Source organism: Perognathus longimembris, chromosome 10 (genome assembly GCF_023159225.1).
Source record: "Perognathus longimembris pacificus isolate PPM17 chromosome 10, ASM2315922v1, whole genome shotgun sequence".
Taxonomy (NCBI): domain Eukaryota; kingdom Metazoa; phylum Chordata; class Mammalia; order Rodentia; family Heteromyidae; genus Perognathus; species Perognathus longimembris.
Window position 1 is genome coordinate 59,423,354 of NC_063170.1, and position 288,358 is coordinate 59,711,711.

At 46.4% G+C, this 288,358-nt stretch overlaps 2 protein-coding genes and 1 long non-coding RNA gene across 13 annotated transcripts; 2 read left to right on the plus strand and 1 right to left on the minus strand.

The window, feature by feature from the left end:
• Positions 1–3,686: 3,686 nt before the first annotated feature.
• Gpr27 (G protein-coupled receptor 27) lies at positions 3,687–7,550 on the plus strand. Its single transcript, XM_048354782.1, has 3 exons — positions 3,687–3,771; positions 4,282–4,568; positions 5,073–7,550. Exons 1-3 carry the CDS (start codon positions 3,687–3,689, stop codon positions 6,198–6,200), a joined length of 1,500 nt encoding a protein of 499 aa, XP_048210739.1. The 3' UTR covers positions 6,201–7,550.
• Positions 7,551–19,087: 11,537 nt separating this feature from the next.
• Positions 19,088–193,854, minus strand: Prok2 (prokineticin 2). Of its 11 annotated transcripts, XR_007212381.1 has the most exons (6): positions 193,548–193,854; positions 190,979–193,510; positions 74,082–74,200; positions 70,862–70,925; positions 38,363–38,440; positions 29,371–29,483 (listed from the first exon to the last, which is right to left on the minus strand). XR_007212381.1 is itself a non-coding variant. In XM_048356158.1 (4 exons), exons 1-4 carry the CDS (start codon positions 33,068–33,070, stop codon positions 20,872–20,874), a joined length of 384 nt encoding a protein of 127 aa, XP_048212115.1. In that variant the 5' UTR covers positions 33,071–33,253; the 3' UTR covers positions 19,088–20,871. The 11 variants fall into 11 exon arrangements, 3 of the variants coding, with proteins under 3 accessions (XP_048212115.1, XP_048212113.1, XP_048212112.1); XR_007212384.1 differs by lacking the exon at positions 38,363–38,440 and having other exon boundaries at positions 29,366–29,483; positions 70,866–70,925; XR_007212380.1 differs by lacking the exons at positions 29,371–29,483; positions 38,363–38,440 and adding an exon at positions 61,955–62,814 and having other exon boundaries at positions 70,866–70,925.
• Positions 193,855–223,427: 29,573 nt separating this feature from the next.
• LOC125358751 lies at positions 223,428–241,689 on the plus strand. The gene is made up of 3 exons (XR_007212389.1): positions 223,428–224,541; positions 232,572–232,579; positions 241,679–241,689. It is a non-coding gene; the product is annotated as an uncharacterized LOC125358751 (long non-coding RNA).
• Positions 241,690–288,358: the final 46,669 nt, after the last annotated feature.

Below are 288,358 nucleotides of genomic sequence, written 5' to 3' on the forward strand. Positions count from 1 at the left end.
ATGTCTCTCCACCAGCAAGGGGGAAAAAAGGGCAACTCAAGTAAGAAACAGGGTTTCTGGGAAGGAATTATAGAGTCTTCACAACCCCAATTTATCTGACTCACATTTATACCTGCCAGAGGACTATCAAGGACAAATTATCCACACAGTATCCTGCAGTAACCCTGATCAGGGACAGGGAATACACAAGTCCGTCAACTCAGTGTACACACACAATGTACAAGTACTGGTCCTGTTAAGGTAAGAGAAAATAGGAATACAGTTACCACTTGGGTCATGTTACTTGTGGACATACATTTTGCCATGCTCTTTGAAAATCTTTCAGATTCAGAGGTTCAGAGAAGTCAAAAAGTTAGCCCGAGAATGCTAAGCTAGTAACTGGCAGCCTGTGGGTTTGAACCAGAGTATACCCAACTCCAGCACCTGTTTGGTTTTTTTGTTTTTGTTTTTTGCCAGTCCTGGGGCCTGGACTCAGGGCCTGAGCACTGTCCCTGGCTTCTTTTTGCTCAAGGCTAGCACTCTGCCACTTGAAACACAGCACCACTTCTGGCCAATTTCTATATATGTGGTGCTGGGGAATTGAACCCAGGGCTTCATGTATACGAGGCAAGCGCTCTTGCCACTAGGCCATAGATGAACCCAGCACCTGTTTTGATTCTTAGTTATAGCTTCCTCCCATGGAGAGGCCCAACAGAGTGACTGATGTCTTTGATGGCCTAGCATCCATTGGGTATAGATTTTGTCTAAGAGTTGAGAATACAGCTAAGTCAAAACAACCTTCTCTAACTTGGTGCTCTGTGTATTTGTTAGCCCAAAGCCCAAATCTGGAGAGGGGATAGTGGTTAAAAAAAAATGGCTGCCATGATCAAGAACCCATGGCCTTGGTACCAACCAGTCCCCTGGAACAGTCTGGTTTCCATGGCCACTCACACCCTCTACATGTGCATCCAACAGGCAACATTACCAATTTGGGGTGTTTGTGCGTGGGGGTGGGGGAACCCAAACTTTCCTATGTGCAAAAGGAAAATTTGGTTATAAGTAAAATGGAAACTTTTTATAGGGGGAAAATCTTAGAGCTGCTGTGCTTTGATATGCAAGTACTCAATTTAGTGTCTAAGAAAGTATTTAAAAGTCTTGCCTGAAGCTTCCTAGAAACAGTAAAAGGAATAGCAGTTGATTTCATTGGCCAGCCAATGAAATGTTGATGACTTTTCCTTAAGTATTAATCTACTCGGCAAATGTTGAGGAGAGATGGAGACATATAAATGCTGTGGGAGTGTTGTGATTTATACCTTATTTTTTTTTTCTACTGCCACTTCTGTTATTTGATTCGGAGCAAATGACTAAATCTCAAATCCCAAAGAGAAGCATATGGGACCATATAGGTAGCAATAGAAAAGCACAGAGGAATGCAAATGACAGGGGGAGGATTACCTCTTCTTCAGCATCTTTTCTGAAGATTACATCTTCAGAAATAGTTAACAACCCTTCACTTCCATTTTCTTGGATTCACAGCGAACTTCAGTGTTCAGGAACTCCAAGAGATCATGCAATACAGTGTCTCATTTACTAAATGGGAACCGTTGAGACACTAAGCACGTAAGTGACTTGCTGAATGACATGGAATACTTTCAGGATTCCTGCCACGTGGGGCAGATGCCAACCCTCCGGTAGGAGGACAAGGATTCTCCTTTCCTCCCAGGCTCTGTGGAACATGCAGGTGTTGGATGAGGTCATGTGGGAAAACAAGGCCCTCACTGATGCACAGGCATCCTCGTTGGTTCCATTGCTGTCTTTATAAAGTCCATAGCTATCTTTCAAGTAGAAACTTGTGGTGGTTCCGATAGGGGATGGGGAGGAGGGGGGACCACTTTGTCTCACATTGCTAGCTCTTACTGGTGGTGAAGGTCAGATCAAATCAACCCTCCTGTGCCTTATCTGCAAACACAAGACTAAGAAGATGGACACCCCCTGTCCCATATAGTGCCGACAGTGATTCAAGAAGCAGTTGGGGATTTGTCACAGCAAGAGGCCCACAACAAACACTCTAGCAAGTGGAAGCCGCCATTGGTGTTCCCATAAGGCCCCCGGCTGGAGTGTGTCTGAGCTGTAACAAGGCCTTTACCTCCCCTGTGCCGATTCAGTCCTAGTATGAGGGCCCACGCTTTGTGGGGGCTCATTCTCTAGGGCTGTGTGTCTCATTTTCTTTTTAAATTTTATGTGTGCTGGTACTGAGACTTGACCTCAAAGGCTTTGTGTTCTTGCTTGCCTTTTTTACTCAAGGCTGGCACTCTACCACTAGAAAGTCATACCTCCATTTCCAGCTTTTTGCTGGCTAATTGGAAACCAGAGACTCATGGATTTTTCTTCCTGGGCTGGCTTTGAACTATGATCCGCAGATCTCAGATTCCTGAGTAGCTAGAATCACAAGTACATAGCCACTGATACTTTATGTGTTTCACTTTAAACAAAGAAATAAAGAACTATTTCTCATCCTCTCCTGCTGACAATGATAGTCAATAATATGTACATGTTATAATGTGGAGCTTCTAGAATACTCTTCAGAGAGACAGCCAACTACATGGCAGAAAAACTATTACTTTGCCCCCCTTCTCTTTCTTTCCACCTGGAATTCCAAAGCAATGGCTGGGTTGTCTGCGGCCAACTGTGATCAAGAGGGAAGGGTGAAATGATTTTCACAGACCCAGTCATTGAGCTCATAATCACTATCCTCCACATTTCTTTTTCAAGGAAATAAGCACATTGATATTCTTTCCTTTTCTTTTTGCAGTTCCTAACCAATCCACACACTACAACTTATTTCTGTTTCTGTCCACATATATCTGGCAGGTCTGCTTTGATCAGCCCACTTGTTGCTGGTTACTTAATGGGTCTCAAGAGACATGCTCACTAGAGTCTGGCAAAAATGTTCAAAGTATCCTCAAAGGCCTTGCTACTCCATAGTGTGGAGAGTTGGTAACATTGGTGTCATGCGGGACTTTGTTACAAATTTAAACTTCCAGGGCCCATTCTAGATGGACTGTATGGGAAAACGCATTTTAATGGGCTCTCCAGTGCTTTCTTCACCCAAAGTTCATGGCTAGATTCTAGGCTTCCTAGCTCTGCTCTGGAATCACCCTCCCTGAACACTTGTCCAGCTAAAACTCCCCAAGCAGAGTTCTCATCACTTCCCTCTCCTTCACAAAAGCCTCAAGGGCTCCTTAGCGCTTTTGGGCCAGAGTGTGGATTCATCTCAGCTCGAAAACCAAGGCCCACTGTGGCCTTGCACTGTCCTGGAAATTATGTAAACCAAGATGGCCATTACAAGTGCAGTATGCAGGTAAACCACCGTTTTCTGTATAAAACAACAAAGTAAGTATAACGGAGAAACAAAGTTCTCCTTAATTCTAGCTGCAGCATGCTAGGCCTTGGGGATTAGAGAAGTACAAAACAAACTACCACCACCACAAAAACAAGACATGGTCCTTTGCCTTCAGGGAGCTTACAGACAGGATGTGAAGAAGACGCGCACAGGGAAGGGAAGGAACAGAGGTCTGTGATGGTAGGTTACTGGCAGGTAGGCTTGCAGAAAGCCTGCCCTATGGACAAGGGAGCCTGGCCTGGGGCTGGTTCTGACTGGAGACCAGCAGGTGCATGGAAAACCCTGATAGGCGGATTTAGTGTGGATGGAAGATCAGAACCAGGAAAACAGCTGTCCTGGGAGGAAGGTGCATGGGGCCCGCTGGGGAGGAAATGACAGGCCTTTCGCAGGTCTGGGTGATAAGTTAGATCAGACCCCTACCTGCTCAGTCAGTGCATCCAGCCCCGGGGGGGGGGGGGAAGGGGGAGGAGGGAGGGGGAGGGGGAGGAGGGAGGGGGAGGCACAGTCCCGGCTCTGCGCCCCGCCCCCTCCCCCTAACCCTCAAGCCTCGGTTTCCCCAGGGACCCCGTGAAGCTTAGAAGAGCCTCAACTTTACAGTCACCCTGGGGCTGGGGGTAGAGCCCCCCCCCCCCCAGCACACTCCACCACCCGCGTTGGGGCTCACGGAGTGACTACCTGCGGGTTGTAGCCGCTCTGCTGTCATCGCTCTTAATTCCCATTCGCTTTCTGGCAGAAGGTTCCTCTCCGCACCCCCCCCCATACCCCCAACCCCCCCCCCCATCCTCCCCCCCCCCACCTGCCCTCCTCCAGGCCTCTCCCAGCCCTGCCATCCCGGGCGACTTGTCTCTCCCCCTACCCCGATTCCCCACTCCTCAACACACCCAACCCCCAACTCACAGCCATCGACCCCAGCGCGGGCGCGCAGGACGCCGCTGCCGGACCCCCGTTACCTGGGGCCAAACGCGCCTGGTCGCCACCTTGCGTCCTGGGCCCGGCCTCCCTCCCCGCAGCCTCCCGGCCCCGCAGCTGTCGCAGCGGCGCCCCCAGCCCCGGCCGGGCCCGGACTGCGCGGGATGCCTCGGCGGGGCCGGCGGCGGCGGCGGCCACGCTGCGCGCTCCGGCGGAGGGGAGGGGGCTCGGCGGCGGCGGCGGCGGCGGCGGGCCCGGCGGGGGGCAGAGCCAAGAGGCGCGGCAGCAGCGGCGGCGGCGGCGGCGGCGGCGGCGGAGGTGGAGGAGGAGAAAGAGGAGGATGCGGGGGGCTGCCGGCGGCCGCGCGGCCCGGTCCGCAGTGAAGCCCCGCGCGGCGCCCCGGGTGCAGGGAGTGGCCGTCGCCTCCCGCGCGCACCATTCCTGAGATGGCGGCGGTGGCGCGGCGGCGGCGGCGGCGGCCCCGGGAGCCGAGGAGGAGCCGGACGGGTGCGGGCTGAGCTCTTCCCCCCTCCCCACCCCCTCATCGCCGAACCCGGGGAGCCCGCCGAGAGTCCCTGACGGAGGAGGAGCGCGGGGCCGGGCGGCCTGAGGGAGCGGCGAGGCCTCGGGGAGGCCCCGGGGCGGAGCGCACGGCCTGAGGGAGAGCGAGCGAGCGAGCGAGCGAGCGAGCGAGAGCGCGATGGCGAACGCGAGCGAGCCGGGCGCGGGCGGCGGCGGCGGCGGCGGCGGTGGCGGCGGCGGCGGCGGCGGCGGCGGCGGCGGCGGCGGCGGCGGCGGCGGCGAGGCGGCCGCGCTGGGCCTCAAGCTGGCCACGCTCAGCCTGCTGCTGTGCGTGAGCCTGGCGGGCAACGTGCTGTTCGCGCTGCTCATCGTGCGGGAGCGCAGCCTGCACCGCGCCCCGTACTACCTGCTGCTCGACCTGTGCCTGGCCGACGGGCTGCGCGCGCTCGCCTGCCTCCCGGCCGTCATGCTGGCGGCGCGGCGGGCGGCGGCCGCGGCGGGGAGCCCGCCGCCCGGCGCGCTGGGCTGCAAGCTGCTCGCCTTCCTGGCCGCGCTCTTCTGCTTCCACGCCGCCTTCCTGCTGCTCGGCGTGGGGGTCACCCGCTACCTGGCCATCGCGCACCACCGCTTCTACGCCGAGCGCCTGGCCGGCTGGCCGTGCGCCGCCATGCTGGTGTGCGCCGCCTGGGCGCTGGCGCTGGCCGCGGCCTTCCCGCCCGTGCTGGACGGTGGCGGCGGCGGCGGCGGCGGCGACGACGAGGACGCGCCGTGCGCCCTGGAGCAGCGCCCCGACGGCGCCCCCGGCGCGCTGGGCTTCCTGCTGCTGTTGGCCGTGGTGGTGGGCGCCACGCACCTCGTCTACCTCCGCCTGCTCTTCTTCATCCACGACCGCCGCAAGATGCGGCCCGCGCGCCTCGTGCCCGCCGTCAGCCACGACTGGACCTTCCACGGGCCCGGCGCCACCGGCCAGGCGGCCGCCAACTGGACGGCGGGCTTCGGCCGCGGGCCCACGCCGCCCGCGCTCGTGGGCATCCGGCCCGCGGGGCCCGGCCGCGGCGCGCGCCGCCTCCTCGTGCTGGAGGAGTTCAAGACCGAGAAGCGGCTGTGCAAGATGTTCTACGCCGTCACGCTGCTCTTCCTGCTCCTCTGGGGGCCCTACGTCGTGGCCAGTTACCTGCGGGTCCTGGTGCGGCCCGGCGCCGTCCCCCAGGCTTACCTGACGGCCTCCGTGTGGCTGACGTTCGCGCAGGCTGGCATCAACCCCGTCGTGTGCTTCCTCTTCAACCGCGAGCTGAGGGACTGCTTCAGGGCCCAGTTCCCCTGCTGCCAGAGCCCCCAGCCCACGCAGGCCGCCCTCCCCTGCGACCTGAAAGGCATCGGGTTGTGAGGGATTCTCCCCCCCCTCCCCACACCCCTTGGCCACCCGCCACCGCCACCCCCACCCCCCATCCAAGCCTTTCCTTGTGGCTTGGATAGTGACCTTCCTTCTCTCCATTCTGCCCTCCTTTTGGTTTTCTAAGCTGCCTTCAAACTGACTCTGAAAGTGGACACACACTTGGATTGTACAGACTCCAGATTTGCCGGGGGGGGGGGCGGGGAGGGAGTGGGGTGGGAGGGAGGGAGGGATGGTGGGTCCCTTGTTCCAGCTCCATCCACTTGTCACCCTAATTCTACTTTTCTTCCTGACAGTAGGCCCTGCAGGCTTTTTGTACTGGAACTGAACTTCTTTTCTTCCATGTGTAATTTCTCTCTCACTCTTTTTTTTTTTTAAATAAGAGCTGAACTAATTTTCTTCATGCAAAGTTTCCTAAAGACCATGGCCAGTTTTCTACAGAAGCTATTTTTGACAACCTCAAGTGGCATTATATTTGCATGGCAGTGGGGTGAACAAAGCTAGAGGACTTGGCAGGTTCAGTTGCTTGAGGGTCTTCTGTTGGAGGCAGGAGGACGGGCAAGGCGTCTTTAGTTGCTCTGCATCTCAGGCCAAAAGGGCCAGTTCTTTGCAAAGGTTGAGAACTTTTTCAGTGTTGACATTGAACTTAAAGAGCAGATGGATATGGGAGTCGATAGAAGGCAGTCACATCTTAAAAGTTTATACTACTGCAAACCACACATCTGCAGAAGGCTGCTCTCTGTATTGTGTCAACGTTGGATGGAAACATTTGTGTAAAATTGTAACTTTTAAAAGAGTAAAAAGTGTTTTGGTTAGTGATGGTGTGGAGAAACTACAGTATTGCATGTGTTCGTATGTACTGATCTGGTTCAGGACTGGGAGGGGTTTGGAAAGCAGAAGAACAACATCCACATTGTTTAGATGTTTTTTGCCAATGAAAAGCTAAAAGTACGTTTATGGAAACTGCTTGTGCTTTGAGAAGCCCGGTTTTCTTCTGTCTTACAAAACTAATTTCCACTTTGAAGATTGTTCTGTTGTTCATGGTATAAAAGAATGGAATATAATGACACCCCTCCTAGGAGACAAACTATTTCCTTAACACAGTGTTTGCTAGGTTAGGCTGTGCTCTTGTTCTACTGATGGTTGTTTAAAACTACTAATAAGGATTATAATTTTAAATAACATTTCTTGATTAGACATTGTAATTTGAAACAAAGACTACATTCGGCAAGTACTGTATGATAATTTTTGCTTAAAATGCTACATTTTTATTGATGTACCTTCCGTTTTGAGGATTTATAACTGTATTTCTCTTGGCATTACACAAATATACCAGTATTTTCATTCTGGAGTGGTGGTTCTGTTGTTGGTCAAGGCCAGGGCTGTAAGTGGGTTCCTCATATTCAATAGCTTTTTAGTACACACTGTGCTCTTTCAGGTCTCAGAGTTTGAACGTTTCCATTTCCAAGGCCTTTGGAGGCATTTTAAATTGAATGTGCAAGATTAAATGCTGCTGTTCTTTTCTTTAAGCAAAAGGAATGGTAAACACACATATGTATATGTGTATATATATTATATATACAATGTACATGTATATAAATAAACATAGGCTGGAAGTATAGCTTAGGGGTGAGCACTGGCCTAGTCCTGGGTTCCATCCCATCCCCAGTGCCAGACTTAACAACAAAGTACACCAATAATTAAGACATGTCAGTATCCGCAGAGTGATCATTTTGGTGGAGATAGTCATTATAATAGGCAAATACCTTGGAACTTATTTTGAGCAAATACAAACTATTAAATAGTACAAGAAAGATAAGTACTAAGGTAACAGGGCTAGTTTCTCTGTCATAAGTAAGCAACCTTATTCTATTTTGTTTGTGAAAGTTATTGTGAACAGATCATCTTCTATTTGGAAAATATGGTAAACACCACCCTATTTCTCCCCATAGTTTATAAGTCCAAATCAAGATCACTCACCCAAGAGTTGCTCACCAAAATACCTTAGCCAACCCAAACACAGAGCAGCCTGGGAATTAAAAGTCCTTTCAGTCAGGAGCTGCTGGCTCACACCTGTAATCCTAGCTACTCAGATCTGGAGATTGCAGTTCGAAGCCAGCCCAGGCAGGAAAATCTGTGGGACTCCTATCTCCAATAAAGTACTCAGAAAAAGCCAGCAGTGGTGCTGTGGCTTAAGTGGTAGAGGGATAGCCTTGAGCCAAAGAAGATCAGGGATAGCACCCAGGCTCTAAGCCTAAGCCCCAGGACCAGCATGCACACAAGGTTTTCTCCACCAACCGTCCATCCACCCAGGTGGTGCTAGTTAAGAAACAAAGGTCACCAAGGCCAATATGCCACCCAGAATATTTAACACCTAGCGTGGCACAGGAACCCAACCAACACAGCAAACTCCTGACTACAGGAGTGTCAGGAGGAGGCTCCAGTGCACCGACCTGCTAAAGGTCCACAACCCCAGACTCAGAATCCATAAGAATTGACATCTGTACTTGCCAGAGCTTATACAATCCACACATTTCTATTGGGATGTATTGAGGTGATCCCAAAAGGGGGGATTTCCCTTTCCCTCTTCAGATGGCTGGAGACACGCCTCCGGGCTTTTGTTCAGATGTAAACTTACACAGGGCGCGTTCAAACTCAAGTTAGTTCAATTTTTGTTGTATGAAAGAAATTCTGATTAGACAAGGCAAGATTTCCAGAAAGAATTCAGGTGGGCAACAAGAAATAGCCAACTTTCCAGCAAGACAACCAAGACAGATCCAGCCAGCTTTGTGGATTTCTGTTGTTAATTGCCCTAATGAGAGAGAAATCAGTAAGAAAAAGTTAACCGTGTCCCCAACACACTGCTCATTTGTCCAGGAGAAATGGGATGCACTGGGGGAAGACTTTCATAGCTTGTTTAATAGACTGGCGGGGTGGCTCAAATAGTAGAGTGCTTACCTAGTAAGCACAAGGCCCTGAGTTCAAACCCCAGGGCTGGCAATAACAATAGTGATAACAATAATAATGGCTCTAGTTCAGAAGTCAAATGAACATATGCTCCTCTGTCACAATTTGCCCACACTAACTTCAAACTTTGAGCCTTACATTTCAGCCCCCTGAGTAGCTAGGATTACAGGTATGAGTCACAGCCAGCCAGCTTTCACATTCAGGGATTTTGTTGTTGTTTGGGGGACAATCCTGGGGTTTGAACTCAAGGCACTGAGCTTTTGTGCTCAAGGCTAGTGCCTTACCATTTCAGCGTTTTAGTAGTTGCTTGGAGATGAGTGTCTCATGGACTTTCTTGCCCACCTTAGCTTTGAACTGTAACCCCCAGATCTCATCCTCCTGTGTAGCTAGGGTTACAGGTGTGAGCCACTGACACCTGGTGGCATTCAGTTTTTAAAACATAGATATTTCCAGCAAAATAGGGACACATAATAAATCAGTAGTCATAATCATCTAAAATATCCAAGTCCATTATGCAACTTTGCCAACTCTAGAAGGATCTGTCAAGTTAATTTCTATTTTTATTTTGCCTTTCTTTGTTCTTTCTTATCCCTTCTTTTCCTTTTGTTCCCTTCCTCCCCCCCCCCCCTTGGTCCTTTCTAAATAAAGAAAATTACTTTGGACAAGACTTTGTTCTAGCCATCAGCCTTCTGCAGTGTCAAAAGCCCTATCCCCAAGAGATGGCAGGCAGAGCCCTGGGTTCTAAGGCTGATGTAGGATGTAATTTTGCAGGTCGATCATCAGGTTGGTGAGATTCTGGGTCCACTTCCATCCTACAAGCAAAGGACTGAGTGGCGACCCTTTGTCTGCCACAGAAGGTATTTCATGATCCTCTTTCTGCCTCTCATCTCTCCCTTCTTGGATCACAGTGTGTAGACTCCCCTCCTCCTAGTTCCTGGAAAGCCCATTCCCCAAGTCCTATACTTTCCTCTCCCCAGTGGGATTAATAGTTACCCCTGTCCACCACATACAGTGTGCTTCGGGTCCTGCCTGGACACTTGGTCAGTCCTGGACCCAGGTCTTGGATGTTTGGACAATCTTCTTGGCCACTCATGACTCCTCTGAGCACCATGCCTGGCTTCCTCCAGGTGGCTCTGCTCCCTCTCCAGTGATTCTCTGACCCTCTCTCCCCAGGCTCTGTATTCCAGCCAGTCAGGTCACTGGCAGTGCCCTGAGACCACCATCCTGAGTCACATGTGTATCCTTCACATGTATTTTTCCTTTGTCCAAAGTCCTTATCTACATGAAATGCTTTCAGATATAGAGAGTAGGTGGAAGGGAGATGAACATCTAGCTGCTATGGAGAGAGAAACGTTAGCTTGGTGCAGGCCCTGCAAGAGATCCAATTTACCCACTCAAGTCACTAGGTTTGAGTGTCAAGCTTGGTGTCTTACCAGCATTTTAAGTCATCTGTGTGTCCTGGGGTCACTGTGTTTGTACAGAGGAGTTATCAAACTCAATCCAACTCCAAGTGGGTCCTTTCTGTCTTTTCTCCAACCCAGACAAAACTTGTGGAGTCTAAGCCAGCTCAAAAAGAGCTGCCTTTCCCACCTTATCCATTGCCTTTGGGATGTTCTTGGATGAAGATGTGATGCTTGAGACACAGCAACCATCTTGAAACCATGAAGCATGACACTATCAACACTGGAAATTGCAGAATGGAAAGAAAGGAAGGAGGGAAGGAAGGAAGGAAGGAAGGAAGGAAGGAAGGAAGGAAGGAAGGAAGAAAAATGGAGATATCTATTTTAATTTTCTTCTTCTCTAACCAGAGAACAAATACCATACCTCTAGACTACTGGCTTCATACAAAAACTGTCATTTCAGCCATAACATCAGGAAACCTAAGTAAAATCTTTTTTTTTTTTTTTTTGGCCAGTCCTGGGCCTTGAACTCAGTGCCTGAGCACTGTCCCTGGCTTCCTTTTTGGTCAAGGCTAGCATTCTGCCACTTGAGCCACAGCGCCACTTCTGGCCGTTTTCTGTACATGTGGTGCTGGGGAATCGAACCCAGGGCCTCATGTATATGAGGCAAGCTCTCTCGCCACTAGGCCATATCCCCAGCCCCCTAAGTAAAATTTTGAAACTGCTCTGTCCCCTCCCTCTATCCCTTTACCAGTATAACTGACATCCTAGAACTATACTTACCAGTTTTTAAAAAATTAGACATTTATTTTCTGCTTTTCCACTCTCAGATTGTACTTCCCTAGCACTAATTATTCAGGCTCTAGCTAGCAAGCAAATAGATTTGTACACTATTTATTACTAGGCCAATTCTGTTTAATTGCACCTTAAAATACCTTTTTGATCTGTGCATATTTCAGTTTTTTACATTGTAAATCTAATTACATGAATCTGGAAAATGGCATGCCGGAATCCATCCACTTGATAGATTCTGAAAGGTAGCAAGAAGCCAGCCTCTGCTTTGGGAGATGCAGGAGGAGACAGGGATGGGGAGATGCGGTTAGTTCCGAAGAACCTAGCCAGCTCATGACTGAGGGGACTTGGCAAGAGCAGAGCAAGCCAGAGGCCAAGAAGGACAGAGATGGAGAGCCTGGGGTAAGGGAGAGATTGAACTTCGGGTGAATTGTTTGGACAAAAACCCTCGGTGGTGCACATCTCTGCTTACCCAATTTAGAAAGAAAAGGGAAAAGGGAGAGGACTGGAGCCAGTATTGTCCAGGTTCCATCTTTCCCCCTGCCTGGGTTCTTCTTTCTTTTCCACGCTGTTGTCACTCTGGAATCCATTTAGAAATGCATTTCTCTAAGTGAAGTAAAACCACAGAATTCTCTCTCATCAAAGTTTTCTGTCCCAATTCTATGCAAGTGTACAAGAGCCAGTCAAGAACGGGGTCATTTGAAGGAGGAGGTTTTGTTACATAAGGTCTGCTGTGTGGAGACCAGCAAAGACACTAGTGATTGGTATTGTTTGAACTCAGCAGAAATGGAACAAGAACCCCACAAAGGACCCCTGCATTTTCCCCCCAGGAAGAGGAACCGGGCTTACACTATAAGCAAGGGTCCTTTGTGTTTTTGCAGGTTGAAAGAGGGAAGACTTCGAAGGGTATCATCCAATCCTGCATCTTTGTAGATGATCAGCTTGAGATTTACATCTGAAAGCCAGAAGTCTTGAAGTCACTTCAAATTACACTGAGAAATTTTTTGGGGAAAATGTTTAAGTTGCAATGTCAAGGCATGAACGCAATAATCTCATTTTGTAGTAATGTTAAGGAGACAGGTCAATTAAAGCTCTTACAGGTTGGCTTCTAAAAGAGACAATTTAGTCATTTACAATGAAGTTTTAAGTGGCCGGCCTACAAAAGGTGGAGGATATTTGAACTGTTGGAAAACCACATTTAACCGCTCCTTATATCATGCCGGGCTGCATACATTGTTGGGGGGAGGGAGGGAGAAACTTATACAATGTCGTCTGAGCTATACCACATTGTTTCTTGGTGGGAACCTGGAGAGAGACACATGCATATGGTTTCACGTTCTTGGAGACACAGATGTCCTGGAACTGAAAAAGGATTAGAAAATATTAAAGCTTCAATGCCAATCTGATAGTATTTTTCAAAATTCTAAGAGAGTTGCAAAACTGAGAATGTATAGGAGATGAATGTTTTTCCTTACCACTCTCACTTAACATAGGTTCTCCTTTACTCTTCATAGACCCCTGAATACTGAGCTATGTGCCTGGTGATGTGTGAGACAGAGAAACCCATCACAGTTGCTTCTTCTGCCCAGGAACCACACAGCGCGTGGAGAAACAGTGCTTCATTCTTTAAACCTACAGTCACCATCCACTTCATTTGCATATCTCTCCAGAGGAATTATGGGATACTCAGAGCTATTTTTAGAATGTGCTTTGCATAATTGTTCTAATCCTTTATGAGTATGGTGACACGTGGTGTGACAAAGGATTAAAAAAATTCTAAGTTACTTTATAAGGTTTACAAAGATATATATATATGCATATATGTATGTATATACATATATACATTAACTTGTCCCAAAAAGTACACAATGGTGCATGATTAATCTTCTGCTAATGATTTGTCACGATGTCTTTTGCAAGATTTCTAAATCAATGTATGAGTGACATATTTTCAAGTTTGGATACCGGCTACAACAAGATGGATCCGTAGGTTTTCCTCATGTTTGGAATGTGAATGATCACATGACCAAACTATACGTGAACAGGTTTAATAGTTCTAATGTGAAAATTCTGCCCCACTGGGCTAGCAGGTTCTTACTGAGGTATGATTTCAGGACCCTGGTAATGAGGAAGTTCCTCTTCCTCCTGTGAAGGCTCTCAAGCCCCGCCCCTCAGCAGTCTTTTGTCCCTAAACCCTCGTGGCCAGTCCTAGCTAGGACTCTCATTCCAGGGCTGCCTGGTGGCCACAATAAAAGCTAAAACCAACCAACCTCATGTCCATTCAAGGCCACCTGCACCAACTTGTGCCAGCTCGGTTCTCAGCGGAGAATCGATTACATAGCAAATCTTGAAACTACCTCCCCTCCCTCCCAGGGGAGGGGTGTCTGTCATTATTTACAATCTCCAAACCAATCCTGGGTGTAGAATTTGACCTTATGTGCTGCAGGACAACACTGAACCAAGAACACCGTTTTTAAAGAACTACTATCTGACCCTGCTAAACAGCAAGTGGGTATATACTTGAAGAGATGTGGGAGTAAAGACACTTGCACACCCATGTGTACTGCAACTCTATTCACAATAGCCAAGCAGTGAAATCCACCTAGGTGCCCATCAACCAATGAGTGTATGAAGCAAATGTATAGACACAGTGTGGAATATTATTCAGCCATAAAGAAGAAGAATCAAATGGTATCAATTTCAGGGAAGAGAATGGACTTGGAGATGATTATGTTACATACCAGTGGGTCCTCATCAGAGTTAATAAGCTGCCAGCTTCTGGTATTCTGTTCTAGCAATGGAACATGGATTAATACAGTTAGGGATAAGTGAACTAACTGTCAAGAAGAAACCAAGTTGATTTTTTCTAAGACGATACAGAGAAGGTAGACTGGGAGAGGTAGAGAGGGGACAAAATTGGTGTTGAGATGATGCGTGTTGATAAGATACAGAGTGGCAGATACATGAGGCTTCCTTGCACAACACTTTTATGTTGTTTTGCTGTTTATTTTGGCTTTTGGAGACAGTGTCTCATTGTGCAGTTGAGGCTGACTTTTGACTCTTGCCTCAGTCTCCCTAGGGTGCTAGCATTGCAAGCTTATGGCATCCTGTTTAGTTAAAATCTGTTATGCTTAAAAAATTTCCCTAATAAAAAGTTCTGTTGATTTGCTTGTTTAAGACTGAGCCAAATACTCTCAATGCCAGCCTTAATCTTGTCTATGGGGAAACTCAATTTGGGAAACTTCACAGCAGTTGTTTAAACGTAACTTAATAAAACACAATTTTCCCTCAATTTTGCTTGTAAAGGTTTAGAGTTTCTGCACCAAAAACAGGAGGGTTTTTGTTCATAAATAACTCACATTTAAATAAACATGATGAAAATTTAGATTTAAATGATGTGGGAATTTGCTTAGAAGTAAAACCTAAAGATGAGGAACCATTTATCTATAATTGAATTTATTTTATCTGAGTCTTTAGTGTTATTTTATAGTGACTGAGGAAACCTTCCTTGAATACAGCAAGCCACAGAGCTGACCCAGAAATGATATTTTTTTTAAAAAATTGTGCAGCACATTTGCCTTTTCACTGCTTTGCATGCAAAATATTTTGTTTTTACTGAGTTTGTATGTGTGTCTGTGTGTCTCTGTGTTGTCTGCTTATTCCAGGGCTTGAACCCAGGGCCTGAGTGCTGTCCTCGTGCTTTATTGCTCAAGGGTAGCACTCTACCACTGGAGCCATAGCTCCATGTCTTTTTAGTGGTTCATTGGAAATAAGAGTTTCATAAACTTTCCTACTTGGGCTGGCTTTGAACCACAATAAGCAAATCTCAGTTGCCTTAGTAGCTAGAACTACAGGTATGAGCCACAAGCACTTGGCTGTTTCTACTGATTTTGAAAAAGTTTAACTTTTCAAAATGTCTTATCTTTGTGGAGCACTGGTGGCTCATGCCTGGAATGCTACTCAGGAGGTTGAGATCTGAGGATCATGGTTGAAAGACAGCCTGGGCAAGAAAGTCCATGGTACTCTTCTCTCCAACTAACCACCAGAAAACCAGATGTGCGGCTCTGGGCACACAGTGGTAGAGTGCTAGCCCTGAGCCAAAGAGCTCAGGGACAAGAGCCAAGACAAAAAATAAAAATAAAAATGCCTCACCTTTGCTAATGAAATAAAACACTTATCATACCATAAAGCCAAGTGATACTATATAGTATGTAGCTTCAAACCAGACCAGTGGGCATCACGGGGTCACCCCACCTGCCCCCTCCAGGCATCGGGCAAAATCTTCAGATGCTCAGGTTGTCAGAATGAAGGGGTGTGACTGGCATCTAGTGGTCAGTGGTCAGGGAAGCTGCCCCAACTCCAACGAGGCGCTGAAGGCCTCACCTAACATGGCCCAGAACATTCTTAGCATTCAGGTGAAGAAACCTAGGACAGGTCTGAGGTGAGCAAGGGTGTGGAACTATTCCTCAGCCGTCACTCTCTACAGTAGGCCAAGTTTTGCCTCGCTGGGACAATTGCATGCAGAAGTGTTCCAGATTTCACCATGAAGCCCTCCCAGGTGTCCCTGGGACACACGCTCCGAATGCACATGAGACACATAGACAGCCTTGTGCATGGTGTCACCAGCAATCAGAACCGTTTCCCACCTCCTTGCTTTGGGTGTATTTGATTGCAGTGACTACAAGCCTGATTGATTCAATTATGATGTGGTGCAATATTGGACTTCAGATATTCTGATGACTTAGACCCTGTAGGACAGAATGGAATCCTGGGATGTAAGCAGGAAAATGTAGCTGTTGGGGGTGGTGGTGAGGGGTTTCAAAGGCCAGGTCCCCTGAAAGATGCCTACAGGGGCTGTGGGAGGACTTGCAATCAAGCCCAAAGTTCTGGGCCACAATTGGGATGGAGAAGCTGCGTGGACCTAGAGCAACTCCAGAGCTCTAGAGAGCTTGGCACAGATTTAGCATATATTATGTAATATGTGTTATATAATGTATAAATCTGTATTTTACAATATGTATACACTTATAGTGGACTAGAGAGTGAGAGGGAGAGAGAGACTCTTTATATGAAGTACACATAACTGCTGCTGAATTCTCCAGTGGTGACTCTTACTTTTTCATGCTAAGGGTCACAGGAACTTCTGAGGGTAGCAGGAAAAAAAAAAAGATATTGAGCCATTTCCTTCCCTTCTACTGAAACTAGAGCTATAGCTCAGTCACTATTGTCTCAGCCTTTCCACAGAAGAGTGGACCTTTGGGCTGGGGATATAGCCTAGTGGCAAGAGTGCCTGCCTCGGATACACGAGGCCCTAGGTTCGATTCCCCAGCACCACATATACAGAAAACGGCCAGAAGCGGTGCTGTGGCTCAAGTGGCAGAGTGCTAGACTTGAGCGGGAAGAAGCCAGGGACAGTGCTCAGGCCCTGAGTCCAAGGCCCAGGACTGGCCAAAAAAAAAAAAAAAAGAGTGGACCTTTGTTCTTTCTTAGTGGGTTTCATCTTTGGGTCCAGCTTAGAATTTAATGGAGAAGCTTAAGAAAAAAAAATCCCAACATCTAGGTCTCACCCTGACAAATCAAATGGCAACCCTTGGGGATGGTGGATGGCTGGGGAAACAATGGAAAGAGGACTTCAAGGGTGGCGTGTGAGCTGGACATGAAGACCTGAAACTGGGGAGGTTGAGGCAGGAGGACTGTGCGTGCCATGAGGGGCTAGGGACTGGACAGAGATTGGCCTCAAAAACAAAGGAAAGAATAGGGTACCGATGGCACCTGTAAAATTAGGAAATATACAGTCTTGGCGTACCCAAATATGTGTATGAATATCTACCTCTTTATATGTGAATATATATGTGTGCATGTATATATATATATATATACATATGCACATATAGACATATGTACAACTTTTGGGCAGGGGATAATAAAATTCATTTATGGTTCTCGTTAAAGACTGACATCTTTAAGACATTAATAAATGTTGGATGACAGATCGCTTATTCAGCATTGTGACTATAATTAGTATGGTACTTTTTTTTAAAATCAGAGAGTAGGTGAGTATTCTCACAAGCAAGAGTACATAGCTCAACCTAGTCATTGTACCATGTGTACTCATTCCAAAATATGTTGCACACTAACATATATGCAAGTTGTATTGAAATGAAAAAAAAAGAAATGAATATGAAAAAAATTTAAAGTACTGGGAAATTGCACCTTTTACATGCAAAAAGTGATCACCAGGAAGTAAAAAACTAGGGAAGACATAGAATGAAAGATATTTTCTGAAATGCATGGCAGTGTGAAGACGATTGCAGAGTTGCCAGTGGGTTTTCCAGTGGTCCTCATGAAACGGCAAAAATGTCCTGACTTTTAAAAGTCAAATAGTCCTCAACTTTAATCTTTTCTTTCTTTTTTTTTTTTTTTTGGCCAGTCCTGGGCCTTGGACTCAGGGCCTGAGCACTGTCCCTGGCTTCTTCCCGCTCAAGGCTAGCACTCTGCCACTTGAGCCACAGCGCCGCTTCTGGCCATTTTCTGTATATGTGGTGCTGGGGAATCGAACCTAGGGCCTCGTGTATCCGAGGCAGGCACTCTTGCCACTAGGCTATATCCCCAGCCCTAATCTTTTCTTTTTTGAAAAGAAGTAGGATGAAATTTCTGGCAGCATTAGTGATATAGACCTGGTCAGTGGTCAGATCTATGGCTGGACTGGCCCTGTGGTAGTCACTTAGATTGGAGAATTTGTAAGGAAAGAGCTTGTATATAAATTTTTCTATGCCCCAAAGTGTGTGTGTGTGTGTGTGTGTGTGTGTGTGTGTGTGTGTGTGTGTGTGTGTGCATGCTACTACCGGGACTTGAACTCAAGGTGTCATGTTCTCACTTAATGCTCTGCCACTTGAGCCACACTTGCACTTCTGGCTTTTTGTTAGTTATTTAGACATAAGAATCGTGAGGATTTTTTTCTGCCCAAACCACCATCCTCAGATATCAGACCCCTGGGTAGCTAAGAGTGCAGGCTAAAACATTGCATGTGTGCATGCATGTATGTGTGTGTTTGTGTATCTGTGCATGCACACTCCTACTCCTAGGGCTTGAACTCAGGGCCTCGGCATTGTTCCTGAGCTTCTTTTTGCTCAGGGCTAGCACTCTACCACTTGAGCCACAGTGCCACTTCAGGCTTTTTCTGTTTATGTGATACTGAAGAAGCGAACCCAGGGCTTCATACATGCTAGGTACACACTCTAACATTAAACCACATTCCCAGGCCCTGTGAGACTTTTATTTCCACGTAACCACCAAAGTTTGAAGTGGGGCTACTATGGCTCAAGTAGTAAAGCACCAGCTTTTTTTTTATTAAGTGAAAAAGCTAAGAGATGGCACCTAAATCTTGAGTTCAAGTCCCAGTACCAGCATAGACACACATATTCGCGCACGCGCGCACACACACACACACACACAAAGAAACAGAAGTAATGACCCAGGAGAAAGGCAACAAATGGCAAAGCTGTGTGCTTCTTTGTGGCGGTGAGAGGCAGCTACGATGGTTAATTTTCCAAACAAACTGCACATTTGTTCTCTTGGACATGGAGGCCCCTCCCCACTTTAGGCCCTAGCTTTAAAGAACAAACCAAAACAGAACTGGAACAAAATTGTTTAAATGTGGAACTTTGATGAAAATGAGTGTTTAAAGCCAAATGAAGTTCTCACCACCTACCAAAAAAGGATGGCTTGCCCATCATATGGGAACATATTTAGCAAAATTGCTTTACAAAAAAAAAGGGGGGGGGGGGGCTGGGGGAGAGGTAAGAGCATGTGGGCAGGCCAAATTTGTTTCAAAGTTTGTGAACATAAACTAACCCAAACAAACACTTGTCTCACCAAAGACAGCAATGTTAACACACAAAATCCCACCCATTTCTGCCATCTGGGATCGCCCAGGGGGATGAGTACATACATCAGGTACAACTGCAAATCCCTGAGGGAATAACCACAAAACAGGCTTTCCTGTCGTTGGTGGTGTTCTGGAAAGTCAGTCGGTGGGCATGGGCCAAGTGGAGTCAGTTAAACTTAACATCTCACATGTGGTTTATTGGTGACATTAAATCACTTTACATTTGGGTTCTTCAAGGCCAAAGCACACAGGCACAGGGGTCCGGTTGGCACCCAGCCCCCCGGCTCACCTGTTGCTGGGAAGGCCCAGGGTCCATTCACGATGATCATCAATTTATCATGTTGTCATTTCCCTTCAGATTCCCAAACTTCACTCAGGTTCTCGTTTTACAACCTGAAACTTCATGACAACACACAACTTTCCTGTATGTAGCATGAAATGGAATGCAGTGTGTGGGCTAGTTTAACAACTGCAGAGTCTTTGCCCCATTTCAGATTAGCCTACACAGAAACACCTATTTGTAATAAAGACCGATGACAACCGTGACAAAAATAAGGATATATTAAAATAATCAAGTGATATACATTACTGTCATTATTCTGATACAGAATTTTTACACAGAGCTATTGATACCAGCACAAATGTCAGGATATCGGGCAATCTACTACAATAGACCTTTGGGTTACAAATAAAAATTTAAATGATAACAACACCAACTGTAGAATGGTAACTAGTGTTATGCCGCATTAAAATCAATACTTCCTCATTAAGTGACATTTGGAAGAATATCTCTACCTAGAAGACTTAAGAAAAACCTTTATAAAAAGAAACCAATGTAATACTGTGTGGGAAATAATACCTTCTGCTTAAATTAAATCCCAAATCTAGTAATCTGAACTATATTAATTTGACTTCCATTTTGTTCTTTCCTCAAGTAGAAGTCCATTGGGTTAGGGAGGCTCAGGAACCTTCTAGAAATGCTTCCAATATTCACTCCATCAGAGAAATTTGGAGCATCTAGCTCAATTGTACCACCTCCTCAGAATTAAGTTGTACCATTAATCTGGGGAACAGCTAAATTCTAACTGGTGATTCCATCACCATGTTAATGGTCTAGAACTCCACTTTAAACTAAGTGATAGGAAGGCCAATGGAGAAGAAAGTAAATGTCTTGAGGTTCTGTAAAGATAGGAGGACAAGGAGAATAAAGATGTGTGTGTGTGTGTGTGTGTGTGTGTGTGTGTGTGTGTGTGTGTCTATTTGTGTGTGTAAGGGCAGTGGAGGGAGGAGCTAAAAGAATTTTCCTAACAAAGTATCAATTCTTACTCTCCTTGAAAATGGTGAGTTACTGGCATTAAAAAAAATAAACTTAAACAAAACCAAAACACAAACAGAAATGAGAACTGTTCCCATAATGCTTTGCACTTCACATTTCCATCCAAAATCAAAATTCCCCTTCAATTAAAACAAAATCACTCTAAAATCAAAGATGGGAAAAAAAAAGTTCCTTGGAAAGTGGAGAAAACAAAAACGCTCTGGCATTATTTGTTTGGCACAATCACAAGACCGTTAGAGACACAGTGTGCTGTTCACATTTAAAGTTTCTACTCCAACACAATTACTTTCGGGCTAGACAAATGAACCGGTTAAATGAAGTCCGTAAACAAGCCAAGCCTGGCAGACATGGACAAGTGTGGTGCATTCTCCGCCCAAAAAATGGAACCTAGAAGAAAAAAAGAAAATTGAGTCAGAGCAGGAAAATGTTGCAAAACCAACCACACCATTCTTCAGATATCTTCCAATAATTGCTAGTGGATTATTATTATCAATGGGAAAAAGTGGATAGAAAGCCAAATTCGTGGCTTATTGGTTATTAGGTATATGTTCACCGCTTTGCATATGTCATCCATTCTCATCCTTACCACGGCCTTGTGAAGAGGGCCAGTGGCTTCACTGTACCCATTTTTCAGGCAAGTGACAGAGGCACAGAGACAGGATACGTAAGGTCACAGATTTGAGACTTGAGCTTGGTTAGAGCTGGACCAGAGATCCCAAGTTTTTTGCCTGTTGCTTTTTTCTTTTAGCAGTCTCCTACTTTAACTCCTTAAGAAGAGTCCATGATCACAGGCACGCATACATCCACATGCAAATAGATTCATAGTAGAGCTGTAATACTTATATATCTACACATTTACATAGAGATAACAGAAAGGCTGAGGTTGTTTCTATTTTGTTTTGGGTTTTTTTTTTTTTTTTTTTTTTTTTTTTTAAGGAACAGAGGAAAATGGCGGAAAGAGGAACTCCATTTGCAGACATGTAACAAGCCAGGCATGGGACGCAGAGTGGCCCAGATAGAAAGCTCTGATTCGTTCCATCGCTCCACAACTCCCATCATGCACCAGTGAGGCTGAGATGAAGATAGTCAACCAGTAGCTATCGTGGTAGATCTTTGTACTAGAGTAAGTAGAACACACTCAAAGTATGTATGCTTTGGATAACTAGGAGAAACAAAATCATTTTCCCTCCCCTATGTTCTTGAGAGCTGAAGAGAGAAAAAAAAAGTTGTATGAAGAAAGTTTAATGCTATGGCTGGGTATGGTGGTGCATGTCTATAAGCCCAGCCCTTAGAGGAAGGATTCCAAGTTGGAGTCTAGGTTGAGATACATAGGAAGATCTTGTCTGAAAAAAAAAATCCAAAGAAGAAAAATCTGTCCAATGCTAATCTGGAGGTGTACTACAGGAGCAAGAACAAGAAGATGGCAAAAGGCTTCAACTACAACAGGCCAGGCCTCAAAAATTCTTCATGTCCCTTCAGCTTCCAGGCTCAAATGCTTTGTTAGATACCATTCCAGAGTGCTACCATCTTACCAAAAGAGGCTGCCCCACACCAACGCTCTCTCCTTGTGAGAAAAGCTGAGCTGTATCTACCAGATGTCTTCAAAACACATTCCTTTCTACAATAAGAAGGCTATCTTCAGACAGTGGCAGAACCATTCCAACCTAATTTTTCACATCAAACCAGTAGCACGGACCCAATTCGACGGATGCAGGGTAGGGGTGGGATGGGGTGGGGTGGGGTGTCAAAGCTAGTAATTCTCTGGGCTTATCTTTCCATGACACCATGCTTGCTTTCTTACCTCCTTTTTCCTTTTTCTTCTCTTCTTCATTCTTCTTTCCTGCCTTCCATATGCAAAATGGCTCTGGAAGGGTCAGGGAGATGAGTGACATCAATAAACATAAAGGGGTCAAAGGGAAGCAAAAGGAGGGCAGGGAGTATTGGGCAATCAACAGGCGTTGCAGGACAGGCGGAGCTATCTTAGTGCTCAGAATGGTTCTGCCACTGTGTGAGTCATGGATACAGGGTAGGGGGGCTGGTTCAATTGCTGCCACCCCCAAAACACATCAGAGCAAGTAAGCTCAGCTGGATTGCCTTACAAGTAGATAGTGTGTGCACTGACCATCAGTGCCCTTTACAATTGGTTTGGACCCCCAGAGTCTGAGAGTTTCTTTTAAGTGCAAAGCATGACACACCTGAACATGAAGGTACTTTTCTCAACCAGACTCAATCTCCTCACAGGGGACACATGGCACTATCCAAGGACATTCCTAATCATCAACAACTGGTGGCTATTCACATTTGGTGAGGAAAAGCCAGAAATGTTGCTGAACATTCTAAACCACCAAAAGAGCCCTTCACAACAGAGACTGATCTGGCTCAAAATGTCCACAGAGCTGAGGATGAGGAAAAACTGACAACAGAAAGCAAACCCCAAGGACAATGAGTCCAAAGTAAGTGAAAAATCAGCAGTATGTCAGAGTGTTATAAAACAGAAACCACTCAAGTATGCTTTTGGTGCTGAGTGATGATGTGGACATTATGCCCTAATGGGGCGTTCTTGTTTGGCTTTTGCACTCACAGCTGGTGCTCTACTACTTGTGCCACACCTCCAGTTCCGGCTTTTTGCTGGTTAACTGGAGATAAAAGTCTCACGGGATTTTCTGCTTGGGCTGGCTCTAAATTACGTTTCTCAGATCCCAGCTTCCTGAGAAGCTAGGGTTCATATGAATTTGCCACAATGCCCTGCTGGCATGTTAGCCATGACAGCAAGGTATGGTCAGAGCTTCATGCGTCCTGATGCCGCCATTACTCTGAACTGCCAGTGCCTTGAACACAGCAGAAAGGAAAATAATACTCTCTGCCGATCCTGAGCTGGGAGTCACGGGTATTATGTATAAACAGCACCCCAAACCCAAGGGCCAGATTTTCATTTTGCTTTGGGACCGGCAAGGCAGCCTCCTCTGGAAGCTAGGAAGGACAAGGTCACTTCCAAATCGGTCTTTCCTCTCAACTGCCACCATGTCCTGACTCCAGGTCCTCAGAAGAGAGGTCATGGCCATCGTATTTGTGAGTACACGGCACTTAGTCTGGTACAGACAACACCTAAGGAAACACTTCGAATGAATGGACCTAGAATAAACCATGTAAAGTGAGGTAAGCCAAGCTCAGAGAGACAAACCGTGGATGTTTTCTCTCACACGTGGTAGCTAGATCTAAGCTACTGGGACCTAGTAAATTCTATGGTTCTCTAGGCATTTATACATAGTGACACCAAAGAAGGACACTTTGAGGAGAGGACCAGAAAGGCACAATGCCCGTGTGCATCTGATCACACAAAGTAATTTTTATTTAAATAAACACCAGGAGGTTTTTAATCTTGCCCTTTTGCTGTTTTTATTTTGTTTGTTTCTTTTTGCTCTGTTTCTTCATTTATATGACTTTGGGAGTATACAGAGAGGCACAGAAATGGAGAGACAAATGCAGCAATGGTACTCACTGGACACTATGCTGAAAATGAACTCTAGGATTTATGGGTGGGGTTGGGAGAGGAAAACTGGGAGAGCTAGAAGGAAGGGGTGACATTGTCCAAAAAGAAACATACTCTCTATCTGACTTATGTAACTGTAACCCCTCTATATATCACCTTTATAATAACCACAAAAATTTAAAATGCATATTAAGTAAAAGTAAATTTTGGTTATTATTGTTAAAAAAGAAAAGACAGCTAAGGAAATACTTTAAATGGAGAGACCTAGAACAAATCATATTATGTGAGGTAAGCAAGCTCGGTGAGACAAAAGGTGCACGTTTTCTCTCATATGTAGAAGCTAGATCTAAGATGCCCTGGGGCTTGGTAAATCATACAGGTCTCTAGGCATTCATACACACTGAGGCCACAAGAGGATACTATTAGGGGAGGAACACAAAGGCTCAAGGCCTATGTACCTCTGATCACATAAAATAACATTTACCAAAACGAATCCCAGGGAATAAAAACAAGATGTTCATTTTCTTTGTTTTTGCTTTCTTTTCTGTTGTCTTGTTTCTTCATTTGTCTGTCTTTGGGAGGGTAGTGGGGGGGGGCACAGAAATGGAGAGACAAAGGCTGAACAAATGCAGCAATCGTACTCACCAGACATGATGCCGAAAATGAACTTGTGGGTGGGGATAGGAGGGAAAAAAAAAAACTGGGAGAGTGAGGGAAGGGAGTAACATTGTCCAAAAAGAAATGTACTCTTTAGCTGACTTATGTAACTATGCCCCATCTGTATATCACTTTTATAATAACAAAAACAATTTTAAGGAAATATTTTGCCAAATGCCTGTGACTTCTACCCTGGCCTCCTCCCCAGACGCAGGCTCTCTTCCTCACAGAATGCTGTGTGATTGTTTCACACCGTTTGCCTCCCTTGTGCCTGCAACTGAGCAGGCCCAGCTAGGTTCAAGTTGCTAAGGATACTGAAGGGGCAGGCTGCTCTTGGGCATGTGTTTACAAGGCCAAGTGCTCTTGTGAAAGTCCCCAAAGTATCTTTGTACTCTTCAAAACAACAACAACAACCAGTCATTTATTTGCAGTACTGGGGTCATTCATTTATTTGCAGTATTGGGGTTTGAACTCGGGGCCTCAGGTGTGTCAAGCAAGCACTCTACCACTTCAGCCTCTTTGGCAACTCTTTGTGCTTTAGTTATTTTTCAGATAGAGGCTTGCTTTCTGTCCAGGCAAGCCTGGACCTCAATCCTCCTAATTCATGCTCTTGGCTAGCTGGAATGGCAGGTATATGCCACCCTGCCCAGTGCCTGTTTTGTTTTTTTTTTTATAGGTTGACTCAAGATCATCCCTCTCAGCCTCCTGTATGGCTGGGATTACAGCCATGTTTATATTCTTGTCCTTATTGAAAGTTCAACATAACCATCAGTGTAGATCTACTTCCAGGATTACAGAGAACATAAGGATGACAGAGGACGGCAGGCCCCTAGATTCTAGATTGCCTGCCTTCTCTTATTCAAACACAGGTTCCTTATTTAAGATCCTGTGTGTAGCTCCCTTTTCTCCACACAGCCTTTCCCAATAGCACCAGACAAGGAGATTTCCCTCCTGCCCTGCCATCTGTGACCATGCCTGCTGAGATGATACACTTGAGATACACTGCTCAGATCATATACTTCCACATCTCCCAACATCAGGTAACCAAACCCATAGCTGTCTCACAGCCTCACTTGCAAGAAAAAAATGCTCACTGTAGTATGTGTTTGAGCTATTCAGTCCAAACTTGCCAGTTTACTTTCAAATCATTCCAACACTCAATCTCAATTCCTATTAGCCTGGAAATGTAAGCAAATTCTCTTTCAGAAACATTCTTAGAGCTGGAAATGTGGCTTAAGCAGTTAGAGCATTTTTAGAAAGCAGGAGGCCCTGAGTTCAATCCCTAGTACTTTTCCATCCCCCAACAGTATGATTCTTACTCAAACTGCAGCAGTTTTACAGAGAAAATAGCGTTTACTAAAGGACAACAGGATAGTCGACCATGGTGGTGCATGCCTGCAATCTCAGCACTACAGAGGCTACGGAAGGAAGGCGAGGAGTTTAAGAACCTGCCTCCAAACCAGACAACAGAAACAAAGGGTATGTGAGCCATGCCTTTATTAAGTGTTAAAAATAGTTGTCAAAATAAAGAGGCTAAAGCTTTTATTTACGCTAAGTTGTATTTAGAACAAGAGGCCGGGAGGGATGGGAAGATTTCGGCTGGAGGCAAAAGTTTAAACTGAATGAGACCCTACCTCAATCATACGTGGGGTGTCTTAGTTCATGCCTACAATCCTAGCTACTTGGGAAGGAGGATGGAAGCCTGAGGCCAGCCTACACAAAAGTGTGAGACCCTCAAAACAAAGTAAAGTAAGAAAGGCTGAGGGCATGGCTCAAGAATTAGAGTGTTTGCCTAGAAACATGAGGCCCGGTGTTGAAACCCTAGTACTGCCAAAAAGAATGTGTGTAGAAAATATTCTGTCCTTCCCTCAGTAAACATGTATCTATTAACATTTCATAATAGACATTTATGGATAACCTTTTTCCCTTGATTTGTTTGGAAGAGAATATAGTTCAGAGATATCACAGAAGAAACTACATTTTCCCCAGAACAGGCCACTTCCTTTGTGACAAATAATAACTCTAGTACTTAATCTTAAAAAAAAAAAAGGCTCAACAAAATGACCTTAATAGCACATTTTCAAGATGGAAAAAAAAAATCCCAATAGGAAAATTTATAAAATCACACTCTAGCTGCCTTTCAAGTCCTCAATTAAATGGAGAGAATGTTAAAACCCAATCTGAAACTTTGTTTCTTTTTTTGTACTCCAACTTGAACAAAGGGCCTCCTGCTTGCTAGACTGGTACTCAACTAGTTGAGCCACCCCTCCAGCCTTGGTTTTTGTGGTTATTTGTGCTGCTCACCTGGGTGCATATCTGAGCTGAGAATCTACCTATTTTAGGCTTCCTGGCTTCGCTGGGCTCACAGGTGTGTGAAGAGCTTCCCTTAGTGGAAAAAGAGCTTTACAAAGTGAGAGCCACCAGTACCTGTCTCAAAAACTTTTTCACTCAGTGTATCTATGATTCTAATGCTTTGTTTTTATTATGATAATCATAATCCGTTGCTTAAAGACTTCATTACTAGACCTGTGGCTAAAAACAGAACATCAGAGCTAGGTGCCAGTGGCGTATGCCTGTAATCTGAAGCTACCCAGTCGGCTGCCATCTGAGACATACAGTTTGAAGCCAGCCTGGGCAAGAAAGTCTTTGGGACTCTTATCGCCACTTAACCACCAGAAAGCCAGAAGTGGAGCTGTGGCTCACATGGTAGAGCACTAGCCTTGAGCTAAGAAGCTCAGGGACACAGACTGGAGTGATAGACAGAAGGGGTGACTGGGGTGCCCTCTCTTAGGTAGCTTGCATGACTTCAACTAGCCAGTGAACCCCTCTGAGGCTTAGCACTGTCCTAAGTAGAGTGTGACAAACATCAGCCTCCATGGAGCTCAGACTTTCGGTGATGATTGAGTAAGAAATACAGAGAAGATATTCATTGCAGAGTGTCGGCCACATTGCTTCCCTTACCAAGCCCCAACCATCAGTGTGATCCACACAAGCCACGTGCTTACCCTTGCTGCTTCCCTTCCCTCAGCAGCGTGATGCGAACACGACGTAAAGACGTGATTCTTAAAGCAGAAAGTTAAGAGCAAAGGTTTCAGGCAGTGCCTTTAGGAAAGAGGACGCAGTGTTGGGAAGAGGGACAAAGACCCTGCACTGGGGTCCTGCCAAAGGAGCTGGGCCAGACTTACCTGCTCCTGTTGAGTTTGGCATTGGGGTGGATGACTCATAGTTTGAAACCTTCTCTGTCTTAAAGTGTACAAGAAGAAAAGGTGCGTGTCATGTTTCACAGTGAGTGCAGTGGAATGGCGAAACCCCCGGGATGACTGACATCCAGCCAGAACCATTTCACAAGGCAACCACAGGAAAGCCAGTAGCAAACACAGTCTGCAGACTGACACCCCCAGCCCCAACAACCATAATCCACATCCCCGCCCTCACAGGGAAACCTCGGTAACAGGCAGAGATGATCAAAATAGTATTATTAGGGACTGTGGATGACCAGGCAAGATGGCTGGTTCTAGTATATCCTGATCATATGTGGAAAGGGGAGGGGGGAAGACATAGAATTCTGCTTGGCTCAAAAATATCCAATCTGTTTTCAAATGAATGAGAGGATACAATGTATAGAGAACAGCCTACAGTGTAGCTGAACAAGGTTCCTGGCCTGGGGCTCTCTTCTCCATGCCTCTGGATGGCTAATGGTAGAAAGAAAAGAACTAAAGGGAGGCATCCAGGGAATCGGCTGAGCCCATACTGGGTTGCCACTTGCAGGGCAAGGACACTCCAGCTCCAAGCTCCCTCCACCTCCCCCTACTCGCTCCCTGATGGAATGGAAACTTCCTTACTGCAACCCCTAGACAGTGTCTCTGAGATCCTGTCCAGTCTAACCCCGTAGGTCTGGGGTCCTGCTGCTCACTACCAACTGCTTTGCCAACCTATTGTTTAGGACATTGTGACACACGGAGCTACTCTGTAATAAAGTGAAATGCGAAAGTGTCATTCATCCCTAAACAATGTACCCCAGGAACAATGTACCCCAGAGGAAGAGCAGAGGGGGAAAAATACCTTGTATGTTAAAATAGAACAGTAATTGACCAGGTGGTACCTGAGGCAGGAAGATCACTAGTTCCAGCTCACCTGGGCTACACAGAGTATTCAGGCCAGACTGAAATAAACAATACCTTTGTTTAAAAAAAAATAAGAAAACAAAACAAGAAAATGTAAGAATAATTGTATTATCGATGCTTTTCTGACAAAAGCAAAAACATAAGCCTTATTTTCTTCTGCCTGCCTGATCAGCAGGCCGTCTTTTCTTTTTCTTTTTTTTTTTTTTTTAACAACTTCTATACTTTCAGTTTTACAAAGAAGCCCAGAAGGTGGATAATACATATTTTGTCTTAAGTAATTCCTCATGCACTATAAATTATTTGGGTATCATTTCTAATGCCATGAGAAGAATGGTAGGAAAAAAAAACCCAACACTGCGAAGAGGAAGGTAGAGGATCCAATTCATTGTATACATTTTCCAGCGTTCATGATCCCTTGCTGGAAGACCAGGTATGTCCACGGAAAGACACATTGGGAAGACACACACACACACACACACACACACACAGATACTAACTTTACGAGTCAGTGGATGGCAGCTGTCACCCAATTTGCCCATCGGTGTGCAAATCCTTATGCTCTTAACCCAGATACTAACAGCACAGCACATGCCTCCGCCACACTGGGGATCCTTGTCACACGCCTGCAACACAAGAAAGAGACATGGAAATGTGGATAGCAGGAAAGACTTGGAGTGGGGAAAATCGGAAATTAGCCATGAAAATACTCAGTAAATATCAAATTGCTATGATTTCAATAATACCTATGGAGAAAAGAGCTCCAGGCTTCATTTGCTCTACAATGAAATCCAATCAGATCTTTCCAGTTTTTCAGATGCAGGCTGAATGATAGCCCCCCACATGATGAAAATCTTAAAGGTGACATTTCAAAAAAATTAGCTCTCTTTCTCTAGCATTTTATGGCTGAACTGGCATTGACATTGAAGAACGATCCTATATTAGGCCTCCAATATACATGGCCATTAGGAACTACATAAATCGAACCACGGGATTTTATGACTATTAACTGCAGAATACATTGGGCCTAATTTGTAAAAAGAGATTTAAATGGTCTCTAAATCTGGCATGAAATACTCCAGATGCATAAAGACACTGATGTAAATTTCAGAAGTGCTCATTTTCCCTTTCAAATATTTGCATTTTGGTTCAGGAGACTTGATGTTTTTCACACTGCTGACTTGGTTTTGCACCATTTCCTCTTGAAGGAAAGATATCTCAGATGTTAGGAATGGACAGACTAAGATGTATTCCCTAACTACTTCTTCTTCTTCTTCTTCTTCTTCTTCTTCTTCTTCTTCTTCTTCTTCTTCTTCTTCTTCTTCTTCTTCTTCCTCTTCCTCTTCCTCTTCCTCTTCCTCTTCTTCTTATTCATGAATAACTCAACACAAAGCCATTGCTGGCGTGGGATGTCCAGATACATAAATTACAACCTTGAGGTGGGAAAGGGGAGACTGCTCACACAAAAATCCACCCAAGGAGGACGGGTAAGTGGCACCAGTAATTACTCAGGGCACCTGCTCCAGGTACAAAAACTGCAAGTACATATAACCACAGAACCAGCTCTGGAGGAGTTTCCTCACTGTATTAAACAAAAATAACGAAGTCCAAGCTTATTTACATGAATGTGGATCTGAAGAACTATTTTTTTTCCTAGACCCAACGCAAACAAGGATGTTTGGTTTGAACTGTGCACACTAATCTGTTTTGTGAATGATACAGTAAAAGTATCCTACACTACTTACACAATAGAGTATAAGCATAGGCATACACTTACATGTGCATTTGTTGGAAAGTACAAAAAGTACATCTTTAAAGATGATGCATGATTTCTCAATACATAAATCTGTGGACATATTCTTAGGATTATTTTCATTAAAACTGACCATCTTACTATTTTGCTTTGAAAGTTATTTACTTCCTTCATGAGGAATTTCTTTTTTTCTCAGTCAATTTAAAACACGTATATATAGCTAGAAGGGCAGGATGTTCATTTGGAGTGGTTTGCATTTTATTTTTTTATTTTTTTCAAATTTTTATTATCAAACTGTGGTTTGCATTTTATAGGACAATATCTAAACATTTCGATTGTCCAAATGCTATCAGTATGCCAGAGATATGCTTACATGACCACTACATTCCATAATGTGGACAGCCTTTGCCAATGTTGTTGTAACAAATCTATATCAATATATAAATCAATTTCAAAATACAGACACACATATTACTTAAAAATATAAATACTTAAGGTGGGAGTTCCAGCCAGTATTTTATTTCAACAAATGCTCAATACCCTCAGTTCTCAAACCCCCACCAACTTTTTGTATAAGACAATAAAAAATCCAGCCAAAATCTTTTAAAATTCAATCAATCACTTAAGAGGTTAGCATCTTGTACACAATAAATCTAGATAAGTCACTGAGTTTTTCATTTGAATCCAGATGGTTCCTGTCAGGGAGACATAACTACACTTTATTGCTATATTGCTTTAGAGAGGCTTAAAAACAATCTTCTTTTTGTAACACTGGGTTAAAGCAACAAGAAAAACAATGACAGCACATAACTATATAATATGCACCATCTAAATCTCTCCAGCAGATAAACATCCAATGTGATAGAAAAAATTCCTTTGGTAACAAAAAAAGAGCTTTAGTTCTTGAAAAACTTACAAAGAATTGTCCAAGTTTATATATTTTTAATTGGACAACTGTTTCCGAATGCCCCACGTCCTTAATTCTATTCAAAGAGTGTTGTTTTGTGAATGGGACAAAAAGATACTTATATTGCAAAGAAATCTTGGGCTTGGGCTCAGAGGATTAGGAGTCATTTAAAATGAACCAGCAGGGGAAGAGGGGGAGAAAATCATGTTTCAATTAGAAAGACCTGCAGAAACTTTTGTTCCAATACACAGACTTGCTACTGACACAGCTATACAAATATGTTTTTTTTAAATATCTGTATTCTAATAAACATTACAAATCATATAATTAAACAGCTACTGGGTATAACCAGATACAATCATTGCCTAGGGGCTTTCAAAACATCATACACTTGTTAAGGAATCCAGAGACAAAAATAATTTTCTGTGTATCAAGACAATGGCATTTCCTTTAAGTAAGAGGGCACTTCATGATCTCCTCATCAACCCTTCCAAATACAGATGTTTTCAGTCCCACAACGTGCACTTCCTTATTTGAAGTGATTTAATGAAGTAAATGAATGGACTGAATTAAGTAAATGACTTTAGCCCTTAAGAACCGTAAAGCAGCTGGACAACCGGCAAACAGTAGAGGTTTTGCATAGCTGGTGTAAACTAACCTTTTATATTCTGTGCCATAAACTTGTTCCTCGTATGGACACAAAAGAAAAACTGTTCAAACCAGGAGACAAGTGAGCTCGTGGCCGTGGGTAAGGTTTGAACTGGGGCTGTTGTGGCTATCTACGCCATCACTGAGCACCGCGAGGTCCCCAATCCGGAATCAGCAAGGGAAAACTTGAGAGGACCCCCAAGACCACTTTAGGAGAAAAGGGGGTGGGGGGAGGGATAGCTCCGGAACCGAGTAAGAAAAGCTCACAATTGCTTTTCAATTCGCTCAGATGGCCCTGACCCAAGTTATTTCAAGGGGTTTCTGCGGAAGACGGACCCATGGGGAGTGTTGGATAAAGACTCCGGGGGCAGGGGGGAGGACTCCCTCACTCCTTTGCATTTCAGGGAGGGGTCGTTCGAATGTAAGATCGGGGCTTGAGCGCCTCGAGTACAAGTTGAGAAGATGGTGAAAGAAACTTCTTTCAGCTCAATGGAAAACCAGAGCCAACTCACGGGGCCAGGTGGCAGGGCACGAGAGAGAAGTTGACGGGGAAAGGTGAGGGGGTGGGGGACCCCGATCGTTTTTTTTTTTTAAATTCTAGGGCGCACCCCAGTTCCGGGCTCCCTGTCGCACTTGTCCAAGTACCCCCAAAGGCCAACGAAGACAGGTGTCTGCAGGCGGGAAGGCTCTCCCGCACCCCCAGGTCCCCTTCGGCTGTGTTCCTGAGTCCCCCCCTCTTCCCCGTCCTGCCCCGAGCCCAGGGGAAATCCCGGTGCGCACAGCCGCGGGACAGGTGGGCCCGCCTGGCTTCTTACCCCGGTGATGACCGCCGCGTCCCCTGCTGGGGGCGCGAGCAGCAGCAGCAGCAGCAGGAGCAGCAGCGGGACGCAGCGCGGGCTCCTCATGGCGCCGTCGGGCTGGACGGGCGGCGGTTGGGGCGGTTGGGTGGGGGGATCGGGGATCCGGGAGTCTGGGGGGGCCCTGCTGGGCGGGCAGAGCGCAGGCCGCGCAGCAGCACGGCGGCGAAGCGCAGCGGGCAGGCGGGTGGGCGCGGCGGCTCCTGCGAGCCTGGCCTCGCCGGGCGGCGGTTATAAAGGCGAGCCCCGCCGTGACTCACGCCGGCGCCCGCCCGCCCGCCCGGCAGCACGCGCGGGGGGCACAGCGCGGGCACACACACACACACACACACACACCCCACGCCCCGCGCGCCCCACGCGCCCACCCCGCCGCGGCTCCCGAGACGCGCACGTGCCGTCGCCGGCGGGCTCCCCGCGCCACGCAGGCAGTACCCCCGCCCCCCCTCCCCACCACGGGGCACCCCACTCCGTGCCATTTCCCCCTCCACCCCGGCGGCTGTCGCCTGGTCCTGCTTGCAGCCGCCTGCCCCACACGCGCCCGGGCGCTTTTGTGACACTCATGTGCTGTCCTGGTTTCCAAAGCTCCACGCAGCGGGCGCCGCCAACTCGCGATCATTTGCTGTACAGATGTGCGGGAGGCACCAGAACCCCTGGATGTGTTGTTCTTTTGCTCCGCTCTCGTCTGTCCGTGGGGGCGCGCCCGGGGGATGCTATAGGTGTTACCACGGGCTCTGTCCTCCCGGGGAGGGAACACCTCCACAGAAAAGCCAGCCCGCAAGCCAACCGCGAACATGGAAAGCAGGGTAAGAGAACAAAGGCACTGTGCGGAGTCACCCCCCCCCCCACCATCCCACAGCCCCGACGACGTGGAGGGGGTCGCTCCTCCAGCTGTGGCAGTCTGTTTCTTCCCTGCGTGTCAGATGCCTTCCCTTGGTGCTCACATCTGTTTCTGACCCTACTCCTCCCCTCTAAAGCATCGCGCCAGCCTCAGCCAGACCACTTGGGTGATGCCAGCGGGGGGGAAATGAGAACCGCTGCCCCCGTGGGCCAGCCTGAGGCCCCCCGGAACGCTACGCTAAGTGGGCAGCGCTCTCTGTGTCTCTCTCTGTCTCTGTTTCTCTGTCTCTGTCTGTCTCTCTTCTCTGTCTGTCTCTCGCTGTCCCTGTCCCTGTCTGTCTCTCTCTGTCTCTGTGTCTGTCTCTCTGTCTCTGTCTCTCTGTCCCTGTCTCTGTCTCTCTCTGTGTGTCTGTCTGTCTGTCTCTCTCTCTCTCCTCCAATTTCCTAGTGCAGGAAACTCGCCACACACCTAGAGGTGCCCACTGTGATTCCTTCATGTCAACCGGAATTGACCCCCTACCGGGTTCTAACTACTCCACGAGATGAGCAACAGTGTGCCCTCCATTTGTGATCCTAGGCTAACTCCCAGAATCGCGGACTGTTCGCTTCCACAAAGGCGACGTTGAAGAAGACCTGGGTGTGCCCGCACAGATTCGATGGCCATGGCCAGGACGGTTGGGGAAGCCTAGCTTTCTTCCACAAGTTAGGACTTCGACGTTCCTGTCTCTTAAGGACTACATACTGTGGAAAAGCAGACGCACCTTTCAGACTCCCTAACAAATGCAGTAAGGGAAGTTGGGACAGAGTTACATTCAGACTGTGGGACTCCACCACCCTGCCAAAGCACTCAGACACAATGTTTGGGGGAAAACACACATATAAGAAAAAAGGCAAGGCAATTATCTGAATGCTAACCAGCTGAATATTTAGAAACCCAATTCTTTGAGTTTTAGGGCTCTTTTGTTTTTTTTTACACGTTGTTATATTTGAGAAACATCCTGAAACCAAAAAACACAAAAGGAATCAAACACTTTTTTTAAACTTAAAAAAAAAAACTGTTAAAATTGGATTCACGGTAAAATAAGTGGAAACAGTAGCAAGTGACAGACGTGTGGAAAGTTTCCTTTTTCCAGTCACCATGCCAACCAGAGCATTGGGAGTGCTGCAGGCGGGGTAGATGTAAAAACCAGTCAACATGGATCTGAACACTCCTACAATTTTTTTAAAAAAAATGTCTATTTCATATTTGCTATGACTGAATGCCAGCCTGGGTATTCCCTGTTTCTCCAAGTAGAGAAAGTAGGCTATGTCTACACAGGAAAAAAAAAAAAAAAAGATTCCAATTTCCAACGGGGCTGTGGCTGGCTTCTTTTACTGGTCTGTTTGGAAAACAGTCTGCATAAGAGCTGTTTTGAAACAAGGTTGGAAACACTTAAAAATAGGGCTGGTTTAGTTTCATGTTGTTTCTTTGGGCACTTTGAAAATTTTCTTTTGGGGATAATAGTGAGATTTGAACCCAAGGCCCTTTCTTAGTAGGCAAGTGCTGTACTACTGAGCTACGATGCCAGCCCTTTTATGCAACTGATGATTTTGGAGATATGCTCATGCGTCATGCCCCAGCACACACCTCGTCCAAAAATGAAGGTTTTTCAGACTTTTTCTGCCCATGCTGTCCTCTAAACACAATCCTCATGATCTCCACCTCCTAATTCGATAGGATTGTAGGTGCAAGCTGCTAGTGCCTGACTTCTTTGGGAACTGTCTTTTTAATTTTTTTCCCTTTTTTCCTTTTTTTCTCTCCTTGACATGCTGAGAATGAAACCCAGGCTTTGCTCATGCATACTAGCCAAGTAAGTCCTCTACCACTGAGCTACATCCCATCCATATTGTCAACTTTTAATACTGCAGAAAATAATGAAAGGGTGTCAGTGTCATTTCTGAATCCATGGGCCAACTTAGAAAATCATATCTAACTTCAATACTTGTGCATGAAAAGATAAAAGAATGAATTTGGATTAGTCCATATGATAAGATAGAAAGGCTGAGCTACCAAAAATGAAATTGAAAAGGTTTATTTTTTATTCTGTCTTACTATTGCAACCTATGGCTGCTGTCACATGAGAAGCGGGGAGAGCGGTAGGACACGCAAACCTTGAGTGTTCTCAAGTGAAGGCACAGGGCTAGAAGACCATTCTAGTTGAGCTGAAATAGAAGATATAATAGAGAAGAGTTTCCAGGACCTAATGCTTGGGGTGGCGTTGAATCCCCTGTGCCTATTGGGCAAGTTCCTTAACCTTTTCAGCCTCTGTTTTACCTCCTGTAAAACAGACATAACATTCCAACCTCGTGGGGTATCAACCCATGGGGCTTAAAGGAAATTGCACGTGTGAAGCGCCAAGCACAGGGCTTGGGACAGGAGTGCCTGCTAATGTTACCTCTTCCTCAATCTCATGACGTGTCTTCCACGGGCATCGGCAACGCACACTGCTACAGAGTTTTTCCATCTGGCTCACAAGATCACATTGTCTGCTCTTTCTCATTAAGACCTTTGTGTCTCATTTCCTGCATATCCCTCTTGCACACAGTGTAAGGAGAAGCGCCGAGCTGGCACTCACCATATAACTAAAGATCACTAGGAACATCTTCTATGGAGAACAGCTCAGAAAAAGGTTACAAGTCAATGATACAATGCAGAGACCTTTCATTTACATGAATCAACTAAATATAGTCAGCAAAACCCCAAATTACTAGACGCTTGACTTGTGCAGGGGATAGGCCTGCCACTCTCCTCCGAGAGTCATTTAATGAGGTGACCCTGGGGACACACAGCTATCCCACGGGAATCCGTCAGGGACCCAGGCCAATAAAGGCCCCTCTGACACATGCTTCCTGAGGGACAGTAGAGGTTCATGTAATGAGTATGAGTTAAACCAGGTCCTCTAGAGGACTATGTTCAAGGCCTAATCCTTGCTATTTGTCAGTGTGATCTTGTTTGGAGGTAAAGACTTTGCAGATGCAATTATATTGGATTAGAGTATATCCTAAATACGATGGCCAATGTCTTTGTAAGCAAAAGGGAGATTTGGATATCAAGGTACAGTGGAAACACACACACACACACACACACACACTATCACAAGAATATGGACACAGATTGAATTGATGTATCTGTAAACCAATGAATAACAAGATAGCCAGAATATGCACGAGGCCAGAAGGGTTCTCTCTAGGAGCCTTTATAAGGAGCCATGTTGCTTTTGAACTGTTAACCTCCAGAACCATGAAAGAATAAGCTTTGGATGTTTCAAGCCACCCAGTTCTGGTAAATTCTTATTTCTGTTACAGGAAACCAAGGTGGGCAGGGCCAGCAGGCTGCCCATCATGTGCTTGGCTGCTTCTGCCCGGAACTCATGCTATCACCATTGCTCACATTTTAGTAACTGAAAAAAGTCACATGACATTCTACGTTGCCTGGGCAGATGAGGCAAATCTGCAATTCATTTTCTGAAGAGAACCAGAAATCTGGTGAACAGCAAGCATCATATTCTACAGGAAAAGGATCATTCATGCCTGGGACTCCTTAATGACCTTAATGAATTTTGAATTATATTAGTAGTTATTACTAATGATAATGTGTTATTTCCTATGTCTTTTTCTCTAACTCAGGACTCCTTAGAATTATAGAAAGACTGAAAGAGAACGAATACATAAGCCAAGGACATTTTTTTTTTTTGGCCAGTCCTGGGCCTTGTACTCAGGGCCTGAGCACTGTCCCTGGCTTCTTCCCGCTCAAGGCTAGCACTCTGCCACTTGAGCCACAGCGCCGCTTCTGGCCGTTTTCTGTATATGTGGTGCTGGGGAATCGAACCTAGGGCCTCGTACGAGGCAGGCACTCTTGCCACTAGGCTATATCCCCAGCCCCTAGCCAAGGACATTTTACTTTAGGTAGATAGTAAACAATCATTCTTTCACTCATCCAACAGTTATTTGCTATGTAGGTACTGTGTGTCAGGTACTGAGAAATGCACCTGGGGATTGGGACCTCAATAAGTATTTACTGATCAAATTACTAGAAACATGGAGAGGAGATTGAAGCGAGACTTGTGCAGTCATCTTGTCAGAGGTCAAGAGAAAGAGATATGAGTAGATTCTCTTAGGAACTAACACAAGAGTTTGCTGTTGTAAGATAAAGGACAGACAAGGAAGTGCCAAGATTCACCAGCTGTAACTGACAATGAGAATATAGGAACCCAGGCCAGTTGCTGGTGGCTCACACTTGTAATCCTAGCTACTCAGGAGGCTGAGCTCTAAGGATCACGGTTCAAAGCCAGCCTGAGCAGGAAAGTCTGCCAAACTCTTATCTCTAATACACTATTCAAAATAAGCCCGCCCACGTAGTAGAGCATCAGCCTTGAGCACAAAGTGGCTCAGGGACAGTGCCCAGATCCTGAGTTCAAGCCCCTGGATCAGCAAACAAACAAACAAACAAATATAGGAACCTACCTGGGTGTGGAGAAAGGGCCAGACTCCCTTATGGTATAGCAAAGAAGCTGCGTTGCCAGCCAGAGAGACTGCATTTTTCTGCCAATTGAGAGAAACAGAATGTATACAGCCCTGCAAAGCTCAAAAATATTTATGGAAGTATATTGGCTCTTGTCTTATGTAATACAGAGGAGTCTAGAGTTTCCTCATTGTTCTTTAGGACAGTTATTATTTCCTTTTCTTGGGCTTCTACGGGATGGCCATTTGAGGATCTTTCTGGTTTACTAACATAATCCATGTTCTTTCTGAGGTTGGGGAGATTGCCTAAAGTTCTAGCTTGTTGATGGGTTTCTTGAATGTTTAATTTATTATATATACTTTGATTACAATTGCCTATCACTTACTAGGGGCTCAACAAATATTTGTATAGGACTTAAAGGCAAAAACACTCATATAGGTTCTGTCTTCCATCTTGAATGAGAAGCCTAAAATGTTTTCTAAACTATGTAAGGGAAGAAAACTTTTGTTATTCTTTTCTATGACGCTCTGGTTTTAGAAGTGATTTCAGCTTGCTGGGGGACTTATTTTGTATATGTCTTTCTCATATGCCTTCTATTATCACAGCATAAAATGTGGGCATGGTAATTTCCTAACTGGGTCCTATTTGTCTTTGTGTAAATGATTTTTTTATTCAGATAGGTTCAAAGAAAAAGTAAAAGAGATCCTCTCCTTGTTTTTCCACCTTTTCATCTTTTATCCCTGTATCATCACGTGGTAGCTTTTCTTGTTAACAAACCCATAATATCAGTCTGAAATATCTTTTAAAAATAATAACCATGCTTTAAATGTGACATGTGAAAAAAAGAATTGCTTTTATAATTCTAAGTAAGACGTTTATTTTAATCCAGCTCAATGCTGATGAGTTTTCTTTGTAAAAAAATAATAAATCACCAAGATTCAATTTGAAAGCCATTTGTCTAGGGAGGTACTAAAAATTATGTGGTCTATTCAAGTGATAATGTACAATAAAGTTTATCTATTTTTAAATTGTTGAAATATTAATCCAATAGAAAGGGTTTTCTTAAAACAATTAGTATAATATGCCTCTCAAATAATAGGAGGGGTCAGGATGAACATTTGGTTCTAAAAGATTTAGGTTCTATTCATCATAATTAGCATTGAAGATGAGCCTTAAGGCTAAGGTTTATGCATCATGCATTTCATTCAAAGGAGGAGATTGTTATGCAAATCTGTAACATATTTGGTAACTTTCCAGACAGAAAGAGTGCATCTCTTAGGAAAAACAATGGTCTTAGCATAAAATCAGGGCTAGATAATTACTTCTCTATTATTTTAGGTCAACATGTACTACTGATCCCACACAAACACATTTCATTTAGCAATTTGTTTTTCTGCTCCAAATTTGAATTTTTTTTTCAGAAGTTAAAGACCTGGAAGAAATAATAAGGCATCCACATGTAGGAAATTATAGTCACAAATTTTTTTAGGCAAAAACCAATTAAACAGCCTCTATTCTAAAGGTCAAGGCTGCCTTCTTCTATGTTTTATATGTGGCAAGTGCCCAGTAAATCTCAGTACATCTTATCTCATTCACTCAGGTACTTACTCTCTAGGAGTAGCTGCTGGGTCTGCTTTATGGAGGAAGTAAATGAGCTTTGGAAAGATGACCTGTGTTACAGAGAATCGCAGTACCTTCTCAGGAGTACAGCTGAATGGATTGCAAGCCAAGTGGATCTGATGCCATGTAGTTAACAATCATAGCTTCTTGAACGTACATGAAATACTGCCATAAAAATTTTCAGGTAGCCAGTATCAGAAGCAAGGAGCAACAGCTCTGGGGTGAATTGTTCTCAAGCATAAATCTTAAGGGCCTCCTCCACCTCCAATCACTCAGAGATCAAGACTTCAAAGCAAGACAGCAGAGAACAGGTACAGGAGACTTTTTGTTGGAGCTAAGTCTTATCCCCCATCCCTTAAGGGTCCGGACCCCCTGACAGACAGAGAACAGAAGCTGTTTCAGTGTGAGTGAAAGAAGGACCACCAGTGTTTCTGCTCTGAGGGTCCATTGCTGGAGTTCTCAAGGGCCACTTGGGGCCTGGGCTCTCAAGAGGTAATAACCTAGAAATAGCATGTGTTTTGTTTCTAAGGAAGAAGGCAGGATGGATTGAGCTGGGTTCAAGGAATTCCCAGGCAGCAATCTGCAAGGGCGGGGTTCTTAGAAAAAGGTTGAATTCTATGACTTTCAGGTACTCATAAGGAATCATAATTTGAGTTAACACACCAAAGGTTCTGGGAAGTTCTGACGGAAGGAACCAGCCTGGATCAGTACAAACTGGTATTTCCAACACAATTGGTCAAAACATGTTTTGCATATATCAGGGGAAAGTTATGTACAAATCTAAATCCTGCCTCTTGATCTCAATCCAGCCTTCACACACACATAAACACACATACACTCACACACACATACACTCACACCACTATCTCTAGAGGAAGAATTTTAATATATACCCCACCTTCAATGAATTCATCAGTCAAATATAAGGAAAATGAGAATGTGATTCACATAATTTGCTTTACAGATGAAGAGACTGATAATTTATATATAAAAGCTAACCTCAGAGTGTCCAGGACACAGAGCTGGGACTTCTGCTTTTTGACTACACAGGCATCTCTGAGACATGGGTAGCCATCAAAAAAGAGTTAGAAACACATTTTCTACAAACAAGAGATTGCTTTTTGGAAGATCTCTTCCTTCCATTTTTGAATGTGGGAGTCACTTGTCCCTCTGCCCTGATGGACAGATGACATCCAGGTTGTGTGCAATGGGAAACAACTTGGGCTGATACCTGCTTTTCACATAGATTGGCAGATTAGAGGTCACTACCATAGACTTAGCAACCTTTGGCCCATGAGGAAAAAAAAGTGCAGAATTGAGTGGGGTGGGGTCAGAAAATCACTTCCGGTTGTACAGACTCTCACAGGGAAGATCCCACAAGGCAAACTAAGAACTCCTTTCATTGGTTTATTGCCAGGGTTTTGGAACCAGATGTAATTCACCATAAGGAAAGTCGTTCTGAGCCCTGGCCAGTGGTCCTTGAGCATTGTGTTTCCATGATCTTCTTACGACATTTGTCCCTTCTTTTCCTTCTGTTTGTCTGGTTCATAAACCCCATTATAACAGTTAGAGATGGAAGAGTACAGAGAATGAAGAGGTCAGGAGATGAGGTTGTGTGTTGTTGGTTTTTTTTTCCTTTTTTCAAGGTGCTTCTTAGTGGAACTGTTTTCCCTGCCAAGTGGTGCAGCTCCAGATCTTGGTCTTAACCCCAGAGCTCACAGTTTTCCCTAAAGCTGATAATGACAACCACCACCAAACCCAAAACCAAAAGAGTCGTATCCAGTCCTTACGGATTACAACTTTCTACTAAAGTTAATTAATTGCCGGGATGGTTTAAAGATTGATCTCTTAAATTGGTGTATGGAAACCAACCGCTCTCAGACTATTTTTAGTGAGACAGCCACGTTTTGTTAAGAGTCCTGGCCCATAAAACTCTCCCACAGTTCATCTCTTTTCTGTGCAGGTGGAAGAAGGAAACCGTGAAGGAAGATCCTAGGAAACAGAAGTCAGCAAGGATGCTCTGTTGGCTTGGTGCTCACTCTGCCATGAGCTCTGGGTATCGGTCAGGTGCTACTAGATGATTCTTTTAAAAACAACTTTACTTTCACCACTACCTGCAAAGCCTTAATCACTTCGTGGGCCCTAGCAGGAAAGGCCATGTCCCTCTGAAAAGCAATGATAGTCATGTGTGTGTGTGTGTGTGTGTGTGTGTGTGTGTAGTGAAAGGCTTTACCACCAAATTACACCTCCAGCCCCGTCAACCGTTAACTACTGAAAGTCTCCTCCAGTTGTGATGAACCATGATATTCATGAGCTCTTGAAGTAGAAACTATGCAACTACGTCATATACTTTATAGTTTGCATGCTATTCTATATTTGTCCCCGACCTTTTGACTAATTAAAGACTGGGAGACGGGAGCTTGTGGCTCACGCCTGTAACCCTAGCTACTCAGGAGGTTGAGATCTGAGGATAGTGGTTCCAGGTCAGCCCAAGCAGAAAGGTCCATGAGACTCTTATCTAATAAACTACTCAGAAAAAGCCAGAAGTGGCATCGTGGCTCAAGTGGTGGAGTGCTAGCCTTGAGCATCAAAAGGCCCAGGAGCAATGCCCAAGCCCTGAGTTCAAGCCCCAGGACTGGCAACAAAACAAAACAAAACAAACAAAAAAGCACTGGGGCAAATTTGAGGTTTAGCAATGTTTTGTCAGAATATGGGGCTCTCGTCAACCAGTCTCATTCCCTGACAGGGTCAGTAGAGATGACACTACTCAGAAATGGGGCTGCAAATGAAAACAGGCAGAAGGGCTGTGCTTCTGCAAGCCTCTTCTCACGGTTTCACATTTACAGAACACTGTTCCAGAGTGCGGCACATCCAGTCCCAGCCTCTCATGTACGGTCTGATTTTCCTCGGGAAAGATATTTAATTTCTCAGAATTTCACCATTTTCATCAGTAACATGGAGCTGAGATGAATAACTTCACATAGAATTGTTGTGAAGAATTAAATGATGAGAGGCCTGACACACATAAGGATCTAATAACACATTTGTTCTTGTCCAAAGGAAAGGGTTTCGTGCCAGTGTTAATGCACTGACTGACCAATGTACTCTGGTTATGTAAGATGCTACCGTTGGTGGAAGTTTATTACTACTACTACTATTACTATATTTGGCAGTAGTGGGGTTTGAACATATGGCCTCAGGTTTGCTAGGCAGGTGATCTACTATTGAGCCATACCTCCAGCCCATGTCTACAATTTCTTTTCAAATGGAGAACTATAAGGAGCTGTGTGTTAGTGACTCACGCCTATAATCTTGGCTACTCAGGATGCTGAGATCTGAGGATCTCAGTTCAAAGACAGAATTGCTCAGGAAAAATCGGTGAGACTCTTACCTCCAATTCACCAGCAGAAAGCTGGATGTACCTCAAGTTGTAGAGCATTAACCTTGAGCAAAAAAGCTCAAGGACAGCACTCAGGCCCTGAGTTCAAGACCCAGGACCAGAAGAGAAAGAGAGAGAGGGAGAGGGAGAGGGAGAGGGAGAGAGAAAGAGAGAGAGAGAGAGAGAGAGAGAGAGAGAGAGAGAGAGAGAGAACACACACACACGCGCGCGCACACACACACACACAAGCAAAGCAGAGCAAAACAAAGCAAAACAAAAACCAAGAACTACAAGGAAAACCAGTAAGAACAGCAACGAAAGTCCATGATGGCCGCGGGTCCTGGCGCTGTACACTCTAGGGATGGGCAGGACCTCTTGACTTTGGGAAACAGCACATTCAGACCACACAGCCCACTGCAGTGGAATGACCCAGACTGATTCACTGCAGCCCTGAGAGAAGGACTTCCGGCTGCCTTGCTAGGGTGGTGACGCCTGCATGCCTGTCCTGGGCATGGAAGCAGAGAAGGCAGTGAGCGTTTTCTTTGTAAGTCAATGCATTGGCATCTGGATTTGTGGATCCAACTGAGGAGTCTTAGCATGGTGCTCTGCTTTCCCTCTGGCTCTCAGGAGACCACAAGCCTGAAAGGCCCCAGGGACTAAAGTCACCGGCCAATGGTGAAGCCACCTGTGGGGTCCTCACAGGAGGGTCTTTTGGAAAACAACCACAAAGCACTGTGTAGAACGTAGCACGTGCTGTTCCCTTTGAACTTCCCAGATGCAGGGCTCTCTGCTTTTCCACTTCTGGTTTTAATTATTGTCCAGTGTAACACAGTGAAGTTCAGCAGAACTTTCCATAATGTTGTTAAAATTCCCTATCTGTGCAGTGTGTGAGAATGGCTGGCCACTCAAGAACTCAATGTATAGCCTTCAAAATTAAGAAGAGTGAGGGAAGGGGCGGGTAGCAGAGGGATGGGCGAGGATGTTGAAAGGGGTAACAGTGATCAAGATATATTATATTCGCAAAGCGCTCTGTTAAATGGAGATGCCTTTGTACAACTGCTTAAAGATCAAATAAAAGAAATGTGGTTAGTGCAAGAGAGAAATGAGCATTCAAATGCAATTTTAAACTTAAATAGTCACACTTGGCTAGTGACTACTACATTGCACAGTACAGTTATAAATTAAACATTGTATATATTGTCAAGATTCTTGAAATGAAAGGCTGGAAAGTAGTGCAAATGGTAGCAGAATAAAAGCTTAGCCTACAAAGAAAATCATGGATGACATGTTTTCGTGAAAGCTTTGCTGCTAGGACCACTTCCGATAAAAAAAACAACACAAAAAACAGTAATAGCCAACATTAAAGTAAGCACTTTCTACATGCTAGAAATTGTGCAGAGTGCTTCATATAAATAAACAAAGAACACCCAAAAACATAGAAATGTCTAATCTATTGTACATTTGCTATGTATTGGCATAATATAATTTTATATGTCTTGATTTATTCCTTATAACTTTATAAGAACTAATATGACACTATTATAAACTCTGTATTTGTCTGCAAGTTAAAAAATTTTGTGTGATGGAATTCTATGCCTCTATCAGAAAGAATGACATTGCCCCATTCATAAAGAAATGGAAGGACTTGGAAAAAATCATACTAAGTGAAGTGAGCCAGACCCAAAGAAACAGACTCTGTGGTTCCCTCATTGGGAATAATTAGTACGTGTCTAGGATAGTCCTAGCAGAAGATCACAACAGGTCAATAGAGATGTCCAGATGAACATATAAGATAATGCTAATTGAAATGAACTCCAAGTTATGGAAACAAGTGGTTTATCATAATTGTTATTTTCAACATACTATGTGAAATTATGCCCTTTTTCTTTTGTCTTTCTTTCCCATGGTTTTAACCTTGATATCACTGTAGCTGATTTTAGTACCCTGGATATTGTATATGCATGTATTGGAACTAGGGAAGGGAAAGGGAATACTAAAATGGAGAGACAACAGATAAAAAGACAAATCATTTTAATAGCAATACTTGCAAAACTGTATGGTATAAACCGACTGCACAACTCATGGGGGAGAGGGGGAGGCAGGGGAAAAATGAGGGAGGAGGTAGCAAGTTGGATAAAAAGTGTACTCACTGCCTTACTTATGAAACTGTAACCCCTCTGTACATCACTTTTACAATAAAGAAATGAAAAAAAAAAAGTAAGGGCCAGGGCACTGACCCTTACCTTTTTCACTCAAAGTTGGTGCTCTGCTTGAGCCATACCGCCACTGTGGGGCACTGCCTGCAACGCTAAGAGGTGGTCCTGGCAGGGGCCGCCTGCCCGCTAGCCCCGCCTACCTTTTCCCAGGTCCCGAACCGGAAAGGCGGCCCTAACCAGCCCCGCCTCCCACCTCCACCACATGTATGCCAAGCTGGCGCCAGGCCAAACTCAGGAGGCAGTCCTGTGGGCTGTGATCTCCGCCTCTGGGGGAAGTTCTATGGCATCACTGTGATGGACAGCCCATATCAGCCTATCACTAGTGTCTAGCTAGCCACTCCAGATCCCTCCCCTTCCTGCTGCCATTACTGCTATAAATGTGGCTGTTTTTCCCTGAATAAACTGGAAATCCGAGAAGCTTTCCCTGAGATCACCTGTGTGTCCTGCTTCCTCATTTAAGCATAATAGGGTGGGTGGGCCCTACACACCATTTCCAGCTTTTTGCTGGTTAACGGGAGATAAGAGTTTCATGAATTTTCCCTGCCTGTGCTGGCCTTGAACCATAATTTTCAGATCTCAGCCTCCTGAGTAGCTAAGATACAGGTATGCACCACCAGTGTCCAGCTAAGTGCTCAAAAATATTTTAACCAACATATAATAATTGTACATGTTCAAAAGCTATCGTGTGGCATCTTGATATATGTTTACAATGTGTAACTTCTTCCCTTCCCTCAAACATGTATCATTTCTTGGTTGGAAACATTCAAAAATCCTGCCTTGTAGCTATTTTGAAATGAACCATTAGTTTTTGTTCACTAGAGTCACTATACAGTGCCATAGACCACTAGACTTAATTTCTCTTAACTCAGTTTTGAATCCTCTCTCCCTTGATCTCTGTGAAAATGCATGACCTTAGAAAGGTTGCAATATCTAATCTATACATACAAATATAAAAAATAGCAACAATAAATAAGCTTCTGCATGGCAACCCCCAGCTTTAGTAATGTGAACTTTGCTGAGGCTTTTAAAGCCTCTGTGCACCCCTCCCCAAAGGCATTCTGCTCCTGACACCCTCAGATTGAAGCTCTTCCCTGATTTTTTTTCCGTGTTAAACATTTCCTACCTTCTTCATGTTTCTACTAACCATGTGCAGATCAGTGAAAGACAGATTCCTCCTTATTCCATCCTTCAAACAGCCCTGAGCTCTCTCTCCTCCAGGTTCCAAAGAACTTGACTTTGATTCTAAGAATTCCTTGAGACTCTCTCAGTTACAAGAAATGAAATCCAACTCCGAATAGGGAAAGATGTTTTTTTCTTTCTTTCTGTGGTACTGGGGATTGATCCCAGGACCTTGAGCTTGCTAAGACAAACTCTCTACCAATTAAGCCACCCTCCTACCTTTAAAATTTTGATTCTGAGATAACTTTGTGTAGGCTAGCCTCAAATCCTCAATCTTCTGCCTCTGCCTTGCAAGTGTACCATTATACCCAGCCCAAAGGGAAGACTTTATGCATGATCTGGCCTCCCTCTCTGCCAGCTCCACCTCTGCAGATTCAATCAGCCTGGGACTTGATGATATGTGGGGAGAAAATCACACTTGTACTGAACCTATACCGACTTTTTTCTTTCTTGTCATCATATTCTAGACAGGATAGGATAATAACTATATATGTGCATTACAGAGCATTAGGTATTAGCACTCTAGAAACAACTTTAAAATGCACAGGAAGATATGTAGAGCTAACAGGCAAACACTACCCCATGCTATACAAGGGACTTGTGTATTCCTGTGCTTGGTGTTTGCAGGTGTGGGAACCAGTCCCCACAGATACTGAGGGGTGACTATACTCTAGAAACCACGAGGGCCAGAGTAGGTGCAGACTGGTTCTCAATCATGATTTGCATTGGGGCTGCTTCCTTCTGTCAGGGCTTCCCCATGCAGGCGCTCTCCTTAGTCATTGCAAGCTGACACTCGACTTCTCATTTAGGTTTCTTTCTTGCTCTTTTCTTTCTTTCTCTTTTCTTCCATTCCCTTCCTCTTTCTTTCTTTTCTTTTCTTTTTTGCTGGTCCTAGAGCTTGAACTCAGCGCCTGACCACTGTCCCTGAGCCTCTTTGTGCTCAAGGCCAGCATTCTACCACTTGAGCCACGGCTTTTCTTTTTGGAGATGAAGAGTTTCACGGACTTTTCTGCCCAAGCTGGCTTTGAACCGCAGTCCTCAGACCTCAGCCTCCTGAGTAGCTAGGATTCCAGGTGGGCTACTGGCACCCAGCTCATATATGTTTCTTTTGTGTGTATTAGTGTTGGGGTGGGATGAGGGTCTAGGTTCTGTCTCTTTAATTCCAGCAGAAGTCCCTGGATCAAGTCTCTGAGGACCATTTTGGATTCAAGGTTCATCTCAGAAGCAGTCACGGGAATGGGATGTGCTGATGGGCTGGGCTTGGGGGGGCATGCGATGATGATATCCTGACAAGGGCAGGTCCACCAGACCACCTGACAAAGGATGCAGGAGAGGGGAGGTTCTCCCAGGGAAAATGAAGATGCCGTTAACAAAGGAAGAGGATGGATGCTGTTCAGATGAAGGCAATGCTGTCTGTGCCCACTTCTAAGTGAAGCAGAGCTACTTACTCTGAGCATGCCTACCAGTGATGGGGAAGTGTTTCTGATTTCTCTGAGAGTGAAGAAACAACGTAACTCCCTTTCTTAGGTTGTGTTCTGTCCCTATACCTGAATACCTGAAATAGGCTCATGTATAAAGAAAAGAAGTTCATGTTAGCACCCTATGGTGGAGGCTGGAAAAACAAAGTATATAGATCCAGAGTCTGCTTGTCTTGTCTGTGGCTCTCAAGCTATCTCAAATCATGGAAAAAAGTGAAAGGGCCAGGGGGCAAACATGGAAGAGGCAAAGCAAGTAACTGGGACTTGTCATCAAAGACTCTCTAATCCTAGCCCATGAGAAAAGAAGAGCCCGGCTCAGTGACCTTGTCATCTCTCCAAGGCCACACCTCAGAGGAGGGCCCTCCCAGGGAGCAGAGGATGCCTTAAACCTCACACATCCTGTTTCACAAGGGAAACACCACAGAGGACCTCATCTCCAAATGCAACACCCTCTGCCTCTAAAAACGCACTTTGCATGTGTAAGTTGAATAGTGATATGTTCCAACTTCCTACCCAATGACTACATATATTCTCTATATACCAAAATAAGGGAAATGAAGGACAAATTAGTGGGTGCTATTTCAAAGATGTATGGCACAGAGATACGCAGAGACAGCCAGAACCACATATAAAGCAACCCGTGATTACTCATAATAAAGATAACCACACAACAACGAGACCTTATGGGGCTAAAATTAGGAAATATTTATAGATCGGTTCATATTTTGCTTGCCAAAGCAAACGTTTTCATTTTTCACAATCCTATCTATGCTTTTATTAGAAGCCATGGAAACGTCTCTTCTCTCTTTCTCTTTCTCTCTCTCTCTCTCCCCCCCTCCTTTTCTCTGTCCCCTTCCCTATCCCTTTCTCCATTTTTTTGCCTATACACCAGATTCACTCCAACATTTTCTGACTGTTTCTCAGTGTACTATTCAACCATGGCCAGGTCACTGGTAAAAGAATGCAAAGAACCTAATAATGAATGTTTTCTGAAGATACCCAGCCTCACCTTCAATCAACGACATCACAATTACTTTGTAGAATTAAAATAATAGACCAACCCCCTCCCCACCCTATCAATTACTTTTTTTAACCATAAAACAATTATATTCTTAATAGCTACAGATCAATTTGTCACACATTTGCATATAAGTCACATTTTTGTGAACTGAGTCATCATTTAGGATCCAGAACAATTTAAACAGTTTGCAATGAATCACACACTAATTTTAATCTTAAAAAAGGGAGAAACCTGTGAGCTATCCTGAGTTTTTATAGGTATAAGCATAAAAACTGTGGCTACCCATCAAGAGGCATGCCTGCAGAGCTTGCTCTAAAATCCATTATCATCTTTTAAAAAAAATTCCATACTTTGTTTTCAATGTTTACTTGAAGGGAGACAGAACTATAGGAACAAAAAAAGAAAGAAAGAAAGAAAGAAAAATGGGACTTTTCCTCACAGATATGCTCTAATCTGGATACAATTTGTCATTAATTTTAAAGTTTATAGAGTAGGATGAAATTTGAGGTTTTCCTTCTGTACTTACTCAACACATTGCATTTTGTTTAAAATGTGATCTATAAATACAAAAGCAACAACGCTTGCTGTGAATATGTCAACTTAAGAAATCCATTCGTCTTATTGGACAAATAACACCATATATATATATATATACACATATATATATATATATATCATGTTGTACTGAAACAAGCATTCATTATGAAGTGGCAAAATTGTGCTAATGAGCAAATGGGTTGCCTCAGTACTGTGTGTGTGTGTGTGTGTGTGTGTGTGTGTGTGTGTGTGTGTGTGTGTGTGCAGTGAGAACAAGACACGGAGCCACTACAGTGCCACAGTGATGAAAAGACATGCTTCCCACACAAGACGAGCGGTCTCTCCCGGAGAAAACGTCTGCTTCCTGCTACTGTCAAAGCCCTTACCTTGAGAGCTCTGAGCTCCCCTCTGCTCTGGGGCCCCTGCAGGATGGGGCTGGGCCTGGCACCTGACCTGACATTTGCATCTCACCAGGCTTCTTTCCCTTGCTCTGCCCAGTTTCCCCATTCTCCTACTTCCCAGCTAACATCTCCTGAGAACATAGCCTCAAAAACTCATTTCCACAAGAATGAACTCCAGCGTGTCTCTCTCTCTCTCTCTCTCTCTCTCTCTCTCTCTCTCTCTCTCTCTCTCTCTCTCTCTCTCTCTCTTTCTCTCTCTTTCTCTTTTTGCCAGTCCTGGGGCGTGGATTCTGCCTGAGCACTGTCCCTGGCTTCTTTTTGCTCAAGGCTAGCACTCTACCTCTTGAGCCACAGCGCCACTTCCGGCTTTTTTCTATATATGTGGTGCTGAGGAATCGAACCTCGGGCTTCATGTATGCGAGGCGAGCACTTTACCACTAGGCCATATTCCCAGCCCTCCAGCGTCTCTTCCGAGGGAGCAACAGCCTCTGTCTGTTCACACAGCACCTCACATGTTGTCTAATGTACAGATGGTGCCTGGAAACGTCAATATTGGTGAAAAACAGTAATATCAGCCCGGCATGGTGTCACATGCCAGTAGTCTCAGCGACTCAGGAGGTGTAGGCTGAGTCTAGAAGCTGGAAGCTGGCCTGGGGAACAGAATAAGACCCTATGTCTCACAAAAAAAGAAACACCGACTTAATTAAACAAATAGTTCCACTGGAAAGACACATAATGGTTTGATTTGGTGTTGCAAGACTTAAGAGCAAAGTAAGTTAGTTACAGTTGGACAACAAATCTTTTGTTTTTGAAACTGAAGATGGTAGACCATTATCGCATGAGTAACAGTAATTAGTAAGAGTAACTTTAGTAATATTCACAATAATAATGACAGCTATGTCCACTTACCTACTTTCTGCATCAAACCATATGCCAAGCCCTCAGCTGACTTACTTACAATGTTCTCAATAATCCTGTAAGGTACAGACTGTCAACAATTTTTGTTTTGAGATGAAGGACATACATAAACCTGTTATCAGGCTACACCCCCCCACACACACGCACGCACGCATGCACATATGCAGGCATGCACGTAGATGCGCACCAGACCAGTAGAAAAGCTGAGATTTAAGCACAGGCAGTCTAGTTTTGAATCCTAGCATAGAAATAGTCCTCAAATCACACCATTAAGCAGTCATTTATAATATTTACTTCTCTGAAGGCACATTTCAAATGTTATGTATTTAATTTTTTAAAGTATATTAGCAGTTGCAAGAAATTCTTGAGCATTAGTATATTTCTTTTTCTTTTGCGGGTGTAGCTTTTGTTCTCATGGAATTTGTCCTCCTTTGAAAACATCCAATCAAATTGGGCTCTTAGCTATCTATCAGGCACTGAACCAGGCATTACAGGGATGAAGACCAGTAACTTCCGGTTTGCAGGAAAGAACAGAAGACAGGCAAATCCAATGCAGGAGAAGCACGTCTGCAGACATGCAGGAAGCCCCTCCACAAGACACTGAGCGAGTGTGGTGGTCCAGTGATGGAAAGGCATGCTTCCCACGCGAAACACAAGATCTCTCTATCCAAGAAAAAAAGAGAGGTCATGTCCCATGTCCTAAAGAGGACAGAAAGAACACAGTGCAGCCATAAAATAGCATTGTGTGGCTGGGTGTCGATAGTTTATGCCCAAATCCTAGCTATTCAGGAGGATGAGACCCCAGGATCATGGTTCAAAGTCAGCCAGGGCAGGAAAGTCTGTAAGACTCTTATCTTCAGTTAACCTCCAAAAAAAGCCAGAAGTAGAGCTATGGGTCAAGTGACAGAGTGCTAGCCTTGTTCAAAAAAAGCTCAGGGACAGTGCCTAGGCTCTGAGTTCAAGCCCCAAGACTGATATACACACACAAAAGAAACCCATCACTAACCCCCAGCACTGTGTGAGCTTAGGACGGTGTTCAGCCAGATGGGAAGGGAGATGGAGGAGGAAAGTGATCCTCACCCAAGCCTAGGTCTTCTGTATGGTTTTGCCTGAGAAAAGGATTGAAGTGCATGCACTTAAGGTGGGTGAAAAAGGTAATTGACTAAGGAAATGAAGGCAAGTAAAGAAGAAATATGTTGCAAAGAGACCACAGGCCATTATGAGCTGACCACCATGTTCTAAGACATTGAAACGAGACACAGCCATTAACTGACTTGGTGAATCCGCTTGTGACAGGAACGTCTCAGAAAGGCAGGAAGGGAAAATGCACTGTGGAAGCAGTTCCTGAAAAGAGAGGGAAGGGAATTCAGTGAAGACCCGTGGACAGTTAACTTTCCCACGCATCAGGTAAAAATGAGTGTACTTAATAGCAATAATAAAGTGACAGTGTGAGGTTTGTTGATAGAAAGCCTGTTTTTCAGCTGGAAGCCAGCCCAGCCAGGAAAGTCCGTGAGACTCTTATCTCCACTAACCACTGGAAAACTGGAAGTGGTGGCTCAAAGTTGGTAGTATGCTAGCCTTGAGCAAAAGAGCTCAGGGACAGTGCCTTGGCCCTGAGTTCAAGCCCCATGACTGACCAAAAAAAAAAAAAGTGAATATATAGAGAGAAGGATCTTGGCCCAATGGGACATGTGTATAATCCCAGCTACTTGGGAGGTAGTGGTCGGAAGATCATATTCTGAGGCCAGACTGAGAAAACAATGAGAGACTCTATCTGCAAACCAATTAAAGCCCAAAGGGCTGGGGGACATGGATCAAGTGGTAGAGCCTCTGCCTTGCAACTGTGAGACCCAGAATTCAATCCCCAGTACTACCCATGATGATGATGATGATGATGATGATGATGATGATGATGGATAAAATAACGTCTGAAAGAGAGAAGGAAAAGGAACATGTGCCTCATTCATCAATGCCACTGTATAATGAGTAAAAGGCTAGAGAAAAAGAGAACTTCAGAAGACACAGAGAGAGCAAGATCAGAGATGTCCCTAAGGCCAGAGGGCTTTTTAAAGAAAACCAGAAGGGGTGACAGCATTAGAGTTGGACCAGAGTCCATGTAGGTAAAGAGTGAAAAGTGAGGACTGGGAATGTGGCTTAGTGGTAGAGTGCTTGCCTTGCATGCACGAAGACCTGGGTTTGATTCTTCAGTACCACATACACAGAAAAGGCCGGAAGTGGTGCTGAGGCTCAAGTGGGTAGAATGCTAGCCTTGAGCAAAAGAATCTCAGGGACAGTGCCCAGACCACGAGTTCAAGCCCCAGGACTGGCAAAAAAGAAAAAAAAAGAGTGAAAAGCACTCGTTGGGTTTATGGATAGGCCTTCATCGCCTGTGTGAAGAACAGTGATAGAGTGGGTTGAATTTGGGGTAGGTAGAAGAAAGTAGAGAGAAAGCCTTGGTTTCCTGTGCAGCAATCACCTGCAATTCCAAGTAGCTGCGATGGTTATTGGTGATGCTACATAAAGCAATTATAGAACAAAGGAGAGTACCAGTGGGATTGGCCCAACCTTGCTTTAATTTCTGTGTGGTGTATTTCTTTTGTAACTGAAATGGTATTTGCACCCTGTGTCCTCTACAGAATGGAGGCCCTGTGAGGTGTGCACTTTGGTCTTGTGTACAGGCACACCCTCCGCACTTGGCAGAAAGTAATCATTCAATAAACTTCTGTCAAACAAATGACAGGAAGAAAATAATGAAAACATGTAAAGGAAAAAGTAATAATTTGAGTGCTGGGGATATGGCCTATTGGCAAGAGTGCCTGCCTCATATACATGAGGCCCTGGGTTCGATTCCCCAGCACCACATATACAGAAAATGGCCAGAAGTGGCACTGTGGCTCAAGTGGCAGAGTGCTAGCCTTGAGCAAAAAGAAGCCAGGGACAGTGCTCAGGCCCTGAGTCCAAGCCCCAGGACTGGCCAAAAAAAAAAAAATAATAATAATAATTTGAGCAATCTGGATAGATGTCCTGATAGTTTATGAAAGATTTATTGACCAGTGTTCAAATAAGCTCTCCTGTTGTCAGTATTCTTGTAACTTAAAAAGGAACTAGACAATGTTCAAAGGCTGTGATGCATTTAAAATAGGATTTTTGAATTTACAGCTCTCCTATAAATGTCTGTGAAGAAATTTCGTTTCTGATTAGATCTCAGACTGCAAAGTAATCATGTAGCAAGAAAAATATAAATACAAATATGTGTGGTTTTCTTTTTCATGTTTTAATTAGCTAAAAGAAGGAAGTAAAATTTATACTCTATTTCTGAAGCTTGCATATTCAGAATCAATCCTGCATTTTCATTAAAGGCAATATCATAAATGACATTCACTATCTTATGTCAAAGACTTGTTTGGAGACATGAAGAAAGGCGTGCTCTCTGCTGAACCATTTTAAGGGCATTTAAGCATTGCAATAGTAACCCTAGGAAAAACACTTTATTTTACCTAATTTGCTTTTATCTATGTAGCTTTTCTACATTGCCATGTTTTAATGGAAATCCATCGTATTATTAAATGAAATATTTCATTACTGTACCCAGTGTAATTCTTTCTGTGATAAGCATGCTGGATGAGTGTTCAATTTAGAAGACTTGTTTCCAGTCCTTACACTTTCAGTGATAAGGATGGAATATGCAGACATGAAATAAAAACTATCTTTCAAACTGAAGGAACATTATTCTTTAGGACCACAGTGAAGAGGATGAGGGAAAGAGTACCACATGAAGCATCTTCACAGGGAAAGTAGAGAAGCAATCCTGACTGGATCAGAAAGATGTCTAAAAATCCATCTGACCTTGAGTAGGTTTGTAAGCACAGATATGAAATGGTTACACAGTAATATTCCAGAGACCCCTAACTGGCTTAGTCAGTATGAGGGTAACTTCGGCTGCAGAAACAAATATGCCACCAAATCTCAATGACTTGGATTTATTTCTAGCTTTCATTACATGCCCATTATTGAAGTGCTTTAGAGGTTACCTCCAGTACAGCCACGTATAGACCATCCCTAATGAAGATAGAAATGCTGAGCTTGGAACAACATGCTCCAGAGAGTGCTCCAAAGAAAGCAGGGGAAGGACGAGGAAACGTGTTAGAATGCCATCTCTGTAAGAGTTCTTTTCATGGAGCCAGTTGGGAACCAGGCTACAAGGGCTGCATAGGTGGGGAAAAAAATGCACTAAAAATTCTCTTCTTTCTGGCCTCCAGTGAGATCCCAGAAAAAAAGAGAGCACCAAGTCAGAGGAGACTCAAGTTCTGTGCATAACCACAGTTTCAGCCTCCTGCAATATGAATTCACATTACAGATGCTAAAAACGTAGAAACAAAACTGAGCTGACTTCTCAGTTTGAGAGGTCCAAGTTAACTGCCCACTAAAAACAAAATCAATGCTATTTATAAGAATTTAACCAATTCTAAAGTTTATCTAACAACCACCAAACAAATAGGAGAGGAAGGAACAGAAGAAAAAAAAAGATTAGGAAGGGAAGGCAGAGAAATTCAAAGTGACATGAATAAAGTCATGTTGATAATCATCTCAAGTATCAATAACACTTCTATTAGGGAAGGAAGAAAACAACTAGCTCCCCCAAACTGCTCAGAAGTGACAACCATAATTTCCCCCTGCATTTCATTGGCTAAGGCAAATCACAAGGTCATGCCTAATTTTAATGAGGCAGGAAATAGCCTTCACTCAGAGGGGATGAATATAGCCTTGATTTCAGCCTAGGATTGTAGCTGAGAGGCACTAGTACCTGGCTTGCCAATTTGTCTTTGGAAGAAAGAACAAACTCTCAACTTGGTTCTTGGGTTTGTGCAACACCAAACTTAAACAGAACCAGTTGGAATTACCAAAGCACAATGGACAGAGAAAAGACAAATTATCACCTTTGATTTTTTGCAATGGGTTGAAAATCCTTGGATTAGAATTCTGCTGGGCACCGATGGCTCACACCTACAATCCTAGCTACTCAGGAGGCTGAGATCTGAGGATTGTGGTTCAAAGCCAGCCTAGGTAGGAAAGCCCGTGAAACTCCTATCTCCAATTAAGCAGCAAAAAGCCAGAAGTGGAGCTGTAGCTCAAATGGTAGGGTGCCAGTCTTGAGCAAAAAGCTAAGAAACAGCACTCAGGCCCTGTGTTCAAGCCTCACTACTGGCACCAAAAACCCAACAACCCACTATTTAATAGTTATTTGGTCCTCTCGTTTTTCAAACATGAGACTGTGGTCCTGCACTTACTTCAGCACACGTGTACTTCTAATGACTCGCACATCTTCACATTTATCACCGGATGAAAATTCCACATGGAATTCTTTCTTTGATTTGCCTGCTTTCTTTGATTTACCTTCTAAAAGTGCCTAAGCACATTCCTTCTATTCATCTCATTTTGCAAACTTGTCTTTTTATATAGTGAAATATCTAAATATAAGTTTAGAGCCTCATACATTTTAAGAGTTTTTGCCTTCCTTTGTCACATAATGTTAAAATATGCCATATAATCTTATCCCATACAATGCAAAACAGTAACAGAAGATGTATAGATAAATGCTCTCCTGCTGTTTTAAACACCATTTAGCAAGTTTTATAGCTGAAGGGTTTGCTGACATAGCTATTAGTTTCTTATTATGGTGAGTATATGGATTTTTTTTTTTATAAACCAGAGAAAGATGCCTCTTTAGCCAGCATAGTATGCGCCTTTCAAAGGCTAAGGCCAAGCCCTTTTGCTGGCACTTATCTCCCTTCTAGTATTTTCTGGAAACTCGATAGTCCAGTAAACTCTCAGTTACCTAGATTTATGGAGGGATAGTCAGAGGAACTAACATCCTTCCATTAGTACCAATGGGCTTTAGTTTTTATTCTTATACTTGTAATATACATACTAATTGATTTTCACATGGGCAAGTATATGTTTACATTTCTGAGGATTAAATAAGTTATCTCAGATACCACAATTTTCTTTTATTTTCCTTCATTTCCTCCCACCCCCCTTCCTTTCCTCCTTCCCTCCGTCTCTCCCTCCCTTCCTCCTTTCCTTCTTTCCCTCCTTCTTCTTCTTTTTTTTTTGTTATCATGAGTCTTGTACTCAGAGTCTGGGCACTGTCCCTAAGGTCTTTTGCTCAAGGCTAGTGCTCTATCACTTTGAGCTACAGCGCCACTTCTGGTTTTCTGGTAGTTAATTGGAGGTAGAAGTCTCATGGACTTTACTGCCATGGCTGGGATCAAACTACAATTCTCAGATGTCAGCCTTCTGAGTGGCTAGGATTATAGGCATAAGCCACTGGTGCCCATCTCACATTTTTCTTTAGGTTGTGTCAGCATGGCCCAAATTCTGCTTAGGAAAAGGGAGCCTGACACCAGTTTTTACCATATGGTTCCTTATAATGTGCTGGCCTGCTGTGGGGGACTAGCAGTTGAAAGTTATAGCACAATACAACCAAGTAGACCAGCTGATAAATGAATGTGGCCATCTTTTGCAGAGTTAAGAGCACCACATGAATTTAAAGTGTTGTTGTAGCTGATAATTAAGAAGACAAATCTCACCAGCTGAGGCTCAATTCAATCTGTTACCCAGTAGAACAGATTGTAAAAATACTTGTTCAAAGCTCTTTTGAACCCTTAAGTTATTTTGGAAGCTGCTCTATACATAAAAGGAAATTGTGAATGGTGTCTGATTCCTGTTTGCCTGATGGAAGAGAACGGGTTTAATTGCCCTTGTGAACTGTCAGATAAGCTTGATACAATAATCAGTTATTTACTGGAAGATGCTTGAATGGATTGGTATTTCCATACTGTATACAGTAATGGGAGGAGATTTTGAAAGTCCACTCTAAACATCTGTTCCAACTAACTCATAAGAGAGTTATTCTTCTCAAAACCCCCAGTTTGTCCATTTGCCCTTCATTGCTAGCTAGCCCTTGTAGCAAATGGATCTGGTAGTCTCTATGCTCTCTGCTGTCTAGTTAAACTGCAAGTGCCTTTGTTGAAGCAGTTACACAACCAAGGTAAGACTTACAGGTGGGTTTACAACAGTCACATAGCTGTTATGGTAAGCACTATGGTGATTCCTCAAATACTTAAACATAGAAGTACTACATGATCCAGCTACTAGCTGTTCAAAGAAAATGGAAGCAGTAGAAATCTAATTGCCCATTCACTGATGAATGGAGAAAGAAAATGGGTTGCCTATGATATAATAGGAGAGTATCCCATCCTGAAAAGGATGAAAATGTGGTAATAATCTGAATGGAACTGGAAGACATCTCAGTAAGTGAAATGAACCAAGCACAGAAAGACAAAAACCACACAATCTCATTCTTGTGTGGAAGTTGAGAGTAGACTGGTGGTTTCCAGGGGTTCTGAGAGAGCTCGTGAAGAAGGAATGAGGGAAGGATGATCAATGGGTACTAAACCACAGTTTGGTAGGAGCAGGGAGTTCTGCATGCTACTGCACAGTAGATTGACGATAATGATAATGTACCATGTGATTCAGAAAAGCTTGAGGAAAAGATTCTTGAATATCTACATCACGAAGGAAGGATAAATGTTTGAGGATGTAAATAGCATCACACAATATATACATGTATCAGAACATCACCCGCTACCTCATACATATGTATAATTATTACATGCCAATCAAAATTTTTTTCAACCTTAGCAGGTCATATGCCATAAATGCATACCATTATGATTTGTCAAGCAGAAATTTTAAAGGGCAAAAATGAGATAAAAATAAAACAACAGCCACATAAACATTTCTATGTCACTTTGCATGGGCACTCACCTCCATGAAGAACAGGTAGTCCTAACCTTTTAATAGTGCATTCGATGTCGATAGTAGCATTTACCTGTGGGAGGAAGGTGGAGGAAGGGCTTGATGGATCCAACCTCTGCCACACACCAGCTGAAGGACTTTGGGAAAACAAGTCACTGGCCTCTTCAGTCTCGGGCTCCTTTCCAGATATGGTAGGACTTTTATGAAGAAAAGTGATATGTTTGAAATGTTAAGTACTTTGTAGAATGGACTAAAAAATGGTAGCTATCATTCTGTTTCTCTCCAGAAACAGAGTCAATAGGACAGGTGCATACATAACATACATACATATATATGTGTATATATATGTATATATGTGTATATATCAATATATATGGATATAGATAGATAGATATACACACATGAGAAAGAAACAAGGGAAGAGAGAAACATTGAGACTTTTTTGTTGTTGGTTGTGGGGCTTGAACTCAGGAACTGGGTACTGTCCCTGAGCTTCTTTGTGCTCAAGGCTAGCACTCTAGTGCTTGAGCCATAGCACCATTCCTAGTTAATTGGAGATAAGAGTCTCGTGGGTACTTTTATGCCCCAACTGTCTTTATACCGTGATCCTCTGATCTCAGCCTCCTGAATAGCTAGGATTACATGTATGAGCCACCGGCGCTTGGCTCAGGTGGAGACTTTTAACAAACTAGCTCATGCGACTGCAGAAGCTAATAAATGCACAGTTGGCAGGGAAGGCTGGTAGGGAAGACATGAGGATGTGTTCTCAAGTAGGGTCCTCAACTGAGCGAGGTTCACTCAGAATATGGAGCAACCTGCTCTACTAAATATATTAATCGTATCTTTAAAGAAACATCTTCACCAAAACATAAAGAGTAATATTTGAGTAGCCATCTGGGTACTGTGGTTTCATAAGCTGACATGAAAAGTGAAATCACTTTCAGAAATCACTTTTTAAAAATGTCCTGATCCTTTTCTGAAGCCCACAAATTAGCTATAAGCAGAAGATAAGCTTGGCAGCTCTGGTTCTGTTCTGTGCCTATCTTTTCTCTGAGCCATTCACCTTGCAGCAACCTTAGAACCTATGAGATCCAATCCAGCCTAGCAGTAAATCCAATGCTTTGTAGCTCTTAAACACTGTGTGAAGACTCTACTTATTGATCCATTGGCTCCTGTACTACAGCCATGGAGGCAGATGCAATTATTACGTGTAACATAAATATGGAAAAATGTAAGAAGACAGATGACTATACTAAAACACACCAGATGTAAATACATTTATAACTAGGTTTCCTTCAGAATAACCTAGTTCCCAAGTTCAGCAAATTGCGCTTCTAATTTTCTTTAAAACAAAAATATTTTTGAGCTGGGTGGCTGGTGGCTCATGCCTATAATTTTAGCTATTCAGGAGGCTGAGATCTGAGGGGTGTGGGTTGAAGTCAGCCCAGGCAGGAAAGTCGGTGAAACTCTTATCTCCAATTAATCATGTGGAAACTGGAAGTGGATCTATGGCTCAAAGTGGTAGAGTACTAGCCTTGAGTGAAAACATCTCAGAGACAGTGCTGGGGCCCTCAGTTCAAGCCCCATGATCAACAAAACAAAATTTAAAAAATATGTATATTTGTTTATATATACACACATATATAACTATATATATAGTTGCATATAGCTATATATACATATGTACACAGATAGATAGATACTCAATTGCTATTTTCTTTGGAATAAGAAGAATGTAAAGTTCTTTTATTCTTTTCTAGGGTACATTGATTAGTTTTCTTTGAATAAGTAAGATCAGTAAAAAAAATTGATCACTGTTATCACAGGAGTACTCCAAGTATCTGATTTAACAGTATCAAGTTAACCAAGTCCCCATGCATACCTATAAGAAAAGTTAAACTAAGTCTGGACTATTGAAAGAGAAGTTCTGCAATGTCAATATCAAACTCACCTCTATTAAAAGTGTGGGATCTGATCCATGGCAGACTGCGCATAAAGTTCTGAGGAAATGTGGGATCTAGTCAGTCACACCATATACCTTTATGGTTTTGAGAGTATGCTGGTCCTGGGGCTGGAATTCATGGCCTGGGCACTGTTTCTGAGCTTCTGTGCTCAAGGCTAGCACACCACCAGTTGAGCTACAGTTCCACGCTAGATTTTTGGGTGGATAATTGGAGATGAGAGTTTCACAGACTTTCCTGCCTAGGCAGGCTTCAAACCACTATCCTCAGATCTCAGCCTCCTGAGTAGCTAGGATGACAGGCGTGAGCCACTAGCACCAGGCTCGCCTTCATTCTTGACTGCAGGCCCTCTTACGTACATGAGAAACGCAAAGAGACTTCTTTTAAATACCTTAAATGAATATGCTAACATGTCAAAACCTACTAGATGGCCAGGTGCTTTGGGTTCAAAGTGGGGAAAGATATGTGTCTGAAGATAATATAAATGATTGGGTAAATTATTTAGGGGATCCATTTTATTACTCACCTCTATCTCTTTTTTATTGTAGATGCTAAAGTGACCACTACAATGATCCCTTACCTATCACATGAGTTACATTCCAGAGATCCTTGTGATAGGTGAAAGTCCACAAAGGAGCAGTATTATAGTTATTTTATTATATATATATTTATTTAAGACTTTATAAACCCTTCCCACTCTCCAATAAACCTTTCCCATCCTCCTATTAGCCTCTCCCACACTCTTATAAATGCTTCCTACGCTCTTAAACACTTTTTACACTCTTAAACCTACATACTTTTAACAACATATAAAATTCCCTATGGGTACTCACCAGCGAAGTAGACTACAACTCGAATGATGAAGACTGTGAGTTATGTAGCAGTGCAGTACTGATGGTGCTGAAGGTGATGACAATGAGATGAATGTGCTACACAGCCAAGAAGAGCACTGCCGCTCTTGTGAAGGCACCACGTCATCAGACACTTCATCAGGTAGTGCAGTATCTGTGCCTTGGGCCATAACTGCTATCATAGGCATGACTGATCTCTTCATCCGAGTGATGAACATAGTTATGCGGAGCTGCTGGAGTTGCTTTTTCTTCTGAGTGAGAAGGTGTTTACAAACTGACATGCCACTCCCAACTGTATTTAGGAAGTACAAAGAATAAAGCATCTCAGGAGTCCCATTCTTCAGCTACTTGTTGAAGTTCGTTGGCCATTCTGACCATGGTTGCAAGACGATTGGGTATTAGGCCAGCCTCCTCCTCTTCCCCAACCTGTAGTTTGTCTTGTTCCTCATCCTCTTCTTCCCTTGCTGAGTTCATCTCAGATTTATAGCCCTATTCCTTGGTGATGGATTTGAACATGTTATGCAGGTACTGACTGCTTGGCTTCAACTTTCAGAGGCAGCTTCTCCATGCAGAGAAACACTCTTGAATCCAAAGTGTCTTTGAAATTTGTTAAACCAGTCCTTGCTGGCACTGATGGGGTTGGTCTGGTGGGGGAAGCACTCAACTATCCTGCTTCTCCTTCGTTGGCATCTTCATCTTCATCCTCATCACCATGAACACCCATGCTTTCCAAATAGTGATCATAAAGTGTCTTGGCCTTTGTTCCGATGATGTTGGTATCCAGTGAGATAGTCTTCTTCCTTCAGTCATGTAACCGTGGGGCCAATGCAGACTCCATCCTCACAATGGCCCTATTGCGGAAGTGACCACCCTCTTTGCAGTCTTGTTAAAAGTCATCGTTACCCAAAACCTATTAATATTCTCATTTTTTTATGTAGTGAACAGTAGATAAGTCGATCCTATAGTGGTGGCCTACAGCTGTAGCTTTTGCCTTCCTTTAATAGGTTGAGAAGTTCCATTTTTTCTTTGATGGTAATCATCTTTCTCTGGTGCTTGGGTTCATTGCCAGAGCCTTAGAAGGCACAGAACATTTGGTATGTTAAGGCTTGAAATAAATACAAACTTTTACAAAAACTTCACAAAAACAGAACACCGCAGAGCAAACCGCATGTGCAGCAACCAGACATCAATATGAAGAGGACAAGGAGAGATGCTGAACATAGGGGGCACGGTGCGGGACAGCAAACAGACGGATGCTACAGTCACTGAGCCAATCAGCACCTAGGATACAGAACACGGTGCTGTAATTGGTCGCCTTCCATTCCATCAGCCAATAGTGTGCCATGTACAATTTCACTGTTGACAAACTTGAACAAGCAGTAGTGGCACACTGCATTTCCATTGTGCCATTCCGCTGGTGCAATATATACTGTATTTTATTTTGAGTTAATATTCTTTTAATATGTTTGAGTTAGCATTTTAATACTTTTTTACATTTTTGGGCAAAATAATTCAAATCATAAGTATTATGTAAATGCCTATATACTGCAAAGTGCCACAATATAGCAAAAACTCTGCAATACAGAATTCAAAGTGTGTGTGTGTGTGTGTGTGTGTGTGTGTGTGAACGATGGGGGAATTGCTGGGCCCCACCCAGGATCCTAGCTAGTTTCGTTCTGCACCTACATGATGAGAAGAAAAGTGCTTGCATTTTAGAAAGCAGTGAATTAATGGAGCTTTGAATAAATACATTCACATGGGTCAGTGGTTTCCAGTCTCAGCACCATCCTGGCTATAGACCCCTCTGCTGTGGGGCTTCTCTGTGCATTGTAGGTTGCTCACCAGCACCTGTAGTCTCTACCCACTAGATGCAAGTAGCACTACCGCACACCAGCTGTGACAGTCAAATACATCTCCAGACAACACTAAATGTCCCTGAGGAGCAAAATCCTCCCTGCTCCCACGAAGTACCTTGGACACAGGTCACAAAGGAAGATTTGTTGTTTTCCTGAACTACGCCTATGCTGAAGAAAAAGAAGCTGATTTCTGTACATAAGATTATTTTCTCATAGAAGTATTACAAAATCCAAACTATAAATAACAGGAGTGAGAAAATATTAAACATTTATTACCAAAGCCCCTACAAATGCAGTAATAAATAAGAGCTCTCTCTCTCTAAAAATACTAGAAGTCTTTTTCAAAGTTCTAATCACTGATGATTTGGGTAGCATTTCTTTGAAATTTGCACCTTTGAAGTGAACTCTGATATGTTCATGGAACTGGATGTTAAATAAAGAGATAGAAAGGTCTAATTTGCTGGTTCATTAAGTTAGCTTATTTCAAGACGTTGTGCATATTGCTTTAAATTTCATATTGCAGAGCAGGGGAGACAGTAGCAGCATCTAACTGTAATGCAGTGTGGCAGACAATTAGGAGCGCAAATGGATTAAATCTCATTTCATCAGCGATATACACTGCGATTATTATTTTATTGCCAAATACAGTCAGCACTGCATTTCCTCAACAGTTACTGTGATACCTGATTTGCATGCTGAAATTTGCATTAAGCACAATGGTGACATCTGGAATTGGGGCCACGTTTCCTTACCTGATATTACCCAGTTCTTCACTATCTGTGTTCACTCAGCTCTGTTTGCCCAGTTTAGAAAATGGAAAATGCTCTGAGAGGATCAAATACGCTGATTGGGACAATCACAGGTCTGGAAGTAGCTCAGCCTCGTGAGTCACACCCTGCATTAGGAGAACGGGGACTGTGCAGGGGATAGAGGAAATGTGGGGTGATGAGGGGTGGATAGAGATGGGGTGACAGGGTTATGGAGGGCAATGGGGGGGATGGAGGGTAGTGGGAGGTTGATGGGGGTGATTAGGCATGTGGAAGGTCATGGATGGCTGATGGTAGGTGGGGTGTCTATGTGTGTATGTCTACATGGAGTGGGAGGAGTTCCCCTTAAAAAGAACAACAGGACAGACCAAACCAGGAGCCAGAAACAACATTGTGTGTCAGACAAAGCCTCTGAGAAAGATGTATTATTACACAATATACACATAGCACCCACTGAGTCACAGATGCCAGAACATGGAATTTGAATCCAAAAGTCCTGGGTGACCCTAGAGACACTGACCCCAAACTGTGTTATTTTGGACAAATGACCTAACCATTCTGAACCTATAAAACAGGGATAGGGAAGAAGGACACAACGCCCTAGGGTCATGGTGATACAATCATCCTACAACCATCCCCAGAATTTTGCTGGCTTCATCGTCGCTCATTCAAGCCGAGTGAAGTAAGCGGGATATAGCCAGCTTCTCTTCATTTTCCAGCGATCTGTGTCATGCTGCCACGGTGAAGTTTTGTTCTCCTGTGTTAAATATTTAATCACTGGGCTACGAGTGATGTTGAAATGAGAACACTCTCAAAGTGTAATGTGCACTGAACTGTGATTCCATGTTTTAAGCTATTCCCATGGATGTCTTTTGTGTTGGTTGTCAATCTCTTTAATAAATACTCATTTCCATTTGAGAGTGACAGTGGATTCATTGGTTTTCAATCTCTTTTTTCAAAGGGCATATTTTTAAGCACCAGTGGGTTTTGTTTTGTTTTGTCTTTGTCTCTTTTTGTACTCTTGGAACATGGCTATTCACTGGAATTAAAGAACATTTCTGACATATTTCAAACAACTTCACTGAAGAAGGATGCAAACAAGTGTATTGCATTAAGGAAAAATACAAGTGGGAAATGTCTTTTTGAAGCATGGATAATGACAAAATATGTCAAGGATGAGGTAGAACTACTCATTCCTGACATTCTCATGGCCATTCCTGGCAACAGGCATACAGCGGCACTCTCCCTCTCCACACAGTTCTCTTAATCTGTGCCCAATATTCAATTTCCTTCCCATGATTCAGCTGATTTATTATCTCCCTCTTGAGTTGAATGGCTAAAGATCCAACGTAACCCCATAAATTGGTTTCAGCGTCTCAGCTTCGTTACCCAGAGTCATTAAACTCCCAAGTAGCCTGTGTGACATGGCTCCTTCAAACACATTCTTCCTTGTCCAATGAGCTGTCACAAAGTTATATGGGCATCAATAACAATATCATCTTTGTTGTTATCATTTTATGGCTAAGGACACACAAAAAAATAAACAGGACTGAAGAAAATGTTAAAAGATATTTGTGGAACATAAGAGATGACTACTATAATGTATCCTGTGTACATGATTTAGCATGTACATTTATACTATTAAATTTTCTTTGCACTGGGCCTTAAATCTGTTATAGCATAAAGCATTATAGGAATATGTGACCTGATGACTCTGTACACAGAGTATATCTCCGAGGATTAAGGAGGATTAAGGTAATTATGGAAGATTTTCACCATCTCCTCAGTATAACCAAAAATCTTCTGTTGAATATCTGCAAGTAACATTACAGTGTTCATGGGGTAGGAGTGGTGGTTCAAACCTGGAATTCCAGCTACTCTGGAGGCAGAGGTGGAAAGGATTTCAATTCAAGGCCAGCCTAGGCAAAAAAGCTAGTGAGACTCTCATCTCAATTAATGAACAAGTGGTACCTAACTGTCATTCCAGCTACCTGAAAGGCTGGAAGTAGGAGGATCAGGGATGGAGGGTAAAATCATGAAACTGTATCTGAAAATAGCCAAGGTAAAAAAGGGTTGGGGTAAGGATCCACAGGTAGAAAACCCGCTTGATAAACATAAGGCCCTGAGTACTCCTAAAAAACAGAAATGTTATAGTGGTTGAGAAAGGAGAAAGTCAAAAGAAGGGCAGCCTTCACCAAACACAAGTCTCAACCTCCTTTCAGCCTAACGTGTACTGTGGAGTAGTTACGGGAGCGAACCTAACCAAGTCAAGCCAGCTTTTGTCACTGCAACATAGATACTTGAGATAACCAACCTACAAAGAGAAAAGGCTGATGTTGGCTCACAGGTTTGGAGGTGCCAGTCCTTGACTCACCTTCCAGAGGCTCTGGGCCTAGGGCAGGAGCAAAACCCTGTTCCTCAAAGCTGGGGTGAAAGAGAAAGCAGCAGGAGGAAGGGGCTGGGCCCCTCTTTCCTCTTCAAGGGCATGGCCCTGGAGAGCTGAAGACCTCCCACTGGGCCTCCCAATAGTACCACATGGTCTAATTAAGTAGCCTTCTGGGTTCATTCACGATCCGCTCTAAAGCCTGAGCGTTTCAATCTTGTGGACGTTTGAGTTTTTAAATCTAGGAGAACTCCAGGTGTGTTGGTCTTCGTGTGAGTGACTGAGCCTCCATGCTGCACCCTGCACCCTGCATCTTCGGGAGGCCTCACCATCAGCTAAGCGTGCCTCCCTGCCCCCTGACGTCAGATCTGGTCACGTGACCTGTCCAGATACGTGGAAGTGATGACGTGTCTCATGGAGGTGTCTCCCTTCCATCTGTGCCACAGGAAGCGGTGCCCTAGATCCTAGTAGTGACAAACACTCATGCAGTATTTACAGAGATCCTACTCTGTGCAGAGCCATGAGGGTGTGTGTATGTGTGTGGGCAACAGCAAACAACACAGACAGAATTGTTACTCCCGTGGAGCTTATAGCCCCCATCAGGGGGTCCCCTAGACCCTGTTAGGAAGGTCCATTATTTGTCTTTTTCCCCAAGCTGACACTTGCACAGACAATAAAAGACAATGTTAAGTCTCATGGCTGGTATCTTGACATAGGGGAGGCAATGGTACCAAACCGCAGTAGTAGTGATGTCATCAGCACCAGAGTGTACTTATGCTTTGAGAAATGTCACTTGTGGGTTGAAGTGGGATAGCGCCAGCTGAGCAAGCAAGCTCAGCAAGTGTGAGACCCTGAGCGTGCACTTGGTACTGGAGAAAGAAAGAAAGGAAAGAAAGGAGAGAGGGAGGGAAGGAAAGAGAGGGGGAGGGAGGGAGAAAAAAAGAAAGGAACGCAAGAAAGACGCAAGGAAGGAGAAAGAGAGGGAAGAAAAGTAAAAGTAAGAAAGAAAAATATGCTTCATAAAAATAAGAAAAGAAAAAGATGCTTCGTGTCTTAATGTCTCTGGAGAAACAGTAAGAAGCACTGATTTGATTAAATCTCCACTGTGAGATTAATACTATTCTAATAGCCTGTTTGCCACAATGGGAATAGTACATAATGCACTTCTGCTGCACTGTGAAGTAAATGACAAATGACAAAAGTGACAAAAATCCTGGTTAACCACTGACATGCAAAAGTCAAACACCTACCTCACAACATAACCATCCCATAACCATACTCCAATCAGGTTCAAGAGTTCCATACACAAATTAAATGAAAAGAACAACTCGAAGAAAATTAAGAAGGATATATTTATTATAACCCTGACTGGAGCTACTTCCTTCTTGGGATGGCTCAAAGGCCAGACAACAGTGGAAACTTCAGGTTTTCCCTTTATGTGCTACAATATTATTTTAATTTCCATGAGGATTTTTAAAACAATAAGAACAATAAAACTAACCTCAAACGCAAACAAAACTAATCTCGGCTGGCATTCTTAACCAATTGCAACACTGGTTTCACTGGTGACATAGGACGAGGCAGGAGGTTTTAAGCATGTTTTCCTACAACCCATTGCAGCTCATTGAGGAAACAAGTATGAGCACCTCAAATCCACATTTGTGCCCATGACAGTAATGGCCTGTTATCTCAATTTTGCATTGAGATAACAGATATTCCAGGGGGCGAGGTTTTTAAAGTGCCTAGGACAGTTTATTAAAACCACCATCAGAAGGGTAAACACAACCTTATGGTGTTCTGCTTGCAACAGTCAATTGGGAGCAGCTACCCTTAATACTTTTCAGGCCTAAAGACTCTTCTCTCTGAAAGATGGCGCCAAACCTAATGGCTTCCAATTGATTTTTTTATTAAAGATCCATGCAAAGCTTGCTTTTCGAGCCACAACCCACAAACATGGGAAGGATATGAGTCAAGTTCTTCAGTTCATAGGATCTCTCTTAGCACATGCCACACCCTTGAAGGGATTAAAAAAGGACATCCCTCCCAGCAGACAAATTAGAAAAAGGCACCTCCTTTGATTGGAAGAATTAGAAAAAGACATCCTTCCTCTGGGCGGATAGGGCAGAGCATCCATTGGCTTTCCATTTCTCTTAGCTCCTGGGCTGGAAGGCATTGGGGAGGGAACAGCCTGGCCTTCTGTGTGCCTTCGCCCCACATCTTCCCAACATGAACTCTGACTCTTACCGTCTGGCTACTGAATGAAACTTGACTGAAGCAACAACAGGTAACATAGGTACATGCTATCCAATTCCTCCTTGAATTAAGTGTCTGAGTCAGAAGGATGAGTGTACATCATCCTAATAGCTCTCTCTCTTCTATATTAGATTGTGGCATCAGATGCCAGGAGACCATAAGCCAGATCTGGCTCTTCTCTAGTTTTGGTCAATAAAGTTTTATTGGCTCATGTATAGATTCATTTACGTATCAACAGGGATGTTTTCATGCAGGGTTGAGTAGCTAAGATCACATGGCTCATGAAGCTTAAAATAGTTACTACTTAGTTCTTTGGAGGAAAAGTTTCCTGACAATGGCATAACCTCACCAACTGGCCTTATCTGGATCATTCTGTTGACCTTTTGTCTAAACACTGAGTGAATTGTTTGGCCTATAAAGATGGCTTATATAAAAATATCCATGGGTACCAGGATTTTACAAATGCAAAAATGTATCTTTCAAAATGATCCTTTACAATCTCAAATGTGTTTCTGGGAAATAAATCTATAAATTTATAATAAAACCAAGGGTGAATATGACAACACTTAGAGATGACCCAGGCTTTCCTTCTATTAACTCACGGAATGAAAAGTGTTCCTTTGCAAATGAGCTTATTCATTGATTTGTTTCCTCCATTGGATTTTTTTTTTTTTTTTTTTTTTTTGCCAGCCCAGGGGCTTGGGACTCAGGGCCTAAGCACTGTCCCTGGCTTCTTTTTGCTCAAGGCTGGCACTCTACTTATTCATCCACAGGACCACTTCCGGCTTTTACTGTGTATGTGGTGCTGTGGAATGGAACCCAGGGCTTCATGCATGCTAAGCAAGCACTCTACCACTAAGCCACGTACCCAGCCCCTCCCCTGTTGGATTTTTAAGTCAAGAAGAAATATGTCCTTCAACTTGCTATTCTTTTCTATTTGGATGTTAGGCCAGTCAGAGGCAAATTTAGGGTTCACTGCAAGAAATCAATGTATGTAGTACCGACTCAATTCAGTGACTTTTGTTGTTGTTGTTGTTAATTTTTGTTGTTGGTTTGTTCATTTCAGTCAGCTTGTTCTATTACCTTCTACCACCTCTCACTCTCTTTGGAAACAAAGACATTTTTATACCTACACCATCCAGCCCAGTACCCTGCTGCTAACAACCAACAACAGAGATAGCCAGATCCAAGTTCAAATCTCAGCATCCTGCCATTGGATAGTTTATTCAGCACCTCTCAGCCTCGGTTTCCTTAGCCATGCCCTTTCGAGATTGTTGGGAGGAATAGAATGTAAATGTATGAAATGTAAATATTGCACTATATGTGTCTACTTAATATGCCTGTATCATGTAAATCTATTAATTTTTATTTAAAGCAGTAGTTAGAGCTTGAGACCACTTTAAAAGGAGATTATATAGCCACCTCATTAGCATACTGTTATCTGACAACACTTGCATAGCATATTTGACAGTAAAATGTAAGTTTGCCCTATCCACATTTGATAAATTATACCATTATTCCTGTCTAATAACCAAATCATATTTGTAATTTCCTAGTATGGCCTATGCTCAACAGTAACTATATTATGAGAGAATTTTTTGAAATTCTTTCCTCCCCATTATCCTGTTTAGGACCTTAAATGGATGTTTGGCAAATGGAATAAATTGATAATTCACTGAAAACATTTTTCCCTTATAACATTTAATAATTCAACTTTGAAATGACATTTTTAAAATAGCATTACAGACTCAATTTACAGCCAAATGTTCAAACTATATAGAAGCCAAATTAAAATGCAGTAGAAAAAATCGTGACAACAGTAACAAGTATTATTTTGAAAACAACGATTTTAGACAGGACTTACTTGCAAAAATGAACAGCATCAACACACTCAAGAGCTACAGGGTACTTGTTAACTCTTACCCTAAAAAATAATAGAGAATTAAAGTCAAAGACTAGGGTAGACAGAAAACCCCAAGAAAAATATATTTTTTTAAAAACCCAACAGCACATGTATCCAATTTAAACATCAGTTTTAATTGATTGCAGAACTCCGAAATAAAGCTAGCCAATATGATGTTATATAACAAGAAGGAACATTTTCTTTTTTTATTGTTATTATAAAGGTGATGTAAAAATGGGTTATAGTTACATAAGTCAGATGAGTATATTTCTTTTTGGACAATGTCACCCCTTCCCTCTCTCTCTCCCAGTTTTTCCCTCCCATCCCCACCTACAAATTGTATAGTTTATTTTTAATGTTGTGAAAATAAATGTAGTGAGTACCACAGCTGCATTTCTTCACCTTTTGTCCATCCATTTGTGCGCCCCTTATCTTCCCAAAGACAGATAAATGAACAAACAAGACACAAAGAAAAGAAAAACAACAATGAAGAAAACTATCCCTCTTGTTTCCATTTCCTGGAGGAGCATTTTCTTTTTAGATGGGCAGACCTGATCTTGCTGAAGGAGAAGGTGAAGTCCTTGTCACTGTTTATCACAATTAAACTTGTAAGTATACAAAACATCTGCACACAAACAGGTGGCTGCATCTAGCCTGGTGTGTGTCTGGTCCTGAATAGGAGTAAGTCCTCACACAAGGAAACAGGCCTGTTCTGCAGAAAATGGCAGCCTCCACAGTCCCACCTGCCTTCACTCATCCCTTGCCTGAGACAGCCAAGCTTTGTCCTCATGCCAAGAATATTTGCTTCTAACTCAGAGCATGGAAAGATTCCCTGTAGGCCAAACCCAGGGCCTGAGGGAAAGCTGCCAGATTAAATCCAAAGTACTCAATTAAATTTGAATTTTAGACAGACAACTCCTAATTTTTAGTACAGACATTTCCCAACTATAGAATGGCATAACTTCATGATGGCGAGAAAGCAATATGCCTTCAGTAGGAACTATGCTTTTAATTTGCATTTTTCACCCTTTCTTGAACTAGTGATAAGAGGTAGGATATATTCTCCCAGGACTAGACAGCGGCAGTGAGCCCTGGCTCTCAGCGGGTCACCAGATCCCTAGTGGAAACCAAACTGTATGGTGCTCTGTGTTGACTCTCATTTTAGGATATTGTGTTTTGTCCCACTATTTCTGCTCCCATTCCTAGTTTATCCATTCCAGCCATCATCATGATTAATGCCACTGCCCAATCAGATTTTGTCTTCTTTGCCACTCTATCAATGGGAGCATGCTGTGTGTGTTTAAACATGCTACCTTACAAAATGAAAAAGAAATCTCCAAACATATAATCCACTGAACAAACTGACCACTGTTGTAGTGGAACAGTTCCTGAGCCCAGAGCTAGGTCTTGTCTAATGCCATAGTCAAACGCCCTTTAGAAATGGTTTCCTCTCCCTTACAACACAGTTAACCTAGTCCCACTGTTTGAATATTCTTTTGGATTGGTTCATTTTGTTTTCATTGAATTCATTTAGGAGCTTCAGTTGTATAATGGTGTGGGATGTGAGGGCAAATCATGACAAGGTGTGTGCCTCCTAAGTAAGTTATTCTCCCTTTGCTGTTAATGTTTGACTTGCTCTATTGAGCCAGCAAAAGGCAGCAAAAAGATAGAGCTTTTGTTAAAAGGGAGGAGAAAAGTATGCCAATGCCATTTAGAAAAGACCTTTAAAACCTGCGGTGATTATACAAAGGGATCCAGAGTGGTTAGGGAGAGATGAAATAAATGGCACCCAGTCATACCTCTGACGTGGGGAATGCGTCACTTACTTGTTTAAGAGAAGGTGCTGGAAGTGGAGAGGGTTGGTAAGAAACAGAGCAGAGAGGTTGGGCATTTTGGGGGGCAGCAGGTGCTGAGTCCATCCTATTAATTAGCTAGACTCATAAAAATACGTCTATGAATCAGCTTTTCAAAGTTGGAAAATGAGGAGAAAAGAGAAAAGACTCATTTGATGTGCCCTTCAAGTAATTGCGTCTGAAATTGTGTTCATCTCAAGAATGTTTTACAAACTTCCGATATGTATGTAAAAAAAAAAAATCAGGGCAGGTGTCATATTCCTTTTATTTGGAAATTTGTTTTCTAAGTGACTCAGCCTCATTACTTTTCATAAACCTTGTCACTTGATGGGACACGGCTAAGTACCATCTCTGGCCCACCATTACAGCAAAGGTAGAGAAGACAAGACCGGATAAACTAAACACCTCACAGTCTTATACAAAGCCAGGAGAATGAGTAAACTAAATTCAATAAGATAAATGCAAGTGGGAGGATTTGTATGCTCCTTATGGGGGGAATGAGCTTTACCTAGCAGGAGAGAAACAAAGGATAAATGGTGGGCTACAGATGTTCACTCGGAGGCCCCTCTTAGCTGACTCATCCAAGGTGAAAATGGGATGAAATATCATCTGTTCTGTAGTGAAGAAGATAATTAACGAGCTACTCATTTCAAAATTGAAAGCCTAAAGAAATAAAACAACTGGCCTCAAATTTCAAAAGGGAAAAGTGGTTCTGTGTTTGAGAGAACATCAGTCCAAATCACAATATTCATGTGTGAATATGAACGCTTACTTGGTTTTGAATGAGCTGTAAGTCAGGCTGGCGTTTTCTAGGCACTGTAATGATCAACTGTAACCACCACCTTTAGGAAAGTAAGGAGGGAGAGGGACAAGTTTCCTATTAGTTTCTTGGTGGTAAGCTTCCTTTGAGACAGTCAAATGGATGGTGCCATGGGCTTGAATCTGGTTTGTTTTAAAGGTTCATGTGCTAAAAGCCATTAGTGTGCTGCCTTCTGAGGGAGTTAAGTCCCTCATTCTACCTCTGGCTAGTTCTGGCAAGATGATTGTTATACAAGAGCAAGGTGGCTCTCTGTCTAGTGTCTGACCTCCTGTCTGCATTCCCACCAAGACATCAGAACCAATATGTCAGCTACCATGAAGTTCTAAACAGAAGCCAAACCAGTGGGGCCTCGTTATTTTGCATGTTATGCCTCCAAAACCATGAGGTAAATAACCTCTTTTCTAACTTCCTTGCTACAGGTATTTTGTTATAGCAATGGCAAACAAACCATTACAGATTTTAAGTGTAGAAGCCCCTCAACTACATGCAGTGACTTCAAGGTACCTCTTCAGGCCATTGTTCTCCCTCAGATTTCACGGAAATAAAAACAGTACTTGAAACAAAGAAGTTATTCAGACAAAATGGCAGCAAAACAGTTCAGTCCTTCGCTGTAATCTTTGGTCCTATGCAAGTTTGAAGGAAAGGGGGGGGGAGGGGATCAGCCAAGCCTGCATCTGATGCTGCTTTCCCTCCAGCTGAGCCGTGTGAATCTCAAGAAAAGACAAATCTTCATCAGAAACCCACTGAACGAGGTGATCTACATAGTACAAAACTTCTGAGGAAACATGTCCTTTCCTTTCAAAGCATGGCTCCTCGGACATTTCTTTCCTTGACTTTGAAATATCCAGCCACAGAACAAACCTATTAAATGATCATTTCTAATGAAACTCCAGCTCAAAGGGAAGTGTTCTGGGCTAGGGGCTGAGATCTGTCATCAGTGATGGGATTACATGGTGAGCAGGTGACTCACCTTGTCCTCATCCCGAAAGTAAACATCCAAGTTTGTGTCCTGATGAACATTGGTGAGAATTAAACTTCTGAAATACATTAGCTACCAGTGGGCTAGGTAAGAGCCAAGGGGTAACATTTTCCTTAATGTCTGAATGAAGTGCTACCAAAACAATAGTTGACAGTATGTCTAGAAGTTCTTCTCAAATGTATGTCATGAAGCACATACTAGAAATTTGCCAACTGATTGTGTGAAGTAACTTGCTTCACCTTTTACTGTAGAAATTACATAAACCCAGCTGGCTTTCATACCCACGGGTTCTGCTTTCTTACAATGTTTTCCAAGGTGTGACTCTGCTTCCACATTTCTGAACAACTGTTTTGAAAGCTTGCTGTAACGAAGACTGCAAAGCCAAAAGTCTTTTGGCTTTGTCACATTCCTTCATAACAACCTCCTCTCTACCATCCTGAGCTTATCTTCCTGTGCCCTCTTCCCTGTGTCCATGAACATCTCAGTCTCTCTTGGGAAGACTTGTAGAGTTCATCAATTTATCCCACATTTTGTCTCTATGGAAGTTTGAAACCTTGTGTGTATGTGCTGAGACAAGACTGTGAGGTTCAATGGTTCACAGAGAGAGTTTCAGGAGGTGAGACGGGCAAGGGAAGGAAGTTTTATCAGCAGGATAGAAATGAGAGCCCTTGGGATTCAGGCCTGTTGGGGACCTCGCAGAGATGGTGTAGAATGGTGACAGACTTAAGAGTATGTCTCCATGAACTCCCGTCAGGCACTGGCTCATCAATGGTATCCACCTTTGCTCTCCTTCCCTACTTTCATTGAGTTTCAAAAAGTCAATGGACTCTTCCTCCCCAACATGTATCCACTACACATTTTCTGTCTACTCGCGTCTACTTATCAGCCTCTTGCAGGGGGCATTGTAAATCCTCACAGCCAGAAGCTCAGTGTTCACTCCCACTTCATCCCCACCTGGCCATGAGCTGCCCAAAGACCATGGTCAGAATGAATGTGTTTCTGTCCTGCTCAAGTGGGACACAGCTCTTGACTCGATTAAAGCCCAGTGTCTCCCTTTCACTCACACTGGACCCCAGACAATCAAATACACTTGACATCTTTGTGGGACCTTCATCCTGTCCGTGGCCCCTTTCTGGTCATAGGTAGGCCAATCTCTCATTTGTTCTCTGGATTTCAGCTGTCATTGCTTTCTCTCAACTCCTAAATCCAACATACCCCTTTGTATCCTAGTGTCTTTGAACATGAGGTTCCTGTTGTAATACTCTCTGCTGTTTACTAACAACTCCTCCTCTTCTCCCTCTTCCTTTTCTTCTTCTCGAATTACTTAAGCCTTTCTTAACCAGCTCCTCCCATAAATTATCATTTACTATCCCTTCATAGGTGATAGTGTCTGGTTACATATTTGTATCATGTCTGCATTTCACATCACTTCCCATTACAGTTAGTGACCTGAACGGAAGTTACATATACTGCTACTTGCAGTTTGTAAATTACACAAGTGCCTGTGTTCACCCATCTGTCCCTAACACCTCATATGAACTAGTAAGCACTCAGTGTTCAATGCCACTTATGTGGCCCAAATATGAAGACTTTGCCTTTCTTTGCTGATCTATCTCTTAGTCTTTCTTGCTTAGATAAAATACTCGGTAAACAATCATGGTTCATAAACATGGCTCAATCCTCTCCCCAGAAATTTGAGAAACTAGTTGTAAATACAATGATAAAGGGCCAAAGGAACAAAATCATTATTATCATTATTATTACTATTATTATTTTTACCAATAACTAAACCATGCTGCGCATTGTTAGCAAATTAACTACAAGAAGAAAGGAATATTCTCTGAGACTTGACACACTAATGTAGGAGACTTCAGAAAAATAGGATGATTTTTGTGAACTTGCGAATACTGTGTTTACTCTCAAATTTGAGAGAAAAAAATTGCATGTAACACTAATACAAGTCAGATAATTGAGCAATGACTTAATGCTTTGGAAATTTAGGGAGCAGATATGATAGCTTGTTGTGTTTCAGAAAAAGCAATTTCAACAAAGACATAAAGTATACAAATGGGAAGAGAATTGATTTCACTTAATTTTGTTTGATAGAATTTTAACACTTGAACAACTGCTGTTTGCCAGACTTTAAGAGCTGTAAACTTCTCCTTTCTTCTTAATGGATCCCAGAGAGAAATATATCCATTTGTTTCTTCACAAATGTTCACTGGAAGATTTGAGAGATAATAAAAATTCTCTCCTTGCTATTTAATTATTCAGTTGACTGCAAGAAAGATTAAGCTTCTCAAATGGGCTTGTAACTCAGAAATGATAACACATGTTTATTGGAAAAGATGGCCATATAATTTCAAGACAAACTAGTGGCAATCTAGATTCTTCTTAGGACTATAGCAATCTGGCTATTATAGAAGAGCTATATATACATATATGTATATATATATGTATGTATAGTGTGTATATACATATAGGCAATCACAACTTTTTAACTTGATAGTCTTGAGTCTGCTTTCTGCAACCCCCATGTTCTTGAAACTTTCATAATGCACAGCAGAGTGAGTAACAGGATAAAAGGTAACTGTAAGACAACTATAATTTTTTCTGTTTAGCAATTACATTTTCTGTAAGAAGAGTTTGATGTATATTTAATGTGAGATTTACTTTTAACCATGTACATATCACTGAGGATAAAATGCATTCAAAGAAAGTACCATGTTTTGGATTCCGGGCAAACCTCTCAGTGCTGCCATGAATTATGGATGGAGTGCTTTTCCTGTGATGCGTGGGGCTTGCCTGACACCTGGCAGGCCAGCGCTGCTCTATTCACTTTGCACTATGGAGCCTCCATTCCCTGGAGCCATTATTTCAGGGAGAAACAAAAACAACACAACCAGAAGCCTACATGAATGATTCATAGTAGAACAGTCTAGAACATGGGGCCCAACGGGATACACTATTTGATGAAGCCAGGGCTAGAGCTTCTGCGCAGTGTAAGACAAGGATGTGTTCAGCAGCTCCTCCAGATTCGCGAAGCTCAGGCGGCTCTGTGCAGTCTCACACCCTCCCGTGGTGGGCAGGAAGTATTCACAGTTTATCATGATGAAGCATTTCCTCAACACACACACACACTCACACCAAACACTCTTCATCATCATCACACACCATACCCATGTACAACAACAACACACACATGCACATACCACACACACATACACAGCACAACATATACACACCTACACACCATACCACACTCACAAACACACACAGGCCACACACATATGTACAACATGCCACGACATACCACCCCCCCCCACACCTCCATGGTAGCATGATTGCTGGCATCTCTTACACACTTAGTATTTTCATCTTGGTTATTTAACCACCCGCTTAGTATTACAGAAGCAGCACATTTACACGGATAGAACTTCAGAAACCACAAATGAGAAACCTACACGATACCATCCATTACCCCCAAATCATGTTTTAGGCCTTGGTGCACTGTTGTCTTGATCTTTATGGCTGGTATGTGCAACTCTACTTGTATAAATGCAATTTGCATGGATTTCGCTTCACTAAAAGGAGATGGCATTCCGCGTGCTGTTCTAAAACTTGTCTTTTCCAGCCCATTATCTCTCCCTTTGTACTTCCATATTATCATACATACTGAACTAAGCCATATTCAGATTTCCCCAGGTAGGCCACAAAACCATTGTAACTGCTTTGTCCCATCCAGAGATCCTATCAAGAAACATGGCTGGCTCTGAGGTCACTTATTCCCCTCCATTCCACCTGGATTTCCTTTTGGATGACGACTTATGGTGCACATGTGACTACTTCAATATACACATAAATCTACTCCAATGGAAAGTTCAGCTCCTCCACTGCGGGAGCCTCATTCCACTTGTTGAATAAATGCCTCTGGATAGTGGCTGGGATTTGGACAGTGTGCTGGAATGCTTCCTTCATGGAAGAACATTCTATTAGACATGCCAGCTGGAGATTAAAACTGTCTATACTCCTTAAACCCAGGCATGGCTGTGTGGACTCTTCTTGGTCAGCAGGAAGTTAGCAGACAAGAAGCAAGAAGAGACTCAGCCAATGCTTGGGCACAGGGTTTGCCTCCTTTCACTGTCCCAGGGCTAAGTTCATCAGAGGAAGATCATCGGGCTGGCCCATTGGAGGGGAGACCCCGGCCCACTGGCAGAGTGCTCCCAGCTATTCCAGCTGAGGGCCAGTCCTGTGAACGGAGCCATCCTAGAGCACTTCAGTGATGGGAGGCCCCAGCCATCCAGCGTCTCTGCCAACTGCCTGCCACGGGACTGGAGTCAATTGAGATCCACATCCCCGCCCCAGCCACGAGCTGACTACAGGGTAATGAGGAGTGAAAAGAGGATTGATTTTAGCCCTTCTCCTCTGTGGGTGGTTTGTTACTCAGCAGTTATGGAGATAGGAATTTAGTGGTGTCATTTTGGTCCTGTGTCAAAGCTCTGCTCTTCATCCCTCACCTAAGAAATCAATCAATCAATTCATTGGGTTTTATAACATGAAGTTTGCTTTATTATTTTTTTTTTACTTCTCTGCACTCCTTCTGCACTTATTACTGGTATTCTTTTTTTTTCATCACCTAGATTCATTGGTGACCATATCACAGGGTCCCCACTGAAAAGACAGACTATTTAATTTAGCAGCTACTTCATGGCCATCCCATATAAGGTTTATTCCAGATGTAGCCTTTTGGTTCATTTGTTTGTTTTCATGCCTAAATGGGGGTTGAACCCAGGGCCTTAAATCAAGATTTGGCTCAAGGCTAGCACTCTACCACTTGAGTCACATCTCCTCTTCCAGTTTTTTAGTGGTTAATTGGAAATTATGCATCTTGGGGATTTTTCTGACCATCTAGCTTCAAACCATAGTCCTCAGATCTCATTCTCCTGAGTAGCCGGGATCGTAGGCATGAGCCAGCAGCACCTAGCACGTTTTAGCTTTTTTCAGTATCTGCATGAAGTCACTAATTTTCTATATTAAATGCATTTTACTTATACATTTTATTGTAAGTCTTGTTATCAGAATACAACATAGGACCCTCTTAACAAATTTTTAGGTGGATAATACAGCATAGTTGATTATAGTTACAATGTTGGTCAGCCCGAGTGATTTTTGCCAGAGCTGAAACCACAGTTGTTCTTAGCCTGTAGAGTAGCTAGGATTATAAGAGTGGTCCACTGTACCCAGTATAATTTTTAGATAATCAATTGACCCAACTTTGGCCATCAAAGAACCTTTGTTTGCTTTTTATGTCATTTGGACACTATTAATATTGGAAAATAACCTTGCTTTCCAACCGAGCAAGCTATGTCAAGTTCAATTGCTATCTTCCTTCACCCTGCCCTGGAACTGGCTTCCAAGGAGTCCCAGGTTGTTTAAGCAGGGACAGTTGGGACTCTGTGGTATTCTTTGTGGCTGAGACAGCATGGATTGCAAACCATTCTATTTATTTAAAAACTTAATTTGGAGCCTATAAGGACTTCCCTTCTCTAGATTTGCTCTTTGGTCTTGAATCACCTCACAGAATTTCTCATGCATGGTGCAACCTTCCTGTGTTTGGCTGTTGGGTGGGTTCTCAGCTTGTAACATATTTCAGAATTCTCCCTTCCTTCCTGTTACACCATTGTGGACTTCACAGCAGCTAGGCTACCTTCAGCTTGGGGCTTCTCAAAGGGTGCCTGATGCCCTGGTTTTTCTTGAAGATCTTGATGCTATTCTGTCTGTAGTTGTACATGGTGCTCTGTATGCGTTTCAGAAATCACAGAGGAAAGACTGAACACTGAGAAGGTGCCATGAGTCCAATATACTCAGTCCTCATCCAAACAAGGGCCTGCCCTTTGCTACATGTCGGGGAAAGCAAAGGCTGTGACATGAATGCTTCCAATCAAAAGCCACTAGGGGGGCTGGGAATATGGCCTAGTGGTAGAGTGCTGGCCTTGTATATATGAAGCCCTGGGTTCGATTCCTCAGCACCAGATATATAGAAAAAGCCAGAAGTGGCGCTGTGGCTCAAGTGGTAGAGTGTTAGCCTTGAGCAAAAAAAAAGCCAGGAACAGTGCTCAAGCCCTGAGTTCAAGCCCCAGGACTGGCAAAAAACCAAACTAACAAAAAAAAAAGCCATCAGGGACTTTTGCTAGAGGAGATGGATGAATGAAAGTCAGGAACTGTGAGGAGGCGAAATGGTTGGCTCATGGACGGAGGCTAAGGCTAACATGGGCAAAGGACTGATTTCTTAGGGTTTCACTGGAATATCTGGGCCCAGCTTTCCTAGAGTCAGACCAAACATAGGCTTTTTAATTTACTTACGCAACTAAAATTGCTTTTGATTAAGTAATTAAGATAAATGGTTCTCCCAGAGAGTACAAAATACAGTATGGTTCCCACATATGCGGTGATGGTTACTTTCGAAGATAAAAGTTAGGTTTCTTTCTCTCATTTGCAAGTACAATTATAACAACAAAGAAAACAACCATACAGATTTTTGAGAACTGTGCAAGGCACTTTACATATTATTTCATTAAATCTTGCTTCCAGCCAGGAGATAAATATTCTTATTCCCAATTTATAGCACTAAAAAGAAACTGAAGCTTTGAGAGGCTTGTATAATTTGATCCGATAACTGGTAGGTGGTACAGCTTGGATTGCAACCTTAGAGTTTTGAACCCAGACTCTATAACTCTACATCACTTAACAACCATTTATGACATAAAAACAAAAGTAAAGACACTTAATCCAAAGCAGCCAGACAAATCACGGATCGCCATGGTGCACAGTTAGGAAATATGACTATGTGTTTAGCATCAAAGCTTTGTTAATGGCTCACAATGTTGGAGCCTACTCCAAACTCTCCCAACAGTGTGATACAGTGGCTTTATGCCAGATTGTATAGCCCAGGGCCCAGTTACACTTTGCAGAACTCCTCACATTGATTTCTCTGGAAAATGACCACTGTTAACAATTAGCAGGATAGCCTAGCTACTGGACCTGCAGGGTAGAGGAAGACCAGTCTTTCAGGATAATCATGCCTCTCTGTACTGCATGCAGTTTCTCACTCCAAAGCAGTAGAACTTCCCCTTCTAAAGAGAGTGCTTTGAAAGACACACTCTGCCATTTTGTGGAGACAATTTCATTAGAGTGTTACAAATTGAATTAAATTGCTAGCCATTTTTCTTCTTAAGTATGCTCAATAATAAATAAGCTTCACCAAAATGATGCTTCTATTATGGAGTCATTTTCACCCCATTTCTTTCTAGCACCTTTCTGACAATCATCCCATTGTTAAGCATTCCTAGCTTAAAAAAAAACAGCAAAGTAAAAGGAAAACAATGAAAATACTCTGTCCTATCAGCATCTAATTGGAACATCTCTGGGGAAAGGTTTGCTGCATTTAATATCTACCAGTAATATTTTTTAAGTTTACAGCCAGCCTACCTCTGGGAAATTAATACTAACAATAATGTGAGTGAGAGTCAATTGCCATCCACATATATAAATAAGACATCACAGGCTTAGAGAAGTTAAATAGGCTGATAAAAATCATATGGCTTGGCTGGGAGCTAGTGGCTCACACCTAAAACTCTAGCTGCACAGAAAGCTGAGATCTGAGGATCACAGTTCAAAGCCATCCTGGGCAGAAAAGCCCCTGAGATTTTAATTAGCAAAATAAATAAAACCTTGATCAAGAAAGCCAAGCAAGATCACAAGGTCCTGAGTTTAAGCTCCAGTACTGGTATGCGCGTATACACACACACACACACACACACACACACACACACACACACACACACAACTTGTCTAGTTAAGTGAAAGGGTCTAAACCTGGAAGGTATCAGCATGTATGCTTACTGATTTACTGAGAACTTCAGTCTGTGCAGATATGTCTTCTCTGCCCAGAGCCTGTTGTTCTGCCTCATTCTCAGGGACTTCTTGCCTTCTCAGGAGACCTTCAAATTCTGAGGTCCACTGGAACTGCTCCCTCAGGAATCAAAGTCTCCTGAAAAAGTCTCAGCCAAGAAGAGCTCTCAGTGTGCCTTTAAATTCCTAGATGACTCTCAGTGGTCACATCGTTTCTAAGGAGGGAAGCCCATGATCACACCACCTTATCAACACACTATAGTTTAACCTAAACAGTGAAGACTGAACCATTCTAGTTGAATCAACTTCCAAGCTGGGGCTGCTAGTCTGTGTGATATCATTACCCAGTGCTATCTTTACAAAGCCCCTGAAAATCTTGCTTCTAATCCAATGCTAAGGAGACCTGACTTGGCTAAAGTTCATAATCTAAGAGAAAAGTCTAAATGACTCTCAAGACTAAGCAGTATAGTGATTATATGGTAGCACACACCTATAATCCCAGCTATGTAGGAGGTGGAAATGGGAGGATCGAAGTCCCAGCCTACGTAAGGAAAAGCCTGAGACTCTTACCTAAAACCAAACACAAAAAAGGGCTGGGAGCACAGCTCAATGAAAGAACCTTTGATTAGCAAGTATGAGGTCCTGGGTTCAAAGCTCATAACGACTAAACGAGGTTTGTTTTTTTAAAAGCAGTACACATGTGTGTGTGTGTATATATATATATATATATATATATATACATATATATGTATATATATTTCAGCTGTAGGACACTTCAATTTAGCTTCAGGGAAAAAGCAACTGTCTCATATGCTTCTGATACATTCCCACTTTGAAGGACTAAACGGAGCACCGGCAGGCTGTCCACTGATAGACATAATGGCTCACAGATCTTGACTTGCAGAGCCAATTGGTGAATGAAGCCTCTTCAAACAAGGGAGACAATGGAGTTTGTTCCCAAGACTATCTTTTCCTTAGATGGCTCACATAGTGGGATCTTGAAAATAAACGTTTCTCTCTTTAAAAAAAAAATCCTCAGATTGCCTGTTCCATCTAGAAATGCAACAGAACAGACACTGGGTCTCAAATGAAAACCCCACAGGCTGTGCATTTCAGGCATGGGCCATCATATACAAATGGAAATTTGATTCTAACTCCCTGGTAAGTTCATGCTAGTCATCACGAGCACCCGAGGAGCAAATTCATTTGCAGCTTTCGTTTGCTATGAGGTGGGTGCCAATGAGACCACATGGCTGGCTTGTAGCTTCCGGAAGCTGTCAGTAGACATGGCTGAAAATGGCGCCTCTCAGTCTTCCGTGGCATTTTGTGTGAATGTCTGGTGTCACTGCCCACTTCTTAGCCCCCTCTCAGTTTGAAGGCCGCACTGGAAGGAAGAAAGGAGCAGGTTGTGATGTCTCGCTTACCAGGAATGGATGTCTCATCCTGCGACACGCCAGCTGTGTAATTATGAGCAAGTGATTTCTACATGCAAGCCCTAAGCGATCTCATCTATTAACGGTGCTCCAGCTGATGGCAAAGGGTCGAGAAGATGCTTTGTGGAGACTATGCAGCACCTGCTTGACGCAGCGCAGGTGCCTTGGTGACAGTAGTTTTACATCTTTAATTTGCCTCTTAGGGGGCAGGTTTCAGGTTTCATGGATCCCCTACTCACTCCGGTGGCCATAAACCTAGTATGTGCCTTCTTGCATGTGATACATGTTCAGTCAATATTTGCTGATGGATGAGTACATGGATAAATGAAAGAGTATGAAAACTGCTTACAATGGCTGAACGAACACATTTTGAGTAATGAAGGGCAGTATCTGCTCTCTGGCAGATAACATTATCAGAAATAATAGGCAGCAGGCAGAGCTTATGAAATGGCAGTGCACTGCTCCCTTGAGCAGTTGGCACGTCCTCTGAAGCCACCCAGAACCACGTGGAATTTATCATCTGCTTCTCCTTCTTTAGCCTTGGGAGAGTGATGGAAAGCTGGCCTTGGGAATAGCAGTCCATCAGTGTCCAGCCAATCCGCATTCAAAAGAGTGATGGAGGTGGGCCTTGGGGGACAGCATTCCAGCAGTATCCAGCCAATCAGCATCCAGGGAGGACCAACAGGGTGCCTGGGTTGAGGGCTGGGAAACAGCTGAAAGAAAACTCTATACAGCTCAGAGCCAGCCTGAAATGACAGCAACTGGTAGTGGGGTAAGCAACGCAGACACAACAGATGGTCTAGGGTGTGACAAAACTCCCTTGTTTCAGGGTCTCCCATCTTCTCCAATGCCACTTTCTTTCTGTATCCTGATTTTAAAAAAAACACCAACCATGGAGCTCCTTTTCTATTCTGTGAATCAGCCAGTGGCAGGTTTTCTACAGTGGGCTGTAATCCAAGCCAGAGCCCCAGACATTCCTAGGCACTGATAAAGGTATCTGGGTTGTTGCCCAAAATGATGGGGAAAAAAATGGTTCTGGCCCTAAGCAAAATTCCTGAAAGCCTCCTATAAATTCCATGCCCTGGCTCGCTGACTGCGGTGAAATGGAAGATCTGGCTTGTGCTGTCAGTGATGAGAACGACACAGCCCAGTCCATCGGTAAACCAGGAAGGCCTTTGGCCTGAGCAACCTGGTACATCAGCCTCATTCTGGGATGACGGCATCATGGAAATTCCCCTAAAGCCAGGTTGGGAGCGGGGGCAGTACAATTCCAGCTATAGTTTAGCCATTAAGAAACCCTTGCCTTCAAGTCTTCCCTCGTCTGGCTATCGAGCCTGTGGATCCCCTAGATCATGAAGTGTCTGCATCCTTGTCTTTATCAGTCCTCGACTGTCCTCCAGCAGCCCTTGATCTGTGTGTGGGAAGGGACACTTCTCACTCCCTTTCCAAGCTAACCCTAAGCAGAGGCAGGATGTCTTCAAGTCCATACCTGTGCTGCAATGTTCTTTCTTCCTTTTGTTACTGAGAGGATCTGCCATGTTGCCAGGCTTCACAGAGGAACGTGAAGCCATGGAAGATGCAGGTCACTGACCTTATCACCCGCAGTCTCCTGGAGAAGTTGCACAAGTGAAATTAGACAAATGAGTGTAACAGAGGTTGCTGAGCAAGATGAGGAGGTCTGAGGGAAGCACACAGTGGGCTATGAAGCTCATTTAAAGGTGGATGAGAGCTGAGAACAGAAGAATAAATAAGGCTACTCAGACAAGCAAGAGCCCTCCCGTCCTGAAGGGTAGTCTTCAGGTCTGATGGCCTGGATTCAAATCCTGGGCAAGTTAATTTGCCCTCCTTAGCTTTATTCCCACATTTTAAGACTGGGAACAGTTGAGAGGCTGAGATCAGGATGTGCACAGTTCCAGGCCAACAGAGCAGAAGAAAGTTGCTAAGACCCCACTGCAATGGAAGGTAGTTGGTCTTGGTGGCATGCATGTATCACACCAGCTACAGCAGGAAGGATAAAACAGGAGGACTGTAGTCCATGCGTACACTTGGGGAAAAAAAAAAACACAAAACAAGACCCTATCTCAAAATAACCAGTGAAAAAAGGAAGCTGGAGCCATGGTGCTGGGGTAGAGAGCCTGCCTACTAGGCAGTAATCACAAATCCTCAATTTCAAATCCCAGTAAAACATACACACACACACACACACACACACTATCAAATACACACAAAGGGAATTTGCATTCTACTAGTCATTGCACCCCTACAAATGAAAATATGTAAAATCCAAACATAAATGTCTATACTATAAATGAATGTTAGTATATTTATGAGGTCCAGTAGCACAGTAGACTTGCCCGCCATTGCTAACCACTGGGATGCCCTCACCCAGCTGTGACTCTTCACCCTTCCAACTGTAGATATTTCTCTCTATGTACAACATCCGGTATTGTACATATTGTGCCAACTTGGCATGGCATCGTATAGTTTCTTAAGGAAAATCCAGGAGAGGGCACGAGTGCCAGGCAGACAATGTCCATAGATGCCCAGTATGAATCAGTCTTGGTGGGCTCTTGCAACTTCCTCTCCCAGGAATGAAGCTTTGCCTTGTGATCCTAGCATGGGTCAGTCTGCCTGCCTGGTACTGTTTCTGTTGTTGTTAGTTCTGGGGATGGAACCCAGGGCCTTGTGTATGCTGGGTACCTGCTTTCCCCTTGAGCAACATTCCAGCCATCCCCACCCTCCCTTAGTGCTTTTGAACTTGACTCTTAGATGCCATCTTCCAGGAGACTTGCAGCAGCAGCAGCAACAACAACAACAAGAAGCATTTACAGGCTACATGCTGTGCCGGGCATATGTTTTACATATGTTAATATAGCACTCACAACCGCACTAGGAAGCAGTACTGCCAGATCTGTTTTACAGATGAAGCCAAGTCACAGAGAAGTAAGACCCCCAGGGTGGGAAGTCTCCACAGCCCGGTTCCAATATAAGCACTCTTCTTCAGAGCCTGCCTCCTCGTGGGGACACCAGGCTCTCTCGAATCACTCATCATGAGAGGTTTCTCTACCAGCCGAGGTCTGCCAGGCCCCCTTCCCACTTCCCTGTTAGGACAAAAACCAGAAATCCTTCCACGCAGAGGTGACTGGAGCACCCCATCTGGGGTAACAAATGTCCAGTCCCCAGGGGGGTCCCATGGAGTGCCTGTCTGAGGTGGAGACGCCCTGAAATTTTGTTTTAGGCTTTCCGCTTGGCAGCTGCCAGCTGCCAAGCATAGCTCAACTCTCCTTAATAAACTCTGAGTTATAAAATGGGATTAAAGCTCTATCTGCAAAAACGATTTGTGGCTCAAAACAATCACTATGCTTTGCAAGAAATGTGGTGGAGAATTCTGTGAAATTGCGCAAAAAAAGCCATGCCAAACCCTCACTCAGCATTCCAGTTAGTAGAATCTGAGTAAATGAGGAAATAATCGCAGGGCTAAGATGATGCCTAATTAAAGCTAAATTTAGCCAACTCTGTTTTGTTTTGTTTTTTTTCAGAGTTGTCATGAAATCCATTTCAACCTCGACAATAATAATGGCAAAGCAAGATAATGAGGATGGGGATTTCATTTGCAAGGTACCATGTCATTGATATAATAATTAACATTAAAAACCTGATACAAAGGGGCCAAATGAAATGATCAAGTTCGTTAGAGGGCATTCTCGGTGATTTCACTGTGGCTTTGTGGCTCGCTGACTTAAGAAATAAAACAATGAAAGGAAAACAAGCATCGGGCACTATGTTGAGTCCTCTCCATTCCCCCTCTGGGCTATTCCAGTGCTATCCATCAAACTGACTAGTGTCTTGGTGCAGGGTGGTCCGGGAGATGGTTTAGAACCAGGCTCTAATTATAAGGCAAAGGAGGTTCCGGCCTTGCCCTTCCTGACAACTCTGTCACCGGCCCAGAGGTGACACCACAGTCCCAGCTCTAAATTAAAATGGAAAGAAAAGGAATGAGGTTGCTTAGGGGAGTGAACATTTTGAGACTTGAGCTGCCTTCCTTTACAAGGCCCACTTTCTCCTCAATTAACACCTGTGTCTGAGAAGAAATCAGGAAATGTCTATGAGGCTTCCAAACTTAGGACAGAGACATAGAGAGGGAACTGCAGTGAGAGAAACAATATTCTTGACAGCCATTCTTCTGGCCCCCACATCCTGAACCAGAAAGCTCTGGTTGCAGCTGGTGTGTGCAGCTGCTCTCTGGGGCTGCAAAGAAGCATACAAATCTGAACAGAAATTAGGCAGACACTGCCCTGCCCTCTGCCTCCCACAGGTCAGCCAGAACACACACTTGACTTTCTTTGTGTCCTCTGATAACCAATGTATCATCATCTGGGGAGCAGACATGTTCATTGTCTTATTTTGCTAGCATTGTAACATGTTGCAGTCGATACTGTGTCCTCCCATTTTACAGATGAAAAAACAATCAAGACTCAGGGGAGTTGAGAAATTTGCACAAAAATCATACAACATTCGGTGGCACCTTTGGGATTCTTCCAAAGGCACCAGACTATAGCCCAACACTGCCTCCTAGCTACTTCAGCCAGCAAGACGTCAGAATGGCACCTTGCACCAAATAGCCTGATTTCAAGTGTCTATGATGAAGACTTTCAATATGAGTTTAAAGGAGGCAAACTAGATACAAAGTCCTCAGAATGGACAAAGGAGAGGGGAAGTGAGAGAAATACTTGGGAGACCATGATTACCTGCCACATGCAGGAGAAGAATAATCCAGAGAACATTTTTCAGTGTTTTTGAGAAAGGGATCTAATGAGAAAAGAAATAAACGTAATATAAATACACGTGATCAAAATGAATTCACATATTGAAGTAAGAACATCACAGTCTTTGCCCTTCCTTGACCTCAAGAAAGAATTCATCTGTCTAGGTTCTCTGAGACTAGCTCTTAAAGTGGTCTTAAAAGCTGACAAATACATCAATTCATTAATGCCTCTCTTCATCTCTTGATGACACAATCTGACTTGTGTAATTCAAGTAATTTAAAGCAACATCCAATTAGAAAATAAAATGACCCAGGAGACATACTAATAAACACCAAGTACCTATCATCATTATATTCCTTTAATGCTAAAAGACGCAATTTAAAAAACTTGTTTAATGGTATCTCCCTTCTCGTATCCCCTTTATTTTTAGCAATTGTCTAATTTTTTCTTTTCTTGTTTTTCTTTTCCATTACATCTTTTTGAGTTAACCTACATTTGTAATATGAAGGAGTTCTATTGTGCTATTTCCATATAGGCACAAAGTGTGCTTTGAATAATTTCACCCTTTTCTACCAGATTCCTCCCTCCTTCCTATTTCTCAAGCAGCATTTGGTGATTTCCCTATGCTGTATTTTTGTAGTGTGTGTGTGTGTGTGTGTGTGTGTGTCTGTGTCTGTGTGTCTTTTCTGCTCCCATATGAATGTAGGATTGATTCTTCTATTTCTGTAAAGAATGATATTAGAATTTTTACAGTCATTTCACTGAATCTGTAGGTTGCTTTTAGTAGTGTGGCCAGTATCATGATATTAATTCTGGAAGCTCATGAAAATGGAGTCCTTTCCATCTTCTGGTCTCTTCTTCAATGTTTTTCTTAAGGCTTTGTAGTTTTCACTGGAGAGATCTTTTGCCTCCTTGGTTAAGTTTATACATTGGCTATTTTTATTCTATTTATTTTCTTTTGAGGCTATCACAAATGGAATTGTATTTCTTGCTTCTTTTTTAGCCTGTTTATTGTTGGTGTATAGAAAAGCTACTTATTTTTTCTACATTGCTGAAATATTTATTGGATGGAGGAGTTTCTTGGTGGAATCTTTAGTCTTTTAAGTATAAAAAATCATACCATGTGCACATAGCAATAATTTGACTTCTTCTTTCCCTAGTATTCCCTTTTTATTTTTTCTCTTTCACCTTGCTGCTCTGGCTAGGAATTCCACACCTACATTGAATAAGGGCAGGGAGTGAACACTCTTGTTTATTCCCTGACCTCAATGGAAATGATTTTAATTTTTCTCCATTTACTATAATGTTGGCTATGGGTTTATTTGCTATATGGCCTCTCTATGTTGAGGTGTATTGCTTCTACTCAGTTGTATACCTCATCTACCAATCACTTCCAGCCTTCCTAGTGACTCTCCAGACTTGAAGGAGAGAGACAAGCCGATCCTTTGGGATGCCTTGCCACAGAATCATTGGTATAATTAAAATGGTTACGGTTTTATGCCATAAGTTTGGGGGTGGCTAGTGACATCATCATAGCACGAAGAATAAACACCCTTTCTCTTACCCTTCTCAGCTTTTCCATCACAACAGTGTCTCCTTTGGGTTTCTCCCCCTGTGCACTACAAGGAATTTATATTTACCTTTATTAAAGCAATCATAATTTTAGTCTACTAGTTACTTACAATTCTAGGTAACACCAGCTGTACAACGACAGGGACTTTTTTTCTTACCTATTTCTGTTCCCCAAGGGCATTTTGTGTATGTATGAGTAAGTGGGTGAATGAGAAGCAATGAAGTAGGCTAGAAAACCTCACACTTTTGACCTCAATCTCATCTCTTCACTATAGAGGCAGCATGATGAATTTTAAAACAGTTGCATTCTGAAGTCAAGACTTATGAATCAACACATGTGCAATCAATACTTCTTCTTATCCATTACAGGAAAAGAGTCTAAGCTACAGGCATGGGAAATAAAGCAACAATGCACCTTCTCTGTGTCCTAAAATGCATCCCCTCCTGTGGGAGCCGTGGTGAAGGAAATACAGCCTGGCTTCCTGTCCAGTTATAGTGAAGGATAATAAGCACAGAAAGCTTAAAGGCATCACAGAAATCCCACAGAAAGATGGGAAGCATGCTTTTATAAACTCCGGGATGCATCTCTGAGCTGCTCATGTCTGGACAGCACCCTCAACAACACATACAGACCTGAGAATGGAACTATGGATACAAAGCACTCTGCCCAGCTCCAGGCTGGTCTGTGTGGTGAACATCTGGAACAGATCTGAAGTGTCCAGCCAAGGAGTCTATAACTAAACTGAGACCGCAACCCACAGAAAGCTGGGTGGAAACTCAGGCTGGAACCCGAGGGTTTGACTACCTGCTGAAAGAAAACATCAGCTCTTGCCATAGGACTCAGTAACACCCAGAGTCCCGGGAGATCTTTTTGAGAATGTCCATCAGAAAAATTAGCATGTTCAGCATGTGAAGAGCCAGAGAATGCTCCTCTCACAGGGGAAAATGGCAGTGCCAAGCTCATACAGATGCAGAGTTATCTGATGGCGAGTGGGATGTGTGTGTGTGTGTGTGTGTGTGTGTGTGTGTGTGTGTGTGTGTCCTAAAGCTCCAACCCAAGCTTCAGAATCCTCTTGAAGCAAATAAGGAGCAACAGAAAGTCTCAGCAAAGATGTGGAAGAAAGAACTTTTAGAACTGAAAATTTAACAGGAACAACAACAACAACAACAACAACAACAAAACCCCTGAAATGATTTGAAAAATGATGGGCTCTCTGGGAGCCAGTGGCATGTATCTGTAATTCTAGCTACTCGGGGAGCTGAGGTCTGAGGACTGAAGTTGAAAGCTAGCCTGGGAAGGACAGTCCAAGAGACTCTAATCTCCAATTAACCACCAGAAAACTAGAAGTAGAGACATGGTTGCATTGGTAGAGTGCTAGCCTTGAGTGAAAAAGCTAAGTGAGAGCATAAGGCCCTGAGTTCCAGACTCAGCTGCCCTTTCTCGAAAACAATAAGTTAATTTACCAAATGAGTATGACATAGAAAATTTAGTGACACTATCTAAGGAATATCAATAGAAGTGATACCGTCTGAACAACAGAAAGAAAAGAAGATTTAAAAAAAGAACAAAGCCAAGTTGTCTTATGGGACAAGACAGAAAGGTTTAACTGTCCTAGCACTCTCGCCTGAAAAGAAGAAGAGAAAGTATGCAGCACACGTAATACACTAGGAGAAATAATGACCGTGAAACTCTACAAATGTGGCAAGAGAAAATAATCTTTAGAGTAGAGAAGTTCAGCAAGCCATAAACAATATAAGCCTAAAGAAATTCACACCCTGATACACCATGAGAAAAATCCGTGAAAATGAAAAGGATCAGAAAAATCTTGAAAGTGACCCCCCCCAAAAAAAATCCAGAAGTGTAACTGAAGTGACTGCAAATTTCTCAGGAGAAATCAGGGTCCAGAAGGACCCTTATTTCAATACTGAAAGTCCTAGAAGGAACAGCCATTTCCAATGCAGGACACCTTTCAGGAATGAGGTGAAGTAAGGATGTTCTCAGGCAAAGAGAAACAGAGTTCACTGTCAGTTAGCCTGCTCTGAAAGCTTTTCCAAGTAGGTTCCTCAGACAAAGGGAAATGATACCAGACAGGAACTTGAAACATTGGGAAGGCAGTGAGGGACTGGAAATTGTAATAGGTAATATATCAGGCTATTCCTTTCCTATGGAGTTTCTTAAAATATAATTGATAGTGGAAAGCAAAAATAATAACATTGTCTAATGGGGCTTTTACTGCTTAATATATATAACAATATAATTATATAATACATAAAACTACCACAAACTGTACATATTGATAGGTTTTCTGTATTCAATTTGATATATAATAATATCTGAAAATGAAATCACAAAGTTGTAAATTCCTATAAGTAAGTGCTAAGAATACTATAGACAGATAAAAAAACACAAAAGAAAACATATGCATGCAAAATATGTTCTCAGACCACAGTAAATTTATAAACTAGAAGCCGATAGGAGTAGAACAGCTACAACATCCAAAAATATTTGACAGAAATAGGAGAAATGAAAATGAAATAGTAAAGACATGTTCAAATAACTTTTTTTAAGTCAGGAAAAAGGAGATGAGAACGAAAGCAAGAACTAATAAAACAGTTAGCTTAAGTCTAAATACCTTCCTAATGAGACTGACATTGTCAGTGACCCAAACAAATCACTTAAAAAGTGAGACCCAACTATGTACTGACTCAACTCACATATAATGTCAGAAATAGGTCAAAAGTAAAAGGATGAAAAAGACACTCAATGAAAAATCTAATGAAATATAAACAAGAATGGCTACATTAATGCCAATGTTAACATCAGAACAAAAACTTGAACCAGTAATAAAGACACGCATTATGCGATAATAGAGTAATAAAGAAGAAATAGTAATCGTGTTTCTATAGTTAGTGGCACAAAAATAAATAAATAAACAAACAAATAAATAAATAAATAGCATCTAGATTGGAAATGAAGATCTAAAACTGTCCCTGTTATAGATGAAATGAATACCTGCAAAAGCCCAAATTCCAAGCATACTGACATGTGTGCCCACAGATACACACATGCACATCACTTTCATAGAATTAGTAAAGAATTCACTGAAAGAGTTGCTTAAAGAATTCAAATAAAAATTTGAATTAAAAAAAAATTTGCCAAAAGGTTACAGTTTCATATGTTAGGCCTTGGGTACATTTGTTGTACTGTTTGTTACCTTGGAAGCCAAATGTAAAAAAGAAAGAAAAAAAAGAGGAGGAGGGGCTGAGAATGTGTCTTACTGGTAGAGTGCTTGTCTGGCATTCATGAAACCCTAGGTTTGATTCCTTAGAACCACATAAACAGAAAAAGCCGGAAGTGGTGCTGTGAGTCAAGTGGTAGAGTGCTAGCTTCAAGCAAAAGAAGCTCAGGGACAGGGCCCAGGCACTGAGTTCAAGTCCCAGGACTGGCAAAACAACGCAAAACAAAACAACTATTAAAATGCTTCCAAAGAACTAAAATAAATGGAAAGACCCACTGTGTTTATTCATGGCATGCATGCTAACATCATAAACATGTGACCCAAATTTATGTATAGTTTTACAATTAGCTCAATCAAAATCTGAACAAAGATTTTGTTGTTGGTGGTGGTCATAGGACATGAAATCAGGGTTTGGGTGCTGTCCCCAAGTTCTTTTGCTCAAAGCTAGTGTTATACCACTTTGAGCCACAGCACCACTTCTGGTTTTGGGGTAGTTAATTGGAGATAAGAGTCTCATAGATTTTTCTGGCTGGGCTGGCTTCAAGCCACAATCCTCAGATCAGCCTCCCGAGTAGCTAGGAATACAGGTGTAAGCCATCAGTACCCAGATTGAACAAGATTTTTTTTAGTATATAAAATAAATTGATTCTAAGTGTATATGGAAAGACAAAGAAACAAGAATGGCTAAAATGATATTTGGAAAAAGAATAGAGTTGGAGAAATCAGGCTTTTCAATCTAATAAACTGTAAACTGACAGTAATGAATATCAATGTAGCATGATATTGACAAAAAGATCAATATGTAACTCCATGGGACAGAATAGATTCCAAAAATAGTGCTATCCAAATATGGCCACTTGATGGTGCTTTTCCTGAAATGTACCTCACACATGGCACAGACCCAAGGTGTGCAGGCTGATGAGTTGTGACAAAGGCACACACATCTATGACCACTCTCCGGAAGGAGTGTTCCCATTTCTGTCATTCCAGAACTTTCCCCATGTTACATTCCACTAAACACCAACCCTGTAGGCCATTGCTCTTTTGAGTGTTACTCATCCGAGTTTTTCTTTTTTAAAAATAAAAGCAGAGAGGCAATTCAGTGTAGAAAGAACGCCTTCCTAATATAATGGGCCAATAAAAGCAGTTGACACATCCACAGGCCAAGAAATAAACACCAACCCAGGTCTCATATCTTACAAAAAGAAGATGTCAAACTAAACTGTACATTTCCATGTAAAATATAAAATCATAAACGTTTTAGAATTCAACTAAGGGAAAAATATCTTCGTAATTCACAATAGGAAAGAAACCAGATGAATTGGACTTCACCCAGATTAAAAACATGTTCTTCAAAAGACACAGATTAATTAAAAAAAAAAAAAAGAAAGAACAAGAAGCAGCAGCCAGCTGCTGTACAAGTCACACACACCCAACAACAGACCTTTACCCACAATCCAGTAAGATTCTCTAGATTCTCCAGGAAGAGAACAAACCATCCAAACTTAAAAGGCACAAAAGACTTAGATATTTCACCATAGAGGATTCATGTTTGGCAAGTGAACACAGGAGAAGACGTTCAACATTTTCAGCCATTAGCGAGATGCAAATGAAAGCTACCACACAATTCCCTGCACAGCTGAAATGAAGACATAATTCATGTAGCAGTTTCTCCTAATGCCAGACACCCATGAGCCAGCCTGCTCATCAGGGCTATCCTAAGAATCACCTAGTATTTCATGACACGAAAACTTATCTTTACCCAAAAGCCTGCACAGACATGATGACAGCAGCTCTTGTCAAAATCGTCCCAAACTGGAAACCAGATGCCAAATGTTCTAAAACAGGTAATGAAGCATACAAACTGGGTCACTCCACAGCGTAGGATTCTTCTTGGTGACGGGAAACAGACTATGGACTGCCACTTGGAGGATTCTCAAAGGCATTGTGCCCAGTGAAAGATAACAGGGTCAAGATATTACAGATTGTGAATCTGTTTAAGTAACCTTCTGGAAGAGACAAAACTAGTGGATGACACAACAGTGTTTCCCATGGATTAGGGAGGCCATAACCATGAGGCAGTTTCTCCTGGGTTGCTGGGACTGTTTTTTATTCCCATTAAGTGGTTACATGGATTAGAATTCTTAGAACTGTACATGCACACTGTCCATTTCATTTCCTCATTGCTATAGCTTAGGTCTGATATGTCCCCCAGAGCCTTATGTGGTGTTAAAGACTTGTGGGACCTTTAAGAGGTGGAGCCTAGTAGAAGGAAGTTAGGTCATTGGGAGATGTGCCCTTGAATAGGGACAATTCATTTCTCTTCCACTGCAGCTCTCACTGTGAACACCCGCCTCGTGTGATGGAGGGTAGCTGACAATGGAAACCGGGAAAACAAAGGAGCCCAAATGCACCTTTCTTTCTATTAGATAGATTGTCCCAGTGATGGAAATCTAATAAACAAACACCATGCTCATTCAGAAAGTACAACAGTTACAAAAATTCTTAAGCCCAGTGCCAGTGGTTTGCGCCTATAATCCTAGCTACTCAGGAGGCTGAGATCTGAGGATTGAGGTCCGAAGCCAACCTATGCAGGAAAGTCCATGAAACCCTTATCTAATCACAGAAAAAACTGGAAGTGGCACTGTGGCTCAAATGGTAGAGCACTAGCCATGAGCAAAAAGGAGCTTAAGGACAGCACTCAGGCCCAGGACCGGAAAAAAAAAAATTCTTAAAACTAGAGTGAGAATGTTTTCAACAAGACAAACCTATCTAGAAGAATATATTGAATTGAAACTCCTTGGTACAATTACTTAAAGATAATTTTAAAAGCTTTATCTAAATAGAACGTATTATTTTGTCAGTGAAGTTGAAAAAGGCAATGGAAAAAAATTAAAGAAAAAGTAAATTAGCTTGAGCAGTAACTATCAATCTCCAGCCTTCCTAAGAATCATCTGAAGAATTTATTAGTATTGGTTTTCTGGAGCTTTCTTCCTCCTCACCCTGGGAACGACAGTTGGCCCAAACAGAGGACAATAGCTGCAGAGTGACCTCTGAGGTCAGAGGGGCAAATGCACACGTATCATGCCAGCCTCCGACTAGACCCGGCCAGCCCTCAGGAAATCAAAGCGGACGCTTCTGGACTTACTTAAGTCATTAGGACAAAATTTTCCTTTAGGGAGTACATTTCACTGCGTAGGCTTGTAAAATGAGACAAGTAAATAAACCCTCCTCCTTCGAGGGGGAGGAGATTTGCTCTTCTTTTTCTCTTTTAGCAGACTGAAACCATTAAGGTTTGCATCTCCTATCCATTCCTACTCAATCATTAAAGAGTCTGAACCTCGCAAGGTAAATCCACCACATTTGATACTGGTGGAACCTTCGCATGTTTTGAAGGCAGGGAGAGGAAGATGCAATTCTAGAAAAGCAACCACACATGAGATTTTGGAGTCTGGAAAAAAAAAAGTGGACAAAAACACATCTAAAAAGAAAAAGAAATAATCTCCTCTTTTCTACAGTTACAGTTTGATATTTGTCCAAGTTTAACTTAAAAAATGTTGTCCCTCAACAAATACTCGAATGGGTCCTATTTGATTTCTCATGGCTTACAAATAAAAAGAAGAAGAATACTTCTAGCTTGCTCCCCTGATCACTATCTTCAGGACATTCTTTTTTTTTTTTTTTTTTTTGTCAGTCCTAGGGCTTGAACTCAGGGCCTGAGCACTGTCCCTGGCTTCTTTTTCCTCAAGGCTAGCACTCTGCCAACTTGAGACACAGCGCCACTTCTGGCCTTTTCTATATATGTGGTGCTGAGGAATCCAACCTAGGGCTTCATGTATACAAGGCAAGCACTCTTGCCACCAGGCCATATTTCCAGCCCCTCTTCAGGACATTCTAATTGTCCTCAAGTTGGGGATGATACCTGTAAGAAGCTGCCAGGAAACTTGACAGCACATAAAGGGCAGCCAGTAGCCAGAGCATGTTGCTCTGATTTCTGCAGCCCTAGTTTACAGAACCCAAGTTTTCTCCAGTCCCCTGCCCAAGCTCCGGACAAGAACCCAAAGTTAAAGATGGAGCAGTATGTGCCTCCCACCTGCCCCAGGGCCAGATGGGAAGACTTCAAATGTCCAGGGCTGCTGTAGCCTTGGATCTTCCTCTAGAGACTGGAGAGGAAAGTTCCTTGATTTCTCCTTGCAGTGGGGGAGGCATGTTTGGCTCAGTAGGGTGCAGGATGCATATGGGTCAGTACTAGCCACAGTCCTGGCTTATTTCAGCCTCGCCATCTCAGGGAATTGGAAGCCCTAGGCCAGCAGCCATTTTCAAAAGCATAAAACAAGTACAGACATTTCGGGAAACAGTCTTGCAAAACCATTTGGAAAGCAGTATCTTACAAAAGATTGTGTACAAGCTAGCAATGACTCTGCTTAGTTATCTACCCAAGGATGTTTGCAGAAAAACAGGTTTTTGCATGTCCAAAGCAGCTTTCTTCCCTGTTGCCACACTTGGAAGCAATCTAAGTGTCTTTCAAGAGGTGAACGCACACACAAATGGTGGCATAGCCCCTCAAGGGTATGCTATTGAGTGACAGCAAGAAATGAGGCTGGTGGAGGAATGGGTGGGTGTAGTTCAGTGAGGGAGGTTATCAGCCATGAAAAGACATGGAGGAACCTAAGTACCTATTACCATGAAAAGAAACCAATTCAGAAAGGCTGCATACTGCCCCATCTTTGGTGTACAATATTCTAGGAACAACAAAACAATAGTGACAGCAACCACATTAATGGTAGCCAGGGATTGGTGGGGGGAAGGAATGACCAATGGGTGGAGCATAAAGGATTTTTAGAGTAGTGAAGCTATTCTTGTGATGTTGTAATGGTAGACATTATGCCTTTGTGAAAACCAATGGGACTCAACATGCCAAGAGCAAAATGCCATGTGAATGTCAGTCTTTAGTTAATGATATCTCCATATTGGTTTACCAACTGTAGCAAACAACCACCCTAATGCAAGATGTTATTAAAAGAAGAATTAAGGGTGGGGGGAGGGTGCAGGAACTCTGTACTTTCCATTCAATTGTTCTCTAAAATTGCGCACAATAGCTGGGCACTGGTGGTTCACACCTGTAATCCTAGCTGCTCAGGAGGCTGAGATCTGAGGATCAAGATTCAAAGCCAGTCCAGGCAGTAAAGTCTGCGAGACTCTTTTCTCCAAAAAACTACCCAGAAAAAGCCAAAAATGGGGCTGTGATTCAATCAAGTGGTAGAGTGCTAGCCTTAAGTAAAAAAAAAAAAAAAAAGCTCAGGGACAGTGCCCAGGTCCTGAGTTTAAACCCCAGGACTGGGGAAAAACAAACAAACAAACTACTCACAATAATGAATTTGAAAAAAACCACATACACAGTCATACACAAAACGCATGACAAGGGTTTCTTGCCCTGGGCAGTGCCACTTGAAGTTTCCCAAGGTCCCAGGGCCTGTGGCAACAAGAGGTCCATTTGGCTTAGCTTTCCTGGTGGCCACCAGCCAGGGTTTCTGCATGTCAGAAGACCCTGGCTATCCCAGGCATTGCTTGCTACTTGTTCCCTCACTCGGCCACCTTCAAAAATCACCCACAGGAAGAGACAAGCGGCCATTGTCAGGCACGTGACCAGCTTCCCTCCCAGACTCACTCCGAATACTTGAAGGTCTTTGTGTCCGGGTGGCAACTTCATCTGCACCTGGTGAGGGCAAGCATCCATCCTGTCTCACTCCTGACCACTGGCATCATTACTGACCAACGACTACCCCGTGCCTGGCTAGGATACCTCCTAGGAGGGAAAGGAACAGAATCCTCCTTCCCACTCTGGGGAATGGGTTGAGTTTGAACACCTCATGGATGTTAGGAGTCAGTGTTAGGCCCTGTGGTTTCCAGTGAATCCCAGTGACTGCAGCACAGCACCCACGGCCTCCTTAGGGACACTACAGTTCCAATGCAGGAAATGCCTGTGCACACGGCATTCACGTGGCTGCAGTACCTCTGCAGCTCAGTAGATGGCAGTAGCCGCAGCCACATCCCAGGGCAAAGAGCTGAGCAGGAGGCCAAAGTGGGAAGGAGGGGTGGGGGGGGGGGGCGGAGGGTGGGGGGAGGGCTGGGCTGATGAATGTGAGAGGCTCAATCTCTTATCCTCAGGATCACCACAAAAGCCTGTTCTTGCCCAGGAGTGCCAGGAGAAAACAGAGCTCCTTATCTTATCACACTATCTTTTGCTTTGTCCTTTCAAAAGCAGCTGCTTAACCCCCTGTAGCGGGGAGACTAATCCTGCCCCAGCCCTGCTAGTCATCTTGTGGTTTCTACTGCTGACTGTGACGGCTGAAATGCCTGGAGGAGGTGCTGGGTCCAGACCAAAGCAGCCAAAGGCACTCAGGCAGGATCTGGCCTGGGGAAGGAGACTGCCTCCAGGACTTGGGGGGCCTTTCAAAGCCCCTGATTGGTGGGTGGAACCAAACATCAGGGTTTTGGCGAGGCAATGCCCCATTTCTCTAGTGCATGCGGCTGTGACCTCAGGACTTGCTAGCTGGATCTGCCCAGAGCCCTCAGTGTCATGCTTTTGATAATTCACTTCACCAAGGCTGAGATGGGGTCTTGTCAACATTTGTACCTGGGCGGGCTTTGAACCCAGGATCCTCTCAATCTCAGCCTCCCAAATCGCTAGGATTACAAGCAAGGGACACTGGTATCCAGCTGATCACTGCACACTTCTACTAATTTGACGCTCAACTAAGTCTTTCAGTACCCCCAGCCTCCTTGAGAGCCAACAAATGGGATTAATCACTTTACTCACAGGGTGTGGGTCTGGTGAGCTGCAGAGCACACAGTGTCCCTGCTAGGCCTGGCGCTGACGTGAAGCTGTCTTAGCTGCTGCCTGGCTTCCCCAGGAGGTCACCATCATGAGTTGACCTTGGCATTTATTTCTCCCCCAGACAACAGGGACCTGGACAAAGCCCCAGGTTCTATGGCCTGGGAAGGTGCTGTGAACGAATGGAAAACCAATCCGGAAAATGAATGAAAGGCATAGGGGAGGGGAGGGGAGGGGAGGGGAGGGGAGGGGAGGGGAGGGAGGAGGAGGGGGGAGAAAACAGTGGCCCATTTCCCTTCCCTCTAGGACACATTCATATTTTACCTGAATCAATGGATTTGAGGCAGAATAAATGAGGGAAAATGAGGCCCGGTCAAGGCGACTCAGAAACAAGCTATTTAGAAACCTAGAAGCACTATCTTTGCTTCTAAGAGAGGCAACAGAGGACTTCCTTATCTCAAAGATAAGCATCTGTTTTATGGCAGAACGCATTCTCACCTGGTAGAAATGACCCCAAAACACCCAGAAACTCAGAGAATGTAATGCCAGGAGGGATTAGAACCAAGACAAAACACCTATGTCTGCATCATACTGAAGTCAGACCCCATGCCTTCATCGTATAAAGACCCCGCTGATGCCAAAGAGCTATGTGTCTCTCCTTTAGAGCACCCACACCCTGTTAAAGGGTGTCTGTCCTTCTGCTTACCTGTATGTTTGCTTGCTCATTTGCCTACTCCATAAAGCTCCACCACGTTTTCTTACCACGGTGACTTGTTGAGAAATTCTTATGATGAGACTGAAGTCAAGGACCCTAAGTGAAGAGTTCCTGCTTTTTGAAAAGGAAAACTTCCCAACCCCTCACCTGCATCAGGTGACGGGCTGGGATGGAAGAACGCCAAGTCTGGGGGCTGCAGCAGAAGTTAGACTGTGGGCAAGAGTGCACCAGGAAGAGGGGTACTTTTGATGCTGGCCAGGGTCAAATGTGGAGAAGGACATCTTTCCTCTACTTCTCCACACACACACACACACACACACAACCTACCACACACAGGTATATACAAACATGCACACACACACACACACACACACACACACACACAGTGTCAGAATTGGTTTCCCTCCCTGTCTCTTCAATTCCTAATTTGTAAAAGGCATAAAAATGATCTCACCAATGTTATCATCGTGGAGACTGAGCAATTAAATCCAGGTCAGGGCCTGGGTGCAGAGTCTGACACTAGGGATTTGTACAAATGATCAATCAGTCTGCCTTCAATCTTCTGTCCCTACAACTGTGCCATACTGGTGAATGTTATTTCTTTGGTCCACACTGACACTTGAAAGAAATGCATGTTGCATTTCGTAAAGCCTGGAGGTGAACCCCTAAATGCCATTTACACTTGGGGAGACCTGTTTTTAATCTGCTCTCTAGGGTTCGTATAAAGGGGCTTGGTGGGTGGGGAAAGGCTCAGGGCTGGGCGCCTCAGAGCCTGCTGGCATTTGTGCTATGCAGCCTCGGACAAAGTCAGACTTCCATGGCAGAGGAGACAGTCACAGAGTCCTCTGAGAACCGAATGACACCATGGAGGTGACAGCAGCGTGGCTACAATTCCCAGAGAGACTGCTAGGAAGTGAGACCATGGATTCCATGTCCACAGGACCATCCCTCCCTCCCCCTCCCAGTTCCACGTGTGATGTTTCACGTGCTCCATCCATACAGGGGAGGTGATTGGCTGGCTGGCCCATGCAGCTTAAGAATCAGAGTGTGGAAGCTCACATGAGCCACCAGAGCCTTTGTTGTTGTTTTTGTTGTTTAGAGAGCTGGTTGTTATAAATTTACCAGTACACTGTTGGTCCCAATATTAAAAACTCGGAGCAGAAATAACCTCATTTAACTGGGTGGTTCTCAAAGCGATAGACCAGAAGGCTGCTTTATGGAACGCATTTACACGATACTTTGGGAAATGCTACCACAGGTGATCGCTGTGGCCTTGTGTTCTATACATTCTCCCGGGGGGTGGGCGGGGGAGATTGCACATGGGGTGGCTGTGAGCTCCCTTCTCCCCATGACTGAGAAAGAAGCAGCCCTTCACCACCGCACCAGGTCTCCTGGCTTCTTGCACTCACAGAAAATGTTCCCTCACATTCTTCATGCGTGTGAAATGGACCGCCCACCACAAGTCCCTTTGGTGTGACACACCTGTTGCCTGAAAACACCTCAATGCCCGTCTTCAGACCTTACAGCAAACACCAGGGTCTTTTGGAAATCGGAGCCTCAGTCAAGTCAGATCCCTCTGATCCTTGAGGTCCTTCGGCCCCTCTCGCACTCCTGCAGGACCCTGTTCTTTGCCATTAGACACGTCTTTCGCTTGGTAATTATATATTTGGACCTGAGTTCAGTAGCTGAAAAATGGCCACAAGAATCCCTGTGACTCTTCTCATTAAATCTCCATGTGGAGGACGGGGCTCATCCTATAAGCTGCTCTGAGCCAAGGGCCCGCCCTTCCTGTATGGAACATGGGCCCAGGAGCAGTGGAGATGAACAATGGAGGAGAGCTGAGAGAATGCCAGTGTCGACCATGCCAGCAGCTGGCTGCTGAAAGAGAAAGACAGCGCCCGGAACCAGGCCACTCTCTGGGGAAGGGGCTGCTCTTGTTTCCGGTCTTTACACCAGCACTGGGTCCACAGGATACAGGCTTTTGGGTTTCTCTCATGCCAGAGCTCAGCCTGGAGAGGATTATAGGAGTTTAAAGAATTCCCACCGACAGTATGGACTTTGTATGCAGTAGTTTGAGCGGGGAGACTGCTGCTCAGATGGGGTACATATCCACTAGGGCAAGCTAGCTTCTTGCAGACAGAAAAGATTCCAGAAGTACTGATGCAAAAGCATTAATAATTCCTTAGTGAAATCCAGAGCTTTTGCTTCATAACACACTGACAAAACTAGAATTGCAGATGACCATACTGGGTGCTCTCGATGGACTATTTATGGTCTTCAAGACAGCTGGCTTGGCCTAAGCATTGTGGAGCTGCCCTCTGCCTATACATAAATGGGCTAATAATGCAGTGAGGCCTTCAGCCTGCACAGTCAGAGCTGAGGCTGGAGGCTTGGGCTCCTGCTCTTCAGATTAGTGTGACACTTGCCTCCTGTGGACCTCCCAGGAAAACTGGGGTTGATAGGGCAGAGACCTAGGACCTTATTTGCCTTACAAAATATACTTTACACATCCCACATATGTCTGCTTATTAATAATAATAAAATATGCCAGATGCCAGTGGTTTATGCCTGTAATCCTAGCTACTCAGGAGGCCAAGATCTGAGGATCACGATTTGAAGCCAGCCAGGGCAGGAAAGTCCATGAGAGTCCTATCTCCAATAAACTACTCAGAAAAAGCAGGAAGTGGTGCTGTGGCTCAAGTGGTAGAGTGCTATCCTTAAGCATAAAGAGGCTCAGGGACAGCATCAAGGCCCTAAGTTCAAGCCCTAGGACCAGCAAAATTGTAGTAGTAGTAGTAGATGTTTAAACAATATAGTTAACTTGGTTGGACAGGTAGGTTTCAAAGGTATGAAGTGATCTCCTTTATGTCCTGGGCTTTTGCTTAGAAATCTTTTTAGATCCCAGTGCAGGGAAGAAACACTGACACAGAGAATAAGAGTCTTCCTGGGCCAATGGAACATGCCTGGTATGAGGTGTGCTAATGTGGGTAGAATGCACTGGTGGTCTTCTAGGGAGGTGGCAGCCCTGTAGAGAAGGAGCTTCCAAGGCCAGCATAACCTTCAGGAACCTTGAACTCGCTGGGTGAATATTAAGTGGTGTGTGCACTGGACAAGAATCTAGGAGAAGAGGCAAAAAAACATGTGAGGGAGCAAGGAGCTGAATCTCTTTTCTGGAGCTGGTACAGAATGGAGAGATACATCTTACACGTACAGAAGCACATGGGATATTGTGCAGAACAGAAATATGTTGCTGTAAGTGTAAACAGAGAGACCTCTTTGAAAATTCAGGGCACTCAGTTGATACACAAGAAAGGCCATGTATTAGGAGAAGGGTTACTATTGTCTTGGAGTTGAGAATACACTAATATTAAATATTTAAAAACAAGTCTTGAAGGATCAAGCTGGTCTACAAAAAAATTAACTATATGCCAGATAAAATCCAATATAATTTAAAGAAAGACAACAAAATTCAGACACCCAGCAATACATCATTCACAGTATAAAATATAATGAGACACAGGAGGAAGAAGAAAATGAGAAACAGAAAAATGAGGAAAGCATTGGCTTCCCCACCTTACCCCTCCTGGTGTCCTTCTGCTTTACAAGTACATCACTCTTCATTATCTTAAAAAAAAATTAAAGCAGAGTAGAGAAGAGAGATGATAGCATTTTAAAGAGCTTTTCATCAATGCAGTCATGGCACTCAAGGAAAGCATCAACATTATGAAGGCATATCTCAGAATGGTGAATCTCAGTAGAGAAACAGAATGATAAAAATTGAAAACCTGTAATATATGGTGTTTGATATGAAAAGGCCACTGAGTGGGATTAACAGCAGCCAAAACACTACAGGAAATATCAGTGAACTTAAAAATTAGGTGTTAGAAATTACTCCTAAGTGCAGCACAGTGGAACAAAAGCTGGAAAAAATGAATGGATCTGCAATGATGATGCAGGAAAATATCAAGAAGTCTAACACATACTTTAGAGTCTTAGAAGGAGACAGTCTATATCTATATCTATATCTATATGTGTGTATGCACACATATATATACACACATATATGTATGTGTATATGTATATAAATAAATAATTTTTTCAAACTGGATGATAAATTGAAACTCATAGCTCCAAAAACTCAGAGCCTCACATAGGATAAGCACAAAGAAATCTAGGCACATCATGAGAAAGGGATATCATAAGAAAACTGAATTGGAAAATAAAACTGTAGGGTTATAGAAAAAAATAACACAGAAGAACAATCATACATATGATGGCTGACTTCTCACAGAGAACAATGCAAAGCAAAGGACAGTGTAAGGAAATCTTTGTTGAGAGAAAAGGCTCTTTCTAGAGTTTCAAGTCCAGTGAAAATGTGGTTTAAACACGAGGAAGACAAAACCAAAATCCCTCATTTTCCAGGCTATGAAAAACTAAGGACAGAGAGGCACAGCTCAAATTGTACAGTGCCTATCTAACAAACATAAGGTCTGAGTTCAAAGTCCATACTTCCAATTAAAAAAACAATAAAGGGCTTTAAAAATCCATTATCAATAAAACCATGCACAGAAATATTAATAGCTCTTTAAAAAAACTCGTATCAGAAATGGAACTCAGGACCTTATGCTTGCTTGGCTTATTTGCTTATGGCTAGTACTCTACCATTTGAGCCATGGCTTGTCTTTTTTATTTTTGCTAGTTAATTGGAAATGGGGCCTTGCAGACTTTTCTGCATAGGCTGGCTTTGAACTGTGATCCTCCAGATCTCCTCTTGAGTCACTAGGATTACATGTGCTACCAACACCCAGCTTACAGGAAGTTCTTTAGGAGAAGGAAAATGAAGAAGCCAAAATCTACTAGAAGAACACTTTAAATATCTAGTGCCATTAAATGTAAAGCTCCTAGTCTTACAACTTCCACAGAACGTAACTTGCTGTTTCAAGATCAAGCTAACAATACTTCCACTGTAGAGATTATAACATACATGCTGGTAAGAGAACAGGAGCACAAGGGATAGAAAAGTGAATGTACAGCGTCAAGTTCTATGCATGTATGTGTAGTGCTACCTGAAGGTAGGCTATAATAAGTCAATGATGTATATTTTAAACCCTAGAACTCCTGCCAAATGGAACTATCTGTTGAATGAAAGAAATATTTACTTTAGAAATTAAAAACTTACCATTTGTGGAGATGCTGAATATGGGGCATTTGTCTTCAACTGACACTTATTCAGTGAGATGAGACAGTGAGCAGTTTTCACCAGGGCAAAGGAAGGGCAAATAGGATACATGCAGGATGAATATTATGCCTTATTTGCCTAATACAATGTCCCAATTGTTAGAATGCCAAATTCTAATCCACCAGGCAGTACTGCAAATTCCAAGGTAAACAAAGTACTCCAGGAGAGTCTCCAGCCAGTCTTCCAGCTAGCCTCAGCAAGCATCTAGTGGGGACACTGGATGCAGGAAAATCTCAACTGACATTTTGTGAAAAGGTGAGCACTGGCTGGGAATATGGCCTAGTGGCAAGAGTGCTTGCCTCCTACACATGAAGCTCTTGGTTCGATTCCCCAGCACCACATATATGGAAAACAGTCAGAAGGGGCGCTGTGGCTCAGGTGGCAGAGTGCTAGCCTTGAGCTGGAAGAAGCCAGGGACGGTGCTCAGGCTCTGAGTCCAAGGCCCAGGACTGGCCAAAAAAAAAGGTGAGCACTGACAAAATGTCTTAGCTGCTGAGGTCATACCTTGACAGAAAAATTACAAAAATTAGGATATGACTTTTCATTCACTCTCAATGTCTACTTGAGGGTCAACATGTTGTAGGCTCTTTTGACTTCAGTCTTGATCTTTATTCTGTACATTTCTTTTTTTTTTTTGCCAGTCCTGGGGCTTGGACTCAGGGCTTGGGCATTGTCCCTGGCTTCCTTTTGCTCAAGGCAAGCATCCTACCACTTGAGCCCTAATGCCACTTCCAGCTTTTTCTGTATTTGTGGTTCTGAGAAATCGAACCCAGGGCTTCATGCATACTAGACAAGCACTCTACCACCAAGCCACATTCCCAGCCCTATTCTGTACATTTCATAGAGCTGTGCACAAGACTCAGAATAACATTTTGGGTGCTGAATAAGAATAGTGCTGGGCTTATGGGAAAACCAAGCTTTCTTGGTTGTGGACAGCATAAAGAATGTTATTAGAAGAAGAATTCTATTTCTGGTGTAGTTCCCAAAGGCTATATAATCAAAAGAAGGGATGGATTTCCATAAAGCACACTTGACTCCTCCTTTTCACTGGAGGACAGATTAGCTGGGTCACAGTGAAGACAAGGGGTGGAGACAGTTCTCCAGGAGACTGGCTTTCAAAGGCATGGTGAGGAGGGACACCCCTTCTCTCTTCTTCCTAGGAGCTTCTCCGCCCTGTTCCCTAGGCTTCTGAATAGCACTCCATGGTGGGCTGTTTGGAATCACTTTTTACAGCGGGTATAATTATAATAATCATTTTGTATGCATGAAGCTCTTTTCTTCAAAAAAAAAACACTCACAAAATGCAATGGCAATGTTAAAAGAAAAATATGACTCTCAAAACCCTGGTCAGCTGGTAAATCAGGATTCCTCAGCACAAGGTTCAAGGCTACATTCTGCTTCCTCAGGGCATTGGTGAATTGCTTCAGATGGTTTGAAGAACACACATTCATGTATTTCCCCCATCTACTGTGAGTTGGGGGAAGTGAAGGGTACAAAAGTAAAAAGAGAAAAATCTGTTGTTGTAAAGAAGCATTGTTCTTTCTAAAATGAAGCAACAAACATATTTAATCATTTAATGCAAAAAAGCAGCAGCAGCAGCAAAGAGGAAAAGAGCTGAGTTCTGACCTATAAATGTCAAACAGTTTGGGGGGGGCGTTGCAGAAATCAAGCATCACCCCACATCTTCTGATATCTTGGAAGAAAGCTAAAATAAAAGCATTTTTCTACATCAGATTCCTGCAGTGACCGTGAATACAACCAGATGGCTCTGAAGATGCAGTGAAATATAAATGAATACCATTTTCAAACATCAGATTGGCCTAAATCCAAAAGTTTGATAAAAACTCAACGCTGGTAAGATTGTGGGGGAAATAGAAAGACGTTGGTGGGAGTGGAAGTTCGAGGGCCATTTGGCTGCATCCAGGAGAGGAAATATACACTGATCCTAGAAGGAAAATACTCTGTGGAGTATGGTGCGTGGACAATTCTACTTATTATATGTGGGCATGAAACAGATATTCCTTCACAGCATACATCATAATCCTAGAAAGAAAAAAAAAAACCTGAAGGGCTCTGAGCATGGTAAATCATTTCAGAAATGGGCAAATAAATGACAGAATTCTGCTACCAGTAGTTTGCTGCCCTGACTGCATACTAGAAATGCATGGGAGACTTTATGAGGACCTCTATTGACTCTCAACACAGAAAGAATTCAACCTATACTGTCAGGTATGGAACCTGTGTCCAAGTGAAAGGCAGGAAAAGATGGAGAAACAAGGAGGGAGAGTGAGGGAGAGGGAAGGGGAGGCAGAGAGGGAAGGAGGAAGGGAGGGAGAGAAGGAGGGAAGGAGGAAGGAAGGAAGGAAGGAAGGAAGGAAGGAAGGAAGGAAGGAAGGAAGGAAAGAAGGAAGGAAAGAAGGAAGAAAGGGAGGGAGGGAGGGGGGAAAGAAGGAAGGAAAGGAGGAAGGAAGGTTGGTTGGAGAAACACTGATCTATACTATGGATCTCCACACTGTCCTTAAACAGAATTGTGGTATGATTCTAGCATGGATAGATCTCTGTCTAAGAGTGCTGACTGACAAAAAGCAAGATGTAGATGTTGGGTATGGTATAACAACTATGTTGTAAACTAATGTTGGTTGGCAGCCTCTAAACTCCACACTCTGTGGTCTCAATCTTCTGATGCCCCTCCAGCCCCTGGATTTATAGATTTGCTTAAGGAATACAGCATGGAGGATGAGATGGAATGACACTTATGGGATCAAGTTAGAATACACAGTGGCTTCTATCTTGCAAGTTCTGTCTCACATTCTTCTGCATTTCTTGCCCTGGAGAAATCCAGGTCTCCTCTCCGGAGACCCTGAGGGCAAGGAAATGGGGCTTCCCACCACCATGTCAACAGGCTTAGATTTATGGCCTCCTGCCTTCACAAGACCCCAACCATCACCCACCTGCCTGCAGATGTGAGACCTTGAGCCAGAAGTGTGCAGCTGAGCCAGGCCTCAGGTTCCCGACCCACATACTGGGTAGTAATAAATGTTTGTTGTTTTAACTGTCCACTTAGGGGTTAATCTGTTGCATAGCAAAAATACATAGACACTACAAATCTTAGTCCTGTCTTTCCAGATATCTGTATGTAAAGACATAGAAAGAGTTTTTGAGAGGCAGACAAAAATGATAGTAGGTAGGTATAGAAGCAGAATAAAAATGTGTTTGTTTGTTTGTTTGTTTTTAAATGATGGTAGGTGCATTAGAGATAATGTGGGGATAATGGGCATAGGAGTGACCCAAGGAACAGAGCTTTATCTGTCTAGCATGGGTGTTATTTACTGGTGTGTTACGCAATCATGTGTTGTTGGTCTAATTAAAAATTATGGAAGTCAGGCTCTCAGTAAGGCCTCAGTGTGCCTTTCTTTGCTGTGTACTGCACCTGGCAATGCATTTTGTAGTGCCCATGGAATGATCTGAGAAGCCCCCACTTGTTCCCTTTGTCTGCTTAAAACACCAATGAAGGAGTCGAAGCTCAGATTTCTAGCCAGTTTCATCTTCATACTCCACAGTACAGTGCAGAACCACTTGGGAGAAGTGGTTGAGGAAGGAAGAATGAGAGGAACACATTAGAACAGATGAGTAGAGAGGTGAATAGAGAGAAAACTTCTGAAAAAGACAGAGCTTCAGAGGTGGCCTTGAAATATCCAGATTTCACAATATTTCACAATATCAACAGTTTCAGACTTCAGACAGAAAGCAGTTGGACTTCTTGGAAAGCTAACACAACAGCCAGGGAAGAATGACTACTTCATTTGGGTTCCAAAGAGAGAAGTCCTTTGCTCAACTGACTGGAGAAAAGCCAAACGTATACTACTAGAAAACAACAACAACAACTACAACAACTCAGTTTCTGGTGAACAAGAATAATGTCATAATACCATTGAACTCATTCAGTACACCAGGCAGGTCTGTTGCACTTCGCCTCGCCACCGAACATGAGGAGGCAGGTGCTAATCACACTAGTAGTTTTCAGAATGGGTCACTGAAAAACAAATTCTACAGCATGTCCAAGATCAGCCAGCAAGAAACGGAAGATGAGCCCTAAAACCTGGGAGCTTAGTGACTACCTCTGGATTGTGCACCTCACAATGTGCCATGCTTGGGTCTCTGCCAGTCATGAGGAAGCCATGGGAGCTATATTTGCAGCTTGATGGCATTCTGATTGGGCAGGATGCAGAAGAAAGAACAGAGGCAGTCATGTAAGGGCAGGACCCCACCATTGTGTCAGTGGGCAGTGGGCTATGACTGGAGTCATGCCCTTGTTCCTCAGATACAAGAGTCAGACTTGTAGCCTTTGCCAGTCCACAGTGGTGTGGGACCCTAGGTGAAGGTGGAAGATAGCCAGCCTCTAAGTCTCGTTGGTTTGCCCCTGGTTCACCTAGCCTAATGTGTCTGGAGAAGGTCCCTTTTCTTTCTGGACATAGACAGGTCCCCAAAGATCTCTGTCTAATTGAGTCTGCCTTTACTTCATGAATCTGCTTTCCAACTCAACATCCCCAAAGTTTTCCCAATCATATGGAATGCTTTCCACTGCCAGCCCCACCCACCCTGCCAAGGGAGGTTCTCCCAGCCTGAGCAGCCTCTCCGCTGTACCATCTCGTTCAGAATAGAGAACCAGGAAGGAGATTTCAGCATTTCTCTGCATCCTGCCTCCCAAAATAGCCTTTAGCTCTATCTTATCCAATGACGAGAAAGGTTAACACCCGGCTAAAAACAAAGAGTTGAGAAAGTCATGTTTTAAAAATAGGGACCCAGACAAAGAGAAGCTTCGTCTACTTCTGATTGCTTTCTCTCTGTACATTTCTGTGTGGTTCTCAGAGGGCAAGCTGGCTTTTCTTGGACCCGGTCAACTTCTGTGTGGAGCCTGCACTTCTTGAAGAGACAGGGGTTAACAGGGAGATGGGTTTGTTTGGTGCAGTGGGTTTGGTGGGGGGGGGGGGGGGGCTCTTCTTTCCTGAGAAGGAAGAGAAAGGGGAGCTAAGTAGCAGTTGATGCCAAGTTCCAGGATGCTGAGTTAAAAATCAGCCCGGAAGGTGTGACTGCCCCTGATGGGCCACTTCTCCAAAGTCCACCTGCAGAGGACATGGGTCCAAAACTCGGGGGAAGAAAGAGAGCTTCTGTACCAACTCACTCTGGTCCAGGAAAAAAGGGGATGGGATTGGCTTGGGCAGTTGGACAGGGAAGTAGGATGGGCTTGAGTCCCTGGGGGCTTGACCCAGAGAAAGGGCATTGCTAACACTAACTGGATACAAAAGAAGACCTGTGACTATGTGTTACAGGGGTTCACTCCATCGCTCTGCAGAGGAAAGTGAAGCTGCTTCAAAGACCAAAGAGTAGGGCCTTGAACTTGTTTTCTATATCTGTCCTGAGTTCAGGAAGACTCTAATAGGAGGAAGCACCTACTGCCCTAGGGGGCCTGAAAGGGATTTTTAAAAAGAGAGGGAGGTGGGACACATATACCAGAGCCCTTTGTGCTATTTTTAATGCCAAAAAATGTGAAAATAACCTAAACATCCAACACTGCAGGAATTATATGTGTGTTGTAACACGTACTCACCATGGACTGGTGCCAAGAGGTTCAATGGCAAAGTAAAATGTTAAAACTGAAGGAAGAATGTCCTCTCTGTGGGCTCAACCAAATACCTCCTTCCCCTGCAGTAAGTACAAAGAAGATGTGTGTGTGTGTGTATGTGTGTGTGTGTGTGTGTGTAAGATTGTGTCTCCTTGTCTTCCTTATCTCTCTATGTTTACTTTTCTTTTGCTTTTTTTTTCTACAGTGAACATGCCTTCCTTTAGTACCTAGAAACAAAACAGAAACCCTATCATCTACAAAACAGAACTGCAAAGATTTAAGAATCTCCAGAGGAGTTAAAAAAAAAAAAAAGAATTGCAGAATTATAAGAGCTAGAACTAGTCAACTTTCTGTTCCCATGACAAGTATCCAGAAATGATCGATCTGTGAAGAGGAAAGGCTCATTTCTGGCTCCTAGCTTCGGAGGTTTCAGTTCCCGATTGGCTGGTACTGTTGCTTTTGAACTGGGGGCAAGGCAGCACACCGCGGGCACAGAGAGTTCAGAGCAAACCCCATCAGATCACAGCCAGACAGCGAAAAACAGAAAGAGACCAGATCTGGCCTTAATCCTCCCACCAGCATCTACTTCTTAAAGATTCCACCAAGACCCAGTTTTGTGTCATGCTGGGGACCAGGCCAATGAATAGGCTTTTGGAGTACAGTCCAGAAGCAAACTAGAGCAGGAAATAACCCCTCAGTGCTGGTGTGGGGGGTAGGGAAGAAACAAAGAGCCAGAATTCAGACGCCCTAACCTATCCCTTTCTTTTGAAAATGCCAGTTTGCTGGCTAGCACATGGATAGATCTCCTTGAACTATTTCAGAACGGTTTCTCTCATTGTTTTCAGATGAGACACTGAGTTTCAGTGAAGTTAATTAACTTCACAGACCTGTGAGGTGATGGAGCTGGGTTGGAAAGTTGCACTCAGCACGTGGGAACAGGGTTCATTCCTTGGCTTGTGCCTTTGAGGTCTTAAAGCGAGGGACAGACCTTGTTGATTGCCAAGAGCCTTCTCCCAAAGGAGAAAGGCCAGGTTCCCTCCAGCAAACACGAAAAGACAGGAGGGGTTCTGAAAGTCTGATGATGGGGTGAACCAGGTGACTCCCCAACGTACAAACCAGAGTTCTCATCTAGGGAAGGGTCTGACCCCAGGTAGAAAATCAAACAGTCGTGCAGAATGGGTTTTAGAGTGGAGAGAATCACATCAAGCTTGCTGTGTTCACAGAGGAGGCCACGAGGCCCAGAGCAGGGAGGTGACACACCCAAGGTCACACAGCAGGGGCGTAGGGTTAGTGAGCACAGTCAAGGTTGAGAGCTGGCAGTGCCAGGCTCTTTGAGGGCCATGCTGTGGCAATGCGTCATTTGCTATAAAAAGAAGCAGGCACCTCGGTTGGCAGGAAGTGTCAGCTCCCGTCTCCTAGAAACACTCATCATGGAGACCCTGGAGAGCAGCGAGGGCCCTGATTTGATACAAGTCCTAGGAAACCAGTTATGCTTACTCACTCTTCAAACGCCCTATTACCTAAAAGTCATCTTTTTAAAGGAAGAAGTATCAGAAATGATAAGCTCTTTCTCATATATATGTATATGCGTGCATGTATATATTTATATTTCCATGTATCTCATTTCCGTGGCGCTGGGCCTGGGGTTGCCAGGGAGACAGTTACCAGCAGCAGAAGCTGCTAGTGAATAATTAATTGTCTGTCCTCACTGGGGCTGGGAGGGAAAACTTCTCAAGAGTGTGCATTCGGGGTTCAGGCAGGCTCAGCTTCGGTTCTAGGGTGAAAGGCATGTTAGGATCCAGGGAGACAGTCGGCCACAGGAGAGGGGGGTGACCCCTGCCAGACCTGACCCAAAGCAGCCCCTGTTCTGGTTCACTCCTCTCCCAGATCCTGGCCATCGCAGGCATGCTGCAAGCTGTGACCACCATTGGCCTTTCCTTCTTTACGAGTTTTCTCTAGCAGCTAGAGCTCCCTTGTCAGCCCATGGAAGGTCAGAACTGATGATGATGATGATGATAAACCCAGGGAGCTCCCCTCAACCTACAAGGGGTGAAGGTGTGCCCTGCAATGATATACATGGGCGAGGGGCTCAGCCCTCCTCCTACACATTGGCTGTTCCTAACACCTCCATGCATGTCCACCTTCTTTCCTGGGTTTACTTCTCTATCCTCCTATCCTCTGGGTTTCCCAGAATCACCTCCAAAACAAAGCTCCTTTCACCGTGAACCTGTCTCAGGTCGAATCCCAGAACAGTTAAAGGTTCACACTGCAAAGGAAGGCTTGGGGAGATTGGGGGAGCCTGAGACAGGGCGCTGGCCACTGACTTACCTTCCGGCTGGGAAACGGAAGTTTCCTGTCAATAGGAAGTAGCATCTCCCAAGACCCCCTCGCCTTTTTATCAAGTGTGTCACTCATCATAGGAGTAGAAGTTCTAACAGCTGCTTGCTCTGAGCCTCACTTACGTGTTCACTGTTTCCTCAAAACATGATGGGCTACAGACCTAGGCAACAGCCCCCCAAAGAACTGAAGTGTCCTGAAACTAAAGTGAGGGGCTTTGATTAGAACTATCTAATTTCCAAAGTAAGTTTCCAGGTTAAACACTCAATATAAAGGCAGTCTTAATTTCCTGGGCCTTCTATCCTTTCTAAAGTTCCATGGTAACATTTCAGGAGGCTCCCCCCCTCTGGTCTTTCCCCTGCAACCTAGACAGCTCCTCACCTGTGAAACCCCAGAGAGGAGATATTCTTTAAAAGTATACATTCTCACCCTATTTTCTCATCTCTCCTCTTTTTCCTTTATGACTTCCTTGGAAATGAAGGCTGGAGGCAACTGGGCACAGAGGAGAGAAGACCTCATCTCTCCAAACTCAACCATCTTTTCTGTCATGGCAACAACAAATAGCTTAGAAGAGAGTTACCTGCTCGGCAGGAAGGTCAGACACCTGCAACCCGACTGTGATATTCCAACTCGATATCCAGATCTTTCTATGAAGAAAGGCAACAGGGAAGCCTGGAAAGTAGAGTCTTAGGTGTAGCTTGGGCTTGCTTGGCTTCTTCAGCCAACTCTTCAAATGCCAACAGAACAGAGAAGGAAATGTCTAATTTTCTAGACTCTTCTGTCTGATTTTTGTGTCTGTGTGCTGGTTCTGAGACTTGAACTCAGGGCACTTTCTCTGAGCTTCTTTTGCTCAAGGCTAGCACTCTACCACTTGAGCGACAGCTTCACTTGCACGGTTTTGGTCGTTTACTGGAGACAAGAGTCTCATGGACTTTCCTGCTGGCTTTGAATTATGATCCTCAGATCTCTGCCTCCTGAATAGCTAGGATTATGGGCGTGATCCGTCAGTGCTCAGTTGTCTGATTTTTCAATAGTTCAACTTCCTTAGGATTAAAGACTTGCTAGCTCCAACAGAGGCATATTCAGGGTAAACATTTCTCTGATGTATTAAATAATCCCCAGCACTGTTAATAGGTTCAACCAATATACTTGCTTACATGCAAAGAAACTCCAAGAGCCAAGTGTCTCTCTACCCCTCCATCATGGAAAATGATCTTAAAGTTTCTAGAAGGGCCAGGGAGTTCTTGGAACTTTCAGCAGGGAACAGAAAACAGGGACCACCTTTCATGTCTCCCCACCCCCAAGTGTCCAATTCTCCCTAAATCTCATTGAATTTGACTGTTCCAAATATACAGAGTGTTAGAACTTAAGCAGTTGTTTTCTGCCAGTTCATTTCGAAATCTGTTCATGGTTAAGGGTATAAGTGTCTTCTCTATTGTCAGGAAGGGCTACATATTATAAACACTTAATAATACAGTGATGTTACAACTGCACTCAGATAGCAGCAAGATTCTTTGCCAGACTCTAAAAATGTCGCAACCTTTCTGGATTGTTAAAATAGATTCGTTCCCCTGCACACCCTATGAAAACACCCGAATGCATAAATTGTCTCACCAAGGGCTGAGGAGGCGAATTACACTGAAGCTTCCCATGTGTTTTCCACTGATAGAAATATTTCCTTCTGCAGAGAGGGAGAAAGCAGTACTTTTTAAAAAAACTACTTGATCTATTTGTTCATGGGTAATAATAGAGAACATGTGTTCATCCTTAAACTTAACACAACTTTTGGGTATATAGAAAAAAGGGGGCCAAAACTAAAAACACAGGTAGAATGACCTGAGTTTGAATTCTAGCTCCTATACTCACTAGCCGTTATTGTAGTGGAAATAATAAACTGAAGTTGAGCCTCACTTTCTGGGGGTTAAAAGTGAGATACCATTTTACTCTTCTCAGTTCCAGTTACACACAGTCAATGCAGATCCAAAAATATTGAATGGAAAGTTCCAGAAATAATTTATATGCTCTTTGCCACTTACTTGCTCAGCTTGTTTGCTTGGTGATTCCCCTACCACTTGAGCCATGCCTCCAGCCTGGCTGGTTAATTAGAGATAGAGTCTCATGGACTTTTCTGCCAGGGTAGGCTTTGAAGTCTAATCACCCAGATTTCAGCCTCTTGAGTAGCTAAGATTATAGATGTGAGCCACTGGCACCCGATAACAATTCTTAAATTTTAAATAAGATTTGTTATAGTATTTTATGCATCACTCATTCCTTGTCCTTCTGGGAACTAAATTCTCTCCCCCCACCCCCGGCCCCAGTGAATAGCTTTTCATATGTGTTGGGTAGAGCATACCACTCCTTCCATCTCTTCTGGGGGATTTATCTCTGGCTGAATCTTGTCCTCAGCCCAATCACAATGATGTAAGTGCAGGAAAGAGTGTAAACTTCCAGCTGTGTCTGTTGAAGTTTTCCCAGACACTTGTTTTCTGTAGCAGATGTCATAAAAAAAATTTTTTTTGGTGCTGAGTTTGTAAGGTGTGAATTTTTGTGTGTGACTATTTTTTCTGCTATTGAGGTCAAAAAAGATGAACCTGTTGAACACACACACACACACACACACACACACACACACACACACACACACACACACCAGTGTGTAGGGATTTAGCCTTTGCATTTGAGAGATGGTTCAACTGTGAGGTTATTATCATGTTTCTTAGACAGAATCTGAGGTCTGTAGACCTGGTCATTGAGACGGGAAGATGGGCCGGAAGGAGAGCAGTCAGAATCATGTGAAGGGGAAGGAATTCAGAGAGTGGGACCAACATCCGCCTCTCCTCATCTCAGATGATGGAAGTGAACTGGAGGCGAACATGGCTTTCTTCATCATGGAGTTGTCTTGGAAGTGAAATGGACCTGAGTCCAATCCCACAGGTGAGTGGATATGAATAAGAACACAACCAGACACACCACCACCCCCTCGAGCCTAGCACTGCCTTTTGTGCATTAAAAAGAAACACCACTCCTGCTTTCCTTCCACTTCCAAATCTCACACACAACATCTCCATGGCCCAGACCTAACCCAAGCTGTGCAGAAGTGAATTCTGGGAAATGGAGTTCGTGGAGCACCTGCTCCTCCTTGGCTGTAAGAAGAAAACCCATTGGAGAGAGGAGAGGCCAGCAGCCCTGATGACAGCATCGGAACTTTGGATCCAGCCGGTTAATGATCCCTAGAGGTTCATGTCATGTGACTATGAAGCTTATTTGGGTATAAACAGAGTTTCTATTTCTCCCAATGAACGTGGTCTAACCTCTCTGAGGAGCGAGTTCAACAGGCCGTAGTAATTCAGTTAAGCAGCGGTGATTGAACTCTAGTAAGTGCCTTCACGTTGGCATGATGAACTGAACAAACTAAAAAGCTCTTGTGTACTAGCAGGGAATGGATAGTGCATAGCCTTTTCAGTGATGCTGAAAAAAAAATTGGCAACAAACAATTAAGGGCTATGCTCAAAACATTGCTAATATTTGCTATGAACTTATTACCAAGTGGCAGGTGTTATTTTGGCAGGAGTTAGACAACGCACAGTGGGAAGCCTGAAAGAAACTCAGACAGGACATCACTGGTGGGGAGCCCTAGGTCAAGCCCCATACTTGACATTTTCATTCTTGTTTCTGTAGCTCTGTTTAGTGAGTATAGAATTGAGCAGTTCAAAGCAGGCCTGACTTCTTCATCAGCCCCTCAAGAGACTGATAAATAAGCCAATGTAAATTAATTTATAATGTGAATGGATATGTTTTTTCCAGAAGACTCAATGCTTATACCCCTCCCCCTGGGATACATTTTTTCTAGGGACAACTTGTCTAGGGTAGAGGGAACACGTGGAGACAATGGTTTTTAGGGAAACATAGAGTAGTTTAAGGAAGATTTTTACTGGTACAAGACACTCCTCATTCCCCAACCAAATGGGAAATGCTTTTACATGTCTGCAAAAGCAAACGAAACAACAAAAATTAAAGGCTTTTCCTTCTTCTTAAATATTTCTTGGGCCCATTCTTTTCTAAAAAGCATTCTGCTTTTATTTTTTTTTTTGGTGATTAACTCTTGAAAATTTCCCAAATTACCATCTCCGTTACAGATTCTTAATTACAGAATCATCTCAATAGACCTTCAACCTTCTCATTAAGAACGAGCTCTTTATAAATTAGGTTTTGAAAAAAAAATACTGCTTTCCTTCACCCGCTCTTATTTTGTTTTGTTTTTTGCCAGTCCTGGGGCTTGGACTCAGGGCCTGAGCACTGCCCCTGGCTTCTTTTTGCTCAAGGCTAGCACTCTTCCACTAGAGCCACAGCGCTACTTCCAGCTTTTTCTATAGATGTGGTGTTGAGGAAGCGAACAGGGCTTCATGTATACGAGGTGAGCACTCTACCACTAGGCCATATTCCTAGCCCTTTCACCTGCTCTTATTAAAGTCTCTTTAGGAATCAGGTAGCATGTGCTATGTGTGTGGGCAAATAATCATGCAAGACACAAACAACCATTCTTCCTCATGTTAGATATTGTTTTTCTAGTTACGCAACCACAGATTCCATTGCCTTTCTGGAAAGCCATTTTTGGGCCTAATGTATACCAAAGCCCCTTCCTTTTCCTCTGGTTCCAGATACACCAGCTCAACTTTCCCTATGCCTTTCCTTCCTTTGGAGAATAGCTTTTAAAATTTTACTTTCTTGCTCCAGTCTTAAAAGTGATAAGTAGAAGATGAAGAAAATGCAGAACATTATGAGAAAATAGTAATACTAAGTTGTGTTTTTTCTCAAGTAGTAGCTTTCTCAAAACTGTGAAGGCCCATGCTTACTTCCTGCTGGAAGAAGAGCATGCTGGGTAAGTGGGAGCAGCTCCACCTTACCCACTGCTCAGCTTCAACTCTTCCCCCCAAATCTCCCTAGGTGGCTGCCATCACCGGGTGGTTGGTCCCTCTGCTCTCACTTTTGGGTGTCCCCTTCACAGCAGTTAGGGTGCTCGGTTATTATCCAAGTCAGATAGCACTACCATCCTTCTGCTTAACATCCTCTCCCTGACTCCCCAACCCAGTGTCTCCAGGCCTCCCTCTTTCTTACCTGCCGATCCTGGGGTATCCCTCCAACCTCAGACAACCCTGGCATACCCCTCTGCAGGCTCCTGGCATGAAGAACACTTTGCTCCTCTCTCACCTGGTTCCTCCTCACTCAGACACAGCATCACCACCCTAGTAGTGGCCTTCCTTGTCCGGGTAGCTAGTTTATTATTGATTGATTGGTTGGCTTGTTTATTTGTTTTTACTAATTGTGGGACTTGAACTCAAGGCCTGGGGGCTGTCCCCGAGCTCTTTTGCTTAAGGCTACATTCTACTGCTTTGAGCCACAGCTCCACTTCCAGTTTTCTAGTAGTTAACTGGAGATGAGTCCCATGGATTTTCCTTCCCCAGCCTGGCTTTGAACCTGAATCCTCAGATCTCAGCCTCCTGAGTAGCTAGGATTACAGGCCTGAGCTACCAATGCCCAGCTGTATCTACTTTATCTTTAAAAAAATCAGTGTCTGGGTTTGTTATCTGTGCCTCCCCCTCCCCCAGAAATGCAAACTGCTTAGGCACAGGTTGTGAGACTCCCCCGGGCATAGTAACCTATGGGCTTCCTTAGCATCTAGGTGAAGTTAGGGTTCTTGGGACTTCCCTGCCTTTTCCCTGTGTCCTTCAATTCAGCCCTCACCTCTGTGAAAAGTCCTTGATAGGGCTGGAATGGGTTGGGAACTTGGTCCTCACACTCCCACCTTTAGTGTGGGAGGTGAGTCCTTTTGGGAGGTAGCCACAATCTGACGGAGACGTGGAAGCAATGAAGGAGCTTCTAAGAAGAGGAAGAGACCCAACCTGGGTGCTGGTGGCTCACACCTGTAATTCTAATGCTCAGGAGGTTGAGAGCCAAAGGATGAGGGTTCAAAGGCAGCCTGAGCAGAGCAGTCTGTGAGACTCTATCTCCAACTAACCAGCAAAAGGATGGACTGGAGGCATGGCTTAAGAGGTAGAGTACCAGCTAAGCAAGTGAGCTGAGTGAATGTGAGGCCCTGATCAGGTTTAAATCTTGGCACATGGGGCTGGGGGTGGGGGTGGGGCGGGGGGAGTGTCTTCCTGTGTGATGCCCTCCACCATTCATGATGCAGCAGAAGCCCCCACCAGAGGCATGTGTCATGTTCCCGGACTTCCCAGCCTCCAAACTCACTGGCCAAAGAAATGTCTCTTCTTTATGAATTCTCTATTCTTGAGTGTTCAGTTATAGCAAGACAGGAAGGACTGAGACAGTTGTTTTCCCTTAATTACCTTTTTGGATGAGTCACATCCCGCCCCCCCCCTCCCCCAGGCCTGACTCAGGTTTTGACTTCTATGACAAGACAAGGTAGGCTATAGGGGGGCTGAGTCACCAGGGACCAGGCCTCTGGGGCAGCCTCCACCCCCCTGGGCAGGGAAGGCCTTTCCGTTTCCCTCCAGTGTGTGACATCCTGTAGGCGCGCGCACGGCTCTCTAAAAATTAAGCACTGAATCAAGCCCTTTATTTATAGCTCATTTTACAAATGTGAATTAAAGTGGTCCAGGCTTATGACACACTCAAATTTATTATCCCCCACTTGATGGCTTGGATAGTTAAATACTTCAGTGAATAAACTTAGAATTCATTAAGTCTCATTTTCTCATATTTCATATATTTGCAATCTCCTCTCTTCCCTGGCAGTTTTCAAACAAGAAAATTAAGCCCGGCTCTGAAATTTATGGATGTATTCTTCTAATACCCCTTTAATTATAAACTCATATGTGGCTTCCTAACAAGCTACCCTTGGAGATAACTTCTGTAATTTGAGCTACCTTATTGTAGGACTGTTTCCTAATACCATTTTTTTCCCCCTTAAGCTCTTATTAACGCTGAAGCACCAGGGAGGCAAATTTCCAGGAAATACTGTTGGGGGAGGGGCACCTTTCCCCCTTCAGGCTGCTCTTGGCAAGGTTTGGCCTTGTCTATGGGTTTAGTGGGCATTGTTGAGAGCTTCCGTGAAAATGGGACCCCACCTCCTCTCCGGAGCCACTGCTTACAGTGGAATTGTATGTGTGACCTGACTCACGGACCACTCACACTTCAAGAGCTCGTCATCTTGGGCTGGAAAGTTGGTAAAGAGCATTTTACCGCACGCTGCCGCCACACCACACCACCGCCTTAGGGAGGTGACGTGTTCAGAGGGGCATAATCAATCATGAGGAACTCATGTGAATTCTAGAGGACTCTTTCAGTGCTCATCTTGTAGGTGCACACTTTATGCATCATGGCAGCCCTTCTCCCCCCTCTCCCCCTTAAGGGATCACTTGGCAGAGCAGAAACTTTGGAAGATACATATTCTTAGGTACTTCTGAGAGGGATTTGGGCTTTTGCAACTTCAAGAGAAAGGATTCCGCAGTCTATGTGGAGTGCTACTTCTGAGTCTTATACAAGAGCTTGAGGTCTGCAGGGCAGGCCGTGTAGAATGAAAGACAGGCATGGCATGAAAGAAACAACGATAAGCTGAAACCCTCCAGATGAATGTCTGGACAAGGCCAGACAGTGAAATGAAGACACAGTAGACAATCTTATTAAAGGGCTTTCCTATTACGCCAAGGCACTTTGGGGGGAAAGAATCCTTGGAGCCCTTACTGGATTTGTAGGAGCTAGCAAGGGTGAATTAAATGAATTCTAATTAAAAAGCGGTCCTTTTCTAGAAAAGAACAAAATGGGCCAAGCAGTTCTTTGAAGTTCAGGAACTTGGGTAAGTAGAGCATTTTTCTAGCTCTGCAATGTTTCTCAAATTTTCTATAATGATTCAGAATGCAGTAAAAAAAAAAATGAGACCCAAAGCATTATTTAGAAAAGGAAAAAAAAAAAAAAAAGCTAAGCCTTGCTATGCAGCGCAGCACGACTGATGGGAATTTCCCTGCAGGCTGCTTCCAGCTGGCAGTCCCAGTGAGCAGAGAGCCTGTGGTTCTTGAATCTGAGGAAGCCTGAGTCTGTGTTTCCAGATCTGCTGTATCTAATGTCCACTGCTTTAACGCCCATCCCTTAATTTGGCAGGTTTAGGAACATGACAATCCCTAGCCAAGGATAGGTGGGAGTCCTCAAAGCGATAATTGGCTTGGTTTGCCATTAGGTCAGTAGCTACTGTTTTTGTTTTTGTTTTGACTCACTAGGATATTGTGCTGGTCCCTAAATGACTACGTAACAAGACTCCATGCCCCCCTCCCCCTTCCCATCCTTTTACTGCTATTCAGCCCCATTGATTCCCCGAGAACCTGTGCTCCTGACTCAATTAATCATTCCAGTGACATCTATTGATTTCCTTCAATGTGCCAGACACAGTGGTAGGCATCAGATAGACAGGAAATTGGCACCAGGCTAATTCTCAGGACTGTCAACTCCTCTATGACATAATCCACCCTCAGTGGCACAGTGAAGCACCAAGGTAAAGGATTTGGGCTTAGGAGTCAGACCATATGAGTTCAAATCCTGAGTTCACCTCTTACTTTGGACAGCTCAGGGAAACTCTCTGGACCTCACCTATAAACTATACCTGCTGTATCCTCGCTGAGAGTGTTATTTTTACTGTCCCCATTTTATATGTAGAGGACCTTAGTCCCAAGAGGGTTAAATTATTTGCTAGAGTGAAGGTGATGGCTGTGGGGGGGGGGGTGTGTGCACATGAGCCCATCCCATATGCTCAGCTGGGCAGCACACATAGCCTTGGCTTTGAGCCCCAGGAGGCTAGCGTATGAACTACAAAAATCCATCAGGAATCATAGGATGCAGTAGTCAGGCTATGCAAATGAAACCTGTTGCCTGGTGGTACAGTGACCGCCTTCTGATCATCACCTTGACAAAGGTCTGCTCCAGAGGCTTGCCCCTACTCCCTGCCCTGTTAACAGGCACATAGGGTCTGTTAGCAGGGTCCTAGCTGCCATGAACAGAAGCCACACCCCATAGCACTGGGACAGCATGGGTCTAGGGTCTAGTAGCGAACAGCCTGGGTACCCGGCCTCAGGATTTTATTGTGTCTGGAATGTCCTGCCTTTCCTCAACTGCCAAGCCTGAGAAACATAGGTTGCACAGGGAGATGCTGGCTGCTACCCAGTGGTAAGCAAAAAAGAAAGACCAGAGCATAGTGGGAGAAAGGGAAAGGAAGAGTGAGGGAAGGGAAGGGAAAAGAAGGAGGCAGAGGGCATCAGAAGGCAGAAGACACCAAGGGGTCTGCCCCACTCCTGGGCCTTTGGAAGAACCTATTATTAACTCAGAAGAAGCTATTATTAACTCAGACCCTCAGGAAAAGTATTCCCTTTGTTTTCCAAATTGGGGGGAGGGCACACAGGACAGGGCAGTGGGCTTGCAGACACAGCCTCCCTCCTGCAGGGATTATGTCATACAAAAGAGGTGAGGATAGTGCCCAAGGAAAAAGCCAGAATTACATCCACACCCTTCAGTTGCAGAAATAATCTAAGTGGCCAACAGGGGGCGATGTTCCAGCATCCATTGGACAAGGCCAGTGTGGGCCCTGGGCTAGTGCAATTGAAGAATGCAGGCCCTTGGAGGTCAGTGCCAGGGAAGTTCAGAATGGAGGAGATGGGATTAGAATCTTTTCTGTTGTGTTCTGTTTTGTTGCTGCGTTGAAGGCGGACCCCAGGGGCTTATGCCTGCCAGGCAAGAGCTCTGCCATGAATTAGAAACTTTATTGTGCCCTAATGCTGTTGACATAACCCAGTGTGTGACCGCTGGACTTGGCCAGCCTGGTTGGCTGGTGAACCTGATCCTGTGTGGGGGACTATCTGTGGCCTATGTTGCTTATGACTCTTGCCTTGACATGCTACAGCCTAGGCTGTGATAGCTAGTACTCAGTACCCTGAGGGTCGCTGAGCTGCTGTGCCTCCTCTCTGCCTCAGTTTCCCCATTTGTAAACTGTGGATAATATACTCATCCCTACAAGTTTGGGAAGGTGACATGAGGTAAGGCATTGCATTTAGCACTACAGCTCGCCTAGAGTATGCTGGGAAGAAGCCAGCTCTTGTCACCCAGCCACGGGAAATAGAGCCCTCAGTATGGCTGGGGACAGCGTGTCTCAGCGGCACAGAGATCTGAGTCTTCTTGACTTGACCCAAAACATGCCCACGATGACCAATTACAAGACAGGGACTGGTCACCAGCCAGGGGATGAAGATGGCAAAGCGCAGCCCCTCAGCTGGAAACAGGCGAATCGATGGTGAAGGAAAGCCTGGGGTCCTCAAGCGCTCTGAAAGCCAATAATAAAATTTAAAATCAATGAAGAAGCTGACAGCAAACCGATGGTTAGGCCAGAGGCCGGGCGTGATGTGTCTGAGTGGGGAGCAGGCAGTCGGCTGGGCAGAGCCTTCCAGGGCGCAGCATCCAGCTGTGGAGCAGCCAGAACGGGGAAGACATCGACCCTGGGGTCAGCAGGGCCTCTGCCCCCGAGGCCAGCACCTGCCACAACCTGGAAGATGCAGAGGAAATGAGGCTGCCTGAGGATTAAGACCCAAACCCCTAATGCCACCCTGTCTTATACAATGCCTGGTTGGAATTGGCTTAGATGGCACTGATTGCAGCCACACTCAAAAAAAAAAAAAAAAAAAAAAAAAAAGGATCGACAGGGTTTGTGGTCTGGCACCGAGAGATTCCTAAGTTCTGCACCATTCATTTATCTCTGCACATTATTTCCTCAGCACTGCCCCTCCCCCGCCGGGGGCCTGGGCCTAGGAGGGGAAGGGACAGGCAAGAAAATGAGCTTCTGCCCAGTGGATCGACGACTGTGAGGGGAGACAGAGAGGCCCGCGCTCACCATCCCAAGTGGCGGGTGTGAGGATGGCTTGACCGGCCCTGGGGTGATGAGGGCCCCTGGGAGCAGAGGTGCCCCACAAGAGCAGGCCACTGGGGTGGCTTCAAGGAATGAGATGTGTAAGGGCTATGGGAACTGGAGGAGAAAACAGGAGGGGCTCACGGGGGAGGATGGAGAGAGAGAGAGAGAGGGAGAGAGAGAGAGAGAGAGAGAGAATGATGCATGCGACAGAGAAAGACACCAAGACACAGACACTTGACAAAAATACAGAAGGAAACAGTCCATGTGACTGTGTGACAGAGAAAGACACACCATGAGGCTGTGTGACACGGAGACAGTGTGCTTATGACAGAAAGACATCTATGCAGAGAAAAAGAAAGGTACAGCACATTGACAGAAAAGGAGAGAGAGGAAGAGAGAAAAGAGAGGGAGAGAGGACGGGGGAAAGAGAGGGAAGGGACAGAGAAAGGGACCACCCAAAACATTGCACATATTTAATTTTGAGAGTTTTACTTCCAGTTTTGTAGTTCTGTTCCTGGCTCTATTTGGCTCCCATCTTTGATTGTTCCCTAACTTTCTCTCGGGATTCCTAAGACTATGTGGCTATCACCAGAAGTGTGGCCTCCCGCTTCCAAAGCCCCAGCATTCCTAGCTGAAGGGCTCTGAGAAGCGCTTAGCAACTTGCAAGCCCAGCCACCAAGTCAAGAGATGAGACCAAGAGAGAAATCATTTAAACACTGGGGGTGAGGCACCTTGTACTTGAGCAGGGACCCTGAGGAAGGGGCACGTGACCTTTGCTCGTTTGGGGACAAGAGGAAGAGCAAGAGAAAGGGGAGAATAATTGGTGAGCTAACCTAGAAGTATCCTGTTTCCATTTCTGGTGCCAAGGCTAATCATTTAACCGAGGTACTTGGTAAATGAAAGCCACATGTAAGTTAAGTGTGTTGATTTCATGCTCTAACTGTTTAGAGTGAAAACACCCAGACTCAGCCTATGGTTGAAGAACTGAAGCCGGTAATTAACTCATAAGGTCTTAAACTAACAAACGACATTCTTTACAAGGAAAGTGTCAATGGAACCTTGATTCATGAAGTCACTAATTGGTCTTCTCAGCTTCACATTTAGTCCAGAGCCTTCAGATAAATAAATATGTTACTGAATGTCTCTGAATTGCCTCTTTTTCAAAGATACTGACAGACGAGTAGATTAAAACCAAAGCCCCACTTAGAGTACCTGGGTGGTTGGGAGAGTTAGGGGGACGACAAAACAACATGAGAAATTAGAAGGGTCTTAGGGCTGTCAAATGAATCTGACCCCTGCAATTATAACCCTTTAATTTTAATTAAAGGAGACAGCCAGGTGGCCAAGTGTAACCTTTTGTCTACTTTAATGTACTTTAGCAACCGCTGGGAATAGTGTGGCCTTGCAGGCAAGAAAGTGTCTAGACCATAATGACCAGTGCGATGTGAGCTTGGAGCTAATGCCACCCACCACCAGGATGTAATGGCTCCAACTGAGCTGGTGACCTTGGCTCAGGCTAATGACCTAGAGTCAGGCTGAGGCCAGGCAGCTTAAAGAAAGAATTACAGAAACTCGCTACCCCCTGCAGAGACAAGCTACACAGCCCCCAGCAACATCCACATTTATCCCAAACATCCACATTTATGTAAAAACAAATGCTGTTCTCATCTGGTGAGTTAATAAAAACATTTTCTTGCTGAATGGCTCCAGGGTACGCCATTCCAAAAGATGCCTCTTAGACAGGAGAATCTTTCTGAGCTTAAGACAACTGAGAATCAACAGATGTGGAGAAAAATGTTCACACTTCCTGGTTCCAGAACTTACTGAGAAAGCTGCGATAATCAAGACCATTTGTTATGGGCACAAGGATGGACACAGAGGCCAATAGAATATAGCACAGATTCCAGAAGCAAAACCCTTGCGTTTGTGGTCAAGTGATTTTTGACAAGGGTGCCAAGACAATTAAGTGGAAGAAGGAAGTCTTCTCAGCAAATGATACAAAACAATGAAGTTGGACACTTTCATTACATCATGCACAAACATTAACTGCAAATGGATCACAGACTTGAACGTAAGAGCCAAAGGCTATAAAATTCTTAGACAAAAACAGAAGAAGAACCTTGGTCCAAGTCTTCTTGAGAATGAAACCAAAAGTGTAAGTGACAAAAGAAACAAATAGCTAAGATGGACTTCATCAAAATTAAATACTTGGGGGCTTCAAAGGATAATAGTAAGAGCACAAAAAGACAACCCTCAAAATGGAAGAAAATTTTTGCAATCATGTATATTATAATGGACTTCATTTCACAACATATAAGGGATTCATGTCTCAATAATAAAAACACACGTCACACAGCTTAAAAGTGGGCAAGTGATTCAAAGATGGGCCATGAACATATCAAAAGATATTTAACATCATTAGCCATTAGGGACAGGTACATCAAACTACAAGGAAGCCAGGTACCACTGGCTCACATCTGTAATCCCACCTATGCATAGGGCTGAGATCTCAGAGCACAGTTCAAAGCCACCCTGGCAGAAGAGAGACTCTTGTTTCCAATTAAACAGCAAAAAGAAAAAAAGTCAAGTGAGAATGAAAATAGGCCCCGAGTTCAAGTACCCACCCCCAATAAAACAACAAGAATAATTTAAAACAACACAATGAGATGCCACCTTACACCCACTAGGACACTCCTAAGCAAATAAAAATTAAGAGGTATTGGATATGTGTTATAATACACACACAGTATTTGAGTACGATTTTGAGAAGGGTACTAACCTATATGGAAAATATGATTTCCCTTATGTACCTATGGAAGAATCCATCAGTGGTTGTTGGGGTTCATTCAGCCTTATGGACTTCAGGTGAAGGGCATTGGAGGGCGCGCCCGAGATGCCGCCCTTCCCCCAGCCCTGGGGAATGCGGAAGCAGGCCACAATTCTCTGGGTCCGGAACCAGAAGAACCGGCTTTGCAAACAGCCCCCAACTTTCTCGCCAGCCCATGCGCCCCCAGTCTCTCCCTGGCCAGCCCATGCGCCCCCAGTCGCTCCCTGGCGCGGTGCTTTCGAGTGATGTTAGCTCATGAGGGGGTCATATGGTAAGCTCGTAGCCTATCAGCGTCCTGGCCGGTCAGTCTCCTTTCGTTCCTTCCTATCATTTGTCCTTGCCCCCGCCTTAATAAATCAGATTGCTCTTGAAGCAACTCCGAGACCCGCCTATGCCTGGCTTTCTTCACGGGTAAGAAGGGAGGTAAGCGATCTGGTTCGACCGAGTGCACGTGAGGTCTGTGCTGACTCCCCCACTCCACCCTGGCCTTACCTGCGGGTCGGGTGACCAGGGGAGAGGGTGAGAAAGGGAGCTGTTAGAAGCATAGCAGAGCCTTAGTCCCTGGGCCAGGGGAGGCTAACCGAGCCCGACAAGTGGTCACACATAAATGTTCTATAGATGCCCAGAAGAGGGCACGAGAAGTTGTGCCCAGAGCTCTTAAGACATTGCTTCTAAGTCAAAGACCAGAAGAAGGGGCTTTTGGTCATCTGGGAGTCGTCTGCAGTATTTCACTGTTATGCAACAAGTGTGTCATGCCTTCATATTTGCACAATAAAATCATTTCTTGGTGTGGAGGCAGTTCCCTATTGTCCATACAAGGAACTGTCCGCAGGTTGCATGGATATTCAGAGAAGGGAGTCCTGATCACAGTTTCATCAGAAGGCAGGGGAGGTGGGGAGGGTATTGGGTTGGGATCTGTATACAAGGCTAGCACTCTTGCCACTAGGCCATATCCCCAGCCCAAACAATTTTTTTTTTTTTTTGGCCAGTCCTAGGCGGTGAACTCAGGGCCTGAGCACTGTCCCTGGCTTCTTTATGCTCAAGGCTAGCACTCTGCCACTTGAGCCACAGTGCCCCTTCTGGCCATTTTCTGTATATGTGGTGCTGAGGAATCGAACCCAGGGCCTCATGTATACGAGGCAAGCACTAGGCCATATTCCCAGCCCCTTGGGTTGGGATCTGGTTGGGCAAGGAGATGTGGAAATTCCAATGGCAGCAGCGGAGCACTGTGCAAAGGCCCTGTGTTCTGTTGGCAACATTTTAAAGTACATTTATTAACTGGGATGTACTTAATTTGGATCTATTTCTCCAAAGAAATTGTAGACAATTTTACCAGTGTCAGATATTTGCTTTACGAAAGAAAAGGAGGAAGAGTAAAGGAGGAAAAGAAATGGAGGAAAGGCAAGATGAAAGGGAAAAAGAAAGAGGAGGAAGGAAGGAAGGGAAGGAGGGAAGGAGGATGGGAGGGAAAGGAACAGGGAGGGAGGGAAGGAAACAAGGAAGGAAGGGAAGGGAACAGGGAGAGAGGGAAGAGAGGACTTAAAGCCAAAAGCTGAAACTTGAGTGTCACTTTAAAGAAACAGACCTGTTAAGCAACAAGAAAAAGAGTTGAGCTTTCTAGAATTCCCTGGAGTCTACACAACTTAGTTCTCTCCCCTGAGAGTTGTAAGTGTTCCCATCATAGTGTTGCTCATCCTTGCTAATTCTGTTCTTAGTGCTACGATCCAATCAGCCTTCATAATTAAGGTAAAAAGTGTCTTTCAGAAGAGTTTGCAGCCTGGAAATAGTGACTTCTCTCCTTTACAAACAGTTATTGCATAAAAATGGAAACCCACATTGGATCTCACAACCTAAATCCTTAGACTGATCGTTGTAATGGTTCAGGCTCAAGTTTCCAGCGGGCTTTGGCCTTGAACAGCTCATGAAGTTTCATGCTTGGGCTTCTGAAATACTGAATGCAGAGAGAGAGAGAGAGAGAGAGAGAGAGAGAGAGAGAGAGAGAGAGAGAGCGCTGGTTAAGTCCATTGTGTATCTCTACCAGGTCCTGGAGCAGGAGGTATAACTCCAGTCATAAAAATTCCTATATATGGTTTCTGGCAACCTTCGGACACTTTAGTTTTCTGGGAAAACATTTATGAAAGCAAGTCTGGGCAATAGTACCAAAACATCTTTATAAAACTTGGTCTGCTCCTGCCATGGGCTTGCTGAAGTCACATCAGTCCAAAATGAATTACTGAGGCCCCAAAGTCTGCCAAACCAAGAATTCAGCTGGCAGGACTACCCACCCTTTTCAGTTTAAATTTCAAAATTAAATCTTTGGTGGTTGGCCTAAATTAAAAATTTCAGCTTGGAAATTAAAAAGCAAACAAAAACAAGAAAAAAATCAAACCTTTCTGTAAGTAGTTCCAGTTATGTGATACAGATTTTTTTCAACAATAGGGGAAAATTACTTTAAAAATGCAAGCATTTCATAAACAGAAGTGAGAAACACTTTGGTTTTCTCTCCAAGATGAAAACAATTTAGACATGCTAAGAAATAGTTGTCCTTGAACCTGAATTGCATTTCTCCTTCCTTGAAATCCAGCAATTGACATTGACAAAGACAATATAAACAAGTTGTAGTCTCTGGCAAGGACATAACTACCAACCTTGAAATATTTTAAGGGCCTTTGATCCAAGGGAAAGAAAACAAGCAAACTGCTCTACAATATGCCCACCACCAGAATCAACCCCCAGGGAGCTGTAGTGTGAGGTCCCTTTGTAACACACTACCTTGACATTTGATGAGTTCAGATGAAGTCATCCTGACTACAAGAATTCATTTCCAAGTTCTTGACTTGTCATTTTCCTCTTCCATGCAAATTAATACCAAAAAATTCCTTTCAGGTTGTTAATATGAGCTAATATCTCAACTTTTATGACTGAAGGTCTTAGCCATCATCTTATTTTTATGAAAGATGCTACAATTTAAGAAATATTGGAAGTTGCTTGAGTGAGAACAGCTACCCTTCATAAATACAGCCTGAACAAGGCTGTTAAACCATCAGTTAAATCTTTATATTCAAGGCAAATGAAAGAAAAAGAGAAGAGTTGCAGATAAATTACTTTCTCTGTAGCCAGAAGCAAAGTGTATACAATAAAGCGCATGCTCCTTCAATAACAAGAATAAATCTATTTCATGTTTTTCTTTGTATACAGTGCTTATTAAACCAGGGCCTTGTCTGACAAGCACTCTATTCTAATATAAATGGAACCAAGATGAACACAATCTTTACTCATGATTAATATATTTGAGGAATCAACTCTGAATCATTTAGGCAAATCGTTGCACCACATTCATGGTAAGGGACAAATTTGCAGCCTCTTATTTGAATTATAAGCAGTCTTTTACTTCTATTACCCTAAATAACCACAGGGACTTTTACCTCAAAGTTATTCCTAAAAAGAGAAAATTGCACAATGACACATGCTTATTTTTTTTATATCCCTAAAGGCAGAACAACACACACACACACACACACACACACAAACACACACACACAAATCTATGTCTGAGAAGCTAAGAGAGCATAGAAAATCTACACCACACACACACACACACACACACACACACACACACACGCACACAGACACCCCAAAATCTATGGTTGAGAAGCTAAGAGGACATAGAAAATCAACCAACCAGGGAAACTGTCATAGGCCTGAGGGCCAAAGAAGCTGGGGTATTGGGGGTCTGCATGCTTATATGGGCGCTAGAAGCAGATCAGCTGATCATTTAAGCCTGAGCTTGTGCTAGAGTTCAGTCCCTGCTAATATGACATCAGGAGCTAGGTTTGTCTTGCCATCTTTTCCTAGCTGTAAATGAAGGATTTGCTAAACAAATTACCAATATAAACAAGAAACAAAAACACTTGCCAGTATCAAAGAACAGCCTGGTTCTGTCAAGTCAGCAACATGTTAGATGCAAAAGACACTAACTTTTAAGTAGGAGAGCTGACTGAGGACTAGGTGGACATTTGGCTAGCATATTACAGCCACAAATTGCTGCTTGCTAAAAATCTAGCATCCTATATTAAAGAGAAGACACAGCCAGTACCTAACAGACACAAGAAGGAAACCAAGTCTTTGACATCCAAGTCCCCTCTACCAAAAGTTTGTCCCTAAATGGCCCAACAGTAGGTCAGCTATGCTCTCTCTGTGTTTCTCCATTTGTAAAATGGGACTGGAAGCATCAAAAGCCAGGGTTGTCATGGAGATAGGATGGGATGAATTATCTGATGGGTATCAGTTAAGACGCTTCAGGCTGTAATGGAAATGAAAAATCCAGCCTAGCAGAGTTAAAAAACAAAGCATTATATTGGTTCTAGGACCTGAAAATTTCACAAAGTGGGGTGCAGTTCCAGGATTGGGTTGATGTAGAGGCAAATGGCCGTCAGAGCTTCCATTCTGGAGGATCCTCTTGAGTCTACTTCCCTCTGTGCATTGGCCTTGTGCCCAGGTTACCTGTTGTGATGGAGGAGCGAGGACTGGGTACTGTGTCTTGTCTGGTTTGGCTTCTCTGTCACAATTGGGTGAACCTGACAGTCCCCTTAGGTCTATACTCCAGCCCAGTGCTAAACCTCACTCTCCTGGATGAGCAACCTCCTCACAGGGAGGAATGGGTATGGGATTCTCCCAGGACCCTGGCTACTGCCCCTTGTGATGGCAGTAGTGTCCAAGAGTGACAAGCTGGGCTCTACAGTGGTGGTGCTCTGGTTTGCGGCACTAAGGGACTTCCTTCTGGTTGTTACGCACCGCTTATACAGCAGATAATATTTACTACACTCTTACTCTCAGCCAGGGCTGCACACAGCATGCCTTTGGTATTATCTCAGGGAATCCTTACATTGGCCATATGGAAAAAAATATAATTACTATTTTACAGATGAGGAAATTGAAGCAGAGAAAGGCCAAATAAATAATTGCCCAAATGACAGAGACAACCAACTGAGGATTGAAAGCACTTAACACTAAACAAATCAAAATCTGCTCTAATTTTTTTTAAAATAAGCAGTAGCATGACATTTCTCTAAATGGATTTTATGAATCGCACATTCCATTTTCCCTCACTAATCAGCTTAGCACGTGAAACCCTGTCACCTCAGGTCATACTCTTGGCATTCTATTCAGAAGCACTCTATTTCAGTGGCGTGTTAATCCCAAGAATTGCATCTATTCAAGAAAAGGGTATCTGCTCAATGACCTAAGTTTGGGAACCATGCTGTATCTGTCCATCAGCGTAGCAGTGTGGGTTTCCCTTCCTGGGTAGGGACCAGGACAATGGTGCTCACACTTTAAGGCCCTGGTATGCATGGATTCCTCAGGACATAACTTCCTTCAGTTCTCTGCTCCAGAGGAAAACTTCCTTGCTCCTACATATAAATTAACAATGCTTCTCATTTCCTATGCTACATTGAGGGGGGCATTGTTTATTTTTGTTTCTGCACAGGACTTACCACCATTTGTCATATTATCCTTGTTGATTGACACTCTATTTGTACTCCCTCATCAGAATGCAAACATTTTGACAAAGGGACTTAGGTCTTTTCACTGCTATGTCCCCAGCCTGGCATCTATATTGGTGCTCATGAATATAAATCAAATGAATACGTGTATATTATTATATCCTTCTTCTTAGAGATCCACAATATTCAATGCACCAAAAACTCTGGGAAGTTCTGCATAATCATAATGTGTTTAGAATTGGTGTTGCCCAAATCTGGCCACTTAAGTTGGTGGAGGAAACCAAAAATATTAATATTTCAAAGAACCAATATTTTCTGGCAGTCACTTTGCAAAGTCATGAGCTCCCATGTACAGGTGGGAAAACCTAGCCCCCAAGGAACTGAGGGTACTTCTAGCTACATCACAAGCCAGGGCCCTTCAAGACAGAGGTTTGCTTTCTTCTTCCACTCAGGATACCTTGCCCCCAGCCCCTCCTCCCACTGCATTGATTGAAGATCATTGGGGCTAATTATACTGGACATACCAATCAATAAGCCCATCACTGAGTATTAATGGGCCATCTATTCTGTGTCCCGCCATTGGCACCTCCATTGTAACACTGAAAGCTTGGGTGACACTTTTATGGCAGCCACAATTTTTCAAGGACTGTTGATTGATTCCTTGAAGACTGGGGTTCATGGGAGAGACAGTTTTTCCCTAGAAAGTTTTGGCTTCATTGATCTTTGCTGCTTGCTGATCCCATTCTTGTCATTTTATTTATTTATTTATTTTTTTATCTGTGCGACCTGCTTTCACTGGCCTGGTCCTCTTTCTCTCCGTTGTACCAGAGTTATTGACTGAATGGGATACGACTTCTTTTATGAACCAAAATAAATGTTCCACAGCATGTAAGTGAACAAATTCAAGGGGCTGTGCAGTTCGGTTGGAAGAAAATGCCAGGCAGCATGGAATCCCATCCCCAGCTCACTCGCAAGGTTGGGAGTGAAAGGCAGTCAGTCACTTCCCCAATATTACCTCCCCACCCCAGCAACTTCCTATCACACTGGTCTCCTGCAGGTCTTCGCCCCTTTCCTCCAAAGAAGCTGCTCATAGCCAGGGCATGATGCCCTCCTCAGCATGAGAACACAGAGTCCTTGCTGTCTGCTGTGGCCACCAGCGACTGCAGACACAGCTGTGGTCTTTCAGTGCGTGCTTTCCTGGGCTTTCCAGACATCATGCTGTCTAGGATTCCTGAACCCCACTGCTGCCCCTCTGCAAGCACACCCCCCCCCGCCCCCGCAGAGTCTCACATTTCACATCTAAGTCTGGAAAGCTGGCAGCAGCGGTGGGGTGGGGGTGGGGGGCAGCGCTGGTCCAGAGCTCCCCCAAGCACAAGCACAAGCTTCACTAGGTGTGACAATGAACCCAAGAGGCAAAGTACCATTTTATATGCTGCAGATTCCCCAGTTAGCAATTTAGCTTTATGTCCTCCTATCACACACACCAACCAAAACCAAAAAAAAAAGAAAAATTAAAAGCCCACATTTATAGTCAAGTCTCAACTGTGTCTTTTATTAGCCATGTTTCCTCAAATCGTTACTTGTGTGGCAGGGTCTTTTTAAGGAGGGGATGGTGCCAGCCTCACAGGGGTGTGAGCTGGTGAAATGACCTTGGATCTGTAAAGTAGGCATGAGGCAAGGGTTAGACACTGCGGGGATGCTGTCTCTCCTGAGAGACAGATAATTTAGATTTTCCCACCTCTCATCTTACCCTCCAAGCGCAAGTGTCTTTCAACTACCACTAAGTATTAATCTGAAATAGTGAGAAAGGTTCAAATACCATCCCTGTGAAGAGAATACTGGGGACAGAGGAAGTTGAAAGCTAATCTCTTCTCTCCAGTTGCACTCAGGGAAAACAAACAAACAAACAAACCCTGCCCTCCTAAGTTCGAGTGGGGAGACAGACAGTCCAACTCCCTGATCCTAGCCCTTGGTCTCCCAGACTCAGGAGACCTAACTTCCTGGCTCTTTGGTTCTTCCCAATTTAGACAGTCCAGTCCTTTCTCAAGCAGAGCCTGGCTCTCCACCTCTGTGGGAGCTTGGAGTTTGCAAACCCACCTCCCGAGATAAGAGAAGCTTGAGCTTCTTAGTAACAAGACTCAGTTGACCTCTTCAGAGAAGGCGAGGGAAAGAGGTTATTCCTTTGAGCTAGATCTCCAGGAAAGCAAGATGACATATCCCTTGGCTAATTTTCAGAAGAAGATTTAACTGTTTGGGGCCCAGGAGAGCAACAGTTTGAAGATGGGCTCTCCAGGGGGTTTGGAGGATTGGACTGCAGACACCTCCTGCCATCTCTCACTTGTCTGCAATGAAGTTCTCATAGCCAAGACAGTGAGCTGGGAGCATAGTTTCCATCTGCCAGGATGCAGAACACAGATAGGCATGCAAAAATCAGTTAGAACCACAACTCAAACATTGGTACTGTGCCTTCTTAAGTCCTCCTGGCTGGGGAGGCTCAAATGTGTCAGGCTGGACAGGCAGGAGTCATTGTTGCACATGCATGAGGCACACCCAAGCTACTCCCTCCTGGAACACTTGGCTTCAGCCTCAGCTTCACTCTTGAATCCTCTGCAGAGTTTTAGAAGCTCCCGATACCTGAATCTTACCCCCAGGAAGGGAATTAATTGGTCTGAGGTGAAGCCAGGGCACTGGAACTTTCCAGAGCTTCCAGCGTCTTCTAATAAGCAGAAAAGATGAGAACCACAGGTGCATAGGATAGGCGGAGGTGCAGGTAGAGGGTAACAAGCAACACTCTCAGGGAGGTAGGGAGGTGTCCACCCCCCCACCCACCACAGACACCACGGACTCTGCCACCAGAGGGTGGAGGGAGGCTCAGGGGGCTTCTTACAAGAGCCACCTCCAGTTGTCCAGAGGATGTCCGGGGGGGGGGGGGGTCCAGAGGTCAAATTACCCAGGTGGGGAGACACAGACATGTGAAGGAAAAGAAAGAATGGAGCGAAGGCCAAGGGAGGAAGGGAAAAGATGGGGAGGACCACAGTTGGAAACCAAACAGTAGAATATTAGAGTTCCAAGACTCTGAAAAACCCAGAAGGCCTTTGCATAGTCCATTGTTGGTTATGAAAACACACAAGGCAGGCTATTCTGTAAAGGAAAGGGATTGCTTTCTTTTGGCTCCTCATATGAAGTCTAGGGGTCCTTATGCGGTGAAGGCCTCTTAGCACGGCGAGTCTCTGGGAGGCTCAGAGCATGACACGGCAAAGAGGCAAGTAGCATAGATGTGTCCGAGTGCCCGGCTCTCTTCCCAGCCTGTGAAGCCACCAGAGTCCAATCATGGGACCTCTACCCTCATGACCTTATAGCATCCCCCATCAGATTTACTGCCCATTGACAGGCACGAAGAGGGGAGGTTAGGTTTTTACCCTTGCAGAGCCTCACAATGCAGATCAAGTTTCTATCCAGTGAACTCAGTGTGTGCATTGGACCGGAGGTGGGGGGGGCGTGGGGGTGGGGGAGGAGGGGAAACACTTAAACTACATTCAAGCCATTGCACTCTGGGAGACTTTAATAGGAGAATGAAAGGGAGTTATTGAGGCTCTGTAAGGGGTGGTGGAGTAGGTTGAGGTGGGAATTTTGGCAACATTCCAGGCAGCTGTGTGGAAATGGGTTGAGTGGGTGGGCAAGAAGGGAGGTACCCACGAGTGATCTATTAATATATTTATTAAGAGACTCAACTTGGATCTCCATTGACAATATACAATGATAAAAAAAAAATACCCCTGGTATAGCCAGGGACATAAAGAGAGATAAGCTCTTTATGAGTATCATCTCTTTTTAATAAAATCATCACAGCTGGGTGCTGGTGGCTCCTATCTGCAATCTTAGCGACTCAGGAGGCTGAGCTCTGAGAATCCCAGTTTGAAGCCATCCCAGGCAGGAGAGTGAGACTCTTGTCTCCAAAAAACTACTCAGGAAAAACCAGAAGTGGCACTGTGGCTCAAGTGGTAGAGTGCTAGCCTTGAGCACAGAGAGGCTCAGGGACAGAGCCCAGGCCCTGAGTTCAAGCCCCAGGACCAGCAAAAAAAGAAAAAAGAAAAGAAATCCTCACATGAAAAGGAGGGACAAAGAGAAAAAGGAGCAGTGATACTCACTCGATACTATGTTGAAAATGAACCATACAACTTGCGGGTGGGGTAGCAGAGAAAAACTAGGGAAGAGTGAAGGAAGGGGGTGATATCCTACAAAAGAAATGGACTTTATTACCTGACTTAGGAAGTTGTAACCCCTCTGTACATCACCTTTATAATAATGAAAAAAGATAAGATAAATACTTGTACACCATCACTATGAAGTTATCATTCCTATTTTACAGAGGGGTAAATAATTTGCATGCGGGTCAGGAAGCTAGAAAAGACACTGAGTTTAGAGTCCAGCCGAGCAGAGCCAGAGCTCTTAACCATTAAGTGTTTGCCCCTGGCTGCTCCTAACTGCATCCATTTCCTAAGGCCTGCTGGCTTCACTAATCACTCACTGAAGGTTGGCATTCCAGAGTGGGCCTTCAGTTACCTCCAAGGAAAGCAATCACTCCTCCTAATTGAAATAGATGTCTGATACCCCAGTGGCATAATCTAAGGGTATAAAACCAACCTGCCCTAGATCCATCATTTTGACTTGCTCAGTAAATTTAAAGACTTTAGTCCATGCTCTTTCATTGCCTCCAAATGTAATGCAGGTCACTAGGACCAGTAGGCAAGTTTAGAGCTGGTTTCCTGCACTCCTGGCTACAGTTCACAGCTGAAGGGATGGGGAAGGGGGGGGGGGCTCAGGCTGCTGCAGATTATTGGTCCAGGACTTGTGGGCCCTCAGAAGCCAAGCTGTGTATTTTCCCTACACCATCAGCCAAGAGCACCCATCTCTTCAGGATGGAGAACTCGTGAACCTTTTGCCTCCCCTTCCGTGTGCAGGTCATCTTAATCTTAAAGGATCCTGAAAGCAAGAGATTTCTCCTAGCTACCCATGGATCTATGGGGCTGGGCACACAGCTGTTCTGTCCCCTGGGATTATGGCTGTTCAGCTGATCATGCGACCAGTGGAGACCCAGGTGAAGGGGCAGGGGCTGAACCAGAAAAGAACTGCTCTAGACGGAAGGGGAAGGTGAGGCACCAGGTAGCTGACTCCAATCAAAACCAACTCTACAGCTAGGGCCAACTCCACTTCTGTGCTCAGGTGCTGAAGGGCTAACATCTGCAGCAGTGACGTTTGACGTCAAACATCTGTATCATTGATGTTCGACGTCATTCCCTGGTGGGACCCGCCCAGGGGCTCAGCCTCTGAGGATAGCTTAGGTGTTAGCAGCCTGGTTGCTAACGGATATGCTTTGAAAACTAGAATAATATAAATCGCCTGCCTCAGCAGAAAATGCTTTCATGTAGAAGCTAATGAGGAAAACATTGCCTGGAACTGACCCTCCAAATACCCAGCCATATGCCCCTGGTGGCTCGTCTTAAGGCAACAAGAGCCTTTGATCCCTGGCCAGCTTCTGCTCTTCTAAACTTGAATGGAGTTTTCCTGGGCAAACTCTTTATTCAGGGTTGTAATTTAGCCTGAAGAAGATGAAACGGTTTCTTCAAACTCAAAGAGAGCTGCTGCAGTCCTTAGCATAAGAGCAGGAGGGATACAGCTTTCCTGGCAGACAGGCAACGACCTGTTCCTGGTCCCAGCCATCGAGACAAATTCCTATCTGAACCTGACAGCTCATGGTGCTAACCTGTAGCTTCTCCAGCTGGCCAGGCTCCACGATTTGTCTCTTTCTGAGAGGCCTCAGGAATTGTTAATGGGTTTTAATCTTAAGCTTCAAGAGTTCAAAGACTAAAGCATATGTAATTGCAAGTTTGCTATAAGGTAAGACTCAAATGAAAAAAAATGGCTCTTGGGTATAGATATTGGGAGAGTCTTTCTTAAAGTGAATTAAGCAATGTCAGAGTTTAGGATACAATACTGATTTGTGGGGTTCAGCCCCATCCTCTGAGGATACAGAATACACACTCGAGTAGAATGCTGGGTTCCGAATCCACTTGATTGCTCAGCCTGTTGGGAAAGGCAGGTCTGGTTGTTCAAACCACTTCCTAAATGGCCCAGGACAGTTTCCATGGCAACGCCACCTCTCTGTTAGGATCAGGTTCTAATTTACCAGCCCACAGACCAGGTAAGCTTTCCTGCCACCAGGTGGAGACTGACTCATATCTATAAACTGGGATGCTCTTAGCAAATTTCAGAGTGTGGCTTGATGGATTTGGAAAGACCCTCAGTGGTAAGCTATTGCAGTGATTCTCAATCCTGACTGACCAGAAACTCTAAAGGGGCACTTACAATACACAGGTATCTGCTCAGATACAATATTAAGGAATTAGTGTTCATCTTGCTGAATGTGATGGTGATATTCACGGTAGGATGATTTGCTATAGAATTGCTCGAGCTTAGATAAAAAGAGGCACTGGAATCTAGGAGTGGAGGTACATACTATAACCCCAGCATTGGAGACAGTGAGGCAAGATGGTTATGAGACTCCAAATTTTAGACCAGCCTGGGCTACATAGTGAGGTCCAGACTAGCCTGATACATACTGAAACTCTACCAAACAGGGTGAAGGGCTTAGAGTTGAGCATCTGCCCAGAAACTATAAGGTCCTGAGTTCAAACCCTAGTCAGTACTGCCCAAATAAAGAAAGGCACTTCCCATAGACAGTAAGAACTCTTGCAAAAGAAATGGGGGAGCATTTGCTATTTGTAAAGACATGGGAAATGACTGGGAAAAGCAAAGGAAATGATCCAGCAATTCTACAGAAAGGTCAGTCTCTAAGTTTGAAGGGTGGGGGAACAAATATTTTTGACCCGCAGACAATCAGTGTTGGAGTTCACATCTGACCCCCACATTTGGAAGGCAGAGGAAAGAGGATCTTGAGTGTGAGGCCAAGTCTGGGCTTTATAGGAAACCCTGTCTTAAAAAACAAAACAAAACAAAACAAAATAAACCCCACATACAATAAGTCTGGGTACTGGCAGCTCACACCTACCTGTAATCCTACTTACTCAGGAGGCTGGGATCTGAATCTGAGTTCAAAGCAGAAAAGTCCAGAAGACACCATCTCTAATTACTCAGCAAAATGCTATACTAGAGGCATGACTCAAACAGTGGAATCCCAGCTATGATCCAGAAAGCTGAGCAAGAATTTGAGGCCTTGAGTTCAAGGCCCAGTACACACACACACACACACACACAAACACACACACACACACACACACACACACACACACACACACACAGAGCTGGGTACATGGCTAATATCTACAATATTAGTTAATCAGGACGTAGAGACTGAGAGGATTTCAGTTATGACCAGCAGAGACAAGAAAGAAGTTCACAAGACTCCATTTGAAGTAATGAAATTTGAGCGCCATGATGGCAGTATGCCTCTCATCCCAATTATGCAGAAAGTATAAACAAATAGGAGGGTTAAAGTCCAGGCTGACTGGGGCATAAAGGTGTGACTCTATTAGAAAAATAATCAAAGCAGTAATGGCTTGGGGCTCAAGTGGTAGAGAGCCAGCCTAGCAAGCCCAAGCCCCTGAGTTCAAACTCCAATACTTCCAAACACAAGAGTCAACAAACAGAAGTGGGCTTCCAGGGAGGCTAGATTCCATAAACTGGGCCCAGCGGTGCATGAACACAGCTGCTACCAACAGGACAGAAGAGAAGGAACCAAGGAAATACATAGTCCCACCTCACTCTTGCCTGGGCTTTCCAATCTCTTCAGAAGCCAAGGGGCCAGGGAATATAATGGAGGGAGCCATGGAGTTCAACCTTCTGAAGCAGAGTGAAAATGGAGATGAGCTCACAGAAAACAAATCAAACAAACACCGCAGGACACTCGTGGCTGTTGAAATTGGTGACATGTACTGAGGCGAAGAAGTCGTTGTCCTTCTGTGTTTGAGTCTGTCTGGACATTTTCATGATTAAGTTAAAAGCAGGCTCAGCTCCAGAGCTACCAAATCAGAATCTTCAGGGAATGGATCCTGAACATCTGTGTGCTAAATATTCTCAGATGGTTAACCTTTGCGTTTCATGCATTCTTTTCTTTTTTACAGAGGAAACCAAGTCCCCAGGAAGTTTAAGTGACTTGCCCACAATCCCAGAGAGCCAGTGGCAGAGCTTGAATCAGAAGGTCAGACCCCAATCCAGGGGCAACTCCTTGTAAAAACTTGGGCAGCCCCTGCAGCCAGGGGCCCATTGTATCTCCACTGAATGCTAAGTGCTTAGTGCTTCACCTGCTTTGCCTCAATGGGTTGTTGGAAGATGGAAGTAGGACATATAAAGGGTTTAAACAAAACCTAGCATATAAAACACACAATCAATTGCAGCTCTTCTTCCTATCAGTGCCTTTAATCCTCACTGCAATTTTCTAAGGTTATTATTATTATTTTCCCACACACAGACAGGGAAAGTGAAGCTTAGATAAGCTGAATCCTTTCCCTAGTGTCACTTCAGCTATAAAGACCCAGGCCTATATACAATCTGAAGCTTGAACTCTCCCCACCAGCAGGCCACCCTCTCTTTCAGGCCCAGGCTGAATGTGTCGGTTGCATGGTTTTCACTTTGCATCTCCAGATTATCGTGTGGGCTGTGGCTCTACAGCACTGTCAAATCACATCACTTTTTACATGCAACTGGGGCTGCGCTGAGACTTCTATGTTCCCCGAGCACAGGGCCTAAGCCTTTGTGGTCCTAGCCACAGCATCCTACAGCACCTGGCTTCCTCGATGCATCAGAGACATAGATGACCACACGGAGCAACCCTTACAAATGGATGACAATCTCTGTCTCTCTGTCTCTCTCTCTCTCTTATCTGCTGCTATCTTGTATTTTGGTAGTCATGTCTGATAATTACAAAAGTTTTAAGCCTGGAAATGCTCTGAGCTTGTCATTCATCCCTAAATAATGAGCCAGAGTGGGCTGTAAGATAAAATTTACTGTTACCTATTTGTGGTAGATACATTAAAAAAAAATAATGTATCCTTCAGCCAAAAAAAAAATAAGTTATTGCTTGATGAAAATAAGAGCAGAGATCTCAGAATCAGAAGAACCAACCAGAAGAACCAAGAACCATTTTACAATGGCACCTGGATGACTTTGAACAACCCTGGCTGTAAATGAGGAATGCCGATGTCCTTCCTTTCGTCGTGATTGCCACCAAAGATTAAAAAAAAAAAAGGGGGGGGGCATTCACAGACGCACCTGAGATGATGAAAAACATTATATATTTGTAAGTCATTATTATGAGCCAGGATTCAGCAGCCTGGTGGAGGCAGATGTTAGGTATCCCCATGATACCAATGCCATCAGAAGTGGTGAGAGCGTCACCCCCTCTTCATCCACCCCAAAAGATAGGAAGACTCTTGGCGCTTACTTATTTTACAGCTTCTTGGATCCAGGAAATATGGGCTGTAGAAATTTACTGTCTGAGACATCAAGTAGTGTTTCCGTTGATCTGGGAAAACCACCACTTAAATGCAAGCTCTCATGAGAGCAAACTTGTCTGTTCTACTCAGGGCTACAATCATTCATCACTGATGCTTGGGCCAGACATATTAAAACATCGAGAGATTTTTCCAGATATGAGAAAGGTGACACTGTACACATAGCACTTGTTATTTAATGCCTGTAATCAAATCCCCTTGTGTTTCTGTACCAGAAGTAGAGAACTATTCACACTCACTGGTTAAACAGGCCATAAGTCACTTCGTGCAAGACGCAGGCAGAGTTTTGTCTATCGATGAGTTTAGACTGGGTTCAGATCTGCTCATCAAATGAGCTACCACAAAGTTTAGTTTAGCAAACCCACACCTGTATTCCTAACTACTCAGGAAGATTATGATTCAAAGCTATGTTCAGCTCAAAGCCGGGAATCTTAACTCTGTACCCTCTCCTGTGTGGTGTCCCAGAATTCCATCCTCCCACCCATGGTCCAGCTTGATCTTGGTTTGGTTGATCTTGGTTAGGCCCCTTTGCTGTTTTCCTGGTTAACCCCACCTCACCTAACATCTCTCAGCATCATCATCATTTTGCCATCTCCTAAGTGATGCTCTTCCGCAGGGATGAGGAAGCTGCCTGCCACCCTATCTCCTCTCTGCTCTCCGTCCTTGGTGTTAGGACTGTGATTTTGTTCTGAGGTGAACCTAGTTAAAAGTGCATATTTCTTAGCCTCTCCTGCAGTTCTAATGAGGACATGTAAGCAGAATTTGGTTGAGCAGTACTCCTTGGGAAGGTTTATAAAGAGCTAGGTCTTTTTGTGTTTCATCCATTCTAGAACAGAAGCCTAGGGTATTTGCAGCCATCTTGTACCATGCGTTGATGTTCTAAGGACTGTGGACCAGAAGGACAGATGCCCCTGGGTTCTAAATGACTGCAAAACTAGCCTATTGGTTCTTCCCTGGACTTCATTTGTGAGAAAGGAAATAAACTGCCAATGTGTTTAAACCACTGTGATTTTTTTTTAAAAAAGGAAAAACAGGAACCTACAAATTATGCTAACATATTATTATCCGAGTTTGTAATTAAACATTTATGTGAAGGGTTATTTGATTACTGTCTCTTTCCCAGCAGACAGATTAAAATGCCCTAGGTAACAGGTGCAATGTAGGTTTCTCCATGCTACACGGCCGGTTTGGAAGAGGTTCTCATTAACAGAGAGGGCAAGTGCCCTCTCACTTCATGTCAGTTCTGCAAGCTTCCCCCAGGCCTTTTTCTTTCTTATTTGTGAGACCTCCAGGCATTACAATATACACTGTACACAGAAACAGTGATTCTCAGAGGTTTGAGTTAAGGGTGAAATTTCTTATAAATAAAGGTTCTTGGTATACCCCTGTTCTTTCCTTAGTGTCTGTCACTCACAAAGTCCCAACTTGCCCCCACATCAAGCCAAGACAGAAGGTCCAGCAAGATTCAAGTACATATAATCTCATAAAGGACCTGCGCTCTTGTCTTCCTCCTGGTCTGTCCTGTGCCATTCCACTACCTGGAGTTCATTTTGCCTAGCTAGTACCTATCATTTGAGAGGTCTCAACTTCAATGTCACCTCTTCTAGGAGGCCCAGATCAGATCTACCTCCACAGAGCTCCTGAGGCCTTGCCTAACTCCTGTATAACAGCACTTACCATCCTGCATTAATTCCCATACTCCTTAGTGATTTGTGTGGATTGAATACAATTGGATACAATATAAGTTAAATTGTATCCTTCAAAATGATGTACTGAAGTCCTAACTGCTTACCTAATGTTACCTGAAAACAGGGTCTTTAGAGATGCAATCAAGACAAGATTATTGAAATAAGGACTCTAATCTTGTATGAAAGACATCTTTATGAGAAGAGGGACATTTGAACATGAACAGACACCGAGGAAGAACACTACATAAAGAGGAAGGCAGAGACAGGAATGGTGTGACCACAGGCCAAGGATTGCTGGTCCCTGACAGAAGTTAGGTAGAACCATGGAACACATTCTTCTTTGGAGCTTCTAGAAGGAGTCAACCATTTGTTTCCTATTGGTAGCCAAAAGTATGAGAGGATACATTTCCATAAATTCAAGCCACAGAAATTTTGGTGCTTAGTTATGGTAGCCACATGAAATGAATATAGGTCCTGTGGTCTGTGAATTTCTCACCTGTGGCTCCAACCAACTATTGTCTGAAAATGTGGGAGAAAAAGTTAGTCTGTATTGAACACACAGGGGTTTATCTGAAACAGCCCGGTGTAACAACTATTCACATTTTCATTTACACTGTAGTAGATGTTATAAGTAATTTAGGATGGTGGAAAGAATTGGGGCATATTGAGTGGGCAGATGTTTATAATGCAAACACTATGCCATTCCAACTTTTCCTTTTCGGGTGTGCCAGTCCTAGGGATGAATTCAGGGACTGGGAGCACTATTCCTGAGCCTTTGTGCTCAAGGCTAGCACTCTACTTCTTGAGCCACAGCTCCACTGTCAGCTTTTTCAGTGGTTAATTGGAGACTAGAGTCTCACAGACTTTCTATCTGGCTGGCTTCTAACAAGCATTCTCATATTTCAGCCTCCTGAGTAGCTAGGACTACAGACATGGGCACAATTTTAAAGAGTGGATTTAAACAGGGAAGTGCTGTGGTGCCCAAAGAAAATCCAGACACCCACTCCCTACAGATACAGAGGAATGATATACTCCCTACAAAGCTAACCACCCCCCAGGGGTGGAGCTGATGCTGCTTGTGGCCTTGGGAACCCCGGCACAGTCTCCTCAGGATTCAAAGCCCTCTCTCCACAGTTAGTCTTAGCACTGCAGACAGTTTTGCCTGGCTCTCTGTCTAGACCACAAACTATCCCTGCTAGTTTCAGTAAATGCCTCTGCGAGAGACACTGAAAGAGTGACACTGACCCTTTGTGGTTTCCTGTGTCCTTGTCTTCCAACTTCCTCTCCTCCCCCCTCTTACCCAAGACCTTACCTCTAACTGTCCCTCTTCCTTCTCTTGATACAATCTGCACAGCCAAAGCACTGGCTGTTAACCCTCATTCCGAGAATCAGTCCTGAGAGGGATACTCTAGAAACTTAACCTTGATCTCATCTTACCAAACCCTACTCTTCACCCTACCCAAGTTAAAATATATTTTTTCCCTTCTTTGGCCCCTCCTCAAGCCCCAAATTGTGGACCCCCAAAGCATCCATTCAAGTCCTGACCTCTGGTACCTGTGAAAGGGGCCTTATTCAGAAAGATTTTTGCGGGTTGGCTGGGTCCGTTTTCAAATTGACACTGGATAGCTGACAAAGGAAACAAGTTTACCAAGGCTGGTGGTTTCAGGAACCAGAAACCCCAGATTGGGCCCCCACAAATGGTGACAGCCTCAGGCTGCTTCATACTGTAGAGAAACTCACAGGTGGGGAGAGGGCACCCTTGTGCAAGAAAAAATGAGGACCAAACTCTGGCAATAGCCACCACATCCTGTGATAAGGGCATTAATCCATTCATGAGGGCTCAAACCCATGACCTAAAGAATTCCCACCGCTCACAATGGTGCAGCATTGAGGAATCGAGGCTCTTGTGCACAAACTTCTCGAGTATCCAGGCAAACCATGGCACAGAGGTAATTAAGATAAAGTCATAATGGATAATGGCCAAGTGTCTTTAAGCCAGTAACATTGGTTCCCCGTAAGAAGAGAGAGGAAGAGATAGAGAAATAAAGGCCACATGGGTGACACCGATCAGAGGAAGATAACCATGTGTCTGCAGAATGAAGGATTGGAATTTTGTAGCTGCAAGCCAAAGTACCAAGGACTGTAGGTAGCAATCACATACCAGGAAAGAGACAGACAAAGACAGAGACAGAGAGCTCAGAGAGAAACAGAAAGAGTGAGGAAGGGAGGAAGAGGGAGAGAGGGAGGGAGGGACTCTGCAGACATCTTGATTTAGATCACTAGTCTCTAGAGCTCTGAGAGAATGCATTTCTGTTCTTTGAAGTTTACAGAACTTGGTATGGCAGAATTGTGAGAGGCCAAATATAGGAACCCACAACAGCCAGACTATACAGAAAGCAGAATGCTAACCCATACTTTGAAGCCACCTGCCTAGGAAGACAACGGATGCTGCCTTGTTCAGCAAGTGAAGTTTCTACCTGCAGCAGGGAGCCCAGAAAGTCCAAGGCCTTCTGTATCCCAGAATCCCAATTAGTCATCTTAGCAACTGGCAGCCCCCCTCTTTATTCTATCCACTTCCCACCTAAGCTAACCAGAGAAAACCAGGCATGCACTTGGAACCCATCTCACAAGATGTCTGAATGTCTGGGAGCCACCTATGGCTTTCCCATCCCCATACCCCAAACCAGGACATTTCTGCAACTTCCTCTTTTCCTTCACTCTCCAACTTTCCCACCAATCATTGCGCCTTGACCAACAGCAAGCTATGGCAGCTGACTCTGCTACAACAAGCTCTGTTCATTCTCAGGCTTCATTCACTTCCACACATGGGCAAGTAATAGACCCAACATTTGCAAATAAATCCTCGTCTTAACAGAATTCTGGTTCCTTCTCTTCTTGTGCCCTTCTCTGACATTTTGGGCAAGTTTAGAGAAGAAAAACATTTTAAATATGTTTTCTAATTAAAGCATCTAATTCACTATCCTGCACCCAGCCCTTAGCTTAATGCCTAACATATAAGAAGACTTCGATTCCATTGCTAAATGGAATTGAGGGAATCTCTCCTTACCTGCCTGGTGAGACATCACCTGGTCCAGAGTATCATACTTCACAGTTGCTGTACAGAACAGGCTCAGCCTCGTGGTTATTTAATAGCCTAATAAAAGAGCTTTCCCACTAGATAATGTGGCCTGGAGTGGGCAGTTTAATCACAGCTGGTCAATATTTATGAGGCCAGAGGCCCAGCTGTGCCATATGACTTATTTACAAGCTGGTTCTGGAGCCCAATTGCCTCCCTGTGAGGTCCACCTGCTCCTGGGCACGGCCCTCGTGCCTGCCAAGGCCAGCAGGGAGGACTACATCCTCTTCCTGGCGATTCAAGTGACACTCAGACACCACCCCACCCCAGCCCCCACCGTCTTCCTGGAGCACTACTTCTTTTCATTTCTTTTGAATAAAAAGGTTGGCTTAGCTTTTCTTCTCAGCATGCTTCAGCACTCCCTCCACCAAGCCCCTCCAGGTAACCACAGTCAAAACAGAAAAATCAGACAGGAACCAGATACCCTAAGGCACAGGTTGTCCAGCCTGGCTGTGCATTAGAATCACCTGGGGGTGCTTGTTAAAATTGCAAGTACTAGAGTCTCACCCTCCTTCCTGAGCCAATGCTTTGCAAGTGGGACTTTGAACACACTTCCTGGGTACCTTGTCTTGGAAAGGCCTGAGACGAATCTGCAGACCATCTCTGAGAACCTTTTCTCCTAAGGGCCTTATATTCAAAAAGCCAAGTGTCACACAGAATGGATCTTGAAATGAAATATCACAGATCTCTACAGGGATCAGCCCAGAGGCAAAGCACAGGCTTTGGAGTCGAACAGATCTTCTCCCCAGCTCTGCGAGGGGTTAAGTTATGTGGATCTGGGCACATCACTTGGCTTCTCTGAGCTTGTGTCTCTACCAAAAGTAAATAAATAAATAAAAGATGAGGACAATAAGGATACAGGTTAATTTGGACATTTCCTGAATTTCATATGTTAAGGTTTGGATCATAAATATTCCCCAAAGGCCACATGTTGAGGGCTTGGTTTACCAGATTGTGGTTATCCTGGGAGAGGGGTAGGACCTTTGAGGGGGCCACGTGAGAAGAAGTTAGGTCACTGGGAGTCAGTTGCAAGTTCTCAGGGTCTCAGATTTGGGCAGACCAAAGAAGGTTCTAGGCATGGTAGGCATGGTGGGGCATGCTTTATTGAAGGTCTCTGTTTATGGAGTGGTAGTGAGACGCATAGGTGAGACACACAGCTGCACAGGAGTGCCAGCTTCAATTTGTTCACAGGTTCACATGGTGTCCCTAGCAGCGTAGGTGACTCAAGCCTCTGTGACTCTGCTGAGCCAGCTGATTCACCATCCTTGCAGAGTGTAGGCCCCAGGCCCTCCTAGATTATGGTGAAGCAAGTCTGACTCACTTCATTTCCCTTCAGGGGTGTTCTCCTGAAGAAGATTTAGGGGTCCACTGCCCCCTCCTATGCTGGCTGCCATACAGCAAGCAGCTAGGGGCCCACTTACAAGCCCCTTGCCCACAGGCCCAAAGTGATGGGGCCCAACTGTCTATGACTGTCTATGGCTTTGAAGCCATTAGCCAAGCACACCTTTTCTCATTGAAGCTGATTTTTCTCAGGTATCTTGTCACCATGAAACAGAGTAACTGAATAGCAAGCACCTGCCTGTTCCCGATAATCTGGTGGATAATGGGCATAAGGTGATGAATCAGACCCAACCCTCTCCTCTCATTATTTAGTCGATGACTCAAACATGAGCAATTATACAAACAATCAAGCCAATCCCTTGGTGACAAATTCAGCAAAGGAAAAGCCCAGACTGAAAGGAAAGAGCATGAAGGTGAGGACCATGAGCCACTTGGGGGAACTGGGGTCTGACTTGAGATCTGAAGAGGATGAAGGATGCTTGGGAATGGAAGGGGTCCCAACTAGAAGGGACTGTCCAGTTTAGGAGGAACAGAGAATTCCAGAAGGCAGAACTGAGCTTGGCTCAGTGAGGAAAACTGAGAAATGTTAGAGAAATCTCCTTGCAAATGATGTGGCGTTTGGAGCCAGTCATACGCAGGAAAGGCTCACGAAATGGAACTTGCTTATTGTTGTAGACAAGACTTGGGATCCTGGCCAATTTGTCTCCTTCTGCTCTGAGAATTGCTATTCCTTAGCCGCAGGAGAAGGAAGGCCACTGAGCCCTCCAGGGCCTCCATAATCCCACCCCCCTGGTGAGAGCCGATTAGCCCCGTGGTGAATACCCGTTGGCTTCTTGCCATTTGGCTACTTCTCTCTGAATTAAGAAACAGACACAAGAGAATCGGAAGTTACATTATTTTAATAGCAAAACTGCAGAATGTCTAGACTCTGGCTTTAGAAGGAACTCTCCCACCTGACGCGATGCCTGATAGCTTCGCATTTCCTGAAATTCCACTTGAGCAGCTTGTGTGAGTGGGTTATTATTATTTTGTAATAGAACATTTTTTTTCTAGATCCTTCCACCTCTGCCCAGGGAGCCTGACAGAGTCTTGTGGACCAGGAAATGCTTGGTATTTGTCCTATGAAATCCCCACAAATGCTCAGCAGCCCCCCTCCCTGGAATCATTTCCGCTTCTGACTCCCTGAGAGAATGGGCCCTGTGAATGGCTTTGCTCTCCCCGGCTCTGGAGGTAATTCCTATCAGATGGCGGCTGTCAGGTTTGACAAGGCGCTGTAGAGCCACACACTGGGATTTCTTTCGCTCTGCTCACAGTGTCCTGACCTAAGAGAATGTGCCCCAGCACACGGCAGGGCCTGACAGAACTTCCTTCCACACCTCAGCTGGTGTGGGAGGCAGCGCTCCTCTGAAAAGGTAAAGCCAGGCTGGAAATCAGAATGGGTTTCCTGCCTGCCTGCCCCAGACATTCTACCTAGGACAGCCATGCTTTGCCAATCCTTGGGAGGTAGTAGGGACTCCCAGGAGGTTTGGAGGCAGGCTCTAATATTTACTGAGTGAGCTCTTCTACACCTGGGCCCTGCAGTTGAGATTATTTTGTTTTTTGGATAACTCTGACACCTTAACAAGTAAATATTTGTTCTCAGTTTACAGTGAGGCAAGTAGAGCAGGAAGGCTTTGAAACATGCCCTTTTGTAACTGGTATAGCTCCAACTCCAATCTCCCTGTGTTCTGTCACCTTTTAGCAGTTCTGCCTTCCTCCTTTTAACCAAAGCTGCAGGGAGGGAAGGTGAAGGCCTGGGAGTGGTTGCCAGGGCAGAGAAAGAACCTTTATTCCCAGCAAAGATGGGAATGGAAGGGGTTCCCACACTCTGTGTGTGTGTGTTTTAGAGGATAAATACTGAGGAAAACAATATGTGCATACCTATCTACCTGTGATAGCTAGGATATGACGCTGTTCCCAAAGGCTCGCTTTGAAGGCTTGGTGGGTCTAGGCATCTCTCGGTGATCTTATTGCTGAGGGTTCTGACTTCATCATTGGAGTAGTCCACTGAGGGTTCATAATGTGGTGACATTATTGCAGGCTGTGAAAACCAGGAGGGTTGGCTAGAGGAAGTAGGTCACTGAGGGTATGTCCTTGAAGATAGCCCTCCTCCCTCCCTTTCTCTGTTTCCTATCTGTAATGTCTGTAACAAGGTGAGCAGCTTTGTTCCAACATGATGTCTGTCCCCTGGGTCACTATGCCTGGCCAAGAAGCAGCAGAGCCGAGTGACCATGGACTGAAACCTCTAAAACCAGGAGCCCTAATCTATTTTTTCCTCATTTAAAATCAATTCTCTTGCATTTGTCACAGTGACAAAAAGTCTATCATCCATCTATCTATCCATCAATCTGCTTACTATCTGTCTCAATTCCTGAGGATCCAAGCTCATGCTGGTTTATTTTCATTAGGCTGGCGTGGGCAGTAGTATACTTTCAAGAGTTCTAGACTCACGTGTCAGACATGCTGGGTTCACATGTGGATTCTTCTCTTTCATAGCTAGGTGATAATGAGCAAGTTCCTCATCCGCTCTGATCTTTAATGTCTACCCTTGTAATATTGGTGCCAATTTTACACCTATGTTAGAATGCATCTAGAAGGGGATTTTTCTCCTCATTTCTTCAAATGGAGAAACTGAGTCTCAGAGACATTCATTTTTGTCACAAACATTTTTAAGACAAAAAGAGAGAGCCACAGAGCACAGGCCTTTGAATGATTACTATTGAGTATTTTAAAAGGCTGAGAACCACTAGCCTAAAAACCAAAGACAAACCAGGGAGAGAGGGACGCGTGTGGCATGCTGGGCTTCCAGAAGCCACAGAACCAGGCAGAGCGCCAGGAATCAGGATGCACAGATGCTCGCGAGCTCCTGGCCTTTCAGAGATTTTAAGAGTTCATGGCCAAAGCCACCTTACCTCTGATAGGACAAGGACAGGTCAAAAGAAAAAAAATTGGTGGGATTGTTCAGAGTCAGGGTTCTGGGAGAAAAAATCAACAGGAGTGATCAAGGGGAGTTTTTGTGAAGATCAACTTACAAATGGATACTGAAAGTAATGAAAGAAAAAGGTCAAAGTGATCCCAGTTAACATCACAGGGAGCGATTCCTTCTTCACCGCATGCAGGCCTGGCCAGTGAGGGGCACTGGCTTCCAGGTTTCTGGGACTAGCAAGAGCTATGGCTCTAAGAACAGAGTTGACAGCAGCTGTGGCCACGGATAATGGAGTGTGGTCTCTGCCCTTGGCCAGGAAATACAGGAGACAGGAGGAGGAGGCAGCCCAGCCCCCACCCCCTTAACTCTGTTCTCCAATTGGAGCCTCCCAATGGCTGAAGCCAATGACAGGAGAAACAAGAAGGCAAGGGATACACTGAAGCACTCCATGGAGGCCGGCTCCATAGGGGCATGGAACAAGGTAGGGAATGTAGTAGGACATCTGGCACAATGACCTACAGAGAAGCAAGAGACAGAAGTCCATTTAGCATCAAGAGCTATGTGAATAGGGGAAAATGGGAACAGAAGGCCTTCTCAACAGGGATGATCTAGCCATCTCTAATGAGCATATAGGAAGAAGAGGTTTTAATTTGGTATCGGTCTTAGTCAATGTTGCACTGCTATAACAAAATGTCAGAGGCCAGTGAACTCTTTTCTAAAAAAGGAATCCCATTTGGCTCACAGTTCCGAAGGCTGGAAGGTCCAGATGGCACGGCATCTGAGCTCCAGTGAGGTTTCCCTGTCTACATTACAACACGGCAGAGAAGCACACACAAAAACAACCAGGTGCACAGAAGGGATGCATGTGAACAAGGAAGCAATAGGCCAGGGAGAAACCAAGCTCTTTCTAACAATGCATCCCCACCAGACCCAATCCAGTGTCTGCTATCCAACATTAATTCATTCATGAGGGTAGAGACCCCATCACCTAATTACCATCCACTAAGCCCTGCTTCTTGGGGGGGCCCATCATCCCAACACCAACACCTCAGGGACTAGGTGTCTAGTACATAAACCTCTGTGGACAAAGCACCTAAGCCACAGCAATGCATCTCTGCATGTTTGCCTGCTTTATTGAAATGTCAGCTCCCAAAAGCAAGATACAAAGTGTCTCAATGGAGAGGCTGAGTGAAAGCATCACCATGCCCCAGTCCAATATGGTCAGGCCATGGAACCTCATGGAATGTACCGAGTGAGCACCATCGGGCCCCACCCAGATGGCTCTTGAGGAATACTCCTGGCCTGCAGCAGGGACTGCCTCTGATGAAAACAGACACCTCACCCATAGTTATCTCCACCTTTTAGCATGGCCAAACCCAATGACAGACCAATGGGGTGACCTAAAGGTTCACTCCCCTCCCGCAACCAGGTACCACTCTGCACGGCCAGCCCAGCTCCGCGGTGCTCTTGGAGTTGGCCTTCACCATCATAGGGATGCATCATAACCCATTGGCTTCTAGATCTTCCTTTCCTCAAGCGTTAACAACACACTTGGCCACGTCCTGCATCTCAATGTCAAGTTCCTCGCATCCACCTGCCACAGATGTTACAAGTTCCCATATGCTCAACTCTTACAAAACACGGCTACAATGAAGAGTTTACAAGCAGTCACAACCACCAACATCTGCACAGCTGTCTGCTCCACCCAACACTCAAGGGTTCCATTAACTCCACAGCAGTCTGAGCAGGTTGGCAGACATTCAGCGAATAGAGGCCCAGTCTGCTTCTTCTCCCACACACAGGGCTCCTAGCGCTATCAGAAAAGTCCTATTCTATGCAAGAATTATAAAATGTAGGATTATAATGGCTGGGGCATGGCTGCTCTGCCAGCTGTTTGTAAGCAGTTTTAAAAAGGGGACAATATTGGGTTAAAGTTGGTTTCATGGTTTATGGAACTGCGCTTACTTTGTGGGGGTGACACTCAGGACCTCATGCTTGCTAGGTAAGTGCTCAACCATGTGACCAGCTTCCCTTGTCCGAGCTTTCCACGTGCTGATGTTCTAAGTCCGTGCAGCTGTTTCCAGTGGGGCATTTCCTAGGCTTAAGTGATCATACCTATTGCTCGTTCTCCATGCACTAGTGACCTGCCAACTGTGGTACTGGCTATGCTTAGAGAAAGATTCCATTTCCTTCTACTCCTTATTTGTTATGAAAAGAAAAAAAAAGGCAGCCGCAGGATTTGGAGGCATTACAGCAGCTTCACATAAGCTCTGGAAGCCTGAAGGTGGATATTGGACAAGACTTCTGGCCAGCACCGCTGGCAAGTAAAGGCACACGTTGACCGGTGGTGGTGGTGCTGCCTGTGAGAAACCAGCCTGCTCCTGCACCGGGAAGGCGGAGCCTGTGCTCAGCTAGGCAGCTGGTGGGCTGGAAGGGCAGGCATGGAAGCTCAGGGCTCCGGGGAGGCAGGATGAAAAGCTTGAGCTGCATGCAGAGCCTCCGGCTGCCTGCTCAAACCCATGGAAAGAGACGAAGATAGAGATGCTCACAAGAGAGCAAAGGAGAGGAAGGAATGCTCCTGAGTAGCCACTCTTACTGCTCTCTGGGGCTTTAGCTGCTGCAGCTCACAACCTCCAAGGGGCAAAAAACTCTGGCTGCCATGCAGAGGACTCAGCTCTGCACACTGAGTGCAATCTAGCACTTTGGCCCTGACAGCACAAACCTGGCAGGCTGCTGCTACTAAGGAGGAAGTACAAGCCAACAGTGAGTCCTATTCCCCGGCCCCATATGTACTTGGTGAATTCTCAAAGATTTACTTGGATGGACTGATTGAGAATGTGGCTAAAAGCCCTAATGTTGGATAATTCCAAAGTTTATAAAATCTCCTCTTCCTCCTCCTGCTCCTCCTCCTATTACTATTACTAATTATTGGTGTCACTAATGGGGCCTGAACTCAGGGCTAGGATGCTCTCCTTTTGTTTTATTTTTTCCCCTCAAGGCTAGTTCCCTACCACTTAAGTCATACCCTTACTTCCAACTTTTTGGTGGTTAATTAGAAATAAGAGTCTCATGGACCTTCTTACCAGAGCTGGCTTTAACCTATATCCTTAGATCTCAGTCTGCTGAGCAGCTAGGATGAGAGGCAATAGCTACTGTCACTGGTCTTTATTTTATTTTCTGTATGTATATAGCGATGCATGTATGTATGTATGGTAGTACTTAGTATTGAACTCAGAGCTTTGTGCTTGCAAGGCAATCATTGTATCATTTGAACCATGTCCTAGTCCTTTAGCTTTTTAAATCTGTTTTTCAAATAGGATCTTCTGTTGTTGCCTGGGCCAGCCTTGGACTGTAATCTTCCTACCTCTACCTCCTGAGTAGCAGGAATTACAGGTCTTCCCCCTCATGCCTGACCTAAATTTATTTTTTTTAACTGACACATAAAAATACAACAATTAGTGGGCACCAGTGGATCATACCTGCTATTCAGGGGGCTGATATCTGGTGATCACACTCCAAATTAACAAGCAAGACACTGGAAGTGAGCTGTGGCTAAAGGAGTCGAACGCCAGCCTTGAATGAAAAAGCTAAAGAACAGCATCTAGGCCTCGAACTCAAATCCTAGAGCCAGCACACAGAGAAAAGACACAGAAATTTCAGATTCATATTAAAGAGCTACTGTGTGATGTTTTGATACATATGTACATTGTACAATTACATCAAACATATCCAGCTTCATTTTTATTACTTCCTATGATAAAACCATTCAAAAGCCTTTCTTCTGACTTTATGAATATATACACAGTCCCTACCTATAGTTATTGTTCTGTGCAATAGTGTACTTATGTACACTATGTTCCTATGTAACACTCTCAATACCCCAAAGCCTTACTAGGGTTTAGGTCCCCCTAAATTTAGAAATGACAATCCCTGACACTCGGGAGTTTGCCTTGTGTGAGGCTCAGTGGTGATGCTCATTAGACAGCCGGCTGGGAGTTGGAACCAAATTCAAATCCCCACCCTATGGCTTCTTGTGTCTTACATTGAGTGCCCCTTGAAGCTGACCATGAGACAAAGATTTGGACACAAACAGCTCATTTGGGAGGTGTCCCAAGCATCACTGTGGGGAGAGGTCTAACAAGGAAGAGAAGGTGCTGGAAGGAATGTGCGATGGATCAGGGTCCCACTCTGGGAAACCAAGACTTTGCTGCTGGAGGAGAGTGCAAAGCATGAGTCAAGACACAAGATCACCCCAGAGTGATCCATGCAACACACAAGGAGGCCGGGGTACCCCCCCCCAAGGCCTGCAGGTGTTCTAGGAGGTCATCGGGAAGCATTGACACACAGGTGGTGTTGGCTCAGCTTACGGAAAGGTGGGGTGAAAGCTCTCATATAGACAGCTGGAGGTATTTGCCACTGGAAAGGGGAGGGAACCGGGCAGTAGACAGGCCACCAACAGCCCAGAGCAGACAAAGAAACTGTGCCCACATTTCCTTAGCTGTAAAATGAGGCTGGCACCCAGCATCTAATTGTGAGGCTCTTGGGATGACTGGGTGAAATAATGCCACGAAGTACAAAAAGAACATGTTAGTGATCTGGTACCGGATGATAAACCACTCCAAGCTTAATAACTCCAGACGGCCACAAGCATCGACATGCCACAGTGTCCGTGGCGAATTCAGAAGGTTCCCGGTAGACATAGACAGCTTATGATTGCCAACCATGTCTGGGGCCACAGCTGGAAGAGTGAAGGCTTGCGTGGGGCTGGAGGAGACGCTTTCAAGACAGCTCACACATCCTGACTGAAAAGTGGGTGCTGCCTGTTGGCCATTGGCTCAGTTCCTCTTCACAGGGAGCTTCTCAGAGGACCTTGAGTGCCCTTCTCATATGAGAGCTGGATTTCTCCAGAACAAACTATCCTAGAGGCTAAAGCAGGAGCCTGGTGTCAGAGTTAATATTATCCTCTTTTGCAAAAGGCTATGGTTCATAGAGGTCATCCTGTGAAGGGCCAGAAAATGAGGAGCCTAGAAGTCATCTCAAAGGCTGGCCACTGTAAAAGTAACAGGCCCAGGGGAAGAACTCAACCATGTGACCTCCTTTTATTCTAAGACCAAAGAAAGCTTGTTGGCACAGATTTGACTCTGGAAAGGCAGAAAGCTGAGAGTCAGTTTCACCTCTCGGTGCTCTCCCGGCTCCTCTCAGCCACCCCTCCCTGGGGCAGAGAGCTTTTCCACTATGTGATGAAAGGTTTCATCTCTACCCTTCCCTGGAGCCAGGCAGGTGGCACTTGGCTTCGAGCAAGCATCTCGGTGGGCAAAGTAAACAGAGGGCGCAGAGATATCCATAATGCTGTAATTAAGCAGAAAAAGGTGCTAACTACAATCCAGAGCCCCAAATGTCCTCCAAGGGGTAGTTAGGGCTGCGTGGAATCTGTTAACTGGCAATAACTTTGAAAGGAGGGTTTGCCAGAGAGAGGCTCATGTCGGCATACATCACCTGCAGACGACTGTGGGCTCACTGCTCATCCAAGCTCGTTTGTCGGAAACGGAATGCTGTGAGCCAAAAGAGTCCAACCTGGGACTGAATTAATGATGAGTATGAATGAAGCTTGGCATGGTCTCCTCACAGAGAGGCAGGCATTTACTGAATTTTTCATGATATACTTATGGTGCCATTTTCTATACCAGGTTCTCAGACCATCCCTGGTCAGTGGAGGGATGGGGGTGGGTGGAGGTGGTCAGTGGAGGGATGGGGGTGGGTGGAGGTGGTCAGTGGAGGGATGGGGGTGGGTGGAGGGCGGGGTGGCTCTATTCTCTGCAGGCTCCAGTGGTCTGCACCCTGGACATGTTCACTCACAATGATCTCTCCCCAGTTGCTTGGTAACACGATCCCATGTGGGTGTAGGTGACTGATTTGAATGGGCTCTTGACCCAGGCCGGGCCAATCAGAGACTCTTCCCCAGGAATTGTGAAAAATCCTAGGGGAGAAATTGTAAAATTCCAGGGAGAGAGAGAGAGTATCTCCAGACATGCCTAGATCTTGACCATGCCTTCCTCGGAGATACAGGGGATGGGAATGTTTCATGGAAAAACAGAAGAGAATCTTTTAGAGAGGGGGGAAAGACTGCAGCAGAAATGTAGGATCCGAAATGATGATGAGATAATCCATACACTGTAAGTTTTTAGTGAACAATTCTGGTCCCCACAGGTATTTTTGCCTCTTCGCTTCTCATAAACATCCCTCTGTCCTTGTTCATTCCTATTTCAAGCTTAAACTCATAGGGCTTGGGTTTGATTTCCTAATAGGATAACCAGTTTGAGAGGTTATGGTAAGTTTGTTAAAAATAACTTGGTTTTGGTATAAAATAATCATCCAGACACACCCCCACACCCCCATTGAGAGGTGCTGGTCTTTCTCTGTCCAGGACCAGCTGAGCTTTTGCAAACCTGAGCTGGCACACTTAGCTGAGAAAAATCCAGAAGGAAGACCCCCTGCCCAACCCCTTCCAGGAAGGGTACCAGCTACTCAGCTCTGTTGGATCCTCTGAGTTGGGGTAGGCAGGGTCTCTGTGTCTGAATGCTAAAACTTTTCAAGAGTAGACAGAAGCTTAGGCTTTTGTATATAATCTGCCAACTTGCAATGTTGCAAATAATTGTATCCATGTAACAATGCTCTAAGAACCAAGCAGAAGGCCTCTGGGGCAAGGGCCAGCCTGAGGGCCTTCTGTTTGAAGCCTCTGCCCTAGGCTTTTGCAGGGATGAAGCTAGACCACGTGTCAAGTGAGGGCCTTGGATTGAACAATAAGGAAGAAGGACTGACCCCAGAGACTGCTGAGATGGAAGCCTTGTGGCTTCCTCTAATGTTGGGGTGACCCTATACATCACCTCGGAGAGAGCTGCTGCTCTGGGGGTTGTGAGTGAGGCTGGATGCTAGGGTCTCTTCAAAGATTCCCTTGGACAAGGCCTTCATAGGTAGAGAAGGAAACTGGGAGGCCAATTTCCATGGTGTGATAGAGAACCTAACCTTGACAATAGGGGACTCATGAAGCTGAAGAAACCTATGAGTCAAGAACCATCTCCTCATCTGTGTTCTAATGACCCAGCAAGCCTGGGATTCCTACACACAGAATGGAGGCTGAGTCCCAGGGATACTTCATAAGGGGACTCTCTTCAGCTAGGCAGGTGCTCACACCTGATCCAGGCCTCTAGCCCTGCTTTTGCTATTTTGGACAGGGAATTTAATGAACTTTTTCTGCCATGGCTGGCTTTGAACTTTTTTTTTTTCTTTTTTTGCCAGTCCTGGGCCTTGGACTCAGGGCCTGAGCACTGTCCCTGGCTTCTTCCCACTCAAGGCTAGCACTCTGCCACCTGAGCCACAGTGCCCCTTCTGGCCACTTTCCATATATGTGGTGCTGGGGAATCGAACCAAGAGCTTCATGTGTAGGAGGCAAGCACTCTTGCCACTAGGCCATATTCCCAGCCCGGCTTTGAACTTTGATCCTCCAGCCCTATGACTACCTAGACTTACAAGCATGAGCAACTGGTTCAGCAAATTTTGTTTGTGAGAAGAGCAGAAGGATGATGTTTCTAAACCTGAGATTTGTGACATAAATTCAAGTCATTTACACTGAAAACCATAAGGCCTCAGTAACGATCCAGCCCTAACACTGAGGATTCTGGGAGTGCAAATCTCACTCCTGCTATTTGAAACAGAGGCATTTGGACGAAGGACCTGATCCACAGGCAATGGGAGAGGCCAAGAGGACAATTAGTGCTTTGCAAGTGGTCTCGGAAGTGAGCTGGGGCAGGAGGTGCTTCCATGCTGCACGGGATGGAGAAAACTGCTGATGTGGCCCAAGCACCAGAACACTGGAGCAGAGGCAGAATGGGGGATCTGGCGGGGGAAGCTGGAGACGCCGAGGGAGAGGGAATGTAAATGGGACCAAGGATGTCATCTGAGCAGGGAGAAGACCGAAGCATCCTGGGTTCTCCCTTCTGCTCTCCCAGTGCCCCACCAGGGCTGCCAAAGGGCAAAGTCTAGGTTGAAATCCACTGACATGGGAACTCAGGAAATAAGGTCTCCAAGGGCTAATTTTCCTGAGCTGCAGAGCCGAGGAAGGGTGGAGATTGGGCGTGAGGCAAACAGGGAGAAGATGATGGAAGGAAGGACGATGGCACATCAAGTAGAGAGAGCGTTCCAACAGTGAGGACACTCCACTGTGAACTGCACTGTGAGCACACTCTTCTAGTCCAGGGCTGCTACATCTGACCCAGCACCTACAGGCCCTCAGCCAGAGGACTGTCAGCCTCAACTGTCATGGTATGGAAGGAATGTTCTCAGGAGCCTTAAATTGCTCACCATATGTAGAATAAGGGTTAGCTTCTCTCTATGTAAGCCAGGCACCTCTGTTTCGTGCCTGTCATCCCAGCTACTCTGGAGGCCGAGGTCTGAGGGTCATGGTTTGAAGCCAGCATTGGCAAGCACATCTGCAGGCATGCTTAATTCCAATTAACCAACAAAACAGTGCAAGGGGAACTGTGGCTCATGTAGGAGAGTGTCAGCCCTGAATCAGAAAGCAAATAAGAGCATGAGGCCCTGAGTTCAAGCCCTAGTACTGGCACTTACGTCCACATGCACACGCAAGACACTGACACACAAACACACACAGAGACATAGTGACATTTGGGTTCTTTTGGATATCAAACCACTAAGGGATGTTATTCACCAGCAAGAAGCATTCCATGCTTTAGGCAAGGCAATTCCCTTTCCTTGAGATCTAATCTGGTCCCCAAATCCTTTTTACTTTGGCAGTTGGATTCCCAGCAGCCACATTTAATATTGCCATCTGTATTTTTGTGTGTCACGATAAATTTGTATGATACAGGACAAGGCTGTGGAGGGAGAAGCAGAGGGGATTTCTGGAGGGAGGCTGGTTAATCTGCAAACCATGTCTTCCTCCTCATCTCTTTCCCCCATGCTCTCCCACAGAGCCTGAAAGGGGAGATGGATGGTGGTTGACAGTTTTAATTACAGGATGTCTTTTATGGCTCTCAGTTGCTCCAAGTTCTTAGGGCTGAAGAACCCTGATGGGTGTTTATGTCATTGGTTGTGTGGTTGGCATCCCAGGGGAACTGTGATGTATTGGTTTTGTGGCCTTTGCTTCAAATTCCTCTCTGTAAACGGAGGTCTGGGTTAATTGCATATGGTGGAGCTGGATGTGGGCTTGGGATTAATTTCAGCCAATCTTATTTCCAACCACTCCCCCAACACATATCCTTTCTCCTACCCCAGCCTGTTTCTCTGGTTTAGTTCTAAGCTCACCATTCTCTTCCCTCCTGCTTCTATGCTGGCCATTTCCCTCCTTTTTCCCTGGGGAAATATTATATTCTTCACAGCCATTAAGGCTTCATAGCATCCATAGAATTTTCCTAAATGAATTCCACGACACAAATTCTGGCACTTGCAACACAGTTACCCTTACCACTAACTAGATATCTAGTTAATGTGCGGAGTTCTTGATCCTTGGCTGGGGGCCCTATGTGGGAAGCTTGTAGAAACTTTCGAAAGTAATGCCCAGTTGGAGGAAAGAGGAAGGAGGTTGCTGAGGGCGGGTCCTTGGTGCTATTTTGTTCCTGTCCCCTTTATTCTGATTCCTGTCCACCATGAGATGAACAGCCTCTGTCATAGGCTCCCAACACCATAGTGCTCTTCCTCACTATGGATTAAGAAAAACAGTGCCAGCTCTGATGGACTGAACCCTCTGAAACCATCCAAATAAATCCTCCCTCCTGTAAGCCGTTCTTGTCAGCATTTGACCGCAATGAGAAGGTACATTCCCTCAATAAGCTGGCCAAAGTCTGGCCTTCGCCCAAACTGGGGAGTCTATTTGTATGGACAGCAAAAGCTAATTCTGACAGTCAGAGTGAGGACAGGGAGACAAAAAGACAGAGAGAGAAAGAGAGGCAAAGAGAGAGAGAGAGAGAGAAAGAGAGAGACACAGAGAGAACATTCAGGCCATCCCTTTCCTATCAGCAGTTTCAAGTAACCTCTCAGGAGTGTCTCTTAGACGGTCGGGCTGCTAAATCACCAGCACTACAGTAATTGAAACAGAAAATCATGCTCGACAGAACAGCCTAGCAACACCACCATTAGCAGCCATGGTTTTTCATTGCAAACCAGGGAGTTAATATGCCTCTTTATGTGTGCACAGGTACAGTCAGATATATATCTTTACCAATATTTCAATGGGGACTGAGCCTTGGCTGCTATTTCCTGCCAACAGGTGATATGTGGGGCTGCTCACTCTGGGAGCCTAAAAGGAATAGTGAACCTTTCCTTGGTATCTAAGGCTGCCTAGCTCTGGGACGAATGCAAAAGTTTCCTTCCTCCCTATGGCCTTCCCTTTCTCCCTTCCTTTCTCCTCCCCTGTCTCCCTTTCTCCCTGTCTCCCTTCCTCTCTTTACCCATCTCCCCCTCCCTCTCTGTATCATTCCTTCCTACCTGCCTGCTTCTCTCCCTTCTTCCTTCCCGCCATCCCTTTCCTTCCTTCCTTTCTCTGCCACCATTGAGCTTCCATGTGTACAGGGGACACATAAACTGAACAAATAACCACAAACTTCTATAAGTCGAACTGCAATAAATGCTCAGATCTAGAAATGCTCTTCTGGAAAGAGGGGGGAGGGCTCTGATTTTTGGAATAAAGAAAACATGCTGGGAATTGAGTAGGGAAAGCAAGGTCTAAAGGAGAGCGAGAAGAATGTAGGAGAGCTATAGTAGCTGCAGAGGCTCTGAGCTGAAATGCTTAGCACTTATGACAAAACTAGGGCTTGGTGGTGGTAGGGGGGCCAAGGGTGGAGGAGTCAGAGTGAGTGATTCACACAACTTAAAAGCCACAAAGAGATTTTTCCTGCATACGGCATCTAGAGTCATCATGCTACCTGGCTCTGATTTGTTGCTGCCTTGTCCCAAATTCCCATGTGGTGTCAGTTACCTGTATGTACAGCAGTCTTCAAGGCGTAGAAACGGGGCATAGTGGGGGGTTGATGTTCACCATGAAAGAGAAGCATTCCGCCCAAGGTAGAGCAGAGATGGGCTCCAGATGGGTGTCAGACTGCCTCACATAATGAATTTTATCCCACATCTCATGCGATTTTTGAGTAGAATTCATATAGGTAAAGAAAACAGCTCTGAGAACTGTCATGCATTCACTATGTATCTATACCATTGTTGACACCACTTCCTTCTGCACGTGGGGTCTAACTGCTCTCCTGCTGAGTGTGGACCAGACTCAGTGACTCTAAGGGAAACAACACGCACAGCAGGGGCCTCTCACTTGCTATGCAACTGCTCTATCACTTGAATGATGCCCCAGCCTGCTATGTGGCAATTGAGGCTGAAGGATGGAGGATAGTTTTGTCTGTTCCTCCATCTCTCAGATCAGCACTGTGGGGAAGCCAGTGGCCATGCTGTTGAGGAGGCTCAAGTAGCCCTGTGGGGATTCTTAAAAGGAGGCACTGAGGACTCCTGGCCACACAGGCACTGTTCTGGCAGTTGTAGATATCTTGGAAGTTTCTCAACAACCCCTAAGGCTTGGTCCTGGCACATAATTGTACCGTGGGGTGGTGAAACCTTTAGTAGGTTGGTCCTAACGAGAAGAAACTAGATCATTGGGAGCTGGTGCTTAATGGAGATAGTGGGACCCAAGCCCCCTCCTCCCTCCCATTTCTCAGGCATTGCAAGGTGAGCAGCTTTGTTCTACCACGCACATCTTGCTCTGATGTACTGCTCAGCACAGCTCCCAAAGCAACAAGGAGAAAACTCCTGAGATCATGAGCTAAAATAACCTTTCCTCCATTTAAGTGGATCCTCTTGGTTGCTTTGTCACAGTGAAGGAAAGCTGACTAATACAGTAAGTGAGTCACCTACACAGTAAATCTTACAGCCCTTGTCAAGCCTTCAAATTACTTGAGACCTTAGCCTTTGGTCCAAGTTCTAGATGGTCAGGAGCTGTCCCTAGGTGGGCTGTCTATATTCTGCACAGACATACAAAACAAAACTGTTTGTCTCACAGCTTTAGAATGCATTGAAGTTCCTAGAAAAGCAACTGCTGTGTAAATAGAGGAATCATGGTATTTGTTCTGTTTGAGCTTTTACCAAAAGTTGTTTCTACTTGAAAAATAATAATGGCAACAGTTCAGCTTCTTCAGGCAAGTGTGACAGCAGAGCAACACACCTCCAACAGTCTACATTTGTGGCTTTCACTGCCACAGATATGTAAAGATGCAACTGAATACTGACTTGTATTTCTCCTATCCAAATTTTTCTACTATGAGATGTAGGACTCTGATCCTTTAGTGTACATTTACCCCTAATGAATCCACACCCATGCTTCTGATGTTATAAATGGCATTCCTTTTACTTCTCCTTTACTGTAGAGTTGGGCCACTGTACCTATTATTTTTTTTAAAGTGCATGAATACATAGGTTATATTTTAAAGATGAATTTCATTTCAGAAAGGCAAAAGGACATTACAAAAACATGGTAAGAAAAGAGGATAGAACCTAGGTGCTAGTGGCTCACACATGTAATTCTAGCTACTCAGCAGACTAAGATCTGAGAATCACTGTTCAAAGCTCATCTGGGCAGGAAAATCCATGAGACTTTTATCTCCAATGAACCATCAGAAAACCGGAAGTCGCACTGTGGAAACCGGAAGTGGCACTGTGGCTCAAAGTGGTAGAGCACTAGCCTTGAGTGAAAGAGCTCAGGGACAGTGCCCAGGTCCTGTGTTCTAGACCCACAACTGACAAAAAAAAAAAAAAAAAGAGGGCAGGCCTTCAGGGAAATTGTGAGAGTATTTTCTTTCTTTCTTTCCTTAAAACTCTTAACACAATTCTGCATTGTTTGCCACCTATTGCCACCTCTATTGTTTGACACCCTGCAATATTTCAAATATGTCCAGGAACCATCTTCTCCAGCCTAGTGAGTTGTCTCACTGTTCCTTGGACAGACTCTGCTCCTTCCTGACTTTTCTTGTGCACTTCCTTTATCCCAACCCCCCACTTCTCTCCTTGTTTTTAAAGTTCCATTCATTCCCTGCCTTACATATTCACTCAACAAACAAACATGGAGAATGTCTCTTAGCCATCCCCTGGCCTGTGCTCAGGATTCCAGCTCGGAGACACGCCATGTGTCCCTGGAGCTTCGAGGCTGTGCAGGAGGCTGGCCTCGTGCTATCAGGGCAAGTGATACTGGGGAATACTGAGCCCCAGAACATCTCTGAGTTCTCCAGGCTGTAGTGGTACTAAAATATGTCTGTAGACAGCCAAGTGGGCCCCACTGATTCCTAGAAAGTGGGGTGCTCCAAAGCCTCTCTTTCAGCCCTGAATAGTTCCTTCACTCTTTCCTTTCTGTGGCTTTGTGGCTGCCCCAGCCCTCATCTCCCCTTGCCTTGTGAAGTGAATGGAAATTGGCCTAGGAAATTTAGACCCAGAAAGTGTCTTCTTTCTGGCAGTTGCTAAAACTGGCGAATCAGGAGAACATGAAGTTGGTGTTATGATTGCATCTGTGGTCATCTGAAGGATGGGGGTTCCCCAGAACAGTAGCCACCTCCCCCTGCACTGTCTGTCCTGCAGCCCACCCAGCCCTGAAAGCTTAACAGAGACAGACACATGATCTACCCATGCCCAGCTCCCTGGCAGTCCCTTCTCAGTGCTTTCTTTCCCTGACTTGGTGCTGACCAGCCTTGGGAGAGATGCTCACACACATGCACACAACCTGGAGAAGTCTTCTCACAGCACTCAAAAACATCCTCCAAGAAGCAGCCTGGGAAGATTGCTTCAGTTTTCCTCATAGGATGGGTTTTCTAGAAGGTTCCTTCCCCCTGCCTCTGCCTAGTTCTTTACAGATCTGCCTGAAATTTGGAGGGGATCCAGAGAGGACTCATTCTGACCACTTGGGGGCACTCTGAAGTCCTGAGAACAGGAGGTGGCTGATTTGTGGGGCCTGTTTCTCTCTCTCTCTTTTTTTTTCTTTCTCCCTTCCTTTCCTCCTCCCTTCCTGTCCTTCCTTTCTTTTTTCCTTTGATTTCCTTTCCTTTCTAAAAGCAGAAACAGGATCCCAGAGGCACAGGGGCTCTCCAAGGCTCTAGGTCTGTGTCATTAGGCTCTTGCGCCATTATTGTAAGGTTGAATTTTATTCTGTGGCTCTAGGAAGGAGCTGGACCATCTATATATCTAAAGGCACAGCGACCCTAGCTGTGCTCTCCCCAAATGGGAGAGCCAGTTGCAACTCGTAAGCTTATCTTTCCAGGGAAGTTGCCTAAGGAAATTCTAGTACAAGACCTGATATGATTTCTCCTCTTGTTCTATATAAACTTTCATGTCTAAATTTCTAGGAACAGGGACCTTTTAAACGTTATGTCCTGCTTTTAGGCAAACAGAAAGAGGACAGAAAGAAGAGCTCTGTGTTCGTTCTCTCTCTCTCTGTCTCTCTCTCTCTCTGTCTCTCTCTGTCTCTCTCTCTCTGATCCTTATTATAAAATGCCATATTTTGCACTGGCTCATTCTGCTCTCCTACAAACCTCTAAGAAAATCTATGTTGTCATTTTTCATTACCTATGTATGTGTCAGTTTCTTTTTCCATTCCTCTTTGAACTTGTTAAAACTTGTTGGAAGACAAAGGTGTTTGCTAAGGCTCAAAGCCTAGGATGCCGTACTTCGTATCAGGGGCGGGCTTTGGCGCTTACATCTCTTCTCTGCCCTCTGTTACCCCGCCCCGCCCCCCCCCCCCCCCCCCCGCCACACAGTGATCTAGGCAATATTAATAGAAACCATATCAATACAGGTACTAGGACTGAATCAGCGAAAGGCGTGTCTATGCTCAGACCAAAGTCTGCATCTTAGCTCATGCTTGTTTGGTAGGAAACATTACCAATCTGTTTCATTGTCACTGTCCTGGGTATTTTCTATAAACCCTCTTCGGATCAATCTTCTGCCACACACACCCCTCTTCCCTAACGCCCAGGAAGTGCATCTGGCTCCTAGTTCCTGGGAGACCTACCAAGTCAGTCCCTTCTCTCCTTCTGGAGTTCCCTAGACCAGCTGCATTTCTCAAAGATGGCAGCTTCTCCTTGGAGGCCAGGCCAACTCCAAGTCCCCATTATTGCCCATCCTTTTCCTGTCCCATCAAGGAGTCAGGGTACATTCCTATCCAAGTCTGATCCCTAACATATACCAAGGAGAGAAGAGACAAGGGGTTCACCCAAGATGAGCTTGCATAATCAGATCTTTACTGTTTATCTCCCATTCATTCCCCCAGATATTTCCTATTCACCGATTCCCAATTGCCATCCCCTTACCCCAAAATGATATAACCCCCCGCCCCCAGTTTAAATGCTTCTCTGAATGTCACTGCTTCTCTGTGAACTCCTATTCATGTAAATACTAGTACAAATCATGCCATTTCTCTTACCAACCTGTCTCCTGTTTAAGCCATGGACGCCCAATTAAATGAATTTACGAGAGTAAAGTTATTCCTCCTTAATGTCAGCATCTCAGCCTCTGTCTCAGAGTAAAGATAGGGCAGGTCAGACGATGAGTCACTTGAGAGGAACTTACATCTTGCATCTCTTTTAGAAATTAGCATCTTCACATCTTACAAGCCTGCCTGTCTGTCTCTTGCCAATTAGATTACAACCACATGTTATGGCCGGGCTACCTGTTTACTACAGTTTGGTGGATTCAGTAAGGATGCAACATCTGCCTTATTTGCTCCAATTTAACAGCACTATGTCTAATCTCCCTTTGTGGGAGTTCAGCAAATCCCACAGCTGTCTAGTCATTTTCTGGGTTTAAAAGTCCAGTCCAGCCAGGCATGGTGGTACTCACTTATAATCCCAGCACTCAGGAGGGTGAGGCAGACAATTAGGAGGTGAAGGCCAGCCTGGGAGATACAGTGAGTTTCCGGAAAGCCTGGACTACACAGGAAGATCTTGCACACACACACACACACACACACACACACACACACACACACACACACACACACACACACTCATCCAAACAAGTTTAAAAGTTCATTCTTGTATCCCAATTTAACAGTCATCTGTCAGCCCTCAGGGCGGAGCTGGCATTGTGCCTGGGTCTTGAGAAGGAAAGGGAACATGCGCTGATCTTCAGCCTTCTTCCCTCCATATCTTCTTCCTCTCGTGTTTTGGGGTTGAGGGGCAGGTTGGGAAGGGGAGATAGATGCTTCTCAACTGGAGCTGCTTGTCTGAGACTCTCCGGTTTCTCTGGCAATGCATTCAGCCGGGCTAACCGCCAACCTGCCTTCTCCTGGGGCAGATAACTAAGTTATACAGGAGGCCCTGGGAGAGAGGCCTTCCCCGACCTCAAACATACATTCTGGCAAGACATCTGCCCAACGCCTCCTGGATGGATGGAGATGGATGTTACAGTCGGCTGCTCTTCCCATGGAGGGGGCTCCTTCCCTTCCCTTCCCTTCCCTTCCCTTCCCTTCCCGCTGAAACTGGGGGACCTTGATTACCTGGGGAGCCTTAGTCACCTGCTCAAGTGACAGAATGCAGCAGAAGGAACATTCAGGAATGTGGAAATGTCTCTGCAGGGCCATCTGGCTGTCCTGGAGCACCGAGCTGCTGTGGAAGGCATCTGACTCTCCGGATATTGCTGGGCTGGAAAGGTGGTTAGAGATCCTCCGAGCAATGGTCCTTGCACATCTTGCCATGCCACATGGGGCTGATGTATTCCTAAAGCCTGCCCTACCGCCAATGGCTGCTGCCCTCAGCTATTCAGCAATGGGAGCGCTCTTCTCACAGCAAGAGACAACCAGAACACCTCCTCAGCTCCTGGCCTGGGTTTTGGAACTCTTCTTTGAGGGTAGTTAGTGGCCCATGTCACTCCTTAGTGGGCATTTGACCTACTCTTGTCTCACTTCCCCTTCTGAGTCTTTCCCCCAGTCCAGTTCCATGGTCGTCCTTTTAAAAATTCCCTTCACTGGTCTGCAATAATAAAGCATGGCCCCTCCATCCTTCCTGAGCAGCACTGTCTCCTAAATGCCCACCACTTAAGACATGTCTCCAGATACCACCTTGCTCTAGTCTTTGCTGGCACCAGCTAGCAGGAGTGGGGAGGAGGCTGGGTCACTCCGACTTCTTTTTTTTTTTTTTTTTTTGGCCAGTCCTGGGCCTTGGACTCAGGGCCTGAGCACTGTCCCTGGCTTCTTCCCGCTCAAGGCTAGCACTCTGCCACTTGAGCCACAGCGCCGCTTCTGGCTGTTTTCTTATATGTGGTGCTGGGGAATCAAACCTAGGGCCTCGAGTATCTGAGGCAGGCACTCTTGCCACTAGGCTATATCCCCAGCCCTCACTCCGACTTCTTAATAAGGCCCCTAGGACTGTCCACGCAAGACCTGATTACTGTGTCCTCCAGTATGGAGCCCTGTGCCCATGTTGCGGTTAAATATGAATGGCTTTTTTCTTCCCTCTTTAGGCTGGAAGTTGGGCAATGACAAAATTATAATGGATGGGGATCAAAACACCAGTTATCTCTGATAAAACTGGATTAATAGACTCACACCCTCTGAAGGCGATGCAGCTAGGTCATAGACAATGTTAGAAAATCATGGGCCTCTCTCCTAAGAGGTGGGAATTTCCTACTAAGCATGTGAATCGCTGACACATACCTGCTGTGAGCCCATACCTGCTGTATACAGCCAGAGCCCCAGGGAACTCCTGGGGAAAGGCTGGGCTACCAGGCCTCCTTTATCCTCACTCACCATTCAAATAATTCTTCTACCCCTCCAAGCACATGAAGGAGCCATAAAGAGAAGCCATAATGATTCTCTTTACCCCTAATCAAAACAGAGAAGTAGGGCAACAAGGATTTCCCACCACTAGCAAGATCTGAGGAAATAAGTTGTGTTATCTAGCCTCCTGTTCCACAAATGTTGTTACTTGGTTGTGTTGAATAGAAAATCGATTTCAGATTCTTCTCCATTGTAAACATTTTGTGACCCTTTTTTACTCGGTCCCCCCAGGGAAGGCCTGTTGGATAACCATCTCCGTGCATGTACCTTCTTGAAGCCATTGCTCCCCTCACCTGCCATTTTGCTTCATCTAGAAGAGATAGCAGCTCTGACGGGAATTTCCTCCCACCCCTCCCTACTTTCCTTAAACTCCGCCCTCAGCTCTGTTATTAAATAGTCTTTATTAAATAGTCCACTAATGGTCCTGATTGAGTGAGCCAGCTGTTTCCTGTCAGGATCTCAGCTCTCCAGGCTTTGGTAAATGAAGGCGAGCCCTGCCAGGCAAAGAAGCTCTTCCACACAGCATCACCTGATCCCTCCACAGTCCTCAGGCTTTCACTTCAATCGCAGGCCACATTCCAAAATGGCGGTAGCAAGAAGCTTTTGGTTGTAACAAGAGCACCACGCACACCAAGAGAATCTTTCACAGATACATGGAAATGAGTCATGAGCCATCCTCAAATTTTAAGAAGTGAATGAAAGATAATGGACAGGTGCTTTGTTCAGGATTCTCCAGAGACACAGAATAAGAGACATAGAAACGCACAGTAAAAAAGGATTGGTTTACTTGATGGTGAACGCTGAGAAGTTCTCCTTAGGCCTTCTGCAAGCTAGAGCCGCAGGGAAGCTGGAGTGTAATTTAGTCCAAGTTGAAGGTCTCAGAATGAGAGGAGCTCCAGATGTAGCTAAGTCCAAGCCCAAAGACCCCCAAACAGAAGGAACCCCTTGGACAACCCCAAGTCAAAGTCCAGAGGCCCCAGAACCAAAGTTGCCCCCAGAGTAACTGAGTTCAAGGGCAAAGGTCTGGGAATTGAGGAGATCTCACTCACTCAGAAGCTGCTGGTGTGTGTGTAACTACGCTCCAAGGCTGGAAAAGCTGGAATTCTGATGCCCTAGGACAGAAAGGCTCCATCCGGGAGCCCAGCCAATGGGGCAGATCTTTCTCCACTCAGTCCACGATCTCACAAGCCAATCACCTCCTAAAATACCCTTAACCACCTAGACTCACCTGGGGCTGCCCAATCGGTGTCATCAAGAGACAAACCACCTACGCTTGCTTCCCAATCATCCTTGTGATTATGGAAGCGCTGAGAATACATGATGCTTTGTCAGCTCTTGAAGTATCCTTAAATCCAGGCCAGGCAATACTCAGTGTCAACCCTCAAATTAAGGTCTTGGTTAAAGCCTTGATCCCTACAGTCATATGGCTTGTGCTTGATTTCTCATCTGAATGACTGAGGACAAGCCACATCCACCCTCTCAGCCTTGCTTCCTAATCCATACAAGGAGGGGACAGCAGCACACTCTAATGCATAATTAAATCTCATTAAACATTAGAAAGGGCCAGCCGTACAATTGTGCAGACACTGAGTGCCCAGGCTAGAGGGTCAAGGGAGATTAACCCGGAGCCCCAAGCCCTCTTCACCATACCAAGGGGACCAGATACACTGTGCCGGATGTCCATAAACTCTCAGTAAATGGTGCATGTGTGGGATCAAAATGCCCTATTGAATCTTGAGCTCTGCACGCTGATACAGGAAGTTGGTTAAGAATATCCTTTTCGATTGCACCATGCTCCAAGTTCTCACCTCAGCCCAGCTCCAATGGAAGAGAAGACAGAAGATGAGCAGTGACAGACAGGAAGGCTGTTCCTCAGTGCCTTTGGCATGTGTGTCTGAATGGGAAAAGCCATTTGATCATTACTGCTTCAATTTAGGGGTTGGCAAGACTCGGGCACACCCCAGAAGCCATGCTGCAAGCATGGGCTGGTTCTGAGACCAAGACTGATGGGTGAGCAACTTTAATTACCCACGAACTGTGTTAATGGCCCTTGGGGTATCTTATTGCTATTCTGACACTTGGGAACATGGCATTTTCCCATTAAAATGCCAATTATCCTTGAGCACTTCTGCAAATCCATCAGCAAGCGTCTGCCGGATTGTTGAATGATGCAGGCTGATGGTTTGAAGCAAACCCATCAGATCAAGGACATTTTATCTGGCAGTCCATGACTGCTCAGACTGCTGTCCAGGCCCTGCCTGTTTCCCAAGCCCCGAGGAATGTGTACATGCATACACTTAGCTCCCCCCACCCACCCACTAAGCAGAAAGATCAGGATCTCTGGTCCCAAGTAGCTGCTAAAGGAACAGGAAGTACTTAGGAGCTGCAATAAGGAAGAAAAAAAATATCAAGATTTGAAAAAGAGCCTCTCAAGTGGAAATTTTCTTTATCTGAGTAATTGAAAGTATGAGCCCAACGGAAAACACATCCCGTGGGGGACATCCATTGATTTATTTCATCTGACAGCCAGGACGGAAGGTCTGTTTGCAGAATAGCACACCTGCATTGCATCTCTGGTGCAGACTAGTTACACCTGCAGGTCTGGCTACTGCTGGGATTCAGAGCCCCAATTAAATGTGACCTTAGGACACCCTGCCTTGCATTGTATCCTGGGGTGTGGCTTATGCCAGGTTCAGGGTCCTCCCCCCATCCTCAGGGGAAGGGAGGTGCTTCAGTTTTGAACATAGGCCTTGGGTTTCCTTTACCACTTGAGCCACACCCCTGGCCCTTTTTAGGTCTCAGATGATGCCTTCTATGTAGTGTCTCCCCCAGAGCTTGGGTTTCAGAGACACCTGGCGTAAAGATATACGCCTGGTTTGTCTGTTGAGATGGGCATCCTTCTATTATGCTGCCTGGGCTAGCTTCAAACTGATCTCTGCCTCCTGAGTAGCTGGGATTGCAGGCTTGAGCTGCTTCATCTGATTCAGGTTCTAGGTTCTTGCCAGAATGTATTTATCTCAACAAATGTAATACATTATAGACAATTTCTTACCAAAAAAAAATCACAAATTAAACCAAAGTATTTTATGGAATTTACTACAATGTGCCATTAAAAATTGTTTTCGGAAGCTCTCTCTCTCCCCATATCCGGTGAAGCAGTTGGCTATCTTTGGGGCTGATGGCAACTTGTGATGTGGATGGCACCGAGGTTGCTGTCTTCAAACAAACCCACCAGGTGGTCCTCATCGCCCCCTGAAGACGACCAGGAGCTGCACTCAGCAACTTCCGATTAGGTTTGAACCCCGGGTAGTCTCTGCCCAGGCATCTTGCAGACGAGACGCTGGGTTGCTGAGTAGGCACTCTACCACTTGAGCCTTGCCCCCAGCCTTGGTGGGTTTGGAGGTGTTCATTGTTGACAGCACTGGCGTTTGAACCCAGGACCCTATCATTGCTCAGCTTTCTTGCTCATGGCTGGTGCTCTATTACTTGAGCCACACCTCCAGCCCACTTTTCACTGGCTAAGTGGAGGTGGAACCTGACTCAATTTTTCTGCCCAGGCTAGTCTGGAACTGTGATCCTCTAGATTTTGAGCTCCTGGGTGGTAAGGATTACAGATGTGAGCTGTCAGTGCCCAGATTGGTTTGCTTTTCAGATGATGTCTTGGTTTGCTTTGCAGGCCTGGTTAGCCTTGGACTTTAAACTTCCTACTTCCACCTCCTGAGTAGCTGAGAGCGCAGCACTGTGCTGGGCTGCACCTCCCTTGTTTTGAAGGCAACATATTCTGCGGGATATAACTCTCATATCTTGTTTCTCCGTTCATCCATCACTTGGGTTTCTATTCCAATTCAGCTCTTAGGAATAATGCCCTTATAAACCGCTGTGTACAGATACATTAGTATTGTGTTAAGCCACCATGGCTTATGGTAAATTGTCAACAACAAGAGACAATTCTAAGGATGGGGCATGGTGTGGTGTGCCAAGGCCAGGCTTTGGTGTCGAGGACACTCCAGAGAGCCCCAGGGGCTCACACGCAAGGCCAGTCAGTCTCCTGCAAGCACACTCAACTGCCCTTCTCTTGCTCTGTCCCTCCCCCCTCACAGGTGACTGAGGAAGTGCTCCCCCCAAATAGCACCAGGGGTCACACCTCAGCTGTGGATGCTAGGGCTGGGTGGGGGGGTCACAGCTCCCCACACGATGACATAATGGTTCTCAGTGCCCTAGATGCGTGGGTGAAGATTGATCCTGCTGTGTAGCAGCCGGACAGAGAGGTGCATTCGCGCTAAAATGGTTCTCCCCTCACCATGTTGTTGTCTTTTCTTTTTTTTGGTAGTGGGGATGGAACTCAGGACGTTGCACTTGCTAGGCAAGCGCTTTGCCACTGAGCTACATCCCAGCCCCATGTTGTTGGAGTTAACAATTACTCGATGGATCTGGCAGTGGTGTTAGCTTAAAGGGGATTGGGCCAAAAGTCCCCTGATCATCAATTCCAGCTACTCAGGAGTTGGAGGAGATAAGAGAATTGAGGCCCAGGTGGGCAGCTTGGGTGGAAAATAGTAAGACACTATCTGACAAACGAACTAAAAGCAAAAAGGACTGCGTGTGTGTGGCTCAAGCAGCAGAACAATTGTGTAGCAAGAGTGAGGTCACACAGTGGCCAGTACTGGCCAAACAACAATATGAAAGAGCGCGAGCGAGCAAGAGAGCGAGGCGGGAGGGGGGAGGGGAGCTCCCTGTGGCATTTGCGGAGCACATGGCACTTTATCTCTGCATCCATCATCTCCCTGTGTCCTGTAAGCACCCCAGAAGGCCTGAGGGGAGCTGTCAGCCCGTTTCTCAGATGAGGCTCAGAAAGGTTAAGAGAATCCATCAAACAAATGGCAGGACTTAGAAGAACAAGTCTGATGTTTTGATGCCTCCTCTGGGCTCCCCACTTCTACCCAGACCCACCTCCAATCCACTGCCCGCGGATCAACCCAGCAATATTTCAAAAATGCAAATCGCACTGTGTCACCCTGCGAGACCCAGTGCCCGCGCATGCTTCTTGTTACACATGGCACAGAAGGCACTTCCTATGGTAACGGAAGAGGCTGGGCCTCCAGGTGAGGCTGCCTCCACAGGGCCTGCTCCTGAGCACCTGATCCCCTCAGGGAGGGTCCCATACAAATGGAAAAATCCCATTTTTCAAAAGGAGGAGTCTCAGAATTCTCCTCTTGCATGGGTTCTGAACTCAGGGACCTCCTTGAGGCAGAAGCGGCAGGAGGTGACATTCAAGACCCGGAGTGGCAAGAGGTGACTTTCAAGATCAGGCGTTCAGTGTGCCCCTGGTTCTCTCTCTGGGCCACAGGCAAGGAGGACAGCCAGCTGCCACGTCGTCAGGACACACACGGAAGCACCCCTAGTGAGAGGCCCTCCTGGTGAGGGACTGAGGCCTCTTGCACACTGCCAGTGAGGACTCAAGTCCTTCAGTCATGGGACAGAGTGCCGGTGTGGTGGCTAGGGTCTGTCCAGGTGATAGACTGAGTCCTCTTAGTTCAGTGACAGTGACCCACGCAGGGAGGTTCCTGGTGGCTCTTTTGGGGTAGAAGAAACAGCAGCCATTTTATGTTACACGTGTGTTCTTGCTGATTGGTGTGTGTTTATTTTATTTATTTAGGCAGCCCTGGGGTTGGAACTCAGGGCCTCACGTTTGCTAACAGGCATGTTCTACCTCTTGAGCCACATCGTAGCCCTTTCTGGCTTTAGCTATTTTTCGGATGAGGTCTCTGGGGATGTTGTTTTTCAAGGTTGGCTTTAGACTGTAATCCACCTATCCAGAGTCTCCTCCCACCTAGCTGAGATGAGCGGCATACACCATCTCACCCAGTTGATTGATGGAGATGGAGTCTTGCTAACTTTTTGCCTGGGATCGCTTCACACTAGTATCCTCCCAATCTCTGCATCCCAAGTAGCTGAGATCACAGGAATGATGCAGTACGCCTGGCAGCATCAACAGGTACACACACACATTTCAATGGGCCTGTGGAGGTCTGGCCTGGGCTCAGGGGCTTGGAGGATGCTGTGATCTCTCCTTCCAAACTTCCTGCCATGTGGATTTCTAGCTCTGGTGTCAAAGATGGGCAGAGCCTTACAATGAGCCCTCCCTCCGCAATCCTGGACAGACATCTCGCCTGCTGCTCCTCGGCTCTGTCCATCTCCATCTTGCCCCACGCAGTAAAACATCTTGAAAGCAGATGCTGATCTCCATGAAACCTCTGGATACACGCAGGCCTATAATCAAGCCTACCTTGATTCCAACCTGGTGAGAAAGGGAGCCGGAATCACTCGGCTGAGCCTCTCTCCTGAGTTCCTGACCCACAGGAAGCAGCAGGCCAAGGACATTCCCTCCGTTTCAGCACGAGGCGTGGCGGTGATTTGCTGTGCAGGAAAAAACTGTAACACACAGGCCCAGGAGTTCCCCAGGCCACACACGTGTGCCTCTTACACTACTTGCTGTTATAGAACCCTGTTCATTTCTTTCAGAGCACTCGCTTTATTCACATCCGGATTTCCCACCAGAATGTCAGCCTCCTGGAGGTTGATACCTTTGGTCCGGTTCACCTACAGCCTGAGACCTACTCAGATGAATGCCACGTCTCATTGGCCATGAGGTCTTGGGAGAATTGTGTCCTGTGCCTCAGTTTCCTTGACTATCAAATGAAAGGATGATAACAGTCCCCACTCTGTCACATGCTTTTAAGTCTAAAATAAATGAATATTTACAAAAGTGCTTCAATTATTATTATTATCATTATCATCATCTTGTGCCAGTCCTGGGGCTTGAACTCGGAATCTGGGGACTATCCCTGAGTCTCATGGACTTCCTGCCTGGGTTGGCTTCAAACCGCAGTCCTCTCTTGTCTCCTGAATAGCTAGGATAGCAGGAATGAGCCACCAGCTCCTGGCTCAAATATTATTTTGCATGTTGTAAATTTTTAGAAAGTATATGCTGGTAGTGTTTTTAATGCTATGGTAGAAATGCCACAAGCATCTACCAAGGGACTAAATAAGGAAATTCCTTGAGCCCTTTGTCCTATAGTCTTAAGTATACAAGAAACAACTGAGAAAATCCCAGATACCTGCAGACAACTAAGACAGATGTCCCAAAGGCTAGCAGCAAAGCCCATCTCATTAACTTATAGGCGAGCTCTTGGGCCATTACTCAGAACCTAATTACTTAATAGTCTTAGGAGATATGTATTCCTCTCCTAACATATGCAAAGCTTTGTGTTAGGAGCTGGGGGGAAAAGGACAGGGAGACACAAAGGTGAAATGAAGCTCATTACCTCCCTTCAAAAGAGCGTGTTGTCTAGAGGAGGGGTAGACACAAGAGCCACCAATCACACAGTGGCAAGAGTGAGACAGGCGGGTAGGGGTAGAGCAGAGCCACGCTGACTATCAAGGTGGCCAGGCTCAATTAGTTACAATTATAACATGTGTAACAAGCCTAATTATCTGGTTTCCTAGTCCATAATGGATTAGGAACAGCATATTAGAAGAGAAAAAAAGGAGGGAGTTATTGCTAGTGACAGGTACATTGACAATGGTAAAAACTGTCAGCCAATAGGTGGAAAGCAATGTAGGTTTTTAAGGACACTGACTATGGAAATTAGATAACAGAAGCACAGGGGTTTGTGGGCCTTGGGTGTAGGGCAACTGCTGCAAAGACACCAGAGGCAGAATGGCATGGTGGGCAAGGCAAGAATCTTGGAGCTGGACTGCCTGGGTTTGGATGCCAGAACCATTGCATCCTGATGCTTATATCAGCTACCACTCTAATGTTCCATTCTCTCCTCTACAGAATCATCAGGACAGTAGTAGCACTGGTTCCATGAGCTTATTGTAAGAATTCAATGAACTACACTGTTAAATCATTAAAAAGAGTTCTTTGCACACAGTAATTTGGGGTGGGGTAGGGGCTGTATCAGTCAGGATTAGTTAAGTTTTCTGCAATAACAAACTAGTCCTCAAATGTACCCAAACAATAGAGGGTTATTTCTCACTACGCCTCATTTCCCTGACTGATAAGTAGGATGTTCTGCTTTGAATGATCAGTATGTTCTCTAGAACCCAGGCTCATGGAGTGACTGCTTACCTAGGTCAGGGGCACAAGGAAGGCTTTTGTGGCGCATGCATGTAAACTTCACCATTCACCTCCTACGTGGGACAAGCCCTTCTGGCCCACAGCTCACAGCCCTCACTGGTAACTCCTTTCCTGTGTTTCCATGAGCCTGGAAGAGGGTGATCAGAACGTCTAACACAGCACAGGTCCTGTTGAGTCACATGTAGGCCACAGAATGTAGCACTTGTTCCAAGAACAAAGGCCACTGGTTTGGGTAGCTGCAGACTCTGACTCACTAAGTACCAGAAGTGTCCCTTCCCCCTGCCTCTGAGTCACTGTGACAATCAATGAATGCTCTCATCCACTTTTTTAATCCTTGCTTTGGGGAGATCACCTCTCCTTGCCTCAACCAGCAATAAATGTTTAGTTTCACAATGTTGGGTAGAGTGAAAGCCCTTCCCTGAACCCAGCAACTGTCCGCCATGATAGATCGGGAACCCGAGTCCCATCCATGGGAGCTTGTTAATGGAAACTGAAAAAGGGTGGCTGTAGGTCAGTGGGTAATGGCTTGCATTCCTGGCATCCTGGGTTTGACCCCTCAATACTACAAACAGAAAGAACAAGAGATCAGCGACTGCTCAGTCCCCAAGAGTACACGTTCTATGAGTGACTCTGTGTGGGGCTCTGTCTTCCCCTTATTCCCTTTCTATCTGAGTAGGCTTTTATCACTCACTGCCAAATTATTTCTGACTAGGGCACACACATCTAGAAACAGTCCTTTCAAATATGATTAAAAAGTTAGCAGAACAATTTACTTTTGTGGCCCTCTTCTTTTCTCCAGTCAGTCGATCAATGAACTACTGATGTGTGACTATGCAAAATCAGCTCCCACAGAGAGCGGAACATTCTGACAGGGAATGTTCTGGAAGTAGCCTCTGGAGGGGTTTCTCCAGGGTCAGCGCTGAGGGTCAGCTACAAGGGATTAGTGACCCTGAATCTCACACTTGAATGAAAATATCAAACAAAGCCAGAGTTTAGCATCTTACCCTGACACGACAGAGAGACCTGTTCAGGCATTTTCCCTTCTGTAAATGGATGGTCGTCTTTCCAGCCCCAGAGAAAACCTGACACAATTCATAAAACAGAAAAAAATAAGATGACATTAAACCTAATGCAAGCACTCTATACAAATGTATAAGACATTTTTAAAGTCAGAGATTTTGCATCAGCACCACAACAAACTAGCATGTGGATGAGGTGTCTTCATGTCTGCAAATGATCAGGCAATTATCCAAACATCTCTCTCCAGTCTCTGTGGTGGCTCGGCTCACTTGGTTTGGATTTCAGAGGAAGGATGCAGGCTCCTGGCCCTCTCCCAGCATCTAATCTTTCGGATGCTTTACCTAGTGCACTGTATGATTCGGGAAGCAATGATGGCCAACGTTCAAACTGGAAAGAGCTCGTGGTGGTGCCAAGAAGGTGCATCCTAATCAATGAGCAAAATAACGTAGTTAGACGAGATTGGCAATCATGATAATAGTAATGGGTAAAATTAAGTGGGGTTATCGGAGCCAGGCACTTAGGGGAATACTTTTAGTGACCTATTTCACAATGCTTAATCTTGTCAAATTCCACTGTGGGCTCATCTCCACTGACAAATAAGCAAGCTGCAGCCCTGAGGAGATGAAGAGGGGATTATCCTGGTGCACTTCTGTGCTCGGCAGAGATTCAGATAGCTTCTCTCCTGGCACACAGTAGGGCTACAGGTGCTGAGGAGCTGGTGCTCCACACTCCACTCCCTTCTCCCCTCTGTCTCCTTGCCACACTGTCTGGTCACCTCCCAAATCAACTATACATATGCATATATATAATATTATATGCCCAATATATCATATATATTATGTATATGTGTGTGCATATGTATACATGTGCACATACATATAAGTATATATACATAATATAAGTACCTTGTCTCAGAGTCTTCTCCTAGAACAGGAAGGAAGATCGCCACAGTAGAAAATACACTTCCTGGGGCTGGGAATATGGCCTAGTGGCAAGAGTGCTTGCCTCATTCATATACATGAAGCCCAGGGTTCGATTCCCCAGCACCACATTTACAGGAAATGACCAGAAGTGGTGCTGTGGCTCAAGAGGTAGAGTGCTAGCCTTGAGCAAAAAGAAGCCAGGGACAGTGCTCAGGCCCTGAGTCCAAGGCCCAGGACTGGCAAAAAAAAAAAAAAAAGAAGAAAAGAAAAGAAAAAATATACTTCCTGCTGGACATTGGTGGCTCACACTTACAATCCTAGCTTCTCAGGAAGCTGAGATCTGAGGACTGTAGTTTGAAGCCAGCCTGAGCAGGAAAATCCATGAGACTCTTGTCTCCAATTACCCACCAAAAGGCCAGAAGTGGAGCTGTGGCTCACGTGGTAGAACTCTAGCCTTGAGCAAAAAAAGCTCAGGGACAGTTCTCAGGCCTTGACTTCAAGCCTCAGGACTGATGCACACACACACACACACACACACACACACACACACACACTACACTCCTTTATTTGGGGTGAATTTCAAACCAAACATGCCACTGACCCAATACAGAGAAACAAAGGAAAACCAGGAGACAGTGGAACTGTAATACACTGTGGCTGACAGGTAAGACAAGCTCTAAGCTAAAGTAAGGATGCATGTTGGGTACTTTGGCATAACTGTGACCAAATACTGGGCAGAAACCACTGAAGAGAGGAAGGACTGACTTTGGCTCATAATTTTAGAGGGTTTAGTCCTTGGTCTCTTAGACCCACATACTTGGCCCTAGGGCAGCAGAACTGTGTGTGAAAAAGAGTTTCTTTACTTCCTTGTAGACAGGAAACAGGAAAAAAAAATACCACAAAGGGGGGGAGGCAAGGACATGCCTCTAGTGATCTACTTTGTTCAGGTAAATTCGATGTCTCAAAGTTCTCAAACCTATTAAAATAGCAACCACTGGGGAGCTCAAACCCCAACACACATCTTTTTTCAGGGTACCCATCCCATCCAAACCATAATACCACACGTAATTATGCCTGACTATTGCAAGTTCTCAGTCTCTCCTGCCACACCCAGGAAGCCACAGACAATGAGTTCTAAGCCTCTAGACCTTTCCTTCTCTCTCTCAAGCCTTACCGGGACCCCATCCTCCCAGCTTGCAGCTGGCTTTGTGCTCCGGTGGCATTCGCTGTAGGACGGAAGGGCTCGTGGGCACCGGAGCCTCGCATGGAGGATATCTCAGGATTTGCAGCCTCGAGTTCTTCAGCCACCTGAGCTCAGGCTGAAAGCCTTCAATCACCCAGCTGCTCACACGGACGACAGCTCAGATCGTAAGGTAGGGAGCAGTATATTTTAGAAGTGATCTGTCATTTCTCACGTTTGTTTCTCTGAGGTCTTTTTTACTGAGCACCAAAATACCATGCTAGCCTCTGAACAAATCCGTGCTAATGAAATTCCCTGCCTGAATGAAGCCAGTCAACCCTCCTTCCCACCCCCCATACACACACCTATTACCCACGCATGACCAAGGTCACGCCCAAATAAGGGAATGCAGCACTCGCCCCTACTTGGGATTGTGTTTTTGTGGAAAAGTCAGAAAGAATTGCGCTGTGGGTCAAATGGTATCCTCTTAGATACCCCTGGGACTGACAGATGCAACCGTATTTGGGAAAAGGGTCTTCAAAGGTAGGATCAAGTTAGGATCTCCACATGAGGTCAACCTTGACTATCTGCATGAGCCTTAAGTGTCCTCCTAAGGCGCAGGAGAGAGAACAGAAGGAGGAAAAGGCCGGGTGAAGACGAGAGCACACAGCATAGCAATGTGCCCCCAAGCCAAGGAAAGCCAGGGCTCACCAAGAACTGGGAGAAGCAAGGAACAGAATCCTTCCTCAAGCCTGTGGAGGAAACACAGCCCTGCCCACACCACGATTTCCAAAGACTTGTCTGCAGAGTGAAGGGATAAGTTTCTGTTGCCGTCAGCTCCCTGGTTCATGGCTATCTCTTAGGACAGCCCCAAGTTGCCAACAATTTTGGACCCTGATCACAAGACTCTAGACACATCAGCTTCCTAATGATACTTTAAAGCAATAATTAACTCTGCCTCTTCGATGGGCAACAAAATGGAGAAACGGAGTTCAAGTGACTCCTACTTCGGAAGGAAATAGCTGAGCATGGCTTTACCTCCACACTGCCAGATCCCGGAACTATGTTCCTCTGCTTCTCCAGGTGAAATTATGAGCAAGCCAAATCCACATTCCTTATGGTGCGTTCCTTGCCTCATACCACAGTCCCCCGCTGCCCTGGACAAGTGGGTTACAAGCACGTCGGCCCAGGCTGAGTTAATTGTACTCTAGGTCTGCAGGGAGCAGGGAAAAACCACAGGGCAGTTAATTTATTCCTGCTGTTGACCCTGGTGGCCTCCTAGACAGATGCTTCTTGTCCAAGTCCCTCCTGTGGACTGACCTACTGGAATGGAACTGCCTTCATGCCTCTCCATCTCCTCATTTCATCCTCAAGTTCCCGGTGCCCTTGCCAGTTCCTTTTCCATCTTAGAGGGCCAGAGCAGCTGGCTGCTGTTTGGCATCAAGAATTGGATTGATTCAGAGGAGAGGCTGTCATGGGTAAAGAGCCCAGTATAACAAAGATATCGATGGCACCCTCAGTGCATTCTGTGTCTGCAAGTCTTCCCTATTTGGACCAAAGCCTCTTTCCCAAACCCACCCAGCCTACAATTTATTAAGAGGGAGCGTAGGTGTAGGTGTAGGTGCTGCTGCTGCTCGCAAGAAGCCAAAACTTCACAAATCCCTACAGCCTCCCCCGTCTCTCCTAACTTCCCCTTTAGCTCAAAGTCCCAGCTCCACAGGTCAGACCACCAGCTTCATCCTGTTACAACAGTGCGGTGAACACAGAGGGATTCTCAAATATCCTCCGATATGAGAGCTGATGACCCCCTGGAACTCAGCTCCACGGTGCGGAGTGTCTCTCTAGCAACTCAAGCTAAAACATTCCCAATAGAAACATGTTTCTTGGGTGGCTGGGCATAGGTCATAGCAAAGCAAAGAAATTTTCCTCTCATTATTCTCATCCATATGCCGGGCTCCAAGCTTGAATTTTTGCAGCAGCCTTGATCTCCCCTGGAGGAAAGGTAAAGCCTGTGTGTGGCCCCCATCACACCCGTTCTATGATCTAGCACTGGTTTGACCCACCTGGGCTCCAGCTTCTCCCTCTCCCTCGAGCCTTCAAGTTGGTGGAACATCACCATTAGGGATGTGGAGTCGCCTTCCTCTGCATCCCTGTGGCAGGGGATAACACAACCCAGAAATGCAACGAGCCAATACCCTGGAGGGCAATGCTGACTACTTAGAGACACGGCAGCAGATGAGCTGGCTTCCTTGTGCTGTAAATCCTTTGAGGCCTATAGATGTCTCATCAACTCCCTGAAGCTGGGCCACGGATCCAGCAGATACATTTCCTGAGGAAGGGGTAGCAGCCCTGGGCATGTCCCGCCTGTGTCTGCTCTACCCCGCTCCTGGCTCCCTAGCTCTTGTGGCCTGGGGGAATGTGTCCCCCATTATCCAGTGGCTCAGTCTGGACTTTCTATGGAATGCAAGCCCATATGACACCCAGGGAAAAACAGCTCTTTCTTGGAAAGATCTTTCTCAGAAAGATTTGGCTGTGGAGAAAATAATAATTTAATCACTTTTTTTTTTTTTTTTGGCCAGTCCTGGGCCTTGGACTCAGGGCCTAAGCACTGTCCCTGGCTTCTTCCCGCTCAAGGCTAGCACTCTGCCACTTGAGCCACAGCGCCGCTTCTGGCCGTTTTCTGTATATGTGGTGCTGGGGAATCGAACCTAGGGCCTCGGGTATACCGAGGCAGGCACTCTTGCCACTAGGCTATATCCCCAGCCCTAATCACATTTTTTTAATACCAGGAAAGTCTGTCATATCCACATGGCAACCTCGAGGGACTTGTATAAAATGCAGAGGTATCAGAGTAAAAGACTGGCTTGTCCTGAATGCAAGGAGGCAATGGACTAGGAAGAAAGGAGGAGAGCTTGCGTGAAGGCAGTCAAATCACTGTCATCATCGTCGCCATTGTCACCATCATCATTGTTACCATCACGGCTCATCTTTCTCAGGATGAGGCACTCGTCTAAGCGGGGCTACTTCATTCCATGTCCTACCTAGGAGGTCAGTACTATAACACTCTTGTTTTATGGACACCCAGGCTCAGAGTAGCTAAGCCACTTCTCCAAAGTCACCTGATGAGGAAGCGGTAGTGCTGGAACTCCAACCCCAGGCAGCCTGCCTCCAAATCCTAGGCGGCTGGCTGTTCGTTGTCCCTTCAGCATGGCTTCCTTCCGCTTTCCCTTGCTCAGCTGGCACTCCACCACTTGATTCGCATCTCCAGCTGCATGTTTTCTAGGATCATTGCACTGTTTGTTTTTTAAATTGTGGTTGTTGTGGGGTTTGTTTGTTTTTTTTTTTTTGCCAGTACTGGGGCTTGAACTCAGGGCCTCATGTTCTTGCTCAGTTTTTTGCTCACAGCTGGAACTATCCCACAAGGGGAGCTACAACTCCCCTTTTGGCTTTTTGTTGGTTAATTACAGATAAGAGTCTCTCAGATTTGTCTGTCCCAGCTGGCTTCAAATTTCCATCCTTAGATCTTAGCTTCCAGAGTAGCTAAGACTACAGACATGAGCCACCAATGCCTGGCTTTGAACATATATATTTTGAGAAACAAATTCAGAGACGAAAGCATCCAGCTAACTGGCTGGCTTTTTTTCTATCCTTATCTATCTTTTGACTCTTCTTAACTCAGTTAGACATGGGTACTAGAAACAAATTAGCGTTCGCCCATCAATATGTGTGATAAAGCCATTTCCCATGTGCCTTGCACATCGGTGAATTTGTCCCCGGTGTAGAGAGTGATACATGATGTTTCTCTCCCTCTCCTTCTAACTCACAGGGCCTGTAACATGAGCTGAAAATATGAGGCAATTAGCCATGTAATTCAGACAAAATCGCCTGGAAATGTACTTTGTGGGGAGGTATACAGCTCAGTAATGGAAGCTTTGAAAATTCATTCATGATAGATAGGGAATCATTCATTAGGAGACGGGTGGGCTGTGCTGGGAACATTGCTAATCTGTTGTAAGTCAGCATCCACAAGGGACGTGGACTGGCTGGCACCGGCTCCCTGTTTGTTGCCCCTGGAGATGGACGCCACACCGACTTGCGTGCGTAGGGTTGGCTTTGCTCTGTATTTCTGTGCTGGCTGGGGTTCTGGGGTGGCAAGTGACAGAGTCACAACATCAGTTCAACAAGACAGAAAGAAAAAAAAAAAAGAATGGATTGAACGCTGTGCTAACAAGCTCAGAGTTGAAGGAGAAGCTGGAAACTAAAGCTATGGAAAAAGCCCAGACCAGGGAAGTTTAGGATTTCTGGGTAAAAGACTAACACTTGGAAGTTTTACTTGGAAACCTCAGTGGGACCTGCTACCTGCCACTTAGTCCACTGACAGGCGCCTCCTGCTGTTTAGATCTGGGTCTGATTTCTCTCTCTCCTTCTCGCCCTCTCTTCCTTTTTTTTTTTTTTTTTTCTTTTTGGTGGTACTAGGGTTGAACCTAGGGCCTTGTATTTACGAGGCAGGTGCTCTACCACTTGAGCCACACTCCTAGACCTTTTCACTTTGCTCATTTCCCCAGCAGGGTCTTGCATTTTGCCCAGTGCCAGCCTCAGGCCCCTATCCTCTTACCTCTCCCTCCCCTGTAGCTGGGCTAGCAGGTGCACACCCCCGTGCCTGCCTTTTGGACTGAGATGGGTCTTGCTGGCTTTTTGTCTGGGAGGGCATAAAAGCGTGATCTTCCGATCTCTGCCACCCAAGGAGCTGGAATTACTGGTATGAGCCACTGCACCTGGCTTGATTTACATTTAGATTCTTGTGGGTCTTTTCAGTGCTCATTTATCTAATGAGAACCTCTTGAAAAAATATTCAAAGCTTGTGACAGAAGCTGTGGAGGACTCAAAAGTCAATTTATTATAGATTCTGCCTCTGTGGGAGATCTATGTTTATGTATTCCTACAGTGGAGCATAAAGCTGTGTAACCATCACACTCTTTTCACCACAGGGGACAGAAGCCAGCTTCAAACCACCTTGTGAGGGAAACGGAGATATTTGTCTAGACAAAGTCAAACCCAGGAAACAGCAAGGTAGCTGAGACAAGTTCAGGCGTAGGAGCCAGCCAGGAGGCAGGATCCTGTCCCATTTCTTTTTGTCCTGCAGTGGCGGTGAGGCTCAGTCTTGGGGAAGGTCTCTGAAGCAGTTCCTGACCCTTTCTCACCTGACATGGCATTCTGGGGGGCACAGAGCTCCCCAGGGTCTTCTGCCCAAGGGCTGTTCAGTCTGCGGTGGGAAAATAAAAGTGCCAGGGCACTCAGGCCCAGAGGGGCCCTCAGCCAATAACAGCACTAGTAGATTCCAAAGTGGATTACTGCCAGGCATCCTGGTTCATGACTATAGTCCTAGCTACTCAGGAGGCTGAGATCTGAGGCTCACAGTTTGAAGGCAACCCAGGCAGGAAAGTCTGTGAGACTCTTAACTCTAATCCACCACCAAAAAGCCAAGGTGGAGCTATGACTCAAGTGGCAGAATGGTAGCCTTGAGCAAAATAGCACCCAGGCCCTGAGTTCAAGCCCCAAGACCAACACACACACACACACACACACACACACACACACACACACACACACACACCTGCCAGGCATCAAGGGCTCAATTACATATAATCTGTACTCAGGAAGTTGAGAGACGTCTGGAGGATTGTGGTTTGAAGTCAGCCTGGGCAGAAAAGTCTGTGAGACTCCATATCTGAAATATTGAGCAAAAAGCCAGGCTAGAAATGTGGTTGAAGTGACAGAGTACCAGCCCATTAAGTGAGCTGAGCAAGCACAACACCCTGAATTTAAATCCTGATACCATCACAGCCTGAGATTTCCAAAAGCAAGACCCATGTCTATTTGCTCCTGAAGTCTGCACTTGTAGAAGGCTCCTGGCATGTTGGCAGGCATCCAGGAACTTATTCCAATGACTGAAAGGTCAGAAAACACCCTGTCTACTGTTGACTGTAAAGAACTATATGAACAAACTATAAAATAAGAAAGGAAATAAAAGTCATGAGAAACAAGTCCACCCAAAAGCTGGCAGCTGAGGTTATACTCTCCTCTTCCGTAGCCACTGCTGGCTGAGTTTGACATAAAACTACCAACACCACCAATGTGCTGGGGCCCTGGCTGGGCTGGTTGAGAAAGGAAGAATCTCTTGCCCCTAGGAAATCCTTAAAGTAGATGACCACAGCAAAATAACTGAGCAGGTGTGATTTACTTCTCGGGGCAGCTGCCCTGCCCCCACCAGATCCTTACCTCTCATTTGCATGCGTAACCTGCAAACAGCCACAAGTTGAAGGTGGGGTGGGAGAAGGCTGTTAAGGGGATCCGGTGCCAACTTAGCTCTTGGTAACTTTGCATGAAATTTACCACCACCACCATCATCATTTGCCTCAGTCACAGGCCAACAAGGTCAATTTCCAGGGTTTCTTTTTTTCTTTTTTTTTAAACTATGAAGTTCCTCTTCTCTCTCCAATTTTTAAATCCATGTCCAGCTCTTCCTTCCAGTTGCCAGCCCCAATTAAACACCCAACAGCCTATGTGACAACTGGCCTGGAGGGCTGCCTCCCACGGTCCCTTGCGTACCTTGATTCCCTGCTCACATCCATAACCATCCTAGTAGCTTGTCATTCCAGCCATGATGGAAAGTGAAAAATGAAAGGATGCTAGGCCAGGTCCAGGTCCAGGCCAGAATCGAGAGCCTGTTTCAAGAATAACTAGGACATAAAAGGGTTGAAGGAGTGGTTAAAGTGGTAGAAGTACCTGCTTAGCGAGTCTGAGGCTCTGAGTTCAAAACTTAAAAAAAATAAACAACGTAATAAAATTTGAGCTATTGTTGTCATTATTGTTTTATAGCTATTAGGAGCGTGTGTATGTGGGGGGGGGGGCACGGAGGGGACCCACCAGAATTCAGGCCCATCAAATCTGTCTCATTCTTCCCAGCAAGTGGCCTGGGGCCAGTGATCCTGGTCTCCTGGCTATGGAGAGGTAATTAGGACAGCATTGTCTGTAAACTATATAACCCACAGCTCCAAGTGGCCTAACCCAATATTCAGGGCACCTTGGCTCATGGAAGCAGAAAGCTGAATGAGCTGATTGCCCTTGGATTTACCACATCACAAGGCTAGGCTTCCTCTCTCATTTCTCCTTCCTGTCAGCCTTTACACAAGTCATTCATTCGCAGGCAGGCATGGCCTTGGACCCACAGCTGACCCCAAGAGAGGAGTCTACAGGATCCACGCTCACCAGTCTTCCTGGTGGGTGGCAGCAACTTGGTAGCCAGGAAAGGAAGATAGAAGGGTAGAGGAGCTCGGGGTGGACGCCAGAGGGAGTTCTGGAGAGGCAGCATCCATCAAGCAAAAGCTCCGTCTCCTGCCCTCTGATCTTTATTAGGAATTTGGATAAAGCCAGGAATACTGGTGCACATTTGCAGGTGATGTATTTATCAATCAGGTGATTAAATATTTATGACCACTTAGTTTAATGTCCAACACCCATCAGCCATTTCCGCTGAGTTTATCTGATGGTCCACTGGGGCTTTGGGGCTGCATTCTGACCCTGCCCTTTGCAATGGCCTTAGCCTAAGACACTGGGGTTGTCATCCACCCGCTTCTGGGTAAAGTCCACAGTCTAAGGAGGTACAGAAAACCTGCCAGGACACAATACTATGCTGTTCTTCTTCACAGTGTGGGATAAATTAGCTCAGAAGTAGGAAAATTTCCCTTTACCTTGCAAATGGATCTATTATTATGACTAGATTCGACATTGTGGAGTGGTAAATAATTTTGTCTGTATCGTTCTCTAAGTTCTCAGCTGGGACCTCCTCAAACAAAAGACAGATTTACAAGAGAAAAGCAAACAGGAGCTTATTAACCTAGTCCTCTGGAAGGAGCACGAGGGAGACACCCAGGGAAATAGAGTAACTCAAAAGCGCTTGGAGTGCTCACTTCAACACATCTTCACCCAAGACAACGCAGGCAGGGAGGAAGAGTGAATCTGCTCTGCAGAACGGAAGGTGGCACCTCCTTCACTGAGAAGAGCCTCTCGCGAGTTTTCCATCCTCCTCCTGGTGCAGGGAGAGGGACCCTCACCAAGGGTCCTTCACCTCTACCCACGTGAAGCCCCCTCTCAGACACATGACTCCTACTTTGCTTTTTTACAGCTCCACTGGTGTTGCTTTATCTCAAAGCCATCTGTTCAAAATAATCTTTCTGCCAAGAGGTAAAATGAGAGCAGGGTGGCGCAGTCTCCTGCAGCACACTAGAAACATGTCTCCACACAAAGATCTGAGCTTCTGGGTTCCGCGAGATTTGCTAATGGAACATACCCGGTGAACCAGGAACCTCAAAAGGAAAGGATAACTTCTTCCCCCAGCACAAGTTGTCCGCATGTCCCTTCAAGCCAATCCCCGCCCCACTGCAATCTCACTACCTGATGTCTATCACCCTAGGTGACATTTTTTGGGGTCTTTACATATCATCTTCATGAGGCTCATTTGGGTTGCTGTGGATAGCAGTGGTGTGGTTCTTTTTGACTGCTGGGTATTATTCCATGTTGTGACCCACCAAATGGTGCTTCTCTACTTTTCTGTAGGCAGACATCTAAGTTGTTCCCAGTTTGGGGCTATTATGAAAATGATGGAACTAACATTCTTGTATAATCTGTTTGTGCAGTATCACTTTTAAAGTAGATGGATGTTTAATTGGCCAGAACGGTTGGACAGTGAAGTGGACAGGACATTTTCCACTCCCACCATCTTGGTTTGAGACACTTGGAACTTGATCACAATTTCTGAAAGCGACTTAGGCCTGATGGCTACATCTGTGGATCCCAAGAGGTAATTTCTCCCCAAATGAGAAAGGTTTGCTGTAGGTGGAAAGCTAGACATGGCAGCCTTTTGGTGAGAGCAGTGTGCAGTGCTGGTCTAGATACTGTGACCCCAATCACTCCTGCTCTGTTCAGCATCACAAGTGGCTGGCCCCCCATGTCTGCTCTGCTGTTGGGATACCTGGTTTGTAGCTCCTGGTTGGATGTGGCCCAGTAAGTACTACTAGGTGTAGCCAATGGGAGGTACAGGGTTGGGCTTGGCCAATGGGAAGTGCAGGGTTGGTTTTGGCCAATGAGAAGTGCAGGGCTAGGTTTAGCCAATGATAAGTACAGAGTTGGGTGTGGCCAGTGGGAGGTGGTGAGTTGGGTGTGACCAATTGGAAGCAGTAGGTTGAGTGTGGCCAATGGGAGGCTCAGTTGTGAGTCTGTCCCCCTACCCCACATGCACATGGTCTATAATGGCTTATATTCAGGACTGTATATCTTCATTAGGATGATCTTCTACCACACTGACTACAGCTCTAGCCTCCATAAGCTGTTCCAGCCCTTGAGCTGGAGGTAACAGTACCTCCTTGTCTCTTTGTTTCTCCATCCTAGTAGAGTTCCTGTCACCAGCCCTAGATCACTTCACGGTTTCCTGTTGCTTGACATGGGTGCTGTTCCATACTTGCAAGAATTCCCTTTGTTCAAATGCTTTCAGTGGACTCTGTTTCCCTGTTGGACCTTGACAGACACACACAACCCAAGAATTAACAAAGACAGTCTGGAGGCCAGATCATCTGAAGCCTGCCAGGCAGATTTATTGTCAAATCCGAAAACTGCAAAACTAGGACAACATTCCTCAGAAACACCATCTGGTAGCACCATGTTCCCCTAACGTGTAGCCCAAATCCCTGCTGAGGCCAAGTCTGCACTGCTCACCAGAGAGAAGCCAGCACGTGGCCTAAGGGGCGGATGTACTGGTGTTAGGAACTCCACAGGCCATGCCTCCGCCCCAGCAGGGCCCACACTGTGCTGCTGAGAGAAGACAAAGGAGAAGTTGGGAAGAAAGGCGATATTTCTTTCTCAGCAGCCACTGTAATTAGATGAATTGATCCACATTCTAGATCAGCAGGCCACATGCTTGGATTCAAAGGGAAGGAGTCAATTCTGAAGATCCTCTGTCCTTTAGTTTGGGACTTGAAACAGTGCCACATAGGAAATATTCAGTCCCTATTTGTAGAATTGCATTGGTTCATTCATTCATTTTTGAAATCCCTATGTAAGTACCTGGATGACTTTGTGATTGTAAATGACAGAAACTCACACTTCACACTAGCTGAAAGTGAAAAAAAAAAAAAAAAAAGAGTCCAGTTATCTACATGATTCAAAAGTCTGAGGCTATAGCTTAAGGGATGGCTAGACCCAGGTGCTTAAACAAGGCCTCAAGGCTTAGTATCTGTTTTGTTTTTGTGCTAAGTTTTCCACTAGTGCAGGTACTAATCTTGGGTGGGAGTAGTGCAGGAGATGGATAGCTTATTAGAACACTAACTATAAGGGAAAGAGACAATTTGTCTTTTAAGTTATTTTAGCAAAAATATGTTTGCCCTGGGTCCTCTGGCTCCCTTTAGATCAAGAACCAGGACACCCTTGTAATCCTAACTGCTTAGGAGGTTGAGATCTAAGGACCACAGCGTGAAGCCAGCTTGAGCAGGAAAGTTTGTTAAGACTTTTCAAATAACCAGCAAAAAGCCAGAAGTGGAGGTACGGGCTTAAGTGGTAGAACAGTAGCCATGAGGGAAAAAATCAAGAGTTCAGAAGTCCTGCGTTCAAGCCGTAGTATGGGTGTGCACATGCATTTGTGCACCTGTGTGCATGCACACACACGCGCATGCACACACACACACATACACACTAAATAAAATTTTAAAAACCCGCTCACATGACTCAAATTGTCTCCATGACTGCAGTGGGGGCTGGCTGGTTCCCCAGAGATTAAAGATGGTGCCATGGACAGAAGAACACCAAATGGCTCTGGGAAGGCAGAGATCACACACGGCCACTCTAACAAGGCACTGCCAATCAGTGGGATGACAAGGAGCCCACTTAAATGTCCCTGTCTTCATGGAGTTGATGTTCTCACAGGGAAGCCCAGTATGGACCAAGTACTCAGACTCAAGGACATGATCCTAATCATGGCGAAAAGCAGCTTATATATAGCAGGAGCCAGCACTGGGATCCACCATTTCATAGTTGCTGTCCCAACCCTCAACTCTCAGACGTGGCTACGCTGGAGCCGGTGAGCAGGCTGTGTGTCTTCAGTGGAACCTCCCAGAGTCAGAGATTTCTCCTAGAAACCTTGCCTGAGCCATGGTCTGCAACTGTTTCCCCAGCTGCCAGGGTCTAATGAGGCAGGGTTATCAACAACATGGCCACATTGTGGCAAGAGAGAAGGAGGAGGAACAGGATCCAGTGCTGAAATGCTCTCTGGGAATATTTCAACCACACTGGGAGATGTGAACTTTGTTGTGAACTTCTAAAAGCTCTATTCAACTTTGAGCTCGCCTCACATGACATTGTAAGAAGCAATACCAAGAAATTCTGGTGCAGGATTCCCAGTTTCTCCCATTGGTAACACTGTGATCAGCTAGAGTGGAACATCACAAGCAGGACATGGGTGTGGATATATAACAGATACTTAGAATTTCCTTTTGCTAAAAAGCACCAACTCCTTACCTGGGTTCATGAATAAAAAAAAAATAAAAACACAAGAGCTTGGCTTCCATTTTCCATCTGTCTTCTTCTCTCTAAGTGGTTCTCCGGTCAGTCTCTTTGCAGTCACCTGGGAATCGTGGAAGGTCAAGATGGGTGGATAACATCTTTACTAGGAGGGACAGATGAACCTGCACACAAGGAGTGGGGAAGCGGAAGTCCTCCTCAGAACTGACCACCTGCCAGGCCACCATGACTTACCTATGTTGACCACATTGCTCCCCTCAAAAGGGGCCTTCGTAACAACTTCCTCATAATGACCAACCAGGCCACACTGACCAGGACTGTTTCATAATTATATATACCTTTCTCCTCCTACCCCAAATTTCTTCTTGGTTGAAACCTACAGCTCCTGTCTCTACCCCAACGATAGACTTCACCTCTTCTGGCAGCAAGTACATACCAAGTAGCCAAGCCCTTCACCATGCATTGTCTCTTTATTTGACATGTTGGGGTGAGGGGCTAGAGCTGTCATGGGAGACCCCTCTAGTTGGATCTGGGCCCTAAGCCTCCTGCTTCAGATTCCATCATAGACATCATCCCACTTACCCAGCTTTGCTTGACTCGTCTGCTTGTGTCTGTGGATTTAGTTCTGTGCTATTTGTCACATGTGTAGGTTAGTATGTCTAGAGCCACAGTCAAGTCATGGCACACACACAGACACACAGAGAGACACACACGCACAGACACAGACACACTCTTCTCGCACACACAGACAGACAGACAGACACACACACACACACACACATGCTGCAAACTTTGTGCTTCAGCTTATTCATGTCTATACTCCCTGGATATGACTCTCTTCCTACATAGCCCACCTTGGTGTGGCGTATGGTCCTCTGGGGGGCAAAATATATTTTCCACCTTCAAGAGCAAATTGCCAATGACTCTCTTGGTCTTGGTATAGCTTTACCATATGCTGATGGAAAATGTCTCTGTCTTTTTTTTTTTTTGTAGTGTTTTGGTTCCTTCATCTGTGCCTCATTTTATTACTCTTAATGAGCAAGTCTCATCTCCTTCTTGGGATGCTAGTCCTGCCCAGGTGGGCTGTTGTACACAGAGCCCAGGGATGCAGGGCCCTAGATGCTTTTTCCATGCAGTCACCTACTGTGTGCCTGCAGAAGAGACGCAACCCTGTCCTCCTGGAGCTGACACTCAGCAAAAGACCAGACACAAAAAGGAGAGTGCAATTAAATAAAGGAGAGGGCTACAGATGGCACTTACATGGAGAGGTGTTGGAGAGAGATCTACCATACTAATTTAGGAGGTCTAGAAGGCTCTGTGCCTTCTCGTCTGAGGTATCTCTAGCTGCAGAATTAATATCCCACCACCTCCACTTCCCCGCTTGTCACAGATCTCATCCGTCACTCAGTGGGCAGCTTCATGCTCCCTCTCCACACAGGGCTCCCGCAGCCAACAAAGTGTGTACAACACGTCCCACGGATCTCGTCTGCCTCCCTCAGAAAGTTCCTCATGGGTGACTCCATTATCTTCTGGAGAGAAAGAGCTGATGCTATAGAAATCATAGGCCAATGAAGAAACCAATGAAAAGAGAGTCTTGAACTTGCTTACGGGCTCATAACCAATGGAGGGAGAACAGCCATTAGCACACTTGGGGTACTCTTTAACTTCCTTTGCAATGAAGTGAGAGATGCTGGGGAAAATGCATGTTCCTGGCCCTCGCCCAAGAAGAGTCTGTTTCCATAACAACCAAAGACCCCTCCCACAGCTGCATATAATTCGTCCACTTGATACTGCCTCATTGTCCAGGTCCCAGGCAGACAGCACCACTGGATACTCCAGGGTCAGCATCCTGAGTGAGTGAAGATCTGATCGAGCCCCGCACATCCCAGCCCTGAAGCATTGGCACTTGCCACTCAGGCCACTTCTTATCCTCAGGGCTGCCACAGCCCCAACAAGTACTTGCTGTGTCCTGCATCCAGGTCACCTTCCTTCTTTCTCTACCTGCTGAGCTTCTACCTCTGCTCCTAGTCCTAGAGGTGGGCACCGACTGAGGAATGACTTTACTTTTCGGTCGGGCAGAAGATTCACTAATATATAGGATTTGTTTTGTGCAAGTTGGGGCAGGGCACCATTCCTTAAGACACTTTGGGGTTCCATCCTCAGGAACCTTATAATAAACACTCAAAAGTATTCTACCTGCTACAGTAGTGCCGCGCACAGCCTGTCGGACCATCCCGGAGAGTTCTTCTGGTCAAATCTCACCATCCCAGTGCTTCTCATTGTCTTGAGAACTTCACAATGGATTGATGTCTCTTCACCTCCCAAGGTGTCCAAGGACTGCCTGGTTTGGCCCATATTTCAATCCCTGGAACCGAGATGGTACTCCTAAGAGTCAGTTAGTTCACAATTGGAACCGCTTTAGTTCCTACTCAGTCCTCAAAGTCTCTCAGAAAGAACCTGTTCCCCAACCCCCAGGTAACCCTTGCATCCAAGCATTGCCCTGGCTTCCTTTCTTTTCTCTACTACATCCACCTGCCTGTAAGGCACGCAGCAACTCTACATCCCTCCAGAGGATGCCGTGCTGGCCTCGCCTGGCCCTCAGTGGTGGCTTAAGTACGTGCCAGCCATCTGGCTGATGGGAACAAGAACGCAGTGAGTCTGCCCTGTGTCTGGGAGGCAGGGGCACCGCTGTGGAAGAATTATTGTAAGGCCCGCCACACTAGCTCACCCCATGGGGCAGAGATTCCCATGGCGGCTGCAATCACTATAATACAAGCTACTTGTCACACCAGTCCCATTGGCTGAGGAGAGAATGAATTTGGAGCATTGTCTTTCAAAGAATATCTTCATCTAGTCCCTGCCAAGGTTCTATTCAGTCCCTGCCAATTTCCTACAATGCACATCCCGATCGAGCTGTGGGACCCAGGAAGCAGAGGCAAACAGGTGCCCCCGAGGGGGGTGGGACCCATGGCCCTGAGCAGCTCCTGCCTATTTTCCCAGCCATCACAGTCAGATCCCTGCAGAATAATAAGACCCACACATCTTTTGTCTGGAAAATTATCTTCCTGTAACACGGGAAGCTGTTACCATGGAAATAAAATAGCCTATTACCCCAAATCTACCAAAACACGAGAGAGACCTGGCTACATTTCCAAGGCCCTTCATTAATAAGGAGAAAAGCAGATTAACCTTTAAGAGAATTGACAAGAATGGCCATGACTGTCTGGATTATGGTTTTCATGTGGAGTTGATCCGGGTTTCTGTCTCAGCCTGGAGCAGCCATGATGGGCGAGGAAGACAGGAAGACGAGACTCGATGTGGAGACTCAGGTACCTGGACGGGCTTGGCTGTGGTTTCTGCCTCTTAGTCTTGGCCACTGTGGACACCTCCTCTCCCATAAACTCCTGGGAAGTTTCCTTCCAAGACCAAAGCACCTGAGGGAGAACCATTTTCCTGTGTCCTGTTGAGCCGCTGCTGAGAGTGGCAGGAAACTGCAGAAGGCTCCTAACAGCACAGGCCAAGATGCCAAACAGAAGTCGGAGACAGATGGAGCCGATCCCAGCCTGTCCTGGCCTGCCTCCTCCTTTCAGAGCATCTTGGTGCCAAGTCTCAGATGCATAGACTGCCAGGAGAGCAACAAGGACTCTGCCTCTTCCTGTGGCTGGGCACAGAATGTGCTGGCACCATGCAAGGACACTCCAGGTCCCCAGTAGCCTCGTGTACCAGCAGCTGCCAGAGAGCTGGTTCTACACAGCTCATGGCCCCCACATCTGGCCAGCTGTCAGGGTTCTGACTGGAGGCAGGTGAGCTGGGCCAGAGTTCTGACAGATGTCCAGAGAGTTGCATCCTGGGAAAGTTGACCCTACTGTTGGGAGCTGATGCTTGTGCCTGACAGCGGTGTGCATGTTTCCCTGATTTTCTTTCCTGTCTGTTTTGGTACCACCGTAAGAGGGGTAGAGGAGTGTCTGGGACGTCTGATGACAGCCATTTCATCCTGCTCAGTGTCTTCCCATGTCCCTGGTCGCTGACACAAGGGAACACAAGGTACCTGTTATGGTCAGTGGTAGCCTCATGCTCTGAGACAGGAGGAGTGGACACAGAGAGGCCATCTCTTCAACCTCCCATTGGTGTTGAGCAGGGTAATGTAGGGGGTGAGTGCGAATCTGTTTCCATGCTTACCACTGTGTGAGCCCCCAGCTAGCTACAGAAACAAAAGAGCCCATCTTGGTGCTTCCACAGGAATAAGTCTGACTTCCTGTGATCCATTCCTGAACCCTCCGCCCCCCGCTCCCCCTCCCCCCCCGCACCCAGAGGGCTTGGGCCACCTTTCCAGGCCTAGATTCTTTCCAATTGCAGCTCGTTATTTCCTAGGGCTTGAAATATCTTACCAGATCCTAACATGGGGCTGGGAGATGAGGAAGAGACCATAGCAAGCCTGGACAGGAGGGGCGAGGCAGGGACTAGGGTAAGAGGTGGAGAAATATGGTCTTTCCTCGGCAGATAGGAAGCTCTGCAGACCCTGATTCACAGCTGAAAGTAGCAGATGCCTCCTGCCAGACACCTACCTGGATGCTACGACCCCTCGCTCACTCCATACATAGATCCTGAGGACTAAGAGAAAGAGGTGGGCAGTCCTCGCTATTGTGCCATCTGACATTGCCCAAGGAGATGGGAGAAATTCAAGACCTTCAATGTGCTTCTCAGAAACGGATTTCATCCAACAGGTATGCTTAGTGCACAAAGGCAGAATGGCATTCCTCCTTTTGGCCGTCATACTATGCCACAACACTCAAAGGCTCTACCAAGTCCTGCATTCAAAGCCATGTTACTTAAAGCATTTCCTGGGCTAGGTACAATTATGTCTGTCATTTCAGCTCCATCTCAACTAACAAGCTGTATGTGGTGGCACTCATCTGAGATTCCTAGATGGGGAGAACAGATAGGATGATCTCAGTCTGAGAGTAGCTCCGGGCAAAACTTTGAGGCTCTATCCAAAAAATCATTAACGTAAAAAAAGGGCTGGAGGTGTGGCTCAAGTGGAAGAGTTTTGTCCGGCAATGCAAGGCCTTGAGCTCGAACTCTGGTGAGAAATAACTGCCTATGGACTTTCCATAATTTTGTTGTTCTTGAAATTGTAGTACTATGTTTTGGAATCAGTGCTCTAAGGGATATGGTTTGAGCAAAAGACCTCATACTATCCTGGTTTGATTTTTTTTTTTTTCTGGAACAGAGCATGCTGAGTGTAAGAATAAGGACTAGAGTTATGCAAGCGTCGACAGCCTTGCAAGCTTCTGCCAGATCCCAGGTAGATCCTGGCTTCCCTAAACTTCATGGGGTCATAGCCCCAGAGCCAGGAGTGTTTCCTTGTATAAACTACAAATAAGCTTCAATATACCACAGAGTAGCTGCCTGAGGGCTCCGTATGTGTCTTCCTGTATTCAGTGTGTAAAGAGAGCCTCCGTGTTCTCATCCCTAAAGTGGGAGTGATCAGAAGATTGTGTATTTAAAATACACAGGCAAATGCAGTTCCAACAGAGAAAACAGAACTGTGGGAAGTAATTATGAGCTGTGTAAGTGCAGAGCCCAAATTCCCAGCTGAGCCAGGGGCTGGCACTGGGGGACTCTAGGTGGGATGAGTGGAGGCTTCTGGGAAAGTTCTCAGGCAATGTGTGGCCCAAGACCCAGACAACAAGAAAACAGCAGAACCCGGAAGGCTAGATGCATGCACATGGTACATGCTCAGTGAAAAAAATGGCTGAACTGTGGGTTGGGGTATAATGTATTATTTTGAAGTCTTCCAAAGCATTCCAAAGCAATGTCACCATCGCATCTCAACAGTGCTCTCTGCAAACACTCAAGATGGCTCTGTGGAGGTAACTCATCCATGCCACTGCAGACATTTGGTTGGATCATTGTTCTGCCTATTGTAGGCCATTTAGTAGCATTCCTAGCTTCTACCCATCCAATGCCAGAAATCTTTTCCCCAGTTCACGCTGGGACAACCCGAAAGTATCCTCTGAGAGAAAGAGCTGTCAAAATCACCCTCCAGTTGAGACTCACCATCCAGTACGATGGAGCTTACTCATTTTAAACAGGAGACACAGAGACCAGGAAGTCCCAGCCGCTCCTCCTCCCCTCCTCACAAGGCGGGGGGGGGGGGGGTAGAGGGGGGGCTCTGCAAAGTCCTGGCCCAAGACCACAGGAGAGGCCCATGGCCACATGTTGCCAGCAGGCACAGAACCAGGTTTCCAGTCTGGGCTTCCTCTCTGGGCTTCTCTCTCCTCAGTGCCAAGCCCCAGAAAAGCCCAGCTCAGTTTCCATGCAGCCCATACACGCTCTCCAGAAGAGGCAAGCTTCCCTCTCTTGTGGTCCAGCGCTGTTGCAACCTGAGCTCTTTGTATTCTTCAAATCCTGTTTCTGATTTCCATGCTGGCCTTCGAGCAGGGAATAAATACTTCTTTGAAAGCCCTGTGCATTCCAAAGAAAATCAGTCCAGGCTCTAAAGGAGAAAATGGACCCCAGCGTTCACGGGCAGCCTGCGCAGTGGCGGTCACTGGTGGAAAGAGCCTAGAGCCTCAGCGCGAGCTGAGCGTGTCTTCCTCAGATATAGCTCTCCCTTTACTGGGAGCGTCTGGCAAATTGCTTAAGACTCAGTTTTTCCAGTTGCAAGTGAAAAATGAGAGTTTGGGCTATGCTCCCGTGGCTTCAAAGAGCCATAGCGGAGATGATCTTGTATAATGCTGGTTTATAATGTTTGCTTGGCCATCACCTGCAGTCAACACCCAGTTCTAATCAGACTTACCACCTACTCAAGGTATTCACATGTACACCCCCAACAGACCTCCAGGAAGCAGGAGCTCAGTGGCTAAAAAACCAAAGTCAGAGGCAGCTGGGCCGGAAGTCAGCCCCCCACCCCCTGACCCCACCTGGCTCTATGATACTCACCCTTCTTTACATCTCTCCTCTGCTGAGCAGAGAGCTAAGCAGGGTTTTGCTGAGATTTTTAAGTCAGAACTTGTGAGCTTCCGTCCACATCATGGGTTGATGTGTGGGCCACCGGGTCCTGCTAGGTGAATAGCGTCCAGAGAGAATGGAGTTAGAGGACATCGCAAGTTGGGGTACAGTCTGTGGCATAAAGGGGAGAAGCCCTGGCTCCTAATGATTCTGGTATAATCTGGCTCAGAAGGAAAGGAATGAGACTCTCTAATTGAGACTTTGCCTATGCTTCACCAAGCGCAGGGCAGCGGAGGAATCTTGCTGGCAAGCCCAGTCGAAACCCAGGTCTGTCTCTATTAACAGGACAGCCCAGCTGCCCACACTCTTCTGTTTCTCTGCACACCCACCTACTCAAGGCTCATTCTAGGGGGTTCTAGTGTGTAGATCAGCACACACACACACCCCAAAATGACCCAAGGAAAACTATCCAGCATCTCCTGTCCCTCTGAGCCTGCTTCTAGGATCCATAGGCAGAAGCCAGTCACAGTGTACCCCTGAGGAGAACCCCAAACCTCTGACAAGTCCAGTGGATACATATGGGGGGCATGGCCACAGTGTATGTTTGACAGACCCCCCCTTCCATTCCTCCTTACCCGGGCTGCTGCCCCCCCCCCTCAGGGTCACTCATCCTACAAGGGGAAGAGGACTGCCAGAGAAATTCAGATTAAGCCGTATGGATAGGGATTACTGAACCCTCCTCCTGACATTATGGATACAGCTCTTTGCTCTAATCCCTGTGTGTACTGGAGGTACAGCCCATGCTGAGCATGCGTGGAAGCCCGGGGCTCTGTCCCCAGCACCACACAAAAAAGCAGCTCCCTCCCAGAAGCACTAACTGGGAGGAGTCATGATTCACAGGGCCCAGTGGTGTTCAAACTTCTATGTATCCACTGGACTTGTCAGAGGCCAGAGAAATATCCAGAAGAGCTCTGGAAATGGGAATGGGTTGTTCACACCTGTAATTCTAGCTACTCAGAAGGCTGAGATCCAAGAATCACTATTCAAAGCCAGCCCAGGCAGGAAAGTTATGAGATTCTTTTAGTCACCAAAAAGCTGAAAGTGGAGCTGTGGCTCAAGTGGTAGAACACCAGCCTTGAACAAAAAAGCTAAGGGGCAGTGCCCAGGCCCTGAGTTCAAACCCTCATAATGGCTCCTAAAACAAAATATAAAACAGGCTGGGTGCTAATGGCTCATGCTTCTAATCCTAATCACTCAGGAGGCTGAGATCTGAGGATCAGTGTTCAAAGATAGCCCAAGCAGGACTATCTGTGAGACTCATATCCAACTAACCACCAGAAAATGGGAAGGAAGTAGTGCTATGGCTCAAAGTGGTAGAGCACTAGTCTTGAGCAAAAGAGCTCAGAGACAGTGCCCAGGCCCCGAGTTCGAACCCCACAACCACCACCACCAAAAACAACAAACCAGGATCTCCAGAGTGTTCTGCAAGTGTGAGTTTGCTATGGGTCAGAGTCCTCGCCCCTCAAAGTCCTGCATTCTCAGGCCCTGGGCTGATGCCCAGCTGTGGCCTCGCGGAAGGAAGAGTGAGGGGATCATGGCCCCTCTCCAGCTTCCCGGAGAGGAAACCATGTTGAAACTATTCAAATATTGATGGAGCTCTAAAAAAAAATCTGTGGAATCCGCTAAGGAAATTGGAAAACATCAGTCACAGTTCTGTTTATTCCGTGCCTCTCTAACCATGGCAAATTTTTCATCAGGAGAGAAAATTAAAACAAATAAAACCATGAGCGCTCTCTCTTGGGAGAGGCTCAGAACTCATTTCTCTGTCTGGTCCCAGCCAGCCTCTCAATGCTAATATTGAAATTAAAAGAGAATGAGAGAGAAAGAGAGAGAGAGAGAGAGAGAGAGAGAGAGAGAGAGATCCTTATTTTTGCAGTCTTGAAGATCTTCCTTCCTCCATGCCCCTATGTTAGTATTCCCCTCACCTTGCTTTGAATTAACATAGGCAGATGCAAGATTCCTAGGAACCTTGCTTTCCTTTCCTTTTAATATGCTAGTGGTTCTAGAACCCATATGGGGGGGGGGGGGCGGGCAGAGCTTATATGAAATGATAGAGGCCCTACTGCAAGCACAAAACATGCACTAGAGGGAGTGCCACCCAAATATGATATCTTAGTGTTAATCTCAGAGTCCCCCTTGGGGGCAGAAAGGTAGGCTTCAGCCCACTGCCATCTTTCCTCTTGGAGAGCTTTAGGCCTGTGGGTCCTTTTGGCATTGGCCATTGGCTATCTATTGAACCTTTAGGCAAATAAAACTGATCCTGCTCCTTAGCCGTGCAAGACCCTTCGGAACCTTGGCGACATTTTTCCAGGCATGCCGTCTACTGAAACTGCTCTTTGGGGTCTGGGGTTTTCCCCAAATGAATGCCAGATTTGGGGAGGGGGTCTATGGAGGACACCCCACAGACCACATCTGCAGCGTTCTATTTCTCCTCGGATGTTGCCTCTCAGGAACACTTGCAAACAGATACTTTCTGTTTTTTAACACACAGGTCAGATTGGACCTGTGCAGAATGCACTTGTAGGTGGCGTGGGCACTGACAAGGGCAGGAGGGTGAAGGGTGAGGAGCGCACTTGAATTCTTACGGCATCTGCAGCAAGGGACTCAGGAAATACTAATGAAATTGCACTAATGAGAATATTAAGCCATACGGCTGTGCATATTAGATCAGACCATTTGGCTGTGCATAATCATATGTTAGCAGCAGGTAACATTTCAAGCTCTAAGGAATTTGAAGCCCCAAACCAAGGAGGGGTGCGGGGAGCGGGGGGGGGGGGAGTGCTCTCCTTTCCAGGAGCACAATCTCAAACCACAGATTCCTGTGGACACGCAGTAGGAAGGTCTCCAGGACCCTACCCCTCCAGCCCCCCCCCCACCACCCCCACCCCCGGGCAGGTCGCTCTCATGTCTCATCCTGCGCTGGGACCTCCTGTTGCCTGGCAATGTAGCAGCTGTCTCCTGGGATGGATTGGGAATTTAGCAGGCTCCTGTGCCTTCCTAATTCTGTTTGCTTTGGCTGAGACATTAGAACAGAGGAGTTCCATGTGGTCCCTGCTTAAATGTAGCCCTTATGGGAGATTGATTAGGGAATCAGAGACTGTGGTCATGAATATTCAGGGAGGAGGGGAAAAACAAACAGAAGCTGTGGCATGAAGACAGATAGGAACCCGGCCTGGGGTGGTGAATACTGCCACTGATACTCTTACCAAGCCACAGCCCCACGTTATCTGGGAGACCTAGGCGGGCAGGCTCATCTGTCTTGCTGGCTGTTATATTTCCTGTGCGCAGCTGTCCTGGCACCCAGTAAGTGCTCAATGGAGATTACTTAAATAAATAAAATAATTAGACCACAAGTTAGACTCCCAACCCCAAGTGGCCAAACTTTCAGCTGGCCATTTTAGGACCCATATTGCTTATTCTATGGCTAGTCTAGGTTTGGCTATAGAATGCTCCAGTATCCCTCCTTCCCTTAACAATGGTGCCAAGGCACCTTCCTAGCAATTTGAGTATGCCAAAGAGAAGCTATCAAGTGCTTCCTAAATTTGGGTGAAAAGGTGAAGGAGAAGGCCAGAGAGAGGGGGAGAAAAAGGCCACATTCACATAACTTGTATCATGGTAGGTTGCTAGAATTATGGTTTATTATCAGCTACGCTGGTAATCTCCTAATGTGTACCCCTAGAGTTCAGCATTGTGTGCAATTGCAGACATCCACTGTATGTGTGTGTGTGGTTGGGGGCTTCTTAGAACAGATTCCCCATTGATAAGCAGGTAGCACTGTAGTTCTTCTTTATAAAGTTGTGCTAAGAGTCAAGTAAGGCAACACACACAAAGTGCTTAGAGCACGCCTGGCATAGAAACACCATTATCAATCCTCTTATTATTTAAAACAATATGTTTCTAGAAACTTCCCCAATACCTCAGTCTGAGAAAGCCAGGTCCCCTTCCCTATAGGGCACCCATCAGCTGCAGCTCCCCCTGGATTTCTGTCTTCTCACCCCACCCCCCACCCCAGCCTTGGGCTTGTGATCCTTGACCCCTGGTGAGCAGCTGGCAAGTCAAACAAATTCGAGCACTGGGCTGCATCTGCGAAGGTGTTGCCATCCCTTGCAGGCTAAGCGGGTGACTTCTAAGCCCTGTTTCTCTCTGGAAGGTTTAGAGGACTCGCTGGTATTTGGCTTGAAAAGAAATGTGAAAAGACTCTTGTGGGCCTTTGGCCTGGAGATCCCCATGGACGAAGGACAAGTGGCCCAGGAGAGCTCTTGAACATCTCATCCATCTGCAGCCATCACTGCCTTCCTGCTTCATAAAGGAAGCCTATGAAAGATACGCCATCCATCCCTCCAGTGGCCCCAAAGGCCAAGCCCACTAGACAGAATTGTGAGCACCGGCGGTTCAAGGGCCCTCGTGCCGCTCTCTTCTGTGATCCTGCATGAGCCATTGGCGCTGGATCTGCGCCAAGGAGGCAGGAGCTGCCACTTCAAGCCTGAAGCCATCTCCCTGTCTCAGCTCATTGGCCTGGAGCTTTGATGGGGCTGCGATAAGACTGGCAGCCGCGACTGCCAACGGGCAGATGAAAAGAGAGCCAGCATGTTTCCAACAGAAAGGGGAACGCAGGTGCTCTCGTCCTGGCTCTGAAGGATGATCTTGGGGTGGCTAGCGGGGGCTGCTATCATGCCCCCCATTTCTATTTCCCTCCTTTCCCAGACTCTGTGACCTCCCCAGGCTGGGGAAAGGGGCTGCTCATAGCAATTCCCCACCATCTGTTCTATAGCCTCAATTTGGAGCAAAAGCAAGAGGAGTAGACTAGTCGGCTGTGCGTCTCTCTCAATCTGTGATTTTTCTTTTTGTTTTTTTGGCAGTACTAGGGTTTGAAATTAGAGTGTCTCCGTTGCTAGGCAGGTGCTCTACCACTCGAGCTTTACTTCCAGTGAGATCTCTCTCTCTCCCTCCCTCCTTCTCCCTCTCCCTCCCTCCCCCTCTCTCTCATTTGCTTGCCCTAGAACTAGTGTATGGAATGGTTGAAATATTAGGTGATGTGCTTGTTCTTTGCTCTGCGCTCTGCCCTTTCAGGACCTTCTGTCTCCCCCTTCATTCCCTCCCTCAGTTCCTTTCTCCTTTTCCATCTTTCTTCTCCTCCTTCCTTTCATTCCTTCCTTCTTTGCTCCTTCCTTCTCTTCTTGCTCCCTTATCTCCTGTCTCCTTTCCTTCTTTTCCTCCCTCTCCTTTCTTCCATTCCCCCTTCTCTCCCACCTTCTCTTCTCCTTCCTTCCCTTCTCCCTCTTCCCTCCCTCCTCCTTTCCTTCTTCCTCCCTTCCTCTGTTCCCCCACCACCCCAGAGTCTTCCTAGTCAAAGTGAGCTTCTTGAGCCATCTGCTCTGCCAGCACCATTGGAAATGTTGAATTGGAGATGTCCCTCCTGAAGCCAGAATTGAAGGCATTGTTGACATCACTGTTCCCTAGGGGATCACAGGAGCATTTGAAATAAATCCCATCCCCCACTGAGAAATCTTTCCCCACATCCAGGATGGCTACACTGAGTTGTCCGAGGTGTTAGGAGAAGGCAGTCATTATGGGATCAGAAAACAGAACGACAAGGGTGGTGGTGTTTCAATTCCTGACTAGCGAGATTTTAAAAATCACATCTCTAACTTAAAGGCAGAAATATCTACATGCGTCCATGTAGAACGCACAGTTCCCTGCTCCCAGATCCACTGAAAACTTCCAGTCCTGGGAAAGAAAGAGGGACCATGGAGACAGGAGCCAAGAGAGACAAGAGGCCCCAGGTCTCTGGAAGGAATGCCTTCCGCCCCTGTGCCAAGGAGCCACATGGCAGCCAGTCAGTACCCAGTTGTCTTTCTCATGACCATCTGCTAGGGGACATTCGTGGCCAGGCTGCCAGCCAATCACACAGAAGGACGTGGCTCCTCCATGACCACTAACTTCCACCCTCCTTTCTTCCTTTCTTCCTTCCCTCCCTCTCTCCTTCTTTCCCCTCTTTCTATCTCCTCTCCCTGCCCTCTTTAAAGTGAGATGAACATTTAGTGAGTGGCTCCTACAAAGCAGACATCATGCTGCGCCCTAGGGGATGTAGTTCTGGCCACACTAGACGCAGACCCTGACCTGTCCTCTGGGAAGGACGCTATCTCTAAACAAATGAGCAGAATGACCAGATGTGGTTTGCCCCATGTCTCACACAAAGTGGCAGAATGGGAGCTCCCCTAGGAAGTTTAGAACGGTGACATCCGCTGTTAGGAGGGACACAGAAGGCAGGACAGTAGTAGCCTTGTCCTGCCTTACGGAGTCTCTCTTGGGAGCCTGGCTCATGCAAGAGCTCACCTGTCAGCACCTACACCTAGGTGTGGCCAAACCTGTTCATGATCTTCTTCCACTGGTGGAGCCCGTGGCCCACTGGCTGGATGCATTTTGGTACAGCCACTGTGAAGAAGGGAAAGGTGGAGTCTCTGAGCCCCAGGAAAGAGGAAAGGATTCACTCTCTAACAGATACACTAGGGACTCCCAGTAGGAGTCCTTATTAGTACCAGGGTCCTGTTTTTATGCCATGGAGCACTCCAGCACCACACCCAACTCCGCCTTAATCCTTGCAGCCACTTTGCTTTGGTTTCCATCATGACACCATCACTGCACAGATGCAGGCTCCAGGTCCTGAGAAAGCTAAGCCACCTGCCTAGGGCTCACCATAGCAAGCAATAGAGCTGGGCCTGAACCCAGGCACAAGGAGGTACTATGCTCCAACGTCCCCCACACAGGGCTAGCCTCTCAGCTGCATAGCACAAGGGGCAATCCTCCAAGGCTGCTATCTGGAATGCCTAATAATAACACCAAGTCTTTGATTTGGGGCTTTGTCATCAGATCTGATGGAGCGCTGGAGTGTGATAGCACCTCCACCTCTTTACCTCCCCAGGAAGAGTGTTCCTGCACCCTTGAATGGCTCCCCTCCTAAACACTGTCAGAGAGCATCATGGGAAGGGCTAGAGGGGCATGAGCACCTCCTGGCGTCTTGTGGGAGGGCAGGGTGTTTCAGTGCTCCAGCACATTTGGCAGGGAGCTGGAGGAGCCTCGCATCACCTTCCATCCGTTTGACATGGATCCGGGGGAGGAAAAGCCTCGTAGGCAAGGCCCCCGGGGCCGAGATGGCGTTCGCTTCTCCTACTTCTCCTCACATTGCTAAAGATGTGCTTTATAATTAGTATATTAGTGTTTGTAACATATTTTCCGGGAGATAAGGGCATTGTAGAGATGAAAGTGCATGACTATGTGACTGACACAAAAATAACTACTTCCTCACCAGTGGGGGAAATGACGGCTGTTAAAGCCCAGGATTGCTGCAAGGGGAAAATCCTGCAAGAGAGCTGTATGAGCAACTTAGAAAGAAATCTATTCGTGATGAAGAGAAAGACCCAGGATCCAATAAGCCTCCCATGCCCCTTGCTTTAAGAGCTAGAAAACCCATCTTAAATCCCAAAGTTTGGACTTGGTATTTGGGGCCCTACAACCCCGTCCACAAAAGGGAAACTGTTAATTCTCACCATAGGGGGACCTTTCTATGAGGCATATATGATAGGAAGTAGGATTTGGAAGGCCCCCACAGGAGCAGCAGTTAATGGGAAAAGGTTGTCGACCACACTTAGCCTGAAAAGATTTTTGGACAGGATATTATGACCGTGAGGGAGAAAGGGAAGTTAGGATTAATGGCAAAACAGTGAGATGGACAAATCTCTCTATTTGGGAGAGAATAAGACGGTTTGGAAAGCCATGGTGCACAAATGACTTAACATAAAAAGGAAAAATGGGTAAACAGTTACAATAGTGCTTAAAGAAGGAAATGTGTAAACTGTAACCTCTCTGTACATCACTTTGGCAATTGAAAAAAAAAAAGAAGGAAATGTGTGAAGGAGAATATCCACAAAAAAAAGGTGTACTTATGCCTATTTAAACCTGACAGTAAAGTGAAAGGATAATGGATTTTAAAGCACAATTACAAAAAAGAGAGAGCCCCTTTGAGATTTTACAATTACTAACCATGGTAAATATGTGGTTAACTTACTTGGCATTTGGTAGGATAAAGAAAAAATAATGCAGAAACTGCAAGCTTTAAGATAAAGACATGTCTCACAGGTCTGACCAAAGCTTTATTGTGGTTAGAAACCCAATGTCTAGTCGGACAGGATATGTGAAAATAACTATAGACAGCTGAGCAATATGCAAACGATTGGTTAGCATTTACTGAAAAAGAAAAAAACCTTGGAGTTACATGTAAAAGATACTTGCTTTAAATAAGTAGATGCTTTTATGTAACTAGTTTCCTGCTTTAAAATAGTATACATAAAGACCTCTGAGCTATTTGGACCAGAGACTAACTCATCACTTTTGACTCCATGTCTCTCACTCCTGCGTGGACTCTACACTCCTTCTGGTCTTCGGCAGGGAGCCCCATAGGGGCAGGGGTTGGCCACCCCATCTATTGCAGGTGTGTCTCAGCGGAAAGCGTGGGATTCCTCTATCAGGGTGGGAATGACTGGGAAGGGGGGGGCGATGACCTGTGCCCCAGCTGGAGTGCTGAGCAAGCACGGGACTAGGGACTGTTGGGCGGGAAGTATGGCGGGCTGAGCACTGTCCAGGCGTGGATTGCTCTGCTGGGCAGGGGCATTAAATAGCAGATAAAGACACAGGCAGGTACAGCGGGGAAGAGTAAGAAAGGGACTGACGGGCAGGAAGGTTTTTCCACTAAGAACCTCCAGTGCTATGTTTTGCCTGACTTTTGAACGAGAGGCCCTGCATGTTCATGTCACTGTGCCTCACAAGAGTAGAGCTGGGCTCTGTGTGTCACCCCTAACTGCTGTGGATGGGGTGCTGACGATCTCTCCTCCCATGAAGCTGCCAGGGGAGCCTTCTCCCCATCCCTGCCAAAGTCCTGTCCTAGTGAGATGTGGTAGCACACACCTGCAATCTCAGCTACTCTGGAGGCCCAGGCAAGAGGATCAAGAGTTTGATTTCAGCCCAGGCCAAAGTTAGCCATACCCTAGTTCAAAAATAAGATGCAAGCAAAAGGGCAGCGTGTATGTCTCAAGTGGTAACTAAGTGCCTAGCAAGCTCAAACCCTAGGTTCAAATCCCAGGACTGGGGGAACACAGAGTCACTTCCCTCTCTAAATCCCAGAGTTCCAGCTGGAACCTTCTGAGGGGCCAGGTCTCTGCACATGCTTGCCATCTGCCTTCTTATATGCTGCATTCTGCTTTGGCGTGTGTGTGTGTGTGTGTGTGTGTATACACACGCACCAGTCCCGGGGCTTGAACTCAGGGCCTATCCCTGAGCTTTTGGGCTCAAGGCTAGCATTCTACCACTTTGAACCACCACTCCAATTCTGGCTTTTTGATAGTTGAAGAAGCCAGCCCAAGCTGGCTTCAAATGGCGATCCTCAGATCTCAGCCATCTGAGTAGCTAGGGTTACAGGCATGAGCCACAGGGGCTCAGCTATCTTGCTTTGTTTTAATGCTCACATTGTTGAGTATTTGCCATGCTGAACCCTTCACAGAGTGCCTCACCCAATCCCCACCCCAGCTCGGCAAGGCTCAGCCTGTTCATCTGTCCATGTCACAGATGGGGGACTGGAGGCTCTTCCGGCTGTCTCTCTCGGTCGTCTCTTCTTCTGTGCAGTATCTCTTGCTCTCCCCGCCACCTGTCTTTGCCTTGGGTTCCCACCTGATGAACAAGGCTTTCTCCTCAGTTCCTTCTGGAGTCAGACGTGCTTCCCAGAACTAACATGCCTGCATTTCGAGTACCACTCTTAACACATTACTGAGGTGCTGGGAGCTGCCTTAGACAAGCTCCCTGGAGTGCAAAGCACCAGGCAAACACTTTCCAGAAAGAAGAGATTCAGAAACATGTGAAAGAAACTGTCTGAGGATTCTGTGCCTTGGGCGAGACATAGCAAACCCCAACCCGCCACGCACCACCAGGCAGGGGGACTTATGCCCAACGGCCTGGTATTTACCAAGGGAAGTCTGCGGCAGGCAGGCACACTGAAGACTTTCTTCAGTGACTCCTTCCCCACCATGAGGCACCCAGAGAATGAAGGGGGCCACAGCCTCACCCCAGAGCCAGCTTGCAGAGGAAACACTGAATAGAGCTCCCTGTAGATGGCCAGGCCAGGATTACAGCAATTGCAGGACGGCTGCTGGCTCTCTGGTGGTGGTGCCAGTAGAGGCTGCCAGCTGGCCCTGCTAATTACCAGTCACTCAGGATGGGGCGGGGAGCACTAGAAAGGACTGAAGAGGCCTAGACAGAAGGCACCGGAGTATGCAGGCTGGCATCTCCAGGATCCGGGCCGCCCAGCCGGCCCCATGGCAGTAGCTGCGCTCTGGTGGAGAATGAGCTGGCATGTCTCTGCCTTGTCCCTCTCTATGGTTCCCTGGCACAAGCCTGCCTGTCTCCTGTTCAGAGTAATGAATCTTCTTCGTCTGGCGTTTCCCCGGGGCACCTCCAGAATTGCTGAAGGTGGGTTGGAGGCAGACGCTCAGAGTGGGTAGGAGAAAGAGGCTCTTTCTAAGCAGTGCTGGCCAATAGAAACTTAACTTCACTGCAAAGGTAATATAAACTTTTCTAGCACCTACGTGGAAAAACCATCATAAAATACAGCTTTAATATTATGTCTTCCTTTTCCTAAAATAGCCAGGATTTCTCAGTACCTCTCTTCTATAAAAGAACATTTTATCTTCTTTTGTTTGCACTTTTTTTTGTTGTTGTTGGTTGGTTTGTGCTGGTACTGGGGCTTGAACTCAGGGTCTTGTGCTCTCGCTTGGTTTTTCCCCCCCTCTCAAGGATGGTGCTCTATCCCTTGAGTCACACCTCCACTTCCAACTCTTGCTGGCTAATTGGAGGTAACAGTTCCCCAGATTTTCCTACCTGGGCTGGCTTTGAATCTTCATCCTTAGATCTCAGTCTCTTAGGTAGTCAGGATGACAGATGTGAACTAGCAGTGCCCAGCTTGCACTGTTTTTCAATCCTAGTGCATGTTTATAAACACAGTGTGTCTCTGTACCATATGCACTGTGTGCCCCTAACCACTCTGTATGAGTGTTCACCAGCTTTAGATGGGTCACAGAAAATACAACGGAAACAATACCTGTCCAAAGTCCTTGACCACATTTGGGGGTTTTGTATCCAAATGTCCAGTCTTGCTTTTCTGCTTTGCCTCCTGGCCACTCCTAGTACAGGCTAAAGGCCAACAGCACTGGCCTCACCTGGGAGCTTGTTCAGAACGCGGAGTCTCAAGCTGCAAGGGGACCCAGGTGCTCAGCGTGATGTGTGAGTGCAGCAGCCCTTTGCTGCTCCCCCTTCCCCTGGCCCCATGGCTTGCACGTGACCTAAACACCTGGGAATGCGTGCAGCCTTGGGCTCCCTTGCTGCCTGGCTTCCCTCATCCATCGATGGAACCTTTGGCCATTGCCAAGTGCAGGTGACACATCTGCTGTCTGCTGCTCCCCCAGGCTTCAAACAGCAAAGCAGTCAAGAGGATTCAGCGACAAGCCTAAGCCAACACAGCCACGTTGTACTGTGAGTCAGAGGCACGCTCAGTACTCCTCACGTGGAAACTTTCAGAATCTCCGCCCTCTCCCAAACCCTGCTACATCACTCGCACCCACCTAAAAGATGAGGTCCCCAAGATGAATGTTCACACCCGGCTAGGGAGGGAATTTAGTCTGGCCAATTGGTTTGTTTGTTTGGTTTTTTTTGGCCAGTCCTGGGCCTTGGACTCAGGGCCTGAGCACTGTCCCTGGCTTCCCTTTTGCTCAAGGCTAGCACTCTGCCACTTGAGCCACAGCGCCACTTCTGGCCGTTTTCTGTATATGTGGTGCTGGGGAATCGAACCCAGGGCCTCATGTAGCCCCTAGTCTGGCCAATTGGAAGGCCCACTTCCTTTTGGTTCAAGTTCAGGTAGTTTGTATGTGAGCAGGGATGGCTTACTGAGGCCCAAGATCCCTCTCACTATGGTTTGTTTGTTCTTCTCTGGGGTCTTGTTAATGACCAGTGGCCATGGCCTTCTAAAAAGGGCAGTTGGTCACCGTCTTGCATAGGTTCTCTGTCTGTCCCTCTCAAAAATCTCTGTGTCTGTAGTGCCCTTGACTTGGTTCTGCCTCTGGCTTCCCCAACAACCTCCTGCCTCTGGCTTGCTATCTGGCTTCACCTAGGATTTTCTAGGCAGGAGGAAAAACACTGCTGAGTCTATGTTAACATTCCTGTGCAAATAAACTTAACACTAAGTTCACAACCTGGTGTTCTGCTTTGTGTCTCTGACTCTTGGAAGCTTAGATCATGTGAGTCATTCTCCAAGTTGAGTCAGCCCGGGGTGCATTTCCCTCTGAGAGGTTCGGGATGCACAGAGATGAAGGTCGAGGGTGCTACACCCACTTACCCCACAAGACAATCCACCATGGGGCTCCAGAGGAGCAGCAGGCTAGAATTCTTTGCTGCCCTCCTCCATCTTCCTTGCCCCCCACCTCCATCTCTCTTGTCCTCCCCTCTCCCTTTCTCTTTCCCTCCTTCTTCCTGTCTCTCTCTCTTGGTGGTGGTACTAGGGTTTCCATTCAGCACCCTGCACTAGCTACGTAAGCACACCACTTGAGTCATGGCCCCGGTCCTTTTCACTCGAGTTCTATTTTGAATAGGATTTCACTTTATCACCAGCCTCAGATTTTGACCTGCTACCTACAGCCTCCTGTGTGTCTAGGACCTGAGATGTGAACCAACATGCCTTTTTTTTTTTCTGGTTGATTGTGGGGACTGAACTGTGGGCCTGGGTGTTAACCCTGAGCTTTGGTGCTCAAAGTGCTAGTGCTCTACCACTTTGAGCCACAGCTCCACTTCTAGTTTTCTAGTGGTTAACTGAAGATAAGAGTCTCACAGACTTTTCTGCACAGGCTAGCTTCAAACCATGACCTGTAGAGCTCAGTCTCCTGAATAGCTAGGATTATAGGTGTGAGCCACCAGCACCTGCCCACAATGGTTTGTTTTTTTTTTGGGGGGGGGGCTGAAGGGGGGAGTTCAGAAGGGGTTTCACTTTTTCCCTGGAGCTGACCTCAAACCATGATCTTCCCAATCTTTGCCTCCCAAACAGCTGGGATTACAGACATGAGGACTGCCTGACACATTCAGTTTTATATAGTCATTCTTCCATATCCATGGGGAACTAGTTCCAAGAACCCCAAGATACTTGAGTCCTTTGTATAAAATAGCATAGTATTTACAAGTGACCAAGAACTTGTGAATGACAAGAATCTCCAGCTGGTCCAGGTGTAGTATAGTTTGGATCTGTGCTAAAGGCTTGGGAGCCCATTCTGTAACATTCTTGGAAAGTAGTGGTACCTTTAAGAGGCAGAGCCTAGTGGGAGGATTTTAGGTTATCAAGAATCTGTCCTATTGGGTCCTAGCTCCTTCCTGTCTTTGCTTCCTGGCTGCTCTAACAGACCTTCTTGGCCGCAAGTTCCTGCCATAAGGTACAGGGTCACCACAGGCACAAAGTAACAAGATCAAGTGACCATGAACAGACACCTCTGAAACTGTGAGCCAAAAGAAACCGACTCCTTTATTCAGTTGATTTTCTCAGGTGTTTGTGTCACAATGATGCAAAGCTGACTCATGCAAGGTGACCATCTGTCCTGCCTAAGTCCACACTGAGAGTTTGCAAGTGTGTTGGCAATGCCCAGGAGACAAAGCTACTCATGGAGTTACAACTCAGGACTGACACATAAAACTGGTTTTGGTTGTTGTGTAAGGAAATTTGTTGTAATCTTTCCTTACACCACCCACCCATAAATGCTCCAAAATAAGTGACCATTCACATTAACCTCTTGACAACAAATCATCAGCTGGTAAGTCCAGCCTTCTAAAAGAAGATCCTATTATTATTACTATTATTGTTGTTTTATAGTTGTATAAAGAGGTTTTCAGTTCAACATGTCAATGTATGAGTACAATGCATCTCGCTCAATGTCACTTCTTCCATCCTCCTCTTCATTTACCCCAAGCCCACCCATCCCCTCAAGTTCCCTGGTTCCATTTTCACACATATTCACTGAATATAATGACTGTATTTACTACCCTTTAAAAGAGGGTTGAGAAAAACCTCTAGACTATAGATGTCGCACAGCTGCCTCTCTCTCTGAACTAGCTCCTCCTTGATCTCTGGAAGAAGATGCTTTTCGAAGACTATAATAAGGCATGTTCTTACTTTATGGGGATCCATGAGCACTTCAATTTGGCAGAGTCTTACATGGTCCACAGCACCATTTTTGAGCAAGCAAACAGATACCTTTAGTACCAATCACATACCCAGACTATATCAGGTAGAAGTCTCTTCCTAGGCTTTCTTTACTTTTTCCACTCATCAACATCTTTGTACATGGATCGCTAGCCTGTATTCAATCTTTTTCTCCATTTTCACTTAGCTTATTTCTGGGTTTGTTTGCTTATGTGTTATCCATCTTCTGATGCAATCCATAAACCCATGGAGTCACAGCCGTCTGTGTCAAGTTCATGGCCGTATTCCCAGTTCCTGAAACAGTGCCTAGAAAATAATAGTGATGAATAAGTATTGGTAAAGCAAAGGAACTCTTACAAGCATTGCTATCACATGTATATCCATGCCCAAGCCGCCCTTCTCATGTGGAAAGCAGGTTTCTGTGTCTTGGGGGTTGGATGAATGGTTTAAAATAAAGTATCAACATGTGTGGTCTAGTGAGGGTGGTGACTCAAGCCTATAATCCTAGCAGCTTGTTGGAGATCAAAGATCTTAATTCAAGGTGAGCCTGGGCAAGAAGTTCACTCGACCAATATCTGGGAGTGGTAGCTTTCCCTTGTTCTCACAGCTATTCAGGAAAGCACAAATAAAAGGATCCTGTTTAGGCTGGCCTGGGCATAAAGCAAGACCTTGTCTCCTGAAGTAACCAATATAGAAAGGGCTAGCAGTGTGGCTTACGTGGTGGAATGCCTGCCTAGCAAGTACCAGGCCCCAAGTTCAAGCCTTTGGGGCCACGAAACCAGTGTGTGGTCTTTGGACTAAGGGTTCCATGTTTCACACTGTTGATGACTGTCTGCTCTAGATACCTTAGTGTGATTATCTGACTATTTTTAAGAGCTCTTTGCTCTTATTGTTTTGTGAAAATGAGCAGAAAATGGAAAAAAACAAAAGTGCTGGTAGCCGTGATAAGACAGTTGCCTCCTAAAGTTGGAATAATCACGGTGAGAAGGGAAATCACGAGGTATGCCAAGTATGCAAGCCTCCAGCCGTGGCCAGAGGCAACCGGAGATTAGGCTGCTGGCTATTCCATCCTGAAAGAAAAGGAGAGCAATAAAGAGAATGAAGGCGCCTAGAATCCCGGTGCTTAGAGCTGAATTAGCAAGGCTGGTTGCATTTTTCTTCTTTGAGCATCTGGAGGCAGAGCCAGCTTCTAACAAGGGAATCTATTCTTTGGTTGAGAGGACTGGCCTCTTGTTCTCTCTGCAATATAAGTCCAGTTCAAGTGTCACAAAGTCCCTGGATATTGATTCCTCTCCTCTCCTATTCTGTCTTACTTGTGAGACTTCTGGCTCTGCATCTAAATAGCAAAGTTCTTAAAAGCAGGAAATACTTCACACACATGTGCACACATGCACCAACACACCACACACACACACACACACACACACACACATGTACACCCTTACTTAGGGGGCTCTTGGACTTGGAACTCTATCATTTGATGAACCATTTCTCTCAGCTCCAAGCCTCCATGTCCTTCTCTGTCAGTGGGGTACGTAACTAGATGTATGGATGGTATTATATTGAGTTTCCTGGAGGTATCCATGGGCATGTAAAGTGCCAGCTCAATGGACTTTTTCTCCTGAGATAGAATCTCAGTATATGATTCAGACTAACCTTGAACTTGTCATCCTCTGAGCTCAGCCTACCATATGTTGGGATCACAGGCAACACTACACCTGACTCTGGGTGGAATTTCTTCATGAGCTAGACCACAGCAAAGACAATGATGGGTATATTTGCATTTCTGTATATTGGTGCATAAGTATACCAATATCTACTTAATGACCGGTATTTATTTTTATTGATTAAAACAAACTTATCTATCTTTCATGCTTGAAATCCCAGCTGCTCGGGAAGCAAAGATTAGGAGGAGGATTGTGGCTCAAGTCCAGCCTAGAAAAAAAAAAGTGTCAACAAGACATCATCTTAACAAAACAAGCTGGTGTGATGGCAAATACCTGCTGTTCTAGCTATAGAGAGCCTGGGTGTGAGGATCTCAGTCTGAGACCAACTGTGGACAAAAAGAGAAACTCTATATGCAAAAGAAAAAGAAATCCTGAGCGCAAAAAGGCTTGAGATGTAACACAAGCACAAGACCCTGAGCTCAAACCCCAGAAGTACAAAAGACTAATAATAACAACAACAACAATAATATGGAATGTCTATATTTGCTTGAAATCTATGCACAAATTAACAGAACTCTGTGTAGAAGCACAGAGAGTCTGTATGTTAGCAAGTGTCTATGGATTCAGATGGAACAGGCCAGTCTGCCACAACTTTCACCTCTCTGCAAAGTGGGGTTGAAAATCTTTGCACTTACACAAATTCTATCTCAGGCAGCAAGGTGCCTGGCCTCCACTGTTATGGTCCCTCCTATGGACAGCCTATCCTGGGCTGAAATCAGGGGCCAGTCCAGGAGGTAAAGCATAGCCTCAAATGAATTATTTGTCTTTGCCTGAGGCAAAGCCAACATCAGGAAATGCCACCTGCTTAACCTCCCGCCTAGCACTATAACTCTGCCTCTCTTGGCTTCAGTTTCCCATCCAGTGTGGGATACCTGTACTCTGCCTCACAGGAGGACTAAGGCATAGTCCAGTATCGGCAGCAGGAACGCCCTCTACTCCCACAATTCCGTGCTGCATGTGTGAATGAGTGACGGTGGCATTGTAAGATGGTTTGCAGCATCCCTGTCCTCTGCCCTCTACTACCTTCTGCCACTTGTCACAACCAAAAGTATCCCCAAATATCTCCAGGGAGATGAAAATCACCTGTAGTTAGGAATCACCGCAATTAAGAACTCTGCCCAATGACTCCTGCGTGGACTTGCGCAACGTTGAGAGCCCTACACAAGTGTTGGTTTAAATGATTCGACTCTCATTTCAGAGAAAATTAAATTTCCCCTTTCTGTGATTCCCTAGCACTTAAAAAACTATTCACTGCTGGCAATAATTGGGTACGCTTTACCTTATGGGCTTCATTCTAGGCACTGAGTATATGCATGGCACATTCAAGAAGGCCAACTTTGAACCCACAATGTATGTAGCCGTTCTTTTTTTGGCAGTACTGGGTTTTGAACTCACACCTGCTAGGCAGGTGCTTAACCCCTCGAGCTGCTCCACCAGCCCCTTTTGGTATTGGTTATTTTTGAGAGGGTTTCATTTTGTGCCTGAGCAACCTGGCCTTCAACCCTCCTGTGTGTGCTTGCCCACACGGCTGGGAACGGCCAGCTCGCACCACTGCACCTGCCATTATGCTTCCCCTGTGGCTGAGGACAACGGCCCTAACCTGTACTCAGCCATGGGTCAATATCTCATGAGCCGTCTTATTTTTCGGGGTGGGAGGCAGGTTGACTGTGAACCATGATCCCTCAATCTCCACCGTCCTGTGCCACCGCACCCAGCGAGGTCAGATGGCTCCAAGCCCACGCTCTCAGACTGTATTTATTATCTGTCACAAATGACCACCCATGAGCAGCTTAGAACAGCACACACTGAGATCTCCCAGTTTCTGTGGGTAAGGAGTTTGGGCACAAAGGAGGAGATCTTCGATAAAACCGCAATCCAAGTTGTGCTAAGAGTGGAGGGGACGAGTTCTCATCTGAAAGCTCGGCGGGGAAAGGGCTCTCTCAAGTGCACAGGCTATTGGCAGGACTCGGTTCTTTGCAGACTGTTGCACAGAGAGCCTCAGTCCACGATGGCTGTCGGTGGGAGGTTGCTCTCGGTGCTTGGCAGATGAGCCTCACAATAGAACAGCTCACAACATGGGCTTTGGCTTCCCGGCAGCCAGCAAAGGAGAGTGTCTGTGGCGAGATGGATTCAGTGGGGTAGTGGAAGTGACATCTCATCACCTGGACTGTGTTTTATTGGCTGCAAGTAGGTTGCTAGGCCAACCACACTCAAGAACTGGGGATTATTCGGGGACATGCATACCTCCCTGGAGGTCAGGAGCATGAGGCTATCGGAGGGCTAGCATGCTGCTCTGTGCGGTCCTGGGGGTTGTGTTTTGCTTTGTAGAGTGTCTCAGCCTGCTTGGGTGCTATAACTAAACACCATCAACCGGGTCAATAGACAGTTATGTCTTCTACTTGTGCAGGGTGAAAAGTCTGAGATTCTGAGGCTGGTTTGATCTCTCGTGAGGATGCTCTTCTTGGCTTGTGGATAGCCACCTTCTTGCTACATCTTGCATGGTAGAGAAATAGATAGGTCTTGCTCTTCTCAAGCCACTAATCCTATCCTATTCTGGGGACTCCACCCTCACGACTTCATCTAACCAACACCTGCCATTCCAAGGACCATCCCACTGGGGAGAAGGGCTTCAACATATTGCTATTTTTGAGGGAGAGATGCATAATTTAGTCCACAGTGTAGACAAAGGTGCACATTTTGTAAAGAAGGTGATGGCTGTTTGTCAGAGAGAGTGATGGGATAAACATCTTTTAAATACACCTGTTCTGGAATCTACAGTCTGTGGACTGGATGACTGGAAAACACATTTGTGAGTGCAGAGAGAAAGTTTCAACAGCTTGGGACCCAGGAGATGTAGACATGAGTCAGAGATGGTGACCCTCTAAGACAACAGAGAGTGTTCCTGACTAAGCAACATGGGCTTCAGAGCACAATAATCCTGTCTCATATTTTAGTCTGTAAAAGCAGTATTCTTCTGATTGCAAGTGAGGATATTCCTATGGACCCCAAAGGTTGGTTGTGAGCCCTGGAGAAGATAACACGGAAAGCCCCTGGCATCATCTGTGGCTCAGGTAGTGGCTGGCAAAAATCTAGAATAGTCTCTGTTGCTATCACATTATCACACACTTCGAGGACTCGAACAATACAAATTTATTTCTTGTAATATAATTCTGGGGTCAAAATACTGGGCTCATATGAAAAGGTTGGCCAGGCTTTCTGTGTCTAGAGGCTAGAGCTAGGAGCAAGCTGTCTTTCTGCATTTGCCAGTTCCTAGATGCCTCTTTCCTGGGCTGCTGGAGTCTTCCTCCATCTTCAAAATCAGACACTCATAGTGATTTCCTTTCTCTGACTACCTTCATCCTCTCATCCTCTCTGATTCTGGTGCTCCAGCCTTCCCCTTGCAAAGACTCTTGTGGTTACATTTACTCCTCAAGGCAAATGAGGCCAGTTGCCTCATTAAAGTTTTATTGAAACCCAGGTCCACCTGTTTGCTACTGTATTGTGGAACAGTGACAAGGGGAGGAGCTGCAAGAGAAACAATATGGCTCACAATGGGAAACTAGTTACTGTCTGGCCCTTTGCAGAAAGTGTTTGTTGATATCTGACTCAGAGTTAAAACTCAAGAAGCAATCATGCTTTAATTTAGAACATGACAGGCTTGAGTGGGCTGCAAAACCGGGGCCATATGGCCCAACCAGAAGTAGTGGTGGGAAATGTGAGGAGAAAATGGGAAGAGAAGAGAAATGAAAGAAGTAAGTGATAGGCTTGAAGCCAGGCCCTGGTGGCTCATGCCTGTCATTCTAGCTACTCAGGAGGTTGAGATCTGATGGCTGAGATTCAAAGCCAGCCTGGGCAGTCATGTCAGTGAGACCCTTATTTCCAACTAACCACCTACCTACCCCCTAAAGGAAGGCCAGAAGTGGAGCTGAGGCCTTGAAAAAAAGAGCTAAGGGACAGTGCCCAGGCCTTGGGTTCCAGCCCCAGCACAGGCACACGTGCCTCCCCCCACCCACACACACACAAGTGTAAACTTGATCTTGGTAAGTTGCTTGCTATAAGAGCCTGAGGTAGGGTATTTAAGCAGCAAAGTTGAAGTGAAGAAAAGAATAGAAAAATAAAGGAAGCAACCCTAGGTGGGCCCAACTGAGGTAGGAAAAAGAAAAACCAATATGCAAGAAACACATTACATCCGCACCCTCCCTCTGGAGGGTCCCGTGTGCACACATGCTGGACAGGACTAGGTAAGGTCCATGTGGTAGTTGTCGGGATTCTTGGCTCCAAGCGCTTCTTCCGCCGGCAGAAGCGCTGAGCGTATGGGGTCGAGCCAGAGATGAGACAGAGCTGCGAAACCGCCCACCCCGAGCCCCCCCTTACATTTAAGGCAAGGCACGCAGACGACTCCAGGGAGGTGTCACGCAGTCTTCCAGTTTTATTAAGAAGGGACAATCACATTTATAGGCTGAATGACGCCAGGAAGGGGAGGGATGTAGAGTGGCTAGCTAGGCGCTGTGATAGGCTGGTTGGGCTGTCCACCAGGGGTGACGTCATGGGACTTCCCCTAAGGGCGGACCTCACGGGGCCCACAGGACCGCCTCTGGGTTCATCACCCGCGGCCATCTTGGCGCGCACGCGGTCAGAGGCGGGAGGCGGGGCTGGCTAGAGAAAGCAGATGGGGCTAGCAGCCACACAGGCCCCAGGGCTGGAGAAGAGGCGGGCTGACTAGGACGTCTCTTAAAGCTGCAAGCCAGTGCCCCACAGTAGTGTTCTCCACCCCCCCCCAAATAGGCAGAAATAGAAACACACTGAAGGTGGGGGCGGGGACGGGGGTTGGCAGGTTCACCAAGGGACAACTTGGTTGGCCGCATTGGAAATAGGATGATTCCTGATTCCTCCACTGCGTAAACCAATCCACCTGACACAAGCCCTGCTCACCCTGCTCAGGGTATTCTTTGGCCTAAAACAAAACAAACAAAAAACAGGGCAAATAAGTAGCCTAGACCCACTCAGGGTCCCAGACATGAATAGAAACTGATTTCCCCTTTGAACATAGCTCGCTTTGGGAATTGCAAATAGGAAAAATAAATAAACCATTCAAGAGAGCTCTGGAGATGACTATGAGGATGGAATTGGTTTGGGATTTGGGGTGGGGAGGGCATATCAAATCTGCGGTTACTTAAATACTCTGCCCTCCCTCCCCTCCCCTGCCAGCACCCCTGTAGTCTCTCCTCCCCAAACCAAGTACGCCAGGACAGCTTGCTCTCCGTGCAGATAGGCGCTGTCTTCTATTTCAGGAAATCAAACCAAATAAAAATAATTGCAATTAAAAAGCACCACTGGGAAAGTAGAACAGCAAGGATTCGCCTCACACAAAACAGACCAACCCCATGTGCAGCCTTTCATTCCTGATGTGGAGGCTCCGCCCTCCCTTAGAGCCCCCGTTCCTCCGCTCCTCCGCGGGGATCAAAGGTGCCTGGTAAACTGGGCAGAGCGGATTTTGTCCCCTCCCGGCCTCCATGTAAGGCATGTTGATGTCCTCATCCTTCACAACATCCCAGGGGGGTGGAATCTAACGTGACTATGATTTCAAACACCACTGAACGCCATTATTATATGGCTTATTAACACTTCGCCTCAAAAAAAAAAACCATTAGATGTATTTAGAGCAACACACACACTCACACGTGGCCTCTGTGTGTGCTTAGACAAAAGCCTGCAGGATGAGGGTGTCGGTGGTATCTCCTTTAGAGAACTGGGTTCACAAAGATGAACCGTGTACAGTTAAAATCCCATCCAGAGGCTGGGTGCTGTTGGCTCATGCTTGTAGTCGTAGCTACTCAGAAGGCAGAGATCTGAGAGTTGTGGCTCAAAGTCAGCCCAGGCAGGATAGTGCATGAGACTCTTATTTCCAGTTAATCACCAGAAAACTGGAAGTGGGGCTATGGCTCCAAGTGGTACAGTGCTAGCCTTGAGCAAAAAAAAAAAAAAAATTAAAGAAAAGCTCAAGAACAGCACCCAGGTCCTGATTCAAGCCCCACAAGTGACTTTTTTTTTTTTTTTAAAGAAATGCATCTGGAAAATCTCTCCAAATGTGTACAAGCAGGGTGAGCTTTTCAAGCCACGTGACAGGCCAGAGGTATGCCTGCGACAAACTTCACATTCTTGTTGCTGAGGGTCTGAAGGTGATTCACTGCAGCTAAAGGTACCCGTCAGTTATGGAGATGATCAGCTAGGCCCCAAGTCTGAGTCCTCACCACAATAAAAGAAGGTTCTAGAATACTCTTTGTAGGAAAAGCTTCAGAGTACCAGGTTTCTCATGGCCTGGGAACGAAGGCTCTCTACGGTTCATCTCCTAAACACACTATGTGTCTTCTACTGCTTTTCTTTCTGAACACCCTGTTTCTCCCCTACACAGACCAGCTGAGCTTTGGGAGATTGTCTAAGACTGCCTTTTCTTTTCTCTCTTCCTCAGTGACATTTCCAGGGCTCCTGCTTCTGTGGGGATAGTGCCCTGGAATTTAGATCTTACCTCAAGCCTTCCTTTTTCTGATGGACAATTAGTATTGACCTGGAAAGTTTCCCAGGCACAGCCTGGAACCTAGCACTCAGAGGTTACAGGCAGATAGATAGACTTAATTATCCACTCTAAGAAAACTACCAGAAACCAACTTGAGGCTTAAGTGAAAAGAGGAAGCTTTTTTGAGTCATGTAAATGAGTATTTGCAGGTGCATAGGCCTTGTGAATATAGTGAGAATGACCTCGATCTCTCTTGTTCTCTTTCTCTCTCCCTCCACCCCTTCCTCTCTATCCTGCTCTGCTTTCCAGTATCAGTTTGGCTCCTTTCTTCCTATGACAATGAGGCCTTACCCATGTATAGGCCTGGTGAATTGCAGGCTTCATTCCATAACCCAGTGTTGTGCTCTCAGAGAGAAGCCTCCACTGGCATCACTGACGAGGTACAAAGCGCTGAGATGAGTGAGCTGGGTGCCTTCTGGCCCCAGCACTGGGGCTGAAGGGTGGGGCACTAGTAGCAGCTCAGCCGTAGCCACAAGGGATGACCGAGAAGTTCTGTTGCTTGACACACCCCACGTGGAACTCAAAGGCCACAAGCACTGTCCTACAGAAAGACATAGGGTAGACGAATATAAAAGGAGGCAGGAACACAGAGTGGAAGCAATGGCAAGTATGAGGTAACTCGGGGTGCTAAAAAAAGTGGAGAAATCCAGACTGCCTCACGCTTACCACCACACATTCAGCCAAACGTCCCAACAGACGTGGGGACCGGTGGGTGCGCTGGCCTTACCAGCCTTGTCTACGGCATCGCCTTGCAACAACTGTCAGCCATTCCAGCAACTCAGCCCCAGCCCTGGGAACAGACGTGTACAATCTGAGAAGGCAGAACAACTGTTTCTGCAACTCCCAAATCAGCTAACTCCCTTGAGAAGGGAGGAGTTTTTTTTGAGTTTCCTAAAAACTATTAAAATGAGGCACACCATACAGATAGTGATTCCACCTGACACTGTAGCACCGGCATCATCCCTTACCTCCAATCACACCCTCATGCATACATACACACGTGCATGCTCACAACATACACACACACACACACACACACACACACACATACACATGAATGGGACGTTTGCACAGCCTGCGTCCCTATCCTGCTTCTGGTTCGCCTGATTCCCCATCTCTCTCCCTGTCAATGAATGGCCCCTTGACCAACAGCAGCACTGGCTCCTGGGAACCCCAAAATGTACTTTCTTAGATCACTTTGCACACCATTGAATCTGAAAGAGAGCCATATCAACACCTGTGTTCTTCCATTGCTCCGGGTGGCTGACTTTTGCCTATGTAACGCTCCATTGCCACCTGACTGCAGAACTTGGCATGCTCTGCTTCTTCTTTTTATTTCTCCCTGCTCACAAACTCCCCGTTATCTAGATGACAGATTACATGCTCAGCCTCAAAATCTCATCTCCTGAACTGACTGCCCATGAACATGTTCCTTGTTAGGACTCATTCATTTCTTGAGAACCTAGAATGAGCTTAGTGCTAGGCAACTCCCTGATATGTGATATGTATTAGTCTGCTCAGGCTGCCATAACAAAAAGCCACAGAATGGGTAGCCGTCACAATCGATGTTATTTTCTTTGTACAGACAAGAAGACCAAGATCAAGGCGTCTGCTGATTTGGGTTCCAGGAAGGCCTCTTCCTGCTCTTGGCCTGTGACAGCACCCTTCTTGCTGCGTCATTTTACCGTGCCTTCCCTTCCTTACAACATCATTAATCCCATCCTGCCTCAACCCCTGGCCTCATCGAATCCTACCACATCCCAGGAACATTATCTAAAACTGTAAAGTTAGAGGAACAAAGAAGATGGCTATAGATCTTTTGCCATCAACAGGGTCCTTCAAGGGACAAGCATGCGTCCAAAAGTGCTGGGCTCCAATGGGTCCTTCCTGGGCCTTTTCTGCCAGAGTACAGGGGAAGAAGTACCCTCTGCAGCTGGAGCCGAGGGCAGGGGTCAGCCACCAGCAGCAGGGGGACAGTGCTCACAGGACCAGCTTGGACCACACTGCCAGAAGACAATCTGGAAAGAATACTCTGATGATCATATTTGAACTCCTGGACCTAACCATGCCTACATTCCTCATTCCTGAGCACTTTTGCTCAAGTCTAAATTGAGTGTTGATCACTTGTAACCAAAAAGTATTAGCTCACCTTGATGAACCATTCTTACAATTAGTACCTGCCCCTTAACTTTAGAAGAGACATTAGACATTTTCTCGTTGTTGCTTGCTACCTTCACCATATCTTAGCACTGCAGATATCCACATACATTCCATATGAGAGCCTGGGCTTTACATATAAATACAAGATTTTTTTCACTCATTCCAAGAACAGACTTTTGCCTCCATGAGGTGACACGGCCCCCACCAAGGCCACATGATCTTGATCCATGAAGATGGCCCTCAATGTCCCCTGCCACATTTACCCAGAGCTGCCCAGCCTGGGCCATGTGGAAGGAGAAAAAGATGAGGCTTGATTTCTTAGGCTTGGTCACGAACATTTAGCCACCTTTTCTTGTCCCAGGCTGCACGATCAGGTACTCAGCCTCTAAGGCTGAGGCCTGAACCTCCAATCTCACCCACCAGGTGAGCACGCACCTGTGTCTCCAGCCCTGGGTGACATCTGATAGCCCCCTCCTGGGAGATGCAGGGACAGTCTCCCGTCTCAGTCCTTCTGCTGAGACAGGATAGAGATTATGACTGATTACCGACGTGTAAGCCGCTGAGCTCAGGCAGGATTTGTTAAGCAGCGTCAGATGCCTAATGTATGAAGCTAAGCTCTCTTTTCCTCGCCGATGGAGTGTAAAAGTGGGGGGCCTTGCTGGGGACCACGGTGCGGAATGACAAGTAACTCACGTCTGGAATAGCTGAGATTCTTTAACCGCGCACGGCACATTGCCATAAGCCAGCACCTCGTGAATTCAAGTCACTCTCGTGGGATTCTTTATATATCAGCCTCCTGGGGCTGCTGTGACAAAAGAGCCACACACCAGGCAGACATGTTGTCTTTCAGTTCTAGAAACCTCAAGTCTGGAGCTGTGGTGTCAGGAGTCCAGGCTCCTCGGCGTGTCTTCCTTGCGCTGCTCTCCTCTAACTCTCCGTGGGATCAGGACCCATGCTGAACCTCCTTCTAACTAGAGTGTATCTTGAAAGACCCAGTCTGCAAACATCGGCTTGTTTGGAAGCACCGAGGGTCAGGGCTTCAGCACCCTCAGAGGAAAGTGATTTATGTCATTTCCATTGCTCAACACAAGCTCTCACGGTGGGAACCGCTGCAGTTCCAGCAATAACCCAGCCGCCATGGCTGTGGCTTGCAAAGGAGGCGTGGCTTTGTGACAGCTGGAGGAGAGGGGAGAAGGGGACCAGAACTTTGCAGGCTCCAGGCCTATGTAGGATGAGATGAAGAAGCAACGGGAGAAGGGGCTGCTTGGTCGGGTAAGGGCAGTGGGGGTGGGGTAAGGAGATAGGAGACCTGGCCAAGATGCTGCACAGGGGTCAGTAAGAATGGGTGGCTTGTGGAAGGCGTCCACTGTAGAGTCGAGAACAGGTACATCAGTGCCTGACAGTGGGGTGCAAGGGGAGGGGGAGGGCAGGGTTCAGTACCTAGCAGCTGTCTCTAGGTGCCCAGAGGCAACTCCCCAGAGAGGGGTGCAGGTGTAAGCCTTCAGCTGCCAATACAGGCAGCAGCTGGGAAATGGGGAAGAAGATCCCTCAGGATCGGAGTGGGGCCCCACGAGGGAAAAATCAGGGTGTGCAGGCCCTGCTTGCAGGTGGAACAAAGATGAGGGGGACCTGGGGCTGAGCCTAAACTACCACTGTGGATTTGCAAGTCAGCGGGACACTTGGCATATGAACACCTGGAGGCAGGTGGCCTGCTCCACCCAGAGCGGGGAGACGGGTGAGGAAGGAGCCAGGAGAGAGACTGGAGAACGCTGAACCAGGCAGCACAGTAGGCCTGAGCTTGTTTAACTGGGCATCGTCAATCACCACATAATTGTCACTCTGGGTGAAAATCAGGGCCTTGGGGACTTTTCTATAACTTGTCCCTAAATCTCTGATATGTTTTAGGGCCTGAAAAGGAAAAGAAATAAGTCACCATTCTCCCACATGGCTGAAGTTCATTTTAACAGGGAACCTTTGAGACATGCAAAGGCTTATTCAGTAGAGTGAGCAGCATGCGTTCAGAAAGAGTTCAGACTCTGGATTCTGGCTTAGCTTTGGATTTTGACTCCGTTATTTGTTTAATAGAGAGAACCTGACCCAATGACTCAGTGTTTTAAACCTCAAGTTCCCCCATCTATAAAATGTGAGCAAGAACAATACCTGCGTGAAAGATGGTTCAGCAGGCATCATGAGGCATTTACAGGTAAATCACGAGAGCAATTCTGCCCTCTGTAGTAAGCTAGGCCCCAGGGCCAGTGTGAGAGACCTGGGGTTGTTATTTATTGGTGGGTGAGGCCCTAGGGGATGAGCAATGTTTCCCCATCACCTCCACAGAGCTAAGGAACAAGCAATCTAAGTTCATATCCAGCCCATGCCACTTATTAACTCTATGATTTATTGCCTCCATTTTTTCATCAGATAAAGAACAATGTAAATTATTCTTATGAATCTTGTTGGGGTATTATGCAGATTAGATGAATTGTTGCAGGCAACAGGCTCAGGATGGTGGCTGGCGTGTAGCGCGTGCAAAAGAGAGGCTAAAGGAAGGGGTGACGTTGATCAGCATGCATTGTACTCATAAACTGATGTGTTCAATGGAAACCCCTTTGAAGAACCACTTAAAGATAATAATAATACAAAGAGATGCTGATTATAATTAGTTTTCCTCCCCTCCCCTCATCTAAGTTTGCACAGCAAGTACCACACGTGCAATGCACACATCTTCATCCAACTAGGTAGAAGTGCCCAATGCATCAGTCACTGAAGATCTGAGCTGGACAAATTGGGGTGTGCATAACAAAGAGCCGAGTTCCCCGCGGTTTGCTGCAAGACTCCTGCTCAAAGTTTTGTGCCCACAAGCAGCACCTATCAGATGGCTCTTAAGAACTGTGACGCTGACTCCCAGTGGGGAAGCCCGCCTTCCCTTTGCATATTTTAGAGGAAGCCATACAAACTCAAAGGTCCATGCAATCCAGTCTTAGCATCAGGCAGCAAGAAACAGACCGAGCCAAGAGCCATCTTTGAAAGGAGGAGACAGGGCAACCATCTTGAGCCCTCCGTGGCCCGTCAAGCCTTTTCAGTGGGGCTCAAGCCCGCTCCTGCATCTCAAGTCTTTAGTTTCAACTTTCTGCCCCAAGTTTTGCCGATAGCCTGTCATGGATGCCCTGTTCCTATTCCATCCTTTCCATCATCTTCCCGATGCCCTCACTCACGGTCTCAGGGTGAGATGGGTAGAAGTGGCTGTCATTAGACATCCACGAGAAGGAGGAATTGAGGGGCAAAGTTCCACTTGGTTGTAGGGCAGGAAATGGGGAACATAATACACAATCTCATCTCCGTCCTGGATATCAGCTGTACCCATCTTCCTTAGGTGGCCCCCCATAGGCCAAGTATCTTCCTGACTGGAACACCCCCTCTTCCATTCTTGTCTTAGATGCCTAACAGCTCATTCTAAAATCTCAACGTCAATGTCTCCTCCTCAGAGAGCCCTTGACAAACCAGCAATTCTGTGCAGCCCCAGCCCTGGCCTCTTCCAGTCTTCACTCTGCAGCCCTTGGGGATGCCTTCATAGAGTTTATCATAATTTGTGGCCAGTTAGTTCATTTATTTTTTTTTTACCCACTGCCAGACTTATTTGATTCCAGTAATTAAGAAAACAGAGACTACAGAGAATTATCCCCAGGGCTGGGCGATGACTAATGTTCTCATAAAGAGTTATGAACACATAAAGGACAGAATGATTCTTTGACCTCCGTGACTCACTGTGAGTTGAGGAACTCCTATATGGCCGTGTTTTGGGTTTGATTTTTTTTTTTGATTCTAGAATATTTGCTTAAAGAGCTTATTTCAGGGATGAGAACTAAGCCCACAGCCCAAGTTCAGGGTGGAGCCTGATAGTTACTTTACACACCACAGTCAGCACCCAGGTCAGGGGCAAAGGTTTCTACTTGTGGAGTCACATTAGTGCTCAGAACGTTTTTGATTGGAGAACACTTTAGATGTGGCGTTTTCATATTAGGGGCCTCGATCATTTTTGCTTTGTGATTGTGGACAATGGCTTAACCTCTCTAGGCCACTACATCTCTGCAGGAGACAGAGAAATTGGTTCTGTCTCCCAGCCCTACAAAACCCCAAGTGCAAAGCCTCATTTCTACAGAGCTAAGAAACAAGTGTTCTGAAGCCAAACTGCCTGAGTTCAAATCCAGCCCATGCCACTTGTTCATTCTATGACTTCATTTTCTTGTCTATAAAACATTAGCGAGCCCCAGCAGCTGGAAACCTGTGGAGAAATGAACAGCATCCATGGGGCTTTGTGGGAGGACACGTTTGGCGGGTGCATTCTCTCCTGTTAGCTTTTCACTCTTTTACCCACCCTGGCCTGTGGTCATTTGGGAAGAGCACACCAGGTAGTAAGCAAATGTTGTGCTGTCCTTATTTCCTCTCAGCTGTCCAGGTGGAGAGCTGGGTTTCTGGGGATGTCACCATCATGTTGCTTAGCAACACCTGCCCTACACATCCTGCTGTCCTGTGGGCAGCCTGGCCAGCACAGGTAAACCTCATCTGGTCTCTCCCCACAAAGGAAAGCTTCAGAGGCTAGATCCCCATCTCATTGCCCCTACCCTCCAACAGGAACAAGCACCGTGGTTCCCAGCTTGCCTGGTACACAGCTTGACGAAGTGCCTGCTATTCAGGGTTGCACCTAGTCGTGAGTCAATCAAACCGGGTGGCTAGGCCCTTTTGTGTGGTGTAATTAGTAGGAACGTGGTCCTGCCCCACAACTGATAAAACAGCTGGAAGAGTGGGGACCGATCTGCCTTCTGGCAATCTCTCTTGCTTCTCTCCTTCTCCCCTCCTTCCTGTCCACAGGCCCCTCGCTCTCAGAGCTGAGCTCAGCCAAGATTTAAAAAGGTGGGCCCCAGTTCCTCTTTTATTTTAAAGGAGCAGAAAATCAGCCATCTTTGTGTCTGGGGTGAATTCCATCCCATCTGGAGGGTAGCACTGTCAGGCTACCAATCTGTCTGTCTGTCTGCCTGCCTGCCCATCTGCCTGTAGAAAGAAAGTGAGTGTTCTAGGCCAGGACTGTCTGACAGTACTTTGAGTGATAATGGGAATTTTTGATAGCCACTCTGTCCTATTCAATGGCCAGTGGCCACTGAGCACTTGAAATGTGGCTGATGGCCACTCAAGACCTGGGTTTAGAATTTCATTAATCCAAACAACCTCATGCAGCTGGTGGTTACAGTGTGGTTTCAGAGCACTGCTTTTCAAACTTCAATGGGGATAGGAGTCGCCCTGTTTAAAAAGCAGGTTCTGCGCAGTAGGGCTATGGCAGAGCCTGAGACTCTGCATTTCTTACCAGCTCCCCAGGGTACTGGTTCCTCTCTGACTTCAGGCCAGGTGGGACTCAGACTTCATTTGACATTTGGTTTCCCTAGGGAGCTTTAAACATTCCCATCTGGGATGGGAAGGTGGCTTAGCAGTACAGTGCTTGCCTTGCAAGCATGAAGCCTTGAGTTCAATTCCTCAGTACCACAGAAACAGAAAAGCAGGAAGTGGCACTGTGGCTCAAGAGGTAGAGTGCTAGCCTTGAGCAAAAAGAAGCCAGGGACAGTGCTCAGGCCCTGACTTCAAGGCCCAGGACTGGCAAAAAAAAAATATTCCCACCCAAGGGGGCCTGATGTAGCTGTCAGACCACAGCTCAGACACTGAGGTTCCGATGGGTAGCTATAGCCACTCATGCTGGGCAGCAATGACCTAGTTAGGGATTTTAATATCTCATCCCTGAGAAGAGTGCCCCAGCTATGTACCGTCTCTGAAGTGGTCTTGCTGGTTCATGGACTAATCATCAGGAAGTTTAGACTGACATGGGGTTTACCTGGACCAGAAATGGGAGGCATGATTTTTTGTGTGTTTGTTTTTTGTCTTTGGACCAGTACTGAGGCTTGAACTTTGGCCCTGGGTGCTGTCCCTGCACTTTTGTGCTCAAGCCCAATGCTCTACCATTGAGCCACAGCTCCTTGTCCAGCTTTTTGGTAGTTAATTAGAGAGGAATCTCATGGACTTTCCTGCCCAGGCTGGCTTCAGAGCATGATCCTCAGATCTCAGCCTCCTCATTAGCTAGGATTACAGGCATGAGCTACTGTGCCCACCTGGGAGACAGGATTTTCAGTCAATCCAGTAAGTCAAGCCTTCGGGCATAGCTCCAGAGACAGGCCAGGGCCCAGAGCAGGGAGCTGGGAGGGCTGAGAACTACCTGGGAGATAGACAGCCTGTATCTGCCTCCCTCATCCAGGAGCCACACAAGGCTCTGCTGGCTACCTCTTCCTCCTACAGGGCACTGACAGCCATGGTCTAAAGGCTCTGGAATCAATGCACCTGAGATAATCATTAGATTTGTGGACGTACAAGCTGGATTTCCTCAACTGTAAAATGAGGAGAAAGGCAATGCTTTCCTCCCAGAGCTTTGAAGAGACTGGGCCAGTCTCAGCACACTGTGGACAGTTCTAAGTGTTAACTGTTACTGTCAATCCCCCAACACACCTCTGTCCCATCCTCAGTGTTTGACTCCTGATGAACTCACACTTCCTTAAGAGTGTCATGCTCCCATTGTCCCAGGACCTTTGCACAGGCCCATGTCTTCTATATGTGAGAGTTTTCTTCCCCTTTCCACCTGGCTAATATCTCCTGGTCCTTAGATGAGTCCAGCTGACCCTTCTCCAAGAAAGTCTTCCATCTACAGTCTTTCTCAGTCCATGTTAATTATATTAATTAGCACTTGGTACCGTTCCGCATTTATTCACCCAATAAACATGATCGGACACAGGCCACGCACCATCCTTTGCTTTGGGAAAACCATGAATCACACACACACACAAAAAAAAAAAAAAAAACAAAGAAAAAAACCAGGGGGCTTTAGGAAAAGAAAATATCTTATTCTAATGAAACTGACTGTGGAATAGGCTGCTTCTAAGCAGGGACTTATGCCAGAGAGATGAGAAGAGAGGGGATGTTGACAGAATGGATGGACAAGAAGCCATGAGCAGCACGTGATGATTGGGAGAGGACTTGGAGCAGGGGACACGTATTCAGGCAGAGGGAACTGCACAATAGGCAAAAGCAAAATCGCAGCCCTACATTGAACACTATGGATTTAATCTTTAACCTGCCCACATAGACGAGAGCCCCCAAGGCAGGGGTGGGCGTCTTGCCTGTTCTCAGCACCCTGCCCGTAGAGCAGACACTCAGTCCAAGCCAATAACAGCTCTCACTGAGGAGTGGGCATGTGGATGACATGGCCTGGTGTTAGGAAGTAGCTGTGCTCATGGAAGCATCCAGTCCCTCTCACCCACTGGAGATAACTGCGTAGAAGAGCCTGACCTCAATCACTGCTCTTTCCTTTGCCTTGTTTCCTCCAAATGCTCTCCGGCCCTGCCACTTGCTCACACCAGAGGGGTTAGGGTTGTGGGGTAGGAACGCAGGGAGATCTAGAAGGAAATGTGTGGGGCAGGATGCAAGTGGTTACGAATGAGGTAACTGAAGTATAAAAGACTCTATGGAGAGCTCAAATAGTATAATCTTTTAGAAAGACTAGGTCAAAGCCCAACACAAAATCAACACCAGGAAATGGGTGCACCCAAGAGGAGGAGTGAGGCCAAGAAGAGTGGGCTCAAGGAATGGAGGGGGGAGGGGAGAATTAAGAAAAGCAAGAGAAGGGGTGGGTGGAAGGGGGTGAGGATATTGACGAAGGTGACACTGATCAAGATGCATCGTTTTCATAAAATGCTTTATTGTATGGCACCTCCTTTGTACAACTGCTTAAATTAAAAAAAAAAATGTGTAAAGAGCTTTCCACAATTAAAAAAAAAATGGAGTCTGCATTCCCATTTTAACTCCCCAAAACAGGCGCCCGAAGCCCATTTCCCAGAATTCAATCGCCATGAAAGGAACACTTACGATGAATGCAACCCGTGTTCGTGAAAGGGAAACATTTGATAGCTTTATAGAAATGTGGGTTTTTTTTTCCCCTTTCCTCCAAATCAAAAGGCAAAGCTGTGAAGGGGGCGGGCACAGATTTATCTACAAGAAATAGACTGGAAAGTGAGCAGAGGCGGTGGGAACACAGGCTAGGAGGGAGGGGAGGGGAGGGTGGGCCGAAGGACGGCTTGGCTCGGCAGTGAGTCGGCTGAGAGGGTGGGGGATGGGGGACTGGCACACACACAGGGGTGAGCAGCTGGTTAGCAGAGGTGTGAATAGGCCTGAAGGGACAACCGTGTGATGCCCAGAGCCCTTGCCCAGGTCTGGTACTGAGACAGAGGACAAGCCAAGAGGAGGAAACAGCTTCTTCTTCTCTAGCAACAGCAAGCCATCTCTAGTGCGCCCCCTGTCGGCCGCATCCAGAAATGCAGGGCAGCTAAAGCCTGTTTGCTAAGGGGGGTGGGGGGGGGGGGCGGGGAACCTTCAGTGGGCAGCTACCCAGGGCCACTTGGCACCCTTCTCAGAAGCTAGCAGGAGCTTCTAGCTCAGCTGAAGCCTGAGGAAGGGCAAGATCACGGGCTGGCAAAGGGAAGGGGGCATGGGGATCCTGGCAAAGGAAGAAGCACCGAATGCTATAGACTCAACAAAGCCTCGGGCGGCCTGCTGGGAGCTCCTTGCACATCCAGAGTGTCTCCTGACAGAACAACCGGGCCTCGGTCCCCCCCATGCTGGGACTCTTGGAGCAGATGAGGAGGCCACTGCTGAGAGGATATGTCCCCGGCTGACCCCACAGCCCTCTGCAGCTAAGGCAGAGGCAGAGAAGCCCGTACGTAGCCAGGCAGAGGGCTGGGAACAGATGTTGGGGTGGTGAGGGTGGGCAGTGACATCTACCCCTTACTTGGGGTCAGGCCCATTTCTATCTTTCCCAGCATTCCACAGAAGAAAGCATTCCTGAGTGAGAGTTTGCTGTGGGCTTCCCGTGCCAACCTTAGTGGTTTTCCTTCAGCAAGAAAAATGAGATTCAGAGAGGTTACGGAAGGTACCCAAAGTCACACAGCCAAACCCCACGGAGATATTGTGGCTGGGGCACTGCCGTAGGAAGTTCTCTGCCCACGTGTCTCCTATTTTAGACACTCCTAACCCACCCCTGGGTGTCTGCCAGGCCAGAGGCTGGTAGGCGTTTGGAGTCTGAGCCAGGCCACGCTTCAGTCCTCCTTCAGCTCATAGTCCTGTCTTCAATCATGCCGTAACAACCCTGCCTTGTACATCGCCTTCTTCCCTCTCGTGCCTTCCCTAATTTCTCTCCATATCCTTTATAATGAGCCACAGCTCAAAGGGTGATTTATAGTCTCCACTCTCATCTGCCTGTGTGTGTGTGTGTGTGTGTGTGTGTGTGTGTATATATATATATATATATGTGCATATATATATATGGAGAATTAAATTGGATGGAGTGTTCCGGGAGCCTGTGTCTGACTTCAGCCTCTCTTTTACCCAGTGAGACATCATGCTGGTTTCTAATGGCTTCCTAATGGGCAACTTAATCTACCATTACAGCCACTCTCCAAGAGCCCCTGGCTGGACTCCTTGGCTGGCAGCCTGCCGGCTGGATGACAACCTCTGCAGGGTGGCACCCCATCTTCACACCAGAGGCCCCAAAGTGGCCCAGTCCGGTGGGAAGGCTTTGACACCCCGTGCCCCCCATACAGGAAACCCCTGGGGGTGGGGAGGGTCAGGGGAGACATTGTGTGGATTCAGGCCCCAATCTCCCTACTTTTTCACACGAGCAGAATTGTATGTACACTCTACCACTTTCTTTTTTTAAAATCAGTATCTATTTTAAAAACAGCTTTAAAAAAAAAAAACACCAGGCAGGCCAAATAAAACATATCAGCTGGCAGCTTTGGGCCCCACCAGCAGCTCCTTCTAGAGAGATCCACAGGCTCCCCCCTGTGCTGTTCCTAGCCCCAGAGATTTCCTCCAGCTCTGCTCAGCATGGATAAGAAAATAATGAATCGGTCACTTCACTATCCAATTAGCAGCCACTGTGCAGATCCTTCCTGCTCCCTCTCCCCTCTCCGTCTCCTCCCAGCCCCCTCTCCCCCTCCCCCCCACCCCCCCCCCCCCCGGGACACAAAACCAATGTGACAATCCTGCCCTGTCATGTCACTGCACTCTGTTGCAGCACTCTGGGGCTTAAGGGGAGACGGGCTTATGCTCTGCCACACGCTGAGCCCCTATTACTTGTGGACCCGAAGTGCCAAACCTCAGCCACCACAAGCCATGAAGATTCCCCTAGCTGGCCCTGCAGGAAGGGAGCCCTGCCTATGCAGGGGAAAAAACTGCTAAGCCTGCAGCGAGGCGGGCTGGGGCGTCAGGGTTTGCTGTGCCTGTCCTCCACATCTGGGTACCATCATGGCAGCAGATTTCCTCCGGGTCCTGCTAAGGTTCTGCTCAGGGTGGGGCGGGGGGGGCGGTGCGGGGAAGAGTACAGGGTGCACCCTGCCGGCAGGCTTCCCCGGTTTCAATGACACTAAGTTTCTGCATGTCCTGGACAAGACACTTGATGCCTGTAGCCTCAGTTTCCCCATCTTGTAGCTGTAGCACGTTGGGAGCTGCAGGCTGAGTAAATCGAGATGTGTAGCATTAGCCAGGTACTGGTGGCTCACATGGGTAATCCTAGGTACTCAGGTGGCTGAGATCTGAGGATCAAGGTCCAAAGCCAGCTGAGGCTTTGAATGAATCAGCAAAAACCTGGAAGTGGAGGCCCTGAGTCCAAGCACCAGTCCTGGCATGCCACAACTCTGGAAACCCAGCACATTCTCTATAAACTTTGGGTGTACTATAATGGTCATGGCAATCATTTTGGGGAGAAGCACCTGCCCTTTGTCTCTGACAGGTGGAGGGGTTCTCACACGAAGATCTGGGAGAGATGTCTTTCCTTGTTCTCCTTTGCAGAAACTCTACCCAACTTTCAAAAGTGGAATAGCACTGCCCAGGTGTGGGGAGACTCAGCCCTCCTCTGAACTCACCTCTACACAGCTTATGAGAGCTCTTCCCACCATGCACCTTAGACCGCAGCCATCGGTGGCTACATCTTATCTCCTTGGTGACAGTGGCCCTGTCTTGTTCTGTATGACTACGTAGCACTTGTCTTCCACCTAATAGGTGTTAAGTCAATATTGGCTAAAGATATGTTAAGTGAATAAATGAATTCAGTTCCTTGGAAAAACAGGGCTGATCAGGGAAGAACTGGCTCAGGAAGTCAGAAGCTGGAGAGCTTGGAGCTCTCACGGAGGATTTTGCCTGGGCTAAGAAAACCCAAGAACTAGTCCTGCTAGTTTCCATTTCATCTACTTATTTGGGGGCTGACAATAAACACCAGCCTATGCACCAGCTTGCAGAATGTCTGAAATGAGCTCTTACTGGTGAAACAAAAGGAACTCAAGACCCACAGATTGGCTTAGGCTTGTGAGAGAGGCCCATGCTGACATGAAAGCCGGGACTGCTCAAGCCTGGCCCTGCACGTGGGATCCGATCAGAGAGCAGTCAGCTAAGGAGGACAGGACCGCCTTTCCCCCAGTGCCTTCCCACACAGGCCTCTGGCAAGCAGCAGGGCCAGCAAGGAGAGGCAGGCCGGGTCAACAGCCAGGCCTCATCCAAGTCCTGCTTGGGTCAGTGGTGAAGACCTTGGGGGATGTAACTAATGCACTCTGAGCTTTCTTCCGCCCACTCACAGAAGGGATATAAACTGCACTGTCTGTCCCCCTAGGAGTTGTGGGTGTTAAGTGAGGAATGTGTGTACACATGGCACAGTGCCCAGCTCCGACAGTGTGGCGGAGAAACAGCCTGGGTTCTTGGGGGATGTGGAGAGAAGCTGTTCAAGGAGTCTGAGGTGCTGAGAACTAGCCACTCTCCACATGATTTTTTTCTCAATATAGTCTTATTATCTTTAAGTAGTTGAACAAAAGAGTTGCCCTTGAACAAAACTGTGTGTGAACACAAATGCATCTTGATTCTGAGTTTTGCAGAAAAGAACTCTAACATACATCATGGCTGCCCTTCTCTCCCTCTCCTCTCCTCTCCTCTCCTCTCCTCTCCTCTCCTCTCCTCTCCTCTCCTCTCCTCTCCTCTCCTCTCCTCTCCTCTCCTCTCCTCTCCTCTCCTCTCCTCTCCTCTCCTCTCCTCTCCTCTCCTCTCCTCTCCTCTCCTCTCCTCTCCTCTCCTCTCCTCTCCTCTCCTCTCCTCCCCTCCCCTCCCCTCTTCTCTCCTCCCCTCTCCTCTCCTCCCCTCCCCTCCCCTCCCCTCCTCTGCCCTCCCCTCTATTCCCCTTCTCTCCCCTCCCCTCCCCTCCCCTCCTCCCCTCCCCTCTCCTCTTCTGTCTATCTGTCTGTCTCTGTCTCTCTCTCGATTTGAACTCAAGGTCTTGTGCTTACCTGGTCTGGTGGCTCAGCTGATGTTCTACCACTGAAGCCATGCCTCCTTTTTACTAGTTCACTGGAGATAAAGTCTCCACAGACTTTTCTAACTGGGCTGGCTTTAAATTACAATCTTCTCAATCTCAGCCTCCATAGTACCTAGGGTTACAGGTGGGAGCCACCAATGCCTGGCCTATGAGTTCTTCTTTTTTAATTCCCTCAACTTTTAAAACGTACTTGCATTACTTATACAAAAGGGAGATTCCATTGTTACAGTTCTTAATGTTACTAGCAAGCATGCACAACAATAGTCCAGTTCATACAGAATATTTTATTGCAATAACCCCTTGCCATGAAAATATTCACAGAGCTGGATGCCAGTGGCTCATGCCTATAGTCCTAGCTACTCAGGAGGCTGAGATCTGAGGACTGCGGTTTGAAGCCAGTCCCAGCAGAAAAAAAGTCCCCAGAAGACTCTTATTTCCAATTAACCACTCTATAACCACAGGTGGCACTGTGGCTCAAGTGGTAAAGCAGTCTTGAGCACAGAGTTCAAGTCCCACAACTGACAAGAAGAGAAAAAGGAAAATATTCACAGGAAGAACATGGTAGAACATGGCAGGGGAGATGGGGAGTGATTTTTGTGTCTAGGGCTTTTCTTCAGCTAATATCTACAGCTATTTCTTCAACGAATATCTACAGATATTTCTGGACTCTTAAGGCTTCTTCTTGAAACATATGGCAGTTCTCCCAGAGAGCTAAGGCAATCCACCTCTCCTGAATGCCTTCAGTTTGCCAAGGAGAGTCCACTGCCAATCATCAAGCTGGTCAGCAAGCCAGTAATGACCAGTAATGATTAGCATCATGGATGCTAATCACCAAAGCCTGGGCTTCGCAGGCACCTGTCCTATCCCTGTACCTCCCAGGCCTTGTCCTCCATCCCTCCTGGCTGTCACTATTTGCAGAGTCTTTATCATTTCCCCACAAAGCACCCTGTGTTTGCATTCTGTTCTGGGCCCCTGCACATTAACCAATCCTGGCTGCAGAATAAACTAAAACCCCCATGACTGGGAGAACCTCAGGGCTTCTGGTATGTAGATCTGAAGCGTGAGCCCGCAAATGTACATTTCTGATGACTTCCTGAACCACAAACTGTGAAGAACACTGGCTGTGCCTCGGAATAACCCGGGGAAGAGGGCAAGGGCAGCAGCCTGGCCTCCTGACCCTCCCCAAAAGGAATTTCACAGGGCTTTCCTGCTTCCAGTATGGCTTCAAAGTCCACCAGGCGACTCTAAGCTGTAGGAAGGGCTGTGACTCACCAGGTGACAGCAGAGAAGCCTGGGCCCACCCCAGAAAAGGAATCCCTGTGGGCAGTTGTTGCTTGCACAAATGCCCAAATCCCCATCCCCTAGATTTAAGGCGATGAGGCCTGGAAGTGCCTCACACTTGAGCCCATCCCGGCTCTCCATGGTTCTCAACTTTTAGTGCATAGGAAACATCTGTCAGATTGCACAAGTCTGAGAAGAGGCTCCACAATGTGGATTTCTCACTTGCTCCCCCAGAAGGCCAATGCTATGGGTCCTGAACCCACAGTCTGAGTGGCCTGAGTGTAGGCTAGAGAAACAGGAAGTGATGCTTGACCTAGGCTTTGGCAATCCAATCTCCTTGTCCAAGGACACACAGGGGAAAGGCAATGAGCCGTGGTGCTGGAGCTATTTGGTTCACCTGGGGGAAAGGAAGCCAGAGGTCAGAGGTCGTCCTCCAAGTGGAGTGTGGAGAGGTTGGGATCTCCTCGAAGGTTAGGATGTAAAGGCTGTACTCATCCCTCCTCCCAGGTGGGTCAGCTTAAGATCAAGTGGACCCAGAAGTCGTTTTCTGTGCCAGGCTGGCAGGAAGCCCCTGGCCAAGGCTGTTCTCTGTCAGGTGAGACTGGTCCACTCTGGAGCTGGGCATCAAGGCGTGCCTAGTCCAAGTCAGAACCGTAACTACAGGGAGGGAATCCAATCCATCTTTCTTGGCAGGCCACAATTCATAGAGATTCTTCTAGAAGGAATATCCTCCACAAACCACATCTGGATAAAAGCGCAGGTCACCAAAGACTAAGGCCACAGGGAGCCTGGGTAAACAATGTGAAAGTCCCTTTGTCTTCCCTCTGCCCCTATATCTCAGAACATCCTAGGATTTCCTAGTCTGGGCCACAGGTCCACTGCCTGCCGTTCCTGCACCAGTGATGGCTAGAGCAGAAACTCCACACACTTTGCGCATGTCTTCATACTTCACTCTCTTGAGCCTGTAAAATGTATGCTGCTTGTTTGCTTTTCTCTGGCTAATCAGCTCTTTTACTAAGTGGCTTCCTCGATCCAGCCACAGAACCCACCTGAGAACTAAGGGAAGCAGAGAGGGCCTTTTCTCCTGCTAAGACCCTTCTGGTGGCATTCGACACGGAACGTTCTTCTTGTTCCCCTTGCCTGTGGGCAGGTTCTGACCCTGGCCCGTGGCCCCTGTACTTTTCCGGGCAAACCAAGGCATTCTGCCAAAACTTTGCTGTGCTCTCTGGGAACTTAACCAGCAGATGAGCCAGAAGCAAAAACGAGGGAGAAGCAGAAGGAATGCATAGCACGGGAATGGTGCAGGACTTAAAGAACCTTCTAGAATGTGGAAAGCAAGGTACACTTCTTCAGGAGGAAGCAGAGAGTGCACACAGTCAGCTATATATAAGGGTGGGCAAGGCTCCAGACTGGTAGAATGTCATAATGCAATCGATCACTATAAGCTCTAACCAAACCAATCCTTCTCTGCAGGGAAACTGAGGCTCTGGGGGAGCCAGTATGTCACCAAGTATCTTTCAACCACACACGGCCTGAAGCCTTGTCCAAGCTAGGACGAACCTGGCAGTGGAAATGCCAAGCGCCCTGCCCACCTGTGGGCAGAATTGTCACCGGCAAACCTCCCTCACCGAGGGAGCCCCATCATAAATTAATCTTTAATTTCCACCGCGGGGTCTGAGGCGCAGCTCATCACGACCGCTAATTACCACGACAAGCTTCCCGCTTCTCTTTTTATGTTTCCATATTAGCCTGTTTAGGATGCTTTGTGTCTGTTTATTTTATAGCCGGAAATACTTTTAATAGCCTAGTAAATTGAACATGGATTTGACTACCATCTGACTTCACCAGAGTTTTACAACCATTCAATTAATGGTATCAGTAATCTTCCTTCGTAATTAGGTGGTTAGTAGCTTTGTCAGACACTGCTTTTAAGTAAATTAGTACTCAGAAGCCACCGAATCGTATTGGGAGGGGGGCTGCAGGGAGACCCCATCTAGGAACCTCACCAACTTGGGGGCTGCCAGGATGGAGTGGCATGATTAGCCGGCTGTAAATACCGCCAGCAAATATATGGTTTATTATGGTGATAACGGGGGTTTGTAGCTGACATAAATCTGTGTTCCTGCTGACAGAGGAGAACGAGTTTGTGTCCGTTGCTAGGAAATAGAGTCGGTTCCTGGGTCTCGCGTGCCTCACTACCTTCTCCCAGCAGCTGACAGATGCTCTAGGTGAGTAAGGGGACCCGCCAAGAGCCACCCCAGAGCCCAGGCCAAGTCTCTTCAGTCCTGACCCATGGGAGTCTAGAAGATGCCAGAGTGCTGGGCTGTAGGTAAAAGACACCCACAGGAGCAGGGAGCCGCAGCAATGATGGAAGGGCTAGGTTTTGTCGTATGCCAATCCTGGGTCTTGAAGTCTAGGCTCGGGCGCTGTTCCTCAGTTGTTTGGGGTTTTTTTGTTTGTATTTATTTTTACTCAAGGCTGGTGCTTTCCCACTTGAGCCGTAGCTCCGCTTCTGGCTTTTTGCTGGAATATTGGAGAGAAAAGTTTCATGGTCTTTTGTGCCTAAGCCAGCTTCAAAACACAATCCTCAGATCTCGGCCTCCTGAGTAGCTAGAATTATAAGCATGAGCCACTAGTACCAGCTAGCGGGCTGGGCTTTAATGTCTGAAAACAATCAAAATCTCTCATATGCCCAAGATTTTCTGCCGCCTGTCAGCCTTGGGAAGGAAACAGATTGTTTAAGAGCACAAGAAATTGGCAACTGGCACCATATAACCCAAACGATCCTATTCTCGTTTATTTACAGCCATTAAATCCCCCAAATATATTTCAGTATTGAACACCAAATTAGCTTCCTCTAAAAAAAAAACAAGTAGATGAATGTTCCTTCTTAGAAATAGCTCAACAACCTAAATATTTTCCATAATGGGAAAGAAAAAGACTAACTTTCTGCAGAGAATGAGGGACTGGGACAGGCACGTGTGACCACCCCTTGGGCCGCTTAGCTAACTGGACTTCTGACCCCTCCTGCGGATTCACTCAGTAATTCCAAACCCTGACTTACTGCTGCTGCTATTCTGCTTTTAACACTCGTCTTCTGCCAGCTTCTCACAATTTAACTTGATTGAGTTGCAGGTTCTTAAGAAATCAGAGGTATTCAGCGGAGACTACTTTAAAAAAAAGAAAGAAAGAAAGAAAGAAAGTCTGGCGGGGAGCAGGAAAAGCATAGGTCCCTATTTAGGCTAAAGAAGTGATTTTGCTAACTTTCACCGGGAAGTTATTGTTAAAGGAGGAAAATAAGACCTGAGTTAAGATAGTGGCCCTGTACACCTGCTGTGTGATCTGGGAGCCCTTGCTTGCCTTCTCTAGTGGAGATGCTCTTTCTTCATAAATGGCTGGGAGGGCTTCTTGAGATCAGTTTGGGAAGGAGGGGAATAAAAAGGGCAACAGGATGCAGGTGAGACTGATCAAGATCCATGGTGTGCCTATGTTGGAATAAAACCCTCTGGTGTGACGAATAAATACTATCCAGTACTCTGAGAATTCAAGGAAATGGCAGGCTACAAAGGACTTGCCGAGGTGAAGGACGGATGCAAATCTGTAGTGAGTATTGGCTCCATTTCTTCCTTTGTCCTTGACCCAACTCTCCCCTCCCCCCCCCCCCCCCCCCCGTGGGCAGACTCCACCCTGTTCTGTTCCCTTTGGCAGATATCCCTTTCCCCTGGTTCCTGTCTACTGGATTTCTCTCTCTAGAATGGCACTGGAGGAAGAAGTGAGGCCTTTGCTCCAAGGTGTAGAAGGACTTCACGGAAACTCCAACCTGTGAACCTCCCTGAAGTGTCCCCAGAGAGGCCGCAATCAACCCCATGGGGAAGGGGACTACACAGGAGGCAGGGCTCGCTGGGACCACTTGGCTGGGATTTACCCAGGCCTTGCAAAAGAGACATATTGATAGATGTGACCTTTCCCATCATCAAAGCACCAAGTACCAGGAGTTGAAGGAAAGTGACTCTCGAGTGACTGAGAGCCCACGCCACATCCTGCTCCCTTGTATGAAGCTCGGGAAGATCTGGAAGGCATACAAAGAGGCCCTGGGGAGATTGGAGGGGTGGCCAGAAAGGCGGGTGAGCATTGGATGTGAAGCTAGCCTGCATGTCATTCCATAAGGGGCCATGGCAGTCAGCTGCAGACAGAGACAGAATGCACCATTGGCCTTGGGTAGGGGGCATGCTGCATGTGTCGGGGCTGGAGTGAGCGGCCTTTAAACCCTGGCAGGTCCTCAGCCGCGTCAGCCACACTGAACAACGAGGCTGCAGATGCAAAATTTATGTACCTGCTTGAACTCTGCGCTTGCAAATAAATTTAATTCCTGGCCAATGGCCTGAGCACGTGTGTCAGCTGGCAGGTTGCCACTGGGGGGCCCGGCGGAATGGAAATGGAGAACAGATGACCTCCGATGTAGCTGCCCCAGAGACAAGTCACCACCCACTCCCAGGCCACTTTCTTGATTCCAAGGTCACGTTTTACCCTGCGTGAAATGAATCCCTCTGCAGCCTCAGTGCTCCCCAGAGAAAATGGAACAACACCACGATGCATGTCACACATCTCTCTTCAGGATGGAATCGCCCTATGAACACTGGGGTGTGATTGAACCCTAGAAGGATGGGAACCAGCTCTGAGAAGTGTGGCGTAGGTGTGTCCTGAGCAGTTGCTCAAGCCTAGATGGGGTGACCCAGTGTCCTGCCCGGCTCCCTGGTTCCTTTTGGGTACCCCCCCAGCTCCCAGAGACAGGATGAACTAAACAACGTGCCATTAAAATGGGCAGAAGACAAAATGATCCAGTCGAGAGATTTCGCAGGCGTGAGATGTTTGCGGCTGCTACCCACTTAACACAGCAGGCTGTTTTACAGTACACAGCATCTTTTTCTGGGGTGGCAGAGGGAAGTACTAGTTTGGGACTTAAACTCAGAGCCTAGACACTGCCCTTGAGCTTCTTTTGCTGAAAGCTAGCGCCCTACCATTTGAGCCACAGCTCCACTTCCAGCTTTTTTTGGTAGTTTTTTTGGTAGTGGAGATAAGAGTTCCATGGACTTTCTTGCCTGGCTTCAAAATCCTCAGATCTCAGTCTCCTGAGTAGGTAGGGTTGCAGGTATGAGCCACCAGCACTTGGCTACAGTACACTGCTTTTGAAATAAATAGAGTAGAAAAAAAGTAACTTTGAAAGTATAGTATGGTGCCAGGTACTGGGGGGTCAAGCCTGCAATTCTACCTACTCAGGAGACTTAGATGTGAGAATCATGGTTCAAAGCCAGCCTGGGTGGACAAATCCCAGAGGCTCTTATCCCCAAATAACCAGCAGAAAGCCAAAAGTGGAGTTGTGGTTTAAGTGGTGCAGACAACTGTGAGCAAGAAAGCTGAATGAAGAGTGTGAAGGCCTGAGTTCAAGATCTGGTACCAGCATGAGTGCGCATGCGCATGCATACACCCACCCCCACACACCCCTATGGTATGGTAAATACACAAGCCACTCACATAGACACATGTCCTTGTATCAAGGATTATGCACGTACGTAATTGTGAGTACTATAGCTCAATGCAACTGGCAGCAAGGGAGCTTTCTTAGATCAGTATCACTGGACACAAACGCCTCAGTGTTGCATTTTACAGACACAGCAATGGGGAATTTTTTGGGGGGGAGGGCTCTATTACAATCTTACAGAACCACTATCACATGTACAGCCCACCAGTGGCCACAACGCCACTACACAACACATGGCCCTACCTGTAAACACCTTCCATGCCCTGTGACACTCAGCGGTGGTTCAGGATTCACTACGCCCCCCTCGCTCACCATAGCCACTGGACACACTCCATTTGCTAACAATTAAGTGCCCACCTTCTGTGTGTCCAGTGCCGGGGTCATGAAATTGGAGAACAGGACCTCATTTCCCACAAGCCTTCGAGTAATCACATTTTAAACTGGAGTCTTGAAACATTCAACCGAAGACAGAGGAGAAATTTCTTACGTTATTTCTTGCATTTTGGTAAAACCAAAAAGTGTGCCTTATCAGGAGACCCCTGGGGGGAAAAAATGCTGATTTCTCATCTCCCTGCATCCTAGAAATCCCATAACCAAGAGGATTGGAACTATTATTGTCATGGGAATAAAGTCTTGCCTTTCGTTACTCTGCAGGTAGTTATACAACTAATCAGGGCCAACGTAGGATTTGAACTCATTATCCCACTCGAGAGCTTTATCTCCAAACCTCTGGATATAATCCTGTCTCCCAGGCTGATAAATGTGGGGGCAAGGCAAGAAGCTGGTGTAAATTGCAGCAAGATTAATTAAGGAAGGTATTTTTGAGAACAGGGATGAAGACAAATGGGAGAAGGGCAGCCAGGGAAAGTGGTGGCATACTCCATAAGTTTAATGTGTATTGTCGGAGGCAAGATTTCAATTAAAACCATTTCTCAAGGTACAACGCTTACTGCAAACCCCTGGGTCACATGCCACTCTGCCTCCTGGGGACCTGCATTTCAGATGTGTCACTTCCCACCTTTACTTGCCCTGAACCTCACAGCACAAGGACACCTGCAGATAGCAAAGGAGTAAGATGCTGTTCCCCCACCCCTGGGCATCTCTGACCACTTGCCCATCAACCATTGGACTGGGGTGGGGGAGGGGAGGTAGGTAGTTTAGTCTCAGACCTGTAGGATTGCAGTTGGCTTTAGCGAGGGTCAGTGTCACTTCCCACTCTGGGAATGCTGGGAAATGTAGGCAGGCAGGTAGCTCTGACCATCCTAGTGATTGAAGGTTCCATGGGCATTTATGGGCAGGCGAGGGCTGCTGGACTTCCGGTAATGCTGGTGACAGTTTCACACCGAATGCTCCTAGCAGTGCTGTCCATTTTTGTCTCTGTCCTGTTTTACTTCCCTACATCCCAGCTGGGGCATGCTGTGTGTCTTCAACTAAGCCATAGTCACCTGTCACCTGATGATGAGGATCTAGTCTGAGTGTCATTGGCTAATGTTGTCATTACAAACATGGCAGGGTGTGATTATACACAAGAAGACAGCTATGATGCCCCAAGGGACATCATCTCCTGGGCTCACTGTCATGTAGGTGGTCCACTGTTAGCTGAAACATTACTGAAGGGATTTGCAATCTGACTCTAGTGCTTTGGGTGGGGGGTGAGGGGAGGCCCATGTGGGGGCTTCCGAAGGCTCATGTCCACCCCTGTCATTGTGGAGATGTGCTTCTTACTCTGGTGCTATGAATTCTTTCACGTCTTAGAAAAGCGGGTAGCAAAGTGTGGCTGCAGGAGCAAAGATTTTATTATGGCAAATGCTCCTGAGAATTGAGTCACTGTAGTACAAATGGATGGTCCACAGAGTCTAAAACCTTTACATCTAATCCTTCAAGAAAAACTGTACTGAATCCTGAGCTAGCTTATTCCAGAGTGCAAAGAGTAGGGGAGGCACAGAGGAAAGAACAGAAGAAATCTATATTTCAACGATTATTTCACTCTCACGAGAATCCACTGAGTCAGACATGAGATGAGAGGAAGCCCTAAAATAACTTGTTCAGGGCCCCACAGTCACCGAACAATGGAGCTGCCATGTGCGCTCGTCTTTCTCTCCCTCCAAACTCAGGAGTGTTCCCATCATAACATCTCAGTCCGGTTGTGACTGTGAACTTGACTGGGCCACAAGGCGCCCAGATATCTGATTAAACTCTACTTCCAGGTGTGTCTGTGGAGGCACGTTTAGAACAGATGATGCACACTGAACAAACAGAGAGGTGAACAGATGGCCTTTCCCCAGTGTGACCAGACATCATTCAGCCTGCTGAGGACCTAAAAGGAACAAAGAGATACAGGCAGGTTGGGCTCGCTTGCATCTGATGGCTGAGGTAGAGACAGAGCTCACCTCCTGCTTACAGCAGGCCGAGGGCTCAGGTCTTCAGATTCCAACTGGATCTCCACCTGGCTGTCTGCCCTCAGGCCTTTTGACGATAACACCAGGCTTTCAGGGGTACAGGTGGCATTTCCGAGCCTTATAAGCGTGAGCCAGTAACTTCCAATAAATCTCTTCAGTGCATGTAACACATAACATCTTTATTACACACAAGGAAGATTTATGGTATCTGTACATCTCCATATATATATATATTTATGTCTTATTCATCTTGTTTCTCTGAAGACCTAGACTAATACACTAGTCAAATAAAAATGCTCTTTAATGTGGAAGTATTCTAAATTTTATATAAAATTTGAATGCTGGTGCTCTATGAAAAGCCATACTCCTGTTGTCTAAACAAAGCTCTGAGATAAGCTGTTGGCTGCCACAGTCCAACCAAATCAAGCCTAGAGGCGCCTGTGTGAGAATACTGGAACATCACCCGTGGCTTTGGTAGTCTAGCAGACATGAAGAAGAGAAGTGACTCCCAGGGAAGTCCTCCCCTCTCCTCTGACCCCTCCCACAAGTTCCTGCAATCCCTGGGCCTCTCTCCCCTCGGCTGCCAAATGGGAACCGTCAGAGCACTTCGTGCATGAGGTCGCTCTGAGTTTAAATGAGACAGCCTGTCACAGAGTCGTGCCATGTGCTCAGGAAACAGCAGGTGCTCAATAAATGCTGCTACCTGCATCAGGCTGTGCCCACCTGGGCTTGCTTTTTATCCCAAATCCCTACAGTGAAATGTTTTCTCTCCGATTCTGACTGGACCCAGCCATTTCCTCAAAGGTTTCAGCTGTTTTCTGAGGTCATCCTGGAAGTGGTTGTTTCTGAAGTACTCGAGCCCATCCCCATGGAATCATGGGTAATAATGGATGCCTTCCTGTGTTCATCAGAACCTTTGCATCACTTCTATCTGCCCTGCTCCTCAGGGACCCAGGCACCTGGTGACCCTCCAGTGAGTTCATCATCCCCACCCTCTCCTCTCGTCACTACACCCTCAACCTCTATTTCCACCATCCCAGCTCCTGGTTCAAGTCAAAGGACTCTCAGAGCTCATTTTCTCACTAGCCTCCTGCCTCAGTTGCCCCGTGCTCCCTTGTACCTGAGTCACAGCTGTGCCAGTTTAGGCCAGGCCACTTCAGACACCCCTGGTAACTACCTGGCCCTCCCTTGGTCAGGATCCAGTTCATGCTGGGGACCAGGACAAGCAGTGAGTAATCAGATTGGAAGTGGATGGTGCCCCGTATTCTCCCTGGAGGGTTCCTGCTCAGGGAAAGGTGTAGGGACATCCATGCACTTCCTGAGGCTTCCACCTGTCAGTCCCCTCTACCTATCAGGATAGCACATTTCTATAGCTGATAAGACCACCGTATGGCCAAACAGAAGAACTCAGTGCTCCCATAGCACACCCTTTACACTAAGCACTTACAAATCTGGCCTCTCTTCACCACCTTAATTGCTACTTCTCCCACTCTTCCTTTATCTCCATCACTGTGAATCCCCACAATGTCTCCTCTACCGAGCCTCTATCAGCATGAGGAATGCTTACATCTCATTATAGGTATCAGCTTATTTGTGTCATTCGCCCTCCTACGGTGATAACTTAGATGTGCAAAGTGACAACACACAGACTCAACTCAACTTGTTCATACTTGCTAAGCCTGAACATCACTTTTTTTTTTCTGACAAAAAAATAAACTTCACATTTCAATGCGAAGCGAAGATAGAAGGAACCCTGTTTGCCAGCCAGGCAAAGCTATTGAGACTCCTATCTCAGACCCTAAATTGGGCATGGTAGCTTGTGCCTGTAATCCCCAGCTACTCTCTAGGCAGAGGTAGGGGATCAAGGTTTGAGGGTGGCTGGAACAAAAGCTCAGAATCCTAGCAGAAAAATAAATTAAGAGTGAAAGGACTGGGAATATGCTGCAAAGGATGGAGCATTTGCCTTGTAAGCTCAAAGTTCTGAGTTTACTCCCAAGTGACACACACACACACACACACACACACACACACACACACACGCTGAAGAAATTGGGGGTTTCAAAACTCCATTTCTGGAAAGTTGGCATACCTAGTCTGGCTGGTCAATCTACTCTGTGCCATTATGAGCTGCGTGTGTGAGCCAGCATGCCTGGACTCCATTCCTCTTGAACAAAGCCGTCCATGTCCTGGTTATTGCTACCAACCTTCTTTGCTCCCTTTGCTTCTTGCTTGGTCCCGGTCACCACCTTTTGGTGGGCAGAAGGCACCCCATGTTCATCTTCACAGGATACGATGGGATAGGATCCTGCCTTCACAAAGATGCTCATAAGCTGGGTGAGCATTTCGTCCCTCCTTGACTCAGTTTCCTCCTCTGGTAATGTGAGTAATAATACTTCAGGAGTGTTAGGAAGACTAAGTATGTTAGTGTGTACAATTTACAACTGTGCCTGGTATCCTGGAGTAGTTGTGACAGGTAGAGATGATAGCCCACCCATCACAGAACTTAGCATACCAGGCAGGTACACAAACACATCTAGTGAATAATAAGTAAAGAAATTAGTCCCAGAGGCTAACAGAAAGTTTGGGCCAACCCAAATGGAGGCCTGCAATGATTGAATTCCTACCTATGGGACATGGTTGGGTGCCTCTACTTTGGCCTGTGAAAAACACATTTGTATATGAATCCAAAGGGCTATTGTGTTTAAACAATGAAGGTTATGTGCTAATTAACCAAGTATACAAACCTCAAAGTTCCAGTAAGATTGTCTGAAATCCAGCCAGTAGTTCCTCTAAAATTTCTAATCAGATGCCAGGCACTGGTGGCTCACACCTTATAACCCTAAATACTCAGGAGGCCGAGATCTGAGGATTGCAGTTCAAAGCCAGCCCCGGGCAGGAAAGTCCATGAAGTTCATCTCCAATGAACCGCCAGAAAGCCAGAAGTGGAGCTGTGGCTCAAAGTGGTAGAGTACTAGCCTTGAGCAAAAAAGCTGAGGGACAGAGCCCGAGGCTCAGTTCAAGCCCCACGATCAGAAAAAAAGGGGGGTGGGAGGGGCGGGGAGGATTTCTCACCAAAGATGCCTAGGAATAGTATGCCAGGGACAGAGCAAACTTAGAAGTTTCTCTGCCAAGAAGCAAATTGTTTCTACTTAGATTGTGTGACCACTGAAATGGTCGGAGGAGGCTTAGGTGATGGAACTCCTCCACAGAGGAGTTAAATTCACCCTTCCATATGAGGTACCTTAGATCTACAGCAATGGTTATGTTCTTGTTGAAGCCACAGATAATTGTAAAGTGTACTCAAAGGAAGGAAAATCAGACACTCAGCTTCCAGAAACTTCTAGGTCTTGGACATGTCCTTCAAAAGGAAGATGGAGTGATGTGAGCTGCAGAGTTCTTGGCCCCTGTCCCTGAACTTGTGGTTAGGGATTTAATTTGAGGGATGTGTATCTCCACAACACTACTTCTGGAGAAGATTTAGCTCAGCTCAAACCTGGACAAAAGCACTGAATAAGGGGAACATCATAGCCACCCCCAAAGTGAACAACAGCTGGAAGAAATTTTACACCCTCCCTAATTAAGGTAGATGTTTTTCTTTTCTTCTGGAATTTATTCAGGAACACCTTCGGGGAGAATGACATCAGTGTGTCATCATCGTGGGGCCATAAGTTCTTCCTCCTAACAAGCCCTCAAAACCCCATGCAGAACCGATCAGCTGCGCCTCCGGCACCTTCATCTGCCAGCCACATTTCAAGCATGAGTTAGAGGAAAGGTGAGCCCGGGACGATTTTGAAAGCCAGCATCTGACGTAGTCCTGAATCCATGATCACATGGCTCACAAGTTCCCAGCCCTGGGGCTGGAAACGCTCCAAGCAAACTTCTCTCCAGAGCATCAAAGGGAGCCAAGAGAGATTACAACATCTGGGACCACTGGTGAGCATGTGAAGGTGATGACTGTGTAAGCAAGTGATTTACGGGTGACCTGAGAAGAAGCAGAGCCAGAGAAGGGGTGGACGTGGAGGGAAATGGAGCCAGCAAAGGCTGCTCCAGTGAGTCATTGCAGGCCCCAAGCCAGTACCAAGTACCTGAGAGTGAAACAAACAGAACGTGGGAGACAGGACAGGCGATCCAGGTTCTGATCTCAGCCAGGCTATACATAGCTGGAAAGGTTGTTGTGGACCCTTTCCTCTGTAACATGGGAGAGGCAGATGAAGTCAGCAGGCCAATTTCAAATGCCTTCAGAGACCAAACTAGAAGAGTGAATCCGAGAAGCAGATTGGGTAGAGCCACAGGGCAGCAGGAAACACCGATGGCTGGGGCTTATCTAAGAGGGTTAGTGGAAAGCTAAAGGCTTCCAGGTATGCTGAGTCACAGCACTGCTTTGAGAAACACACTGCTGGATGAACTTGCCCTGTGATTGCCATCTTCCCATCCATAGCCTGGATGGTGCCCGGGGCCGCATCTGCTCGGAGCTTCTGGTGTCTGTGATTCTATCATGAGCCACATTATATACACACAGCTTATTCCTAAATACAAAAGAAACGGGGATGTTGACAGTTGGCATTCCAAATGTGAACACACGGCTTGATATCTGGACTGCTCCTGAGAAGAGCAAGCTGCTTTCTGTTGCTGGTGATCTCTTGTTCCCTCCTCTTCTTTTTCTGAGAGCCTCCTCCTCCCCTGTGAGATCTGGAAGTGGGAGCTGGTGTGTGAGCCAGGGAAGGGAGTCAGTGGAGTTGGAGGAAGGCAGGCCCTGCTTAAGTACCAAGTCAGTTCGCAGCTATGCTTTGGGTTTCAATCCAGGGGTGACAGACAGATGCTGAGTGCTGACCTTTGAAATCAAGAGCTGGCTTTGACAGACAGGCTCTCAGTTCTGCCAGCGCAGTACAAGGCTGGCATGCACTACAGAATGGAATTTGTGTCTGCTAAATTAGAGCAGCCAAAGACCCTTTATCTTTATCCCCGTGTTCTGCAAACCCTCGCCCTCTCTTGCTGCCACCGTGGCTCTTTGTGACTTCAGAATCCTTTTTGAAAACCTTCTCAATTATCTGGCTCATAGAGATGACCTTTAGATTCCATTGAACAATTCTGAAGTGTACCCCCATTGCACTGGGGCCTGGGATGGAATGGCCTCGACTTCTTGGTTGATTTCAGAAGACCTTCGGCCTCTCTGCAACTCTGACTCACCCAAGCAAAGAAGAGCTGACCGAAAGGATGTAGAGCTGGTAGCGAATTCATGGGAGACTATATATATGCATTGGGGTTTGAACTCAGAGCCTCATGCCTACTACATAGGCACTCTACCATTTGAACCACACCTCTATCCCTGTTTGCCTATTTCATTTTTTTATTTTTTTTTAGATAAGATTTCCTCCTTCTTTTGCCCGGACTGGCCCAGAAATGTGATCCTCCTATCTCTACTTCCCACACAGCTAGGATTACAGGCATATACCCCACCTGCCACAACTGGCCCCACAGTTATTTTTTTCAAGATTTCGAAGAGAAGAAAAAATATAGATGTTCCCTAGTAAAACCTCTAACTTGGTCGCCGTTTTGAGACAAATAGATTAGGACTGTCAAACTGTATCCTCATGTCTTTTAGAAGTACATCTGTGAGCTTATAAACATTCCCCCAAAAATGCAGCAGCTTGAAGCCAGGAACATTTATCCTCCTCGTTCCTTCAGGTCAGGAATTTGGGAGCCCCCTTTCTGGGTGGCTCTGGCATGGACCCCTTCACAGGTAGCAAACTGCCCACTGGGGCCATGGCCCCCTGCAGGCTGGGTCTGTGCTGCCCCATGTTCTTGGCGGAGACCTGCAGCCCTCCGCCTGTCTCTAGGTCTGTGTGATGGTGGCTGTCCTTCCAACATAGCAGGCAGTGAAGTGCCCAAGGGATGGATCCAGTCACCTCATGAGGGTGGCCTACACCAGTCATTTGTGACCTCCCTTCCCAAGCCGCCTATTCACGGTGGCAGAATCTACCTACCTACCCATCTCACCCCACCCTGCGTGCGAGAGGATGACCAAGGCATACCAGGAGGTGACGCGTGGGGAGGCTTTCCGGGGCTGGCCAGGTACACGTTTCCCTCCACCTCACTTGTTTTGGCTGTCTGTAGGAATGTGGACTGACCAGAGGTCTATTCTACTGTACAGCAGTGTCAGGGAGCTGCATCGCACGTCTGATTGGTCCACAACTCGCAATTAGATGCTTAGGCTCATGGTTCCATTTCCAGCCAACTTGTTTTGTGAAAACCACATCAGCGAATTCCTTTCACGTATGCTTGTGGTTGATTCAGGCCTGGAGTCTGAGGCTGGTCAAGTTGTCATCGTTGGAATCGAACCCATGATTTACACTGGAGGGCCAGTTGTGTAGGGACGGGCCATGTCTCCCTGCTGTCCTCCTCCCTTTCCCATGATCAGATACTAAACTGCAGCACAACACAAACACAAGAGGGAAAATTCCTCCATAAGCCCACCAGAACCTAATAAAAACAGAGCCATATGCTGCATAGCCCAATCCGGAAATTCCAGCTTAACATAAAAAAAACCATAAAATACCATCTTCAGCGTGCCAGGCTTTTACAAGGAAGACGAGTGGCCATGCCAACCCAAATAAGAGGGCGGGCCAAGCAGGAGTTAGAACTGCCCTTCCCCCACTCGGTCATCACGGAGCCTGAGGAGGCCTCTGTGAGGGGCACCAGGGCAGGGGTAGGTAACCGGCTTTCAGACTGTTCTTTCCGTGCCCAGGGGGCCAGGCATGGGGGCCAGGCATGCAGGCTTGTGTGTTACAGATTGTACTGACCCACAGCTCAAAGGGAGAATGACTCTGTTACCTACAAAATTAGCCCCTAAAAATAGACTCTAATGAGGGCATTTCTCGTGGTGACAAATGAAAATTGCCCAGGTATTTGGAAAGGCATTGAAATTTACACAGTGGAGCGTCGTGCGCATTGATTTAAAGAGTGGGTCATTTCACTGCAAAATTGTGGTATAAATATTCTGATTCCAGTGACAAAATGCCAGGCATAAACTGTGCGCACAGCCTCTACAGACATGTTCCTGCTGCTCTGATTTCCTAACGCGGTAACTGGCGCTTGAAACCGTGTAGCTGTTTGGGCCGAAAAGCTGGTGGCATCCTAACCTTCCTCATTCACACTCATGCTCGCGTCCAAGGCCGCTGAGGCCTCTCCCTTCACGTTTTACCCATCTCCGCCTCGACACACCGCCCTCCACCGCTTGCTGGAGAAGTATGTCAGCTCCACACTGTGGCCTTGACCTCTTACAGTTTCTTCTGTGAGAAACTGGTGAACTCCAAAGGGTAAGGAGTGTTGGTTAGAAATCTAGGACTGCCATGGGATTCCTGCACATCTTCAGAAACCTACGCTTCTCCATTCTTCCCATTCTGCTGGGTGGCTTCAGTCCCAAGGTCCCCTCCAGGTTCAAAATGGATGCTTGAGCTCCAGCCATTGTAGCCACTGTATTAGACCTAGCAAGAATGAGCAAAAGGACTGATGTGGACTCTGTTCCTTCATGTGAAGGCTGCTCTCAGAATCGCACTCTCTAATCCTCCCAGGGAATGACCATGCCTGGTAACAAAGGGAACTGGAAAATCCTCTATCAGAATTACTTATTTCTTTAACGGTACTGGGGTTTAAACTCGGGGTCTTGCAATTGCTATGCAGGCACTCTACCTCCCGGGCCATGCCTCCAATCCTAGAACTCACTCTCTGAATGCCCACTATGGACATGCTCCTGGAGGTCCCACAGCTTCTTGTTTGTTTTTGAAAATCGAAAACATATTCTTTTAACAGAAGTGAAAGGATGGCATTATTGAAACTTAATTATTAATGATTAGAACTTGAATACGTGCTAGAGAAAAATCTAAAACTCTCCAGACACAGAGAAGTTGAACATCCTGAATATAAAAATCCTGAAATCCAAAAATGGTACAGAGTTTAAGTTGATGGCAGTATAGAAAGCCACCACAGTTCTTCTGAAGGTGACCTATGGTCAACTGAGGTCTCACAAGGCACGGGTTTTGACAGAGCCACCATGCCATTAGCTGAGAGAGAGGCTGACTGGGCTGGAATAAACCACTGGAAGAGAATCCAGCTTCCTTACCTGGGTAAGTGAGCAGCACCCAGCAGGCTTCTGCGAGGCCATGGGCAGAGGAGAATGTCCCCCAGGCCCCGTGTAAGCAGGGCCAGGAATGGAGGTGCACTTGTTTAGGTTGGTGAGTACATGAGTGGTATTGGAAACTGTGGAATGACGGAGCGCTGGCGGCCCACACCTGTGATACTAGCTATTCAGGAAGCTGAGATCTAAGGATCGCAGCTCCAAGCCAGCCTAGGCAGGAAAGTCTGTGAGACTCCTAACTTGAATTAACCACCAAAAAGCAGAAGGAACGCTGCAACTCAAGTGATACAGTGCTAGCCTCCAGCAAAAAATAAAATAAATAAAAGCCAAGAGGCAACACCAAAGCCCTGAGTTCAAGCCCCTATACCAGCACAAAAAATAAAACCGTGGACTCAGGAAGACATGAAGAGCCAGACTTTGAAGTCAGGCCCCACTTTACCACGCGAACCCCACTTTACCACGTGAACCCCACTTTACCACGTGAACCTGAGATAAGCAGGCCCTGTGAGCCCAGGACAAGCCCATTAGGGCCCAGCCGGTCAAGAACTGTAACCGCTGGGAATGCTTAACTCTAACCGCCCCCAGAGTGCCTCGAGCCCTGAGCCAATCAGATTTGTACCCGTGTCCTAATCTTGCTTGCTTGAACACCTGATGGCTGTAACTTTGTTTTTTTGCCTTTATAAGCCCTGTGCATTCGCAGCTCGGGCCTTCCTCCTAACCTCCGCTGTGTCGGTGGGGAGGACGAGGCCCGAGTTGCAGCTCGCCTGAATAAAGCCTTGCTTTTGCATTTCGGAATGTCTGAGTCTCGGTGGCCTTCTTGGTGGTGTCTCGCGACTTGGCACAACATTTGGGGTTTCGTCTGGGATCGCCCCAGAGACTCCCGAGACCCCAGACTCCAAAGGTAAGAAAACAGCGCTGTTCATTTGTCATGTCCTGTAGTTTGTCTGTCTGTTTTGCTTCTGCTTATTTCTTGAAGGGGTTGTCGAAGCGGATGCGCTTACTCGGCAATCCTGGGGAGACTAGGGACGCCCCAAACTCTCCACCCTTGAAGGGGGGCCCCTGGAAGCCCACCTTCAACTTGGGTCCACTCCTTCTGCACCCATTCAGGAGGTTGTGAGCCAACTTGGGAGATCTCCAACTCGTAGCTTTTCTTTTTCTCAGGCCTCTGTGTTTTCCTCCTTTTGTATTGTTTTGTTTTTTGTAGCCTTTTGGACTGGACATCTGATCAGAGCTATGGGTAACGTTCTATCTTGGGGACCTCCATCTAGCCCCCTAGATTTGACCCTAGCTCACTGGAGGGAGGTCAAGGAGATAGCTCAGAACCAAGGTGTGGCCCTTAAGAAGGAAAAGTGGATCACCCTGTGCAAGTCAGAATGGCCCACCCTTGAGGGAGCTAATTGGCTACCTGAGGGGAGCTTTGACATAGTTAAGATCAGGACTTTACCCAGGCGCACAACAAATAGGGGAAAGACTCAACAAATGGGACTACTACAAATTAAAAAGTTTCTGCACAGCTAAGGTCATAGCCACCAAAATAGAAAGACAGCCAACGATATGGGAAAGGATATTTACCAGCACAGCAACAGACAAAGGCCTGATATCTGTCATCTACAGAGAACTCAAAAAACTAAGCCCCTCCAAGCCCAATAAACCTATTAGGAAATGGGCAAAAGAGCTAAAGAGAGACTTCACAAGAGAAGATATAAAAATGGCAAAGAAACACATGAGGAAATGCTCAACATCCCTGCTAGTAAAGGAAATGCAAATAAAAACAACCCTGAGATACCACCTCACCCCAGTTAGAATGGCCTATACTCTGAACTCAGGAAACAACAAATGCTGGAGGGGCTGTGGGGAAAGAGGAACCCTTCTCCATTGTTGGTGGGAGTGCAAATTAGTACAGCCACTTTGGAGAACAGTATGGAGGTTTCTCAAAAAGCTCAATATAGACCTACCCTATGACCCAGCCATACCACTCCTAGGCATCTATCCTAAACAGCAAAACCCAAGATATCAAAAGGACATTTGTACTTCCATGTTTATCGCAGCACAATTCACAATAGCCAAAATTTGGAAACAACCCAGATGCCCCTCCACAGATGAATGGATCCAAAAAATATGGTACTTATACACAATGGAATACTACATAGCGATTAGGAATGGTGAAATATTGTTATTCGCAGGGAAATGGTCAGAACTCGAACAAATAATGTTGAGTGAGACAAGCCTAGAACACAGAAAACAAAGGGGCATGATCTCCCTGATATATGACTGTTAACAAAGGGAGATGGAGAGACAGTAGAGACCAAGTCTGTGAACACTGTATATGTGCTTGATACATTGTATACTACATATGGGTCTACCTGACCTAGACAAGGGATGGGAAAACAGGTTGTAAGATATCACAAGAAATGTACACAATGCCCTACTATGTAACTGCACCCTCTTTGCACAGCACCTTGTAAAAAAAAAATTTATGTTCAATTGATAATAAAAAAAAATTAAAAAAAAAAAAAAAAAAAAAAGATCAGGACTTTAGGGCTGGGGATATGGCCTAGTGGCAAGAGCGCTTGCCTCGTATACATGAGGCCCTGGGTTCAATTCCCCAGCACCACATATACAGAAAATGGCCAGAAGTGGCGCTGTGGCTCAAGCGGCAGAGTGCTAGCCTTGAGCAAAAAGAAGCCAGGGACAGACCCTGAGTCCAAGCCCCAGGACTGGCCAAAAAAAAAAAAAAAAGATCAGGACTTTACAAAGCCTAATCGACGCCCCTCGTTCAGGCTATCTAGACCAGGTTCCTTATATAGACACATGGAGGGAACTCGTTGACAGGGACACTCCAGCTTGGGTTCGGCCTTTCTTACCAACTCCCTCCTCTACTCCTTCCCCTACCCAAATATTTGTTCCAAAGACACAGGGTGACAAGAGAGACCAATACTGGCCATTTTCTACTAGTGATCTTTACAATTGGCATACCCAAAATGCCCCCTTTTCTGAGAAACCCCAGGATTTAATTTGCTTGCTTGAAACTATACTTTTCACTCACCAGCCCACTTGGGATGATTGTAGACAGCTTTTACAGGTCCTTTCCACCACTGAGGAGAGAGATCGTATCCAGGAAGCGGCCCGGAGATTTATCCCCGGCCCCACCGGAGCGCCCATCATGGATCCTGCCTTGATTGACACCTATTTTCCCGAGACCTGACCAGCATGGGACTACAATACGGCTGAAGGTAGGGAGCGACTCCTTGTCTATCGCCAGGCTCTGCTGGCAGGTCTCAAGGCAGCGGCTCGCCAACCTACCAATATGGCCAAAGTTTATGATATTAGACAGGGAGAAAGTGAAAGTCCGGCAGCCTACCTTGAGCGGCTCGTGGAAGCCTTTAGTCAATACACCCCGTATGATCTTGAGACCCAGGAATCTGCTCAGATGATTATGTTTGCCTACATAAATCAAGCCGCACCGGACGTAAAGCGAAAGTTGCAGGCTCTAGACAGGCTTGGTGGAAAATCTGTTAGGGATCTAGTAGCAGTGGTGGAAAAGGTTTATAATAAGAGAGAAACAGGAGAACAAAGACAGGAAAGGAAGGACAAAGAACGTGGAATCGAGCAAGAAAAGAGGAACAGAGTTAAGGAAAGAAGTTTGGCTAGAATTTTGGAGCAACAACAGGCACAATACAAGGACCTCAGGGAAATCCTGACCTCTGTGCAGGCAGGAAACTTTAGACAGTCCTCCTCTCCAAGTAAGGAGCAGGAGCCCAAACCCCAATCAAGAGTGGAGAAGAAGCAATGTGCCTACTGCAAGGAGGAGGGGCATTGGATTAAAAACTGCCCAGAGCTAGCCAAGAAAAAGGAGGAAAAACAGAAAGTAGGATCAAGAGTGTTGCCAGCCTTAGAGATGGCTGAGGACAGTGACTGAGGGAGTCAGGGCTCAGATCCCCTCCCTGAGCCCAGGATAACATTGAAAGTGGAGGGGAATCCAGTCATGTTCATGGTTAGATATGGGAGCAGAAAATTCAGTATTACTTGCCCTGAGAGGGCCGATGTCCACTAAAACAACATGGGTCCAAGGTGCAACGGGCACTAAACCCTATAAATGGACTACTCAAAGATCAGTGGACTTGGGAGCGGGCCAGGTAACCCACTCATTTTTAGTCATCCCTGACTGCCCCATCCGTTGCTTGGACGTGACCTCTTAACAAAATGAAAGCTCAGATACAGTTCACAGGCAGTGGGGCTTCTGTGACAAACTCAAGAGAAAAGCCTGTTACTATACTAATAACTAGCAAGTTAGAAGAGTATAGGCTATACCAGCATCCCAAGCCTGAGTCTCTGGAAAATGAGTGGCTACAGGCGTTTCCCCAAGCATGGGCAGAAACTGGGGGAATGGGACTGGCAAAACATCGTCCTCCTATCTTTGTGGAACTCAAAGCCGGAGCCGACCCAGTAAGAGTTCGCCAGTACCCTATGTCACTAGAAGCAAAGAAGGGGATCACGCCTCATATCAGAAAATTGTTAGATTTAGGAGTTCTGAAGCCCATCCAGTCAGCCTGGAATACTCCACTGTTGGCTGTAAAAAAGCCTAATTCTAATGATTACAGACCAGTGCAAGACTTGAGAGAAGCTAACAAGAGTGTAATGGACATTCATCCAACAGTCCCAAACCCGTATACCCTGCTGAGCTCCCTGTCACCGAGCCATGTGTGGTATACTGTGTTGGATCTAAAGGATGCTTTCTTTAGCCTGCCCTTAGCCCCACAGAGCCAAAGCTACTTTGCATTTACTTGGCACGATCCTGAAATCGGGATAAGCGGTCAATTGACCTGGACCAGGCTGCCTCAAGGATTCAAGAATTCACCTACCATCTTTAATGAGGCGTTACATGAAGACCTGAGTGAGTACCGCTCCAAAAATACTGGAATAAGTCTATTGCAATATGTAGATGATTTGTTAATAGCCGCTCCAGACAAAAATAGCTGTCTAAAGGGAGCAGCTAGGCTCTTAAAGACTCTTGGCAATTTGGGCTATAGGACCTCCACTAAAAAGGCACAAATTTGTAAACCTGAAGTCACCTACCTGGGCTTCATATTAAAAGAGGGCAAGCGTTGGCTGTCAGATGCACCTAAAGAGACTGTGCTAAAAATCCCTGTGCATAAGTCAGCCAGACAAGTCAGAGAGTTCCTGGGAACAGCGGGCTTTTGCTGGCTGTGGATACCTGGGTTCGCTGAGATGGCCAAGCCTCTATATGAAGCCACCAACATTGTTCATGGCTGAAAATAAAGTAATAGCAAAAGGGGTGCTCACCCAACCAATTGGACCTTGGAGACGACAAGTCACCTACCTGTCAAAAATACTCTGTTTCAGCATCAAATAGAAGTCTTCACAACAACCCATCACCTGTGCACAACTCATTGAAAAGTTTACCCACCAGCTGTTAGAAAAGCATGTTGTGAAGGCTCCATGTTTAATCTAACTTGCCCCCCCCCCACTTGCTTTCTTCTCTTTTCAGTTTAAGGGTTTAGGCATAGCCCATGAAACACAGCATAAATGTAAAACTTGCTTGTCTAAACATTTGTAAAAACACCTTCATAGTTCTCTTGTTTTACATGATAAACAATATCCTAGAAGACTCCAGAGAAAAGGATTGAGGATACACATCTGAAAATGGAAAAGTCTCCTTTTTTTCTCACTGGTCACCTGCCACAGAATTAAATTTTTCTTTAAGCATAGGATGGTGCAAATGGCAGGAAGAATGTGGCTCTTAACCCCCACCCCCTTGGGACACAGTCACTGTCACTGTGAGCACCATGCCCTTTAACTTTCTTCACCTCATAAGGGGTTGTGGTAGAAACGAAGGTGCAGAGAGCTTGAGTTACACACAGAGCTAGAAAGCGAGAGGGATGTGTGACTCTACCTAGACTGGACTCATACTGGAGCTAATAACTGATTTCCTCATAGCAGAACTATTAACTTTGTGAGCCTCTACCTCCTTAATTTAAGGGTGGGCTACTAACATGTCCAGGCCTGTCCTAGTGGTATATACCTGTAATCTCAGCTACCTGTGAGGGGTAGCTAGGAGGAACATAGTCCTAGACATTCTGGGCAAAAGCACAAGACCCTATCTGGACAACTAACTAAAAGCAGAAGGACTGAGGGCATGGCTCAAGTGGTAAAGTACCTGCCTAGGAAGCATAGGGCCCAGTGTTAGGAGGCGTGGCAGAACCCTCTTGTGTGTGACCACTATAGGTAGGTCTGTCTGAGTTCAGCTTCACCCACACTGCATTCCCAGCAGAGCCGGGCATCTTTCTGCACCATGCTCCAGGCTTTCTATGGTGGAGTAGGCAGCTCAGCCAGGATGTAGGCATAGGCCAGAACAGCCAATGAAGAGGAAAATATCACTGAGAACAACCTTTAACCAATTAGACCCCGAAACAGTTGACTGGTGCTCTATCATCCATGACCTCTGCAGCATCTCGGTGCCTCTCAGAGCCCTCCTTTCTGGATGCTAACCCTGGTGCCCATAGCAACCCATGGAAGGCCCTTCTACAGGACTCTCATGATCTCCCACTCCTGACTCCTGGAATTGCCTCCCAAAGAAATCCTCAGCACCCAAACAGGACAGGAAGATTAAAAACCACAAGCAAGTGTAGCAAATCCCAAGCAGGCTTTTCAAACTCGCCTTCTGGTCTCATCATTTGTCTGCAATGTGCTGTTCATGGGTGCTGAGAACACTGGCTTTTCAGCAGGCCCACCTCAGAGACCTGGCTCTTCCCAAGGGGATCAATTCACTTCACTAATAGCCCTGAAAATGGACTGAGCCCACCTGTAGATGGATGTCACTAAGCCGAAATGTGGTCAAAATGAAAAATGCCTGGAAGGGCTTGAGGCAGTTCATCAGACTGGACGAAAAGCTTTCACTGCCCAACTATAAAACTGTAGGTAACTGAGATTTCTATTCCCTTCTCCCTGTTGGTTTTTAGATCTCAGTCCAAGGGGGAAAGCAGTGGTATTTCTAGTATAGAGAAGGCCTTCCTTTCCAATGCTCACTGACTATTTTATACAACCTTCTAGCAAAGTTTCTGAGATCCACAACAGAGTAATTTAAAAATAAAACAGCACAGCAACTTGCAAACAGTTCCAAGGTGTGAGGAAAGCATCCCACGACTGCTCTAGAATCAGTTGATTCAATGAGAATAATACTAGATTCCACAACATGGTCACTGGATTTCAGACCTTGACGGGATCCATTTTCATTCAACCCCCTTCCAGGTACGAGGTCAGAGGTGTTATCCAAGCACTACACATGTGGCTTGACTCCTGGGCAGCTATGCCCAGTTCCCTAAAGCCCCCGATGGAAAGCCCACTCCCCTAGGCAGGGTCTGGAGCGCCGGAGGGCACATCACAGTCCCACTGGCTCCACCTGTCCTGAAACCAACAGAGGCAAAGTCCTGAGGACCTTGTGCAATGGTGATCCCCATCCAGTGGATCTGGGACCTACTGAATCAGCCCTCAACTCCTGGTGATGCGGACAGTTCACATTACAGGTGGAGTGATGAATGGAGCTGGAAAGACCAGGGCGGCTGTAAAACCAAGATCTGGGCAGGACGTTGCTACCCTGCTGCAAGGTTCTCAAAGCCAAGGGGAAGCGGCAGAGGGTCCTTCTGTAACTATTGCTTAGTCCTCCAGATACGATTAGGATTTCTTTGCCGAGAGATGCTTTAGTTAAACCAGCCATTCTTTTTTTGAAGGTTGATAAAGAGGTTTATTAGCGGGGCCATATCTCCCATGGGAGAGGGAGCAACATGGCGTCTGCACCTTATCCAGGTGGCAGCTTCTTTGGGGGTGAAGGGGAAGTAGGTAGGTCTTAATAGTGAGTAGGAGTGGCTCATTAGGTATAGGTGGATCTGGGGGCTAGTGGGAGGACCTGAGGACCTGAGGCAGGGGAAATGCTAACATTCCCCCATTTGTTGTTTATTAATAACTGGGGAGGAGTACCATGCCAGGAGTATGGGCGGAGGTTGTTTCTTCTGGAGCTACTTCCTGCTGTAAAGGGACAAAGTAGTCAGGGGTCCCTGATTTGTCGTTTGGCCTGGGACCATCCAAGAAGTATTTGCTTGACAGTTTGGTTGGTAAAAGTCCTCATCATTTCCATGAGAATGTAAATCAGCCATTCTCAGAGACCACTTGCTAAGGAAACTGTCAGTAAGAGTCTGACCTCATGAGCAAGACCTCATCAGGAGTGTGAAACCTGTAAGATCCCGGGACAGCAATCCTCTGGGTCCTCCATTCTCCCCAAACATGAGCTGGCAGAGCAAGCTTCAGAGAGGTTGCCTGGAGTCCCAGCCTGTCCATAACAGCTCTCCAGAGACTAAGCCCAACCTGAGGACCCAGGAAGGCAGGAAGAGCTGAGCTTGGCAAAGTACCACGGCGGGGTGGGGGGCTCTGTGCTAATTGCATTTCCAAGTGACACCTTGCAGTTTCCCCAGCTAGGACAACACATTGGCCCCCAAGGGTAGTAAATGCCTGGATACCTTCCACTCTGAGTGGAAGGCTCTCCTGGAACTTATCAAATGAGGATTGAACTGAAACCAGGAGAAGCAATCTGAGGTAAACTGTGGAAGCCGAAAACTAGGAGCAAATGTAAATGATCTACAAAGTTGAAAATATTTCTTGTTTGCAGGACTTTTTCCGGGGGCCTCTCATGGCAGGAGGGAGGGGTGGGAGGGATAAAAGGAAGAAGAAAAGGGAGGAGACAGGGTAGAAGGAAAAAAGAGGAAGGAGGGAGGGAGAGAAGAAAGGAAGAAAAACATAGGTGGAGGGAGGAAAGAAGAAAAGAGGGGAGGGAGGGAGGGAGGGAGGGAAGAAAGGAAGACAAAAAGAGAGTGAGAGAAAAGGAAGAAAGGAAGGAAAAGAATAAAAGAGGGAAGAAGGAAGGGAGGGAGGGAGGGAGGAAGGAAGGAAGGAAGAAAAGAAGGAAGGAAGGAAGGAAAGGGAGATGGAGAACAGAAAGAGGAAGGGAAGGGGACAGCTGAGGAAAACCAGTCCATCTAGCCTGGACATATTGGGCTCCGGGCTTCTCAGAGGCATTCCCAGCCCCCACTGTCTCTCAGCTCTTGCTATCGATGCTCAGTGTATGATGTTCTCAGAAGTGATACTTCAGCATCATGACTTCAGGGCTAGGGGCCTCTACAGCCCCCGAAGGCTCCCCAAGGAGCATCCTTTCAAACTCCTCCCTCTTAGAAACTTCCTCTTCATTCCCTGACTACCACAGGCAGCCCTCTTGGCAGACCTTCTCAATTAAATCGGATGCTTTCGGTCACGTAGAATGTTAGCACGGGAAACTCCATTGTGATTTGTACTCAGGTCTGTTGGGGCCCAGTACAGGAACTTAGCCCCAGACAAGGGCTTCCTATAATGTGTATTTGGCTTTATCATTAATAGACTATGTTCCACTCTAAGTTTCTATAACTTAGCATTCAATATTTATGTATAACAGCCAGCTAACAAAGTTCCTGAAAATTTAGCAGTCAGCTCTTGCAAGTTGGTATCGCTGACCCAGCACCGTACCACAGGGACATATTTGAATAATCTGCCCATGGGAACATGGAGAACATTCTGGGCCCTCTCTCCCTAACAAAACGCACATTGTTGCAAAAAGTTTCCAAATTATCTGAGGCTTTAAAGACATGAATTCCAGAGGGGCTCAGGTTCCCTCCTTCCCTGAGTATCTCCAGGGCTGCAAAGATGAAAGAAGGATGTCGGCATTGTCTAAAGAAAGGAAGTTCGCAGCTCCTTCCCTTTTCCCTGGCTTCAGCTTCCGCCACCCCTACCCAGACCACAGATTGGCAAAGGGCATCGGCCCACACAGGCTGAAAGGCTCTGCATCCCTGTCAACTCCCCGCTCTTAATCTGGTGTTGCACCTACTGGGGCCCACCCTGCTGGGACTATCTCTTATCAGGAGCTGGTGACAGCCACAGCTAGTCAGAAGAGGAAACGCAGGTGTCTTATCTCTCTTCCCTGCATCCGGCTGAAAGAAGAGCAATTCTCTCTCAATAAAGGGCAGAGATCGTGTTGTTGCAGTTGCTCAGGAAGCAGAAGGGACAAGGTCACTGCCCTGAAGAGACTCAAGAGACCAAGGGTCAGGGGCCCAGGGGAAGAAGAGGAAGTTTCCCTGCTGTAGCATCGTTCACACAGTGTATCCTGTGAGGCAGATGCAGCTATCATCCTCTCAGGAAAGGAACAAGGCTCAGGAAATTAACTCACTTGAGATCTCATAGTGATAGAGAAAGGCACAGGGCAGGTCTAACAAATGCAGTGATGACCCTATCCTTACATTTAATCCTCTCACCAGCCACTTTTCCTCCTTTACAGATCCTCCCCTCTACTCTCAGAGCCTCAGGAGGGGCAGCCAGGGCTCCTCAGGCCTCTCCTGACTAAAGTCAGTCCAGAGAAGAGTTGCATCCTATCTATTTCTGTGTGAGTAAAAAGCAGAAAGGGCGATAGGAGATGGGCAGGGAGAGTTGGGGGCTTAAGATAACCATCATCAATGGGCAGCAAGGAGGCGAGGCTGACATACACGTACATCTGGCTGGCTCCTGTTCCTGCTGTGGGTGGGAAAAGTGGCAGTGGAAGGGCAGAGGAGGGAACAACAGCAATACCAGGTGCCATGACTGGGACTCCTAGAAAGAAGCTGTCTGAGAGCCGCTCCCCTTTGTTCTCATGGCAACTAGGCCCAGTCCCTCCCACCAGGAACGGAGCCCAGAGGGTGGGGACAGTGGTTGCAGTCGCCATCACTGTCCTCCCATTATCCAGACAGTGCTCCGTGGTAACCATGGCAACAGGCCACGGGAGCTGTCATTAAAGATGTTTATTCTACCTAGTGGGTGGGACTCAGAGACGGCCATGCCACACCAGAGGCCATACCCAAGGAAATAACTCCATGTCCATGAGGCCTTCCTTGTCCAGACCTCCAACCTCTTACTCTAGACTTCCACTCCCCAATGCTAAAATACCAGCAATACTTGGGCAAGTCACTTTAACTCCTCTGAGCCATGGATTCTTTGCCTGCAGTAAGTGTTCAGTAGTGGTGATGATGGTAATAGCATTGTTATTATTAAAAGAGTGGCTATATGACTCATTGATGCAGGACAGTCTGCCAGGTGTTCCTGCAAGCCCTTGTAACTGAGACTAGTGGTGCACTACCCCGGGGCATGTCCTCACTTGAGCAAGGTGCACGCTACAGACTGTTTATATGGTTGTCACAGCATCAGCATTTTAGAATAAATGTACTGGTTTGTGTTTTCCTTAAAGCAGAGTCAGGCGTTAGATTTGAATATAGATGGTTAAGTGGTAGGAGCTCCACTCCCCCCCACCCCCACCAAGCGGATATAGGGAATGGGGAAGTGACTTGGGGATGTGGAAAGGAGAAGCCAACAAGGAACTGATGACCATCTGAGGCCCTGTGGCTCAAGGCTACTGAAAATCCTGGATATCATGCACAGAGTGTGCCCTGCACTGTCCCATCGGGAGCAGGGAATGTGGGGGAGACTGAAGATCATCTGACAGCTGTCATCCTGAAATAGGAACAGGACCTCAGGCAGAGAGTGAAGACAGCCCTGGTCACAGGGGACTGGAGGTGGGCAAGGTAAGATAAACCGGGTCTGGAGAACAATAGCCACAGGAGAGAACCCCAGCTGAGCTCCAGGAATTCATAGCCCTGGGTCTTTACCATAAAGCCAGGTTTCATTCTTGCTCTTGACTTCAGCTGTTCTTATCTAGAGGTTTTTGCCATACAGAAGCCATTGTCTACATGATAATGTAGCATACAGGTGGAGCTACGAATGCCCTCTTCAGCACCCATTGGCCCTGGCTGTGTGTAAGGACCAGCTATGCCTTTTTACTGACAGTGAGCCCATGGACAAGCGATGCAATGTCTCCAAGCCTTCTAATGGTACATCTGTAAAATGGGGCAATACTTTCCTTGCAAGATGATATGAAGGATTAAATAAGAGAATGCACAAATGACAGGCCAACAGAGTATTCTCTTAAAGAACTAGATGGTAAATATTCTGTGCTTTGGGAATAGTCTCTGTTGCAACTACTCACTTCTACAAAGTTAAAAGAAGGTAGCCATGAGTATATGCAAATGATGCAAATAGATTCCAATGAAACTTCATTTGCAAAAGCAGGAAGTATCTAGTTTGACCTATCAGCCATGCTTTGCTTACCTCTGGTATACAGCACAGAACACAGTACCTAGCACACCATTGGTGCTCAAAAGTACTAAGCTGCAATAAAAAGTGCATCAGCTAGAAAGGAATTTGAGCCAAAAGCTCTACATAGCTGAGCTAAACTTCAGCTCCTTCAATGTCCTTGCGACTTGCTAGCTGGTCAAAGCACTACTCTGCGGCCTGGTCCTTCCTGCTTCTTGTCCTCAGTATGTAAGAGTGTGGCACACCTACCCTGTACAGCACTGCGACTGGGAGCTTCGTGGGAATGCAGCATCTTAGTATCTGCATGGAAGCAAGAGCCCTATCTAGACTGTGTCCAGTCTAGTTCTTCGGTCACCCTTGGCTGCTCCCACCAGGCAACCCCTGCCCTAGCCTCCGCCTGTCCCCTGCGATGCTCACCACCCCATGGTTGTCACCTCTGCATTCTCCTTTCTGGGTACAGTCCCCAGCCGTGGAGGGAGAACTGCAGAGTCAGTGCATGGCTCACGTGGGTTCCCTTGGTGGCACTCACAAAGATGCCCCACGCTCTGCTCTGTCTGGTCGCCCCCACACCCACACTCTGGGAGCAGCCAGGCTTCCCAGCCAGATTCTCTTCCCTCTACCCCAGGCATCCCTGCAAATGAAATTTCCAACTCTAGCATCCTGCTGGGACGGCCCAGCCCTGAGCTGCCCAGTTCCACAGTCTGTGCCCCCATGATGGCTGAGCAGGTGAAATGCATTGCTCCAACTCCGACGCTCTGAATGTACAAAACACATGCTGGATGCCCGAGATTCCCGAAAACGAGCATAAAATGCCTTAGACATAAATTCTAAATTCCAAGTCTATGCAGAACTATTTCAGACACATCAGAACATAGATATTCTCGCATAACTATTTTGGAATATATACTTCTTTCCTTTTTTTAAAAAGCAGCTACTGGAAGCTTTTAAATGGCAGGTGGGGTTTGTGTTGTAGTTCTATCGGACAGCTCTGGCCTAGAGGGACAGGTTCCAACTGTCTGTGTTGTGTTAGAGAAACAAAATAATTATCCTGACAATGTACTTAGTGGTAAGGAAGGCTGCATTTTAGACTGTGGCAGTGGAAGTATTGCTCCAGGAAAGAGAAATCAGGGCTCAGCTCCAAATACAGCAAGGACAAGGGGAAACGTACAGCCAGCCAGCAGAAAGAGGGAGTTAGTACACAGAAACTCTGTAAGAAGAGAAGGGCAGAATTGGGGACATCTTTCTAAAATGACCTAGGAGCGCTCTTGCTAAACGGAGGGCTCTTTTATCACGTATACATCAAAGCTGGGGTGAAGAGCTTGCTCAGATGACAAGTCAGAAATGAAAGGTGATCCTTCCCCAGCCCAACTGACTTGGAAGGGTTTGGGCTGGACAGGGTGAGGGCCAGGTTGAGGTCTAGTGGAAAGGGGTCTCAGAGGAGCCTGACTAAAGTCTGGAGGAGGAGGGAATGCTCGTGAACTGCAGCCCTGGCCCTGCCATCCACCATCCAGCTCTGCGGCCTTGCTAACACGGGACACCAAGACCAAGGCCAAATTGTCACCATTCAGATGAGCTCCTGGCCCTTGCAAGGCCCTGCTCATCATTAGCATGGGGTAAATGTGAGATATTGTTACCACCCTCTACCTGGTGACCCCACAGACCAGAGCCTGTGCTTCATGATTCCAAAGACAGTGGGCCTCAGATATGTGGGAAGAATGACGCCGAGGGTTCCCAGACACCTAGATTTGAAGCACTGCAAATGACCCTGGCTCTTTGATTCTCGCACCTTCCAAAGCCCCATGGTCACCTACACAGTGCTGCACACTGACCGCTATTTCTACTTTCTCTGGAACTCTCTCCAGCCACATGCCTATTTCCCCTAAGACACAACACTTTTTTGGCCAGGTGCTAGTGGCTCAGGCCTGCAATCTGAGCTACTCGGGAGGCTGAGATCTGAGGGTTGATGTTTAAAGCCAGCTTGGGCAGGAAAGCCCACGAGAGGCTTATCTCCAAGTAACCAGCCAAAAGCTGAAAGATGAGGTGTGGCTCAAATGGTAGAGCACCAGCTTTGAAAGAAAAAGCAAAGGGACAGCAGTCAGGCCCTGAGTTCAAAGCCATAGTACAGGCTAAACAAATAAATAATACATAAAAATTAACACTTCTCTTTCTCAAGTCACCCTAAGGTGTAAATTACATGGGAACATTTGCTGTATACAGGCAGACACAAAGACATGACAAGCCAGGGCTAGTGGCCACAGTTGGGGCTCTGAATGACCCATTGGAAACGGGACAGGCAGCTTCAATCTGCAGTGGAGGAGATTTAGAATTCTCCAGAGAGAGGAGAAATCCATTTCTTTGCCAGCAATCTAGCTCAGCCTATTAGACTCAAAACACATCGAAACAAAGACAGCTGCATGCAACCCCCAGTCGTAAAGTCAGCTCCATTTATCGGACCCAGATGTGCATTTTGGCATCTCTCATCTTTGGGAAAGTGTATTTCTGAGGGGATCCTGTGCCCAGCCAAGACCCTTGGGGAAACCAAAGAGGGCAACAGACTATGCCTTTTTCTATCTGGGCTCAACTCTTTCCACTTCCGCCTCTGCTGGGTACCTAGAATCTTCTGGTGTATGGCTCCCAGGTTATAATGCACAGGAGGCTCACCCAGAATGTTGGCTCAAAACACAGCCCCAGGAGCTGACCCTCAGGTGTAAGGACTGAATGAATGCCCTGGCACCTGCGATTTCATTTTCACAAATTCCAGGGAGGCGGTCATTCTAGCAAGCCTTCCCCACAAAGCCGCAGAGACCCAGCTCCATAGGTCTGTGTGTCTGCTGGATACCCCTTGCTCTGCACCCCATCTGACCCTCCCTCCCACCCAGCAGATTCCTGTCCACACCAGTGAGGAAGGGGGCTCTGGGTGCACTTGTTTCTGGTGTACGAAATGCATTTTGAACACGCCACAGACTGTTGTGTGGCATTGGCACCTGCTGCAGTGTAAGAGCAGCCTAGATGCGATCTCTCTGCATACCTCACCCCTCAGGACAGCAGGACTGCCCCCCCTCACCACCACATATACACCCAGCTTGCGCTAGAGCCACCTAGACCGTTCTGATTTCAGGCCAGTGCCACACTGCACCCTAAAAAATCACAATGTCAAGGCCCCGAAGGAGATGACACTGGAACCTGGCGCTGTTTGTTTTTTTTTTGGTGGTCAGTTATAGGACTTGAACTCAGGGCCTGGGTACTACCCCTGGGCCTCTTTGTGCTCAAGGCTAGTGCTCTACCATTTTGAGCCACAGTGCCACTTCCGTTTTTGAGTGGCTTATTGGAGGTGGAAGTCTCACAGGGACTTTTCTGCCCAGGTTGGCTTGGAACTGCGATCCTCATATCTCAGCCCCCTGGGTAGCTAGGATGAAAGGCGTGAGCCCCTGGTGTCTGGCTGCAGCCTGGCTTTCTAAGCACGTCCCAGGTAATTCTGGTGGGAGTTGCGGGGGGGGGGGGGTCATTGCATTTCTGCCAAGTTTTCTATCCTGGTTGCACACTGGTCTTCCCGAGGGAATGTTAAAAATCCTGAGGCTGCTCAGGCCTGAGAGCCTAAATTAGTTAGCTTAGTGTTCGAACTATGCTGAGTGGATGGCCACTGTGGTAACCCTTATGTGTCAGTATCCCTTGCAGTCCTTCACAAGACATCTTCCGTATCTTCCAGCTCCTGTGGGGCTAAACTGGAAATTTCCAGCGTAGTACCTGAGGACAGTGCTCAGTCCGGCTCCCTGCACACAGCTGACAAATAGGACTTTGGCCAGCTTAGAAGGGACTCCCCTCCCCCACCCCCTTCCAGACCCAGGGGCTACTCAAAGTGCCATCCCAGACTGATTAGATAGGGAGGCTGCAATGGTGGCACCGGCTGGCAATCGTAGGTTTAGTGAGCTTTTGGGGGGGCTCTGTGACCTGTTCAAGTCAATTAGAGAGTCAGGAGGCAGAGATTGAGAGGATCGTGATGTGAAGCCGGCCTGGGCAAAAAAACTTCGTGAGAGTTCCATCTCAACAAATAAACTAAGCCAAGACACCTATCATCCCAACTACGTGTGAGGCATAGGTAGTGGGGAGGACTGGAACCTGAGAACAGCCTCAGGCAAAGAGCAAGAGATCCTACCTGAAAAATAATGAAAGACCAGCATGGGGTGGAGGTGTGGCTCAAGTGATGGAATATATGCCTTGATCTGGTCCCGAAGGTTCTCAACTCTGAGGCATGGCAAAATGGAAATGGATCCAAGACTCCTCCCCCACCCCCCAACCTCTTCGAAAAATTCTATACAAATTGACTGCACGCGGGACCTATCTGACCTCTCCCCCCAGTCTCCTAGATGGATTCCAGCCTTCTCTCTCTCCAGCTGGGAGTCCGCCCAGAAACTTCTAGAACGTTCAACTCTAAGCAGTTTCCTCGGAATGGGCTGCACCAAGCCACAGGTGGTACACTGTAGAGCCTGCCCCCCCCAGCAGCCTTAGGGACCTGTATGTGTACTGAGCTGCCAGAAGCATGAAAATATACCATGACCCCTCCCCCCACCCAGACCCTGCTGGGGAGGGCATTTTATTCATGGTATACTCCTGGCCTACACTTCCAGATGCACAAGCCCAGAGAAAACGGTTCCGTTCCTTCCGTCTTCCCCGTGTGCCTTTTACGACAGCAGAGGGGCCTGTTTGCCATGTGTCCCCTTGCCTCTCATCTGTGAGTGCTTTTCCACGGCCGGCCCTCGGCAGCTCCCATATTTATCCAGGAGCCCCCCAAAGGCAGGCCCTGGCCCCCATCCAGCCCCCTCTGGAACCCAGCAGGCACTGGCTGGCAGCGGATGAAGAAGCACAACCCCTCCTCTCTCCACCACCAGCTCAAACTTTCAGGGCGTCCGGCCCCTGGCATTCCCTGGCAGTTATCTTTGAGGGCCCTGCCTTTTCATTTGTTTCTCCAGCAGCCACACTAATAAATGGGACCCAGCTGAAGAGCTGTCTGAGAAACAATAGCTGCTCAGTTCCATCCGCCAATTTGTCTCAGGGACGTTTGTTATGAATCCTCCAAGCCCATTAACCCCTGAACCTGGGAGATGCTATCTCCCCAGGGATGAATTACCTTCATTTCCACACATGTGTTTGCTCATTTAGCACCCTATTCATAAAAGCAGCCCTGATTTTTGGTGTTGTTATAAAGAAACGGAATGGAAGAGCTGGTCTCTGCTCCTCCAAGGGTCCATCGCTCAGGAAGCACGTTGGCCGCCATCCCTGCCTGCCCCGCCTGCCCCGCCTCCAGCCACTGAGTGACAGCTGACATTCACAGTGCACTTACTCGGGGGTCAGGCAGATGGTGTCCCGCCCATTGCTGTTAAATCCTTGATATGACACTAGGTCCTGGGTGGAGTCCTGAGTCTTGTTTTCCCCAGGGGACACAGGAAACACAGAGAGGTTGACCAACTTGCCCAAGAGGGCTCATCCTGTGAAGGGTAGAGCCTGGATTTGAATCCAGGCACCTGCTGATTTTAAGCCAGCTCTCTCACCAGCAGGCTATGCTCCCTCCCATGATCTCATCCCACTTGGGCTAGGGACGGGGTAGGCTATCTGGGTCACAGGAAGGAAGGTCTCCCATGATGCTTTACTAAGGCACTGCACTTTGAGAATAGATGCTTGTTGATGAAAGCACCACGTGGGACTATTTTTAATCCGAGTGCTTATATTAACACAGAGGTTTATTTTTAACTCTGAGCACTGTTTTATTCATGTGGGTAAAGGGGCAGAACACATCACTAATGCTGCCCAGCTCTGTCACCATCTACTTGAATTGTGATCTACCCAAACACTCTTGTTGGCATGAGAGGGTAGAAGCAGGGTTCATGCCAGGTTTGGATAGCTCTTATTATGAAAGCCTTCAAAGACAGAAGTGATTTATCTTCCTAGTTAGATCCTAGGCTGCTTTGAGTTGGGTTAGGGCTGCATAGAGCAAAGCGAATCTACTGTTGAAAATTTAACTTGAATGTGGAAAATGAACTATGCAACTTGTGGGTAGGGATGAGAGGACAAAACGGAGAAAGCAAGGGAAGAGGTGGCATTGTCCAAAAAGAAATGCTTTCTGTACCTGACCTACGTAACTGTAACCCCTATGTACATCACCTTATAATGACAATTCAAATTTTTAATCAATGACAAAAAAAGGAAATGTACTCATTACCTGACTTATGAAGCAGTAACCCTTCATGCAACATCTTAATAATAAAACTATATTTAAAAATATATAAAATACAAAATATGTATTATCACCTAATATATATTTTAAATGTAATTTTATATGAAATTATGTTTGTATTCAAATTATATCTTTAAAATATAATGTTACACATTTCCTTATACAAGGGTTTATTCTTTACCACAGTGTATTTGACCTTGACGCATTAACATCATCAAGGGAGCTTCAATCCCAAAGACCAAATGTACCAGGATGTTTAGGGGGGACACCCTTAAAGTTGTCAAAGCTACCCAGGTTTTGCCAAGTGTACCACCAAACTCAGAACCGAGGCTCTCCCTAACAATTTCCTGAGGTTAGGGTGACGTCACAGACTCCATCCACGTTCCTTCCATCTCTCTGTGCTTCTGTCCGCGTCCTTGTGCGCTCATTCTCAAGGTCGCCATGAGGAAGCTCCAGTCATCACTTCTGGATTCCAGAAGTTAGAGGAAGGAAGGGAAAGGCCAAATGGATGGAATGTATGGCTGCTATAGGCGCATTTGTGTTCCCTAATGAAATCTGTATGTGGACATGCTGAGGCCCGGCATGACTGTATTTGGAGATGGAGATTTTAGGAGATCTAAATTAAATGAGGTCCTAGGGATGGGGGCGCTAACCTGACAGGATTAGTGGCCTTATCAGAAGAGGAAACAACCTGTGTCCTGTTCCTGTGTCTATCTTCTACCTGAAGATGCAGAACCCTGATTTGAGTCCCCAGCACTGAACCGCCAATCCACCATACTCTCAGGGCAGTGAGATCCACCAAAGCAGCAACTAAGTTGAAGCTTCTCCCACGCTGCCCAGAAGCTCATCCGGCTTCCATCTGTCCTTGTCTGCCAGCGTACCCTACGACAGAAGGGGGTCAGCAAATGCCAGCATTTTGCAGGATTTGTGGCTACCTCCAATACCACAATATTCTTTGATGAAGTAAAAAGGAGCCGGGTGCCAGTGATCCACACCTGTAATCCTAGCGACCCAGGAAGCTGAGATCTGAAGGTGGCAGGACGGAAGCCAGCCTGGGCAGGAAAGTCCATGAGATCTCTAGTTAACTACCAAAAAGTAGAAAAGTAGATCTGTGGGTCAAGGGGTAGAGTGCTAAGCCTTGAGCACTAAAGCTCAGGGACAGCACTCAGGCTTTGAGTTCAAACTCTAGGACACACACACACGCCAAGGAGAAAAGGAGAAAGCTACCACATGCCAGCCTCTTAGCCTGAGGTGGTGGGGGGCAGGGGCTGGGGAGGGTGAGAAGGAGGAAGAGCAGTGGCCTGGGGGAGCTCCACAGAGCAGGAGTTCAGCCCAAGGCAACTCCCACTGCAGCTCAGGGACCGTGGATGGACTCTGAAGTCAGGATTCCCAGGCCCTGGCCACTCCCTCGGGAAGACAGCTGGTGCAGGGAGGCCCCATGTGGGGAGCGGCTGTGGGAAGGGCAGCTGTCCCCTGGCCTGGCCCTCAGGTGACAGACACACGTGCACACATGTGTCCAGACAAGCAGAGTGACCACTGGCCCGGAGGCCCTCTGTCCCTTGGCTTCCTCGGGGCTGGGTCCAAGCCAGGAAATACGTGGTGTGCGCAAACCTCCAGCCCCTCCTGGAAATGCTGAGCCAAGTCCACTTCCCTCCAAAGCAAGAAGTGGAGCTTTTTCCACATCCCACCTGCAGATCCAAGAGCCAAACACACAGACGGGGTCCTGGCTCCCACGAACCTCCTGTTCCACACAGAGAGGCCGAGAGCAAATCCTCAATCGACAAGGGAACCTCCAAGGGGCTGGGAAGCAGGCTGACCCTCTGTAAGGTTCGCCAGAAAGGAAACCCGCCACATGGTTCAGGCAGAAAGGCATTTATTGGGGGGGGGGGGGGGGGCGGGGAAAGCAAACTGCCAGCCCACACAAGATGGAGGCATGGGGAAACAGAGGGGAAGGAAGACGGGGAAAGAGAGAAAAGAGCAAGAGAGAAAAGGAAAAAGAGAGTGGGGACTGTGTTGAGCCGGATTATATAGGCAAAGGTGGGAGATCTTGCCAGATGGATTGGATGTGACCTCAGAGGAGGAGGTAACTGCCACCAGGTGTGCCGGTTACCTAGGTAACTCAGGTACTGGGCGCAGACTTAAACAGGCAGTGGAGGGCATCTGTATGGAGCTCCCCGGGGAGTAGACCTTGCATCCTTCCCTGCCCCCTTCCCACCAGCAGCTGGGAGTCAAACACTGAAGAATGGACAGAACCCAGATAGGGGCAGGCTTGGGGTAGAACATCCCAGGGTATATGTGGGCAGCAGAAAGGAAATGGAAGGAGGTAGAGACCATGAACAAACGGAGCAGGAGGTGGGGCCAGCAGGGAGGCAGCAGTGGACATTTAAGGGCCTTGGGAACCGTGTCACAGGACTGTTTCAATCCTCTATTTTGTTGTTGTTGTTGTTGATTGTGGGGCTTGAACTCAGGGCCTGGCACTGGCCCTGAGCTTCTTCACTGGAGGCTATTGCTCTACCGCATTAAGCCACAGCGCTGCTTCCAGTTTTCTGGTGGTTAATTGGAGGTAAGAGTCTCACAGACTTTCCTGCCCAGGTTGACTTAGAACCATGATCCTCGGATCTCAGCCTCCTGAGTAGCTAGGATTATAGGTGTGAGCCACAGCACCCAGCTAGGATTCTATTTTAGAGAACGCTTTGTCCCGTGGAGGGCCCACTGCAGAGTGGCATGCCAGAGGCAGCTCTGAGTTGGTCCTGGCAGGCCATGGTAGAGCTTCAGCTGGACAGTGGTAGGCGAGCCATGACCCTGGGTGGCTGTTGTGAGAGCTGGGCTTCCTGGGCTCTCTTACCATGCAGAGCCCTGCACAGTGTGACCAGGTACACCATGGTGACTCTCTGACCCCATAGAAAAGTTCACAACCTGGGACTGGTGGCAGGCAGGGCAGTGAGGCGTGTGCTAGAAGATGGGGCATGCAGGAGTCACCGGCAGATTGGACGTAAGGAAGGGGAGCACAGGGTTCCACGTTGTACTTTTGGCTTGGAAACCTCGGTGGATAGTGGTGCCACTCAGAGAAAGAAAGAGATGGGGGTTTCAGGAAAACCAAGAGGGTTCAGCAAGTGAGCATTTCTTGGGCATTTCCAAATGGCACCCCACCCCCGCCCTGGTACCCAGGCAAGCAGAGCTGAGCCAAGTGCACCTTTCGGGCTAGGAGCCAGTTGGGTCCGTGAGCCAGGTGGCCCCCTGGTGCTTAGGACAAAGGTAATCAGGAAGGGGCCTATCATCTGGGAACAGAGAACCAGATCACGGACAGGGGCAAGATCCAGGATAGAGGTACTAGGATTTCCTTCTACCAGAGGCCCAGGTTGCTCGAGAGATCATGGCGGACAAGACTATGTAAGCATGAGCTGTGCATGTGGCCAGAAAGCCCATCCACAACCAGGGTGGCGACCATGCCTCTCGCCCACGAACGGGATTCACGCCAGCATTCGGTTTGGACAGTACTTCCTTAGTAGGGAGAGACCATGGGCTCCCTCTTCAGCCCCCCAGTGGGTCATTTCCCTGCACTAGTTACCTTCACCTCAGAGAGCCCCACAGAATCACCAGTGCTCCACGTCACACCACAGCAAGTCACTGGTGAAACAGAGGTCACTCCCCACCCAGACACCTAGCTGAAGCCTCAGGAATATATCCCTTGGTTCATTCATTCATTCATTCATTCATTCATTCATAGTCTCAGTCTCTAAGTCCTCATGCACACATGCGCATGTGCACACATATTCACTTACTAATAAGCTCTGAAATGCTTCAGATAACCACCTCACTCTCCAACCTGGACCACAAGCACTGCCTGGCCAGTCCCTGACCCAGTTCAGCTGGTCCTGTCACAGTCCCAGGGTGACCGTCCCAGGACACACATCTCATTGTTGGGATGGTTTTGTCTACAAGTGGGTAGATGGTCCCCTCTGGGCTGATCAAGAATTCCTTTCCCCCAGCCTCTATCCATCAGTGAGTACGTGGGTCAGCAGGAGACCAGCACTTCCTCTCCTGGCACATCTGTCATTCCAGGTGATAGGACCGACAGTGGAGAGATATACAGACCAGCAGCCAGGCAGAGGACGCCATCTTGTCAAGGCAGTGGCACAGTGCATGGGATAAGCCAGGCACAGAGGAAGCCAGCGCCCCTGGGGTGGAACTGAAGAGCACCCACAGGGAGCTGCCTGCATGGTGCCAGTTCCCCACCACCGTGCAGCAGAAACAGCAAACATTTGCCCCTCGCCCTTGCACTGGTTCTGACCCACCGACCATCCACAGTCAGCTCACCCTACAGCGAGGCCAGAGTTCCCGAAGCCTGCCACCCACATGTGAGATGGGCTGGAGAGAGAGACGGGAAGGAGAACATAGCCTATGCCGAGCAGTGATCACAGTCTGGCCACTAGCCACAGCACATGTCCCATAAAATGGGCCAACATAGCTGGATAGAGCTTAAAAGATGAGTTTGCCAAGCAAGCTCATGTCTCATCCCTTTCCCCACCAAGGCCATAACTGATATTTGCATTAACCAGTGCTCATTTGAGGTGGTTGGGCTCAAGGCAGCGTAACTAGGCCATGGCTCTATACTCTGAAAAACCAAATGAGTGTGCCTATGAGTTCAAAATCTACATGTGATCCAGGTACAGTGGTTCATGCCTGTAATCCCAGTTGAGATATATAGTGAAGAGAATTGAATTGTGGTTTGAGGCCATTTCATTTAAAAAGCAAGACTCTATCTCAACACATAAGTCAGGCGTGGTGGTATACACCTAATCCTAGATGCAGAGGAGGCAGAGGTGGGAAGATCACTGTTTGAAGCCTGATGTAGGAAAAAGCCCAAGACCCTATCTGAAAAGTAACTAGAGCACAAAGCAATGAGAACATGCCTCAAATGATAGAGAGCTTGCCCAGCACATGCAAAGCCCTGAGTTCAAAACCCTAGTACTGCCACGAAACAACACCCCCCCCCCAAAAAAAAGAAAGGATTCACACAGCACTGAAGAGCAAATTACCCATGAGCCTCTGGGGAAGAGCTGGGGTCCAAGCACCCAAGCACCTGGCCAGCCAGGAGCCTCTTCACAGAGGGGCAGCCCTCACTGGCTGGTTGTTGGGCTCCTCTTCCTGGCTTCTGCTGCTTTTTCACATGGCTGGGTTTATTTTGCAAACAATTCCTAGTTGCATTAAATATTAAAGGCACTTTGCAGGTGGTGTTTACCGTTTGCAAAGTTAACAAGTGTATGTTGTGCTGTATAAAACAGCAAAACCCAATTCAGAGTGCTGATGGCTGGGGTTGGGCTATTTCCATATTTCCATATTTGAAATGAGGTGGCTGCTTCAGCAGGCTAGCTCATGGATTGAACAAGAGGTCACACGGGGGGCAGAGCCAAGTGTGGGTAGCCTGGACATGAAGGCCCCAGGGCAGAGACGAGCTTGGGATTGCCAAGAAACTGATGGAAAGCCCATACCGGCCATCCTGCGGGTTTGAGGACAGAGGAAAGGATAAGTGATGATAATTCCATTCTACAGAAAGAAATCCACAGCTCACAAGTATGCACGCATTTGTTCAGCTGATCACAAAGCAGTGTTGATGGCTCTGGGGTGTGGACCATTCTACATGACAGTGAGGCTGATAGGGGCTGTGCACAATGATTGTAACAACTCCTAAGGAGAGCTAGCCTGATGTCCCTGCCACTTCCAACGGAGCCCTGCTTGTGCTCATGGAAATAAGTGTGTGCACATGTGTTCGATATAAAATATAATGAAATGGGTCTGGTTTTAATCTTTTCTGAGAGCAGTCCTTTGAGATAGTTGCCTTTCTCTATTTCTCTTTTTCCTTCTCCTCCTCCTTCTCCTTCTTCTTTTGTGCTGGTACCAGGGCTTGAACTCAGGACCTTGTATTCTTGCTTGGCTTTTTTTGTTTGTTTGTTTGTGGCTGGTGCTCTACCACTTGAGCCACAGCTCCAGTTCTGTATTTTTCTGGCTAATTGAAAAGAGAGTCTCAAAGACTTTTTGTTCCCAGGCTGGGTTCCAATCTCAGTCCTCAGATCCCAGTCACCTGAGTAGCTTGGATGAAAGGTATGAGACACTGGCACCTGGCTATTTTCTGTCTCTGTTTCTACAAATAGAGAAATTGAGGCATCAAGAGGTAAATTGTCCCTCAGTTCCCACAGCTACTTTGCGGCCACATAGGGATTTGAACCCAGGAACTGGGATTCCTGGTTCTGCCAATATAATTCTGAAGGAAGTATTTTTCTCTGTCTCTGGTGTGATCCGTGCCAGTAATTAATAAAATGTTAACTCTGAAGATTGCTGCTGCCCCCAGGCCCTGGGTATGTGAGTCCTCCTCCATCTCTATCCCTCCTCCCCTTCCCTAATTAAATCAGGAGGGGTTGGAGGCATAGCTCAGTTGGTAGAGCCCTAGCCAACTAGCAAAAGCAGCAGGTGCCAAGTTCAAGTCCTGGTCTCGGACTTAAAAATAAGTAAATAAATAAATAAGATCAAAGTGATCAGATCAGGAGCACGTGACCCCGAGCCCCTCTCCCATGGGGGTTACCGGGGCCATCAGCAGCTGCTTCTGCACGGATCCCGAATCTGACATGGGTGCATTTCTCACATCCTTACGTGGGATCCAGCACTGCTAATGTGGCTACCACACCGGTGGTGGGCAGGTGCCAAGATGCTCAATTCCACGCTGTCCATGGGGGGGGAGGGGGCCCGCCCCTGGCTACAGATGGAAGAACTGAGGCTCTGGGAGGGAAACAATTGCTCCGGATGGGAATAGTGGTGCATGCCTAGAGTCCCAGCTACTCAGGAGGCAGAGGGGAGGATGGTGGTATCAGACCAGCCATGGCACAAAGCACAAGACTCTATCTGAAAACTAAAGGACTGCAGCAAGGCTCCAGTGGGAGAGTACCTGCCTGGCCAGCTCAAGCCATGAGTTCCAGCCCCAGTACCACAAATAAAATGGTTCTGGGCCTCATAGCTGGCAAGGGGTGAGCTTCCCCAAGAGAGGCCTGGGCCTTAGCCTGACCTTCTGCACAGACCCTCAGGGCCCTAGTGACTATCTACGAGGTGAGGTTTGCAGGACCATGCCATGGGCCATACCACGAATATCCGTGGGGTTCAGGACTCAAGGCCAGTGGCAACAGGAGGGGAAACAGACTCCCAGAAGGGCAGATATGGGAGGAAAAAGAACGGCTCACTCTGTCAAAGTCCATCTCTTAACAGATGGGAAAACAGGCCGGAGATAGGAAGTGAATGATATCTTTTATTTATAAAACATTAACCCACCCCTCTCTCTCTCTTTGCCTTGGCACATTGACGAATCTTTGCTGCCGGGCTGTGCTGTGCACTCGGCCCCACCCACCAGGTGCCAATCATCCACCCCACTGCGCTTACCCTGCGATGAAACAATCAGTCAGGACTTCCCACCTGCCCGCCAGCTGGGATCGAGGTGGACTGGAGACCACTTGCTTGCTTAAAACTCTCCCAGTTTCCCAAAGTTTCCCTGCAGATAGTCCAAAGTCCTTTGCTGGATCTGTCTATAAAAAAAACTCCAGTGATGCAGGGGTACTAATTCTCTAGCCTTGATTTACACACACACACACACACACACACACACACACACACACGCCTGGCAAGTATGGGTGACTTCACCAATGCCATGGGTTGCAGCTTAGAAAATCCATGTCTCCAAAATCTAAGGGTAGCAGGGCCTGCCCTGCGTGTGGCAAGTGATTACCCCGCAGGATCCTTTGGCTCTCTCTCTCCAGTGCTCTCTCCCTCCGCAGTTTTTGGCCACTCACCCCCTCAGAAGCCGGTCCTGCCCACCTTCCACTTCTCCTGCCTGTGCTGCTCCCGGGGGGGTGTGGCCTTCGTCCCTGGTCCCCTCACTGCATCTGGAAACACCCCAGGCCAGGCCACGCCCTGCCAAGTTCCATATGCTCCATCAAGCTTGATAACTGAGATCTCTGGGAATGGGCTAGTGTCAGCAGGGGGGCCGGGGCACGTATACACTGCCTTAATATGCAGAGATTCTGCACGCTGATGATGAAACCCCTTGGTAGCTGGGAACCGGCCATGGTTGGAGTGTTTACATCATGATCGGGGCGGATGCTACCCAGGATTGCAGCCTTCACCCTCTGCTCCATCTCCACCAAGCATCCTTCTGTGGGAACCAAAAGAAGAATGAGCACAAGCAAAATGCAGCAAAATGGCTCCAGTGACGGGCTCTGAAGACAGACCTGGGTTCAACTGTCGTTATGAAGTGTATGATGTTGGCTGAGACAGAGAATTCCTCTGCCTGTATCTCCTCATCTGGAGCACAGGGAGCACGCCGTTCACCCTTTGGCATGAGAAACAGAAGTGCTGAGCGAGGGCCTGGTGTGCAGGGACAGTTCAGTGCCCACTCGCTCTCAGGTCTGAAGGATCAAGAAACATGGACAGGCTGGCACACGGTCCTGGCACCTGGGGGCAGCAGGCCCCTCTGGGTCTCTTGACCACAAGCTGAAGATGACAGACTGCTGCTCCTCAACCAGTGCTCACCACACAGAAGCGAGAACAGGTCTTTGTTCTTAGACATCCCTTCTGGAAACAGTTCATCCAAGGCCGTCAGCAGGCTGCCGCACCCAGGCACCCACCCTGCTGGGGCCTCACAGTGACACAGAATCCTTCCCTCCCACTTAGCACCAACGAAACCCACAGCGTTAGGGCGGTGCAGCCAACATTGCCAGCCTGGTGTCCTTCAACAAGATTTCCTTGGTCAATGGCTCCCACACAGACGCTGGACTCTAGTCACTTCTAATCTGCATGCAGGATTTATACCGTTAGTGATGACCGGCTACCAGGGGCTGGTGGCTCCATCCGCAGCTTCCTGCCCCTGGGGTAAGGCAGCTGGCGAGGTATAGCCCATAACATCTGAGAGGAAGTCCAGCTGCCCACACACTGCCTTCCCTTCCCTTCCAAAGCACCCCACTCCCTGGCCAGTGCTAGCTGTCTCCGTCCATTTTGAGATGCTATCACAAATTACCTGAGGCCGAGTCCTTTATAAACAGGTTTGGCTCCCAGTTCTGCTGCTGGGAACATCTATAGACTGTGACACTGCCTGGTGGCCAGGGACCCCTTGGCTGAACTAGAATGGCAGAGAGGGGGCCAGGCAGGCAGGGTGGCATGGGTGTATCATAATCTGCTCCCTAGGAATGACTGGCTCCAGGAGACCAGCCTTCCTCCCTTCTACAGATGGTTCCTGATGGCTTCATTCCCCCCACTCCTCTTAAAGATGCCACCACACTTCAAGACCAGGGACCTGATTTCCAGTGTGTTAACTTTCATGGGATCTAGACCACAGCCATCTCTCAAAGGCAGCCCTGTTCTCCAGTTCTGCTTAGAGTCTGCATGCAAAGATAATATATAGCCCTTATTGGACACCTGCTGTGTACTTTCGGGGGGGGCAGTGCACAGGGTTCTAGGCAGGTGACCGGATGAGTAAGCAACAAGAAAAAAATTGCACTGCGCCCAGGAGTGGTGGAGCACTGGGATTCCAGCGAAATCCTTTACCTTAGTGGGTTCTAAAGGCAGTGCATCCATCACCTGTGAACACTTCCTGCCGGCCCCGGAGTCGTGGCAAGCTGGAAGAGCCCAAGAAAGAGCAGCAGACATTTCCCGTGGAGCTCCCAGGCCAGGCTCCCCCTGAGAAATCATAAAAGACAGCCTCCTTTAAGCTCTTACTATTTGTCAGATGCCATGACACCAAGAGATATGTCATTCACACACCACAGCAATATTCCCTGTAAGTGCTACTCTATTTCAGACATTCGGAGTCTCCGAGAGGTATTGTTGCTTGTATAAAGGCATCCAGCTGGGCACAGTGGCCTCACGTTCCTTATCCCAGCTACTTGGGAGATAGAGATAAGAAGATCACAGTTCAAGACCAGCCTGGGCAAAACCAAACACATTAGTGACACCCTATCTCAAAGATTGTGATGACACATCCATAACCCCAGCTACCCAAGAAGACAGAGGTAGGAGGATCATGGTCCCAGGGCAAAAGTGTGAGGCCTTATCTTCAAACAAACAGGGATGGATTCTCAAATGGCAAGTGTCTACACAGTAAGTGTGAGACCCTGAAACTCTAGTACTGCCCAATAAAAAGGACAGCCAAGTACCCACACCAGGAGTCCAACCCAGAGCTCGCACTTCTAACCCTCGACATCCCTGCGCCGGGTCCAGAGAAAGACAACGGTCACGGCTGAAATCCAGAGAGTGGTTTTCTCCTGCGACTTGTCCTGCCTCCAAGGTGCTGAGCCTCACTGGGGACCCCTAAAACCACCATCCTGTCTCTCGCCTTCTGATCACCCCAGGTTCATCAGGGACAGGGGAAGGGGAGTCACGGAGAAAACCAAGACAGAAACGAGCGCCGGCTTCCTGTGGAAGAACACGAAGGTGGTGGGTGTCAGGCTGCAGGCTGGCTGTGAAATTCACACTGCAGCCAAATGACTCAGTCAAGACGGAAACATTACTTGCACTCCCCGCCCCCCCCCCCCGCCAAAAAAAAAGGGTGCTGCTCAGAATCGGGGGCCCTACAGATGGAGAATTTCATTCCTCCCTGCAGCTTCACCGCGCCCCTTTCATTTCCAGCCATTGCCCTCCACAGACCTCAGGGAGCTCATCCTTCTTTATCTTTCCACCCATGCCATACACCCAGGAGCTGAGCCACCAGCTACACCCCGGATTCCTTGGTCCTGGCCCCGCTGAGGAGCAGCTGCAGGCTGGAGGAGAAGCCAGCGGCGTAGCCTGCAGCACGCAGACTCCCAGAGGAGCCGCACAGGAAAGCTCTTGGCAGGGGCCCGAGTGTCTGGGCCCGGGGTCACCATGGCTGGGTTTCAACAAGCTGGCTTTGATTACTTGGCATTCCCTTCGGCGATCTTGGCCCTCCAACCGGAGCCTGGCCAGGTCAGCCTGACCTAAGGTTGTCACCCCAGAGGACTGTGAAATAACAGGCGCACTTGGCGGCCCGGAGCCTGGAAGCCCGAGTCTCCGTTGTTAAGGCTTTTCTTGGCTCACCCTGGAGTCCATTCAAGACCTTGCCAATGGGCAGACTCCTGAGGGAGCCCCCAGGTCTTTCTGTTGCTCTGCTCTGTGGGATGCAGGAAGGTGGGGGGCTGTCTCTTGTGGGTTGGATCGCCCCAACATCAACAGCAACTGTGACTGGCCAAGGGAAGACGAAGAGACTGGAGTTTAAGAAGAAGCAAGAAGCCAGCGTCTCCCTCTCTCCTTTCCTTTTCCAGTCCCTGTCTCTCCCCCTCCCCCTCCCTCCCCCCACTCCCCCCTCCCTCCTCCTCCCAGCTTCCTTCTTCTATCTCTCAGTGAAGGATGACGTCACAGGATGTTTCATGGGAGGGATCCACATCCGTCTTGCAGGTTGCAGGGAAAGCAAGGTTTTGACAAACTCACAAGAGGCTCTTGGTCCGGCCGGTGCATGTTTGTAAGAGGAAGAAGGCACCGGGGTGTGGCAAGACTTCCCCGAACTCCCCGGAGAGCCCTGGCTGTGGACACTGCCACCTCTGTCCACCCAGACCAAATCTAGGATGGTTGCTGTGCTGTCCATTGCATATTCTCTCCCCCATTTAACACAGCCAAGCTAGTGTCTCTCTTCCCCACACCGAAAATGTCCCTTCAGACCTGTCTTCCCTTGAGAAACCATGCTCCCAATTCAGGGCCACAGGCTTTTCCACTGGGCTCCAGGTCCCGACCATACACAGAGCACCGGCCCCTTCTTCCGGGACTCTCCGGGAACCAGAAAGGATCCGCTTCGTGGAAGGCTTAGGCTCAGCAGCCTGGCTCTTTTCCCTGTTCTCTCTGCCCACCACCCCAAAAAGCATGTTTCACCTTCCCATCAATCCATATCCGCCCTGTTACCTTGGTGAGCAGATAGCCAGGGCCCCTGACAGAACCTTCCTGCATTACCTGTCCCCTGCCCACTTGGACTGTTGGTTTTGAGGCAGGGTCCTCAGTATGTATGTAGCCCAGGTTGGCCTCCTGAATGCTGAGATGAGAGGAAAGTACTACCACACCTCACTCTGTTCATTTGTATTCGTCAGTTACTATCACAACAATGCCGTGTAACAAACGTCTTCAAAACTTGGGAGCTTAAAAACAAATGCTGACTCTACGTAGTGGCTGTAAGGCTGGGCTTCAGGTGAGGAATGAGCTCAGGTCAGTTCTGGAGACCTGCTAACCATTATCTGGTTAGTGATGGAAAATTCTAGCACCCAGGTCCAAACAGGTTTGTGACCTTTGCCAGTGTATAGTAACACACCTGGAAGTCACAAGGGCAAACCTGAACCCACGGAGGCAGGGAAGTCTCCTGGTCCCTAAACGGGAAAAGAGATGAGTGTATATTCGCTGCACAGTGAAACCCACCAGGCATCCATCCATCCTGTCTTACTATTCCTGTTTCCCGTTCAGTTCCATGAACTGTACCAAGACCTCAGGGCCTTTGCTCGTGCTGTTCTCGCTGCCTACAAGTCTCCATCTTTTCACAATCCACTACTGAAGGAAGATCCATTTATGTTTCCCTCTTCTTCCTCAGGGAAGTCTGCTGTCATCTGCCCACCCTGCCCCCCGCCCCCACAAGTGTGGCTTCCTGGATAAACCCACCTACTGCGCCAGGCACTCCTGTGTCACCAACATGCTGATAGGAGATCCCCTCATGTGCTCCCTGGGAAGCTTCCCACAAGCGCACATCTGCCTACCTGGGCCTCCTTCTACGTCCTCAGCCACCTGACTCCTTCCCATAGACCAGAGCTCAGCCCCAACATGGCTTTCCCGAGTGCCTCCGCTGAAGTTACACCCATGTAACTCCCCTTCCTAGTCATTCTAGAGTCACACCTCAGCCTGTGTGCCCCAGAAAAGGAGGAGGGGGCCTGGCCAGATCAGACACGGACACACAGCCCGCCTCGTGGAAGAAACTCTAGAACTTTGTGCGTAAATGAGCATGCTCGGGAATAAACGGCAACAGCCCCCGTACTGCTCATTTGCCTGGCTGAACGAATGATCCTCCAGGAGCAGCTACTGCAAGGGGCAGAAGTGAGGCCAGGGGGCGAAGCCAGGAGAAGGCCCAGCGTTTTGACTGGCAGCTCAGAGGTCCTTCCTGTGAGCAATGATTCATCCAAGGGCTGGGCCTGGAAGGATCCAGAACCCAGTCCTGGCTCAGAGCCATGGCAGCTATTCCATGATTCATGCCCAGTTTCTCAGCAATAACAGCCAAGATAGAAACAGAGAATGTGGCTGCCTATAAAGAAATTTTTTTTAGGGACTGGGTGTGTGGCTTAGTGGTAGAGTGCTTGCCTAGCATGCATGAAGCCCTGGGTTTGATTCCTCAATATCACATAAACAGGGCTGGGAATATGGCCTAGTGGTAAAGTGCTTGCCTCACATACATGAAACCCTGGGTTTGATTCCTCAGCACCACATATTTAGAAAATGCCAGAAGTGGTGCTGTGGCTCAAGTGGCAGAGTGCTAGCCTTGAGCAAAAAGAAACCAGGGACAGTGCCCAGGCCCTGAGTTCAAGCCCCAGGACTGGCAAAAATAAATAAAAAAATAATTTTTTAAAGGCATAGAACATTCCATAAAGACACCTGAATCTCAAAGCTGGAGAAAGCAAGGAGAGAAAGTGTATGGAGAGTTTAGAGAAGACAAGGATTTCTGAGCCCTCTTGGCAGGCCGCCAGGGTTATGTGTGAGGATGGAGAGTGCATTTACTTTAACTCTAAAAGACAAAGAGCTTTGACAGAACAAAACCTCAGTGCCATGACCATGCTTAACAAATACGAAGATCTCCTTGGAGGTCCTAAGAGTTGAGTGGGATTGACAGCTGCCCACTGGCTTAACATATTGCTGCTAGCACACACAAGGCTCGTTGTGACTAGGATCCAGACAAACCTTAGGTCTACAGGTCCTCTGGCTTCCCAGCTTTGCCTTTGTTTCTTACACAGGTCTTTAGCTAAGGCTGCTGTTGAAGGTCATTTTTAGAATGCCCCACAGTTGGGAGCTTTCAAACCGCACCCCTAGACTGTCATCCCACCTGTCACCAGGCACCATTTGAAGTACGTAGGACATGATCAAACCTCGAAGGAAAATCACAGGACAAGGGTGGTGCACAATTCCAGCACTAAGACTGTTACACTCCCACTCCTTAGCATGGCTGCTTAAGGCCGTGAATGGAAATGCCCTTAGGCTTGCAGGCAGACATCGTGCCCCCAGCCCCTTGATTTTAGTTGGTCTTTCAGATAGGGTCTCATGCTAGGCTGGTCCAAGGTCATCTTCAATGAAATATTTGTGGCCTTTGCCAGGTGCCCGTGGTTCATACCTATAATCCTGGCTACTCAGGAGACTGAGATCTGTGAATCCAAGTTGGAAAATAGCCGGGGCAAACAACTAAGTCACACACACACACACACACACACACACACACACACACACACACACTCTTTAAGTGGCTGTACGAAGGAGTTGCCATTCCACAAAGCATTTTATGAACACAGTGCATCTTGATCAATGTCACCCCTTTCAACTGTCTCCCCCACCCCACCCCACCCCACCCCTTCCCTCACTTTTCTTAATTTTTAGGTTATGTATTGAACTGGTTGCCATTTAATGACGCAGTTTGCATATACAATGCTTGATCAGTGTCGCCACTTAAGAGAGACCCTTACCTCCAATTAACCTGCAAACAGCTGGAACTGAAGGCCTGGCTCAAGTGGGAGAGTGCCAGGTGTGAAGGAAAACATCAAGTGACAGCTTGAGACCTTGAGACCTTGAGTTCAAGCTCCAGTACTTCCTCTCCCCCACACATAGCATTTCTACCTTCCTGCTGATACACACACACACACACACACACACACGCGCGCGCGTGCACGCGCGCAAACTCATGGCCTTAAAGATGTAACAATCCCAATATCTATCAACAGCACAAATCAAGCAAGTACACTGAACTTCTTGGCAGTGACAAGTGAAGGGATTACATATTGCATGAAAAAAGCTGGATGCAAAACATCCCTTACTACATTATGCCTCCCATGAAGTTCAAGAATTGGAAAATTCATCTATAGTGCTATGGAAATCAGAGTAATACTTTCTTTGAGAATGATAAAGGCTGGGAAAAGGCATGAGGGAACCTTCTAGAATGAGGGTGTTCCATAAAATCTGAACATGTAACAATTCCTCATACTTACCACGCTAGCTAGAAGTATGGCTCAAGTGGTAGAGCACCGGCTGAGCAAGCAAGCCAAGCAATCTGGAAACCCTGAGTTCAAACCCTGACACCACCAAGTTATAAAAACAAAACATGTTATCCAGACTTAGTGGCTCATTCCTATAATCAATACTTGGGAGGGAGGGGCAGGAGGATGATATCATGTTCTTAGGCCAGCCTGCACTACCTAGCAAAACTGTATCTCAAAAAAAAAAAAAAATATATATATATATATATACCTTCCTGTTTGTAAGTTGTGCTTTGGTGCTAGAACTGGGGCTTGAACTCAGTGCTCAGGGCCTGAGCACTGTCCCTT

What these genes read in the sequence shown, in the direction of transcription:
- Gpr27 (XM_048354782.1), top strand. Translation starts at nt 3,687, where the DNA reads ATGGAAGATCAGAACCAGGAAAACAGCTGTCCTGGGAGGAAGGTGCAT. An exon ending in AAATGACAGGCCTTTCGCAG is followed by an intron (nt 3,772 to 4,281) that starts GTCTGGGTGATA and finishes CCCAACTCACAG; the next exon opens with CCATCGACCCCAGCGCGGGC. An exon ending in GCGGGGGGCAGAGCCAAGAG is followed by an intron (nt 4,569 to 5,072) that starts GCGCGGCAGCAG and finishes GGCGGCGGCGGC; the next exon opens with GGCGGCGGCGGCGGCGGCGG.
- Prok2 (XM_048356155.1), bottom strand. Translation starts at nt 33,070, where the DNA reads ATGAGGAGCCCGCGCTGCGTCCCGCTGCTGCTCCTGCTGCTGCTGCTG. An exon ending in ACGCGGCGGTCATCACCGGG is followed by an intron (nt 29,484 to 32,980) that starts GTAAGAAGCCAG and finishes CTTGTGTTGCAG; the next exon opens with GCGTGTGACAAGGATCCCCA.